This window comes from Schistocerca americana, chromosome 1, assembly GCF_021461395.2.
Source record: "Schistocerca americana isolate TAMUIC-IGC-003095 chromosome 1, iqSchAmer2.1, whole genome shotgun sequence".
Classification (NCBI taxonomy): Eukaryota; Metazoa; Arthropoda; class Insecta; order Orthoptera; family Acrididae; genus Schistocerca; species Schistocerca americana.
The window spans coordinates 307,818,192-308,104,920 of record NC_060119.1 but is presented as its reverse complement, the minus strand read 5'-3'; the positions used below and the strand labels follow the sequence as shown (position 1 = coordinate 308,104,920).

The 286,729-nt window shown below is 43.0% G+C and overlaps 1 protein-coding gene across 1 annotated transcript; it reads left to right on the top strand.

The window, feature by feature from the left end:
• Positions 1-90,736: 90,736 nt before the first annotated feature.
• LOC124545621 (glucose dehydrogenase [FAD, quinone]-like) lies at positions 90,737-218,698 on the top strand. The gene is made up of 6 exons (XM_047124603.1): positions 90,737-90,780; positions 114,099-114,240; positions 126,309-126,416; positions 151,039-151,324; positions 197,483-197,817; positions 218,360-218,698. Exons 1-6 carry the CDS (start codon positions 90,737-90,739, stop codon positions 218,696-218,698), a joined length of 1,254 nt encoding a protein of 417 aa, XP_046980559.1.
• The last annotated feature ends 68,031 nt before the right edge of the window (positions 218,699-286,729 follow it).

Here is a 286,729-nt window from a genome sequence, read left to right as displayed (position 1 = left end):
TGAACACACACTCACAGACAAACAAAAATACTACTTAACACAGAAAAACCCACAAGCACCAACACTCCGCAGTCAACCGAAAGTACTTAAGACGGAATGCCAATGAGACCTGTTATCAACTTCAAGAAAGCCCCAACATACCGCATAGCCAAACACCTCCAAAAGTTAGTTACAAAACACTATAAAGTAGAAAACAACAGAACAGTGATAAACACAGGAAACCTAATAGAAAATATACAGAACATACAGGTACCACACACAGCATCACTGATTTCATTCGATATAGAAAATATGTATACCTCCATCCCTATCACAGAAACAATAGAAATCATAGAACAAAATCTCTCATCCCACAGCAACCTCACCACAGACGCAATAAAAGAAATAACAGATATGCTCAGACTGACAACTGAACAAAACTACTTTCAGTTTGAGGAAGAATATTATCTACAAACTGATGGACTGCCCATGGGATCCCCAATATCAGGAACACTAGCAAACATTTTCATCAGTCACCTTGAAAATCTGATATTTGATAAGATAACCACAAATGAAAGTTTCAAAATCATATATTGGTACAGATACGTGGATGACATTATTTGTTTGGTAGACGAGCCAAGTGAAAAAATAGATGAACTCCATTCAGAAATAAACAAAGCTCATAAGAACATAAAATTCACACTTGAAAAAGAAAAAGAAAATCAAATAAATTTTCTTGACATTACAATTAAAAAAGAAAATGGAAAACATACATTTAACATCTTTAGAAAACCAACAGCCACGGACACAATAATACATTCCACATCCAACCACCCCCAAACCCAGAAATTTGCAGCACTAAGGCACATGTTACATAGATTAAACAGAATCCCACTCAGTAAGAGAAACTATGAACAAGAAATGAACACGATCATACAAATAGCTAGGAACAACGGGTATGACACACATGTGGTACACAGGCTCAATCAAAAAATAAAAACACAAATAATAAACAAACACAACATTTCCACAAGACAAAAGAACTCACAAGCTGAAAACTTACAAACACACTCAACAAACACACACAATGAAAACACCACACAGAAAAGAACCAGATGGTACACCATGACCTACACACATAAACTAACACACAGAGTTGCAAACATCCTAAAGAGACAGGGCTTCAAAATAGCATATAAGCCTGGGCAAACCCTTCAATCACACCTAAGCCAGCCAGCTACCAAGAGGGACAAATTCCAACAATCAGGAATATATAAACTTGAATGTCAAAGTTGTGATGCAGTATACATAGGCATGACATGCAGGAATTTTGAAACAAGATACAAAGAACATATCAGATGTTGGAAGTATGAAACAAACCATTCCACATTTGCAGAGCATTTAAAACACTACAACCATCATCCTACAAACATGGAACAAGAAATGAAAATAATGAGAATAAGCAACCATGACAAACATCTTATACAAATGCAAGAGAACTTCCACATCCAGAAAGCCATAGCAGAAAACAAACATGTGATAAATGAACAAACACACATCAGCACAGGCTCCTTACTACACTTAATAAAGGAAATGATAACATAAAAAAAAGTATATAACACCAAAATACACACACACACACACACACACACACACACACACACACACACACAAACACACTCCAAAAAAAAAAAAAAAATTGCATAACACCAAAATACAGACAGACAGACAGACACACATACACTGCACAAATACACCAAAACACACACACACATACACAGGACATAAACAAAAATAAATAATTAAATACAATAAAATAAAATAAAACAATATGACACCAAAAAACACACACACACACACACACACACACACACACACACACACACAAGCGCACACACAAATGCATACACGAACAGACCACTGATACTTCGATAGTTACACTCATAAGTTTGGCAGTAATATTCGATCTTTGGCAAAAACATTTGACAGTCGGCAACAGAAACCAAAACATTGCATTAAAAAAAGCGTTCAGTGCATAGTGCTGTGGAATGCAGAAAAAACAGCAAATTGGCGCTCATAAGAAGAAGAACAAGACCAAAAATGCAACAGGAGCGTAATATGTAAGAAACTGTCTACGCAACCTGTAAGTACAGTTCAAAACATTACTACTTAATAGGAAATACCAACCACCAGAACTGTTTATAACCTATAGGCACAGTGACAGAAAATGTAAATAAAATAGCTAACATATGTACATATTACAGGCCACTGATGATGCCTTGCAGAAAATAAAGGCGAAACGCGTATGGCACTAAAATTGTGTTTTATTCAGTTGCTGTCAGACGGTCCATAAGTGAAAATCATCAACATACCGCAGGACTGTTTTGTTTATGGCTAACTTCATAACCCTAGCTGCTCGTAGATTAAAACCACGCGAAATACTGTCGTTAAAGCTGCTATTCTCAAGGATCCAGCAGCTGGAAAAGTCTCTCTCATAACCCGTGTACTAATGATAACACCCGATTTGCTCATTCTTTTTCAATCCTATTCCAAATTAAGGTTCCGTTTGTGATAACAGATTAGACCGAGAGAGGGGGAGGAGTAGATGGACAGAGAAGGAGGGAGGAAATGGATATAAAGAAGGTAAATGGGGATATGGACAGAGAGATTAGGAAGGAGGAGGTGGATTGAGTGTGGGAAAAGAGATTTGCAAGGGTCGCAGGAAAGGTGATAGAGGTAGGGGGCAGCAAGAGGAAATGACTGACAATTGAGAGGAGGGGGGTTCAAATGGTTCAGATGGCCCTGAGCACTATGGGACTTAACTGCTGTGGTCATCAGCCCCTAGAACTTAGAACTACTTAAACCTAACTAACCTAAGGAAATCACACACATCCATGCCCGAGGCAGGATTCGAACCTGCGACCGTAGCTGTCGCGCGGTTCCAGACTGTAGCGCCTAGAAAGGAGGAGAGGGATAGAGAGAAAGGGAGGAAGAGATGACGACATATATCCAATTCGCATACACATTTAGCAATTGCGAATCATTTCTGGGTTCTAGTAATAGATAAATCAGTTCTGGGTATCTGCGCCTCGTCAGATACGCCGCCTAAAGACACACACACACAGTTTCCAACTGCAACAATTGTTTGATTGTGTTAAACTTTCAACATGAGTATAATTCTTAATGGGTAGATTATGCCAGAATTTTAAATTTTAAATTTTTAAAATTTTGCTATACGAAATATCGAAAAATTTGTGCTGCCTATGAAAGCCGTTAGATAGGCAACATGCATCTTCGACCAAGTTCTGGATTCTGGGTTCTGATTTCCTGGTAACGGGTTCTGGGTTCCGGAATAGTCACTTAGTAATATACAAGTTCGTGCTGAAAACTAATGCCTACGAATTTTTATGTATAAACTCTTAAAAATAAAAGAAACTTTATTGACATTCTTCATCTGTGTTCCTCCTGTCTAGATATTTATTTCTCAACATAGTCATCCTAGCGACGAACGCGTCTCTCCCAAAGAGAGACCAGTTTGTTGATACCATCACTGTAGAATGTTTGGCTCTGGTGACGGCGCCACAATCTCACCTCACTGCAGCACCACTATTAAGGCCTTCGAAGCTGTTCTTTCAATTCTGGAAACAGACGAAAACTAGATGAGCCAAGTCGGGACTATACGGAGGCTGATCGATGACAGGAACACGAGGAGACGGATTGTCGCAGATGCACCGCTCGCGTATGGTCTGGTGCTGTCGTGCTGAAGATTAGGGTGCTACGTATGTGGACAAATTCGTGCTTCCATTTTTCTGAGGATATCGTAGTATACTGACATAGTTACGTTGTATACTGACACATTTCACGCTACAATTAGGGGTCGTCTGCGGCAGAGATGCAACTTAAGTCAGCGAAGCGGGAAAGTCGACCGAGTAATATGCACGACATGTAATACCTCATCCAATGTTGAGAACAGAATAAAAGAATCTGAGACATTACTTTTGAGCACGCCCTCGTAGTTTAACGCCAAATATATCTATTTATTCGAACGGCCCTTTACAAACCGCCTGTGGCTGGTACGGAAAGCCTCTCGAGAGACTTGTTGGTTCGTGTTGACGAGAGGTAAAGTTGAAGCGAAAAGGCAAGCGTGCGGCATTTTCCCGGAGACGTTCCACAAGTAGTTCTGCCTGCCATTCCTGCAGGCAGTAAATTGTTACCAAGTTATGACCTTCTTTTTTGTTTGGTTCGCTACTCTAACTTTTGGCGCATTTTGAGACCAGCGTACTCCATTTTGACGAAGCAGCACGATGAAATATTTATATTCAGATCATTCTGTGTACGAATTGTTTACTTTTGTATGGAACTTGAGTTTGCTCAAACAACTTACGGGATTGTAACCTGGTGATGCCTTCAACAATCGCCTACATTTCGATGGGTAAACAGAGCATCATTTTCAAGTCACAAATGCAACAAGACAGCGGTGTACAAGGATATCTGAACGCTGGATAGGTGCGGCTACGCCTACCAAAACCCCATAATACGAGATATGCACACTTCAGTCCAGAACCGCGCTGCTGCTACGGTCGCAGGTTCGAATCCCGCCTCGGGCATGGATATGTGTGATGTCCTTAGGTTAGTTAGGTTTAAGTAGTTCTAAGTTCTAGGGGACTGATGACCTCAGATATTAAGTCCCATTTTCGAGATATGCACACGCAGGGAGAAAACTAGCGCCCCCACACAACCAAATATGACCAATGTCAGACATCATGTTTAGTGAATATTTATTGCAAACTGCTGATAAAACTCCTCTGTCCCTCTGTCGTCTGACCGATCGGAATTTAAGTAAAAACCATTGGCTCTATGTGAAAGGTCAGTTGCTAATTTAATCTCAACTTTTTCCTTACCAACACTAACCCAACAGGTCGAAGTGCACGCCAGAATCTCTGTCTTATTTAATTTCATAGGTTGACCAGTGCCAAGTCAGTGTTCTGCACTAGCAGATTTGCTCGGCTGTCATAGTAGTGTGCGATGCTTATCTTCTATCCACCTGTCCTTCACGATCCTGAAGGTCTGGCCATGGTATGACACACCATACTTGCATGGCATACGATAGACAACCGCCTTACACAAACCAAGAGCATCCTTTATAGACCGATAAAGTGTCATATTTTTAGATGGTCATCGAAAAACACAATTCATACTGCGTTTCCACACAATGCGGCAAATACAGTTCCAAATGCTACTTGCGTAAGGTAAAAAGACTGCAGGCGAAGGTGCCACCTCGTTATTTTGACCACTCAGCTGTTTCACGGTTGGTCGATAGCACAACGCGATTCTGATCTGTCTTTCACTGTAACTATTTGGTCGGAAAATGACTTCGGGGTGGGCTAGCTAAGCTGACAAATTTTTGGGGTCTGAGATGACGTGGGCCCTGTGGACAAAGGTACGAAGCACCACTTCACGCTGAGCCGGGTGGTAACAATTCTCAACTTGAAGATACAAATCAGTGCGAGCTGGTTTTCGATAAACAGCATGTCCCAACGTATGTTCGGAGACGTTCTTGTAAATTGTTCAAAATGGCTCTGAGCACTATGGGACTTAACATCTGTGGTCATCAGTCCCCTAGAACTTAGAACTACTTAAACCTAACTAACCTAAGGACATCACACACATCCATGCCCGAGGCAGGATTCGAACCTGCTACCGTAGTAGTCGCGCGGTTCCGGACTGCGCGCCTAGAACCGCTAGACCACCGCGGCCGGCTTGTAAATTGTCTGAACAATTACTCTTATGTTCTTGCACCTTATCGTTCTTAAGCTACGGAAATATAGCGACAGTTTCGTAAATATTGGTTTGTGTGAAAAATGTTGCGGAAATTTTTGATTCCTTTCAGCATCACCTACACGTCATTTGATTTTCCACACATGTTGGCAAAAAACTGTCTGCCTATGCAAATAATAATTCTTAAAATTCATTAAAGGTCAACAAAAATTTGCTTGATATTTCTGCTGAATCCTTTTCTTTAAGGCATATTTAAAAGTCTTCTGCAGGAAGCAATAGCTATTGACAGGGGTAGTTTAAGGATGTTTCCAGAGAAACAAATCTGTATTGCTTAAACCATAAGACAGCGATGTTCTTACGACTGAACAAAAGAGAAATGTAATAGTGAAAGAAGTCATTTAGAAATAGTAGTGGCTGGAGCATTAATAGATAATCTCATGTACATAATAGTGTTGTGGAGGAGAGACATTACGTAAAATTTTGATAAGGAATCCATGTCCGTAAATGTACCGTTTGTGTATAAAATACGTTCGAAACTCGGATTCCACTCAGATCTCCCGCTTCACAATACACAAACTGAGAAGAGGGCTCCCGTTGTCAGTACCTGTTGTAATTACGACATCACTTACAGTTTCGTCCGACTTCAGCAATGGCTGCGTGAAACTAGTACGTGCGCAACAGGAGGGGTGGTTTTGGTGCTCCACGTGCACACCACTCTCTGGACTTTGCCGAGGGATTCCTTCGTTACATATAAGAGAACCTGACGACGAGTACTAGGACTTTGGCAGTGTTTTTGGCTCCTGTATAACACAGCATTTAGTTGGACGGTTCATTTTGGGGTGGGGATCAAACAGAGAGGTCGTCGGCTCCATCGAATTAGGGAAGGGTGGGGAAGGAAGTCGACCGTGCCCTTTCGAAGGAACCATTTGCCTGAAGCGATTTAAGGAAATCACGGAAAACCTAAATAAGGACGACAGGACGCGGATTTGAACCGTCGTCCTCCCGAATGCGAGTTCAGTGTGCTAACCATTGCGCCACCTCGCTCGGTGGGCACCGAAGACAGAGCTCATTCATTGTCTGCGGTGTCCGAGTTGCGTGAAGCGGGAGATTTGGAAGTGATCCGACCCTTTGTCTTAATTTACATCCAAACAGTAAACTTACGGGCATGGTTTGCTGGACATAATTTTATATATATAGACCCCTCTACAACACCTAGAAGTCTAGAAAGAAGTAACAGCTAATATTTACAAATGTTATTGAATGGTCTATATAATAATGATGTCTAGTCAATCTCCGTAATTGCGAAATAATAAATATCATTTTAATTTACCTAGCCTGGATTTAGCATGTCTTATTCAGTATTTAGCATTTTAATTTACACGAGAGAGAAAGATAACCTGCGACTTTTGTGCTATTTTCATATTTCAACGTTTTTGTGTTGTATTTGTGTAGCTTAGACCGGAAATTAGCTCAGAATTTGTTTAATGGAGTGCAGGAATTCATGTTCCCCCCGCCCTCCCCAAAAAAATGCCTTGAGACCCTACAGGATGGTATCATACCTTGGGTGATTAACTCGGTGTGTTAATCGATCAGTGTCTCGCGAAATAGATCAGTAGTCGATGAAAGCTACCAGACTATGGGTTTAACGACAAATAAAGGTCAACAGTGTTGGTTCGCACTGCCGTGTGAAAGAGTAATTGCGCCATCGTGATCCACCCCCTCCTGAGGTGGCAGTTAATAACAATTACTTGAATGTTAAGTGCAGCGCGTTTTCGAGATGTCACAAAAGAAAGAAATGTGAGAGCCCTTAATATCCACACTGTCGCACACCATGCATTCGGGCTGAACTTTTCCGGCACTCACCAACGCCACTTTCTGTATTACGCAACACCTCAGGATTATTTTTCAATAGATAACTTCCGTATGTTTGCTCGATAATGAATAAGTGCCTTGTTCACCATGTTAGGCATTTTTTCGGTTGAAACTGAGGATACAATGGCGTGACCTCTCAGCTGGTAGACAACTGGCGTTTACACCACAGGGTGAAGAATGGACACAAATTGCCACAATTCGTGTAATGACACGAACAACAGCAGTGCATCAGTTACTAAAAGCGCAAGAGTCTCTTTAGCACAAGCTGTTTATTTTCTTTCTCTTCTGATATGCTCTGCATATCACAAAGACAGAACCTTTTAAGTTACTGGAAGACACCAATAATGCCTAAACTTTTAACAAAAACCGATGTTGGCGCAGTTCCCGCTAAAGGTCTAGTTTTACCTATTTAAAATAGAATCACCCACACTAATGGATAAAACAGGAAATGGATAATGAAATAAGGAATCACTATTCTGTCCGCTATTTCCTCGTCCTCAGCGAAACGTTAAACGTCAAAAAAGTGAATTGCTGACTGTAATCTCTTTGAGGCGTAATACTCCGTTCCCGCTTTCCTTTGCTAGTCCTTGAGCAGGGAACAGCCACCAGCTGTTCATTACAACTCTGCACTGCGTTATAAACACAAGGGTGCCTCTGAGCTGCTGCAGCCTCGGGCAGAGGAACTTGCTGTTTACCCCGCCACAACACTGCAGTGACAGAGGATTTTCCGCCTGTGTCCACAGCGGCTACTCTAAAGGCGTCGCTTGTGAAACTGTGGACCGCATGTCCAGAGAAAACTTTGAAAGCAGTCTCTAGAATTGCTCGGTACTTGTCTCTGTTACCTGCCCCATATAAACTGTTACACCACTGTTTTGCACCACTAGCGTCAAACGGGTCAATCACAGGCGTTTGATAAAAATGAGGGCTCCAAGCGTGAGCACACGAGAGATTTAAAACCACCTTCTACACAGTTGAGGCAGAAAAGTCACTGCAGGAAAGACGAGCTTTAAACAGTTATTTGTGCTAACATATTGTGTACCTATTCCGCACTTTCTGCTGTTCGATGTCATGAGTGACTGTTTGTGTGAGTGCTTTCATTTTAAAATTTCTGGGGGTAAAATAAGCCTGATATGCAGTACATTAGTTTTGTCAACAGTGTTGGTTCGCACTGAAGTGCGAAAGAGTAACTGTGCTATCGTGATCCACCTCCTTCTGAGGTGGCAGTTAATAACAATTATACAATGAAAGCTTTCACGATCGGATGTTTCAGCTGCCGAGAATTCTTCCGGGTTGTATGGCCGGTGTCCATGGAACTCTTCTTCATGGCAGAAAAGAAGAAGCAATGAAACTCAGCGATATATGGACAGTGGCACGACAGAATCGATGAGAGGTTTTTATCTTTGACATAATATGATCGATAGTTTATTTTATCCAAGGTTTATCTCTGCTATCACGTGAAGTCCAGACCACGCCAACTTTCCACGGTATTTAGGCCTTTCTTCGACGTCCGACTCGTCAGTCAGCAAGACTCAGCACAACCTGGAGCACCTCCGAAAATGTCCAACGTAGCTTTGGAATAAACGTCAGGGATAGAAGAGTTCCATGGCCCACGGCCATACAACCCGGAAGAATTCTCGGCAGCTAATAACAATTACTTGAATGTTTAGTGTAGCGCGTTTTCGAGATGTCAGGGCTACCATTTAATTAAAATTATTTCAACATTCAAGTTCATTTAGAATCTGATAAAGGTGATAACCTCTAATGCACGCTATCAACAAAAGACACAGTCAAAGGGAAAAATTAATATTAGCAGACGAATGAGCCAGGTATTCAAGTGGAAGGATTAATAATTAAAGTGACTGTTGTCAGGGCGTAAACTCATACTCGCCTGTCGCCTACCAAAACACACATCAAGTCGAGTCTACTCTTGCAATTTGGCGACCGCTCCAGGATGCTGAACTGATGACACCTTCTGCGACCGACAGATGCAATTTCTGTTACCATGTTTCTACTTTCTCGTGTTGAAATTCAATTGGCGCACTGAGGTAAAATAATTCAGCGTAGCCGTAGGAATTTCTGACCTTAAATACATTGATGATTTGTAGATTTTCTGTATGTTGTTTGTTTGTATTTTTGTTCATTTTCGGTTAGGAGTTGTGTATCACTTGTTAATTGTTCCAGACGGAGAATGATGGTAGATTATCTGTTGTCCTTACATTTTATCGTAGATTAGGGTTTTTTAAATATGATATGCTTTGTCAGCGATTTAGAATTAGTGGATCACCAAAGCAGATTTCAGGGCAGAATTGTGCGCCATTGCGACGAGAAAAAACTGTCATTACTCGGGAGTAGAAGCCTGAATGCATCCTCACTAGAAGCAAGGCACGTTTGTTCCAGAGTAGTGAGAATATCGAATCTCGTCACAAATGGATCAATGTCAGACCGGTAGCATCAGTCAGGAGAAAGTTGCGGAGAATTTTCAGTCGAATGTAGTAGCTGACCTTATGGATATGACGAACTCAAAATGACGAAGTACTTCAGTCAGACAAAGAGCGTGAAGGTGAAGCCACAGCAGAGCGCCCGGTAGGTACCGGTAGTGAGAGTGGCAGATCAGATTCACGAACGGCACCACACAGAGCGATTGAACCGCGTTCGTGTAGTCCTGGAGGTATAGGCGGAAAATCTCAGTTTGAGGCCTTCATGCAGTTCATGCAGGAAATGGAGAAGGAGAAAAGGAGAGAGATAACCACGGAGGAGGCCAAGGACTTATTCACTAAGGAGACGTAGTAGATACGGATGGTAGCTGAACAGATTGTTCAAAGTACAGAGCAGGTTAAGAAGTAAGTCGCGGGTGTTAAAGAAGAGGTAGAAAGCGTCGAGAAAACATTGACAGTTACGCAAGAAGCGTGAACGAGGCGGAACGCGGCACCAGGACGGCAAAATACGGTAAGTAGCCCAAGGTGCACGCAAGGAGGGTTTGTTAGTGAAAGAACAAATCAAACAGGCCAAAGCCGAAATTTGTGAAACAAAAAGTTTCTTGCCACGCTACAAAAACGGGGAAGAGGGATCGTCAGGAAACGCAAGAAAAAATTAGCGAGAAAATGAAGCCTATCTAGTAGATGGAGAACAAACAGGCAGAGATATCGGAGGTCCAAGCGAGCACATCAGCGGGTTGCCCAATTAGAATCACTGTCTGTTACTGCAACTCTTCCCCGTGACCAGGGAAGGAGAGAAGAGCATGTTTTACGATATTTCGATGCACAACATGAGACTACATCGCCGGCACAGAGGCGAATGCCGCAAGAGAACACACCAGCCGTCAAAGAACGCACGACAGAGCGCATCGAGGTTTATACTCCAGAGAGATGACAATTTCTTCTCGGCGCAATGCCACACAGTTCTACCCTGAAATCTGTTCTGGCAAGCACAGTGTCGTACAATTCTACCTTGACATCTGCTCTGGCGAACCAGAACACAATTGTGTACGTGTCCCGGGAACGGAAACATTATTCCGTGAATCTGACGACAATAGAAGTGGCTCTAACCGTGCTCAACGATCGTATGGATACCGATAGGAGATGCATGCTGCAGAAATGTGGGAAAATCCGTTCGCAGGAAATGTCAACCTATTCGACCACAAAAATTTAGTAACCATTCAAATTTTCCAAGTGTACAAAGAGAAAAACAATACATTACATCCGATAAGTGAATGGCACAGTACGATAAAGTGCTACCGGAGTTGTGGCAACTGAAATATGAGCTGAAGTTTATCTGAGGGAATCTATTGCAGAACATATGCGCAGTGTTGTTGAGAGCTGTCGCTCATATAAAGAATCAGGGACGCCTTCCTTAACACATATTGGTCGCAAGACATGCAGGAAAAAGTCAAGCAGAAGATTATGCTAGACACAAATCTAGAAGCGTTAGAATTCAGTAGTCCGGTGAAGTTCTTTGAGACACCAACTAAGAAGAGTCGGTTTTTCGACCAGCCGTTCAGTTCCAAAGAAATTACGAAGCACTGTTACATCAAATTACCTCTGCACTACTAACAGCTCCTCGTCCGAAGGTCCACTGAATCCTTCAAGAGCGTGCTACGCGAATTAAACTACGACAGCGAGATACAAAACTCATGAGATAGGAACAGGAACAATGACCTCAGTTCGCAAAGCTCGTCAAAAAAGAAACGACAACGAAGAAGCGGGGGAAATTATCGTTCACGGGAGAGCAACAACCCGAACTATAGAAGGAGTAACTAGCCAGCGTGGGAGAATAGAGTTAGACCAGGCAATTATAATGATAATTACAAGGAAAGGAAAAAAGGAAACTGGAGAGAACAAGGAAATCCAAACCAGTTCCCGCGGGACACTGGAGAACCACAGCAACAAGGAAAAACTGAGAGAACAACAATCGATAGGAGCAAGAAAACCAACAAGATCATAATATCCAGGTTAGGCCACACAACCCGTCACAGGGGAGACGAAACAGAAATATAAATAGAAATTGATGCTCGGCTACTGCGGTCATAGCTTAAAACATGGCAGGAGCAACAACATCAACATGTTAGAATATGAAGGAAAAATAAGTCATGACACCTACTATTCACGTCGCCATAGGGAAACATCAGTCTGACCGCAATTTTGGCCAGTGGAAACCAAGTTATAGTGATCTCGGAATCTGCACAAAAGAGATGCATTGCAAATCACTCGTGCCCAACAAATTCATGACGAATTCCTCAACCTAAATTACACCTGAAAACAGAAGGAAAATAGGAATCAATCGTGGCGTGATCAGCGATCTCAAACCGTTCAGGGAGATGAACAAACTCGACGGAAGGTGCGCACTGCGATTGGTAACATGTTAGGGAACACAGAAAACATTCCAATGAAGCCGGCCAGTGTGGCCGAGCGGTTCTAGGTGCTTAAGTCTGGAACCGCACGACCGCTACGGTCGCAGGTTCGAATCCTGCCTCGGGCGTGGATGTGTGTGATGTCCTTATGTTAGTTAGGATTAAGTAGTTCTAAGTTATAGGGGACTGATGGCCTCAGATGTTAAGTCCCATAGTGCTCAGAGCCATTTCAACCATTTCATTCCAATGAATAACAAGGAAGACCCGCAAGAAATCTTACTTTAAAACGCGGATGTATTTCCGCCAAAAACGGGAGCTATCCATAATTTAAAATACGCAGTCCGAGTACACGAGCGCGATCCCTGTAGTCTATCGTCACAAAGTTTTCTTAGATATCAAGAAGATGCTTGACGATGACATCACTGAGCCAGCAACCTCCACGTACAACTACCCTATGTGGTAGTTGAAAATTCCGACGGCTCAATCCGTTTGGGGCTGAATTCACGCCAAATTAATACCAACCGGAAACTGGTCATCCTAGAAGCTGGAGGAACTCCTACGTAACTCCCATGGCGTAACCCTCGATTTGTGGTCCAGTTTCCACCCAGGCTTCAGGAAATAAAGTCCATTCCTCGCCTTCGGTAGATGTTGCCAATTCAAACGGCTGCCTTTCGGCTTAAAGGTGTCCTCAGCTGCCTTCATTAGGGGACCTGACGGTATCATAACGCATTCCGTAAAACAAAGAATCACCACTTACGTAGACGATCCCTTAATTGCGGAACTGACGTTTAATGGACATACTGTGATCTTAAGGGAAATACTACAGACCTTCAAGTAATGCGGCTTAACTGCTAACTCCACGAAGCCATGTATGGGGACCTAAGGAGTAAAATTACTCGGCCATATCATCACCACGGAAGGAATCTCGCCAGACCCGGACAAGATCGTAGCGATAGCAAAATTTGCTAGGCGGCAAGTAAGAAACAACTCTGCGGCTTTCTCGGTGTCGTAAATTTCTATAAGAGATTCATTCACGTGAAAAGCTAGCTACACCACGATTATGCCAGCGCATCGGGAAGAAGGCGCCGCGAGACAGTGGCCGATGTGACGGAAATGAATTCCAGACCCTCAAAACCGCGCTGGTTAATGCACCGATTTTCTCGCACCCCAGTCCTGCGGAGGAATTTTTCATGGCAGAGGACAACTCATACTCTGGTCTTGACGTAGTCATCTTCCAGAGATATCAGCAAGGGTGGAACATGGTGCATAGGACCAGTGCTTTCGGAAGCCGTGTCCCCAGTCCTAAATAAACATGAAAGAAACTATTCGGTAACCGAGCTGGAAGCTTTGGTGGTCGTGTTTGGCTTCCAGAAATTTCGATTCTTCCTACATGGGAGAAAAAACAAGAGTCGTCGCCAGTCAAAAAGCCTTGGAGTTCCTATTCACGGGGAAACTACACAATAAGAGACTCACGAGATGGGCTCTCTTACTACAGGAGTACGACGTTACTACTTCGAACATACCAGAGGAGGAGAACATCACCGCGCATGCGCTGTCACGTTCAGCTGGGGGATTGGAAAGAAGTATCGCAAAAACAATAGAAGAAGATCACTACAGCCCGCATTTTATTAAAAAGGTGGCGTTTGAGAATTATGTCACCAAGAGCCTGGAGGACATTAGCAGGGACCAAGACAAGGTCCCAGCTCTACTTGCTCTGAAGAAAAGCTCAGGCAGTTATAGCTGTTAGTGTAAGGGAATCTTGTTATTTCGCAGTGATGGAGAAGGAGCGCTCTGACTCTGTTGGCATTCCAGATGAGCTTGCAAACAAAATTGTCTAGCACACTCACCTCAGCTACGCACATTTTAGAACCAGGAAATTCTACATGAAATTACGCATACTGCGTCGCTTTAAAGATATGGACAGACGAATTTGGAAGGTTTTGGTGGTATATGAAGCCTGTCAGAAATCAAAGCATTATAAGGTGACAATGCAGGCACTTCCGCATCCCATAATACCAACCACACTAAAACACCACACTCCAACCGGTTTAATGGGTCCTCTTGTGCACACGGGTAGAGGATATAGTTACATGGTAGTAATGGAGCTGACAGCGAAAAGCTTGGGAATCATTTTCCGGATGTACTGCACGAAACGGCACCTGGGATGTGTTCCTACATGACTTCCGAGACGTGATGGACGAGTTGCCGCATGGAGCCACTAAGAAAGCACCAGCGACTGTTCTCAGCAATAGGAAACACCGAGATGTAATCCATGAAGTATAACCTGCCCTCCCCCCCCCCCCCCCCCCCCTCCCCCGTGAACGCGAGGGCAACACAAGCAAATTGTTGACCTGGCACTGAGGAGGCTGCGTGAGGCGCAAGTGAAGTGGAAAGACATTTGGGATAGAAAGGCACTCGTCAGAGAATTTCATAGTGATCAAAAGGTGTTGGTCAAAAGTTTCCGTCTTTCTGACAAGCAGAAACAGCTGTGCCACAAGTTTTACCCTGTGTACAGCGGACCTGTCCGAATCCGCAGGATCGCTCACACGAATACACTGGAACTTGAAACCTTGAAATCAAGGAAATACCTTCGTATTAACCATATTGTAATGTGAAACCATTTATAGACTAGCTGTTTATAGTAGTTCAGTTGGGTTAGAAACAATTTATAGATAGATTTTCAGTGAATTAGCAAATTCTAGGTGATATTGCGAGTGCAGTCTACATTATCAGTTTGTTGAATTACTGAAATTGATGTATCTGTAGCCGGCCGCTGTGGCCGAGTGTTTCTAGCCTCTTCAGTCCAGAACCGCGCTGCTGCTACGGTTGCAGGTTCGAATCCTGCCCCGTGCATGGATGTGTGTGATGTCCTTAGGTTAGTTAGGTTTAAGTAGTTCTAAGTCTAGGGAACTGATGACCTCAGATAGTCCGATACTGCTTAGAGCCATCTGAACCATTTGATCCATTTGATGTATTTGTAATTGTCATTTATGGTACGACTCCTTGAAGAACATGGTAAAATGAATAGCGTGGTTATTACCTCATTGTGTTCACTGACTGCCACGCTGGATTAGCCGAGCGGTCTAAGGCGCTGCAGTCATGGACTGTGCGGCTGGTCCTGACGGAGGTTAGAGTCCTCCCTTAGGCATGGGTGTGTGTGTTTGTCATTAGGATAATTTAGGTTAAGTAGTGTGTAAGCTTAGGGATTGATGACCGTAGCAGTTAGGTCCCATAAGATTTCACACACTTTCTTTTTTTGTTCACTGACTACTTGAAAAATAAAGGTAGGATTGAATAGAAATTCGTCATAAGTGACAGATCTTCGTATTAACTGACACCTTTCTGGGACGTGATAACTTCTACATATTGACTGAATTGAGGCCAGGGTCCAACCTGCATTTACCATTGTGACAAACGGCCACTATGTCTTCAGACCACATTGTTGTTGTCCATTATCACGCTCTAACAAACAACAGTATTGTTAACATCAAATTCAGTTGTATAATTCTCGTAGTAGTGTCTTCCATCGTATCACTATGGTTTGTAATAGTATTTCTGTCCCTTTTTCCGCGGTACCTCATATACAGTTCAAACGGCTGCTTTTTAGGCTGTTTAGCGATGACAATGCGGCCATGCCACTAAGCATGTTTGTCTCGATTTTCGGGTGTGTTATGAGTGATGTTAGCCACCCACACGTTACGTGCGTGGAGACGCTCAACCCACTAGGGTTCTGGGCCATCGCCCGTCGTGCGATAAAGCCTTTCTCTAGAAAGAGGGCGCCGTAGGTAAAGCACACTATGATGGGTCAGCATGTACAGTACGACTCACAGCGGTGTGGCGTATCTCAGATTCAGGAAAAGGATGGCAGCAGTAAGAAGGGGACGGTTGGTGAGGATAATTGCCGACCTGATTTGGTGAACTAATTTCTCTCTTTGAATTTTATTACAGCGCCGATTCAACAAGACGAAAATGCAGGCATTTTTTCAACATGTAGAGGGCCAAGTAAGTGGGAACTAATGCACATGTGTGAATGCAGGAGCAGGTGTCATGAGACGGAGCATCTATGGAGACAAATCGGAGCATAGTTTCAGATCACTTTGACATTGCGTGGCAACACTGTCAGAAATACCAAGAACAGGAGTATACATAGTGTAGTTATAATGTAAGTCTAGAGAGGGCTTACAAGTAAAGTTCACAGGTGTTGGGTAAAGAAACTAATTTAACACCTACTAAGTTTTGTGTGGAAAGAGCATGTTGGATGAAGAGTGAATGCAGCGCTGGCCTATCATAGGGGTAATGCATGACAGGAAATGGTACTAATACAACTCTCACTCACAGACCACTGATACTTCACATCACATATTTAAGACAAATATAAACGTCAAGGACATCATGTTTAGTCTGTATGATAACACACACTTCTTCTTATCTTTTTTTTTATTCTGATAACTCGAGTAATTATATTTGCTCTCTCAATGTATTTATTCAAAGAGCTTATTTTTGGGTTGTTATTTCATTCATAAGATACTATGTAGGTAGAATGTCGTAAAACATTGGCACTGAAATGTGCTACGAGGAATGTGCCGTTTTTGGGAGCTGTCAAACTCATTATCGATGTAACCAGTGGGGCGTCATGAGACAATACACTATGGTTGGCGACAACGACCAGATGGCACCTTGAAGGAGAATGCATGTGGCAGCATGGCCCAGAGACCTGCAGAGTGGAGCACCAGGTCGTCAGTGCTGAATGAATTCCCGGACAGCTGGTGGTCTGCCTACCGCCTTCATAGCCTAGCGAAAGTGAAAAAGAAGGGGGAGCTATGGCACACACCGTGGCTGCCGTAAAACATCCCGCTCCGTGTGTCTGAAAGGAGGCGACCCTCTGGACAGGAGGGCCAGTCATTGATGCCATATCCCTTCCTGGCAGACGGGCAGGGTGCCGAGTAACTGACAGCCGTTTGCAACCATCCACTGAGTGGCTGTGAATAGGACTGTCAGACTGGAAGCTCATTCCTGACGCGACGCCATGCTTTTGAAGGACCCGCAGATGAGCCAGCACCACAACAACGCCCAGAGGGATTCCCCAGGCACACACACCCGCTCAACAGATGACGTGCAGATCTAGGTGGTCACGACCCACACAAGTTGCTCCTGCAGTCGTGTAGGAGGATACAGACATGCACCAGCGACATTGGAGACATCACACGTTACCAACTGGCACAGTGAAAGGAGGAAATGCTCACTACGACATGGGTTGCAAACCAAGCGCAACGCTGTCTCACCACCTAATCCAAGGGTAGACTGCACTCTCTGTTACTGGATCAAGAGATGGGACAGGGACTGAAACAGCATTACCTTAGCTGGAGATGCTGGGTGCCACGCAACCACAGTGGTGTCTCATTTCCTCCCACCACATGTCATGTCCATTGCGCCTGACACTGAGCCAGACTGCCAACTGCTGTCAGGTCGAGATAATTCCAATAACCTGGTTGCCTCACTAGTGCTGCTATGGACCAGATGGGGTACCAGAGCCATCCATTGCTCTTACTTCATCAAGCACTGACTGAAGGGCGACCCTCACTGTGGTGCAACCATGCCACACCTCTATGCTTCAGCCAGTACAGCATTTTTGTGTTTGTTTAGTACCATATTCTATGTGCACATCTGTGTAAATGTAACATATCTCCCCAGAGACCATTGTGGTGGGAACGATACGATGATTCCTGTATCAGATGTAGATGTCATCTAGTATATTTCCTTGTCAAGCTAATTTCTTACAGCTAATCTAGTGTAGATAAATTGTCAAGCATTTATGTTAACTTAATGGGAGTGATTTTCAAAGATCTTCGAGGTAGAAGAAACAATATTACACTGCCCTAGGAAATAAGCACGACGGTTGACACATGTTACTCATTTGTTTAGATTTTGACAATGACTGTGTTTCTTAAGATATAATTATTGTCCCTTTATGTCTCAAGGCTGACTGAAACTTTGTGCATGGTTCAGCAGGGATACGTCACTGAGGCAGAGAATGGTGCAAAATCCACGGAATTGTAATACGAATAGGGACATTGGTACATCTCTGACCTCAGAAATTGTATGAGTGAGATAAAAAAATACAGCTGCCAGCCATTTAATTACTTAGTAATGGTCTATCTGAAGGCTGGGGAGTGGCAGCGACCCTTGGGTCCACATGAATCATACTACACTCAGCAACGTTCGTCTATATGCCTGCAGATTTGTGTGAGTGAGTGACCCCTGAGATGAGTGAGGTCAAGCTAGGATGTATTTTTATGTGTGGTTTTGGTTGGTAAAGTCGCCTCCAACGCCGATTGCGAGATCTCAATACTATTTCATTTCCTCTGCTCCATATCACACTATGATATTTTGAAGTGAGACATTACACATGAAGAAATCAACAGTGGTAGGGGCACTGAGAGGGGACGAGTCATTCTCTCACTATTTTCCATATTCAAGGGTATAATTTAATGTTGATTTTGGACGCAAGGCATCGTTTTTGTGAGACGGCAGGAAGTTATCAGCATGAGCAGGCACTGATGGTAGCGTGTACATTGTTAATGCATGCGGGATCTTTATGGTCGCTCTCCTTCAAATAGTATTTTTTTTTAGTTGAGAACAGGCAAGCAGTTTCGTCATTTAACACTAAATCTTGCAGAGGACGTTTGGGGCTTGTAACTCACATGCAGCTATGAACAAATTGAAACAATTACCAGGGGCAGACTGCTGGGAGCAAGAATTTCTCGCACCGGTGTGCAGACAAGCGTTCAGTCGGAGAGGCAGAGAAACTGCCTACCTGGAATTACTTGTTAGGCACCCCTTGCCACAGCAGGGGCCAGGGTGCAAGAGAAATACACGTCGACCGTCCAAAGCGCTGTGACGGTGATATAAATGCCATTTGTGAAGAGGGATGGAGTCATAAAAATTTATGAGTTTCCATATTCACCGTCGATTGGACGCTATTGACGGAGCCGTCAGGTGGTGCGTCATCCCTTTGTCTGCAGAATTTTTTGGAAGCCTCACACCTTCAAAACAATTTTAGAAGGAACACATCGTTTGTGTCTGCTCTGCAATGATCTGCTTTGGGACACAAAATCACTTATTTTAGTTTAGCCGTGGCGTCGGCCACGCAGCATATTTTGGGCCGTCCAGATAATGATCTCCATGATAAATGTGATGTTCGCTTTAGAACTATATCGAAGTTCAAAAGACGTTGCCTAATGTGGCGGAGGGAAAAAGTAAGTCGGGAGCACAACGGCTCCTCCTCTCTGCGTGGGAAATTGCTAGATAGGTTGCAACGTAACCTTCCAGTACTGGTGGTGGTGTAAGTCCACCTAAGTAGGTAGATTACCGTCGCTTTGACATGTCCTACCGCTCCTGCAAGCTACCGTCTGTAGTAAATGGTTTCTTAAATTCGTGTGGTCCACGAAATTACTGGCCCCTGCGAGTTATTGCTGGGTATTAATAATTTCTAGCGGAAGGTTTTAACGAACCGGTAGAAATTTGAACGCAACGGATAACGCATTTTTTGAACCACTACAGAAGGCACATATGCAGGGCTTAATAGGCATTATATAGCTTTTATTTGCTTTCATGACCCAGAATTCGACTGTGGTACTGACTGCCACCTATTCTTTATGATGGAAGGAGTAAATAATCAGTCGAGGGTAGAGATTAATTGATATTTATTCAGTACCGATGGTATTTCAAAAACTAGTCGTGTTTCTTTTGCAATGTACATCCTCAAAACCGGTCTCTAGTTAACATGGTTCAGTTTCGGCACGTAATTTTGGAATGGGACGGAGGAGCGCAGACCTGGCTTCAATGTAATTCTATACAACCGCACAATTATACCTAAACCTTCGGTTATTACATTCAGTTACTATAGATTACTCAGAACAAGTTCCGCAAAGACAATACAAGCAAAACTAGGTCAGGGTGGAAGAGTATTTCGCAAATCTCTATCGAATCAGTCGGCATTAAATTCGGATACTTTTCCTAGTGGCACGAGTATTTTACTTAACGCACAACATCGCCAACAAATCAACTCGTTATGTGGGTGCACAAGGAACATCACTTCAATGCTGCTCAACCCACATGGCCAAGTTTCAGTAGCCAACAGAAACCCAGAAAAATATGGACACACACGACTATTCCTTCCCTATTTTACACTCGCCCACTACCGTATGAATATTCATCGTGTACAATATATTTTCAGACCGAAACTACAATTTATCAATGCGGCGGTTGCTCCAACCGACCACGTGGCGCGAAAGCAAGTTCACAAAGAAAACATATGGAAAATAAATTTAAAAAACCCAAAATATTACTGTAAATGGAAGAGCAGATTAAAATACATTGAATGAGTGAATTTCCGTTAAGCACAGAGCAATAACGTGACCGTGAGCTTAAGCACATGGTGCGTTGCCTGAACAAGGCACTAACGCAAGGTCTACTGAAATTCGAGTAAATTAAGAAAATCAATTCCCTTATGGGGTTCAGTGGTAATTTCGCACATTTCAACATCTGGACTTCAGTACAGAGCAGATTTCAGACAATCTAATACCTATGTTAACACTACCAAAACGGGAGCTGCGTCTCCATGTCTGTCCAGCACCACGACCCAAGAACAAGTGCTCTTCCCACCGAATTCGCCTAACCGTTCCGCTAACAAACGTGGTGGGGGTGGCGCGCCAACCTGACAGAGCAAATACGCGCGCCTACGTGTCATCTTTGCCCTGACCTGCAAACTTGGTCTCTGCTAAACTTGTTCACGCTTGGGGGGGTTGGTACTACCCTACCCCAGCACGACCATTCATGCAGTGTTACAATCTGTGCCTAAAGCTTTCTGCTAGTTCACACACTCACTCATTTATACCGTCCAAGCCGCACAAAGGAAAGGAAAATGGGAAACGTGGTACACAACAGAAAAAAATTCAATAAATAACCCTGTTTAGTCCATTCTCTCCTTTTGGACACCAGCTGAGGTATTACCTGTATGAGAAGAAACTCTGCCGGCCGCGGTGGCCGTGCGGTTCTAGGCGCTTCAGTCCGGAACCCCGCGACTGCTACGGTCGCAGGTTCGAATCCTGCCTCGGGCATGGATGTGTGTGATGTCCTTAGGTTAGTTAGGTTTAAGTAGTTCTAAGTTCTAGGGGACTGATGACGTCAGATGTTAAGTCCCATAGTGCTCAGAGCCATTTGAACCATTTTTTTTTTTAAGAAGCTCTTGCTAATAATTTCTGCGTGCTATTTAATAAAACATTCGAACGGTACAAGTAGTTCCGTTTCAAAGTAACGGCTGATTTTCCTGAAAAGAGAAGGAGACACGGTGCTTCTGGAGTCTTCTCATTGGTACTAAGAGGTTTCTAGTCATGGCTTTGCTAAAGAGTTGGTTGGACTTGGGACATTTGTCCTGAGCGTGACTGCGTACTAGCACTGGTCTTAACTGGCAAGCCTATGGCGAGGATTTAGGTGTATCGACAGTTTAAACCTCAGTCACCTTGGACAACTCACTGTGTCGGGGCAATCTTATTCGTGACAGGTCTGCCGCCTTGACGTGTGATAAGCTTGTGTACACTGCTGTGTAAGCGAGTGAGATTGGTCCATGGTATGTCTGGTGAACGAGAGTCACACAATGGAATCTGCCAAGATTTCATGGCTCCATTAGAGAGTATTTGTGATCATCCAGGAGATCGCCAGCCGCGCCTTTGTATATTTCATGCCTGTTATAGTGAATAACAGGCGCCGCACATAGCTGCTCTGCAGTTGCTTGAAGCACGACCGTCACCTGAGAAAGGCGTATTATATCGTTGCTCCGATTTGTTAGGGCAGACACAATCACAGTCTCGCCACTTGTTCTCAGCTGCACCAACAAATTTCTTTGTAGAACAAATCCACCAGAGTCTATTCAGCGTTAGATAATTTCAGATCAGACCAGAATAGATAGTTTAGACAAACCTTAGTCTTTGCCAACCAGCCGCCACCCAGGGGTGTGTTAATGTTTCTGGCATATTTGTACTGCCATCAGCTCATGTTTATATACCATCACATTTAACATGTAATTTTGTCCTATTTTTCTTGTCAATAAACTTCTGCCATTACTCTTATAAAAGATCAAACCCGTGTTGATATATTACTCACCCTTATACAGTTGGCTAAAATAATGACAGGGCCACGATTTCATTAATATCATTTCAACATTCAAGTTCATTCAGAGTCGGACAATTGTGATAACCTCTAATGCAGGCCATCAACAACAAACACAGTAAAAGGGCAAAATTAATTTTAGCTGACATGTAGGCCAAGTAGTCAGGTGGAAGGATTAATAGTTACAATGAGTCCTGTCAGGGCGTAATCTCATAGCCGCCTGTCGCCTTCCAAAACGTACCGCAAGTCCAGTGTAGTCTTGCATATATGCTAATAATGTATGATGAACGCAAGCTTAGTAGTTATTGAAGGTGTCACAATCAGAGCGAGGCAGATAGTAGAGCGAATAATGATCAATATTTTTGTGAACTGAGAGTCTTTTAAAACACCTTCCTTTTTGTCTGGCATTGCTACCTATGATTATACGAATAGTCAATTTTCCATTTTTTTACATCCTTCTTTCAGTCATATCTGCGTGCATGTGTAATCCCGTAGTCAAGGGGTATATGGAATGAAGAATGCGTGATATGAAACTACAGGAAAAAACTACTTTAGTCTGAAACATAAGACAAACAGTAACCAAGATTGCAGCAGTCTGTTCTAAAGGAAAGATACACTGAGTGATCAAAAGTATCCGGACACCTGGCTGAGCATGACAAGTGCGTGCTAATGCTGGCCCACCATTATCCTCCATGACAGCTTCCACTCTCTCAGGCAAACGTTCAATCAGGTGCTAGAAGATTGCTTGGGGAATGGCAGCTCATTGTTCACGGAGTGCTGCACTGAGGAGAGGTATCGACGTCGGTCGGTGAGGCCTGACACAAAGTAGGCGTTCCAAAACATCCCAAAGGTGTTCTACAGGATTCGGGTCAGGATTCTGTGCAGGCCAGTCCATTGCAGGGATGTTACTGTCGTGTAAACACTCCGTCACATGCATTACGAACAGGTGCTCCATGATGTTGAAAGATGCAATCGCTATCCCCGAATTGCTCTTCAACAGTGTTAAGTAAGAAGGTGCTTAAAACATCAATGTAGGCCTGTGCTGTGATAGTGCCACGCAAAATAACAAGGGGTGCAAGCCCTCTCCATGCAAAACACGACCACACCATAATATCACCGCCTCTGAATTTTAGTGCTGGCACTACACCCGCTGGCAGATGACGTTCACCGGGCATTCGCCATACCCACAGACTGACTTCGGATCGCCACATTGTGTACTCTGATTCGTCACTCCGCACAACGTTTTGCCACTGTTCAATCGTCCAATGTTAACGCCCCTTACACCAAGAGAGGCGTCGTTTGGCATTTACCGGCTTGACATGTGGCTTATGAGCAGCCGCTCGACCACGAAATCTAACTTTTTTTAGCTCCCGCCTAACTGTCGTAGAAATTGCAGTGGATCTTGATGCAGTTTGGAATTCCTGTCTGATGATCTGGATAGATGTCTGCTTATTACACCTATTACATATTACGAACCTCTTCAGCTGTCGGTGATCTCTGTCAGTCAACAGACGAGATCGGCCTGTACGATTTTGTGCTGTACGTGTCCCTTCATGTTTCCATTTCACTATCACACTGGAAACAATGGACCTAGGGATGTTTAGGAGTGTGGAAATCTCGCGTACAGACGTATGACGCAAGTTTCACCCTATCACCTGCATAATGCACCTAATATATACATAGTGTATTTGCACATCTATGGATTAAAACCTTCTGGCTAACATTCAATACCACGTTGCCCCAGCCCCAAGTTGTAACCGAGCGGAGTGGTGCAGCGGTTAGCGCATTGGACTCGCATTCGGGGGGTTTAAATCCCCGTACGGAAAGCCAGACTTTATTAAATCGCTCCAGGCAAATTCCGAGAAACTGGCATGGTGATTTCCTTCCCCATCCTATCGTAATCCGTACTTCTGCTACATCTCGACTAACAGCGCTGTCGACGGGACGTTTAACTCTTCCTTCCTCTTGCGCTTTGAGTTTCTTCAGAATGCTATTTACAAGGCTGTCGAAAGGTGTCAGTACTGGCCTGTCCCTCCCTGAAAAAGCGGCCTTCCTCTGATCACATAAGCTGTGATGAGACTTTCTTCGATAACGCACTACCAATTGGTGCTAAGCATGCTTATTGGCACTCACATGGGAAGACGCCACAGGCCATTCCTTTCGGTTGATTCCTGTCTTTTTGGAGGAAGGTGCCCCACACTGTGCAAACGATAACTGTTTACAACGTACACAGTGGTTTAGGGAAACAGAGACAAACAATTTGATATAGAACAGACCAGGAAGCAACCTCCAGCTGTAAACATGAGCCGCCTAAGCTATAGCGCGTGCGCGCCACGCGGGTTATCACCTGGCCCTCTTCTGTCACACGCTTTTTTTATTATTAGTAAGTTAACCTTTCCTGTGAGGGTAACGAAAGAAAAAGCGTTCCTACACGTATACAGAGAGTAATTACCTATCCTGTTCGACCAAAACGTAACCCTTACAAACAGAGCAGAAACAAGAAAATCAGAGAAACAAAACGATTAAATTGTTAATTTTACGCTTAAAAAAATCATAAAATTGCGACCTGAAATATACGTAAACATCATTTTTATAATTTCTAAATGCACGACCAAGACAGTGTCATATGTGGGCTAGAGGATACTCCAAAGTCTCACGCGGAGCGTATGCGCTGTAGCTTCTTATGTGTCTTTTGTTAGTTCAAAAATGGTTCAAATGGCTCTGAGCACTATGGGACTTAACATCTATAGTCATCAGTCCCCTAGAACTTAGAACTACTTAAACCTAACTAACCTAAGGACATCACACACACCCATGCCTGAGGCAGGATTCGAACCTGCGACCGTAGCGGTCGCGCGGTTCCAGACTGTAGCGCCTAGAACCGCTCGGCCACACTGGCCGGCCTCTTCTGTTAGCTTCCCTGCCCGATAGACTGCGGCAAGTGTCTCATATAAAATTGTTTAAACATATGAAATATTGGAATAACCTTTCGCCCTCTTACGCCACCGGCTTGGGTGTGCACTTACAATAAATTAAAATGATTATAAGTTAATTAATGTTTTTATCCTATAATACCGTTTTAATTAGCGAGATTCACTTGTTAATTTCACGCTGAAATAATTCAAAAAACTGCGACGTTAAATTCACAGAAACATCGGTTTTACAATTTGTAAAAAACAATTATTACAACGTCATGCATTGCATTGTAATACATAATGTTATGCTATTTACACTGTTTTAATATGTAACTTTTAAACTTTGCACTCATATCCCCGTTCTTCGAACGACGTTTACAAAAAGCAACTTAATTCTTTTGTTTCTCTACCTTCTTACTACTACTGTGCTTGTAAGGATTAAGTTTATACAGAATTGGAAACGTAATAAGCTTTTGCATCGTGTTAAAAAATCTTTCCTTCCAATACCCTGTTGTTGTTGTCGCTGTTGTTGTTTTCTTCAGTCCTGAGACTGGTTTGATGCAGCTCTCCATGCTACTCTATCCTTTGCAAGCTTCTTCATCTCCCAGTACATACTACAACCTACATCCTTTTGAATCTGCTTAGTGTATTCATCTCTTGGTCTCCCTCTACGATTTTTACCCTCCACGCTGCCCTCCAATGCAGAATTTGTAATCCTTTGATGCCTCAGAACATGTCCTACCAACCGTTCCCTTCGTCTTGTCAAGTTGTGCCACAAACTCCTCTTCTCGCCAATTCTCTTCAATACCTCCTCATTAGTTATTTGATCTACCCATCTAATCTTCAGCATTCTTCTGTAGCACCACATTTCCAAAGCTTCTATTCTATTCTTGTCCAAACTATTTATCGTCCATGTTTTACTTCCACACATGGCTACACTCCATACAGATACTTTCAGAAACGACTTCCTGACACTTAAATCTATACTCAATGTTAACAAATTTCTCTTCATAAGAAATGCTTTCCTTGCCATTGCCAGTGTACAATTGATATCCTCTCTACTTTTACAATGATCAGTTATTTTGCTTTCCAAATAGCAAAACTCCTTTACTACTTTAAGTGTCTCATTTCCTAATCTAATTCCCTCAGCATCACCCGACTTAATTCGACTACATTCCATTATTCTCGTTTTGCTTTTGTTGATGTTCATCTTATACCCTCCTTTCAAGACACTGTCCATTCCGTTCAACTGCTCTTCCAAGTCCTTTGCTGTCTCTGACAGAATTACAATGTCATCGGCGACCCTCAAAGTTTTTATTTCTTCTCCATGGATTTTAATACATACTCCGAACTTTTCTTTTGTTTTCTTTACTGCTTGCTCAATATACAGATTGAATAGCATCGGGGAGAGGCTACAACTCTGTCTCAGTCCCTTCCCAACCACTGCTTCCCTTTCATGTCCCTCGACTCTTATAACTGCCATCTGCTTTCTGTACATATTGTAAATAGCCTTTCGCTCCCTGTATTTTACGCCAGCCACCTTTAGAATTTGAAAGGGAGTATTCCAGTCAACATTGTCAAAAGCTTTCTCTAAGTCTACACATGCTAGAAATGTAGGTTTGCCTTTCCTTAATCTTTCTTCTAAGATAAGTAGTAGGGTCAGTATTGCCTCACGTGTTCCAACATTTCTGCGGAATCCAAACTGATCTTTGCCGAGGTCGGCTTCTACCAGTTTTTCCATTCGTCAATAAAGAATTCGCGTTAGTATTTAGCAGCTGTGGCTTATTAAACTGATAGTTCGGTAATTTTCACATCTGTCAACACCTACTTTCTTTGGGATTGGAATTATTATCTTCTTCTTGAAGTCTGAGGGTATTTCGGCTGTCTCATACATCTTGATGACCAGATGGTAGAGTTTTGTCAGGACTGGCTCTCCCAAGGCCGTCAGTAGTTGTAATGGAATGTTGTCTACTCCCGGGGCCTTGTTTCGACTCAGGTCTTTCAGTGCTCTGTCAAATTCTTCACGCAGTATTGTATCTCCCGTTTCATCTTCGTCTGCATCCTCTTCTATTTCCATAATATTGTCCTTAAGTTCATCGCCCTTGTATAGACCCTGTATATACTCCTTCCACCTTTCTGCTTTCCCTTCTTTGCTTAGAACTGGGTTTCCATCTGAGCTCTTGATATTCATACAAGTGGCTCTCTCTTCTCCAAAGGTCTCTTTAATTTTCCTGTAGGCGGTACCTATCTTACCCCTTGTGAGATAAGCCTTTACATCCTTACGTTTGTCCTCTAGCCATCCCAGTTTAGCCATTTTGCACTGCCTGTCGATCTCACTTTGAGACGTTTGAATTCCTTTTTGCCTGCTTCATTTACTGCGTTTTTATATTTTCTCCTTTCTTCAATTAAATTCAATATTTCTTCTGTTACCCAAGGATTTCTACTAGCCCTCGTCTTTTTACCTACTTGATCCTCTGCTGCCTTCACTACTTCATCCCTCAGAGCTACTCATTCTAGGAAAGGTTAACTTGCTGATGTGAAAATGCTGGTAGCATAAGAGGCCAGACGATATCACGAGTGGCGTGTAGCTTGGGTGGCTTATGTAGGCTAATTTGAGATTGCCTCCCGGCTTGATAGACCGCAAGTGTCCCATATAAAGTTTTTCGTCTCGATTTCTCCTAGATCAATGTAGTATAAGCTTTTACCGTTTACAATCGGTAGGGGTCATGCGTTCATGCATTATAGTCTCGAAAGAGGAACCCACCAGGGAAATGTTGACTGTATAGCGGGATAATACTTTTAAGAACCTGTCCCTGTACTGAAAAGCCCTCACGCACTACTCTCAATAGTCACGAGAGCCGTGCGGCGTCGATACCACTTACTGGCCCTAAACCTGACTGTCCCAGCTCTCTACTGAAGCCGTTGCTTTGCATGCATGAGATGTGCACAAACATCTGGCCACCTTCACGCCCTTTTACAACTATCACTAGGCGTCAGAAAAATTCCAGCAATAGTCGGTGACAAGAAGCTGATGTCATTGATCCAGGCGGTTCTAGGCGCTTCAGTCCGGAGCCGCGCGACTGCTACGGTCGCAGGTTCGAATCCTGCCTCTGGCATGGATGTGAGTGATGTCCTTAGGTTAGTTAGGTCTAAGTAGTTCTAAGTTCTAGGGGACTTATGACCTCAGATGTTAAGTCCCATACTGTTCAGAGCCACTTGAACTATTTATCCAGGGTCCATTCCAGATTTTCCGTTGACTACCTTCGTGGCCCACGATGCTGGAGCTGTGGATAGAATTTCACAATGAACACCTAGTGCCAAAACTGAACGTCTGTTGCGTATGTACGAACGACAAATTGTAGTCTTAGGTGATCAGCCAGCGATATAGGTGACTGGTGAGTACTGCGAGCTAAATATTCAATGCTTTGTGGCTCAACATAGCGGCTGAATCGTCGAGTGACGTATGTCGCTGTGCTTATACACTGAAGAGCCAAAAAAACTGGTACGTCTGCCTAATATCGTGTGGGGCCCCCGCGAACACGCAGAAGTGCTGCAAATCGACGTGGCATGGACTCAAATGGTTCAAATGGCTCGGAACACTATGCGACTTAACTTCTGAGGTCATCAGTCGCCTAGAACTTATAACTAATTAAACCTAACTAACCTATGGACATCACACACATCCATGCCCGTGGTAGGATTCGAACCTGCGGCCAAAGCGGTCGCTCGTTTCCAGACTATAGCGCCTAGAACCGCACGGCCACTCCGGCCGGCGGCATGGACTCGGCTAACGTCTGAAGTAGTGCTAGAGGAAACTGACACCGTGAATCCTGCAAGTCAGTACATAAATCTGTAAGAGTGCGAGGGGGGTGGAGATTTCTCCTAAACAGCACGTTGCTAGGCATCCCAGATTTGCTTAATAGTGTTCATGTCTGGGGAGTCTGATGGCCAGCGGAAGTGTTTAAACTCAGAAGAGTGTTCCTGGAGCCACCCTGTAGTAGTTCTGAACATGTGGGGTGCCCCATTGTCCTGCTGGAATTGCCAAAGTCCGTCGGAATGCACAGTGGACATGAATGGAGGCAGGTAATAAACAGGATGCTCACGTACGAGTCATCTGTCAGACCCGTATCTAGATATATCAGGGGTCCCATATCACTCAAACTGCACACGCCTCACACCATTACAGAGCCTCCACCGGCTTCAACAGTCCCCTGCTGACATGCAGGGTCCATGAATACATGACGTTGTCTCCATACATCCAGCCGCTCGATACAATTTGAAACGAGACTCGTCCGACCAGTCAACATGTTTCCAGTCATCAACAGTCCAATGTCGGTGTCGACGGGCCCAGGCGAGGCGTAAAGCTTTGTGTCGTGCAGTTATCAAGGGTACACGAGTGGGGGCTCCGAAAGCCCACATCGATGATGTTTCGTTGAATGGTTCGCACGCTCACACTTGCTGATGGCCCAGCATTGAAATCTGCAGCAATCTGCGGAAGGGTTACACTTCTGTCACGTTGAACGATTCTCTTCAATCGTCGTTGATCCCGTTCTTGCAGAATCTTTTTCCGGCCTCAGCGATGTCGGAGATTTGATGTTTTACCGGATTCCTGATATTCACGGTACACTCGTGAAATGCTCATACGGGAAAATTCCCACTTCAGCGCTACCTCGGAGATGCTGTGTCCCATCGCTCGTGCGCCGACAGTAACACCAAGTTCCAGCTCACTTAAATCTTGATAATCTGCCATTGTAGCAGCAGTAACCGTTATAACAACAGCGTCACACACTTGTTGTGTTACAAAGCCGTTGCCAACCACAGCGCCCTATTCTGCCTGTTTATATATCTCTGTATTGGATAGAAAGTTTTCTAACAGACAGGGAGTAGTATGTCGTCCTGAACGGGGTAACTTCAACAGAAACAAGAGTAACTTCAGGTGTGCCCCAGGGCAGCGTAATAGGTCCTCTGCTTTTTACGATTTACATAAACGATCTGGTTCCTGCTATTGACAGCGGGCTTAGACTGTTTTCCGATGATGCTGTAGTGTGCTGGCCGGAGTGGCCGAGAGGTTCTAGGTGCTACAGTGTGGAATCACGCGACCGCTATGGTCGCAGGTTCGGATCCTGCCTCGGGCATGGATGTGTGTGATGTCCTTAGGTTAGTTAGGTTTAAGTAGTTCTATGTTCTAGGGGACTGATGACCTCAGAAGTTAAGTCCCATAGTGCTCAGAGCCATTTAATGCTGTAGTCTACAGGAAAGTTGTGAACAAATCAATGAAGATTTGCAGAAAATAAATGCGTGGTGTAATGACTGGCAGTTATTTCTCAATATTATTAAGTGTAATCTAGTACGTATAACAAGGCGAAAATCCCCATTAATGTATGAGTACAAAATAAATGATCAGTCTTTGGAAGCGGCAACATCAGTCAAGTGATCTTCGAAATGATGTCAAATGGAATGATCAGATTACACAAGTAATGGGTAAGGCGAACTCTAGATTGCGGTATATTGGTAGAATCCTGAAGCAATGCAGTCCTTCAACAAAGGAAATAGCTTACAATACGTTAGTTCGTCCAGTCTTAGAGTATTGTTCGTTTGTATGGGACCCTTACCAGTTGGGTCTGATTGAAGAGATTGAGAAGGTCCAAAGAAGAGCGGCAATATTCGTGACTGGTACATTTAGCCATCGCGAGAGCGTTACACGTCTCATAGAAAGTTTGAAGTGGGCCACACTTGTTGATAGACGACGCGCTGAACAGAAGGGGCTGCTCTCTAAATTTCGAAATCTTCACCGAGGATGTAGAGCATATATTATTACCACCAACTTTCAAATCGCGTAATGATCATAATTCAAAGATAAGGGAAATAAGAGCTAAGGGGGGGGGGGGAGTATGACTTTGGCTGACGCGAATTGTGCCCTCAACCACACACCGCTTGGTGGCTAGCGGAGTATATATGTAGATATGTAGATGTAGTGCATGCCTAAGCGAGTTTCTTTGGCGCTTCAGTGTACATCAGTTCGGCGGGCAACAATTTTTCTCGTAAATTTACAATGCGCGCACGGCTAAAGCTTGCTATTTCTCTTAGAGGTATACTGACAGACTAAACTGGAAACACTATTGACAAAGAAGTTTGCCATTAAAAAGGCCCCGCAGTTTACGAGGATCGTGTTAAACGTTTTTGAACGGTTTTAGATCATTCTCTCATGACAGGTAAAAGAAACTGTGCGACCACGGAGACTTCCCGATGGATAAAGCGTAGACTTAGTCCAACATGTGTTATAGCAACAGCATCAGCTCGTTTTGAGGTTCAAGGCTGCTAACATCGGGCCCACAGTGTTAAAATTATCACACCAAATAGCGTGGAAACTGTCGTAGTATGAAATAAGTCGAACAAAAAATCCTCGTGTTACAAAACAACCGTTCTCTTTTGTTGCCTTTGCCAGTCTCATGGCAACTAATACAGGTTTATGATAATGATGACCAGCCTCACTTTAACCGGTGTAACAAAGTTAAAATATCACAACAACAACGTATCTGATTATGTTTTGTAGAAATGTGATTTCTATCAGAGAAGTTCCACCAACGACTACAAACTTAGATACTTTGTCTCCGTTAGGTACGAATTGACTCCTCACAGTGCCCTCTGCAGTTCCAGGGAATAGAAGTGTAGGGACGCAAATTTAAAAATACGAAGGGCGCAAAGTCGGACGAAAGCCAACCGCTTCAGTTTTTTATGGGTATAATACGTTTTATTCACGTTTTAATTAACTTCAGCAAGTCCGTTTATGATACGAACACTCCAGCTTGGAACTCCTTGCGCTGACACAAAACTGCCGCTGAGTAATAACACCATCGTGGTCTAAATCGCCGTATACTCGACTCTCAAAGTTATAACACACCAAATAACTATTGCCACAGCAAAGCTGCCGCCCGCGCCAAAATGGTGAAGTTCGTCTACGAAACTCAAAACTGTCGATAACACTCCAAGTAGAATAAATTTCTTTTATTTCCGTCAATGATCACAAATGGTCAAATGGCTCTAAGCACTATGGGACTTAACATCTGGGGTCATCAGTCCCCTGGACCTTACTAACCTAAGGACATCACACACATCCATGCCCGAGGCAGGATTCGAATCTGCGACCGTAGTAGTAGCGCGGTTCCGGACTGTAGCGCCTAGAACCGCTCGGCCACAACGGCCGGCTCAATGATCACAAAATGTTTATTCCTTAGACTACCGGTTTCGGTCAGCAATGACCATCTTCAGACGGGCTCATATTTAAAATATGGTGTAAACTCGCTATCGGTGGGGTCATACTGTCAATAGCGCTACTGTTTATAGTTCGTTATGAACACTAGTACTATTGATTCCCCCTGCATTGAGCTCTAGTTTACACCATATTTTAAGTATCTATTCCAAGCTAAACTGATTCTGTATATACTTTGTTACGATGACACAATGCCTTTGTTATATTATCGTATGTTGTAAAACAGATCTGAAGGCGATCATTGCTTATCGAAGTCGGCAGCCTAACAACTAAACGTTATGTGGTCCTAGACTGAAATACAAAGAAATTTATTACAAACTTCCTGGATCACTACTTTAATCAGTAACTACCGTACGTCACCACTTTTTAAGCATTCCACGTCCTGGTTCCACCGGCTCTGCTTATTCAAGGCAATAGCGTGTTTTTCGCACTATCTAATATGCTCCCACAAATGCTTGTCAGTTTTTGTGGCTTGTACGATCACCAGCTGTGTCCGATATACTGAAAGTGTATGGTAGGAAGAAATATTCGCGTCTAAGATCCCACCGACATCTAGATCATTAGAGACGGTGGGATATCGCCTGTCCTGTCTAAATTTCCACTTGATAAATTTAAGCAGCAGGGAAAAATAGTACGGAACATTATCTCCCACAGGACACACAACAAATCTATGATATGATCGAGTCATTGAACGGCAACAAGACATGAGTGTAGGTACAGGTATATTATACAATATACTGTATTATGCATCTGTATGCGTCCATCTGCACTTGTTTCCTCAAAAAATGTGTGGTCATAAGTAAACTGTTACTAATTTAACCATTGAAACTGTCGTCCAATTAATATTTCAAAAATATGAAAATAATAATAAAAAGAGTGTATATTCATAAAAGCAAGAAAGAAGAAATGAAAAAAAAGAATAGGAGAAGAAAAGATAACACAGAAATTCGTCATTATTACAGAAATATGTGGAGGATTTTATGAGTAGAGCAGTCAGTGGCCAGAATACTCTTAGTCCATTGTCTATTGCGCAATAGCTGCAAGGAATCTCGTGGATATGGAAACACGTCGACAGCGTGCAGGAGAATTTCTTACTTTATCACCCCCGCAACAGATTCGATACCAGAGATCCACTCTGCCTTCCAGACTCGACTTCCGATCCGAAGACAAGCTGAAGATCTAATATGTTTCCTGTAGTCTGTTTGCCCTTGTCTTGGGCTGGCCGAGGTGGCCGAGCGCTTCTAGGCGCTACAGTGTGAAACCGCGCGACCGCTACGGTCGCAGGTTCGAATCCTGCCTAGGGCATGGATGTGTGTGATGTCCTTAGGTTAGTTACGTGTAAGTAGTTCTAAGTTCCAGGGGACTGATGACCTCAGAAGTTAAGTCCCATAGTGCTCAGAGCCATTGGAACCATTTGAACCCTTGTCTTGGCATAGAGCCATTTCCTTCCTCTATTGCACGTCATACCCTTCTGCAATGGACAAGCAGTGGTTGCTTAGCTCTGTCTCTTTTGACTGTCTGCGAGAAGAAATACTGTGTACAGTAGGTGTACAATATATGCATAAAACATATTACATTCTTTAAACTGTCCATAAGTCGTTTCTCATGAGGAATTCTCGCTGCGATAGACAATTTCCTCAATGACTTAAGAAGTCATTTGGACAACAGATATTTTTATTTTGATAGACTCACAAGAACCACTGATTGATTGAAGATGTATTGTACAGGAAATGAATAAATATTTGAGAAGCCTTTTCATGAATTATTTAAAAACAGAACAGAAAGTGGGCTCTATCAAGCCTGTTCTGAAGCCAATAAAAACAGAAAATGAAATACACTAAAAAAGGGTTACACATTTGATCGACAGTTGTTGAAGTACATGATACTATGTCAGTCGGAGTGAAACCTTTAGTTACAGTACGGCGATGGGAAACGTACTGGCCTGGCAGAATGATGCTCCTCAGAATACATCGAAACATAGCGTTGCGATGTCGAAACAAGATTTGCATTTGGGGCTCCGCACATATCTGACGGGCTGTAGCGTATCTTTCCTGTGTCCATAGCGACGAGTTGCCGAGAGGTAATTATTCGATCCGAATTACAATCAGATTTTATTCACATGGACTGGAACTAAGAGATATGATGAATACAGAAAGTGTTGTGTTGTTTTAGTAAATATACTGCTAACCAAATTAATTTTCTCTGTCGTCTCGAAATAAAGCATCTGAGTATAAATTTGAAGCGTTAGTAAGGAAAAACCTTGAAATAATTTTGTTCTGAAACGTTAAAATATAGTCTATGCACTATACAGTTTGTAATTCAGCCGAGAAAAAATATTTGCAATTTGGGACGGTAGGTCTAGCGCATACAGTGTGGTCGTAGGCGCAAGCGTGACTGTGGATGTATACCTCTAATTTTCGGCTCGGTGCAGCATTTGGAGAACGAGTTGGCGAGTTTCCGCGAACAAGAAAGCGGCAACTTTTAATTGCTGTGTCGGGCGCCTGGGAGGCCCGTACAAGGCGGCGCTGCCCACCACTCAGTCAACTAGGCCAGGCACCGCTTCCTTTTGGCGGCTCACTGCCCGCAACAGACACAGTTTCGCACAAAAGGAAACTGTTGCTACTCGGCCATGTGTGAGATAACTCTTAAAAGAAATGCTGGCACGAGATCTCCAGAAAATTGATAGTGCCCAAACAGAGCCGCTGATGAAAAAATAGGACATGAGGCACCTATATTAATATCGTTCACACGTACGAAATATACCCGCCCGATGTCCCGCCACCGGATCAAATCCCCCCGGCCAGCCTCTTTGTGGTTCTTAGGGGTTTCCCACACCCGACTGCTGAATGATGGGCGTATCCATGACCCGCCTTAGTTACCACTACTCTCAGACCTTTAGCTTTTCGTGTCTGGCTTGGAAAGGCTAGAGTCATTTTGTCATATTTTTTACTCCGACATGTTGGGGCCTACAAGGTGTATCACTTAAAACTTGCACCGCACTTATTGCAGAAATGGAAAGTGCTACTGATCTGCGTTTTTCATAGAATGGATTGATAGTCACGGTCTCGTACTGTTAGCCAATAAAGACATTATAATAATACTTAACAAGTGCATTTTGTGCAAAAGGACGCCTTTTTAAATTTACATCTACATCATGCACCACAAGCCACCAAATGGTGTGTGGTGGAGGGTACTTTCGGTACCACTACCTGATCCCTACAACCCTGTTCCACTCGCGAATAGTGCGTGGGAAGAACGATTGTCGGTAAGCTTCTGTATTGACTCCAATTTCTCGAATATTCTCCTCGTGGTCAATACGCAAGATGTATGTTGGGGGAAGAAATATATTGTCCAGCTCCTCCTGAAAAGTGCTGTCCCTATATTTTAATAGTAAATCTCTCCGTGATGTACAACGCCTCTCTTGCAGTGTCTGCCAGTGGAGTTTGTTTAGCATCTCCGTAACGCTCTCTCGCCAGCTAAACGACCCCATGACGAAACGCACCGCTCCTCTTTCAGTTCTAACTGATAGGGATCTCTGATAGACGAACAATACTCGAGAATCGGGCGAACAAGCGCCTTATATGCCACTTCTTTCGTGGATGAGTTACATTTCCTTAAGATTCTTCCGATGAATCTGAGTCTGGTGTCTGCTTTTCCCACTATCTACGACTTAAGGTCGCTCTGGATAGTTACGCCTAGATATTTTACGGGAGACGCTGTCATCAGCTGCTTGTCATCAATAGTGTATGTGCACAATAGAGAATTTCTTTTCCTACGTATGCGCAATACGTTGCATTTATTTTTATACATTTTATTTTAATGTAACAAAACCTATTGACATTCACAACTAAAGTAGTGTAAATCAGAATGATAGTGGTGTTTGTTGATGTGTTCTAGTGCAAGTTGTTTACGAGATATCGCATTTTGAAAAGTTTCCTCACTGAGACTCGTTTCTACCATTCAACCTGCGTAGTTGTGACGTACGATGTTGTTACGCTTGCTTACAGTGTGTTTGTGTGATCCTTGAGGGCATTGCGACTTGCTAGTCATTTGTTGTTTGACAATCCAAGCAGTAGGGCATGAGTGAACAACGGGATGTACTAATGGAGAAAAATTCGAGATGCTCACGTGTACGGAGAGTGTAGGAAGAATGCAGTTCATTCTTGTACGGTGTATGCGGCAAAATATTCTAATATATGTCAACCGTCTCGGCAACTACTGATGAATCTCTTCAATCACTTGCGTGAAAAAGTCGTAGTGTAACACCCAGACAACGTAACATAATGAAACAACTGACAACAGAATAGGGGAAAATTAATGTTTTTGTTGCCGTTGCAGTTGATCCGCACGTTAGCCTCTGCACCATTGCGCGAGAAACTGGCATGAGCCAGGAAGACGTCCTGTGAGTTCTCCATCGACATAAATTCCATCCCTACCGCGTCTCTCTCCAGCAAGAGCTGCTCAAGGAGGCGAATTTGAGACTCGTATTATCTTCTGTACATGAGCATTAAAACAAGATACGCCAGATGTATCATGTACGAGTATCTTGTTTAGTGATGAAGCCGCATTTACCACCACTAATGGCTAGCTAAACCGCCGAAACATGTACTATTGGTCTGTTAACAATCCCCGTTGGTTTCTTCAAGTGGAACTTCAGCGTCTAAAGAGTGTAAATGTGTGGTGTGCGATAGTGAACCATCCGCTCAGGGGCCCTTCTTTATTTACGGAACACTGAACGCACACAAGTATCGCAGGCTCCTAACAGACCATCTTCCACGGATGCTAAAATACGTTCCTCTCCAGACTAAGAGGAACCGTGGTAACAACTGTAAGTAGGCTGTTAAGGAGCATGGGGGCTATGTAAGTACACTGTTTAGGTTTTTATGTTGGGAATGCCACGTAGCGCTCTGTATGAAAGTCACTGACTGTGCTGTGTGTAATCTGTGACTGATTTGCATTGTTGGAATATTTGCTATTGGAGTGTTGGGCAGTTGGATGTGAACAGCGCGTAGCGTTGCACAGTTGGTGAGCCGCCAGCAGTGGTGGATGTGGGGAGAGAGATGGTGGCGTTTTGAGAGCGGATGATCTGGACGTGTGTCCATCAGAGACAGTAAATTTGTAAGACTGGATGTCATGAACTGATATACACTCCTGGAAATGGAAAAAAGAACACATTGACACCGGTGTGTCAGACCCACCATACTTGCTCCGGACACTGCGAGAGGGCTGTACAAGCAATGATCACACGCACGGCACAGCGGACACACCAGGAACCGCGGTGTTGGCCGTCGAATGGCGCTAGCTGCGAAGCATTTGTGCACCGCCGCCGTCAGTGTCAGCCAGTTTGCCGTGGCATACGGAGCTCCATCGCAGTCTTTAACACTGGTAGCATGCCGCGACAGCGTGGACGTGAACCGTATGTGCAGTTGACGGACTTTGAGCGAGGACGTATAGTGGGCATGCGGGAGGCCGGGTGGACGTACCGCCGAATTGCTCAACACGTGGGGCGTGAGGTCTCCACAGTACATCGATGTTGTCGCCAGTGGTCGGCGGAAGGTGCACGTGCCCGTCGACCTGGGACCGGACCGCAGCGACGTACGGATGCACGCCAAGACCGTAGGATCCTACGCAGTGCCGTAGGGGACCGCACCGCCACTTCCCAGCAAATTAGGGACACTGTTGATCCTGGGGTATCGGCGAGGACCATTCGCAACCGTCTCCATGAAGCTGGGCTACGGTCCCGCACACCGTTAGGCCGTCTTCCGCTCACGCCCCAACATCGTGCAGCCCGCCTCCAGTGGTGTCGCGACAGGCGTGAATGGAGGGACGAATGGAGACGTGTCGTCTTCAGCGATGAGAGTCGCTTCTGCCTTGGTGCCAATGATGGTCGTATGCGTGTTTGGCGCCGTGCAGGTGAGCGCCACAATCAGGACTGCATACGACCGAGGCACACAGGGCCAACACCCGGCATCATGGTGTGGGGAGCCATCTCCTACACTGGCCGTACACCACCGGTGATCGTCGAGGGGACACTGAATAGTGCACGGTACATCCAAACCGTCATCGAACCCATCGTTCTACCATTCCTAGACCGGCAAGGGAACTTGCTGTTCCAACAGGACAATGCACGTCCGCATGTATCCCGTGCCACCCAACGTGCTCTAGAAGGTGTAAGTCAACTACCCTGGCCAGCAAGATCTCCGGATCTGTCCCCCATTGAGCATGTTTGGGACTGGATGAAGCGTCGTCTCACGCGGTCTGCACGTCCAGCACGAACGCTGGTCCAACTGAGGCGCCAGGTGGAAATGGCATGGCAAGCCGTTCCACAGGACTACATCCAGCATCTCTACGATCGTCTCCATGGGAGAATAGCAGCCTGCATTGCTGCGAAAGGTGGATATACACTGTACTAGTGCCGACATTGTGCATGCTCTGTTGCCTGTGTCTATGTGCCTGTGGTTCTGTCAGTGTGATCATGTGATGTATCTGACCCCAGGAATGTGTCAATAAAGTTTCCCCTTCCTGGGACAATGAATTCACGGTGTTCTTATTTCAATTTCCAGGAGTATATATATATATATATATATATAAACACTATTAAGGTAAATACATTGTTTGTTCTCCATCAAAATCTTTCATTTGCTACCTATGCCTATCAGTAGTTAGTGCCTTCAGTAGTTAGAATCTTTTATTTAACTGGCAGTATTTGCGCTCGCTGTATTGCAGTAGTTCGAGTAACGATTTTTGTGAGGTAAGTGATTCATGAAAGGTATAGATTATTGTTAGTCAGGGCCATTTTTTGTGCGGACTATTGAAAGTCAGATTGCGTTGCGCCAAAAAAAAAATATTGTGTTTCAGTTTAGTGTTGATCAGAATAAGTAAAGAGAGAAATTTCTGAGTACTTTCAGTTTTGCTCAGCTGCTTGAAAATCAAATAACGTAGAGGTTTTCCAGCACTGTCATTCCTAACTTTTGTAAGGGGCCGTTTCACAACATGAAAGCTGTCCAGCCCATAGTGCATCAAGTATTACAGCATCTGTTCACGAATTGATTCCAAACCGTTGAACTGGACGCAGAGGACCTGTCCTTTGGCCGGCCCGTTCCTCAGATTTGACTCCTGTAGACTTTTTTCTTTGGAGAAATCTGAAAGATGCTGTCTACTACAACATTCCAACTATACCCGATGATATGTAACGATGTATTACTGCAGCTTGCTGGATATCTACGCTGAAATGCTAGCTCGTCTGCGGCAGTCGTTCCATACCGGACTGGAAGCGTGTGTTGCCGCTGCCGACAGTCATTTTGAACAAAACCTGCGATGGTCAGTTGTCTCGTTACTGGTCAGAATCCACATAACTAGTGCATTCCGTTGTGTTATTCTTTAGTCTGCTCTACCACAGTATTGTACAAGTATATCATACTTACGATGCGATATTGGAGTGTTGCGTCATTCTGATTACGAGGCAAAGTTATTTTGGACATTCATGCACGTCCATAGGAACACGCACTGCAGCGACAACAGCCGTTACGAATCAAGTCAAATGAATTCGCAATTGCGAATAAGGACTACCATCAGCTGTAGAATGGAATGACGACAGTGAAAAGTTGTGCCGGTACGGGGCTCGAACCCGGGTTTCCCGCTTATTGGGAGCGGCCGCTCTGCCATTTGGGTATCTGTGCACGACTTCCCACCAGACCCAAACTTCCATATGTCATCAGCCATGAGTCTACGGCCTGTACTCGTACATCCGTTATGTATATTCCCGTACAGGTCAGACGTTGTACTTGAAAGTCGCTTACCCGGTGTCGGCAGATAAATACGATATTGCAGTGCCTGAACTGTTCTGATTGCGATGCAAAGTTCCTTTGGACATGCTTGTCGTAGACGCATGGTTGCGACAATTAGCGGTTTGGGAGTGGCTTTGGGTCGTGCACGGTTAGCCAAACGGTAAGGCGACCGCTCGCGATAAGAGGGCAATCCCGGTTCGAGTCCCGGTCTGTCACAAATTTCCATTGCCGTCATTCCATTCGACAGCCGATGGTTGTCCTTATTGGCAGTTGCGAATTCATTTTACTTGTTTCGTAACGGCTGTGGTCGCCGCAGTGCCTGTTCGTTTGCACATGCATGCCTATCGAAACGAACTTTGCGCCGTAGTCAGAATAACAAAGGCAGTGCAATGTCGTATTTATCTGACGAAACCGGGCAAGTGACTTTCAAGTACAACGTCCGACCTGTATGAGAATATAGAGGGTGTCAATTTTAAGTTGACAACCTAGAATAACTCGAAAAATAAGCTTCTCACGAAAAATTTGTAGAATCCAAAGTTGATTATTTTCGAGGGGGACATCTGCTGGTGCTAAAATTAGCTCGCCACCGCAGCCCTCTGGGGGTAGGGCGGGAAGCAATTTTAAAATTTCAAATGGGAACCCTCATTTTTTATTACAGAATCACATAAAAAACTACATTTGTTTTGATTCTTGGTAATTGACGCTGTAATTCAAGAAAATCCATGTTCTCATTGTTGCGTGGAAAATGGTTACGGATAAATAAAAAATACTTATTTCCTTGGTAAATTTTGATTCGCTAAAATTAAGACAAATGTTGACCCAAATATTAATTTTTCCCCCGATCCGGATAAGGTTTGTTTGTTTCGTGGTCAACATTTGAAAAACTCTAATTCCCCCCCTCTCTCAAACCCCAGCCTCTGGGGAGAGAGGGTTTTAGTTTTAGTGAATCAAATAAGTACTTTTTATTTATCCGTAACCATTTTCCACGAAAAAATGAGAACATTGATTTTCTTGAATTACAGCGCCAATTACCAGGAATTAAAACAAACGTAGTTTTTTATGTAGAATATGATTCTGCAACAAAAAAGGGCGGTTCCCATTTGAAATTTTAAAGATGTCTCCGCCGGCCGGGGTGACCGAGTGGTTCTAGGCGCTCAGTCTGGCACCGCGCGACCGCTATGGTCGCAGGTTGGAATCCTGCCTTGGGCATGGATGTGTGTGATATCCTTAGGTTAGTTAGGTTTAAGTAGTTCTAGGGGACTGATGACCTCAGAAGTTAAGTCCCATAGTGCTCAGAGCCATTTTTTTAAAGTTGCCTCCCACCCCACCCCCAGGGGGCTGGGGTGGCGGGCTAATTTTAGCACCAGCAGATGTCCCCTCGAAAATAATCAACATTGGATTCTACACATTTTTTCGTGTGAAGCTTATTTTTCGAGTTATTCTGGTTTGTCAACTTAAAATTTACGCCCTATACATAATGGACGTACGAGTACAGGCCGTAGACATATGGTTCACGACATATGGAAGTCTGGGTCGGGCCGGGAGTCGTGCACAGATAGCCAAATGGTACCGGCATGATAGCTCAGCGTGTTCGGTCAGAGGGTTAGCTGTCCTCTGCAATAAAAAAAATAAATAAAAAAAAACAAAAAAAGAGTTAATGGACCAACGACGAACTTGAACAAGCATAAAGGAACGTCTGTTTCGAACAAATAGAACGAACAATAACGAACAAAATGAAATAAAAAGAATGGTAAGGAGACCGCTTGCGATAAGCGGGAAATCCTGGTTCGAGTCCCTTTCCGGTACAAATTCTCACTGTTGTCAACCCATTCTGCATCTGATGGTGGACCTAAAACGCAATTGCGAATTCATTTAATGGGTATTATACAAGTGTCGGTGTGAGAACTTTTCAAAATACGACATTTCGTAAATAATTCGCACTAGAATTTTGCAACAAACACAGCTGACACTGTAATTTACCCTACTTTTAGTTTATTGATGTCAATAGGCATTGTTCCCTTTCAAAAAGTGTTTGTTAGCAGAAAAATACAATTTTTAAGTATTATCTCAGTCTTTTTATTGGCTAATATTACGAGCTCCTGACTACCAATCCAGTCTTTGAAAGCCGGACATCAGTATCACTTTCCGTTTATGCAATATTTGCGTTGCAAGTTTTACGTAATTCACCTAGTATATTAATCGCCAAAGGCGATGCACCGGCGATGACCGTTATAACTGAAATCTAGACTTTCAATAAATTACGGATTTTGCAGATTACTGGTGTCCTTCCTTAAATCCGAATTTACAGAACGCTCTCAGAACGCAAATGCAAATGCGACACCCTAGACGCAGATTTATGGTTGAGGGGAGTGGAGGCAGGGGTGGCCCAGGAAGTTGATCCGGACACCCACAATAAAAACTCCGAAAAAACAGCCGATCTCGTGGGGACAGGGTATAAAGCCAGGAAAAAGCAGAAGATACGTAAGAAACATAGGCCTCAGGTCTCAAAAATAGAGAAAAGATCTACGTACTTAGCCCAGTGAACAGCAGTCCAGAAACTTATGGAAATAAGTGAACAGTATCATTTATTCTAGATGCGAGTAATATTAAAAATGCCTCCATTACAGATTTTAGCCTGATGTGATCAGAGCTGCTGAAGAAAGGCGGCGATTCCAGAAAGAAATATTACGAGGAATATCGCTGATTATAGTTATAAGATCTATATAAGTGTTTCATGTAGAAATCTTTTATTAAGTAACCATTTCAACTTGTGGCGTATATTAGGATATTCGGGAATATCAGAAGACTGAATAAAATAAGTTACAATATACAATACTTCAAAAAATCAGGAATATAATATAAGATTTAAATGAGTGTTTGCAGAATATTTATATTTGGTATGATATGTGGCAGCTTGCCCTAAATTTAGAAACGTGTAAACTAATGGAGTACGAAAAACACTCCTGTAACATATATTAGTGGTGTGCTGCTTGATATAGTAACGTCGATTAAATAATCAGGAATAACGGTAGAAAGAGGTATGAATAGGCACGAGCACGTAAGTAGGAGGGTAGGCGAATGTTAGGTTTAGTGGGAGTGTAGCTCATCTGTAGAAGCGGCCACCTATAGCGCAATAATGTAACAAATTTTCGAGAAGGGCTACTGCTCGAGTGTGTGGCATCCCCAGCAGGTCGATTTAAAGGAAGACACCGAAGGAAATCGGAAGCGTGCTGCTAGATTTGTTATCGCTAGGTTCACTCAACACGCGAGTATTACCAAAACGTTCCGAGAACTTACATGGGAGTCCCTGGAGACAATACGGCGTTCTTTTCGCGAAACACTATTGAAAAAATGTAGAGAACTGGCATTTGCGGCTGACTGCAGAAAGAATCTACTGGCACCAACGTAGATTTCGCGAAAGGATCGCGAAGGCAAGATAAGAGAACTTAGGGCTCGTACAGCAACTTATAGCCTGTCGTTTCTCTCTCGCTCTATTTGCGAGTGCAACGGGAAAGGGAGTGACTAATAGTGGTCGAATGTACCCTCCCCCATGCACCATGGTCCGCAGCTCGTGGTCATGCGGTAGCGTACTCGCTTCCCACGCCCGGGTTCCCGGGTTCGATTCCCGGCGGGGTCAGGGATTTTCTCTGCCTTGTGATGACTGGGTGTTGTGTGCTGTCCTTAGGTTAGTTAGGTTTAAGTAGTTCTAAGTTCTAGGGGACTGATGACCATAGATGTTAAGTCCCATAGTGCTCAGAGCCATGCACCATGTGGCAGCCTGCAGAGTGTGCATGTACACGCAGATGTAGTCTATACTGAACAAGTCTCTTCATCTCTGCATAGCTACCACAACACACATCCATTTGAATTTGCTTTCTGTAGTCAAGTTTTGATCTCCCTCTGCAATCCCTCCCCCGTCTTTTCCACCTTTACCATATTAAATTAGTCCTATTAAAGTAGTCTTTTAAGGCTCAGGATGGCTTTGTCAATCTATCCTCTTTATTAAAAAAATCTCCCCATACACATTTTTTTCTCTCCAAATCGATGCTTACCCCTTCATCATTCACCAGACCTACCTACGTAGTCTACAGCATTTGTCTGTAACACTACAACCGAAAAATTTTAGTTCTTTTCCTTTCTGTTCTGTCTAATTTCCACATTTTGGTCCATAAAAACTACACTCTAAAACTTTCAGGACTCAAAATTAAATTTAGTTTTTCTTTTTTTCCTGTCTTGTTTGACACCAGTCACATTGTACATATAAAATTACTTTTTTGGCAGACAAATGTCTAAGGAATGATAATTTTTACACAATCAGTTTTGTTCTACAGCTATTTCCAAGTAGTTCTGCAATACCAGAAAATTTAGTCTTTTCTGTTAACATATTTTTGTTTTCAAGAAAAATTTGGCCACAACCTGATACCGTTGTTTTACATTTGTTGATGTTCATTTTGTTATCCTTTTGAAGACACTATCCATTGTGTTCAACTAATCTTCCACGTATTTTGCTATTTCTGTAAGAGTTACAATGTGATTGGAAAATTTTGAAGTTTTTATTTCTTTTATCTGAACATGAGTCTCTCTTACAAATTTCTTCTGGATTTTCTTTGTTGCTTGCGCAATCTACAAATTGAATAACATGGGGAAGGGGCTAAAATTCTGTCTCACTTCCAGTGCTTTTGAGTGCTGCTCGATGTCGTGGCAAGCGTCAGGCCCACTTGCTTTCGTAGCATTAACTATGTATTTCACATACACTGCAATGATGGACACGATCTACATACCACTTTAACCTTCAAAGTCAGCCAGATTATCACGAAATAATTAAAACTAGTATTAGATAAATTCAGTTTTATACTCGTAGCAGTGTTTTAGTTGCACATTTAATCCATTTTTCGAAAACTTATTTTGTGATTGTGGATTTACTTTTATTCAAATTATCATCCAAGCAAATCTATAGCCAAAAAAGCCTTGCGTGTTCCTACATTTTTTAGAACCAAAATTAAATCTTTCCTCAGGTGGACTACCACTAGTCATTCCATTCTTCTGTAGATAAACTAAGTCATAATTTTGGGAAAATGACTTATTTAACTGATGGGTCGGTAATAAATCTGTCAGCATTTGCCTTCTTTGGTTTTAGAATTATTACATTCTTCTGAGATCTGCGGATATTTCACCTGTCTTTTTTCTATCCCTTATTCGAGTTTTAGGTGGGACCGTTTTGTCATGTTTTGTTCTACCAAGTGTCATAAACATTCTGAGTTATTGTCGTGTGTTTCACATGCCGCATTTCAAATTAGGTCTTTCAGCACCCTGTCAAATTCTTCTCGAAATATCGTATTCCGAATCTCATCTTCATCCACCTCCTCTTCCCTTTCCATAATACTGTTTCCAAGTTTATTTCTTTTATATAGCTATTCAATGTTTTTCTTCCCTTTTTCTACTTAATTTTAAGACGTCTTTATAGGCTTTTGCCTCCACCATTTTTACATTTCATCTTTTTATCAGTTAAATGTAGTGCCACACATTTTTTGCCTTATTGCTCTTCTGGATCCACTATTTCATCTCTTAACGCTACACATTTATACTCTATTGTATTTAGCCCATTTTAGTCGTTCACTAATTAAACGTTTGAGACTCACGAAAACCTCCGTTTGTTCAACATATCCAGGTGTCATCTTCTTAATTTCCTACCTTTCTGTAACTTCAATAACTTTACTGCAAGTCAAAACCAATAAATTGTGATCGGAGATCGCATCTCCTCCTGGCAATGTTTCTTAGGTTAAGATCGGGTTTATAAATCTGTTTCTTATCATTATACAAGCTTTATCAAAACGTTCAGTGTCTTTAGTTCCCTTCCATGCATACAGCCTTCTTTTATGATTCTTAAACCAACTGCTTGTAATGATTCAATAGCACTCTGCGCAACTTCCCTATCATACACACAGTGAATGTTCATTTATAGTTTTCCTTCTTTACCTTTTCCTGCCATTGAATTCCATTTCACCATCATAACTGAGTTTTCGGCTCCCTCAGCCTGTGTACAAGAATGTACTTTATATGAATTTCCCTTAATTTATGTTGATAATACGCAGTGGGAGCTACAGACAAGAGGAATATGATAACTGGAATTAGGTTCAGGGATCAGATAAACAGAAACCTACGTAATCTGATGGCACAACACCTAGAACTGGAAGTGAGGAACACTTAGAATAATGCTGGCTAAATTACAAAACGAAACGGTAAGATTGTCTTTATGCTTAACATTTATATAAACTGAAGTATTCGCAGTCTTTGGTCACATTTTAGTTTATTTTAACACGTAACCGGTCAGATCTTAAAAATTAAGACTCTTTCAGTATTCGTGTACTTCCTATACAACTGCATAAGAGCTCTTTCCCTAACGACCTCCGTTACTACGTTACGTTAGATTCCAACCCTTATCGCGCAGTGGTTAGCACACTGGACTCGCATTCGGGAGGGCGACGGTTCAATCCCGCGTCCGGCCATCCTGATTTAGGTTTTCCGTGATTTCCCTAAATCGCTTCAGGCAAATGCCGGGATGGTTCCTTAGAAAGGGCACGGCCGATTTCCTTCCCCATCCTTCCCTAATCCGAGCTTGTGCTCCGTCTCTAATGACCTCGTTGTCGACGGGACGTTAAAACGGTAATATCCTCCTCCTCCAACCCTTATCTATTTCCGCAAAGCAACAGTTGTGCCGTCATATATTTTTCATACCTCAACGGACCATTGCTATTTACGACGTAATATTTGCTCAATTTCTTTGGAATGTAAGTTTCTCTTCTTATATTTTCGTGTTTTTTGTTTCTTTTTCGTATATTTGTAAACTATTGTAATAGCTCGCGTAACATTTACAGATGTTTCGTATGTGATTTGAACTCTTTTTAATTACTTATTGATTACAGTTATTATCAGAGCATGATATGTAAAGGTTCGATTCTGTGAAACATCGAAACGCTTCTGTAGATGAATCGTGACACTGTCTAACACAAATAAAAAATAAATTTAGTGCAAGAGTAAATTTTGGTCTTTGGTGAATAAGAGCGCAGACTTAAAAAATCTACGGGATTTCCTTAGAAATTTCAAAATTCTCGCGCATAGACCTCCGTCTACAATTATACCCCAAAAAATCTGCGAAGTACGTGGCAGAGGGCACTTTCCATTGGACAACTTACTAGTGCTTATTCCCGTTCGAGAATGGAGGGTGGGAAGCACGATACGATTACTTAAATCCCTCTGTGTGCGCTGTGATTAGGCTGATCTGGCCTTCGCTGTCTCTACCAGAGAGATATGTAAGGAGATAGAGTATAATCCGAGACTGAACCTTTCTGGCGGATTATTAAAACTGTGTGTCGCGCCAAAGCTCGAACTCGGAACGTTTTACTTTCGCGAGCGTACGCTCTAGAGACAGAGCTTTCCAGGTACGACTATCAGCTTTACTTTTGCCAGTAGCTTTGTCCTAGATTCCTCACTTAATGCTGGTTCTTGAAATTGTGCAAGTAGACTGTCAAGGTGTGGTGTCTATCTTCAGACTTCTACCAGCACACTTTTCCAGTACGGGGTAAAAAACCTGTGACCTTTCCTGCTTCCCTTCTTCGCTTGGGTCTAGTGTCCCCTGTTAATCCTTTTTGGAACGACTCACACACATCTGAACAATCATCCAGCATGCGTAGCACGAATTATTTATAAGCAATCTCCTTCGTAGTCTCATTGGATTTATTTGGTATCCTATCAATAAACTGAAGTCTTTTACTCACTCTAATCTACCGGAATTTTTTAAGCGTTTTCGTGACTCTCGTGCACTGACCAAACGAAGTTATGCGGAACGCGCATCTCTTGTTTGATTTTTTTCTGTCTTCTCTGTTGATTCCACTTGGCGAAGCTCACAGCCTTACTGGAAATACTGAAGAATCGGTCCAAAGAGAATTCCATTCTCTGATTAATCTGAATCTGTTACATCTCTTCCTATAATTAATTTTATTTGGTTATTTCAAATTAATTATTCCTCCTTATATATTCACAGACCGACACCTTTAAATAGTTTATTGTTGCGACTCTTTCACAGGATTAGTCGCAGGCAAAAAGAATGTCTCCCGCCTATTTATGTACAACGTGTTAAATTTGTATATGTTAAGGATCATCTTTCAGGCCCTCTACTAAGCGTCGTCCGTCTGCGGGTCTCGCTGTATTTCTTTTTATGCTTTTGTGTGTGTGTGCGTGTGCGTGTGTGTGTTTGTGGCCAAGCGCGCGAACACACGTAAGAAGTCACTTATGTTATTCATCAGATCATTCATATATGTAGTGAAGAAGAATGGCCCTACAACACTCCTTTGGGAACGCCCAAACGCACTTTTGCTTATGAAGATTCCTAACTGTTGAGACCGACGTACGGACCTTTTGTTAGGAGGAACCTTTTAATTATTGAAACCAGCTACTTCGGTATAACAAAAAAAAAAAAAAAAAAAAAAAAAGTTCGGCCGCCTGGTGCGGTTCTTTATTTGACGCAATTCGGCGCATCGATGATTATGAAATGATGTTACGGACAACACACGCACAAACACACACACACACACACACACACACACACACACACAGTACTGAGCGAAGAAAATCGTCGACCAGGTAGAGAATCGATTAGGGCGCCCCGTGATCGACAGTCCGAAACGCTAACCATAGGGTCACAAACTGCAGGACGGTATAACCTATCGTAAGGTAAGGGACGCCGCATCAATATCGTTATATATTTTCTTTTCGGTCTGATAAACGGCCGGCCGGGGTGGCCGAGCGGTTCTGGGCGCTACAATTTGGAACCGCGCAACCGCTACGTTCGCAGGTTCGAATCCTGCCTTTGGCATGGATGTGTGTGCTGTCGTTACGTTAGTTAGGTTTAAGTAGTTCTAATTCTAGGGGACTGATGACCTCAGAAGTTAAGTCCATAGTGCTCAGAGCCATTTGAACCATTTTTCTGATAAACGAACGGTCTAAATTTTACATAGGTGGTTGTAAATTCATAGTGATTCATTTTCAAGAGAGATTTAGACTCAAAAAATGTGACAGTAGACGATAAAAATTAACAGATAAAAATAGTGTCATGTCTGGCTCTGCCATAACAATCTGCAAGCAGTTTCTGTTTATACAGAGTAAAGAAGAATTCGCGCTCTCGGACTTCCTTACATACTAGCAATACAAAGACGGCAGTAAATGGACGTTAAAGATCCGCAGACTGGCAACACTGTAAACATATGTACGGTAACTACCTTTGTCGCTATACAGAAGTAGCTCTGTGCAGTTGGTGCAGTGGACAACGTTTTGTGGTTATCATGCAAGAGGGCGAGGCGTATATGTTTTTATATGACAGGTTCATTCTGTCATATAATACTGTAGTATAAACCGTTTCTTAAGCCACACGTATCCGACATTTCAATAATTCAGTGTTTTGTAATGGTGAACATGACAAAAACGTGGTGAGACAAGTCAGAAAAGGCAACTGAAACAAATGACCTGTCATAGGACAGAATAACGACAAAAACAATATCAATTTCGAGATGTTAAAGGTGACTGCACAGTTAAATAGCTCAACGTCTACTAGTCATTTATACTACATGCAGTATGTCCGCTCAGATGTAACACCAGTAACAATGAAAATTTGCTTATTAATGACCACGTAATGTTTACATAAGATGAGTTGTCCTCAGAACAGGTGCTTAAAGTGAGCCCCCTGCAGGTCCAGACTTTGCACGACCCGCTGGATCATACATCTCTGGACTCTTCGCAACATGGCTTCATCCACAGGTACAAGAGCAGCATGAACACGCGCTATCAGTTTACTCACGAGTGTGCCCGGAGGAGAATACACGTGCTCCCTCAAGTGTCCCCGCAGGAAGAAATCCAGGGCATCTAGGTCAGGTGAACATCTAGGGCATACAACAAGACTTCCCCATTCGAGTCATTTTCCTGGAAATGTTTGTCTAAATACCGCCGCACATTAATTCCAAAGTGTGGAGCTTCACCTTCAAGTTGGAACCATAACCTCTGCCAAACATGGAGTGAAAAATCTTCCAGTGCATCAGGCAAATAATTTGAGAGGAATGCATGATACTGTCGTGCAGGTAACCGGTCAGGCACCAAGAAGGAAACGAAACTCCTGTCGCCAGTAATTCCCGCCCAGGCGCTGATACCAAAGTGAATTTTATATCCACGGTAACGGGTGACTTGCGGCTTAACGTCACACCAATGGTGGGTATTTTGCATATTGAAGACGCCCTCACGAGTGAACACTGCTTCATCCGACCTTATTACAGTGCTTCCGAAGTCGTCATTAGCTTCCTGTTGTTGTTGGAACCATTCACAGAACTGCATCTGCAGACGGCGGCCCTTAGGATGCAGCTGTTGCGGTAAGGAACGATGGTGGGTGTGCTGCCCATGCACGTGCAGCACGTCAACAACCGTACGTTGCGAGATAAGCAGCTGCCCTGCTACACTACGTATGCTTCTCTGGCGTTTTCGGTGTATGACCTCAAGAATAGCTTCCTCAGTAGCTGGAGTATGGCGAGTGCGTGGACGATCTATCTCCCGAAGGCGAAGTTCCATACGACGAACCGCATTTTTATCTGTATGACGTCGACCAGGATATCTATCAGCGTATTCACGAACGGCAACACCACGCCGATTATCTGATGCACCAAGGACCATAAACATATCCACATGTTATCATTTGTATATGCCACACGCCTTCCACACAGTTTTCGAATAGCACCACAATAGAATACGATATGAGTACGGGAGTACATAGATTCTGTCATAGGCGCGTTACTCCGTTGTCAACTAGTCCGTCTGGTGAACAGCGCATAATTGAATAAACACGACAATAGTCGCAGAGGGTTGTTCCAAGTAACGCGAATCAGTCTCTCACAGCTTTTGTTCTGCATGACTCATCCCGCCACTGCTAACTGCGAAATGTTCGTCTTCGAATTATAGTGTTTCCCAAATGGTAATGGACGTGCAGTTTCCACATTTCCATCGATAATAGTAACACATGAAGGTACTTACCAAACAGCGTGCGCTTATCAGACCCGATGTTGAAACGCAAAATTTGTGGCTCCATGATGATAATACATGCAACTGATAACCGAGTTTGGAGATTATTTGGAATGCAGTTGCTAGCCCTATTGGTGACGTATGGCCCTAACGAAATGTGATGGACCTGAACGTGGCAAGAATAGTTGGTGCTAATCGATGGGTCCATTGCAGGAGGGTACACAGAAAACAGGTTTGGAATGTAGTAGATGCAGCGGTATGTAGCAATTCGCGTCCCTACGTACAAAAGGCTTCTTTAAAAGCTGACCAATGAAAACGACTGTACTGCCACTTCTGTGTTCGTAGTGCATAAGTGCCAATGTTTTGTGGAAGACTCATTGTAATCGATGTATGACAGTTGAGACAACAGATACCCTATCACGTAGACTACAATTACCACATAAAAATACACTCCGACCCACAATCTTACCCTCGACCTCCCGCATGCTAACCGAAAACGCTATTTACTGCGTCAGCTGCGCAACGGGATCCCTGTTTGCTGACGGATGTAGTTACCGTACACGTGATTACAGTGTTGTCATATTCTGTTTCTTTAACGTCCACTTAATGCCGGAAGTACGCGCAGGACGAAAATTTGAGACAGATATTTTTGTGTTGCTACACTACTGGCCATCAGAATTGCTACACCAAGAAGAAATGCAGATGATAAACGGGTATTCATTGGACAAATACATGGTACTAGGACTGACATGTTATTACATTTTCACGCAGTTTGGGTGCATGGATCCTGAGAAATCAGTACCCAGAACAACCAACTCTGGCTGTAATAACGGCCTTGATATGCCTGGTCATTAAGCCAAACAGAGCTTGGATGGCCTGTACAGGTACAGCTGCCCATGCAGCTTCAACACGATACCACAGTTAATCAAGAGTAGTGACTAGCGTATTGTGCCGAGCCAGTTGCTCGGCCACCATTGACCAGACCTTTTCAATTGGTGAGAGATCTGGAGAATGTGCTGGCCAGGGCAGTAGTCGAACATTTTCTATATCCAGAAAGCCCCGTACAGAACCTGCAACATGCGATCGTGCATTATCCTGCTGATATGTAGGTTTTCACAGGGATCGAATGAAGGGTAGAGCCACGGGTCGTAACACATCTGAAATGTAACGTCCACTGTTCAAAGTGCCGTCAGTGTGAACGAGAGGTGACCGAGACGTCTAACCAATGGCACCCCATACCATCACGCCGGGTGATACGCCAGTATGGCGATGACGAATACGCGCTTCCAATGTGCGTTCACCGCGATGTCGCCAAACACGGATGCGACCATCATGATGCTGTAAACAGAACCTGGATTCATCCGAAAAAGTGACGTTTTGCCATTCGTGCACCCAGGTTTGTCGTTGAGTACACCATCGCAGGCGCTCCTGTTTGTGATGCAGCGCCATGGGTAACCGCAGCCATGGTGTCCGAGCTGATAGTCCATGCTGCTGCAAACGTCGTCGAACTGTTCGTGTAGATGGTTGCTGTCTTGCAAACGTCCCCATCTGTTGACTCAGGGACTGAGACGTGGCTGCACGATCCATTACAGTCGTACGGATAAGATGCCTGGGTCATCTCGACTGCTAGTGATATGAGGCCGTTGGGATCCAGCACGGCGTACCGTATTACCCTCCTGAACCCACAGATTCCATATTCTGCTAACAGTCATTGGATCTCGACCAACGCGAGCACTAATGTCGCGATACGATAAACCGCAATCGCGATAGGCTACAATCCGACCTTTATCAAAGTCGGAAACGTGATGGTACGCATTTCTCCTCCTTACACGAGGCATCGCAACAACGTTTCGCCAGGCAACGCCGGTCAACTGCTGTTTGTGTATGAGAAATCGGTGGGAAACTTTCCTCATGTCAGCACGTTGTAGGTATCGCCACCGGCGCCAACCTTGTGTGAATGCTGTGAAAAGCTAATCATTTGCATATCACAGCATCTTCTTGCTGTCGGTTAAATTTCGCGTCTGTAGCACGTCATCTTCGTGGTGTAGGAATTTTAATGGCCGGTAGTGTAGTATTTGTGGAATCTTTCTGCGAACTCCGGGTGCACGAATTTTTCTTCACCCTGTATATTCATCTTCAGAATGTTTTGAAACGTATATTTTGAAATGTATCCTGCATTGTGACATATATCCCGCAGTCATTAATTCTACTTAACACAACAACAAATAATGTCCTTTGTTCTTCCACAGTCTTTTCTCTTCCGAAGCACGAATGCTATATGCTAATACATGTAAATTCTTGTAAAAATGGAGATATACTAAAATCATGTTAAAAGAGCTTAACTTGGTCATGATGACTTTCTATGTGTCTAACAATGTTCTTAAAATTGTTGTAATCACAGAATAAAACGTCTAGCTACAGAATTTTTGTTGTTCTGCGATTCATCCTCAGCTGTGGGAATTACAGTCGATAATCTTCCCTTCTTCGGCGCTAATTTGCAGTATGTCCCATGGGAAGTGAAACCCAAGTGTCGTCATTAGTAGCAATGCAATGCAAAAGTTCCTCGCCATCCTCGTACCGAGCGAAAATCCAAGTGCAGTTCTCATTCTTAGTTTATTGTGTTCGTCTGTCAAAAGTCGAGAAACTGGCCGGGCCCACATTTTTCAATAGTCCAAATAATGGCTAACAGTTCGAAAAAGAACTGATCCTGAAATTCCAGGAAAGCGCAGGCTCAGTCCATCAACAGCGAAACGTCTGCCCTGTTCAGTTCTTCATTTGCGTTCGTGTATCAAACTGAAGGTCGGCCGGTTCGTTCTTCGTCGTGAATATTCGGTTACCCACCATCAAAAATGATACACCATTTTTTAATTGAATCTCCGCTCATCACATTTCCATAAACTTCGATTATCCGTCTGTAAATTTCGATAGAATGGCTTTCAGAAACCTACTACACAATGTAGTTCATAGTCGGTTAATTTTGTCAAATTTGTACAATCGCGCTCATAAACTTCAAATAACCCTTCATGCTCGCTGTTAGCATTATACTAGCATAAACGATTAGGAAGATCTGTGAACCAGCTGTGGGAGTGGGGGAAGAATATAGATGAAATTAATGAATGTTCTTCTCAGTAGGCGCTAATTACATAGAGACGTGATAGTGTAATACAATACAAGTTGTAGATTTCTTTAATATCGTGAGAACTTTGTTGCTCCTACTTCTTATCTCTTTGTCGGTTAGCAGGCTACAGGTGCTGGGCTCCAGTTTCGGAAGGCGAGGAGGGAGTACCGTGAAGTTAGGTCCTTGTTCATCTTCTCAAGATTAATGTCTCAGCGACGGGGATCTAAGAAATAATCGCGGGGCAAAACTTTCTCGGCGTTTAAGCCAGGGGAAGGATCTGTGAAACTATTAAGATCGTCAATTTCTTCAGACAGTCGAATCACGGTTCTGCTAAATGCCAGCTTATATCATTGTCACAGCCCAAGACGATGGAAGACAGCATGTACGAGGAATCGTGTAGACTGAGTGCTGCTCTGTTTGGAGATATAACAATGTAGTTAGTGTAACGTATGTCCTTTACTTACTGAATCATATCTTTTAAAATGAAATTATTATTATTATTACGTTAATTCATTTATAAAAAAAAAGCACTCGTTCATTGCAGTTATATAACACTGGTTTGGAAATAATCGCTGAACTATAAGATCAACGGTATCAGATCACAACAGCCAGTAAAGTGCCGTGACAACTTTCTTAGTCTAAATTCCATAAATTACTTATCATCCCTGATGAAAGCGCCTAGCTATTATAAAGCACAACGCATTTACAACACAGGATATCTAGTACGATTATCGGTAATTGAACTTCGGTGTGGTAAGGTTTTTAATACATATTGGTTTACTCTGATACAGCGAATAAATTTAATCTTTAAAAATGAGACTTCGTCTCCAAATTGCAGATTCGACGCTATAAGAGAGGCTAGTAATTGCAAATTATGCAGAAAATTAATTGCATTCCATCTGATAGCCTTTAATGGGTAGTTCATTATAAAACTTATTATCGACCAGTTTAAGCCCATGTTCAACAGTATCTCATTAAGTATTATTAATCCTTAAACAAAGTATCAGAATTTTACGCAGTCGTGAAAATATACGTAAGGAATTACTTTCGATCTACATTTATTCGCTATTGAGAACGCAATCCAAAGTGCCTAATTTTTCAATCCTTTCGTAGTGACCGTTAGCGACAAATTCCAAGTCCGATATTCTGATAAGTGAAATATACAGATACATCCAATGTCAGCTATAAAGTCCCATCAGAAGTAAGATCAGAAGTTACTGTGAAGGCGAATTCCTTTCAAGCCTCCCCTAAGACAAATTCTTCAGCCGGCCGTTGTGGCCGATCGGTTCTAGGCATTTCAGTACGGAACCGCGCTGCAGCTACGGTCGCAGGTTCGAATCCTGCCTAGGGCATGGATGTGTATAATGTCCTTAGGTTAGTTAGGTTTAAGTAGTTCTGCGTCTAGGTGACTGATGACCTCAGATGTTAAGTCCAATGGTGCTCAGAGCCGTTTGAACCATTTGAACAAATTCTTCTTAATCAACAATAGTGAACAGCAAGGAGTAGTGCATGGAACTCTAAATTTACCATACACAAGCACTATTTCTGCTCAGGAGGCAGCCGACCAGCCGATGCAAAACTTGCGTAAAATAAGCGCTCTCAGACTGAAACACTACACTAGCCTCGTCTCGCCGCTTCCAACTGAGCCTATCAACCACTAAGTAGTTCGTGTTCTTTCGTCGAGTTTTCATTTAATTACCGTTTATTGCATAACGTGAGAATACATTATGCGTAGCGCTCCATGAGATGTACTAGTCATATACCATGATACTGTTTGCCCTACGAAGCCAAACTCAAACCATCCAATCCTAATTCAATGTCTGGCTCACGAGAAATAATACGCGCCAGTAAATGCTTGGCTAAAAGTAACTCCGTGGGAATTGCTGCGTCCTGATCACCTCTCAAGCAGAATCGACCTTTACCGCCCGATATTTAAGCACAATGAAGCAACAGTTGAAAAAACACGGCGCTTGCTTCATATCACTGGCAGTGTAAGACAGGACTGGTCAATACTCGTGTTGACATAATACGCTGGATTACAATGCACTAATACCAGTACACAAGCTAATTTACAGCACATCGGTATCTACATGCGCAGTACAGTAGCAGAACAGCAGAATGACATATGTAGGTACCATGCACGAAATATTTTGAATCGTTTACTAAATGTAGGTAACAGTCCAATTCCAATGGCAGAGATAGTACAGGGTACGACGTTTTCTGCAGAGATACTGTAACCGTCTTTATCAGTTCCTTCTCAATGTTTTATATTTATAAAAAATGAAGTCGAGAGTAGAGCACCATTTAAGCACCTTTCTCCAAAGTTTTACATTTCGCGGAATAAGAAGAAGTAACGTTGAAATAAAGTGATCTAAAACTGTTTCCATTCTTCTTACATTCACAATACAACAAAATGCTATATTTTTTTCAATAATGTATGTTTTATCTGTTTAGAAAATCTTTTGCTAATGCTTTTCATTAATTTGTTTGACGTTCCACTCATCCTACTGTCCCTGAACCATTCGTGTGCATTTTATAAGCTTTAAATTAGTATATAAAGACTGAGTAAGTATTAGGTTGATGCATAAGTTCGTACCGATTTTGTTTTGTGTGTTGGTATTTCGGTTGTCGTGGATTCATCACTTGTCATTTTCTATTTGTAGTTTACTGTTGCTATTTGAGTGTACATCTTGTCATTTTGTCATCTGGATTTAGTGAGTGGAGCTGTGGACGCTAGAAAATGGAGTGCCAAGAGGAGAAATCGGAACATTTCCGACGTCTTGTTCTGTCTGAGTTCAACAGGGGGCTGACAGCAGCAGATACAGCCGTTTGCGCCATGTATGAGGATAACGGCATTGGACAGAGCACCGCAAGAGAATGATTCTCTTGTTTTAAGGAGGATCGTTTTGAGATTAGTGACCCTTCACATTCAGGAAGACATTTGGGGTATGATGCGTGTAAACGCATTAATCCACAATGATCCACGACAGTGTACTCGAGAACTCGCAAGTGTGATGAACTGTGATCATTTCACCATTGTGACTCATTTGCGTACAATGGCGAAGGTTCGTAAATCGGGTGTATGGGCAGCGCACGCTTTAAGCCAAAATCACAGAAATCAGCTAATGGTCATACGTACATCTCTGCTTGTGCGTCATCCACTGGCTAGTAAACGACACCGACCATTCCTATTCTGTATCATTACTGGTGATGGGAAATGGTGTCTTTATGTGACCTGAGAAAGGAATGGTTGAGCCCAACCAAAGCAGTAACTCGCCGTACAAAGATCCGCGCGCGGCCCCAAAAGATAATGTTGTGCATCCTAGTGGAACAGTGCCGGTTTGTTGTACTACGAGCCGTTCCCCTCAGGTGTAATGATTACTGTTGACATCTATTGTCAGCAACTGAGACGTCTTGCATATGCAGTCCAAGAACAACGACTAAGAAGACTGCCGGTCGGAGTGGCCGTGCGGTTCTAGGCGCTACAGTCTGGAGCCGAGCGACCGCTACGGTCGCAGGTTCGAATCCTGCCTCGGGCATGGATGTGTGTGATGTCCTTAGGTTAGTTAGGTTTAATTAGTTCTAAGTTCTAGGCGACTGATGACCTCAGAAGTTAAGTCGCATAGTTCTCAGAGCCATTTGAACCTTTTTTGAACTAAGAACTCTACGTAAAGCAATGTGACTCAACGATAATGTCCGCCCACATTCTTCTAGAGTGACAAAAAACACCACACAGGATTTCGTTCCGCATAACACCGTATTCACTTGATCTTGCGCCCTCAGATTTTCACCTTTTCCGATCTCTATCGAACAACCTTCAAGGAACTCTGTTTCCACTAGAAAATGCGCTCAGAGCATGGCTCGACTAGTTCTTCGCTCCAAAACCATGTGATATCTACAGTTGCTGAATCTAAAAGTTACCCCAGCGTTAGTAGATTGTTATAAATAGTGAATGAGAATATATTATTGATGACTAAAGTCTCTGTTTTTTATATATGCTCTGTTTATTAAACTTATGCAAAAACGCTGCCTACTTATTCACCAACCCAATAAATAATTAACGATGTAGAGCAGGACGGCTATCCAAAAGGCGCCATAAGGTATAGTAAAAACGATTGTCTCACTCCCTCTCCGTAACAAAGGTTTCAAGTGTAGTCTGAATCTAAAATGAAACGAAATGAACGACCCAGAGACGAATATGCCATTATACGGCACTAATAATGGGACATTCCATCACAATTTCAGAAACTTTAATGCGCCAGTGTGTATTTGTTTTTCAAGTTTCCATCTCCGAAACTTTGTTGTTAGCCTTTTCATTTCCTTTATGACGCTTTTCTGATTGCTGTCACGTGGGAGAATACAACCTTCAGCACTTTTCTCTTTATTCCAGACTTCACTTAACAGTATATTCATCTTATTTCAAATTGTACATTTCAGGAGTAAATGAATGTAGTTAATTTTCGTTGTTGTCTGTATGTTACCCGTGTTTCAGTACTTTATGTTTCTTACTATCAGTGTTTCGAAGATTAATGTTAAAATATTTATCAATGAGAAGTAATTATGGAACTTCCTTAACACTCCAGTGGTCGCGTGTGATGTCTCAGATATAAACCTACGTGTTCTCGTACTTGGCGGCCCGCGCGTGTGCGGACAAAGATCCCCACTCTCCTATTCCTCTACCTAGTTGCGGGACGAGTGCCAACTGTGCGGTGACCTTCTCCACTCCAGTTTGATGGGTGTGAGGCCGTTTATGAACCGCAGAGATATCACGCGACTATATTATCACGTAAGTGCATTGTGTCTGCTTTCCGATTTTGATGCTTGATGTAAGTCGTTTACACAGTGATATCTGTAATTTGTAGTCATTTACTCGCCGATAAAATACCGTAGCCGAATAATTACGCGTATCTCACAGATACAACGCGACTATATCTGTTACACGTGATATATGTACTGTCTTTACGGCTATCTATGAATGTTTCTGAATGATCATATACTATCGTCGACATGTTACAGGTCGTTACCGACACTGGACCAAAATATGATCTCAATAATCCTTGTGACATGCGTCCTAATGACATTTCGAGTTTCTCGGGTTCCGAGAAACCAAGCCTACGGCACACAGTGTGCAATGTACCAGAAGAAGACTGTGACACGGATGCGGAGGAAATAATCGACGAACGTCAGGACATTTCGGAATCGGAGCAAAGCGACACAAATGTTCCATCTGAGGGCGAAGAGAACAATGAATTCTATGGTTGCCATAAAAAGAAGGGCAAAAAGTCATCGACTCCATTTCCTGGAAAAAAAATCCTTATTGTTCGTCGAAAAGGGGGAAACATCACTTACTAAGGAAAATCCCGGACCCGATCGGTAGAGCTCGGGACATACACACAATTTTAGACACGTGGACATGTTTATTTGATGGCAACATGCTGAACATCATTGTACGTTCCACAAACCAATATACCGATTCCATGAAAGATCATTATTCATGGGGAAGAGACGTCAAACCCACTGATAAAACAGAGTTGAAAGCATTTATTGGGATTTGAAATATTTCTGGGCTCTACATAGGTGGGAAACTAAACCTCGAGGATTTATGGGCTAACGACGGATTCGGGATTGAGATTTTCCGACTCACCATGACTCTCGTGCGATTAAGTTTCTTACTTCGGGTTCTGAGGTTTCATAACAAAAAGATAAGAGAACAGCGAAAAGCTCTAGATCGTCTTGCCCCTATTCGGGACATTTTTCATAAGTTTGTACTGAACTGCCAACAGTGTTATTGTGTAGGAGAAGATGTTACAATAGACAAAAAGTTAGAGGCCTTCAGAGGCAGGTGTAATTTCATCCAGTATATACCGTCCAAGCCCGCTAAATACTGACTGAAGATACTAGCTGCAGTAGACTCAGGTGTATATTGTACATGGAACATGGAAATTTATGCAAGAAGACAACCCGATGGTCCTTTCCAGGTTATCAACAAACCCGTAGACGTGATTGAACGTCTGGTTACTGCTCTAGCTAAATCGGGCCGAAATATCACTGCTGACAACAGGTTTAACGACACCACTCTTCTTCACGACTTGGCCAAGAAATACAACCTGTCCTAAGTGGGAACACTCAAAAAGAACAAATGGCAAATCCTCAAAGAAATGAAACAGATAAAAAGGAGAGAACAGTTTTCTAGTATGTTTGTATTCCGAAAAGGGGGTACTATGGTGTCATATTTGCCCCAAAATAAAATAACAAGAAAAACGTCATTGTGATTTCCAGCATGCATATGGATGGAGCGATTCACGAAGAAACCGGGGACAAAAAGAAACTGGAAGTGATTGCCTATTATAATCGCCATAAAATAGATGTGCACGTGGTCGATAAAATGTGTTCTGTGTACAATATTCAAAGAGACACAAGACGTTGGCCAACGGTTATTTTTTACGAAATGGTGAATGTTGCTGTCTAGGAAACGCAATGGAAGTGCCGGCCCGCCGAATCTTCCTCCTTAATCTGGGAAAAGTACTAATGAGAAGCCAGATGCTAAAGCGTTCGCTGCTGCCCCGCTTGCCTCGGACCATTTCATTCCGTGTTCCCCAAAATGAAGCACCTGCAACACCCAGTAGCAGAACTGCCGAGATCACCAAAACGAGAAAGCGATGCCAAATATGTTGGGTGAACAAGACTACAAGACTCACTCAGTACAAGTGCAAAGGGTGTGGTCAATATTTATGCCTACAACACTGTGCAATGTTTTGTCCCGATTGTTGTGACGCTGATGAAGACATAAAAAACGATGGGTGATGATACATCTTCCGTTTTTATTTTACTTTCTCTGAAAGGGACGTTATTTTGTACTAATTTCTTACCTGTTTCATTACTATACTCTAGATGCAAATGCTGTGAAATGAGTAAAGTTTCTAAATGTTAATACATAAAAGTCCTATTTCTAATTTTGATAAATTAATGTCCTGCAGCTAATAGTTAATACATAAATGGTTTGTTCTCGTTTTGTTTACTTATTCTCTCCAACATTTGGGGTTAATTGAAGGTAATGGTGCAACGACGGTCCTGTATCTCGCAGATACAACGCGACCTCCAATGTTCTATCTAGTGACGTGACCACTGGAGTGTTAACCTTTTTTTTTACCTCCTAATGCTTTCACCTATTATTAACTCCTCCTTATTTAAGTAAATAAGCATATGATATTTCACATTAGTCTTTTATGTTTACAACAGAATACGTACCCATGTACCCCTCGCTAGATTTCAAAAAGTGTGTCAATTTTAAATTCAGAAATTTTAGTTCTTCTTTCTGAACATCTCTGACCTCAGCAAAATAATGATAAATGATAATTTCTGCTAATATTTCCTCTGCCCGGGACCTAATTTCCGTAATTTGTTTTAAACTCACTAAGATGGTTAAATGATTACCCTTTTTATGACTTATTTTCCAGAGACACATTCCTCGGCACAGGTTGCGTATCAGTAGAACGAAAAACCAGTCCAAAGTTGCAAGCTTTACTTTTTTATTCACTCGATTAAAATCGGTTCACAGAGTGAATAAAAAAGTAAAATTTACAACTTGGAATTGGTTTTTCGTTCTACTGTTTAACAGAAGTTGCTCACCCACAGCTACTTCAGCACGCTGGGAGTTCGTAAACAGGCTGCACATTTCGTATTGAGATTCTTCATACTGTTGCACACGTTTAGTTACAGCTGGTTCAAGGTTGACTTCCTTGAAGTTGTCAAAAAGTGGTAGCCATACACAACATGTTTCGGTCACCATTCTTCACACTGATCTGATGTGGCCAGACACGAATTCCTCTCTTCTGCGAACCTCTTCACTTTGGAGTAGCACCTGCATCTAGCGCACTCAACTGTTTGTTTTCCCTACAAATTATTTACCCTCTAGTGGTCCCTCAAGTACTACGGACGTCATTCCTGTCAGTGGTTTTCACATGTTCCTCTCCGGGCTGATTCTGCGGAGAATCCCATCTCATATCATCATTACACTTAATTTTCAATATTCTTCTACAGCAGCACATCTCAAACGCTTCGATATTCCTTTTTTTCAGTTTTCACCTCATCCGTGATTCACTCCATACAATACTGTGCTCCAAATGCACGTTATCAAATGGCTCTGAGCACTATGGGACTTAACATCTATGGTCATCAGTCCCCTAGAACTTAGAACTACTTAAACCTAACTAACCAAGGACAGCACACAACACCCAGTCATCACGAGGCAGAGAAAATCCCTTACCCCGCAGGGAATCGAACCCGGGAACCCGGGCGTGGGAAGCGAGAACGCGACCGCACCACCACGAGCTGCGGACTGCACGTTATCAGAAATTTCTTCCTCAAATTAATGTCTATGCCCTGTTTGGCTGTCCTAGTCTACTTTTTGTATCCTCCGTGGTTCGTCTATTATGTGTTATTTTGCTTCCAACGCATCAAAATTCCTTCATTTCGTCTGCTTCGTGGTCCAAACCTTTGATGTCAAGTGTATTGCTAATCTCATTTCTGTGCTCCTCATTATTTCCGTCTTTCTTCTATTTACCTACAGTGCATGTTACATGCTTATTAGACTACTCTTCCATTCAATTCATCCTGAAAGTCTTCCCCACTTTCACTGAGGATAGCAATGCCATCAACGAATTTTATCATGGATATCCATACACATGACTTTTAGTCCCACTTTTAAACCTTCCTTTTATTTCCGTCTTTGCTTCTTCGATGTACAGACTCAACAGACGCGGCGAAAGACTACGCCCCTGTCTTTCAGCGAGTAACTCTTTCTTGGTCTGTTATTCTTATTTTTCCCGCTAGTTTGTTGCACATATCGTGTACTACCCGTTTTTCGCTATAGCTTATTTTCCTGAGAAAGACTGGACGAACCCCTGAGACCAGTACACCAGTAACTGCCATGGCTAAGGTAATCTCTCTACATTCACGAAGGGAACAGGCAGAGAAAGTTAATGATCAATGATGAATTTCTGCCACATAAAATTAAGCCAATAGATCATTAACGGGAAGTTTAATAACCATCTCCTCGCAAACTCTGAATGTACTCGTCTAAGGTTAGATAAACCAATAAAAGTAGCTGCATTAAATTAGCCAGATAAATGCAGTGAAATAGCAGCTATTAACGATACTGGCTGTGCAGCCAAGAAACATTGATTGCCCAAATCCATTAACATGTGGAAGCGAAGTGCAGACGATCATCACATCATATTAAAGCCACGCCTAGCGCAGGCTAAGTAAACGGAACCTTAACTATACGAGCAAGTAATAGCCGGTGTCCCCTAATTACCTTCTTTGTTGCCGAGACGTTAAACATTAAACAGCAACACTCGCTGCAGCATTCAAGAACTTAACTAATGGCGTTACGCACTTAAAAAGTCATATCAGATTTCCATATGAGGAACTGTTTGCTAGGAAATGCCATTTAGCCTCATTAGAAGACCTTTAAGTCATCTTTCTTTCGAGGTTAGATGCACCTGTCGCTACTGCCTTGAGTTCGTAATTCCTTTGATTGTGCACATTGAGTGACAAAGTGACAACATAGTCCTACAAGTGACACTATATGGTTCGAGAGACCGTTTCAGGTCTCAAATCATATATACAGGGTGGTCCATTGATCATGACCGGGCCAAATATCTCACGAAATAAGCGTCAAACGAAAAACTACAAAGAACAAAACTTGTCTAGCTCGAAGGGGAAACCAGATGGCGCTATGGTTGGCCCTCTAGATGGCGCTGCCATAGGTCAAACGGATATCAATTGCGTTTCTCTAAATAGGAACCTCCATTGTTTATTACATATTCGTGTAGTACGCAGTAACAGTAACAAATATATGGCTCACAATTTTAGACGAACAGTTGGTAACAGGTAGGTTTTTTAAATTAAAATACAGAACGTAGGTACGTTTGAACATTTTATTTCGGTTATTCCAATGTGATACATGTTCCTTTGTAAACTTATCATTTCTGATAACGCATGCTGTTACAGCGTAAATACCTGTAAATACCACATTAATGCAATAAATGCTCAAAATGATGTCCGTCAACCTCAATGCATTTGGCAATACGTGTAACGACATTCCTCTCAACAGCGAGTAGTTTGCCTTTCGTAGTGTTCTCACATGCATTGAAAATGCGCTGACGCATGATGTCAGGCATTGTCGATGGATCACGATAGCAAATATCCTTCAACTTTCCCCACAGAAAAAAATCTGGGGACGTCAGATCCGGTGAACGTGCGGGCCATGGTATGGTGCTTCGATATCCTATCCACCTGTCATGAAATATGCTATTCAATACCTCTTCAACCGCACGCGAGCTATGTGCCGGACATCCATCATGTTGGAAGTACATCGCCACTCTGTCATGCAATGAAACATCTTGTAGTAACATCGGTAGAACATTACGTAGGAAATCAGCATACATTGCACCATTTAGATTGCCATCAATAAAATGGTGGCCAGTTATCCTTCCTCCCATAATGCCGCACCATACATTAACCCGACAAGTTCACTGATGTTCCACTTGTCGCAGCCATCGTGGATTTTCCGTTGCCCAATAGTGCATATTATGCCGGTTTACGTTACCGCTGTTCGTGAATGACGCTTCGTCGCTAAATAGAACGCGTGCAAAAAACCTGTCATCGTCCCGTAATTTCTCTTGTGCCCAGTGGCAGAACTGTACACGACGTTCAAAGTCGTCGCCATGCAATTCCTGGTGCATACAAATATGTCACGGATGCAATCGATGTTGATGTAGCATTCTCAACAACGACGTTTTTGAGATGCCCGATTCTCGCGCAATTTGTCTGCTACTGATGTGCAGGTTAGCCGCGACAGCAGCTAAAACACCTACTTGGGCATCATCATTTGTTGTAGGTCGTGATTGACGTTTCACATGTGGCTGAACACTTCCTGTTACCTTAAAAAACATAACTATCTGGCGAACAGTCCGGACACTTGGATAATGTAGTCCAGGATACCGAGCAGCACACATAGCACACGCCCGTTTGGCATTTTGAGCACGATAGCCATACATCAACAGGATATCGAACTTTTCCGCAACTGGTAAACGGTCCATTTTAACACGGGTAATGTATCACGAAGCAAATACCGTTCGCACTGGCGGAATGTTACGTGATACCACGTACTTATACGTTTGTGACTATTACAGCGCCATCTATCAGAAAGCGAAAAAAGTGGTCCAACTAAAACATTAATATTTCTTTACGTACTACACGAATATGTAATAAAAACGGGGGTTCCTATTTAAAAAAGAAAAACGCAGTTCATAACCGTTTGATCTATGGCAGCGCCATCTAGCGGGCCAACCATAGCACCATCTGGTATCCCCCTTCAAGCTAGACGAGTTTCGTTCTTTGTTGTTTTTTCGTTTGATGCTTATTTCCTGAGATATATATGCTTGATGCTTGTATCTCACGAAATAAGCATCAAACGAAAACACTACAAAGAACGAAACTCGTCTAGCTTGAAGGGGGAAACCAGATGTGGTATGATTGGCTTGCTAGATGGCGCTGCCATAGGTCAAACGGATATCAACTGCGTTTTTTTTAAACAGGAACCCCCAGACTGAAGTGACGAATGAAAATTTGTACCAAGGCCAGAATTCGAACTCGGGTCTCCTGCCCACTAGGCCGATGTGCTGGACATTAGGGCACCCTGGCTTTGCACAGCTACACGGACTAACATAGCGGAAGCGTAAATGGGAATTTGGACCGCGGAGGGAGGCATGCTAGGGTAGTCTGTGCAGGACATCTAGATTCGAATCCTGGACTTGGTACAAATTTTCATTGGGTGGTTTAGTCTTCATGTACACAACATAGTCCTTCAAGAAAATATTGAAGTAGCCATAAATTAATAACACCTACCTCTCCAGAAAATCTTTTCACATATACAAAATACACATGAAGAAATTTATACAGAAACTGGAAATTTTAAATACTGTTCCTACTTAATTCTACTCAATTTTCTAAACAAAAAATTATAAGCAAATAAATTCCGGTTTTTTTTCATATAATGTCTTCGCCGATAATGTAAATTTTTTGAGTAGTGCCAGTTTATGTTGGTAGGTTTGTTTGTTTGTTTGTTACATGTTCTACATATAGCTAGCAAGACTGATACTGAAACGATACGCAATGACTCAATTTACACATCATGTGATCATGGTTTGGTTGGTGTGTGGTTGCATGCCGGCCATTTACAGAAAGATAAATAGCAAGGGGGCCTAAATTCAAGAGAAATGAATGCTACACTTGAAATCCAAACAAAGTTGAAGAAAATATTACACTTCTCGTGCTAGTAATGTTTAACTGAATATTTTTCTACATGATGTAACCAGCTGTCTAGAAGAAATGCAGATTATATTTCAGATTTGCTTTCCTAAGAAACACTAAATTATTGGGCAAACCCTCAAAGATTCTCGTCGTTGCTCATTGAACTCCTTTCTGAAATTCTGAGTAACAAAAATCAATTTTTTTTACTATTTCTGTCACTGTGGTTATTAACATTCTTGTCAAATTGTGACGGGTTACTTACGACGAATTCTCATGGCGAACAGGTACATATATCGATTTTTCAATGCGCATAGAACTTTTGCTTGCAGAAAGCACAATTTATTTGCACACGAAAATTCCTCTTTTATCTTTCGCTTGTTGATGGTTGGGCTATAATTAATGTCCAAGTTTTTTCATTTATTTTTTTTTCCAAGGAATGACGTGAAACCTTTGTTACCTGCAACCTTCTGTTGAATGCAGTGTACGAGCCACGTGGGGGACTTGGCAATAAGCGGCGTATCCGCACAAGGGAGAGAGCGCCGCCTGCTGTCGACTACGTTCTGCCAGCCAAACCCAAAGGAAGTACTGTACGTTATTTCCAAATCACGACCCTCTTTCGCTTGGTTCACTACTCAAACGTTACTACAACGTGCTTCGTTTAGATGACCATCTACATGAAATCTTTATAATGTCAGCATTTTACGTACCAACGAGTCAGTTTTATGCTCTCCTGACTTGTCGTTTTTTGAGATTCAGAAAAGTGGCAACATCTCGGTGGTGTACGGAGAAAATGGTGCATAACTATAACTTATCATTTCCTTTCAGAACGTCGTTTGATTTTATGTAAACATCGAAAAGTCCTGATGATGCACTTAGAATACGTAACTCCTTGGCGAGGCGGCTACGAGATGACTGTGATGAACATCACATTAAAATTATAACTGATCGTTTCAGTGCAATCAGTACAGTCTTCCGAAATGATGATTAGTCGCCAAAATTAAACCGTTAGACCTTAAGGAGTCTTAAGTATGCGAAATGTTTTTAAGATGTTTATTTCTTCGTTTCCAAATAAAGCAATTATGCGAAGAATAAAAGTTGATCAAGACAAGAAACACGTTGCTTCCTTTTCAAATTCTCATCAGTATATACACTATAAGTTTAAATAATTCTGTTCTATTCACTGACTCCTATTCGTATGCTGTATACAATTTTACTATTAATCTATTTCTTGTAAGGAACTGAATACACTGTTATTTTTTTCGAAATTGAAGAAGAGTGTATTTGGAAAGAACCAGTAATTAATTCTTTGAAACACGATATTATTGATTTCTTCATAATTTAAAAAATGAAACATATGGACACACACATCAAAACTGAATATCGTAACACACAGGCACACAATCACACTGCAATGTCATTTAATTGCAGTTAGTAGAAAATAAACTTGTTACATAGTTGCATTAAACGAAATATTGAAGAAAATTGCGTTCTCGCGTAGCCAAAACGATGACCTACTGAGTGTTTCAGCCAGTTTCATGAAACTAAACCGAAAGGCCGTCTCCCGACCTTTCTCGGATCAGTTTTGAAACTCCATATTATTTACGTGTCACTCTTGCTTCGTGATGCGTGAGACAGACACACAAATGAAAGTTTTTAGGTGCCCTATACGCAAATACACGGTCATATAAAAAAGTTTCCACAGACATGTTTATTTGTGGCGTGTATATTTTATTCAGAGAATGCAAAATGCACGCAGAGAGGATTAATCGCTACATAAAACAACTGACCACCAGCTGCATTCCAGATTAATTGATACAGTTTTCACACTCAAAACACTTTCTATTATTCGGCACCAGTGGCTTGCAATCTACAGATGGAAGCACCGTTACATATTTCATAAAATGGATAAGCGTAGTGCTGAACCTGAGCACCAGTTCAGAAATGTTCTACACATGAATGGCATTATAGCGGCTATGGTCTGAATTGCACATTACACCATCCGCATTGTTCAATGTGAATAACTGCACAAGTTCGGCAGTCAACAATTGTGACGCTGTTAGTTAGGTAAGCCCACCCACCACAGCAAGGTCAGACCACATAGGTTGGGAACAAAATTGGTTTATAATTGTCCTGAGATTCAAAAACCGCATAAAAAGCGAGTTGATATAGGGTTTTTAATTGTCCTGGGATGAAAAACAGCATAAAAATCAAAATAACATCGGTTTCTAATTGTCGTGAAACTGGTGCAAGACATGTTCAATATGCTGTCCATCGGCTTCTTCCACAAGTTGAATCGAGAAACAGCATATTCCACAACAGATCGGAGTTCCTTAGGGTACACGTTCAGAATGCATTGCTCAATGCTTGCCTTCTGTTCAACTACCTTCGTAATTGGAGCACTGAACACAACATTTTTTCAGATAACCCCACAGCCAGAAGTCACATGGATTACCATTAAGTAATCTGGATGGGCAGGCTGTAGGGAAATGGCGGCTGATAATTCTGGTATTTCCGAAGTACCTCTGCAACAGTTGAAGTGATGGAAATGACGTTGGTGCGCTGAAGAGTCTCACAAAGTTTACCAGTGGCGGTGCTTAAAAAAAAAAAAAAAAGGGCTCCACCATGCCGCCAACCCGCACGACATCCACAGTCACCTTTGGAGAATGAATTGATGTTGGTTGATGCGTGTACGAATTTTCCGTTGCCCATATCATATTCTGCACTTCTGTGTATTGACACCTCCTTGAAGATTGAAATGGACTTCTTGTGTGCACGGAATGTTCCATGGCCATTCATCATGCACTTCCATACGAGCAAGAAATCCCAGAGCGAACATTTGTGTTGCTGGCAGAGCAGCATGAAACAACTCCTGAACATGGCTGATTTTGTATGGATAGCGATTCAGGATGCTTCGTCGGGTTTTATGCAACATGCTCACAGGCATGTCGAACGTTCTTGAAATTCCCTATGCACTCCATGTTTGCACACCCCCGCTCGACAACTCCTGAAATGCTCTTGTCACATCATTGACAGACGTCGAATAAACTGCTTTTCTCCCTCTGCCACATTGCACTTCAGAAGAACCTGCCTTTTCGAACTTTGTAATCATTTTCTCCAGACGCTTAGCAAATGTGGAACCAACGCCTTTTTCATACGCTCGGTTGTCCGGAACTTCTGCAGGGCTGCTGACGCACTGTCACCGTTCTTGTAAACGAGCTTCACCAGAAGCGCGCAGTCTTTCGTGGAGACCGTTATGGCGTCGGCACACGGACCGTGCTGTCGAAAGTGAACGTTGAGCGTGCCAATTTTAACGTGCTGCTGAACGCTCAGGAACGATGCGACTTGTGCAAATGGTACGTGGGCTCTAGCGTGGTATACGTGATCGCAGCGCACTCCAGCGGCAGTTGAGGGATGTTTCTAGTTCGTAAACCACACTGTCTACTCAACGGGCCCGCGTAAAATTCCCACGTCCGCTCTATTAAAGAGCACATTCCTCCATCGTCCACGAAAAGGAAAGTACCATGTCCAATCAATAAGTACACATGCTTATAAAAGTTCCATTACAAACAGTGCGGTACAAATTTGGAATACTTCTCCGCATAAGAATAACAAATAATGTTTATAATGTCATCATTCCCACATTTTAGTAAAACCCCAAGGTCAGTCTTACTTGATCACTGTTCCTACCCAGTAGCAAAATCTGTGCGACATGCGAACTACGAAGCGTAAAGGAAAAAGCAGCAAAATATCTTTGTACAAGTAGCGCAAGCTGTCTAGTAGATTAAGCCAATCGAACAAAGTCACCCCTCAAAAAAAGGTGAACTTATATTTAAATAACATCAAATATTATAGTATATACTTATATTAAACTAATAAGAAAGTATCAGAACTCAATAAAAACGCGAAAGGTAGGACAAAAAATTTTGAAGTGTCAAAGCAACTCACGACAAGATAATGATTCTACTCATTACGCTTTTATTTTTTTTTGTAATCTCATATTGTTCGTTTTAGTTCGTTGTATCTGCTCGGGGCGGACGTCGCAAGGCACCCGTTTCAGTTCGTCGTTGATCCATTAACCCAGTTTTTGTATTACAGAAGGCAGCTAACCCTCTGACCGACCACGCTGAATTACCATGCCGGCTAACAGATGTCTTGTTCCTAACAATAGTATGTTACACCTTGCTGGAAACCTTAATCGTAGATATGTTACTGATTGAAATTTAATTATAACAAATTGCACCAAGACCAATGCGTTTTGGGTGGATCTTCAGCGTGCCGCAGCCTTCAAATAGCCTACTCATAATACGCAAGTTACAATAATTCTTTTGCCACGAATATTATGTTTCTCATTTTTTATTGGAACGAGTCACACAGTTAACAACGGGTTTTCCAGTGATTCTCAGTTTGCTGGTGGTCAGAAACGGCATTTATACATATAGGCTTGAAATGAATGCCAATATGGCGACTCACAACTCTGTACTGAAGAAAAAAATGGCTCTGAGCACTATGGGACTCAACTGCTGAGGTCATTAGTCCCCTAGAACTTAGAACTAGTTAAACCTAACTAACCTAAGGACATCACAAACATCCATGCCCGAGGCAGGATTCGAACCTGCGACCGCAGCGGTCTTGCGGTTCCAGACTGTAGCGCCTTTAACCGCACGGCCACTTCGGCCGGCCTGTACTGAAGAGAGACGGCGTGCGTGTGACGTAAGTGGCATTGTGACATCTCATTGGTCAACGCTCAGACGCACGCTCAGAATATCTGACATGCCATATATTGCTTTGCACGTTCGGAAAGACTTCCAAATGTGCTATTCCACGCTATGACGTCAGATACTCGGCACGCTCAACGCTCAACGTTGGGATGCACGGTCCGTGTGCCGACGGCTTTATGTTGGGCTTCTCGGACGCAAACTGAGGAACAGCAGTGTGCCGCACATCTGCTGGTGCTCATATTCTAAAGCTTACAGCGCCATCTATTAAACTTGATGTCATTCTGAGCAACAGTTTCCTTTCTACAGTTTTTTGAAACAAGAAATTTAATTATGGATAATCTGTATATCTGTGTACAGCAGCGTTGTATGAGTATGATGTGTGGCATATGTTTAGCTACAAGAGTCATTATGTACAGTCTTAGACATAAAGCCCAGCCGCAAGCAGGCATCGCAAAGTCTGAGTAGTTCACTTAAGAGGGGCCAATACAACCGGCCGCCTCTCAGAATCCTTGGTCTGGTCATATGTACACCGCAACAACGCGGAAGTGTGTGAAGGAAATGTTGTCATTCTTCGCGATCTGCTGCACCGCTGTATCTGCTCCTGTTCTAGTGTTATCGCCATGGAAGCTCAGCGTGTTGAGTCACATGGCTGGCTGCCCTTCGTAATAATAATAAAAAAAAATCTTGAGTGATATGTTCAACGATGAAATTGAAAGGCAGTAATGTCACGTCTGCCAAGACCAAACAACGAGAACAATGCCGAAAAAACAGAAGTAGTAAACCCATTGCAGGTATGAAATAGGGCGACTTCGAGACCCCTCGACGGCTTACGTTTGTAAATCATCTTTCGGGTGCCAGCTAGTGTTCTATCCCAGAGAACCTGATAGATAATTCATGTCAACACACCAGTAATAGCAAAAACGTCCAGAAATAATTCCATCGAACGGCTCGTGGCTGCGTCAAGATGGGAACAGTTCACGCTCGATAGTTTCCTCGCTCTATAGCGCCCACCGGCCGCCGCCTGACGAGCATACCCCACCCGTAGCCTAATGCCAGGCGTCGTCCGAACACACGAACGCGACGCGGCGCTACCAGTGTTTTATCAACTGCCAGTTTATTATTTGCGGCTCCAATATTTATCTTGCAGTTACAAATTGGATTTTTCATGCTTGCGACTTACGAACGTTGTTCAAGAGTTGTAAAAAAGAGTCGCAAGTGGAGAAAGGTGAAACACTTGAGACATATTGTTCGCTAAAGGTTTAATGGAGAGGTGTAGGAAGCAGAGGCAGCTCGGAACCTTTGTGCTGTGTGTGGGGGGAGTGCTTTTGGGAAAACAAGCCGGAAAAAGGTTTTCTTGTTTCAAGGAAGATCGTACTGGCATGATTTTTCCACGTTCAGAAAGTCTCGGTAACATATGTGGTAAACTACGGCGATTCAAACGTCGTGCGACATTTCGATTCAAAAGGCAAAGTTCAGAAGTCTGGATGCTCTGACTCAGAGCAACAAAATTCAAAGCAGTGATTATTACTGCATTATTGCTTGAACATCATCTGTTCACTCATTGACTATTCCTACGCAATATTGTTCTGGTGATATGCTGATATCTTTATGTTAATATCTTAAGGAGACAGTAAAGGCTGAGCCCTAAAAGAAGACATTTACGTGGGAAAAGGGCGGTCTGAACATAAAATTTTGCATCTGATGCCTCAAAAAGACTGTTGTGCACTACGAATCCGTTTCCAAGAATGTACCTATCACAGCTGCTGTTTGTTGCCAACAACTACACCTTTTGGTCACAGTGTAAGAAAAGCTGTCTGCAACACTTCATCACCTGTTGCTATTACACTGAAGGGCCAAAGAAACTGGTACACCTGCCTAATATCGTCTCGGACACCGGCGAAAACGCAGAACCGCCGCAACACCACGTGGCGTGGACTCGGATCATGCCTGAAGTAGTACTGGAGTGAGCCGACATCATGAATCCTGCAGGGCTGTCCACAAATCCGTAAGGGGATGGAGATCTCTTCTCAATAGCACGTTGCGATGCATCCCAGATAAGCTCAATACTGTTCATATCTGGTGAGTTTGGTGGCCAGCGGAAGTGTTTAAACTCAGAAGAGTGTTCCTGGAGTCACTCTGTAGCGATTCTGGATGTGTGGGGTGTCGCATTGTGCTGCTGGAATTGCCGAGGTCCGTCGGAATGCGCAACGGACATTAATGGATGCAAGTGATCAGACAGGATGCTTACGTACGTGTAACCTGTCAGAGTGGTATCTAGACATATCAGGGGTCCCATATCACTCCAACTGTACACGCCCCACACCATTACACAACCTCCACCAGCATGAAAAGGTCCCCTGCTGACATACAGGTCCATGGGTTCATGAGTTAGTCTCCACACTCGTACAGGTGCATCCGCTCGATACAATTTGAATTGAGACTCGCCCGACCAGGCACCATGATCCCAGTCGTCAACCGTCCAATATCGGTGTCGACGGGCCCAGGCGAGGCGTAAAGCTTTGTGTCATGCAGTCATCAAGGGTACACGGGGGGTCTTCGACTCCGAAACTCCATATCGATGATGTTTCGTTGAATGGTCCCCACGATGACACTTGTTGATGGTCCAGCATTGAAATTGGCAGCAATCTAAGGAAGGTTTGCACTTCTGTCACATTGAACGATTCTGTTCAGTCTTAGTTGGCCCAGTTCTTCCAGGATATTTCTCTGGCTGCAGCGATGTCGGAGATTTCATGTTTTACCGGATTTCTGATATTCACGGTATACTCGTGAAATAGTCGTACGTGAATATCCCCACTTCATCGCTACCTCGGAGATGATGTGTCCCATTGCTCGTGCGCCGGCTATAACATCGCGTTCAAATTCACTTAAATCTTGATAACCTGCCATTGTAGCAGCAGTAACCGACCTAAACATTGCGCCACACACTTGTTGTCTTACATAGGCGTTGCCGACCCCAATGCCTTATTCTGCCTGTTTATATAGCTCTGTATTTGAACACGTATGCCTATACCAGTTTCATTGGCGCTTCAGTGTATAAGGTAACGTTTTTTCACAATCAAAACTAACCAAGACTTTCTTTTAAAAGTCATACCTCGCACAGTTATTCTTCTGGTATCATGCCCTCAAATTTTTAGCATTCTCGCTCATTATCGAACACAGTACATTACTAGATGCAAATTCACTTCAAACGTGGTTTGACTACATCTTTAATTCAGATCTAGTATAATTCTGCAGGCGTAGAATCGATAAACTACCTGAGTGTTGCCAGACTGTTTTAGATGATGTGAGAGAAGATTAATTTGTCTTCGATGTAAAGTCATAGAAAACGCAGTTAGATTACCCACTGAAATAATACAAATGAAATGCTGCTTACCATACACCGAAAGTCTATTGTAACAAAAGACAAAGTAACTGTAACATGGATTGGCCTATACAGACACGAATTATCAAGATATGACTCACACAGCTTCGAAACGGTCAGTGGTTACTTGCTGTCAGGAGTTATAGAAATGTGCCAGTTCATAAATAAAATAAATAAGACTTCCTTGTTGATCTGGGTGCCAGTAGCTCTGTAACAAAACTGACAAATATATGGCCTTCGTTGAGGCTGGAAACACGAACCAAACCAGCCTTTGTTTTACAGGCAACCAAATTGCCTCAGAGCTAGCGAAGACCTCAAATGTAAGGTGTCAGCCTTATTGCCCCAGCTGTGGCTACAACAGCTAAGTCGCAAGTTAAAACACGAGATTAGTTGCACTTGTCACGTGGGAGGACTTTCCTGGAATCAAAACGGTAAATCTATGAACTTATTTTGCACCTTTTGTGCAAATCCACGGATTATTTAATGATAATGATACGAATAGAACAAGTGAACTTAGTAGGATAATTCTGTGCCCTCCAGGAAGTAACTTGTCGTTCACTGAATTGTTAGATATTTCTAGTGTTCTAATCAAGATTGGGTTATGCTACTAGCAGGAAGAATCCGAACCGATGTGATCCCTGAGTCGGTTACAAAGTGACTTCAGACTCAGCCTCAAAGTCGCGACTGTCGATGGTCGGAATACTAAAAGTATATCTCATTGAGTCTTATCCGCATTTCTCGTACCAGATTTAGAGACTGGAGCGTGGTTAATATTAATATTCAGATGCACTGACTGCAAGCTAAACGTCATAGATCAAGAACTGGCACCATTATTTGTGTTTTTCTGCCCTAAATGTACTGAAAACTAAAAAGCTTATCACAAGGAGTGATTCACATTTCTGGAGCCTCTCCAGTGTTTATACTGCCAACTTTATGAATGGGCAATACATATTTTTTATAATTATAGATTTAGGATACATTTTTCTTGAGATTGCTGTCATTGGCACTATCCCCAAAAGAGCAGAACGAAGAGACAAGAACATAGCATTCATTGCAAAACGTGAACATCCACAGAGAGATTCCATAAGATACGAATAACAAAGTTCCAATCAAGAAAGGCTACTACGTTGGAAACCACATGCAACGACAGAAAATGTGGTCTCAAGAAGCCGTTGAAAGTTAAACCTGTTACAGCTAGTGAGGCAGCAAGGATGTGAAACACCCTCTCATTGCTGTAGTAGGAGCAAAGGTAGAATGAAGCAGGTTTACCAAAATGTAAGAGAAATTGTAATCTACTCGTAACATACCCTTATTTCAGTCGAAAATGCATTTTCCAACGCACTATCACTTAATAAGCACGGAGGTTTCAGAATATTTCATCAAAGTTACGTGTACACCCAAAACGAAAGTGGAAGGATAATTCAGATCCAATCCTGGAAACCCGTAGACTACCATGCAGTCGACAAATATTTCACGGATGGTATTTTGTGTGTAACTTTTTATGAGACAATACTGGTGATTTACGAAAATTTGTCTTGTTATCTGTGTAATACACTTTAACGGCATCCTTTCGTTAGTCACTGATTCGTGATGTCCTTAATTTATGTCAAATACATGGGAATCAGAGTGTACCGCCTACATAGTCAAATAACTAATGATCAGTATGTTTCAGAGCAATGGAAGCAGGTATCCAGTTAGGTTATTACTTGTCTAAATCTAAAACATGTGTAGTGATTGTCATTTCAGTTACGTAGCGGACGGTAATATCTGTTAAGGATTATCTGCAGGTTTAATTTAATTAACACAAGTGAGAACTCCATGCTTGCTGGGTGCTTCACGCATTAGGCTGAGTAGACTGCCGGGTGTTTCCCTGCAGATGTCAGGAGTTTTTGGTTCCATTCTCTGCTTGTTCTTGAGACAAACGTGAGGCTGTGTAGCAGGCCAGGCGTTCCCAGGCGAACAACAGTGTACAGTGTATGCTCGCTCGCGGAGCAGGATGTAAGTAGAGCTTAACCGGAGCTGTCGCTCATAAGAAGCGCCGACGCTCCCATACCTTTTTACTCAGATAGTCAGCGCTAGAGTAAGTGCGTCACTGCTAACGTCACTCAAGACAGATCGAAGCCTACGGGAAAGACAGGCCGCGGCGCGTACGTCACGAAAGTAGTCCTGCGCTCGCTCTCTCGCTCAAATCAGCAGACAACACCTGTTGTAACTAGGCGTGTCCATACAAACGAAAACTGAATCTTCTACTGGCATCCGCTTATAGAATCTTACTGTTATTAGTTTTATAATGATGGGAAGTCCATGAGCCTATTGAAAATTTGTTACAGCTGTGCTAGCGTACAATAAAATAAAATCAAGCTAAAATGATTATCAGTTGCATAAGGCACCATTTCCAGCATGTAATGAGTACTGTTAAGCAGAAGAGACTAAATGCTATAAACAAGCCATTATACCATTTATATCGAGTACTGATCTTAAATTAAATTTTGCTGTAGTACTGTTAAAAATGGTTCAAATGGCTCTGAGCACTATGGGACTCAACTGCTGTGGTCATAAGTCCCCTAGAACTTAGAACTACTTAAACCTAACTAACCTAAGGACATCACACACATCCATGCCCGAGGCAGGATTCGAACCTGCGACCGTCGCGGTCGTGCGGTTCCAGACTGTAGCGCCTTTAACCGCTCGGCCACTTCGGCCGGCTAGTACTGTTAATCAGCAAGACTTCATAATAGGAGATTCCAGTGGAAGATGCAATTCTCGTTAGTACTTACACGCCCAGCTGCTAGTTAACAGGTTTAGAAACACATTTTGTATGCTGAGCTGAGCGAGCGAGCGAGTGAGTTCAGGACTACCTTCGTGACGTACGCGCCGCGGCCTGTATTTCTGGTGGGCCTCCAGACGGGTGGACAGTGTAACTATACCACATTCACTGAGTCCCTGTCATTCTGATCGTACAGTAGCTACTGTCACCTACTCGCAAAAATTACAATTTAGTTGCTACTGATGCTTTGCCAAGAAAAGCGAACAGTGCCTTATGGAAGACAATTTCTGTTTACTGCACGCCTAAGACTGAGATCCTAAATAACAATAAGAAGTTCACAAAATGAAGCGAAGGGCAGAGTATCCTCGAATTTCCTCGAGTTCTTGCAGCTTGATCTTAATCATTTCATGATACATGCGCACTATCGGGTTCTTCCGGCTATCAATATATTCGTATGGGTATTATCAATGTTTTGTTTTCACTCTCTATTACTTGAATCAACACTCCATGTTTGGTTGAAAATGATTCTGAATGTGACGTTAATATGACAATATCCTGACGAATTACAAAATGATGTCTGATCTGTCCTGATAGTTGTGTTGCCTGTCGCCTGAATTGTGGAAGGGGTTGCGCATCTAGCAGTAAGTGCTGAATGTAGACATGTGCAGGTATCTCCACTGCTTCTTTGCTGCATGTTCCCCATGCCGTAATTAGTAGAATAACAAAAGGCTCATCCCGCTGAAAAACTGGATGTCCACAAGTCCTTAAATAAGAATCTGCGAGCAGCAGTTCTGCATGAAAGGGATCAGCCGGAAATGTAGCGCACGCTCAGGCTGATACTCCCCAAACCGAAGAAGGTGCGAGATGTGGCATACCAAAAAGGACGGAGAGGCGTTGGTGGAGTGGCTATGTGGGAACGGGCCGTATCGGGTGGAAAAGTGGCAGTGGGCGACCGCGTGTGTCTAGTGAGACAGACAACAAATGACTGTTCAGTAAGACAGTACCTGTCCATTTCTAAGTTGCCGTCAGGTGAGATACATCCCTCAGTTGCTTGGAAGTGCAATAACTGTGAGAAGGAGACTGAACGATAATGGACTTGTATGCCGAAGATCAGCTACAAAGCAAAGCTTGGCTGTTTATCAGGAGACCGACCACATAGCTTTCGCGGAAGGGCATATTGGCTATGACTGGAGCAGAGTCATATTTTCTGAATAGAAAATATTTTCTGCCATTACCAATGCCAATTTCAGGTGACATATCAAAAAATTGATCGTATATAGTATCGTAAAAGCAGTCAATGTATCTATCTCTTAATTTATGATCTAGCTCCACATCTTTGTTTCCAGTCCCTCTTATGTTTCACGTATCAATTTTCATCCTATCTGTGATACCTAATTGGGTATCCTTCATTTGCCTAGGTTTTCTCCAAGAAACGAAGATACTAGGAACGAACTTGATGTTTGTAACATTAATGAAGAAACTGAACAAGATAAAAAATTATGGAAACATCATCTTTAAAAGTCCTGGCGGAAGTAAAGCTGTAAGGACGGGGCGTGAGTCGTGCTTGGGTAGTTCAGATGGTAGAGCGCTTGCCCGCGAAAGGCAAAGGTCCCGAGTACGAGTCTCGGTCCGGCACACAATTTTAATCTGCCAGGAAGTTTCATCACCTATAAAAGAATGAGTGCAGAGAGTATCCCACGTCTGGCCATACTGTACCAGCCAATAGGAAGAACGGCCGTAGGAACATCCAGATTGAGATCTTAGTGAATAGCGAAGGCGGAACTGCGCAGAAGGAGGAGAAGAAGAAGAAGAATAAGAAGAAGAAGAGGAAGAAGATCGCAAATTAAATGTGTTACGCAAACCTGGCTTTACGTTATTGTTGTGCAGAAGACTCTTTCTAAAATCTGTTTCCCTTATTTTATAGTTACCGGTACACCTGTCTCATCTTGCATTTTTCTTAAATAATTGAACTTGTGAGCGGTTAACAGGCAAACGCTCTTGATATTACTGGTTCTACCGCCTATGTGGAGAGCTTTTCGATCCAAAATATCTTGTGGAAAGGGAGAGAAGTGACGCTTTCCTTATGTCGTTTGGGTTAAGATCTCGGCACGGTGAGCAGCATGCCTGTGGAAAACTGAGGGCTTTCTCGACAGAGAGACCTATGTTAATATTCTAGAATACGTAATGAAGCCTAGCGCTGAGCTGCTGTAATTTCAAGAAGACATATATTTCCCACGGGTGTGAAAAGCAAACAGCATAAAAACCTTTTTTACAGTTTTCAAACATTCACCCATTCAGCTCCTAAAGGCTAAAACTTGTCGAAGCAACCATCCTACTCTCTCATTACCTGAAGGCTAAAACTTGTCGAAGCAACCATCCTGCTCTGTCTTTTGGTATTCTTCTGATGTCCCCGGTATTGTTATTGCATTTTGTTCTGGTCATGATGTTCTGAGAGTTTCCTCTGCCGTCTTCATAGCTTCTAGCCAAATACATTGACGTGGAGGATTCTGTTCTGTTGTTTGTCCTCTGCATGTAAATTATCGTTGCCTGCAGCCAGTTCCTTGCTTGATTCTCAGAATTCGTAGAGATGGAAACTGCGTAAGTAGATTTTGCATCGGAGCTACGTATTTTTTTCTGACACGTTACATTGTCGCAGTGCCTTATGGAAATTGCGTAAGTAGATTTTGCATTGGAGCTACGTATTTTTTTCTGACACTTACATTGTTGCAGTGCCTTAACCAGAAATGCTTGTTTTGTTATTATTACTATTCTTCTGTTCATGTAAGTTAAACATCAGTTATAATCATAGGACTACTTCTAAGATAGTTGAACAGATCTGTAAACGACAAGTTACTTCCTGGATGGTGCAGAATTATCCATCTAAAACCACTTCATCTATTAGTTTCATTTTCATTAAATGGTTCAAATGGCTCTGAGCACTATGGGACTGAACTGCTGAGGTCATTAGTCCCCTAGAACTTAGAACTAGTTAAACCTAACTAACCTAAGGACATCACAAACATCCATGCCCGAGGCAGGATTCGAACCTGCGGCCGTAGCGGTCTTGCGGTTCCAGACTGCAGCGCCTTTAACCGCAAGGCCACTTCGGCGGGCTTTTCATTAAATAACCTGAATATTTGCACATGAGTTTGAAATAAGGTTAACAATTTATGGTTTTCATTCCAGGAAAGTCGTTCCATGTCGAAAATGCAACTCATCTTTTACAAAAAAAAAAAAAAAAAAAGTCTGCTTTGGCTCGCGTTTCCAGTTTTGATGAAGGCCATATTTTTATCAGTGTTGTTACAGAGCTATAGGCATCCCCATCAACAAGGCAATCTTATCTATTTTATTTATGAACTACCACATTTCTATACTAACTGAGAATGTTATAGGACAGCGAGTAAATACAGACCGTTTCGAAGTCCAGTGTGGGTAATATCTTGCTAATTCGTGTCGATATAGGCTCATGCATCTTATAGACACCATATGTTTCGTTACAATATACTTTCGGCTTATAGTATGGTAAGCAGCATTTCAGTTCTATTAGTAGACAAGTTAATCATCAAATGGCTATTCCCTCACATTTACAAAAATAGTCAGCCAACGCTCAGATCGTTTATGATTCCACGCTTGCATAATTTAAAGACGTCGTCAAACCAGGTTTGATGTATATTTGCGTTCCAAATGATATTTTCTTGACGGTTTTTCGGTAAGGAACGTGACTGGTAAAAATTTGAGGGTATAAGATCAACAGAATACAAGCGTGAGCGATGGCTTTTGAAACAAACTCCTGGATAGTTTTGTTTGCGAAATCAACAGAGTGCTTTGTCCTGTAGTAGAAACATACGATAGAGATTTGTAGATTGTTTTTCTTGCACTGCGACCGAAAGGTGTGATATTTGTTGGCAACGAAAACCAGCTCTGATAGGCACATTTCTGGGCAATGTACAACACCGTTCTCGAGCCACCAAACGCAAAATTTTATGTTCATACTGGCTTTGCTTGAGTACATGTCTTTCGTTGCAGTTCAGTCATTGCTGTATTTTTAAGTAATTAGCATAAAGACATCAGCACATCACCGGTAACAATATTGCATAGGAATTTCAACTGAGCGAACACATGATGTTCAAGTAAAAATGCACTAATAATCACTTCTTTGACTTTTGTTGCTTTCTGAACGTTTTATCTTGAATGAAAATGTGGCACGACGTTTAAATCGTCACAGTTCACCGTATGTGTTTGTTATTGAGATTTCCTGAACGTGGAAAATTGTTCATGTCAGAACGATCTTACTTGCAACAAGAAAACCATTTTCCGACGCGGTTTCCCATAAACACACACTCTACACGCAAGGCAAATGTTGCCAGGTGCGTATGTTTCACCCCGCTACTGAACCCATAGCGCACAATATTTCTCAAATGTTATACTTTTCTCCGCTTGCGACCCTATTTTACAACTCTTCTACATCTACATCCATACTCCTCAAGCCGCCTGGCGGTGTGTGGCGGAGGGTACTTTGAGTACCTCTATCGGTTCTCCCTTCTATTCCAGTCTCGTATTGTTCGTGGAAAGAAAGATTGTCGGTATGCCTCTGTGTGGGCTCTAATATCTCTGATTTTATCCACGTGGTCTCTTCACATTTCCTTAGGATTCTTCCAATGAACCTCAGTCTGCCATCTGCTTTACCGACGATCAACTTTATATGATCATTCCATTTTAAATAACTCCTAATATCTACTCCCAGATTATTTATGGAATTAACTGCTTCCAGCTGCTGACCTGCTATATTGTCTCTAATTGATAATGGATCTTTCTTTCTATGTACTCGCAGCACATTACACTTGTCTACATTGAGATTCAATTGCATTCCCATGCGTCAATTCATTGCAGATCCTCCTGCATTTCAATAAATTTTCCGTTGTTACAACCTCTCGATATATTACAGCATCATCCGCAAAAAGCCTCAGTGAACTTCCGATGTTATCCACAAGGTCAAAATGGTTCAAATGGCTCTGAGCACTATGGGACTTAACATCTTAGGTCATCAGTCCCCTAGAACTTAGAACTACTTAAACCTAACTAACCTAAGGACATCACACACATCCACGCCCGAGGCAGGAGTCGAACCTGCGACCGTAGCAGTCCCGTGGTTCCGGACTGGAGCGCCTAGAATCGCACGACCACCGCGGCCGTCTCCACAAGGTCATTTATGTATATTGTGAATAGCAACGATCCTACGACACTCCCCTACGGCACACCTGAAATCACTCTTACTTCGGAAGACTTCTCTTCATTGAGAATGACATGCTGAGTTCTGTTATCTAGGAACTCTTCAATCCAATCACACGTCTGATAGTCCATATGCTCTTACTTTGTTCATTAAACGACAGTGGGGAACTGTATCAAACGCCTTGCGGAAGTCAAGAAACACGGCATCTACCTGGGAACCTGTGTCTATGACCGAGTCTCGTGGACGAATAGCGCGAGCTGGGTTTCACACGATCGTCTTTTTCGAAACCCATGCTGATTCCTACAGAGTAGATTTCTAGTCTCCAGAAAAGTCATTACACCCGAACATAATACGTGTTCCAAAATTCTACAACTGATCGACGTTAGAGATATAGGTCTACAGTTCTGCACATCTGTTCGACGTCCCTTCTTGAAAACGGGGATGACCTGTGCCCTTTTCCGATCCTTTGGAACGCTACGTTCTTCTAGAGACCTACGGTACACCGCTGCAAGAAGAGGGGCAAGTTCCTTCGTGTACTCTATGTAAAATCGAACTGGTATCCCATCAGGTCCACCGACTTTTCCTCTTTTGAGCGATTTTAATTGTTTTTCTATCCCTCTGTCATCTATTTAGATATATACCATTTTGTCATCTGTGCGACAATCTAGAGAAGGAACTACAGTGCAGTCTCCCTCTGTGAAACAGCTCTGGAAAAAGACATTTAGTATTTCGGCCTTTAGTCTGTCATCCTCTGTTTCAGTACCTTTTTGGTCACAGAGTGTCTAGACATTTTGTTTTGATCCACCTACCGCTTTGACATAAGACCAAAATTTCTTCGTATTTCCTGCCAAGTCAGTACATAGAACTTTACTTTCGAATTCCTTGAACGCCTCTCGCACAGCCCTCCTCACACTACATTTTGCTTCGTGTAATTTTTGTTTGTCTGCAAGGCTTTGGCTATGTTTATGTTTGCTGTGAAGCTCCCTTTGCTTCCGCAGCAGTTTTCTAACTCGGTTGTTTTACCACGGTGGCTCTTTTCCATCTCTTACGATCTTGCTAGGCATATACTCATCTAATGCATATTGTACGATGGTTTTGAACTTTGTCCACTGACCCTCAACACTATCTGTACTTGAGACAAAACTTTTGTGTTGAGCAGTCTGGTACTCTGAAATGTGCTTTTTGTCACTTTTGCTAAACAGAAAAACCTTCCTACCTTTTTTAATATTTCTATTTACGGCTGAAATCAACGATGCAGTAACCGCTTTATGATCGCTGATTCCCTGTTCTACGTTAACGGTTTCAAATAGTTCGGGTCTGTCTGTCACCGTAAGGTCTAATATGTTATCGCCACGAGTCGGTTCTCTGTTTAACTGCTCAAGGTAGTTTTCATATAGTGCCACCTGCATGTTCATAAGTTTCAAGCATGAAAAAAGCAATATGTGAATGCAACATAAATACTAGAACTGCAAGTATGGAAATGACAGTTGATATTACACTTATAGCGCCACATTGCGTTCGTCTGGTTGGACGGTGCTTGGAGCTAGTCGGCGGTTGGCGTATGGCCGATAGCCGATGACCGATGGTGTCTTTTTGATGCAGCCACGTGCTGTTTGGTGGAATTATTTCTGGAAATTTTTGCTGTAACTAGAGTGTTAGACAGTGAAGCGAATTATCTTTGAAGTTCCATGAGACGGAACACTAGCAGACACCCGAATTTCGATATAAAAAATAAGCCATCTAGGGCTCCCGAACTCCTCAGTTTAAACCCACACTGAGTGACGTTTACCTCAGGACCGTGAGAAGATACAGCTGTGTAGCTGTTTGTGTAGAATGACGGCACTTCTTCCATACATTTCTCCATCTTGCAGTGTTGATAGGTTGTGCATAAGCCCAGACTTAAGAATTCTGAGGGGCCACGGTTATATTGGGTGCCTTATGTGAACTACTCAGACTGCAGCAATTGATCAGAGGCCGGGCTTTATGTCCAAATCTTCACCTTCGACACAGAAATCTTGTCATTAGCAACAAATAAATATACAGTGTTGTGTACAGACAGATGGTAGTGAATACTGCCGGTATCGATCACAGTTTATATGCCCATTCCCCCTGAATAGCGTTAGGTTGGAAGCAGAGCTTAACGTCTTCATCTGACGGACAGATCACCATCAGAAGTCCCACACACCCTGTTATGAGACATTGCGGAGGACTTTGGAGTCTATTCCAGTTTATTAGCGCATGGTCTTGTGATGAGGAACTTGCGGCCACCACCTGTCCTCTCTTTGCCGGTCGAATTCTAATGGTCAAAACTTTTTCCACAACTTGGATTTCAAACTGCTACCGCTGAGTCTAAGGCTTCCGCACAAGAGTGCTTTAGCGCCTTCGGCTACGGAAGTGGTTGCCTGAAGGAGTTGCGTATGTCAGAACCAATACGAAAGCACTGTATTTTGACATATCAGCTATGTCGTCTATTGGCCTGCAGGAATCCACTTTTTGGACAATAGAAGCCAACGTTATGACGTTCTTGTCAGAGGTCGATCTCGCAGCAGACGACGTCAAACCGAGTAAGCAGATTGCATACCCATTTCAGTGTTACAGCATCCAGACATCACTGTGGGAGCAGTACGGCTGACAACCCGTGCTATGGTCACATTCAAAAGTCTCACATGCCCTGTTACGAGTCTCAGCGGAGAAGTCGGAATCTATTCCAGAACACTGACGCAATGTGTGGTGATAAGGAACTTCACGCCACCACACGTACTACTGGATAGGTCAAATGTTGACGGTGAGAACTTTTTCCCCAATCAAGATTTCAGCTGGCTACCGCTGAGTCGAACGCCAAGGCACAGGTGTGTATTAGCGACACTGGTTACGGAGCAGGTTGCTTGAAGGAGATGAGCACATAAGAAATCACCCGAAAGCACTGTATTTTGACACGCGAGATAAGGCATTTATTGGCCCATAGCAGTCCATATTTCGGAGAACAGAAGCTAACGCTATGAGATTCGTTTCGACCGTTGATCTCGCAGCACACGCGACATCAAACAGTGCAAGCAGATTGTGCACCAATTGCGGTGCTCCAGCATCGAGCCAACACTACGAGAGCAGTTGTACGGTTGACACCACGTGCTATGGTCTCATAGCGGCACCCAACACCTGCTCGTTTCCCTGTAGGATCCTCTTCTAACCATACGTACAACTTTCATAGCTGCAAGTCTTCTATAATTCGAAATGTCTTAGTTCATTTCCCAGAGCCGTTACGAAAGTCGTACGAGTTTCCTTTGTCGTCAACGACATGTATTGGCACTTGCTTACAACGCGCCATATTGTTTGACAGATGTTCAGTAACAATTAGTGCCTATCTCAAAGCAAGACACTTAGTACAGAACCAGCGCCGCTTGTTATTACGAATGCTGTTTCATGCTACTCTCCTGGCTAGTCTGTAATGTACACGCCTCTTCATCGCATCATAACTACTGCGAACTGCAACGGGTTTGGCCTGGTTACAGCAGTCGAGCTTTGGTCACAATCTACAATTTATTACCCACGCATTTCTCCTCTTTGCCAAGTTTACTATTCCTTGGTGCTTTTATGCTTTTCCATAAAGTCCTTTCCTCTGCGACTTCATTCAGTATCGCTCCAGTAACTACTGGACGTACGTCTGTATCTTCACCATTCTACTGCAACACTACATTTCAAAAGCTTCTATTCAGTTCTTGTCTGTAATGTTTATGGTCTACGTCACTCCAGACAAATGCTTTCAGGAAAAACTTCCCAGCAACTAAACTCATATTCAGTGTTAAAACATTTCTCTTTTTCAGAAAAACTTTTCTTGCTATACCAGTCTGCATTTTGTATTCACTATCCTTCGGCTACTGTCAGCTACTTTTCGCCCAGATAGTAAAATTCTCCTGCTTTTAGAGTATTATTTGCTCATGTAATGCCCTCAGAATCGCCTGATTTAATACGACTACACTCGATTTCTTTTATTGCACTTTAGTGGATAATAACTTACTGGCCATTTAATTGCTACACCAAGAAGAAATGCAGATGATAAACGGGTATTCATTGGACAAATATATTATACTAGAACTGACAAGTGATTACTTTTTCACGCAATTTGGGTGCATAGATCCTGAGAAATCTGTACCCAAAAGAACCATCATTGGCCGTAATAACGGCCTTGATACTCCTGGGCATTGAGTCAAACACAGCTTGGATGGCGTGTACAGGTACAGCTGCCAATGCAGCTTCAACACGATACCGCAGTTCATCAAGAGTAGTGACTGGCGTATTGTGAGGAGCCAGTTGCTCGGTCACCATTGCCCAGACGCTTTCAATTGGTGAGAGATCTGGAGAATGTGTTGGCCAGGGCAGCAGTCGAACATTTTCTGTACCCAGAAAGGCCCGTACAGGACCTACATGATGCGGTCGTGCATTATCCTGCTGAAATGTAGGGTTTCACAGGGATCGAATGAAGGGTAGAGCCACGGGTCGTAACACATCTGAAATGTAACGTCCACTGTTCAAAGTGCAGTCAATGCGAACAAGAGGTGGCCGAGACGTGTAGCCAATAGCACCCCATACCATGACGCCGGGTGATACGCCAGTATGGCGATGACGAATACACGCTTCCAAAGTGCGTTCACCGCAATGTCACCAAACACGGATTCGACCATCATGATGCTGTAAACAGAACCTGGATTCATCCGAAAAAATGACGTTTTGCCATTCGTGCATCCAGGTTCGTCGTTGGGTACACCATCGCAGGCGCTCCTGTCTGTGATGCAGCGTCAAGGGTAACCGCAGCCTTGGTCTCCGAGCTGATAGTCCATGCTGCTGCAAACGACGTCGAACTGTTCGTGCAGATGGTTGTTGCCTTGCAAACGTCCCCATCTGTTGACTCAGGGATCGAGACGTGGCTGCACGATCCGTTACAGCCATGCGGATAAGATGCGTCATCTCGACTGCTAGTGATACGAGGCCGTTGGGATCCAGCACGGCGTTCCGTATTACCCTCCTGAACCCACCGATTCCATATTCTGCTAACAGTCATTGGATTTCGACCGATGCGAGCAGCAATGTCCCGATACGATAAACCGCAATCGCGAGAGGCTACAATCCGACCTTTATGAAAGTCGAAAACGTGATGGTATGCATTTCTCCTCCTTCCCTGAGGCATCACAACAACGTTTCACCAGGCAACGCCGGTCAACTGCTGTTTATGTATGAGAAATAGGTTGGAAACACTCCGCATGTCAGCACGTCGTAGGTGTCGCCACCGGCGCCAACCTCGTGTGAATGCTCTGAAAAGGTAATGATTTACATATCACAGCATCTTCTTCCAGTCAGTTAAATTTCGCGTCTGGAGCACGGCATCTTCGTGGTGTAGCAATTTTAATGGCCAGTAGCGTATGTTTTCAAGACAGTTCTCCTTTCCGTTCAACTAATTTTTAAGTCACCTGTCAAACCTCAAAGGTTTTGCATCTTCTCCATGAACTTTAAGTAATATTTCAAATTCCTCCCTGATTTCTTTTACTGCTTATGTTACGTACAGATTGAACAATATAGGGATGCGCTACAACCCTGTCTCACTTCCATCTCAATTACTGCCTCCCTTTCACGTCCCTTGAGTCTTGTAGTTAGCTTGGTGTGAATATAAATTATAGATAGCTTTTCGCACTTTATTTTATATCCAGGATAACTTCCGAATTTCAAAGAGCTTTTTTGCAGGCAGCATTTCCAAAGATCCCTAACAAATTAATTACACTGTTCAGCTATAACTTTATGTTCACTATCCACCGCGAGACTGAATGCTGCTTGGAGCGTTGCGGGTGGGCTACGTGACGCGCAAGAAAATTATACGAGCGGGAGAGAGTGGGGAAACCCACTGACATAAGCGACTTTGACAAATGGCAGACTTTTGCGGAACAGCCCTGGGAGCCAGCGTCTGGGAAATGGCAGTACTGAAAGCCCGCCTGCGTTCTACTGTCGTGAGCACCGAGGGAAAGCGATCGAAAGACGATGAAACCACGACAGCCAAAAAGATGTTGGACGTCTACGCCTCATCACAGAATGTAGATGTCGCAGGTTTGCCCGCTCTTTGAGCAGGATAGTCGGCGATATGCGGCAGATCTGACGACAGGGTGCAGCACACGTGCAGCACAAGTATTTCGGAACACATTGTCCAATGCTTACAGTTGAACATGGTGCTCCGCAATAGTCGTTCTCTACATGTTCCCATGTTGATCCAACGGCATCATCAATTACTATTGCTGTGGGCACGAGATAAATGAGATCGGACCAAAGATAAATGGAAACATCGCATGAAAGATGTCTTGTTTTAACACCTGGCCGACGCCTCAGTCGGGATATGCCGTCATCCATCGCGCCACGGACGCTGGCCCGTAGGAGCAGTATTGTGCTGGTAGGGACATCCAACTGGGCTTTCATGGTAACTGTGGTAGTAATCGAAGGCACAAAGACAGTTGTGGTCTACGTGAACATTATAGCAGACTACATGCACCCCTGCATGCTTTGTGTCTTCCTGACAGCGATGGAATTTACCTGCAGGATATCTCTCCAAGTACAAGTGCAGAATTTTACTACAGTGGTTTGAGGAGCATGATAGTGAGGTCACGTTCATGTCTTGGCCACCAAATCTGCCTGACCTCTACCAACTGGAAACAGCTGGGACGATATGGAGTGCCAACTCCGTGCCCGCAAACCACCGGTCTGTAATTTACTGGCAGTGAGTGCCTTTTGCGTAGACATCTGGTTCTATGGTTCTACATACCTTCGGGAACCTACCAATCATTTGTCAAATTCACACCACACAGAATAGCTGCTGTACTGCGTTCCAGGGATGCATCTACACGATATTAAGCAGCTGGCCATGATGTCATTATGCTTGTAAAGCATTAAAACCTACTGCAAGACGTGCCTCCGACTGCAGTCGCAGTGAAAAGAATATGATGCTTTAGGGATCTGTAAAATTAACGGTATAAAATAATGTAAGTGGAGTAAAACTTTTATAGCTCTGACTTTGAGGTGGTCGAGACACTCTGACAGTATCATGTATGTTGTGACCACAATACTTCGCACCGTGTTTAGATGCCAGTGTGAGAGCTCGTAGACACACAATAATTCATTTACCACTGCAGCTCAGAGACACCTCCCCTATAGAAAACCTCTGACATTTTTAAATGCAGCACGCATGCGGTGGTGGTGGTAGGTTCCTATGGGACCAAACTGCTGAAGTCATTGGTCTCTAGGCTTACACACTATTTAATCTAAGTGAAACTAATTTAGTATAAGGACAACATACGCACACCCATGCCCAAGGGAGGACTCGAACTTCCGACGGGGAGAGCCACGCGAACCATGACAAGTCGCCCTAGACCGCACGGCTTATGTTAGAATATTGCTCACCTTTGAGTATCTCTTTATATTAAAATATTCGAATGTTCTATTGTGCCGTTAATTAGACGGACGTGAAAAATGTTGTCAGTTCAATACTGAGTCTCTCGCACTCATGACGACTGATGTTTTAACAGCAATTGTACTGCTTCAAGCAAGGTATCTCTGTAGATAAAACTATGTGACAGTTCAGCAGTTTTGCCACTTTCTTTCTTTACGACTAAAGCCGGATGTTCTTCTTTTAAAATTTTTTTCCTCAGGCAGACAGTTTATTTCCACACGACCTTAAAACAAAATTTAAGAAAGAGGATTCTGACAACTGTATTTTATTAACAAAATAATGTGAAATGCTTTCTATGGACATTAACTGGTTGATTCATTATGATCTTTTTTTATCATACTTTATACAATGCAATCACATGAGCATTTCACATTGCCCTAACCGGTTTCGACATGCTTGTGATTACACTATATGAAATACTCGTTTGATTGTTTGAAAAAAAATTAAGAAATAAAATAATCACCATCGAGTGTACCAAATACATAATGAAACGGACAATCACTGATTACAAGGTCTCTGCCTTTCAAAACGAACAGCACAGTTGCGCAAATTGCTCGAAGAATCGACTTCACTCCATTTCAGATTCTCTGAGAAAGTACGAAACTGAAATAGATTCCAGAACAAAATTTTCAGCGGAGTGTGCGCTGATATGAAGCTTCCTGGCAGATTAAAACTACGTGCTGGACCGAGACTTGAACTCGGGACCTTTGCCTGTCACGGCCAAATGCTCTACCATCCTTCGTAGCATTTGTTCGGGGCGGACGTCCCTTTTTTTTTTCAATTTATTCCTTATTTTTCGTTGAGTTTGATCGTAGTGAACGTCACATGACATCCGTTGAAGTTCGTTGTTGATCCCTTCACCACGTTTCTTTATTACAGAGAGCATCCAGCTCCCTGACCGAACACGCTGAGCTACCGTGTCGATTCGCTAACCCTCCTCACAGCTTTAATTACTCCAGTTCCTCGTCTCCTACCTTCCGTTCGTCACGGAAATTCTCCTGCAGACCTTGCAGAACTAGCACTCCCAGAAGAAAGGATATTGCGTAGACATGGCTTAGCCACAGCCTGGGGAATATTTCCAGCATGGAATTTTCACTCTGCAGCGGATTGTGCGCTGATGTGAAACTTCCTGGCAGATTAAGCCTGTGTGTAGGACCGAAACTCGAGACCTTTGTCCTTTGGGTGCAAGTTCTCTACCATCTGAGCTACTCATGCACGACCCACGAGCTGTCCTCACAGCTTTCTTCCGGGAGTGCTAGTTCTGCAAGGGGTGCAGGAGAGCTGTGAAATTTGGAAGGCTGGAGACGAGGCACTGGCGGAATTAAAGCTGAAATTATTTGCCTTTTCATTCATTAAAACAAGCATAAAGTTCTTTTTTCATGAACTGCACAGGAGTATCTATTTTGTTCAACACCTGTAACAAAATTCGCATCTTTTGATGTTAAGAAAATTGATGTAACGATATTTGAGTACAATTAAAAACCTCTCGAACTTTTTCTGCTTTATTTCACAAACTAACTGTCCATTTGCTTTAGCAACATTTCATTCCCTAATTAAGACAATATGTTCGTTGCAAATCTTCATTCCAGAAACACACACCTATACAGGATAATTAAACTGGCCCTACCCCTGACATTTTAGGCAACACGCTATATTATAATTGACCTTAAAGAACCACGTCCGATATTTTCATATTCTCTGGTTAGATATGCACCAACAATGAACCATACAGAAAAAGTGAATGCCACCTTTTTCTAGGAAATTTAATGTAGTTAAATTTTGTACAGTGATATGTTTTCGCTGGAGGCCACGATTTTCGAGCTATTCAAGAAAAACAAACGAAATTGACCTTCAAACGCACGTCCACCCCGACATTGATCACTTACGAGTCGCGATTTCTTTTACGTTGTTCGTGGCATTTCTCCTGCCTGTCCAGCCTGTATAACATTTTTCGACCACACGATCTATTCCCAATATTCTATTTCTTTGTTCGCCATTCATCGGGCTATTTTATCACTAGCATAGTTGCCTATTTCGTTAACGTTCTCCTCAGGGTAATGAAAGAAAAACAACTTTTGTAAACGTTACGTTAAAACTAATTGCGTTGACAGCTCGATCCAGATTTAAATTCTTGCAAGCACATTAGTTCCGTAGCCGGAACAGCTGACAAATACCGAGATGCAATCGTGTATTTTACGCCGTTCAAAATCATAGTGTCATTTGGTAAACTCTGTAGAAACGTCAGTTCTACAGTCTGTAAGTGCTCTACTAAGCCGGTGGCGTAAGAAGACCAGTCAACGAAGACCAAAGAAGGTCGAATGCGGGAAATAATTCGTACAGTCGCAATTTTTTATACAGAGGTAGGAGGGAATGCCATGAACGAATACTAGAAATTCTCACCTGAGGTGGCTAAAGGTGAGAGTGAGGGTGCGTTTTAAGGTCAGTTTTGCACGTTTTTCTTAAATGACTCGAGAACTGCGGCATCTAGCAAAAACGTATCCCGGTATGAAATTTAACTACATTAAAATTTCTATAAAAAAGATTATATTCATTTTTTCTGAAAAACTAATAGTTTGCGCGCCACCGAGCGCGAGAATACAAAAATTTCGCATGTGGTTTCTGACGGTCGAACTTAACATTTCGGGTTGCATAAAACAACAGTAGTATGGGCAGCTGAAGCACTGTGTGTACAGGCTGTTAAGGGTAAACTGCAGATATTTTTATTGGTGACTGAGGACAGTGTACTGAACAATGTAACATCACTATTTACTTCATTTTCAGACTAATAATTATAGGTGTAGGGTGTTTCTATGTTGGTCCATACCTTCAAGCACATGTGGCAATAATAAGCCATTAATATTTATTTTCCTCTGGGCAGTAGGGCAGATGTTGAAGTATGGGCATGCGGAAACAAAATGTTTAGTTTATACTGACAGGCGTATTCCATTTAGTGGTGCAATTACAACTGTGCAGAACACATCAGATAGTAAATTATGTGGCGTGTTGGCGAGAAGATTGTTAGACGCAGAGAAAAAGAAAGTAACACTCTGAAGTCGGTACATATTAAAGTACCAATGATTAAAATATCTGCTGTTATGCACGTAAGATACTGTACATGTGATAGAAAACATAAGAGTGATTTATTGTGCGAGTGATGCTATGTGTAAGTAATTTGATTTCAACAGCTGATGTAAACACTGTATGCAATTCAATTCCGCATCGCTTTGTGTGTACAGAAGGATTACCGTTGGTGTAAGGATAGGTCAGCTTAGGAATTTTACGTTAGCTGTTTGCCTCCAGTTGTCTTGACTTGGCTCGGTTTGGCTGACCTCTCTAAACAAATAGTTCAAATGGCTCTGAGCACTATGGGACTTAACATCTGAGGTCATCAGTCCCCTGGAACTTAGAACTACTTAAAACTAACTAACCTAAGGACATCACACACATCCATGTCCGAGGCAGGATTCGAACCTGCGACCGCAACGGTTGCGCGGTTCCAGACTGAAGCGCCTAGAACCGCTCGGCCCTCTCTAAACAGTTTAGCCCTAAGCTTCGAATCGGATACACGGACGTCCATCCCCGGAAACGAAGGCGGGGGTGCACAACGGCTACATCGAAGATGTGAATCGAGGGGAGCGGTGTCGTAGTAGAAGGAACTATCCCACGTTCAAACACACGTGCCAGCCAAACGCGAAACGAACTCAATATGTTTACGCGAAAATTCGTTGAAGCATGAAGAAATTGGCGCAAAGGAGAGTTAGTCCAAACCACGAGTTTGTAATGCCACATTCCGCTAACTAGAGAACATACATCCGAAAAGCTGTTCAGAGAAGGAGACGGCAAAGAAGAGCTACGGCAAGAGAACACTTCACTGGAGAGTTTTGTTTTGTTGGGTTCTTGGAGGAGTCGAGATAGCTCATTATTCGCTGTTCCTTTGAGATGGCAGCCTTGCCAATGTCCGTCACTGCTGCCTCGTTCACGCTCTGCATTTGAAAACGTTGAGTGTCTTCCCATCTGGTAAAACGACACCTGGTAGCGCAGTCAAACACGGGCTGCGCTGTGTCACCACTGCTGTTGAGAAGCCAGCCGCCACCTGCTCCTACTCTACTCGCGTTTCTTCACTTTCTTTAACTAAGCCTTGTGCTTCTGCAGAACAGAGCTTGTTACTTCACGTAATACGCGTCTCTTCTTGCTCTGGTAGTGCGTCTGGGAGATTCTTTCTCTAAGAGCAGCCAGAGAATATTTGTTTTTATCAGCCAGTCACTCGACAGTATAGATTCTGTCATGTGTTTGTGACAATCTGTAATGGTTAAACACATTTTATTATCAAAATACACTACTAGCCATTAAAATTGCTACACCAAGAAGAAATGCAGATGATAAACGGGTATTCGTTGGACAAATATATTATACTAGAACTGACATGTGATTTCATTTTCACGCAATTTGGGTGCATAGATCCTGAGAAATCAGTACCCAGAGTAACCACCTCTGGCCGTAATCATGGACTAGATACTCCTGGGCATTGAGTCAAACAGAGCTTGGATTGCGTGTACAGGTACAGCTGCCCATGCAGCTTCAACACGATACCACAGTTCATCAAGAGTAGTGACTGGCGTATTGTGACGAACAGTTGCTCGGCCACCATCGACCGGACGCTTTCAATTGGAGAGAGATCTGGAGAATGTGCTGGCCAGGGCAGCAGTCGAACATTTTCTGTATCCCGAAAGGCCCGTACAGGACCTGCAACATGCGGTCGTGCATTATCCTGCTGAAATGTAGGGTTTCGCAGGGATCGAATGAAGGGTAGAGCCACGGGTCGTAACACATCTGAAATGTAACGTCCACTGTTCAATGTGCCGTCAATGCGATTAAGAGGTGACTGAGACGTGTAACCAATGGCACCCCATACCATGACGCCGGGTGATACGCCAGTATGGCGATGACGAATACACGCTTCCAATGTACGTTCAACGCAATGTCGCCAAACATGGATGCGACCATCATGATGGTGTAAGCAGAACCTGGATTCATCCGAATAAATGACGTTTTGCCATTCGTGCACCCAGGTTCGTCGTTGAGTACACCATCGCAGGTGCTCCTGTCTGTGATGCAGCGTCAAGGGTAAACGCAGCCTTAGTCTCCGAGCTGATAGTCCATGCTGCTACAAACGTCGTCGAACTGTTCGTGCAGATGGTTGTTGTCTTGCAAATGTCCCCATCTGTTGACTCAGGGATCGAGACGTGGCTGCACGATCCGTTACCGCCGTGCGGATAAGATGCCTGTCATCTCGACTGTTAGTGATACGAGTCCGTTGGGATCCGGCACGGCGTTCCGTATTACCCTCCTGAACCCACCGATTCCATATTCTGCTAACAGTCATTGGATCTCGACCAACGCGAGGAGCGATGTCGCGATACGATAGACCGCAATCGCGATATGCTACAATCCGACCTTTACCAAAGTCGGAAACGTGATGGTACGCATTTCTCCTCCTTACACGAGGCATCACAACAACGTCTGACCAGGCATCGCCGGTCAACTGTTGTTTGTGTATGAGAAATCGGTTGGAAACTTTCCTCATGTCAGCACGTTGTGTGAATGTTCTGAAAAGCTAATAATTTGCGTATCACAGCATCTTCTTCTTGTCGGTTAAATTTCACGTCTGTAGCACGTCATCTTCGTGGTGTAGCAGTTTTAATGGCCAGTAGTGTATGTTTCGTTGCCAGGTTTCCCGTATTTCCCGTTCGCATTCTTGTCATATTTCTTTCAGGATTGTTTGTCCACTACAGTACGTTTTAAATGGCTTGTAGTAACCCGTCTGTCACTCAACTCAGTGAATTAATTGAAACATTTGGCATGAACTAGGCACTTAAAAATAAAGTATTCTCTGGTTTTAACCCCCCCCCCCCCCATGAACCATGGACCTTGCCGTTGGTGGGGAGGCTTGCGTGCCTCAGCGATACAGATAGCCGTACCGTAGGTGCAACCACAACGGAGGGGTATCTGTTGAGAGGCCAGACAAACGTGTGGTTCCTGAAGAGGGGCAGCAGCCTTTTCAGTAGTTGCAAGGGCAACAGTCTGGATGATTGATCTGGCCTTGTAAGAATAACCAAAACGGCCTTGCTGTGCTGGTACTGCGAACGGCTGAAAGCAAGGGGAAACCACAGCCGTAATTTCTCCTGAGGACATGCAGCTTTACTGTATGATTAAATGATGATGGCGTCCTCTTGGGTAAAATATTCCGGAGGTAAAATAGTCCCCCATTCGGATCTCCGGGCGGGGACTACTCAAGAGGATGTCGTTATCAGGAGAAAGAAAACTGGCGTTCTACGGATCGGAGCATGGAATGTCAGATCCCTTAATCGGGCAGGTAGGTTAGAAAATTTAAAAAGGGAAATGGATAGGTTGAAGTTAGATATAGTGGGAATTAGTGAAGTTCGGTGGCAGGAGGAACAAGACTTCTGGTCAGGTGACTACAGGGTTATAAACACAAAATCAAATAAGGGTAATGCAGGAGTAGGTTTAATAATGAATAGGAAAATAGGAATGCGGGTAAGCTACTACAAACAGCATAGTGAACGCATTATTGTGGCCAAGATAGATACGAAGCCCACACCTACTACAGTAGTACAAGTTTATATGCCAACTGGCTCTGCAGATGACGAAGAAATTGAAGAAAAGTATGATGAAATAAAAGAAATTATTCAGATTGTGACGGGAGACGAAAATTTAATAGTCATGGGTGACTGGAATTCGAGTTTAGGAAAAGGGAGAGAAGGAAACATAGTAGGTGAATATGGATTGGGGCTAAGAAATGAAAGAGGAAGCCGCCTGGTAGAATTTTGCATAGAGCACAACATAATCATAACTAACACTTGGTTTAAGAATCATGAAATAAAGTTGTATACATGGAATAACCCTGGAGATACTAAAAGGTATCAGATAGATTATATAATGGTAAGACAGAGATTTAGGAACCAGGTTTTAAATTGTAAGACATTTCCAGGGGCAGATGTGGACTGTGACCACAATCTATTGGGTATGACCTGTAGATTAAAACTGAAGAAACTGCCAAAAATGTGGGAATTTAAGGAGATGGGACCTGGATAAACTGAAAGAACCAGAGGTTGTACAGAGTTTCAGGGAGAGCATAAGGGAACAATTGACAGGAATGGGGGAAAGAAATACAGTAGAAGAAGAATGGGCAGCTTTGAGGGATGAAGTAGTGAAGGCAGCAGAGGATCAAGTAGGTAAAAAGACGAGGGCTAGTAGAATTCCTCGGGTAACAGAAGAAATATTGAATTTAATTGATGAAAGGAGAAAATTTAAAAATGCAGTAAATGAAGCAGGCAAAAAGGAATACAAACGTCTCAAAAATGAGATCGACAGGAAGTGCAAAATGGCTAAGCAGGGATGGCTAGAGGACAAATGTAAGGATGTAGAGGCCTATCTCACTAAGGGTAAGATAGATACTGCCTACAGGAAAATTAAAGAGACCTTTGGAGGTAAGAGAACGACTTGTATGAATATCAAGAGCTCAGATGGAAACCCAGTTCTAAGCAAAAAAGGGAAAGCAGAAAGGTGGAAGGAGTATATAGAGGGTCTATACAAGGGTGATGTACTTGAGGACAATATTATGGAAATGTAAGAGGATGTAGATGAAGATGAAATGGGAGACATGATACTGCGTGAAGAGTTTGACAGAGCACTGAAAGACCTGAGTCGAAACAAGGCCCCCGGAGTAGACAACATTCCATTAGAACTACTGACGGCCTTGGGAGAGCCAGTCCTGACGAAACTCTACCATCTGGTGAGCAATATGTATGAAACAGGCGAAATACCCTCAGACTTCAAGAAGAATATAATAATTCCAATCCCAAAGACATTCCGCATGTCAGCACGTTGTAGGTGTCGCCACCGGCGCCAACCTTGTGTGAATGCTCTGAAAAGCTAATAATTTGCGTATCACAGCATCTTCTTCTTGTCGGTTAAATTTCACGTCTGTAGCACGTCATCTTCGTGGTGTAGCAGTTTTAATGGCCAGTAGTGTATGTTTCGTTGCCAGGTTTCCCGTTTTTCCTGTTCGCATTCTTGTCATATTTCTTTCAGGATTGTTTGTCCACTACAGTACGTTTTAAATGGCTTGTAGTAACCCGTCTGTCACTCAACTCAGTGAATTAATTGAAACATTTGGCATGAACTAGGCACTTAAAAATAAAGTATTCTATGGTTTTAACCCCCCCCCCCCCCCCCCATGAACCATGGACCTTGCCGTTGGTGGGGAGGCTTGCGTGCCTCAGCGATACAGATAGCCGTACCGTAGGTGCAACCACAACGGAGGGGTATCTGTTGAGAGGCCAGACAAACGTGTGGTTCCTGAAGAGGGGCAGCAGCCTTTTCAGTAGTTGCAAGGGCAACAGTCTGGATGATTGATCTGGCCTTGTAAGAATAACCAAAACGGCCTTGCTGTGCTGGTACTGCAAACGGCTGAAAGCAAGGGGAAACCACAGCCGTAATTTCTCCTGAGGACATGCAGCTTTACTGTATGATTAAATGATGATGGCGTCCTCTTGGGTAAAATATTCCGGAGGTAAAATAGTCCCCCATTCGAAACAAGGCCCCCGGGGTAGACAACATTCCATTAGAACTACTGACGGCCTTGGGAGAGCCAGTCCTGACGAAACTCTACCATCTGGTGAGCAAGATGTATGAAACAGGCGAAATACCCTCAGACTTCAAGAAGAATATAATAATTCCAATCCCAAAGAAAGCAGGTGTTGACAGATATGAAAATTACCGAACTATCAGTTTAATCAGTCACAGCTGCAAAATACTAACACGAATTCTTTACAGACGAATGGAAAAACTAGTAGAAGCCAACCTCGGGGAAAATCAGTTTGGATTCCGTAGAAACACTGCAACACGTGAGGCAATACTGACCTTACGACTTATCTTAGAAGAAAGATTAAGGAAAGGCAAACCTACGTTTCTAGCATTTGTAGACTTAGAGAAAGCTTTTGACAATGTTGACTGGAATACTCTCTTTCAAATTCTGAAGGTGGCAGGGGCAAAACACAGGGAGCGAAAGGCTATTTACAATTTGTACAGAAACCAGATGGCAGTTATAAGAGTCGAGGGACATGAAAGGGAAGCAGTGGTTGGGAAGGGTGTAAGACAGGGTTGTAGCCTCTCCCCAATGTTATTCAATCTGTATATTGAGCAAGCAGTAAAGGAAACAAAAGAAAAATTTGGAGTAGGTATTAAAATTCATAGAGAAGAAATAAAAACTTTGAGGTTCGCCGATGACATTGTAATTCTGTCAGAGACAGCAAAGGACTTGGAGGAGCAGTTGAATGGAATGGACAGTGTCTTGAAAGGAGGATATAAGGTGAACATCAACAAAAGCAAAACGAGGATAATGGAATGTAGTCTAATTAAGTCGGGTGATGCTGAGGGAATTAGATTAGGAAATGAGACACTTAAAGTAGTAAAGGAGTTTTGCTATTTGGGGAGCAAAATAATTGATGATGGTCGAAGTAGAGAGGATATAAAATGTAGGCTGGCAATGGTAAAGAAAGCGTTTCTGAAGAAGAGAAATTTGTTAACATCCAGTATTGATTTAAGTGTCAGGAAGTCATTTCTGAAAGTATTCGTATGGAGTGTAGCCATGTATGGAAGTGAAACATGGACGATAAATAGTTTGGACAAGAAGAGAATAGAAGCTTTCGAAATGTGGTGCTACAGAAGAATGCTGAAGATTAGATGGGTAGATCACATAACTAATGAGGAAGTATTGAATAGGATTGGGGAGACGTTTGTGGCAGAACTTGACCAGAAGAAGGGATCGGTTGGTAGGACATGTTCTGAGGCATCAAGGGATCACCAATTTAGTATTGGAGGGCAGCATGGAGGGTAAAAATCGTAGAGGGAGACCAAGAGATGAATACACTAAGCAGATTCAGAAGGATGTAGGTTGCAGTAGGTACTGGGAGATGAAAAAGCTTGCACAGGATAGAGTAGCATGGAGAGCTGCATCAAACCAGTCTCAGGGCTGAAGACCACAACAACAACATGGTTTGAAACGGAACGGAACACATATTTATGGAGGCAAGTGCGATATAATGTGCCGTGCTTAGGCACACGAGTAGTATGGGTGCTGATGCAGAAAGGGAAAGTAGTGAGCAGGTAGGCATGTGCCAAAAAACATTCGGGAAGCCACGTTAAGTCTTTGTACGTGTCGCCCGCCTACGAACCGTTCATCGCCCTGGGCTGGGAGTTGACGATCCAGCCAACCTTGCACGCGTACAAAATACCAAAATCCGCTAAAACCCAAGCCAACGCATCATAGTGCTGCAATTAATTGGGTATGTGCTGTGTAATTTTAAAAGTGCTTACTAAATTCAAGACAAACAGCAAAGATAGTCGGTCTCCCAGCAGGCCATCTGGTAAGATTAATTGTTTGTTTTTATTGGCCTCCAGAGTTTGTACGCTGTTTAGTCATCGAGAACACGTGTTTGTATAAAATACATAGTTCTACTGAAAGGATACAGAAATGAGTATTTTCAGAATTGAATGCTCAAGCCATCAATATTTTCCCTACAATAACTGTTTCACATATAAAATGAGAACCAAACTAAACATTTATATTGTCAACTCACACTATTTCTTAAATTTAATGATTAGTGATACATATAAACGAATAGATGAGTGCTACAGGTTTTTCCCTGCACGCTTAAGAAAATTGACAGTCTGTTTAGACAAACGAATGTCTTTAGAAACCAAAAGAGAAGACGCTGCTTGAGGAAGGAGGTAATTGATTCTCATCAAAGTCTTCAGAAATTCCTATCGTTCAGTGTCAAATGTGGAACACGATAACAAGATGTGGTTTACATTAACTTCTGACGCGGAATCGCAAGGGAGTCATAAATGTTGGTACTGCACAGGTGAACAGGAAACGAAGCATGGTTAATGAATGTTAAATGAATGTCTAAAGATGGCAGAAATCGTAAATCTGTATAAATGTGTCATCGTAAACCACGGCCTTGTAGGAATTTGAGGCTATCGTGTCGCACAGTATCCACCTTTCGATTGTTGACATACATTCCACATCCCTTGCCATCGCAGATTTCTGTGGTGCTTGACTTTACGCAAGTAGTCTGTTCAAGTTATTTCCAAATCGAGAACAGTTCCTATAGATGGAGCTTACTTCTCTAGGACGTCAGATTCCTTATTATAGCGGATACCAGCGTGGGAATGCACGCACAGCTGAATAATTGTCTGCCCTCTCCAGTTATAGTGAAAATATTCCAGTACCACATTCAAAATATAATGGTTGCTTGCTCTACCCATAAGAAGTCAGACGAAGTGGTTTCTGCCCCACATTCCAATGTTGCCAGGTGTATCAAAGATGGCGGCGATGACGTCATACAAGATGGCCACCTGTAGACTTGGCAACAGTGCATGACATCATCCAACATGGCGGATTTTGGCGGGAAGTTTGAAATTTGGCAGTAAGTTTGAAATCTGGCGGGAAGATAGGGCAATTGGGCTACCTCCACTAACCTAAACCTCCAAAAAAATTGGCGGGAAATTCAAATTCCAGCAGGATAATGCGTCACACCGCGAAAATGGCGGGAAAATTCACCAATTGGGCTACCTCAACTACCCTCAGCCCCTCCCTAAGAAAATTGGTGGGAAATTCAAATTCCAACAGGATAATGCACCACACCACTCTTATCTCTACTAAGCAAAGAAAATCTCAGGAAAATAGCTCACTTGGCCTACCTCCACTGACCTAAGTCACCTGAGCGCCACCTCTTCCTGTGAACTGGCACCAACTTTTAATTTTTGCAGTAAACAAAATTCAATCCCCATATGTTTACTAAGCTAACAGAATGGTATGAAAGAAAAGACACTTTACTAATCACAGTCGCCAGACTGCCACCACCTCCTAAGGATTTAAGCAATTCCATGCAGGTGTGTTCACCACAAGGTCGGGACTCAAACTGACTTAGTACACATCGCCACCACCAGAGGGCACTCTCATTTGAATGTAATCCAAGATGGTGACACCATGAGGTCTGGATAACAACTGAATTAGTACACAGCACCACCGCTAGAGGGTGCTCTCCTTATGTCAAATCCTGACCTAAGTACCATTATTAAAGATGACGGCAGCCACTGTGTTCACAGCCCAAATGCCTTAGTTCATACCGTTAACACCAGAGGACGACACCGTGACATCTAGTGATAACACAAGATCATCTGCTCTCTATCGCGTGCACGTTATAACTGAACACACGCTGCACCACCGGCCCGCGTGCGTCTGACCTCTTATGTCACATACCCTCAGCCACCACCTCCACACACGCACCAGACACAGTCTCCTGTAAATATGCCAACACTCACATTGCACATCTAACCTATCAGTAACCTAAGTACTTAATTAGATTTCGATTTTAATCACATACAGTAATTCAATTTACTATTTCAATATTCAATGATCAAATTAGAAGTTCTACACTTCCTTACTACCAGCGCGGCGTTCAGTCATGACCTAGCATCCCCCCCCCCCCCCCCCCAGCCCTACAATGCGGCACTCCTATTGGCCATGTGATTCGACTTCATATAGGTACCAAAGATTCAACTACTTTTCAATGTCCAGACCACCACGACCTCCTAGGAACAGGCGAAAAGTTTGAATTCTGGCAGTAAAGAAAGCTCAATCGCGCTTTCGCTACCAACTTAAGAAAATTGGGGGGAAAGAAAGGACACTTATACTAACCTCATCCACCCGACCGCCAATTCCTCCTAGGATCCGGCGCCAAGTGTGAATTTTGCCAGTAAACAAAGCTCACTTGCGTTTTTGCTACCAATATAAGAAAATTTCTGCCAACGAAGCTCACCACTACCACTAACCTAAGTCAGAAGACTGCCACCTTTTGCTAGGGGCGGGTGGTAAAAGGACTCAGCTCACACTAGGCTGATGGAGAGAGGAAGGACTATACTTTATTTATTTGGGAGCAATTTATTTAGGGATGGAGTATATGTATCGCAGAACACACGCTCTGACATGCCCCACAGCATACAGACAGGCAAACTACTTCTACATAACTCATGTATAAAGCTCTACACACACTCTTGCTAATTGTAAACCGTCAAAAATAACACATTGCACAACCTATAGACATGCAAACCACTCATAAACAATGCAGAGCATTTACGTCCAGATAACCAAACAACTCTTAAATTGTTAAAATAATAATCCATGTAAAAGACTCTGCTTGCTCATGACCAACTATCGAAATCATACACCAGCCTTTATTTAAACAATTAGAGGCAACACCACCATCAAGTGTATTCGCCACTGAGTTCATAGCCCAACTGACTTGGTTCATAACGATGCCACTAGAGGACGCTGTAGCACCGCAAGTACCGTAATCTAAGATGGCGCCACCTAGTAGGTTCACCACAAGCTCCAGACCCCAACTGGCATAGTACATTTCCGTGCCGTCAGAGGATCCCACAGTGACACCAACTGAGGATGCAAGTACAATTATCCAGCATGGCAGCAAACAGTGTGTTCTTCATGACGTCTAATAGTACGACCAGCAGAGGATGCTAGCACCCCTTTCGTGACGTAAACCAAGATGGTGAGGAAAAACGATTCAGCCTGCTCTGGTCTGCTGGGGAGAGTAAGAGTTGACAGCACTCTGTTTTGAAACAACTTATTTAACGATAAAGTATATCTATTTCACTATAAAAAAAACACCCACCCAGAAGTGCCTAGGGCCATGTTGCACAGTCCACAAACACGCAACCAACTCATAATTTCAGTACACAATAGCAAACAGCTCCTAAATTACGCAGCACATTGATGTGTAGACACGCTAAGTACTCGTAAACTGTCCAAATAGCGCATATCACAGCCTACAGACCTGCTCGCAAAATAATGCAATCAACACGCGCAGGCACAGTCCACTGCCCCCTGTCCATTAGGGTACACAGGAGTTAGCGATAAGTGACGCATCCCTCAGATGTCAAACCGTGCAGAGCCCCTGCTCGGCTTCTGAAAGCATGAGGTGGTGGCACCCCCATTCATACGTAACACGTGAGAAATTCTTATCCAAATATGTGTTCACCTACACACACTTGCTGATGTGATCGGATTGGAGTGCAACAGCGAGCTGCAGCCGAACGCAGACCAGAGTTGTATGTAGGTGCCGTTAATGACCGGGCGTTTATTTACTCTATACCCTCACTCTAACTGCAGTCTGGCGAAGACGCTGCAGAATCCCGTTCCACAATAGCAGAGCCTGCTTTCTTCTTAGCGATTCTAACAGACCATACGTCACGTTTAACTCATGCTTCACCACGCATAGCTACATACCATCACAAACGCACCTAGCAATGTTATCAATTTTAAACACCACTCACATTGCTATCTAAAATAATAACCAAGTCTAACTCTACTAAATTCCATAGCCCCCCCTCCAGAAATAGTTAACACTCGCTTTCTTATTGTATCAGCTCGCATGCACGGAAATTCTTACCCTAACAGAATGTGTTTACTAAAATATCGCCGATTGCAGTCTCCCCAGCGCTCCTAACGTCTTACCCTTCCAAATTTCAACATACGCAAACGTTCCCTCCACTATGTAGAGACTCCTATATCACAGCACAAACGATGTCAATGAATCGAGCATTATGATTGGCTCTTACCGAACTTATACGCCGAATTACTTATGCCGCCGATATCGAAGCACCATCCACCTATTCTTTTTTGGACTTCCAGAGGTTATTTTACACAGATCGTTAAATTTCATTGACAGTTAAACCCGCAAAATTGTCTCCACCTTATCTGATACATACCAGACTGACAAAAATATTTGAAGCCCGGAATATATTTACCAATGTAACTACAATTAAATATAACCGTTGATGCTACAGTCAGACACCAATCATTGTACACGTAATGTCTGCTCTTGACGACTGTGCTTCAGTATCTATAGCTCTTATAATTTTCCACCTAAAAACTCTCTCTCATACCCTTATCTTTATCCTTGTGCTCAGTCTATACGTCCCTCATGATAGGACACACAGTCATCCTCTCTAGTCATGCCATAACATAAACGATATTAACTTTACAATTCAATAGATACACATTTTAAACAATGTAAGCCACACTAACTTTACAAAACAATGTATATACATTTTACAGAAACAGTGCAGTTATCTTTTATACCTGTATAGCACCAGTAAAATTACATATTTCGTGAATAAGTGTTTGCCAATGATACGAAATTATACTGACCCAAAACCAACGATTCGTGTGCATGTGTCTTAAGTTTTTCTTGCGAGTCCTACCACCATGTCATAGACGTAATCGACCAGATGTTAAAGCAGAAAACTCTATCCCAGCAGCTACTGCATTTTACTGTCACAAGCGGTCTTCGTTCTACAGGTGCACATAAGTATCCATGTGGAATGCTATACCCACTTTACAAATCGAGGTATGACATTACCTCTGAATGAGGTGGTGTTTTCTGGGCAAATACCATGACAGTGATCGTACGAATACATATTATCAGCCAACGATACAACCTCGCGATAAAATCAATGAACTTTGGAAGTCATTCTGCTAAGGAACATGGTATGTAAGACGTATTTGCGACTCCCTCAAACGTATAATTCTATACTATTTCCATTGCATTCTGTCTCGAGACCATATCAGACATTTCACGATATATACACTGAGTTATAGGCGATGACTGATTGACAAGGAGCACAAACAGTAGTAGTAGATGATGCGAAGATTGAGGTCCTAAGGGGAAAAATGTGCACTAGCTTCTCAGATCTCTTGTGTTACACTATATGTTAGAAATTATGTCCATCATTTGGAATGAGGTCTTTCTATTCAAGCACATACTTGCGTAGCCTCACACCCACATTTGAATCATATTTCAGGAACTCTCATATCTCTAATGAGTCAACTTCCTCGAACCTGTCTGCTACAGTAAAATTACAACATCCTTTTAGTCACACCCTACACATCCTGCAGTCGCACCCATTTCCACAGCTTTCCATAAGTGTTCAGTCCAATTTAAGTCGGAACTCAGCAGAAGTCAGAGAAACACATACCCAAGACATTCCGCACTCCATGTAGAACCAGAACGAGCAGAGTTATTGCAACAGGAGCATGTTTTGGCCATTCGACGGAAATGCGCGCAATGTCCTATGTCCCCAAACTAAATACAAGTACTACACATCCGCGTCCATTCAGATCAATCGTCCAGACATGATATCATCATTATTCTCTACCTCTGCAACATAGAAAAATTACCGACTATAAAAGCTCATCCTATTTACAAGTCACCTAGGAACCGGTGTGTGTGCAGTTACCTATAGCTGCGGTGGGCCTCCACCACGGAGAAAGAAATTTCACAATACTTCCCCAGAATGGCGTAGTGTGCAGCCATCCAAACATTCCTAACGGTGTACCCATATACTCACATCAAACTGCAACATCTACTGCAGCTGTCTGTATGACACGATTGTATTAAATATAGAGGATCCGCAGAGACCACTTTAAATTTTATTCACTTATACTCTAGATGAATGATCGTATGAGACGCTCCCTCTGGTCCTGTTTAGCCGCTTCAAACACTTTTTTTCTAACACGCTTTTGTACAACACCAAACATTTCCTTTTTTCTGCCGTGACCTCGATGCCTGTATCACGTTCTAAACTGACTTTAAGGTGCCATGATCGACGGCCTCTCACAGAAAGCTAGTCATCGCACAGTGTAAATAATTTTATTTCTGTAACTACGATAATACGCGACACACAGTGGATGATTTTAAATACAAGACATTTATAGCATAAGGAAAGCAGAAGACTTTGGCTGCGTTGAGGAGAGTTTCCAAACTGGTGTCCAAAAGCTATTGACGACCACTACATTTAAACTCTTCTGTCACAATGAAAGAATAGATGATGGTTCTGTGTTCCATTTCAAGTGATTCCTCATTTTGCACTCATGTAAGCAATCACTGTTTTAGCTACTAGCAACACCCAGAAGCTGTCACCCATCCATGAAACTCATTCCTCAGCTCAAACAAGACTTGTCAGTCAATCATTACACAGTAACCAACAGCGCACCAATGCACGGATGGGATGGAACAGACACTGTTGTACTGTAATATTAAGCAACAGAGTTGATAGCGCGAACAATTTTAGCAATTTTACACTAACTCCAACACCAGCCAATCAAATGATAGCATGTTTCCCCAATTTCAAAATCACAGCCAAACAAACACTTCTCTACTTTGCGAGTATAATTGCAAACATGGATAGATCACTGCTCAGTGCACCCATTAACTCTTAATTCTCGTGATGACTGGGTGTTGTGTGATGTCCTTAGGTTAGTTAGGTTTAAGTAGTTCTAAGTTCTAGGGGACTGATAACCATAGATGTTAAGTCCCATAGTGCTCAGAGCCATTTGAACCATTTTTTTCTTAATTCTCGAACACATAAATCATCAAATTATACGAGACAGCACTCTACATATCTCTATCACCTTAAGCACAGTGTTCAATTTATGATCTATCTCTCAGCATATGGTAGTCACAGAGCATTCTCCCCATCTTAGGGTAAAAGACCGACCTCACACAGTCATTGACCTACCCACCCTGCAGCACTGTTAGAGAATTAATCTCCAAGCGATTAGAAAAAGAGCGCTACAATCCATGTCTCGTGAATGAATATAGCTTTCCAAGTCCGAACCCATCCAAGTGCATGAGATTTATAGAGATGTGACCATGTCAGGGAGCTTAGCACTCCTTATCCATGTATAGTAACAGATTTCAAAGTGCCGTAATAGCATACAGTTAAGAAGAACAAGAAAATACTTATTTTTATACAGGATGGAGTTCAAGACGAATCGAGTTGGACACATTTTTCCTAAATCAACCAAGCTATCGACTCTAAATTATTGTTCTAGAGTCTAGGATCTGTACCTGTAAGGCATTGGTACGATGGAGAACATAAACACACACACACACTCCTAACACTACAACGCTCTGCACTTAAAATCGGGCTATAATGTTAGATAGAATCCTTTCTGACCTATCAGACATACATCCTTCTTCACACTTTCTCTACGCTGAACTACCTTATCGAATGGTAAAACATTTGCTTTGCATGATATGAGCGCCATATAGCTTTGCAGAGACGTATTGTGTCCAATGTTCACATCCAATCACGGTTCAGGAGTTAAACAATGCCTGCATAAGGCCTACATAAAATGATAGTTAGATAGTTAGTAGCGGGGGGGGGGGGGGGGGGCGGCGGGGGGGATCATCCTACAAGGAGGAAACAGATACACGCATAGCAGCAAGTCATTCTGTCACGTCACTAACTCTGTAAACAGCGAATCAGTCGGGCAAGTGTGTACACAGGGATTGCAGCGCATCACAAGCTCTTACCACTAAGTTAGTTATGACCCTGAAGTCTCGATTTTACACCCAAGATGCCTTAGGGGCAATTGCATAAATCAAAGCTCCTTTTGAGCAGTTCATCAAATTTCTTCACACATGAGATAGAAGTCCTCTGATGACCGACAGGTTTACTGTTAACGACCACAAGGAGACAGTGCTTTAAAAAACATACAGAACACGTAGCTGTATACGAGTAGAATGCAGGCTATGTCATGTGACTGATGCATCCGAAATCACTGGTACCTCAATAGACATACAGTATAATGCAGTCTCAATGGGAAAAAAATTACTGCCTCCCTTATTCCGTTCGCTTTGATGTCAACGTTTTCTGCAATTCCTCCTGTTGCAGCATATCTGGTCCCATATACAAATTGTTCAGTGTGAACTAGAAGATAGCAAAGTACTTCCTCATTTTCACCGCATTATGCTCTATATTAGGTCAATTTATACCTATTCCCTCGTCACTTTTCGCAATTGTATTAATTTGAGGGCAGATCTATAAATGCGATCATGACATAACATCTCGTTCTGTGCTCTAAAATTGATTGTAAATGTAGCACAACTGCCACCACCTAGCATAAATGCATTGATCAGGACGTGTAATGTAGCACTGCACTCGACTGTATCCAGACACCTCCACATTCGGAGAGCATTTGCTCTGCGGAGTACGGTACTTCAGCACTACAGCGTCCTTTAGTGGCATCAATATGAACTAAGTCAGTTGGGCTATGAACTCAGTGGCGAATACACTTGGTGGTGGTGTTGCCTCTAATTGTTTAAATAAAGGCTGGTGTATAATTTCGATAGTTGACGATTAGCAAGCAGAGTCTTTTACATGGATTATTATTTTAACAATTTAAGAGTTGTTTGGTTATCTGGACGTAAATGCTCTGCATTGTTTATGAGTGGTTTGCATGTCTATAGGTTGTGCAATGTGTTATTTTTGACGGTTTACAATTAGCAAGAGTGTGTGTAGAGCTTTATATGTGAGTCATGTAGAAGTAGTTTGCCTGTTTGTATGCTGTGGGGCTTGTCAGAGCGTGTGTTCTGCGATACATATACTCCATCCCTAAATAAATTGCTCCCAAATAAATAAAGTATAGTCCTTCCTCTCTCCATCAGCCTAGTGTGAGCTGAGTCCTTTTACCACCCGCCCCTAGCAAAAGGTAGCAGTCTTCTGACTTAGGTTAGTGGTAGTGGTGAGCTTCGTTGGCAGCAATTTTCTTATGTTGGTAGCAAAAACGCAAGTGAGCTTTGTTTACTGGCAAAATTCACACTTGGCGCCGGATCCTACGAGGAATTGGCGGTCGGGTGGATGAGGTTAGTACAAGTGTCCTTTCTTTCCCCCCAATTTTCTTAAGTTGGTAGCGAAAGAGCAATTGACCTTTCTTTACTGCCAGAATTCAAACTTTGTGCCGGTTTCTAGGAGGACATGGCAGTCTGGAGCTTGAAAAGTAGTTGAAACTTTTTATGCCTATATGAAGTCGAATCACATGGCTAATAGGAGTGCCGCATTGTAGGGCTGGAGGGGCTAGGTCATGACTGAATGCCGCGCTGATAGTAGGAATATGTAGAACTTCTAATTAGATCATTGAATATTGAAATTGTTAATTGAATTACTGAATATGATTAAAATTTAAATTAATTAAGTACTTAGGTAACTGATAGGTTAGATGTGTGACGTGAGTGTTAGCATATTTACAAAAGACTGTTCGGTGCATGTATGGAGGTGGTGGCCGAGGGTGTGTGACATACACTCCCGGAAATAGAAAAAAGAACACATTGACACCGGTGTGTCAGACCCACCATACTTGCTCCGGACACTGCGAGAGGGCTGTACAAGCAATGATCACACGCACGGCACAGCGGACACACCAGGAACCGCGGTGTTGGCCGTCGAATGGCGCTAGCTGCGCAGCATTTGTGCACCCCCGCCGTCAGTGTCAGCCAGTTTGCCGTTGCATACGGAGCTCCATCGCAGTCTTTAACACTGGTAGCATGCCGCGACAGCGTGGACGTGAACCGTATGTGCAGTTGACGGACTTTGAGCGAGGGCGTATAGTGGGCATGCGGGAGGCCGGGTGGACGTACCGCCGAATTGCTCAACACGTGGGGCGTGAGGTCTCCACAGTACATCGATGTTGTCGCCAGTGGTCGGCGGAAGGTGCACGTGCCCGTCGACCTGGGACCGGACCGCAGCGACGCACGGATGCACGCCAAGACCGTAGGATCCTACGCAGTGCCGTAGGGGACCGCACCGCCACTTCCCAGCAAATTAGGGACACTGTTGCTCCTGGGGTATCGGCGAGGACCATTCGCAACCGTCTCCATGAAGCTGGGCTACGGTCCCGCACACCGTTAGGCCGTCTTCCGCTCGCGCCCCAACATCGTGCAGCCCGCCTCCAGTGGTGTCGCGACAGGCGTGAATGGACGGACGAATGGAGACATGTCGTCTTCAGCGATGAGAGTCGCTTCTGCCTTGGTGCCAATGATGGTCGTATGCGTGTTTGGCGCCGTGCAGGTGAGCGCCACAATCAGGACTGCATACGACCGAGGCACACAGGGCCAACACCCGGCATCATGGTGTGGGGAGCGATCTCCTACACTGGCCGTACACCACTGGTGATCGTCGAGGGGACACTGAATAGTGCACGGTACATCCAAACCGTCATCGAACCCATCGTTCTACCATTCCTAGACCGGCAAGGGAACTTGCTGTTCCAACAGGACAATGCACGTCCGCATGTATCCCGTGCCACCCAACGTGCTCTAGAAGGTGTAAGTCAACTACCCTGGCCAGCAAGATCTCCGGATCTGTCCCCCATTGAGCATGTTTGGGACTGGATGAAGCGTCGTCTCACGCGGTCTGCACGTCCAGCACGAACGCTGGTCCAACTGAGGCGCCAGGTGGAAATGGCATGGCAAGCCGTTCCACAGGACTACATCCAGCATCTCTACGATCGTCTCCATGGGAGAATAGCAGCCTGCATTGCTGCGAAAGGTGGATATACACTGTACTAGTGCCGACATTGTGCATGCTCTGTTGCCTGTGTCTATGTGCCTGTGGTTCTGTCAGTGTGATCATGTGATGTATCTGACCCCAGGAATGTGTCAATAAAGTTTCCCCTTCCTGGGACAATGAATTCACGGTGTTCTTATTTCAATTTCCAGGAGTGTAAGTGGTCGGATGCCTGCTGGCTGGTGGGGCGGCACGGGCCCGGTTATAACGTGCATGCGATAGAGAGCAGATGATCTTGCGTCATGACCAGACGTCGCAGTGGTGTCCTCTGGTGTTGACGATATGAACTGAGTCAGTTTGGCTATAGAGCTAACAGTGAACACAGTGGCTGCTGTCATCTTGAATAACGGTACTTGCGTCATAATCCGACATAAGGAGAGCGCCCTCTAGCGGTGGCGCTGTATACCAATTCAGTTGGAGTCCATACCTGGTGGTGTCACTATCTTGGATTACGTCATAGATGTGAGTGCTCTCTGGTGGTAGCAACGTGTATTACACCAGTTGGAGTCCTAATCTTGTGGTGAACACACTTGCACGGAATTGTTTAAATCCTTAGGAGGTGGTGGCAGTCTGGCGACTGAGGGTAATAAAGTGTCTTCTTTCATGCCATTTTGGTAGCTTAGTAAACATATGGGAATTGAATTTTGTTTACCACAAAAATTAAAAGTTGGTGCCAGTTCGTAGGAAGAGGTGGTGGTCGGGTGACTTAGGTTAGTGGAGGTAGGCCAAGTGAGCTATTTTCCTGAGATTTTCTTTGCTTAGTAGAGATAAGAGTGGTGTGGTGCATTATCCTGTTGGAATCTGAACTTCCCACCATTGTTCTTGGGGAGGTCGTTAGGTTAGTGAAGGTAGCCCAAATGGTCTGTTTTCCCGCCATTTTCGAGGTGTGACTCATTATCCTGCTGGAATCTGAATTTCCCGCAAAATTTTTTTGGAGGGTTAGGTTAGTGGAGGCAGCCCAATTGCCCTATCTTCCCACCACAATTCAAACTTCCTGCCAAAATCCGTCATCTTGGATGATCTCACACACTGTTATGAAGTATACAGGCCGCCATCTTGGATGACGTCATCGCCGCCATCTTGGATACATATGGCAACAACGGAATGTGGGGCAGAAACCGCTTTGTGCGACTACTCCCATAGTCGGTGTTGAATACTTTTAAGAACACTGGCATTCAGCCTGCTTGTCTTATTATAGTAACAGACTGGAATTGCACAGCTGAGTGTGTGAAAATCGTATTCAAATAAATGCAAATGTAAAGAACATTGCATAGAATGCATTACAGGATATGAAGAGTTAAAGCTTGTGCAGACGGCCGAAATTTTAGTTCTTCTCTTTGGGGTATTTTGTGATTGGTAAACTCAGTCTCTACTCTTATAGACATGACTTTCCACGGTCAGTCCTTGAAAGAAAAATTTATCTGTGGACATTTCACTTCCAATGCTTAAGGGCATCTCTCCTGGCTCCACTAAAAGAGTAGTTCATATGAAATGGTAACAGACATTGCCTCAAAACTGTGCCTACAAATTGCGTCAAAAATTTCTTTTTGTATTATCACTCGTGTCACAATGTCTACACCTTCGTGTCGACGATGGTGCCGACCGGTGCGTTAAATCTCTAAGATGCTGCCAATGTGCCAATGGGGCAATGAAAAACTAAGAATTATTTGTGATGTGTGTGTGTGTGTGTGTGTGTGTGTGTGTGTGTATGTGTGTGTGTCAGTACTTGAATGTGTGTATGATGAGCAAAAGCAGTCTAATGGTATGCAAACTGTGGCGGTTTGTTGCCTTCTGTAGAGTGTAATGTTGTACTCTGCTGTGCGTGGAACTTGTTGGCTACCGGTTGACCGACGCCGTGTGACGCTGCGCAGGCGACGGTGCGCGGCGGCCGGCGGTGGAGCGCGGAGCGCGCCTACCTGCGGCCGGCGCTGGGCAGGCCCAACCTGCGCGTCCTCACCGGGGCGACGGCCACCCGGCTCATCATCGACCCGGCCACCAACTCCACGCGCGGCGTCTGCTTCGTACGGGGCGGACGTGCGCAGGTACGTCGACCCCATTCTGTGTCATCTACAAGGTATTACATCTACATCTACAATTATACTCCGCAAGCCACCCAACGGTGTGTGGCGTAAGGCACTTTACGTGCCACTGTCATTACCTCACTTTCCTGTTCCACTCGCGTATGGTTCGCGGGAAGAACGACTGCCGGAAAGCCTCCGCGCGCGCTCGAATCTCTCTAATTTTACATTCGCGATCTCCTTTGGAGGTATAAGTAGGCGGAAGCAATATATTCGATACCTCATCCAGAAACGCACCCTCTCGAAACCTGGACAGCAAGCTACACCGCTATGCAGAGCGCCTCTCTTGCAGATTCTGCCACTCGAGTTTCCTAAACAACTCCTTAACGCTATCACGCTTACTAAATAAGTCTGTGACGAAACGCGCTGCTGTTCTTTGGATCTTCTCTATCTCCTCTGTCAACCCGACCTGGTACGGATCCCACACTGATGAGCAATACTCAAGTATAGGTCGAACGAGTGTTTTGTAAGCCGCCTCCTTTGTTGATGGACTACATTTTCTAAGGACTCTACCAATGAATCTCAACCTGGCATCCGCCTTAACAACAATTAATTTTATATGATCATTCCACTTCAAATCGTTCCGTACGGATACTCCCAGATATTTTACAGAAGTAAGTGCTACCAGTATTTGTTCCGCTATCATATAATCATACAATAAAGTATCCTTCTTTCTATGTATTCGCAATACACTATATTTGTCTATGTCAATTGTCAGTTGCCACTCCCTGCACCAAGTGCCTATCCGCTGCAGATCTTCCTGCATTTCGCTGCAATTTTCTAATGCTGTAACTTCTCTGTATACTACAGCATCATCCGCTAAAAGCCGCATGGAACTTCCGACACTATCTACTAGGTCATTTATATACAGGGTGGTCAGAATATGTGTGAAATGCTTGTAGGGATGTTACAGGGCAGGTTTTACTGAGGCATAAATGTTAAGAAAAAAATTCGATACGTTGCTCCATTTCCGAGTTATTTAGCGTAGAATGTAGCCAATCGGGGCGTCGCGCGCTCACATTCAAGTGGCCTGCCAGGGGCGGTGCTGCCCAACGAGTGCTTTGTCTCGTGAGCTGAAACTTGAATTTACGCGCGCGACGATCTGATTGGCTAACTTCAATGCGAAATAACCCGGAAACTGCGCAACGTATCGAATTTTTTTCGTAACATTCGTATCTCAGTACAACCTGCCCTGCAACATCCCTACAAGCGTTTCAGACATTTTCTGACCACACTGTATATAGTGTAAAAAGCAATGGTCGCATAACACTCCCCTGTGACATACCAGAGGTTACTTTAACGTCTGTAGAGGTCTCTCCATTGAGAACAACATGCTGTGTTCTGTTTGCTAAAAACTCTTCAATCCAGGCACACAGCTGGTCTGATATTCCGTAGGCTCTTACTTTCTCTATCAGGAGACAGTGCGGAACTGTATCGAACGCCTTCCGGAAGTCAAGGAAAATGGCATCTACCTGCGAGCCTGTATCTAATATTTTCTGGGTCTCATGAACAAATAAAGCGAGTTGGGTCTCACACGATCGCTGTTTCCGGAATCCATGTTGGTTCGTACAGAGTAGATTCTGGGTTTCCAGAAAAGACATGATACGCGAGCAAAAAACATGTTCTAAAATTCTACAACAGATCGATGTCAGAGATATAGGCCTATAGTTTTGCGCATCTGCTCGTCGACCCTTCTTGAAAAATGGAACTACCTGTGCTCTTTTCCAATCATTTGGAACCTTCCGTTCCTCTAGAGACTTGCGGTACGCGGCTGTTAGAAGGGGGGCAAGTTCTTTCGCGTACTCTGGGTAGAATCGAATTGGTATCCCGTCAGGTCCAGTGGACTTTCCTCTGTTGAGTGATTTCAGTTGCTTTGGTTGGTTCAAATGGCTCTGAGCACTAGGGGACTTAACATCTGTGGTCATCAGTCCCCTAGAACTTAGAGCCACTTAAACCTAACTAACCTAAGGACATCACACACATCCATGCCCGAGGCAGGATTCGAACCTGCGACCGTAGCAGTCGCGCGGTTCCGGACTGAGCGCCTAGAACCGCTATACCACCGCGGCTGGCTCAATTGCTTTTCTATTGCTTGGACACTTATTTCGATGTCAGCCATTTTTTCGTTCGTGCGAGGATTTAGAGAAGGAAGTGCAGTGCGGTGTTCCTCTGTGAAACAGCTTGGAAAAAGGTGTTTAGTATTTCAGCTTTACGCGTGTCATCCTCTGTTTCAATGCCATCATCATTCCGGAGTGTCTGGACATGCTGTTTCGATCCACTTACTCATTTAACGTAAGACCAGAACTTCCTAAGATTTTCTGTCAAGTCGGTACATAGAATTTTACTTTCGAATTCGATGAACGCTGCACGCATATCCCTCATTACGCTAACTTCGACATCGTTTACCTTCTGTTTGTATAGTGTGCTAAGTTTTTTATTTTTGACTGTATGCACCGGTACCCCGCACCGTAACCTCTGAAGAAAAAAAATTCTTACCCGCAGATTTTGAGATGTGGTATGATAGAACATCATTTTTCTTTTATACTTTTACCAGAAGTGCCGGCCGAAGTGGCCGTGCAGTTAAAGGCGCTGCAGTCTGGAACCGCAAGACCGCTACGGTCGCAGGTTCGAATCCTGCCTCGGGCATGGATGTTTGTGATGTCCTTAGGTTAGTTAGGTTTAACTAGTTCTAAGCTCTAGGGGACTAATGACCTCAGCAGTTGAGTCCCATAGTGCTCAGAGCCATTTTTTTTTACCAGAAGTTGTATTCGAACTTCTTGAGCTGGAGAAAAGCATGAAAAGAAAAGCGTGTTCAGAAGTCAAAATTTCTAAATCAGTCTCCCTCCCTCCTAAGGACTACACACGGCCACAGTTCCTGCATCTGACTCTAACTACAAAATTTTATTTGCGCAGACAGTTATTGCTGTACGATATTGCAGTACATATACCTCTGAAGGAACAGGCACTGCTGCGATTACTACGGTTATGAAATACATGAAATATATTCGCAGTTGCCGATATGGACAATCTTCAACAATGAAAAAGCATTAAAACAGGCTAAAAGAATCTCTGAATGACAACAGATGAATTTTTAGATATTAAGCAGTAATTGTAAAAAAATAGTCCTGTAAAGAAACCTTATGTTAAAGTCACGCGTTTCACATAGTTACGAATTACAGTATTCATAATGTATGGAACAACTATTAATGTAATGCAGTGAAATATCATTGTCAGATATAGGAATTTAAAGTCATTTAATTTATTTGTGGAAAAGAAAAATGATATGGAACTAAATGGAAATTCCAGTTCCTATTCGTGCCTCAGCCCACATGGTACTCCTCTAAGCTTGAACAGTATTTCATGGACTCTCCTACTGAGACACGAATGAAAATTTGAACTGAAGAGGGAAATGTGCGAGAGTAGTCCGTGCAGTTGTGCGAGGCTATTGTCCCAGGGTGGCGCAGTGGTCAGCGCATCGGCCTGGCGAGGAACAAACAAAGCTTAAAATCCCAGCCTTGTTACAAATTTTCGAATGGTAGCGAGTTCTCGGGAAAAAAATAAAATCAGTATACATACTAATTCTTTAAACATCTCAAAAGCACCACGTGCCTTCACATTAGTATTATATATTAGTAAGGATGTATACAGGATGGTCCATTGATCGTGACCGGGACAAATATCTCACGAAATAAGTGTCAGACAAAAAAATTACAAAGAACGAAACTTGTCTAGCTTGAAGAGGGGAACCAGGTGGCGCTATGGTTGGCCCGCAAGATGGTGCTGCCATAGGTGAAACGGATATCAACTGCGTTTTTTTAAATAGGAACCCCCATTTTTTATTAGATATTCGTGTAGTACGTAAAGAAATATGAATGTTTTAGTTGGACCACTTTTTTCGATTTGTGACAGATGGCGTTGTAAAAGTCACAAACATATGGCTCACAATTTTAGACGAACAGTTTGTAACGAGTAGGATTTTTAAATTGAAAAACAGAACGTAGGTACGTTTGAACATTTTATTTCGGTTGTTCCAGTGTCATACATGTACCTTTGTGAACTTATCATTTCTGAGAACTCATGCTGTTACAGCGTGATATAAATACCACATTAATGCAATAAATTCTCAAAATGATGTCCGTCAACCTCAATGCATTTGGCAATACGCGTACCGACATTCCTCTCAAAAGCGAGTAGTTCACCTTCCGTAACGTTCGCACATGCATTGACAATGCGCTGACGCATGTTGTCAGGCGTTGTCGGCGGATCACGATAGCAAATATCCTTCAACTTTCCCCACAGAAAGAAATCCGGGGACGTCATATTCGGTGAACGTGCGGGCCATGGTATGGTCCTTCGACGACCAACCCACCTGTCATGAAATATGCTATTCAATACCGCTTCAACCGCACGCGGGCTATGTGCCGGACATCCATCATGTTGGAAGTACATCGCCATTCTGTCATGCAGTGAAACATCATGTAGTAACATCGGTAGAACATTACGTAGGAAATCAGCGTACATTGCACCATTTAGATCGCTATCGATAGAACGGGGGGCCAATTATCCTTCCTCCCACAATGCCGCACCATACATTAACCCGCCATCGTGGATTTTCCGTTGCCCAATAGTGCATATTATGCCGGTTTACGTTACCGCTGCCGGCCGGAGTGGCCAAGCGGTTAAAGGCGCTACAGTCTGGAACCGCGTGGCCGCTACGGTCGCAGTTCGAATCCTGCCTCGGGCATGGATGTGTGTGATGTCCTTAGGTTAGTTAGGTTTAAGTAGTTCTAGGGGACTGATGACCTTAGAAGTTAAGTCCCATAGTGCTCAGAGCCTACGTTACCGCTGTTGGTGAATGACGCTTCGTCGCTAAAGAGAACGCGTGCAAAAAATCTGTCACTGTCCCGTAATTTCTCTTATACCCAGTGGCAGAACTGTACACGACGTTCAAAGTCGTCGTCGCCATGCAATTCCTGGTGCATAGAAATACGGTACGGGTGCAATCGATGTTGATGTAGCATTCTAAACACCGACGTTTGTGAGATTCCCGATTCTCGCGCAATTTGTCTGCTACTGATGTGCGGATTAGCCGCGACAGCAGCTAAAACACCTACTTGGGCATCATCATTTGTTGCAGGTCGTGGTTGACGTTTCACATGTGGCTGAACACTTCCAGTTTCCTTAAATAACGTAACTATCCGGCGAACCGTCCGGACACTTGCATGATGTCGTCCAGGATACTGAGCAGCGTACATAGTACACGCCCGTTGGGCATTTTGATCACAATAGCCATACATCAACACGATATCGACCTTTTCCGCAATTGGTAAACGGTCCATTTTAACACAGGTAATGTATCACGAAGCAAATACCGTCCGCACTGGCGGAATATTACGTGATACCAAATACTTATACGTTTGTGACTATTACAGCGCCATCTATCACAAAGCGAAAAATGTGGTCCAACTAAAACATTATTATTTCTTTACGTACTACACGAATATGTAATAAAAAATGGGGGTTCCTATTTTAAAAAAAACGCAGTTGATATCCGTTTGACATATGGTAGCGCCTTCTAGCGGCCCAACCATAGCGTCATCTAGTTTCCCCCTTCAAGGTAGGTAAGTTTCGTACTTTGTAGTTTTTTCGTTTGATGCTTATTTCGTGAGATATTTGGCCCGGTCACTATCAATGGACCACCGTGTATAACAATGTCTTTTAAAGTAGTTTTGATTAAAATAATTTTGGTGTCTAAAGGCAGACACCTCCGTCGCGAAAAGAAGGCGTGGCGCCTCATTATTAACCTCGAATGACCTCTGTTGGCGTCGAACCCGACGCTTGCCACGCCAATACCATGTATGTGCCAAGCCTCCCGTCACGTCACTTGTCACGCTACGTCGGTGGGCGTTCTACTTTACTTACACGCTACCACTGTGTGTCCGCCATCTTGTTAGGAAGCTGCTCCAAAAGCGCAGAGCTTTACCGCAAATTTAAAAGCAGACAAGCCTCTTAGACAAACAAGCACTGACTGAAGCCAAAGCAGGGCCACGGTTGAAGCATTCAACGATTTAGGAAATAAATTCTGTTTAACGATCTGATAGAATATCCTCATAAATTTTGGTATTATTTTATATCAGTAATCAGCTCAAAGCCGTGTGTGCTGCAATTCTGCGACCATAATGGCATCGAAGCGGAGAATGGCAGAGAGGAGACCGTTCCCTCTTCAACGTCAAAACGACAGATGTCGGATTAACCGACCGCGAGATAGTCGACTGCTACAACAGAGTAAAGCTGAGCCTGGTGAGATATCTGTAGCATTCTACGTAAAGTATTCAAAGCACCTGCTCCTCTACGTCAGGAACTCTACCATAGGTCTGTGGAGGAACAAAGCATTTGTAATAACTCGCATTTTTCCAAAGTCATTCCTGTTTCCAGAAGAGTATGTCAAACATACACGCAAAACTATAACCTATCGCCGACGTAGCTCTGTCATTGAACTTCGGAACATGTTTTATGATTGCGCAGAGTGACTTTCCCGGAGACGAAAAGTATCCCTGTGTGAATTAACATGGGTTCCACAGTTTCGAATTTGTGAAACTCAGCTTCCTCTATTGGCCCACGAGAGCAGTAGGCATACACTGGACGAACCAGAACTCCACCGATAAACTTTCAGACGTCGTTCAAGGATACATTCTAACGATTTTCATACCAGGCACTAACGGTCTTTGGTGGTTCGTTAAAGAACTATTACAGGTCGTTTGGTTTCTTGCTCCGATTAGCTTGTAAGACTACACTGGATCTGCGGTAAGTTTCGGGAAGCGATAGGTGATTCTGAGTTACGCCTTGACAGCAAACACTTTAACTAGTAAGTCTTCCACTTACTGCATGCCCCATGCATCTGATAAATAGATTTTGTCCTTTGACCGTGTTTGTTGTTGACAACCGGCATTAGAGGGTATCACATTTATCAGAATTCAAATAAAGTTGAGTGCTAAAACAATATTAATGAAATGGTGGCCCTGTCATTATATTAGTCAATCGTTGATGGGTAGTTAATATATCAACATAGGGTTGATAATTTATAAAATCTATGACACAAGTTTATTTAATTAAATAAAAAATACATGTTAAGTCTGATGACAAAAAAAAACATGAACTAATGGAAGTAAAAATCTGCCACACACTTAACACTCGCTTAGGTGGTGACTGGTTGGCAAAGACTAACGTTTGTTTGATTGAACTACTCACTCTGGCTCAAAACATGGATAACGTAATCAGAAACAATCGAGCACTGAAAAGACTTTGATAGATTTATTCTACACAGAAGTTATACTATGTTGATGCAGCTGAGAAAAAGTGGCGATATTGTGATCCTGTTTTCACTAACAAGCCGGATCAGCAATACAGGACGCCTTTTCTCCAGATGTGGTGATGTCTCAGGTGACGGTTATGGTACCAGCATCTGCATTACCATGATGTGCGGCGCCTATGACTCCATGTCACGGGCAATGACATAATCAAAGTCTCGGCTGGTAATCTCTTAGACAGATCGCTATTACTGTCTAATGGATCCATGGAATTATGGCAGATTCCTGTTCGCCGGTCATACCATGGACCAATTTGACTCAGTTATATGGCATTGTGCACAAGGTGGTCAAATGTCAAAGCAGCAGACCTGTCAGACATAAGATTGTCCTCGGCATAGCGAGTTGTCCGTGATGACTGAAGTCTCAGTACAGCTAATTCCTAGCCACAGACTCCATAGTGAAGACCAGTGATAATGCAAAGTCCCACTCTGGACAAGAGTCCCAAGTGCATCCACTCATAACAAACGTCAAGGCGATAATCCTCTCCAGAGCAGAATCTGAATCAAAAGACCTAGTTTCTCTTCACTTTCCATCAAACCTTGGTGAACTCCAGAAAATCACTCTGTAAACCACCCCCACAAGGGTCTCGTGCCAATCACAAGACCCCATGTGCTTCATGTCTCCCCTCTATCTCATCTGCTGCACTCGTCAGACAATCCTAATCAATGTTAACAATATTTTTCTCTTTTTAGATGAAATGGAAGATACCTGACTTACAAGTTCTAATGCAGAGAGGAGGCTTTGAGTTCCTGACTTGTTTTTTCCCATTGGCACTTTAGACAGCGTTTTTTTTGAGTGTCCATATAGCCTTAAAGTGAACAACACATTCATTATGGAGACCATTACCTGGATGGCCCGAACGTTACTGTGTGTCCGACCAGGGCTTCCAGGTGAACTAAGAGAAGTGGCTGTGTGTCCCAACATAGATCGTTTCAGAGCCACCATAAACGTTGCGTTCCTTCTAAAATTGTTTTGAAGCCCTGAGCCTTCCCAGAAAACACTAAAGGCTGACAGATGACACCACTTGATGGCTCCCTCGATAGTGGCCGGTCCACTGTGAACATGGGAACTCGCGAATTTTTATTGCCGCCATCCCTGTTTATAAAGGGCGTTTATGACACTATCATAATGCATTGACCAGGAGGACTAGATCTCTATCAAGCCTCCCTCCCCTGCTGTGACAAGAGGTTCCTAACAGGTAGATCCAGGTGGGCCATTTTTCTGACTCTTTGACCGAATGCATTGCCTACTCACTAGTGCAAGAAATTCTTCGGCCTGGCCTCAGTAGCTGCTTCAAGATGTTCGTCTCTCTAATAGCTAAACTTGGCTTTCAAGCCCCAAATATCCACTCTATGCTTTACTGTTAAATGACCATCTGCCTGCTTGTTCTCAACTCCAGAAAAATGCTGTTCAAAGGAGAGCCACCATGAAGATCGTACATGCATTAACAATGTACATGCTTCCATCAGTGCATACTCATGCTCATAACTTCCTGTCATCTCACAAACATGAAGCTTTGGGTGAAAAATCAACATCAAATTGTACCCTTGAATGAAGAGAAGCTGCCCCCTACCACAGTTGATTTCCGCATGTCTAGCGTCCCTCTAGTTTCATAGTGTAACATGGAACAGAGGAAATTATCAAATAGTACTGAGATATCACAATGATGACACTAGTTTTGGGGGCGACTTAGCCAACCAAATCCACACATAAAGGGTCATTCACTCACACAATGCTGCATGCCTGTACGTCGTATAGGTGAATATTGCTGAGTGTAGTATGAGTCATGTAGACCCAAGGGTCGTTGCTACATCCCAGCCTTCAGATAGACAATAACTTACCGATTAAAAGGCTTTGCAGCAGTATTTTCTTTTACTCACTCACACAATGTCTAAGGTCAAAGACAGCTAATGTCCCTTATCCCATTACAATTCTGTGGATTTTGTACCTGTTCTCTGCCTGAGTGATTTATCCCTGCTTAGTCATACATAAGGTTTCAGTCATCCTTGGCACATAAGTGGACAATAATTATAACGAAACACTTTCATTCTCAAAATTTAAATAAATGAATAAAATGTGTCATCTGTTGTACTTATTTCCTATGGCACTATAATATTGTTTGTTCTACCTCCAAGACCTTGGAAAATCATTCTCATTAAGTTACTTAACGAATGCTTGTCAAATTACACTGTTCTACAAAAAAAACCTTTTTTTCTATTTCTGATAAAAAATATTGTGATCCTAGTTGTATTTTGAGTGCTGAATTGAAAACTGTTTTTGGTTTTTTTCTGTCAGGGATAGTTTATGAGTAATCGGAATTTTATTTCTCGTTTCAGTTTCTGATATAGTGCAGCAAACGTGAGGTGAAATTCGACAAACAAATGCACGTCTTTATGATGTTATAATGGCTCTGAGCACTATGGGACTTAACATCTGTGGTCATCAGTCCCCTAGAACCTAGAACTACTTAAACCTACCTAACCTAAGGACACCACACACATCCATACCCGAGGCAGGATTCGAACCGGCGACCGTAGCAGTCGATGATGTTATAAGTTCATCACATTAATGGAGGGTGGGATCTAACATATAACACAGTAACCTGTGTGTATACACTTTGAACCACTTATTTGACATGAGAAATTACAGAAAATTGACAAACAAGGAGCCACTGCCCTGTAATGCACATCACTTTTTTCACTTGTATTGTGAATCTTTCTCCTCTCGAATGATATTCCAGCAATAATCTGCTAACATAGAAGGTACCCACTCCCCTTCATAGCGCCTTACTGTGGTAGAAATGTCTTTATGGAGTCTTTCCCCATGTTCATCCGATACGTCACTACAACTCTCTGTGAAGTAGTCCACATGAGAGTCCATCATATGTACCTTCAAAGACATATTGCACCTCAAATCCTGATATGCCTTGATCATATCCTTCACCATTGCTTTGTAGGTAGTAGCTCTTCTTCTTCCGAGGAAGTTTTCCGACACCATCTTGAAACAGTCCCATGCGGTTTTTTCTTTATCAGTTAAACATGCTTCAAAATTTGCGTCTTTCTGCAGCTCCCTGATTCGTGAGCCCACAAATACGCCTTCCTTTATTTTTGCAGCTGAAAGACGGGGGAATTTGGTAGCTAAATATGCAAACCCACAGCCTGTTGGATCCATGGCCTTCACGAATTGTTTCTAAGGCCAAGTTTGATGTGAAGCGGTGGAAGTAGTATATATTCAGGAGCTACCAGACTTCCACGTTGTACATTCTTTTCGCCAACTTTCCATCTTCACCTAGGCCATTTCTTTTTCACGTAGTGAGAATTTCGGTCTCGACTATCCCACTCGCAAAGAAAACAGGCATAATTTGTGTAGTCTTGTTGCATTCCCAGTACCATAGCAATTACCTTGAAATCTGCACATACTTTCCATTCTCGATGATGGCCGATCTGGGTGAACAATGTGCCTCTTCGACTTTTTGTTTGTAAAACCCTGAATTTTTGTTAGACAGAAATAACAATCAGTAACATGGTCCTTACGCTCCCTCCACACCATGGGAACAGCAAACAACGCCACATTCTCTTTACCTTTCCACCACTGAATTAGTTAGCAGTAACATGTAGCACAACAGAAATGTGGTGCCCATTCTTTATATTGGTCTCCTACCTCTACTCCAAAAAAATGTTTGTATGCTTTCTTTATGACTGAAAAAATTTTCTTCCTATCTCTGGCAAAAGTGAACTTCCCACAGATGTAGCAGAAGTTTTCTGGCTTATATCGACATCCACGATGACGCGGCATTTCTGCAAATTTAAAAATACCACTTTGGTACTACACCTGTATTAAATTAATAGTAGGGAACTAGAGGAACGTTGATGTGTAAAAACAAGCAGTAGTTTTACCTTCAGCACCAGGCTCAATCAGTTTCCACACAGGAACTAAAAAATTCAACCATGCTCGGAAATATGACAGACAGTAATTTGTCAGCCAAAACACCCACTCGTTAAGACTGACACAAATTGCGGCTAACACCACTGTCGTAAACTCGATACACCTGCCCCTAGGAGGCGTGAAGCTTTACTGCCGAGGCAGCGACCGGCTGTCGCCGTTCGAGTTAATGAGATGTTTCAGGTGGTCTTAATGACATAGCTGTGGCGGGGGATAACCTAATGATGTCTGATTCTTCCCACCTGCTGTTGCACAAGAAATTATCACGTTCTATCACTACTGGATGCGGCAACATACCCGTATTTCTCTATAAAGTCTCTGTGATTGCCATGAATTGTGAATATACGTATATATATACATATTACATAAAAAGTATCCCTGACAACGATATTTTGTTTACATATTTGAATTTCCCACGATAAAATGGTATAGAAGCACATACTTTAATATCAGAAATAGAACCCATGTCGAACAGTGTTATCTACACCAGATTAGCTGTGAAAAATTAATTTCAAAAGCAAATACAAGATTACATGAATGTCTGAAACATGAATCATCCTACCACTCCCTCCACAAGTGTATGTGGGGAGACGTGTTACATTTACAAAGACACACAGCTGGAACATGGCACTAAATACACAACTGATCTGTTGTCTTGCTGAAGAATCAAGATTCAGCAACATCATGCCAGAGTGAGGGTCACTTTTCACTCATCACTTGTAGGAGCAGCAGCAGCAGCAGCAGCAGCAGCAGCAGCAGATGACTTTGGTCCTCCATCTGGTCCACAGCAGCTTAGTTGTTGGCATCAGCTCGAACTGGCACCAATTGGCAGTCTGGCGCCATTTTTGGCGTGAGGACATGACATTTAGTGGGAAAGAATGAGACCCTGGCGCAGTTTCACGGCGCTCCAACTCAGGTAGTGATGTCTCAGACCCTGTCTCAGCTCTCGATCCGGCAACTGAAAGAGTGCAGTCTCCTCTTGGATTAGGTTGTGAGACAGCATGGCAACCCATGTTCTAGTGAGGAATTCCTCTCTCCCACTGTGCCAGTGGGTAACTTGGGGTGTCTCCACTATCGCTGGTGCCTGTCCGCATCATAGTACATGGCTGCAGAAGCAACTCATCTGTATCATGGCCACCTGGTTCTGCATGCCGCCTGTACATGTGTCCGCCTAGCGAATCCCTCTGGGTCTCGTTATGGTGCTGGCTCACCTGCGGGTCCTCTGAAGGCACATCGTAACATTAGGAACAAGCATTAAGTCCGGCAGACCCATTCACAACTACTTAGTGGGTGGTCGATTTCAGCTGTTATTTACTCGGCACCTGCCTCTCTTCACAGCCACCTGGGGCTGGCTGGTTTATGGTAGCTGCAGCACAGGGCACCCTCACCCACTTTCACTTTCGCCTCCCTGCTAATGCGGCAGGTAAACCCCAAGTTGTTCTGGCAATCATTCAGTGCTGATGAAGGGCTCTCCATTCGGCAAATCTCTGATCCGCGGCGCCACATACATTTTCCTTCAGGCTGCCATTTTGTCATCACCACCTGCAGGGTGTTTCCTTGCAATGCCACACAGGATGCATTAATAGCAGGGTTGACAGTTTGGAAAAATATGTACAGTCCTCAGTGCCACTGTTTCACAAAGCTCTACATACATAGTTTCTTATGAATAAATAACAACCAAAAAACAAGCTCTTTGAATACATACACTGAGAGCACATATGTAATTGCTTATGTGATAGATATAACAAAAAATGAAAAGAAGAGTATCTATTATCATAGTGACCTAAACATGAGATGGTTAACATTTATACTTGTCTTAAATAAATGGTGTGAAGTGTCTCATTTCTCATCTCGCATTATCCCTATGATAGACTGGCACAGCATCCACTCTTCACACAACAAGCTGTTTCGACACAACACTTAATGTACTCTCTTTACCCTACATCTTACCTCTAAGCCCTCTCTACTCTTAGATTGTGACACACTCCTCCTGTTCTTGGCACTTCCAGTGGCATTTTCTCTCAATACCGAAGTTGTCTGAAACCATGCTCTCATTTCTCTGCATAGATGCTCTGTCTTCATAACACCTGCTCCTGCATTCACGTATCTGATACTTGCAAATGTCATTAGTACCCGCTTACTTGTTACTCTGCATGTTACAAAAACGTCTCCTATTTCCTCTTGTCTTATCGGAGCTGCAATAAAATACAAAAAGGTAAATTTAGTTCTCGGATGTAGGTCGGTCCTCATCTTCACCAATGGACCTTTCTTCCTGCTGCCCTCCTTTTCTGAACATTGGGATACGTCACACCACTGTGACTCGCAATGTATGTGCTCAACCCTCATAGTGTGATTTGCCTATGGCGCTCTCTAGGTGCCAGCAAAACCCAAAGACCTCGAAAAAAGCCTCATCACATGACTGGCGATAGCCTGGAATGGCAGCAAAACTAGCGTCTACACGCACCTAATATGTGTGCAGCTAATAACACTCATAACACAACCGAAAACTGTGATAAATATGAGCAGTGGCATGGCCGCAATCTTGTCATCCCCGAACGGTGAAAGTAATGAACACTCGCCTCTTGGGCAGCGCATAAGATACCGCGGAAAAGGGACTGAAATTCTCCCACAGGCCGTAGTTATATTATGAAGACACTACTATGAGAACCATACAGCTGAATCTGCAGTCGTTTCATATCAACATTCTTATAGTCCTTGGATCGTGATGATGGACAACAACAGTGTGGTCCAAAGACATAATGGCCATTTGTCGCAATGGTAAATGCTGGTTGGATCGAGGGATCAGTTCGGTCCATGTGCAGAAGTTATCATGCTACACAGAAAGGTGTCAGTTAGTAAGAAGAGGTATCACTTATGACGAATTTCTATTCAATGCTGACTTTGATTTTCACTGGTATGATGATGTAACAGCTACACTACTCATTTGACCATGTTTCTCAAGGAGTCATACCACAAGCTAAGAAAATGAGAATTACAAATACATCAATTTGAGAAATTCTAGAAACGAATAATGCAAACCGTGCTACACAATATCACCTAGAATTTACTAATCCATTGAAGATCTACGTACAAATTGATTCTCATCTAGCTGAACAACTATAAACACCTATTCTATAACGGTTTCACATAACAGATAAGGTGAATGCCCTGAGACTTCCTTGATTTCAATGTTTCGAGTTCCAGTGTGTTCATGTAAGCAATCCTGCGGATTTGCACAGGTCCGCTATAGACAGGGTAGAACTTGTGGCACGACTGATTCTGCTTGTTAGAAAGACGGAAATTTTTAATCAGCACTTTTTGACCAATGAATAATTCCCTAACGCGTGCTCTTTTATCCCAGACCTCTTTCCTTTCTTCTCCCGCCTCACGCAGCCTCCTTAGTGCCAGGCCAACAATTTGCTTGTGTTCTCAGGGGGGGAGGGGAAAAGTTTACAACATTATGGATTAGATCTCATGGTTGCCTGTTCTTAGGAACAGTCACTGGTGCTATCTTAGTGACTCCTTGTTGCAATTCGTTCATCACGTTCTCGAAGTCGCGTAGGAAAACATCCCAAGTGTCGTGCCGTTGTCTCATGCAACTTTTGTCTCACAGACTTTTCAGCTCCTATCGTACTTTCGGAGTTATTCTTGGTGGCAATAATTAGTGACTCACCCTGTATAATCCACCTTTGCAACCAAGAAGGCCCATTACACCGGTTGTAGCGAGATGTTTTAGTTTGGTTGGAATTATGCGGCACAGATATGTCTGCATTGTCACTCCATAATGCTTTAGTTTCTGACAGGCCTTAAACATCGCCAAAACCTTTCGAATTCGTCCCTCCATATTTTTAAAGTGGCACAATGTGAGTAATTTCAGATGGCATTTCCTGGTTCCAAAATGTGAATGGCTAACGTGAGTGTGCCGGATAATCTTGTTCACAAGCTCATCTGGAATGCAAAAATGCCAGCGTTCTCCTTCTGCTTTACTGTGAAAGAACAATATTCCGTTCCACTAATAGCTATAACTGCCTGAGCTTAGTTTCCTTCCTATCTTTTAAGCATTTCTTCAGAGTAAGCAGAGCTGGATGCTTATATTGGTCCTTTACGCTCGGGGTGACGTAATTCTCAAACGCCAACTTTTTTTTAGAGGCTGTAGTATTCTACTTCTAATGGGTTTGCGCCACTCCCACAGTTGAACTTGACTGTGCATTTGTAATAATGTCCTACTATCCTGGTATTACGCTTCCAACTACGTTACCGAGGAGTTTCTCTCACATTAATTGAGGACACGGCTTCCAAAAGCAATGGTCTTATGCACCATGTTCCGAATTTGATGATATCTCAGGAAAATTACTACGCCTACACCAGAAAATGAGCTGCCTGTTGCCACGCAAAATTCCTCCGCCATATTTGGGTGCGTTCAACATCGGTGCATTGACCAGAGCAGCTTTGAGGGTCTGAAATTCACCTCCCATCACATCGTCCCAGTCCCATGGCGCCTTCTTTCCTGTGAGCTGGCACAATGGCGCTGTAGCTAATTCCTTCACTTGAATGAAACTCGTATAGAAATTTGCGACACCGAGAAATCCATGGAGTTGTTTCTTTGTTGTTGACACTGCAAATTTTGCTATCGCCCCGATCTTGTCCGGATCTGGCGAGATTCCTTCCGTGGTGCTGACAAGGCCAATGAATTTTACTCGTGAGATCCCAATACACGACTTCGTGATGTTGGCTGTTAAGCTACACTCCTTGAAGATCTGTAGTATTTCCCTTAAGACCACATTGTGTACTTTCCACCTCGGTTTCGCAATTGAGAGATCTTCTACATAAGCAGAGACTCTTTCTTTGACGGAATGCGTTAAGATTACCTTCAAGTTCATTAATGAAGGCAGCTGAGGACACATTTAAGCCGAATGGTAGCCCTTTGAATTGGAGTGTATTTCCTGCAGTCTGGGAGAAGTGTAATTTGCCAGAAACTGGGCCGTAAGTCGAGCGACTGAATACTGTCACACCATGGATGTTTCGTAGGAGTTCCTCCCGTTTCTCAGGACGATCTATTTCTGGTTCCACGTTGGTATTAATTTGGCGTGAATATAGCACCAAACGGATTGAGCCATTAAACTTTTCTACTACCGTGAGTGTGTTGTTGTACATGGAGGTTACTGGTTCAATCGTCTCATCGTCTAGCGTCCTCTTCATCTCTAAGAAAACGTTCTGACAATAGGCAAGAGGAATGTGGTAAGGTGGCATGGAGATTTTTGTGTATTCGTGCACTCGGAATGCATATCAAAATTATGGATAGCTTCCATTTTCGGTAGAAATACACCCGCGTTTTCAAGTAATATTACTTCCATGTCTTCCTTGCCATTCACTGGAATGTGGTCTAGTTTCCCTAACTTGTTATCAATCACATGGCGCACCTCCCGTAAAGTTTGTTCATCTCCTTGCGCGGTGCGACAACGCTCATCACGCCGTGATTATTTACCATCTTTCCCCCGTTCTGTGGTGTAACTTAGGTTGAGGCATTCGGCAGGAATTTACGTCCATGTTACGTGATCAGCAAATGAAGTTTTCTGGACACCACTTTTAGAATGTGAGCTCTTTTCGTCCCACATCCAATACGGCCTGATGTTGTTTCAGGAAATCCACGTCGAATATTTTTTCAATTGCCAACGAAGGGGCGACCAGAAAGTTTGTTTCAATGATAAGCCGTGGCAGCTGAACATCATCTGGGCTTATATCCGCATCTCCCTGTGCTTTCCTCTCAATGTGCCAGTGGTTATCGTTTTCTTCAGCGTGACTGCTGGTCATGGGTGATTTGCAATGCATCCGAGGTCACCGTAACGTGGCTTCCACTGTCCACAATTCCTGTCAGATTGATGTTGCCTACAGTGACTTGAGTAATATGATGTAGGTCCGGTCATGTAATGATTTTTTTTCCTCACGCAAAAGCTCTCTTATGTCTTTATATTCTACCATGACGACATTGCTCGGTCCCATTGCTCCTGCGGTCTTGTATTAAGCTCTGTCCGCAAGCAACACCCGAGCGACAGTTGTTATTTAAACTTCTGCTTCGTCTCCCCTGTGACGGGTTGTGTGTCCTAATCTGAATATTACGACCTTGCTGGATTTCTTTCTGCCTTCGACTGTTATTCTGCCAAATGTTTCTTTGCTGTTGTAGTTCTCCAATATTTCGCTGCAACTGGTTTGGATTTCATTATTCTCTTCAGTTTCCTTTTTGTCATTGGTTGTAATTATCGTTGTAATTTGCCACGCCTATCTCTGTTCTCTAAATGTGGCTGGATACTCATTCTATAATTCGAGTTTTGGTTTTCCCGTGATCGATAATTTTCCCCATTTCGCCTGTTGTTGTCCCTTTCTGATGAGTTTGGCGGTCATCGTTTCAGTTCCAGACTCTTGCGTTTTGTATCTCGGTCATATAGCATAATTCGCGTAGCGCGCTCTTGAAGGATTCAATAGAATCGTTGCACCTTCCGATGAGAAGTTGTTGGTAGTGCAGAGGTAATTTGATGTAACAGTGAATCATAATTTCTTTGTAAACTGTACGGCTGGGTCAATAACCGATTCTTCTTAATTAGCGTCTCAAAGTACCGGACTATAAAAACCTAATTCTTCTAGATTTCTGCCCATCATAATCTCCTTCCCTGATCATAGAGGAGAGCTGCCGTACGAGATCGTGATTCTAATTGCGCAACCCAGTGACATGCCTCCTGGACATCTTTTGCTACCTCATTTTGCTGTGAGGTGATCCGAGTCTGCTCGTGTTTAATCTCTGATATTTCTGCCGGTTTGTTCTCCATCTGCTCGATGCACTTCACGTTCTCGCCGACTTTTTCTTGCGTTTCTTGGACGGTCCTTCTTCGCCGTTTTTGTAGCGTAGCAAGAACCGTTTTGGTTTCGCACAGTTCGGTTTTGGCCTGTTTTATTTGTTCTTTCACAAACAAACCGTCCGTTCTTGCACCTTGGGATTCTTAGTATATCTTGCATTCCTGGTGTCGCGTTTCGGCTTGTCCGCGCCTCTTGCGTCACTGTCCATGTTTTCTTGACGCTTTGCACCTCTTCTATAACTCCTGCGACTACTTCTGAACGTGCCCTGTATTTTTGAACAAGCTGTTCAGCTACCATCCGTATCTCCTTCGTCTCCTTAGTGACTAATTCCTTCACGACCTCCATGGCTACCTCCTCTCTCGCCTGTATCTTCTTCTCCGCTTCCTGCATGAAATGCACGAGGGCCTCAAATTGAGATCCTCTGCTGATACCTCCAGGACTAGACGAACGCGATTCCATCGTTCTGTGTCGCACTGTTCGTTAATATGATCTGCCACTCTCTCTAGGGTATCTCTTCCTACTCCTACAGATTCTTCCTAGCGCTCTACTGCCGTTCACCTTCGCGCTCATTGTCTGACTGAAGTACCTCGTTATAATCAGAAAATTCTGCGTTTGACATATCCGTACAGTCAGCTACCACATTCGACAGAGAAGTCTACATCTACAGCTACGTGATTACTCTGCTATTCACAATAAAGTGCCTGGCAGAGGGTTCAATGAACCACCTTGAAAGTTGTATCTCTACCGTTCCTCTCTCGAACGGCGCTCGGGAAAAACGAGCACTTAAATTTTTCTGTGCCAGCCCTGATTTCTCTTATTTCATCGTGATGTATGTGGGTGACAACAGAATGTTTTCGCAATCGGAGGAGAAAACTGGTGATTGAAATTTCATGAGATCCCGTCACAACGAAAAACGCCTTTGTTTTAATGATTGCCACTCCAATTCACGTAGCATGTCTGTGGTACTATCTCCCCTATTTCACGATAATACAAAACGAGCTGCCCTTCTTTGAACTTTTTCGATGTCATCAGGCAGTCCCAACCGATGCGGATCCCACACCGCATAGCAACACTGCAGAATTGGGCGGATGTAAGCAGTCTATTTAGTAGACCTGTTGCACCATCTAAGTGTACTGCCAATGAGTCTTTGGTTTGCTCTATCCACAACATTGTCTAAGTCATCGTTCCAATTTAGGTTATTTGAAATTGTAATCCGTAAGTACTTAGTTGAATTTACAGCTTTCAAATTTGTGTGACTTACCGCGTAATCGAAATTTAGCGGATTTCTTTTAGTGCTCATGTGAATAACTTCACATTTTTGTTTATTTAGGGTCACTTGCCACTTTTCGCACCATACAGATATCTTACCTAAATCATTTTGCAATTCGTTTTGGTCATTTTATAACTTTACAAGACAGTGAATGACAGCATCATCTGCAAACAATCTAAGAGTGCTACTCAGATTGTCTCCTAGGTCGTTAATATGTATCACTTTGTCTTGATCAATGATAACTCTCTGACTTCGATCCATTTGTGGTGTGATTCGAATGTACTCACTACTTTGGAGCAAACGTGTCTTGCTTCTAGTGAGCATGCATTCAGATTTCTACTCCCTAGAGATTTCAATTGCTCCGCTTCGCAATGCCACACAATGCTACCAGAAAATTTGCTCTGGCGGACCACTAATTCAAACTCCCTGATGACGCTTATCAAATAAAACAGCCTTAATCTACGATGAAATGAAAGATACACAGATAATCTACCATCACACATGTTAACACACTGCCGCTCTCCGTCAGGAACAATCACCAAATGTCACAGACATCACAACAAACGAGTAAGAATACGAACTAACAACACACACGAAATTTACAAATCATCAATGTAGTTGGCGCCAGCAATTCTTATCGTTACGCGTAACTGTTTTACCTCAGTGCACCAGCTGAATTTCAACATGTGAAAACAGAAGCCTTTTAAAGAAAATTGCATATGACGGTCACAAAAGGTGCCATCAATTCAGGATCGTGGCAGTAAGACTACACTAAACTCGCAATATGTTTTGGAAGGTGACAGGCGACTCTGAGTTACCGCCCTGACAGCAATCATTTTAACTATTCTTACTTCCACTTGACTACATGCATCACGTCTATACTAAATTGATTTTGTCCTTTGACCGTATTTGTTGTTGACAGCCTGCATTAGAGGTTATCACATTAACCAGAATTCAAATAAACTTGAACGCTGAAATAATATTAATGAAATGGTGGCCCTGTCAGTATTTTAATCAGTTTTTGATGGGTGCCGGCCTAAGTGGCCGTGCGGTTAAAGGCGCTGCAGTCTGGAACCGCAAGACCGCTACGGTCGCAGGTTCGAATCCTGCCTCGGGCATGGATGTTTGTGATGTTCTTAGATTAGTTAGGTTTAAGTAGTTCTAAGTTCTAGGGGACTAATGACCTCAGCAGTTGAGTCCCATAGTGCTCAGAGCCATTTGAACCATTTTTGTTGATGGGTGGTTAATATATCAACACAGGATTGATCTTTTATAAGACTTATGACACAAGTTTATCGATTAAAAATAGGACAAAAAATAGATGTTTGATGACAAAAAAAAAACATAAACTGATGGCAGTACAGATATGCTACAAGCAGTTAACATTCGCTTGAGTGTTGGCTGGTTGGCAGTGTCTAACATTTGTCTGATTGAACTATTTCTCTGGCTCAAAACACGGGTATCGCAATCTGAAATTATCTAGCACTAAAAAGAATTTGATGGATTTACTCTATACAGAAGTTATTCTACGTTGTTGCAGCTAATAACAAATGGGGTATTGTGATATTGTTTCCCCTAATAAGCCGGAGCGGCAATACAGGACCAAAAACAATGGTTCAAATGGCTCTGAGCACTATGGGACTTAGCTTCTGAGGTCATCAGTCCCCTAGAACTTAGAACTACTTTAACCTAACTAACCTAAGGACATCACACACACCCATGCCCGAGTCAGGATCCGAACCTGCGACCGTAGCGGTCGCGCGGTTCCAGACTGTAGAGCCTAGAACCGCTCGGCCACCCCAGCCGTCATTACAGGACCCCTTTTCTCTATATGTGGTGCTGTCTCATGTGGTGGTTGTGGTTTCAGCGTCTGAAGAGCGGCGATATGCTTCGCCTGTAATCCCCTATCGCGGGTACGAAATACGCAAAGTCTCATCTGGCAAGCTATTAGACGGATCGCTATTACTCTCTATTGGATCCCTGAATTTTCGACAGACTCCCACATGTGACAGTCAAAGCAGCAGACCTGACACACATAAAATTGCCCTCTCTCGGCAGAGCGAATTGCCCGTGATGACTGAAGTCTAAACTGGCATTACAGCTGAGACCTTGCCACTGGCTTCACATTCAAGACCAATACTACTAACGTGAAGTCACCCTCAGGACAAGAATCCCAAGTGCACCCCACTCGTAACAAAAATCAAGACCAGAATCCTCTCCAGACCAGAGTCTGAATCAGAAGACTTGGCTTATCCTCTCCTCACTATCCATCAAACCTCGGGAAACTCCAGTAAAGCACTCTCAAAACTGCCCCCACAAGGGTCTTGTACCGATCGTAAGATTCCATGAGCTTCATATCTCCCCTCTAACGTATCTGCTCCATTCATCGGCAGATCCTAATCAAGGCTCTTCCCATATGAGGTGAAGCGTCGACTCCTTGACTTGCAAATTCCCACACAGGTAGGAGGATACATTTTGCTCCCACCTTGTTTTTCTCCCCCGACAGCGTAGGCTGCATATTATATTCAGTTTCCATATAGCTCCAAAATGATTATCATGGAGACCATTATCCGGATGACCTGAATCTTACTGTGTGTCGTTCAGGGGCCCCGGCTAACCTAAGAGAAGTGCTTTCGTGTCCTAACATGCACCATTGCAGAGCTGCCATAAATGTTGCTTTTCTTCTAAAATAGTTTTGAAGACCTGAGCCTTCCCAAAAAACTCTGCAAGCTGAGGGACGACACCACCTGATGGCTCCCTCGATAGTGTCCAGTCCACAGTGAACATGAAGATTCACTATATTTTTATGGGAGCCATCTCTGTTCTCCATGAGCATTTACTACACTGTCGTAATGCATTGGCTGGGCGACCTAGATTTCTCTTGAGTCCCCTGCTATGGCAAGAGGCGCCTGACAGGTAGACCCAGGTAGGCCGTTTCTTTGCCTCTTTGACCAAATGCATTGTCTGCACACTATTACGAGAAGTTCTTGGGCCCAGCATTTTGTCCCCAGTAAGTGCTTCAGGACGTTCCTATCCCTAAAGCAGTGCGTGGCTTTAAGCTCCAAATGTCCACTGCAAGATTTACTGTTAAATGACCAAATTGCCTGGTTCTTCTCAACTCAAGGAAAAAAAACCATACGAAGGAGAGCAACCATAAAAATCTTGCATGCATTAACAACATATACGCTTCCATCAGTGCACCTCATGTTGAGAACTTCCTACTGTCTCACAAACTCGATGTCTTAGGTGAGAAATCAACATTAAATTGTACCCTTAAATGTGGAGAACAGTGAGGGAGTGACTCGTCCTGTCTCGAGCTTTGTATGTGTGTTGCACTGGATGCTGTGCACAACAGTGCAAATGCACTTTAGGTCTTGTTCCGCTCATGTTACTGCTGTAGACAACAGTAATATCCATTTTAATGTTCGTCTTCTCCTTTGGATTCAGTATTGTTCGGTTCTGTCTTGGGTTTGCTTTCTGGCAGTATTAATCGTAAGTTAACGATGGTGCACAGCAGTAGGAATTGGCTTACTTACGGAAAGTTGGCCGATGTACACCACGTTTACGGGTTCTCTGAATGCCACGCAAAAGCGACATCAGCGCTATATTGAGCTGTTCCTACATCGATGGCAATCACGTCACAATACTTTTGCACGTGAGAATTGTTTCATTAGACGACTCTGTTTTGTGTTGTACATATTGGTGATTTCATGTTACAGATTTGTTTCGCGGTAACAGAGATAGCATAGTTAATAAACCGAATAAATCGCATGTACACTATTACTATGCAACGAACCACTAGAGACCACGGGTTCTTTGCATCAAAATACTGAGAATAAATCGCTGATCAACAGAAGTATTGTGTTTGCATTTCGGATTCACCCTCTGTATACATATTGAAGCACCAAAGACACTGATATAGGCATTCGTATTCAAACACTGAAACATGTAAATAGGCAGAATACGGCGCTGCGGTCGGCAACGCCTATATAAGACAACAAGAGTCTGGCGCAGTTGTTAGATCGGTTACTGCTGCTGCAATGGCAGGTTATCAAGGTTTAAGTGAGCTTGAACGTGTCGATATAGACTGCGCCACGAACGATGAGACACAGCATCCCCGAGGTAGCGATGAAGTGGGGATTTTTCCATACGACCATTTGACCAGTGTACCGTGAATATCAGGAATCCTCCAAAAAATCAAATCTCTGACATCGCTGCGGTCGGAAAAAGATTCTACACGAACGGGACCAACGACGACTGAACAGAATCGTTCAACTTGACAGAAGTGCAACCTTCCGCAAACTGTTGCAGATTTCAATGCTGGGCCATCAACAAGTGTCAGCGTGCGAACCAGTCTTTGAAACATCACCGATATGGGCTTTCGGAAACGACGGCCCACTCGTGTACCCTTGATGACTGCACGACAGAAAGCAACATTGGACTGTTGGTTCCTGGAAACATGTTGCCTGGTCGGACGAGTCTCGTTCCAAATTGTATCGACCGGATGGACGTGTACGGGAACAGAGGCAACATCACGAATCCACGAACCCTTCGTATCAGCAGGGGACTGTGCAAGCTGGTAGAGGCTCTGTAATGGTGTGGAGCGTGTGCAGTTGGAGTGATATGGGACCCCTGATGCGTCTAGATACGACTCTGACAAGTGAAACGTAGGTAAGCATCCTGTCCAATCATCTGTATCCATTCATATGCATAGTGCATTCCGATGCACTTGAGCAATTCCAGCAATACAATGCGACACCCCACACGTCCAAGATCGCTACAGAGTGACTCCAGGAACACTCTTCTGGGTTTAAACACTTGCGCTGGCCACGAAACTTCCCAGACATGAACATTATTGAGCATATCTGGAATGCCTTGCAACTTTCTATTCAAAAGAGATCTCCACCCCCTCGTACTCTTAAGGATTTATGGACAGCCCTGCAGGATTCTTAGTGTCAGTTTCCTCCAGCACTACTTCAGACATCATTCGAGTCCATCCCACGTCGTGTTGCGGCACTTCTAGGTGCTCGCTGGAGTCCTACACGATATTAGGCAGGTGTACAACCTCCTTTGGCTCATCAGTGTAGTTGACACCCAGAAACCTTGTGAACTGACATTGTGATGGATAAATTATCTGCAAAAGTTCTTTCCCAAAAGCACCTTGATGCGGAAAGAATTTATATCATATAAAAGGGAAATGTTCTTACGCCACATCTCTGAATCTCTGGTCGTTGACGGTATTCATGTGAGCGCTGACGAAACTGTAAATCTGTATGCATCATCAGTCTTGTCCACTCCAGGACCACAACAACAGCAGACTGTTTCTACTTTCACTCTGGTTGAAACTTTGACCAGAATTATTCTACACGGTGTAAAGAGCACATCCACCACTTTTTCATGGTTTAGTCTCTACTTTTACTACGGCACAATAAACAAGCTAGGGTTTACACTGTCCTGAACACAACACGCACTGACAGAAGTTTAGCACACGCAGCAACTCATCTGCGCGTCCTATTAACAGTCTGCCAGTAAACAGCAACTTCTGTAGACAATTGACTCTAAGGCATCGTTGAATTTCGTCGTGATTGTGGCTATATAACAGTTCTGTTGTGGAGTAATCACTCTTCCCCAATCTCGTAAGTCGCTTACCACTGATATTTATGTACCCCACAACTTTGTCGAAGGTACTGAGTGATGCTTCTTGCGGTGTCAAAGCTACTGAGACTGTGGTCTGGTTCAGAATGACTGAACGCTGTATCTACCAGAACAAAACGGCATCCTTATGACACTGCATTTTTAACTTCACCACGAGACTACATACTGATTTCAAGAAAATATAAACACGACTGAAAATTTACAGACCTATTGCACTGCTTCCCAATACAGAATAATCTAATTATCCTTAACAATCATTTGTTTTTAACGGAGTGACCGGTTGCGGAAGAGACATCGACCATCCTCAGGTGTGACCTCAGTACGACTGATGTCAGCTAAAACAGTTCATTTCGTGACGAATAAATTTGGTCGTGCTGGATAGATTATTTTCAAAACAATCACAGTGGTTTTCACTAACAAACTTGTGCGATTCTTGCGACATTCTCCTCTCTTTTGATTCATTAAAACCCCTTGGCCTCTAGGTATTGAACTGGTAATCAGAACATCCTGCGTCCTGGATTGGGTCACAACAACTGCATACTTTCTAACTAAAATTTATATTCAACGGCAACCGAAGGCTTCTGGCATAAGGAGGCACCCTCGTTCCAACAAAAGCCTTTCTCAAAGTGGCAGGAGGAAACAAACTCGTTTAGTTTCTTCTGTTCTCGTCTACAAACTTTCTTTGTGTAATTAGGAGTGTGGTCATACGTGTTTTGGAAGTTTTTGTAGCTTTATTCCGCTTACAGAAATTCATATTTCGTAAATGGTTCAGAAACTTTGGCTGATAACGTGTGTTTCCCCATCGGAAACAACAAAGCTAACAGGAGACATCAAAATGGGAGGAGTGGAAGTAACAACTTTCATACAATCCAATGAAAAATTAATATATGATACGTCACCTTAATGTGCCCAAGTAGTTTCCTAAACAAAATATCTTCAATAGGTCTGCGAAGTCTTCGTATACTGTACCAGTTTTTCTTCGACATTTTGACAAAGTGATTCACATCTCCAGCGCTAACAGGCCAACAACATTGTCCTGCCTGTGGGGTTGCGTAGAACGACATCGGTACGGGCAGAAGGACCACCTTGTACACATATCAAAAAAAGTTTTGCATCAGCTCGGTTCCGAGAGTTCCGGAACCTGTAGATAAAACTGCAGTGTAGATCAACATAAACATTATTTCCGCCCGTTTTATTGCTCATGAAAACCACACATTGCCTGTTGTACCACAATGCAGCGAGACCTTCAGAGGTGGTCGTCCAAATTGCTGTACACACCGGTAACTCTAATATCTAGTAGCACGTCCTCTTGCAGTGATGCATGCCTGTATTCGTCGTGGCATACTATCCACAACTTCATACAAGCACTGTTGGCCCAGTTTGTCCCACTCCTCAACGGCGATTCAACGTAGATTGCTCAGAGTGGTTGGTGAGTCATGTCGTCCATAAACAGCCCTTTTCAGTATATCCCAGGCATGTTCGATAGGGTTCATGTCTGGAGAACATACTCGCCACTCTAGTCGAGCCACGTCGTTATCCTGAAGGAAGTCATTGTCAATGTTCACGACGGGGGCGCGAATTGTCGTCCATGAAGACGAATCCCTTGCCAATATGGTGCCGATATGCTTGCACTATCGGTCGGAGGATGGCATTCACGTATCGTACAGCCGTTATGGCACCTCCCATGACCACTAGCGGCGTACCCCAAAACAGCAGGAAACCTCCACGTTGCTGCACTCTCTGGACAGTGTATCTAAAGCGTTCAGCCTGACCGGGTTGCCTCGAAACACGTCTCCGACGATTGTCTGGTTGAAGGCATATGCGACACTCATCGGTGAAGAGAATGTGATGCCAATCCTGAACGGTCCATTCGGCACGTTGTTGGGCCCATCCGTACCGCGCTGCATGGTGTCGTGGTTGTAAAGATGGACCTCGCCATGGACGTCATGAGTGAAGTTGCGCATCACGTAGGCTATTGCGCACTGTTTGAGTCGTAACATGACTTCCTGTGGCTGCACAAAAAGCATTATCCAACATGGTGGCGTTGCTGTCATGGTTCCTCCTAGCCATCATCCGTAGGTAGCGGTTATCCACTGGAGTAGTAGCTCATGGGTGGCATGAGCGAGGCATGTCATCGACAGTTCCTGTCTCTCCGTATCTCCTCCATGTCCGAACAACATCGCTGTGGTTCCACTTCGAGACGCCTGGACACTCGTTGAGTAATAATGCAGACGCGGTCGAATCGCTGTATTGACCGTCTAGGCATGGTTGAACTACAGACAACACGAATCGTGTACTCCCTTCCTGGTGGAATGACTGTAACTGATCGGCTTTCGGACCCTCTCCGTCTAATAAGCGCTGCTCATGCTTGCTTCTTTACATCTTTGGGCGGGTTTAGTGGCATCTCTGAACAGTCAAAGGGACTGTGTATGTGATACAATATCCACAGTCAACGTCTGCCTTCAGGAGTTTTCGGAACTGGGGTGCTTCAAAACTTTCTTTGATGTATTTATGACCCTCCATCGACACTTATCGGCTTGCGCCGTAGACTTACGCTTTGCTTTTAATAGTCTACCGTTTTAGGGATTTCACTCACCTTGAAGTCATTTATCATCTTTCTTTTTTTTCTTAGTATTTATCCAGTGTAGCGTGGGGTCCGCTTTACAAGATTCGGAAAATTTTATTTTATTATTTAAGTCTGTTGCCAGTTGCCCTTCCTGACGCCACAGTCGCCAAGGCAACCTAATGGAGAAAAGTGGTGGGTCCTGTTTGCCTATGGGTGATGTAATCTTCATTCTTTGCGTTAATGCACTTTTATTTTAATTCTTTGACTATTGCATTCTCTAAGACTGAAGTTGGAGCCGCCCCAGCATTTCCTAGCGTGGGAAATTTCCTAAACACTGTACTGAATACTGAGGCTGGCCTGTGTACCAATCATGGGTGTTCACACGCTGCGCAGATTCGATCCTTGTGTGGTTCACCTCGCTGATTCGCAAGCTAGCGCGCTCTGTGTGCACTACAGGAGCAGTTCCACGAACACATTTTTGATACTACGTTCTAATACTGGTGCTGCGGCATTTATTACGATCTAACGTCAACTCGAGTTCCAGTGAGAGTCACGCCTTTTATTTTATATAGACAAAGAAGAGTATCTGAATTGTGTGCCAAGTACAATTCAGTATTGTAATTACATCGAAATTAATGCACAGCGGACAATAAACGCAACGTCAAAAAAGGCGAGAGTAATAAAGAAAATATTATACTTGAAAGGCAATGCTGAGTTTTGCTAGATATTTCGTATTTATGTACTTCACATATATCAAATCAAAAACTGTTCTTAGCCCGCATCTCGTGGTCGTGCGGTAGCGTTCTCGCTTCCCACGCCCGGGTTCCCGGGTTCGATTCCCGGCGGGGTCAGGGATTTTCTCTGCCTCGTGATGGCTGGGTGTTGTGTGCTGTCCTTCGGTTAGTTACGTTTAAGTAGTTCTAAGTTCTAGGAGACTTATGACCACAGCAGTTGAGTCCCATAGTGCTCAGAGCCATTTGAACCATTTTTAAAAACTGTTCTTCATTGAAGTAATTGCCGTGGGTTCACGGTAGGACACAGAGTGATAATATGATATTCATATTACGTTTCGGCAATTTCATTCCAGTGTTGCACTGACGGTGCACCTACTCAATAATGCATCTTCGCTCGCCTGTGTATCCCTACCGCTACCTTTTATCTGAATTCATAAGCCTGGAGGGCTAAAGCTTTTCTCTCGTACCCTGTATGGTTCACATATACAAAGCCCTAAAGCTTTTCTATGCTGTGCTTTACGATAGGAGATGTCGCAGCGAGCAGCTGAATTAATGGTCATGGTGTGACAGCTAGAGTGGCTCCAAGTGCATGAACACAACCCATTTATAAAATAGAAGCGCGATGCGCCTGCACGGTACCAGTGCTTTCTCAACTTCTGTTACGTGACTGATTTGGAAACTCGGATGTTACTCTTCGGCTTAAGTGCCTTGGCAGATGAATGTAGTAGTAACAATAGTTTGAACTGTACACAACTTCGGGACTTCACAGTTTCTTCAGTTTTCCTTTCAAATACTGATGCTGGAATTATTACACCCTAAGGTCAACTGTAATTTCAGCAAGACTAGCTACACACTCTAGTTTACTTATGTGAAGGAGAGAAACTGATGTGTGTGCCAGCTGGGGTGGCCGAGCGGTTCTAGGCGCTACAGTCTGGAACCGCACGACCGCTACGGTCGCAGGTTCGAATCCTGCCTCGTTCATGGATGTGTGTGATGTCCTTAGGTTAGTTAGGTTTAAGTAGTTCTAAGCTCTAGGGGACTGATGACCTCAGACGTTAAAGCCCATAGTGCTCAGAGCAATTTGAACCATTTTTTGATGTGTGTACCAAGTACTATCCCTCTACTGTCCACGACATTTCTATAACTGTGTCCATGCATTTATTTATTACAGTGATGTAATCTTTCTCGGCTAACATCATTGAAATATCATCACAAACTTTTTCGTATTAGCTACAAATTTTGTCCAGTTATTTAACTTAACAAGTTAGTTCACTGGCCGTTGTGGCTGAGCGGTTCTAGACGCTTAAGTCCGGAACCGCGCTGCTCCTACGGTCGCAGGTTCGAAAAATGGTTCTGAGCACTATGGGACTTAACATCTGAGGTCATCAGTCGCCTAGAACTTAGAACTACTTAAACCTAACTAACCTAAGGACATCACACACATCCATGCCCGAGGCAGGATTCGAACCTGCGACCGTAGCGGTCGCGCGGTTCCGGACTCGCAGGTTCGAATCCAGCCTCGAGCATGGATGTGTGTGATGTCCTTAGGTTAGTTAGGTTTAAGTATTTCTAAGTCTAGGGGACTGATAACCTCAGATGTTAAGTCCCATAGTGCTTAGAGCCAATTGAACCTTTTTTTTTTTTTTGGTCTCAGTTCTTTATAGTCTGACCAGAAACTGTGTCATGGATACAATGAGGGGTCAAAGCATTACGACCTCCTTCTTGATAGCGCACTGGTCCAAGTATTGAGCTCAATGCAGCAGCAGTTCTGTATGGGATGGATTCAATAAGTATTTGGTGGAGTTTCAGAGGTTCAGGGCTCTCTCGTACCTTTGAGGTGTAAAAACGTCCCTAAAGGCGGAAGAATCAGCAATGATCAACGGCATGAGGTTGCAGAACCACTGCATTAAAGACACACAAAAAATGGCTCTGAGCACTATGGGACTTAACTTCTGAGGTCATCAGTCCCCTAGAACTTAGAACTACTTAAACCCAAGTAACATAAGGACATCACAAACATCCATGCCCGAGGCAGGATTCGAACCTGCGACCATAGCGGTCGTGCGTTTCCAGACTGTAGCGCCTAGAACCACTCGGCCACACCGGCCGGCTTAAAGACACATAATGTGTATCCATAGGACAAAGAATAATTCACATATTATATAACACATGCTGCTGTTGGGCTTTTATTCATTTTGTCAAATGGCTACTGATACGGTTTCACAGTGTCATCAAATGGCACCTCGAAGGACCTCCAAACAAATATTGTTCGTGTCAATTAACTTGACCAAATTTCTTCCCTGTGCTTGCAATACAGTTATACAGGGTGATTTTTTCCAACGTGTACAAACTCTAGGGACTGACTGATGAGAGGATACGGAATAAAAAAGGCCCCAAGAACTTATGTCCGGAAATGCATAGTTTCCTTACGAGAGACCATTTATTCAATCATACAGATACTTCCATATGTTATGGATTAGGAATGGACGCGTATAGGAAAACGTTCTTTTTGTTACTAACTGGCGCTTACACAATTCGTTCAGTAAGAGCACTAGAGACGTCGAAGAAATGCAGAATCCTTGAAACGACCTTACCAATAGTTGCTCGCAGCTGTTCCGGAGGAATTTGAACAAAGTGCTCCTTTATATTGGTCTCCAGATGAGGTAGAGGTCGAACGTGTTCCTGATAAATGCATTGTTTTAGATATCCCAAACGTCAAAAGGCATATGGATTCAGGTCAGGTGACCTTGCAGGCCATGTATCTGAAAAACCTCTGGAAATAACACGTTCCTGAAAGATTGCAGTAAGCATATCTTCCACTCGTGAGTGACATGAGGTGTTGATCCATCTCGCATGAAAACATTGGTTTTCACACAATTTCGCTCTTCGAGAGCAGGAATCACATGCTGTACAAGAAGGTTTCGATAACATGCAAACGTGACGGTCCCTCTGGTAGTATTGTCTTGAAAGAAGAATGGACCAAGAATAAAGGCGCTTGTAAATCCACACCCGCACGGTCAGAGTGCAAGTCCAATGGCTCTTCGTGCACAACACTCAGTTTAAATGAACACCAAATTCGGCAGTTCTGTAGTGTCAGATGGGCCTTGTCACTCCGTAGAATATTGTTCGGCCGCGTGTCATCATATTCGATCCGTGCCAGAAACTGAAGAGCAAATCAGAAAGTTGCTGCGTATCACGAGGTTTCAGCCGTTGTACCATCTGGATCATGTACGGGTACCAGTGTAATACAGACCGCAAAACTTTCGGTACTGTTGACCATTGGGTGGATCGTTTCGTGAGACTGCAAGAGCACTAGCACTACCCGAGGCATGTGCTGCGTGCTGCGTGGTCAGTTCAGTCAGTCGTCCATAGCTTCCACCGGGGTAGGACGCCTTCCTCTTCCCCCGTGTTTTCGAATTTCATTATCATTTTCTTGAAGCCATTTAATGACGGCAGGTCTCTCTTCAGACCCTTCTGTGGGCGACACTCTCACAATATGGCACTATAATTGCTGCCGTCACATAAAGCAGTTTCACTAAACAGTTTACGATCTGTTTTCTCAATAGTCATATTATTGACGCTGGTTATGGCTTGTAAAAGATAGCCCGAGTGTCCTACCATTATAAAAACAGAATGCAACGCCGAATAGCACCTGGTGGCCTTAATTGGATTTTTTACAGTACAAATAATATTCTCAATTACTTATTAGAATATCTACCAAGTTTCGCTACCATACGATAAGTACATCTGTGAATGATTGCATTTTAATTATAACCACTCGATACATGCGTTCAAGCGAAAGCGAACTCGTGTTAGCGATGCACTGAATGTCCAGAGAAACGAACTGTGACGAAAAGTATACTGATATTTGTAAAAGATATCCCGGAGCGACGATAGGTCGTAGCGATATGGTGTAGCCTGGAATATTGCGGGACAATACAGAGAAACGTAACGTAGTGACACGTTAGCACGAGATCGATGTTTTCTGGCAGTAGTCTGTCTCGGGAGTAGTGATTAAAACTATGTGCGATTGTCACATTGTACTTGAGCTATAGACAGCTAGGACGCCGTAGCAAACGCATTTGCGTGACATTAAGAGTAGCCAGTTCACTGGAAGGTTAGAGGCCAACCACGGGCAGCACAGAGAGTTCTGCGTCGAGAGCTGCGACATTTCATGGCTGTGGAAAAGATTGCAGGGGAGGAGAAACATCAACAGGTGAAGTAAGGTTAGAGTTTAAAACACCGTCGGTGATGAGGTCACAAGAAACGACGCAAAAGCTCGGAATAGAGATGGATGGCGAAGAGAAACCGCCAGGATTTTCCTTAAGCGATTTAGGGAGACCACAAGAAATGTAAATCTGGATCGTCATAGGGGCTGTTTGAAATGTCATTCTCCCTGTTACGAATCCAGTACCTTACCATTGCCCCACTTATCTCGGTGAAATAACTACCACTAAAGTCGAAAATGTAGTACACTTTAGAGTCTGTAAAACAATAAACTGGTAGCCAAGATCGCAGAAATTCTTTTTATTCCATGATTACCGGTTTTGGTGAAACTAAAGCTGCCATCATCGGATCTATGGAGGACAGAAAACACTTCCTGTCTGCCCGAAATAGAACCCTTCGCATGGATACGATCCATCTATAGTCGACGTTATTTATAAGAATGTAAAAGGAAATAAAAAAAAAGAACAAGTTATCTAGTAAGACCAATCCGAAAAGATATCTCCCTATGACCTATAATGGTCCGATATCAGATAAAATTGAACGACAATTGCGTAAGTCGAACGTGGTGCTCGCGTTCAATACAAAAAGTAACCTACGGTCATAACTTAGACATAGTGTAGAAAGCCAAGCAGATTAACACAAAAGCACAGGTGTTTATAAACTACGATGCGATGAGTGCGAAGGGTTCTATGTCGGGCAGATAGGAAGGTCGTTTTTTACACGTTTCCGAGAACACACAAATGCACATAACAAGACTGCATTTGGAGACTATATGCGGGTGTTTAAGCATAAAGTGTTAGATATACGCCGAGACATGGAGATTTTGCACAGGGCCCTCAAAGGAAAAAAGCTTGACATTCTAGAAAACATTCAAATTTATAGAAACAAAAAAGATACCCTAACTTATTGCTTAATGATCAACTCATATCTGCAGGCCATAATTTCTTTAGTACTTTTGACGAGGTCCTATCGAGCCCTTTGAGCAACAGTGAACCATAGGAATGCAGTCAATCCTTTTATGAATATGGGGAGAATGTCCCATTTTAGGGCTATAGACACGCACTCCCCTCCTCCCCCCCCCTCCCCCACCCGTTTTACGTTTTCTTGGTTTTGCTCCGGTGATCGCCGCGTACACCACAGAACAGGGTCTTTTACGACTACGTAAGTATATAGTCGACATAATGTGGCATAACTTTTTGATATTGGTTTTGTTAGATGACTGCCACATAGTTGTACTTCTTATATTAAGTGGTTGTGTTAAGACCAAAACCCATAGGCTCATACGCAATGTGTATTTTATCGGTATGTTTTTTTTAAATATAAGAGCAGACGGTTATGCAGTTGTGCAACCCTGCAGTGTTCTTAAATTTATATATGACTTTTGGTATGTTTTATATGTGACCAGACAGACGTGTACTTGTGTAACTCGGCAGTCCCAGAATTATGTACAAGCCCTAATGACGTAGTGTTACCACACACGCAGAGCCTGTTATGACGCGAGCTGTGACAGCCATTCGCGCCTCTTCTGCTAGCGCCATCGCGCGACGCGGCCTGTAGTGTAAGAACAGAGCCGGAGTTGCGCTTGTATGTGATGGAGACACTTAAAATTTACAGTGTCATCTCTCTTGAACGCCTATTAATATCACCATTGTTTGCCTTGATGTTGTAGCCTGTATGTGTCCTAAGGCATGTACCTAAATTTTTATGTATACATGTTATATAAGTGGAATCCAAGCCAACTTTTGTACTGTTTTCTGTCCTCCCTTGATCAGATGATGGTGGCTTTAGTTTCGCCGAGACCGGTAATCATGGAATAAAAAGAATTCCTGCGATATTGGCTACCAGTTTATTGTTTTACAACCATCTAGATCGCTCCCACATGAGCACAATTTGCTCCCTACAAAACACCTTAGAGTCTGCAGTGATATTAAACCTTCAGTGCTCAAAACTCACACCCATACAGCACAGCAGCTGACCTAGCCAAATGAGTCGCGTAAGCCTCTGGTCTCCACCTTCTGCCAGACGGCGTATCATCAGCTTCGAAACGTTTCTCTGTATTCCCGGCGACACATAAGATGCATATTCCGCGGCTGGGAACATTCGACAGTGCCTTGTTCACTTGAATCTGCGGTTTAATTTCTAGAGTGGTTCTCTTCTGTTCATGTGGCGTACGTGGAGCACATCCAACCCAGGTAACATGAAGGAGAACGATCTACAAGGGGGTGAATAAAATATGGAAACGTCACAAACATGACATTATCATAGCTAATACCGTGTAGAAAAACTGTTGGCATTCAAAACAATTTCCTACTAGTCTCGGAATGGAGGAATAAAAGTCCTGTATAATTTTTATACAATATTTCTGCAAAATATCGCCAGGTTAAGTTGGTTGGTTGGTTTTTGGGGGAAGAGACCAAACAGCGAGGTCATCGGTCTCATCGGATTAGGGAAGGAAGTCGGCCGTGCCCTTTCAGGGGAACCATCCCGGCATTTGCCTGGAGCGATTTAGGGAAATCACGGAAAACCTAAATCAGGATGGCCGTCCTCCCGAATGCGAGTCCAGTGTGCTAACCACTGCGCCACCTCGCTCGGTTACCCGGGTAAGTCAGGATGAGGGAAGTGAATGGTAATCGCGCACCTTCTCTCCAGAGAAGACCAAAAGGCTAAATAATTTTGAGTTCTGGTGATATTGTGGCCAAGGGAGATGCGACAATTCATCATCGTGCTCACAAAAGCAGTTCTGGACGATGAGAGCTACGTGATCAGAAGCCCTGCCGAAACACGGCATCACCATTGATGAACAAACATTGTATTGTGGGGTGGACGTGATCAGCCAAAATGGTCACATAATCCTGGTCAGAAATGCGGCATCGTAGATATAAACTCTGCCAGAAAGTAGAAAGAGTGAGTAGCAAGATTCATCCGACCAAATAGTGGAGGTTTTATGACTTCGGCACCACATTTTCCTGTTACGGGCATTTGCCCCACTTACGAGAGGTTTTAGAATTCCACCTTGTTCTGAGATTCCCAGCTTATGGAATACCCTTCTTGTTGTGTTGGTGGTATCAGGGTTTGATTGTGCGGCATCCAGATCTGTAGTGACTTTAGCGCTGTCATCCTCTTATTTTTCGTCACAGTCCACTTCACTCAGCACACACTTTCGACCACGTTGTGACGTAGCGGATGATGTCTTTCCGTTTTTCATGCATGTGGTATAAATCTTCAATATTGTGCATCTTGACTCCATTGTTAACGAATGCACCTACTGCAAGAGCACCAACAATTTTCCCAAGTTCGAAGTCACTTAGTTCCGCCACACTGCACTCACAACTACACATTACACTGTTCCAGCCCCGACTGGCGCTTGAAACGTACTGCTGAAGACACTGCACAGGTGCCGTTAGTGGTCAAATACCATAACGTAACCTGCAAGCTTCGCTAGCATCTAAATTTACGTTCAAGCATGCCTTTTTCACGGTGTTTGCCCATTTGTGTCCAATCTCTGCATATGCTGGTGCTACGTCTTTTATCTGGAGCAATATAGAATATACAGCTATCGATTTATGGCACCACAGAGGTTTGCTCTACCATAGACTTTTTTGAGTGAGACCCTTAGAAAGTAACACAGTCGTATTTTCCACACAATCGAAAGAAAAGTTATAGGAGGAAGATTATTGTTCAACATCCAGTCGGCAACGAGGTCATTAGAAACGGAGCACAAACTTGGTTCGGAAAAAGAATGGAATAACGAATCGCTTCGACCCCTTTTAAAGGTACCAACCTTGTATTCGCATTAAATAATAAATCAGGATGGGCGGAAGGGCAAATTTCTTATTTTGTACATCAAAGGTGAAAACATGTGTCCAGTTTCTGGTGATAATGGCATGCAGTTCCGCACAACAATAAGCTAGTGAGGTGACTATGTGCTTGTAATGTAGCTTCCCACCGACTTAGGCTGACAGTTGATCATTTGTTCTTCAAACCTGGTACATTCCATTCTCACACTGCGTATTTATTCAGTTTCTAACAACGATCCGTCTACGTGAGAACATGACCCTAATATAAGCTTCAGCAGGCATACTATTTTGTTTTTGGCGATGAATTTGCTGCTTATTATTGAACATGTGGACGCTATTGTGTTGCCGGTATCAGGAGGTGCTGGCAGACAAGGAGGTGATTCTGTCCGCCGGCGCCATCAACTCCCCGCAGCTGCTTATGCTGTCCGGCGTGGGACCCCGCGACCACTTGGAGAGCCTGGGAATCCCCGTAGTGCAGGACCTGCCAGCCGTGGGGCAGAACCTGCAGGACCACCCCGCCATGGGCGGAATCACTTTCACCGTCAACGAGTCCGTCACCATCATCGACAAGAGGGACGCCCTCAACCCCGTCAACTGGCTCGACTACCTGTTACGTGGCAAAGGGCCTCTCACACTGCCAGGTATAGAATGAGGAGACACAGGGTTATTCAGAAGTATTTCCGGTGTTTCAGGCGATGACTGTGCAAAAACTACGAGCCATACAAATAATATATTAAATTTGTGCAGAAATGGCATGGACGCTGGAGAAATACTTAATAGTTACCACTTGTAAAGAAATAGCTTTACTGACGCGTTCCAAATACACGCATTATTACAATATCCATAAAAGGTTACAGAACTCAAAAGTAGCACGGTGAGAGTATCTAGAAAACAAACCAGAATATGCAATAAAGAGTTAATGAAAAACACATACCAAGTGAGGGAGAAAAACTTCATACAGGCAGTATGCGGTCATGTGAATATGACACATACCATTAGCGCCACCTAGCAGGCACTTTATTATCTTGGTATGTGTTTTTCATGCACTTTTTATTATATATTATTGTTTAGTTTTTAGCTAATATGACTGTGTTACTCTTAATCTTTGTAACTTTTTACAGATCTTCTAATGATGAGCGCGTTCGAAACGCATCACTAAAGCAGTTGCCATACAACTGGTGACCATTAAATTTTTATCCAGCATCCATATCAGCACCATTCAACATTTTCAATTTCATAAAATGGACATAGACCTCCTGAGTGACTACATGCCACAGCTTGAATACAGAAATGTCTCACCAAGATTTTAGCTCACATTACCAATGGCCTTTCTTCTGGTCTGCACGGTAGCGTAGAGTAAAATCAACGACAGAAGGCCAGTAAAATATTTCTTTTTGCCTTTTCTTAGGACATATCTTACTTTCATACCTTTTGCGCACTAAATCCATCTCTGAATTTATTTTATCACGTACAGTATTGACGAATGTTACTTGTATGAACCAAAAAATAAGCAAAACAGTATGAAAAATGCTTTTATTGGAGCATAGTCATGAAAAGTACGTCTCTATTGAAAGTAATTATGTGTCCATTGGCTTTTATTTCCTTTATTTTTCCTCCCTAAAGCAAAAAATACAGCTTTTTTCAATGAATTGTCTGTGGCTTGTACATGGGGCTTTCTTAGGTTAGAGAACCCCTCCCTTGGGATCAAAGACGATTTGCCTGTTACATCAGCCACAGCGACCTCAGAGACTCTTGGTCCTCGCAGATCAGAGATAGAAAAGATGAACATGATTTTAATAAACTGCAGGAGCATGCAAAGAAAGGTCCCAGAATTAATATAGCTTACTGAAGGTTATAATGCACAGATTGTATTGGGAACAGAAAGCTGGTTCAAACCAGACATAAATGACAACGAAATTCTACGTTCACATTGGAATGTTTATTGTAACCTTAGTCGCCAATGGTGGCGGCATGTTTATTGCAGTAAAAAATTCGATGAAGTCTAGCGAGGTTATCACGGATTCCGAATGTGAATTAATCTGAGTGAAAATGAGTATCAAATAAAGGTAAAAAATGGTGATTGCATGCTTTTATAGACCACCTGGATCAGGATCTGTAGTTGTAGAGAGCTTCAAACAGAACTCGCAGAATATCATTAGTAATTTTCCTGATCGTGCTGTTGTAATAGGGGTTGACTTCAACCTACCAGGTATAGATTGGGAGTGTTATGCTATCAAAACTGCTGCCATAGGCAGGGAATCGTCTGGCATTTTTCTGGATGTCTTGTCCGAAAGTTACCTTGAGCAGATAGGTAGAGAACCAACTCGTGAGGGTAACTTCTTAGGGCCCCTGGCAACAAGCAGCCCTGAACTTATCTAACCAGTTAACGAAGCGGAAAGGGTCAGTGAACATAAGTCTGTGACAGCATCTATGGCGACGTGTTCTACAGGGAATGTTAAGAAAGGTAGAAAGATATATTTGCTCAGCAAGGGTGACAGGATACAAATCTCAGAATATCTTAACAGACAGCATCAAATAATCGGCGATGAAGACGGAGATGTGGAGAACAAAAGGAAAAAATTCAAAGGTGTCGTTCAATATACCCTAGACAGGTATGTTCCGAGTAACGTTTCAAGGGATGGGAAAGATCTACCATTGTTTAATAGTCGTCTTAGAAAATCTCTACGTAAACAAAGAGCACTTCATCTCAGATTCAAGAGAAGTAAAATCCAAGCTGTCTAACAGAAGCTGGACGAAGCGAAAATGAGCGTAAGGAGAGCAATTAGAGAAGCGTTCAATGATTTTGAAAGTAAGACGTTGTCAGCCGCGCGGGATTAGCCGAGCGGTCTCGGGCGCTGCAGTCATGGACTGTGCAGCTGGTCCCGGAGGAGGTTCGAGTCCTCCCTTGGGCATGGGTGTGTGTGTGTGTTTGTCCTTAGGATAATTTAGGTTAAGTAGTGTGTAAGCTTAGGGACTGATGACCTTAGCAGTTAAGTCTCGTAAGATTTCACACACATTTTAAGACGTTGTCAACCGACCTGTCTAAAAACCCTAAGAGATTTTGGTCGTATGTAAAATCAGTAAGTGGCTCAAAATCATCGTCTATTCATTCTCTCAGCGACCAAACCGCCACCGAAACGGAAGAACAGAGAGAAGGCCGAAATACTGAATTCGGCCTTCCGAAGTTGTTTCACCGCGGAAGATCGTAACACTGTCCCTCCTTTCAATCGTCGTACGAAGGTCGAAATGGCAGATATTGAGGTAAACGATGGGGGAACTGAAAATCAGCTACAATCGCTTAGTAGTGGAAAGGCGCCAGGACCAGATGAGATACCTATAAGATTCTATAAAGAATATGCGAAAGAACTTGCTCCCCTTCTAGCAGTAATTTATCGTAGATGGCTTGAGCAATGAAAGGTACCTAACGACTGGAAAAAAGAGCAGATCATTCCCGTTTGTAAGAACGGCTGTGAGACAAATCCACACAATTATAGACCTATATCGTTGACGTCAATCTGTCGTAGAATTATAGAACTTGATTTATGTTCAAGAAGTCTGACGTTTCTGGAAAATGAACATCTGCTCTATGAAAATCAACAAGGACTTCGCAGACTGATATCCCGCGAAACTCGACTCGCTCTGTTCCTCCATGAGATGTACAGCGCAGTGGACAACGGCGCTCAGGCTGATGCCGCGTTCCTTGTTTTCAGTAAGGCATTTGGCACCGTTCCGCATTGAAAAAAATACGAGCTTTGGTGTATCGGAGCAGACTTGCGATTGGATTCAGGACTTTCTTGCAGACAGAAATCAACACGTCGCTCTTAACGAAACAAATTCAACAGATATAAAGATAATATCCGGAGTACCACAGGGAAGTGTGGTAGGACAGTTGCTATTTACAATATATATAAATGATCTAGTGGAAAGTGTCGGATGCTCTTTAAGGCTATTCGCAGATGATGCAGTTGTATATGTCAAAGTAGCAGCACCAGAAGATAGTAAGAATTTACAGAACGACCTGCAGAGAACTGATGAATTGTGCAGGCTCTGGCAGTTGACCCTGAGCGTTAATAAACGTAAAATGACAAACAGCGGGAGACAACGTCTGCCGTAAAATATCTAGGCGTAACTATCCACGGCGACTTCAAGTGAAATGACCGCATAAAACAGATAGTCCAAAAAGCAGATACCAGACTCAGATTCATCGGAAGAATCTTCAGGAAATGTAACTCATCCACGAAAGAAGTGGCTTATTAGGCGCTTGTCCTCCAGATTCTTGAATAGTGTTCATCTATCTGGGATCCCTATCGGGTAGGACTGATAGAGGAGACAAAGAAGATCCAAAGAAGAGCGGCGTGTTTCGTCACGGGATCGTTTAGCTGGCGAGAGAGCGTTACGAAGATGCTAAATAAACTCCACTGGCAGTTACAAGAGTGGCGTTGTGCATCACGGAGAGATTTACATTGAAATTTTGGGACAGCATTTTTCAGGAGGAGTCGGACAACATATTGCTTCCCCCTACACACATCTCGCGTATTGACCACGAGTAGAAAAATTCGAGAAATTGGAGCCAATACAGAGGCTTACCGACAATCATCCTTCCCACGCACTATTCGCACGTGGAGCAGGATTGGAGGGATCGGATAGTGGTACCGAAAGCACCCTCCGCCACACGACATTAGGCAGCTTGCGGAGTGTGATGTCGATGTAGATTACGGAAGCGTCCTCTTTCTCCACCTGCTGTGTGGAGCATGATGAAGAAGTTCGAATCATCTGGAGAACTGGGCGTCGATCTGGGAAGAGGTCGACGCCCGGTTGCTATAGCAGACAATGCTGCGCGCAATTTCCGATCGTCAGGCAGTGCGCGTGCTGTGCCAAGACGGTTGAACATCCCGTGGCCCACTGTAAGGAAGGTGCTTCGAACCATTCTCAAACGGTATCCGTACAGGATCCATATCGTACAGCAGCTTGCACCATAGGACGCCCAACGACGTGTAGACTTCGCTCTCCACTTTCTCGCAAGGAAGTTGCGAGGACTGGCCCTGGATCATCCTATGGACAGAAGAAGCTCATTTTTCTCTGATGGGTGAAGTGTACACACAGAATTGCCGAGTGTGGGGATCTTCGAATCACTGTGCAAGAAGTTCCTCTGTATGGTGAACGTGGCACCGTAAGGTGTGGATTCAAGGCTACGTTCATCATTGGTCCATCATTTTTTGAATAGGCTGGCGCTCAAGAACCAAATATGTGCAGTGTGACTGGCCAGCATTACTGTGATCTGTGCCGGCCGCTGGTGGCCGAGCGGTTCTGGCGTTACAGTCTGGAACCGCGCGACCGCTACGGTCGCAGGTTCGAATCCTGCCTCGGGCATGGATGTGTGTGTTGTCCTTAGGTTAGTTAGGTTTAAGTAGTTCTAAGTTCTAGGGGACTTATGACCTCAGCAGTTGAGTCCCATAGTGCTCAGAGCCATTTGAACCATTTTGAACTGTGATCTGCTTCGCCAGCGTGTCATACGCCCCCTTCAGGAGACAGACACATTGAACTCAACAGTTTTCACGCGAGATGGAGCCCCACCGCACATCGCTCGTGAGGTTTACCTGCCTCTCCCAAAAACATTTGGAAACGATCGAATTATCAGCCGATGGTTTCCAAACGCTTGGTCGGCGCTTTCACCTGATCTCACTCCCTGTGGTTCCTGGTTGTGGTTACTACATGGAAGACAGGGTTTACCAGGGGAACATCCACACATATGCTGATCTGGAGCGCAGCATACCAAGAGAGGTAGCCAGCATACCTACTGACATGCTTCGTTTTGCCGTGCAGAATGCAATCGTGCGCTTTCAGACTCTTCTGGACTCTGACGGGCGCCATATTGAGCCCCTTCTGTAGGAGTAATATTACCGGTATGTAATGGTATAATGCACGGTAGCAGCAGATTAAAAGTGTTTCAATTGAACTGATTCTGCATTACATCTTTTCCCCATGTCCTTCACATTAATACTACCAAGTTTTGTCCTCGTGCGGTAATTGTTTAATGACGTGATAAATAGCTAAAGTTTAATTTTAACCATCCTGTATAAGAACCAAGAGCGAAGAATAAGAGTGGAACACCAAAAACGAAATGGTCGTTTTAAAAGGGATGTAAGACTGGGATGCAGTTTCTCTCCCCTACTGTTGCATCACTACGTCGGAGAAAACAGTATATTGAGAACAGAATATGCACTGATAGTAAACCGAAGAAAGACGATAATTGCGATAATAGTATGTGTTAAGGCATCGGGGAATAGCATCCATGGTACTTGACGGAGCTGTAGAGGATAACAGCTGCGGGGGAAGATAGAGGTCGTAATACATCCAACAAATAACTGAGGGCTTTGGGGGCAGGTGCTAGTTTGAGATGAATAGTCTGTCACAGCAGATGAACTCAGCAGAAGACTGATGATCCAAAAAAAAAAAAAAAAAAAATTCCACACCAGGGTCAAGAAGCTGGCATGAATGTATGTCTGCTCCACCGCCGTCTTTGACAAGACTGTAGGAGGAACGAGGGTGACACATTATACCGGAAGTCTTCGGCCACCAGGGCTCGCGATTGCTATTCAGAAGCAGTGGTTTGGTTCGAACCTAGAACTCAGGACGTTTTCATTACTATTGAAAGGGGGCATCCGTTTTTATTTTTTAACTAAGTGGCCTTCCTTACCTTATAGCCCTTCTATTGGCTCATCTTAGTTGTTTTCTCTGTCTGGCATTTCATAGTGTTTGTTGAAACGTAATAATTCTCTTGTACCATGGAAGAAATTAACTGAAATAGGTATTTCGTGTAATGAGGCAACTTCTTTCCTTTTACTTTTTCTTTACGTTAAATTTCTTCTCAGTTATAAATTAAATGGTAGGGGAAATTTTTCTTTTCGTGTAACTTACAAAAAGTAATAATATATTAAAGTCGCTTTTGATGGTAATATACTCATTCCCTCTCAAAAAGCAATTTCTCCTTGTACCGAAATCCTCTGTCTCTTTTCGTTATCAAAATTAAATTTATAAAAATGGTTCAAATGGCTCTGAGCACTGTGGGACTTAACTTCTAAGGTCATCAGTCCCCTAGAACTTAGAACTACTTAAACCGAACTAACCTAAGGACATCACATACATCCATGCCCGAGGCAGGATTCGAACCTGCGACCGTAGCGGTCACACGGTTCCAGACTGTAGCGCCTATAACGGCTCGGCCACCACGGCCGGCAATGAAATTTATACTTATTTATAAACGCATGAATTCTGGTACCTGATCTAAAATAATTGCTTCCACATCTAGCAAACTGTAATCACTACCTTGTTAAGGAAAAAAATTAATAAAATAAAATTCCTCTCCTACGTTGTAACATTTTCCCTTTCCACTATCATTATCCTACTTCGAGTGCGTAAGCTGAATTTCAAATACGTGTAACGTATTAGGTAAACGAATGTTAAATACAAAACAAAAATTACAGGACTGATTACCATAACTCAGATGCACGGATGTCATACTCATCTGTAGATTGCGGAATTGTTTTAATAGTTACGTTTTTCCTACAGTTCATGGTGTAAAGTTACTAATCTACAGTTTCGTCGAAATCGAATTTTCTGGTGTTATCACGTATTGTGAAATGTAGCCCGATTACCAGATTACCAACCTAGAGCGGAGTGATCACTACGTGAATATCCGGCACCAGTTCAAGTTAGTGAGACGAGAAATTCCGTGTCCTTGGCGTATTGCACTAGGAGAGCAGGCGTTTGCTTAGGTGTAGACTGTTTTTTTTCTTTGTGGTCTCTAGAGACCTAACGGGCGAAAGCCTTTCCAAACCTCGCTCCTCCTTGCCTCGTCAAAACTAATGACCAGCCTCTTGTCAAGCGACTGCCCTTTGAGGCAGGAGCAGAGGGTTTTTCTCTTACATTGCAGTGAAAGAGGCTGCTAATACACCTGCGTCTGTCTCACAAAAGACTTGTCGAAAGGGCTGTGATACATGTTGTACGTCACATTCTTTGTAACCTCAGAGGAAATGGAACTTCTATAGAGTAAGCAAACTACACTCCTGGAAATTGAAATAAGAACACCGTGAATTCATTGTCCCAGGAACGGGAAACTTTATTGACACATTCCTGGGGTCAGATACATCACATGATCACACTGACAGAACCACAGGCACATAGACACAGGCAACAGAGCATGCACAATGTCGGCACTAGTACAGTGTATATCCACCTTTCGCAGCAATGCAGGATGCTATTCTCCCATGGAGACGATCGTAGAGATGCTGGATGTAGTCCTGTGGAACGGCTTGCCATGCCATTTCCACCTGGCGCCTCAGTTGGACCAGCGGTCGTGCTGGACGTGCAGACCGCGTGAGACGACGCTTCATCCAGTCCCAAACATGCTCAATGGGGGATAGATCCGGAGATCTTGCTGGCCAGGGTAGTTGACTTACACCTTCTAGAGCACGTTGGGTGGCACGGGATACATGCGGACGCGCATTGTCCTGTTGGAACAGCAAGTTCCCTTGCCGGCTAGGAATGGTAGAACGATGGGTTCGATGACGGTTTGGATGTACCGTGCGCTATTCAGTGTCCCCTCGACGATCACCAGTGGTGTACGGCCAGTGTAGGAGATCGCTCCCCACACCATGATGCCGGGTGTTGGCCCTGTGTGCCTCGGTCGTATGCAGTCCTGATTGTGGCGCTCACCTGCACGGCGCCAAACACGCATACGACCATCATTGGCACCAAGGCAGAAGCGACTCTCATCGCTGAAGACGACACGTCTCCATTCGTCCCTCCATTCACGCCTGTCGCGACACCACTGGAGGCGGGCTGCACGATGTTGGGGCGTGAGCGGAAGACGGCCTAACGGTGTGCGGGACCGTAGCCCAGCTTCATGGAGACGGTTGCGAATGGTCCTCGCCGATACCCCAGGAGCAACAGTGTCCCTAATTTGCTGGGAAGTGGCGGTGCGGTCCCCTACGGCACTGCGTAGGATCCTACGGTCTTGGCGTGCATCCGTGCGTCGCTGCGGTCCGGTCCCAGGTCGACGGGCATGTGCACCTTCCGCCGACCACTGGCGACAACATCGATGTACTGTGGAGACCTCACGCCCCACGTGTTGAGCAATTCGGCGGTATGTCCACCCGGCCTCCCGCATGCCCACTATACGCCCTCGCTAAAAGTCCGTCAACTGCACATACGGTTCACGTCCACGCTGTCGCGGCATGCTACCAGTGTTAAAGACTGCGATGGAGCTCCGTATGCCACGGCAAACTGGCTGACACTGATGGCGGCGGTGCACAAATGCTGCGCAGCTAGCGCCATTCGACGGCCAACACTGCGGTTCCTGGTGTGTCCGCTGTGCCGTGCGTGTGATCATTGCTTGTAGAGCCCTCTCGCAGTGTCCGGAGCAAGTATGGTGGGTCTGACACACCGGTGTCAAAGTGTTCTTTTTTCCATTTCCAGGAGTGTATTATTGGGCTACAAGCACATTAAAAATGCATCCTGGACCAGTGCCTGAAACCGATTTTCCTGCCAGTCGTAGGCAGCGTGCTACCAATTACGTCATCCGTAGACGCCTCTTGTACTGATTTTAAATTACTAGTCGTCACTTGTTTCCCTCCATAGCTCACAATCGCTGTTTGTTCTTGCAAATTTATAAAAATAGCAACAGGTTATAGAGTAAGGGTTATACAGTGGAACCTTGTATAGCGAGCATAGTTCGTTCCAAAGTCTTACTCGTAATGCGAAACACTCGTTAAGTGAAACAATTTACCCCCTATACATTAATGTAAAATACGATAATGCGTTCGATACAGAAAAAGACTGAAAGTTTATCTTACTCCTGCCATTTATTCAAAGAAATCTGTACATACAGTACTATGTACTTTATTATTCACGATACATAACTAATTCTTTTTTACTAGGAAGCTATACCTAAAGTCATTTGATTCTGCCGACGATTCAACGCTTGGCGATAATGCGATACAGCATTATCGTCAAATAAATTTATAGCAGGCGTGACCACTGCTTTATTGGGTTGGTGATTTTCAATGTAAGATGCAATCGATTCCGATGCTTTCAGCGTTATCTTATTGCGCCAGATGGTTATTGCTTTGCTGTTACCGCTTCCTCCTCCTTCTCCTCTGAAGAAATTCTATCCACAATTTCCTGGTGTGAAACACACTGCAACTACACAAGCTCTTCGGTATGGTCATTTCCTGGCCTTGATCTTCCACAAGCTCACCCATATAATCGCTATCCATTTATAATCCCATGCTCTTGGCCGAAGACACAATCTCATTGACTACAGGCTCCACAGGCTCAAATGCCTCAGAGTCACATTCGACAACGCACTCCGCCCAAAGATTCTTCCAAGCAGAAGTGAGATTTCTCTTGGTAACCGCTTCCCACGCCTTTTCGATCACCTTCACGCAGGCAACGATGTAGAAGTGATATTTTCAAAACTCACAGAGAGCGAGACTGGTAGCTTCAGTCCACTCAAAGCAGGCTCGAAGAGTGCTTTAGTGTAGAGCTTCTTACAGTTAGAAATAACCTGCTGGTCCATAGGGTGGAGTGGTATTGGGAGGCAGAAATTGGATCTTGATGAACTGAAAATTTTCAAGGAGGTGTTGTAGGGCTGGTGAATGGGCAGGAGCGTTGTCCATACCAAGCAAGAGAGGGAGAGGCAGATTCATCTCAAGCAAATACCTTTCAACCGAAGGACCAAACACTTCACTGATTCAATCACAAAAAAGATCACATCTCATCCAAGTCTTGTTGTTCTAAATCCACATCACATTTAACCTGTTCTTGGACTTTACACTTCTTGAAAGCTCGTAGAGTTTCTTAATGGTAAATAAGCAGCGGGTTAGTTTTCAAATCGCCGCTTGCATTGCTGCAGAATAGCCATTGGCTCGTGACTGGGCAATGAGTTCTCCTCTGCTGTTATAAAGGTAAAGGTACGCTTCAGCATCTTTTTCCAGAAAAGACCCGTCTTGTCACAATTAAAAACCGATCTTATGTTCGTCTTTCTACAGCTTTATCTTCGGGGACCTTTCTACGAAGATTATAAAAATTTGCACACAAAAAACACTGTGTTAACACAAGTTTAGAAAAATGTGTGACCGCAAGCTGCATTAAAATGGCAACAGAAAGGTGTAAGAAGCCACCCAAATTCTGGCATCGGCCATGTCAAAGAATGGGAAGGAATGGATACTGCGTTGTTTCACTGTAAATATTGCTCCTAACTGTTTGTTGACGTTATGCTAGTGCGTAATTCTTACAAATTACTAACAAACATTTTATATAACATATTTTTGTGCACTCATACTTCGTGTATTACCTAGCGAGGTGGCGCAGTGGTTATCACACTGGACTCGCATTCGGAAGGACGATGGTTCAAACCTGCGTCCGGTGATCGTGATTTATATTTACCGTCATTTCCCTAAATCGCTTCAGACAAATACCGGAATGGTTCTTTTGAAAGAGCACGGCCGACTTCCTTCCCTATCTTTCCCTGACCCGATGGGACCGATGATCTCGCAGTTTGGTCCCCTCCACCGAATCAAACAACTTCTGTATTAAAACTGTGGTTTCACCGCCAGACACCACACTTGCTAGGTGGTAGCCTTTAAATCGGCCGCGGTCCGTTGCTATACGTCGGACCCGCTTGTCACCACTCTCAGTGATTGCAGACCGAACGCCGCCACACGGCAGGTCTAGTCTAGAGAGACTCCCTAGCACTCACTCCAGTTGTACAGTCGACTTTGCTAGCAATAGTACACTCTCTACATACGCTCTCTTTTGCCGAGACGACAGTTAGCATAGCCTTCAGCTACGTCATTTGCTACGACCTAGCAAGGCGCCATATTCAGTTACTATATGTCTTGTGAACAGATAAATTGTGACTCACATACCGACAAGAGCGACGTTCATCATTAATGGATTAAAGTTAAGTATCAAACTAGCTACGTCCGCTTTCTGAATTCTAATTCCTTGTCATGTTCCAGACCTCACGTCAGTATAGTCCTTCCCTCCTCACGCCAGCCTGCGTGAGCTAAACGCGTGCATTTCGGCCTCCATTCGTAACACGGTGTTGGCTCTTCTGCTAACACTACAGAAACTTCCTGTCGGATTAAAACTGTGTGCCGGACCTTTCTTCCGGGAATGCTGGTTCTGCAAGTTTCGCTGGAGAGCTTCTGTGAAGTCTGGAAGGTAGGAGACGAGGTACCGGCGGAAGTAAAGCAGGGAGGACAGGTCGTGAGACGTGCTTGGGTGACTAAGATGGATGCCGGCGCGGTAGCTCAGCGTGTTCGGTCAGAGGGTTAGCTGCCCTCTGTAATAAAAAGACTTAGTGACTGGATTAAAGACGAACTTCGACGGGTGTCATGGGACGTCCGCACCGAACAAATGAAACGAACGATAAAGAACAAAATGAAATAGAAAAAAAGGTAGAGGACTTGCCCTTGAAAGGAAAAGGTCCCGAGTTCGAGTCTCGGTCCGGCACACTGTTTTAATCTTCCAGGAAGTTTCATATCAGAGCACACTCCGCTGCAGAGTGAAAATCCCATTCTGGAAACTTCGGTATTCTCTTCGGTGTTCTAATTATTCCTCTAATGAATGTGCATTTTGTTTAGCTTGTGCCGCCGAGCATTTTACGAAGGCCTAATACCATCGTAGAGGGAAGTGTTGTGCGTGGAGGACAGTGACCGATGCTGTTTCCTGGTGCCAGCCGGAGTGTCCGAGCGGTTCTAGGCGCTTCAGTCTGGAACCGCGCGACCGCTACGGTCGCAGGTTCGAATCCTGCCTCGGGCATGGATATGTGTGATGTCCTTAGGTTAGTTAGGTTTAAGTAGTTCTAAGTCCTAGGGGACTGATGACCTCAGAAGTTAAGTCCCATAGTGCTCAGAGCCATTTGAACCATTTTGTTTCCTGCTTGGTCGATGACAGATGTAGTGACCTACTTTAAAATCAAATGAAGGTATGCGCACTGGAGATAGCCACAAGCAATTCTCGGTAATTTTTGCTGTTTCTGTTGTGAGACACGAGGTTGTGTTTTGTATAGCATTTGTAAATAACCTTAGTGCCGAACATTTAAGTGCTGCGTAAGCCACAGTTCATTCTTCAGTTACAGAATATTATCGTGATTGAAGTTCTACACATTTTTGAACTAGTCCAGTCGATTGGTGTCAGAACAGCTCTTTTCGTAATGAAATTGGGAAAGCTTTTTCCTCAACGGTACTGTAAGTATTTTGGGGCGTTGAATCCGAATTTTAATTTTTCTGCCTTGTAATATGTCGGCTTCACAACGAAAAACCCAAAAAATCTTAATATTTTAGCCCCTTTTTTAATTTTTCGTTTATATCTCGAAAACTAGGTGTTTTTAGAAGATGACTACTCAATACAAACTTAGAGTAGAGGAAACTTCCTATAAAATGCAAGAGTCACGTCTGAAGTTCTACCAAGGGGTATCTGCACTAGAGCGCCCAGAAAAGAAGATTTTTTTTTTTGCCTTTCTGCAAAAACATCAGAAACTCCCACTCCGACACAGTACACCTCGAAAAATATACAACAAAACCCACTACGCCAAGTGGAAACACATTTAATTTCCTACAAGAGACGCCTTTAACATTCCATTTTTTCTCATAATGGGGAAGAGAGAAACAAGAAAAATACGTAAAATGCTTTCTGCACCATACTGAAAAAGGGTGGCTCCCACCTATCTCTCACCGGCGTTATTCTTTCGGTATATTATGCTTAAAACAGGTTCTTTTGAATGAATTGATGGGAAAGCATGTTTGATGAAAATATTAATAGCCTATATCATGTAGGTGCATGGCACTAATAGAAAGATGATTATGAAATTTGTATGTAGTGAATGTCGGGCCCAGGATTGGGTCATTACTTAGAGTAGATTCTCCGTCTGGAAAAAAATAAGGCATTTGATGATAGAATATGAATACAAAAGGCGTGTAAGTTTTACAGCGAACCTATGAGGTACGAGTATGAAGACATACCTGTCGGCATTAAGCCATCCACTATGTTGTAAGGGTGATTATCGCCAAACAATCAGACAAGGAAGTAGAGCATTTCTTAACCTACGGACTGGCTCCAAACGCCCTACCTTTTTTCGATAAGGATGGAATCTAAAAGGCACAAAATCTGCGCCGTATAAAGATTTTAAACCTCTTGCAGGCACCGCATTATTGCACAGCAGTACGGCACATATGACTGACGGGGCTTCTGGTTGCACAGATTAATATGGTGAAGTGGCGTACCTTGTAAGAACTGTGTGACGCGTGTATTCATTATGTACAAATTAAGTACAATCACAGTGCGGCGTTTATGTTCAATGTTTATTTGGATGGACGGGAGACTACCAAGCTCATGGAGTGCTTGACGAGGGTGACCAAAAACCAGGCTGTGGAGATGCAGTTTAGCAGCACCATGACACCACCAGTTTCACAACTAAATTTTCCATCGAATGGAAAAACAAGGGTAGAGTAATTACCATACTGATGGGAAAATGCAATGAAGATAGACTTGCCTCAAAGCAGACAGCTGATGAGGCAGACACAGTGACAGCGCGGACGGTGGAATCCCTGACCTAAGCTCACAAGAATGTTGCAGTTGTCGTGGGAGATGTTGACCCCTTCGGTCATAATGATGGGTCTCCAAACTCCTCACCCACGCCCCCTCTCTCCCCATTGTATATTTCCTAGTACAGCTCTAACATTCTGCGAGGTGTCTGTTTGTTCTATATCGTGTCTCCCTACCACTTTCGCGCAACGACGCTCTGAGCGTGTTTTTTAGGGAATTGACTAGTTTGAACCTGGGACCTGTTGCTGGTAAGGAGACGCCAGACCACACATAACATGTAGAATTCAGAAGAGTTCAGTGAGGCTAGCGATGATATAACCAAATACTTAATGATTTCAGCGTCAGCTCCACTGCACTCCCTGTAAAAGAATCTTAATACTAACTAAATTTAGTCGAAGGGGTTCAAGGCTTCCCTATTTTTAGTTAGCTGGTAAAATAACGTCGAAAAAGCAGTTAAGTTTACCATTGGAAATTTTATTCTACTCACAAAACATTGTTTATAAATTGCACTATTGATAATAGGAAATGTTTTAATACAGGATGGTAAAAACCAACTGTGTTCAACAAAAATGTGAACGAATATTCCCTGAATGGGTTTCCAAGTTCTACAATGGATCGAAGGATGACCTATGGCAAATCAAATTTATAATCTAGATTTAAATTAAGTTTCACAAAAGAGAAAACTATCAAAATGGTCTACAGCGACCCTCAATTATCTTTAATTGCTTATCTAACTTGTCGTAAATTACAGTGGCCGATGTGGCTTCTCAATAACTATATAACAGAAAAATCATCGCGTTTCAGGTTTTTACTTCAAGTGGCAAATGTGAATACCATGAGCTTTAATTGACGATCGACACTAGTATTACGCAAAAAGGGGTGTAACAGATGAGACTTCTGCAGTTCTGAGAGAAGCTTTATGCGCTATTATGCGGCATCGCGTGCGTTCATTACCTTGTCGGTGTTCGTCAGGGGGCGGCGAGAAGCACAGCTCCGCTCACGTCGCCGTCTCGGAAGTAACTCCTCAGCAACTTCTTCTTACTACAATTTACCGAAGTTGGTTTAAAAAAAAACTATTTGGCTGTGTTTTCATCTGACCAATCAGGGTCTCAATGTTAACCTTAAGCTCCGCCTACAAAAATTCTGTCTATCCAATGAGAAACATTATACTTTTTGTGGTGGGGCAATGTTTTTAAAGTTTGCAATGTAACAGAGACGCAAAAAAGTCTCACGCTAAAACTTTCAGCTGGTGTGGTTCTTTTAGTGTTATCGTAAGATCTATACTGTTCTTCTGGAGGGCTCTATCTTTTAACATGGACTGGGGGGTGGTCCTGACGTAACAGAGACGCGAAAAAGTCTCACGCTAAAACTTGCGCCTGGGGTAGACATTTTTGTCTTATCGTAAGATCTATACTGTTCTTCTGGAGGGTTCTAGCTTTTAACGTTCTGGGGGTGGTCCTCACGTAACAGAGACGCGAAAAAGTCTCACGCTAAAACTTGCGGCTGCGGTGTGGTCCTAGCGGTTAGCTGTCGACGTGGGTGTCCATCCCTTATCGTAGGGCCTTCCAGCTTAACACGGTTCTGCTCTCGGCTTCTGTTCTCGTTTCTCCCCTCGGAACTGCGTCTGTCTCACGATGGGAAGGTATGACATGCATTTAGGCATTCTTGTGTTAGTCTGTGATATTCCATTTGCTCACCCGTTACTCGTATTACTTTGGTTAATTTAATGTCACGATTTATTCGGAGCTATGTGACATACTACTGGATTTGCTTATCATGTCAGGGTTTTCATGGAAGGTGTTGGATTTGCCTGACGCCTTACACAGCGCCTCAGCTCCTCCACCAACTGGGAAGTAAAATAAGGAAGTATGTCGCCAATCACATGCTCTTCCTTGATGCAATGAACTGCGACTCTACATCCACGTTATTCAACCAACGCAAGGTTAAATTTCTGAAAAACCTCTCAAAAATTTGGATCTCGAAACAGACGTTACTAAATTTACAGATCCTTCAGCCCATCCAACGGGAATAACAGCTACTGATGAGAAATTTCTGGTAGCCATTTATGGTGGTAACCACCCAACCAAAACACTCAACAAGCAGTACGCGACATTAGCCTACAAATCATCAGCAAACACAGCTTCCATACCTCCCACTGAAGCTGCAGCTCAACAAAATGCCACCAGAGTTTTCCATTAGATGCAACAGTGGTTTGGACACCACATGGATCCAGAGCAGTGGGGAGAGGTGGGGAGAAATTGACCAAAAATGTGATGGTTCCCATTACCACACTGATAGCCCGGGTCCTAAAAGATTCTTCAGCTTATATATTGTAAATGCGCGGCATGTTCCGTATGGGTGTAGGCTAGAAGGATTGTTTTCCGCGAAACTGTATTAGCAACGTGAAGGATCGTGCTCCAACATCGATGACAGTTTTGATACAGAGGAAGAAGACGACCTGGACGAGCCCCTTGCAGTATTACTGTCTGAATCCGCTGAGGCGACAGAAGGTATTACTTCATGCAAGATTTTGCAGCATTACGCATCTTTACAAACAATTTGTTCTTTCTCGTAACATTAACCATTCAGTTACAATTTCTTTAGTTGAAAACAATAACAACTCGCAATTCTCCCCTGATCTTGTAAACCCCTGTCTCTTTTCCTGAACCGTCTATTGCCAAGACCATTCTCCTGGAACTTGTAGTGCCCAAAAAACTTTTCCTGGACCACCAACAGCCAGATGGAGACGAGTAAAGTACCTAGATACATGACATCGGCACATGTATTTCTGCACAAATCGATTGTTCACTTTTTATCTGTCTTTTGTATCCATATTCTAGCACTAAATTCCTTCCTCCTTCTCATGATGGAGAACGTACTCGAAGAGATGACCTAATCCTGGGCTCGAAAGTCACTCATTTCTTCACACATTTACATTGCAACACACAAATTTCATATTCTATTCATTTTCCTGTTCCGTGTCATGTACCTGATATGTTTCCATTCAAAAGAACCTCTTTAAGCGTAAGCAAAAGAAACGTCGATGAGAGATAGAAAGGTGGAAGGCGTCCTCTGGCTGTAGGACGCTTTGCTCCTTTCCCCCTATGACGAAATTGTGTGTTGGAAGACGTCTCTTGTAGGAAATTTAATGGGCATCCAGGTAGTGTAGGGTCTTTTGTTGATAACATGTATATTTTTCGGGTTGTACAGGGTGAGAGTGGACATTCCTGATGTTAGCGGAGAAGGCCCAAAAAATCGCTTCTTTTCTGCGTGCCCTAGCGCCGATGCCGTTAGGTAGACGTTCTAATCGGACAGTACACTTTGTAGGAAATTTTCTCTACTTTAATGTTTGGATAGTCATCTTCGAAACACGCATAGTTTTTGAAATATATATACAAGAAACCTAAGACAAGGGCTAAGATATTGAGATTTTTGCGTTTTTCGTTGTGGAGCGGACCTCCTGCAAGGCAGCAAACTTAAAACTTGGATTTAGCGCCACAAGAAACATATATAACCGCTGAGAAAAAATTTTCGCAATTTTGTTATGGGAAAACCAACATTTGACTGGTCTATATTTACATAACGTGTGAATGGTTAAGCCGTACTCCGTCCGTCATGTATCATCTTGAAACGAAAGAAGGTGTTTAACCAAGGAACATGTGATATTTGAAAATGAATTGATTTAATGTCTTGAAAATTTTATCTGTGTTGAATGTGGGAATTTTGATTACTTTCCAATAGCGTCAATTCTAAAATGTAGTTAACTGGTAACTAGTTTTTGATTTACTTAATTTGATTTCGCTTACTGATTACTGAGATGTCAGAATATTAGTGCAACAGGTATACTGTTGATAATTATGGTGAGATTTTTCCAGTTGCCTTTAATCTTTAGTAGATACCTGTTCGTAGGTACAAGATCATGTTGTACTTTGGTACACTTTATCATATTTGCAAACTCTTTACTTTTATTCAGCAATTTTTGTAATTTCAGAAAAGGACTGCAGCACAGTAAAAGTGAATACTATTGTTTAGAATGGAATAAGAAAATATGTTAAACCTGTATTAAGGAACTAGCTAGAGGCGGAAGTCCGAAAAACTCTCCCCTATATTAAACACTATTAGAAACGGAAGTTCTATTGTTTCATTCATACATTTACATACTGTGAAGTGTAAAATCATACACGTGCTCATGGAAGTCCGAAACGCGTGAGACGTCATTGATTGATAGTTGTAGAACTCCTCTGATTTATGTTATTAACGCACTGCCATTCCTAGACGAATAATTAAACTGTTTGTTTAAATGAAGCGAGCTCATTCATATTGACATAAAACTGTACTCGCAGTCATTGAGGTTGATACTGAAGCGCAAAAAAGCGAAATTCATTCAGAATTCATGAAAAGCACTCTAGATAAGCAGTTATCTTACATTTTTACCACTTAGCTTGGTGTCCCCTGGATAACTTCACTGCAGAATGTAGGGGCACAAGAAGAAAACTAAACAATTTAGTTATCGGTTTGACCTTCTGAAACTCGAAGAATACCACCCCATTTCACTTCTGTTATACGCATGATTTCCGCAAGCGAACAAATCCAGCTCGGTTGCGAGCCCTGCTTTTTGCTTACACATATTTCTTTGAGTTTTGTGATACCTCCCATATAGCGAAGCTGCCGTAGACGGAGTAATCATCCCTCCTATAAACTACGTTTTGTCCGCTCTATTGTTAGTGAAATATCTAGCGTTAACTCTGAACTATTTGACACTATGTTTCTCAAACATCCTATCGTTTAAAATGTTCAGCTGTACAAATATCCTGCCACAAAAGGTCTATCTAAAGCAGGGAATATTACCTATTCCAGCTTCGTCTGTTATCAGGCTAGAACCGCTATACGACTGTTCAACTTGTCGTTCCTCGTGGCTCAGTTACGCAAAGTCTCAAACTTAAAAAGTGTCTTTTTCTGTTCAAGTACTGAGCTTCCACAGAATCTCATTCAGCAAAGCCCAGTGTGAGCAGTTCACGACCACAAGACACAAATACTCTTCAGATGTCGAGAAAGTCATCGCGCTTACTTTGAATAGTCATAATACATTTTCACAAATATTTGGGTTTTATTCCGTGTCTTGGACATTATGTGTGTGTTTGTGTATTGTGTATTGAACCGGGGACCTAGAAACGACGGAAAGGCTTCGTCCCGCCGTAGCCCACAGTGGTTCACAATCCCACAACAGGCTACAGCAGTCCACCCACCTCACCGCCGCCCACACCGAACCCAGGGTTATTGTGCGGTTCGGCTCCCAGACGAGTGTAACCGCAATGTTTGCGTGTTAGAGTAATTATGGTGTACGCATACTTGGAGACATAGTGTAACTGAGGCGGAATAAAGGGAACCAGCCCGCATTCGCCGAGGCAGCTAGAAAACCGCCTTAGAAACCATCCGCAGGCTGTCCGGCGCATCGTACCTCGACATTAATCGAGCGGATTCGTACCGGGGGCCGGTACGCCTTCCCGCTCGGGAGGCAGCGCGTTAGACCATGTGGCTAGCCGATCGGGCTGGACGCTGTGTACTGGGACTAAATTGAAGTAATTCTGATGCCTCACTTATAGTCAAGGCTTTCGGGTGGTTTCCCTTGGTCCTAAAGTAAACGCCGGAAATAGAAACGCCCTCCCAAGTACTTCCAAAAGCTATTCCCTCTGTCCCATCACCATGTAGTCTGATGTACGTACATTACACTCTGAAGTTTTTAAGCGAAATATCTGAACGAGCAATCCTCTCCTCTTTATTACCAACTCAAAAAACCTCTCCGTTCTATTATCAGCTTACTTGATATTTCGGTGAAAAAAAATTGACACTCTGCAATGGGCAAGATCTTCAACAGCGCTTTCTACACCTCGCATTAGAGAATGAAGAAAAGTAGTAAAAATACGTTTCCACGAGGATTCAAAAATTTTTCAAATGTGTAAGACAAACATATCCACAAGTGACTAACTCTACTTAATGGTATAAATTTTCAACAAATCCGCAGTTAGAAAAAGTATTTGTGGAAGATGGATACAGTTATGGGCCCAAATCCCTTTTCCTTAGAAACTCGCCTTTGCAACAGTTTTCAAGTGGCTCTGAGCACTATGGGACTTAACTACTGTCATCAGTTCCCTAGAACTTAGAACTACTTAAACCTAACTAACCAAAGGACATCACACACATCCATGCCCGAGGCAGGATTCGAACCTGCGACCGTAGCGGTCGCGTGCTTCCAGACTGTAGCGCCTAGAAACGCTCGGCCACACCGGCCGGCAACAGTTTTCAATTTAAATCATTACTCTCAACTCAGTCTATGTACAATCGATGTCAAAATTCACGAGACGCTTCGGTTTTTCGTTATGCTGAACTATAAAGTTTTCCTGTCTGTTACATAGCGTAACATTCAAGGAGACATACTTCTAAGTTCCATAGTGCTCAGAGCCATTTTAACCATTTTTGAGACTTACTGCCAGTACACATGTTTATCCAGAGTACCTTACAGGAGAGGTTCCTACTGGACCGAAGTTGCGAGTTAACAGAAAACAAATTTTAAACAAAAATGGCTCAACAAAATGGTCCATTTTCAACCATAAAACTGGGTAGAAAAATGGTCATCTACAAGCGTTACAACCAGTAATATCTACGTTCTTCGTGATGCACGCCTTTTTCTACGACAACTGTAGTTTTATGTTTCTCACTGCGTTTTAAACTCTCGACGAATGAGTTGACGTGCGTGTCGGGAAAAGACGCGTTTTAAATGTAATTCTTGCGAACCTAAGACGTGAGGTACGGCAAGCTGAAGAGTTGTATAGCGAGTGTAGTCTAATAATAGAAGAAGTAGATTCTCTGCATTATATAGTCCTTTTGTGACAGGATATTTAAACGGTTGCTCTTCTACACGCCTGTCCATTGGAATAAAACACTGGATACACCAGATATAACTCCGTGAGTTAGATGACGACCAAAAACTATGGACAGTAGCTAGTAATTCAAGTTCCTGACACCTTGATCCCACTAGACCCAGGATACGGACTCTCGGTGAGCAGGTTCCGCACACCAGCTCCGTCAGGCGCCATGACGGCGACAGCTGTTCGCGCGATTGGTCACTGGTGTTTTTTTAGAAAGTGAAGATTTCATACTGATTATCATCTGCACTAGTTTTTAACGTATACAGTAAACGTAGCAAACGAAAAAGTAATTTCATTCTAAGACAAATAAATGCCCGCTCATACGTTGGCAAGATTGTTTTGAGTCCACTGCAGAGGTTTCGCTGGGAAGCCCTTAGACATTCTCCATATGTTCCCGATCTTTCTCCATGCGACACCCATAGTTTTGGAGCCCTGAAGAAAGACATACGTGGCCGTCGATTTGCTTCGCACGAAGAGATGCACTCCTCGTTACAATCATGGTTCCGTAGGCAACCGCAGACATTTTTCCATGAAGTCAATGACCGTCTTGTCTCACAGGTGGATAAATATATTAATAGTTATGGCGATACCTTTCGACATAATAAACTTTTACTTACATTTTTTCATCTGTTTCGTTTTCATTTAACTGACCCTGCAAAGGTGAAGATGGGAAATCGCGTAACTGAGGAGTTTGAAATTGTGACAGGACTCAAGCAAGGAGATGAGTTGTCCCCTATCCTGTGCAACTTTGCTCTCGAGAAGATCGTATGCGAAACCTTCCAAGAGAACGAAGGGATTGAAATCGAAGGAAAGAGACTGGCATACTTAGCCTATGCAGACGACATCTGTTTACTCTATAGGTCGGAAGAGGAGTTGGAGCAAATGACCAAAGCACTAAAGGAGGCTGCCAGCAAATTTGGGCTAAACATAAACGAAGCCAAGACAGAGGACCTCGTTATGACGCGTGGTCATTGTCAGACTGCTGATCATCTACAATCACTGCAGGTTGGGGACCAGTCCTACAACAGAGTGCAAGAATTCAAATACCTAGGGGCACTTTTCACTGAGAACTCGTCATGTGAAGCAGAGATCAATGCCAGAATACAAGCAGGAAACCGATCTTACCACAGCCTAGCACAACTGCTTCGGTCCAGATATCTCTCCAGACTGTACAAAACTCTGATCCAGCCTGTTGTTCTATATGGCTGTGAGACATGGAGTATCCGGAAACAGGACTCCCATAAGTTCCTTGTTTTTGAGAGAAACGTCCTTCGGAAGATCTTCGGTCCGTTTCTGGATGCAGATACAGTGGAATGGAGGATCAGATACAACTAAGAGCTTCAGGAACTATACCAGCAGCCCAACATAGCAGGAACTGTCAAAGTCAAACGAATGCAGTGGGCCGGCCATGTGGCCCGGATGGAGGATCACAGATGGCCTCGGAAGCTCCTGGATTTCACACCTACAGGAAAGAGACCGCCAGGGAGACCCAAGAAGCGTTGGAGGGATGGCCTCCATGAAGATTTAAACCAAGTGTCAATAGATCCGGATGGCGGATAGCAGCTATGGACAGAATACAGTGGAGGAGGAAACTTGTAGATGCGTGCGGTCCACTGGGCCTGATCACGTAGTAGTAGTAGTAGTTCAAGATTGCAAACACTACGAAGAAATTACTGTGGTCATTAATGGTCTTGTTCCCCAACCTTAAAGGATTCCAGATATTCAGAAAAGACACAGAGAATTGTTTAGTACTAGAGGAATTTCTCATTGCCGTCTGTTCGCACGCGGATAATTTTCTTTATTTATTATTTTATCTATGATTATATGTTAACCAAATTTTCCTGTGTAAGTAACATTCAGAATTTTCATTTGCTGCAGCATCCGCCTCTGTGATGGTCTAATCTAAACCGATGTTAGACCAGTTGGCAGCAGAAGACATTATGTTTAAATGGAATCCCGAATAATGGTCGAGCCCAGTGTTCTTCACTTGGCTTCTGACATTTGTTAACATTTGCGGCTAAGGTGGAAATCGAACACGAGACATTCAAAATATTGTGCAAGAGCCAGTCCACCAGACCACCTGAAGCTACAAAAATGATGTTGATAAACACAAACGTTGATGATCGACTTATACTGAAATTGCATTTCTCCTTTAGCCGTTTTTAGCCCTTTTGCGTTTCTTGCCAACCTCAACGTTTAGACGAATGTCTGCTTCATTTGATGCAGTTATAAATCTTCTTCTTTCGTCCATTAAGTTCAATATGTCATCTTTATTTGAGGATTTTGATTATCGCCCAAAACTGCTGTCAGTGTTATGCATTTCTACAACAATTCTTAATCAAAGGGATTTAGTTCCAACAGGAATTTACATTTTGATAACAGAGTAATAGATAGTGTAAATAAATTATTCACCAATTAAGATGGGGCGAAAGTGTAGTGCGAGAGGGGGAGAGGAGGGGGTGAGATGTACCTACGGTGTCAATGCAGCATACTCCATGGTGTGGTTTTCTGTTGACCTGCTATATTCGTTTGATATTTTCTTGTCATTTCAATTAAAGATACAGAATAATTCTCGTATAAGAGATGACATCAAGGTAGTACATTTATGTTCTTGAGTCCAGGAAGCCCGTTCCAAGCAAACACTTCAAGTAATCTCGTCTTTTAGATTCCTCTGTTGTGACTCAGCTACTAGCAGGCAGATCGATAATCAGTAAGAAAATCTTAAGAGAACTTCTCCCCCAAAACTGTTCTTGCTACCTTGATTCAGTACCCTGCAGAGCTAAATGTAAAAAATCTTGCAGAATTCCATACTTGTTAACACCTGCTTTTGTCTTCCTCTGCTTCGATTGTTTTAGCCTTTTCAAAATACACCGTTTTATTGTCCAAACTGAGATAGTGAAAAATTTGTTAACTGAATTTCGCTGCGTAACTACTCCCACTGTTACATTTCCATACTTTTGTGGTAGTACGGTATTACTACTGCAGTATGGCTGTGTATTGCAGATTGATACAAACCATTTTGAGACCCAAAAGTACATAATTTCTTCCCAATTCGCGACAATTTTGGCATGCTGCTGTTACGGAACATAGTCTTATTAGTAAAGGGTTTCATAGTACGGTTATAATAATAAACTGCAATTGTATGAGTACAGTGGATATTTTATAGCGTTTTCTTGTTAATTTATTGAACACATTGGATAAATGTAAGAGGCAAATTAATCAACGATTTATTATCAAACACTATAACACTATCTAAAACAGTAAGATAATGCTCAGATTTTCCTTTCAACCCCTTTAGAAATCCATTAATTTGGGGTTACAGATTTCGTCAACGTAGCTAAAAGCACATTTTTTTTGCGTTGCTCGATAAGTACCGTAAGAGGTAATTATTTGAGGCTGAAAGAATAGCTGGGTGCAGGCGAGCGTTATCATATTTTGGTAAGTTTTCTTACATTATGACCACAAGTTGTCTCAGTTATTGACAATAAATACCAACTGCGACGGATATACCTCTGGAAGTAGCTCATGGTACACAACATTTCTTTGTGCTACTAGATGCGTAAGGTTATCGTTGTGGACTCACAGGTCTTTTCTCGAGACGTTTTTGTTAGGGCTCAACTACACTACTGGCCATTAAAATTGCTACACCAAGAAGAAATGCAGATGACAAACGGGTATTCAGTGGACAAATATATTATACTAGAACTGACATGTGATTACATTTTCACATCCTCAGAAATCAGTACCCAGAACAACCACCTCTGGCCGTAATAACGGCCTTGATACGCCTGGGCATTGAGTCAAACAGAGCTTGGATGGCGTGTACAAGTACAGCTGCCCATGCAGCTCCAACACGATACCACAGTTCATCAAGAGTAGTGCCTGGCGCATTGTGACGAGCCAGTTGCTCGGCCACCATTGACCAGACGTTTTCAATTGGTGAGAGATCTGGAGAATGTGATGGCCAGGGCAGCAGTCGTACATTTTCTGTATCCAGAAAGGCCCGTACAGGACCTGCATGATGCGGTCGTGCATTATCGTGCTGAAATGTAGGGTTTCGCAGGGATCGAATGAAGGGTAGAGCCACATCTGAAATGTAACGTCCACTGGTCAGAGTACCGTCAATGCGAACAAGAGGTGACCGAGACGTGTAATCAATGGCACCCCATACCATGACGCCGGGTGATACGCCAGTATGGCGATGACGAATACACGCTTCCAATGTGCGTTCACCGCGATGTCACCAAACACATCATGATGCTGTAAACAGAACCTGGATTCATCCGAAAAAATGACGTTTTGCCATTCGTGCACCCAGGTTCGTCGTTGAGTACACCATCGCAGGCGCTCCTCTCTGTGATGCAGCGTCAAGGGTAACCGCAGCCACGGTCTCCGAGCTGATAGTCCATGCTGCTGCAAACGTCGTCGAACTGTTCGTGCAGATGGTTGTTGTCTTGCAAACGTCCCCATCTGTTGACTCAGGGATAGAGACGTGGCTGCAAGATCCGTTACAGCCATGTGAATAAGATGCCTGTCATCTCGACTGCTAGTGATACGAGGCCGTTGGGATCCAGCACGGCGTCCCGTATTACCCTCCTGAACCCACTGATTCTATATTCTGCTAACAGTCATTGGACCTCGACCAACGCAAGCAGCAATGTCGCGATACGATGAACCGCAATCGGGATAGGCTACAATCCGACCTTTATAAAAGTCGGAAAGGTGATGGTACGCATTTCTCCTCCTTACACGAGGCATCACAATAACGTTCCACCAGGTAACGCCGGTCAACTGCTGTTTATGTATGAGCACGTTGTAGGTGTCGCCACCGGCGCTAACCTTGTGTGAATGCTCTGAAAAGCTAATCATTTGCATATCACAGCATCTTCTTCTTGTCGGTTAAATTTCGTGTCTGTAGCTCGTCATCTTCGTGGTGTAGCAATTTTATTGTCCAGCGGTAAAGATATTCGATAGCTATGCTCACTGAGGCAGCAGATAATATTCCGCTGCATATAGGGACACTCACTGATTGCAGTACGCAGTACCCCTACACCTTTATTCGGAAAGATAGTGGCTCAAATCACCGTCTGGTCATCCTGATTTAGGTCTACCATGATTGCCCCAAACTGCTTAAAGCAGTGTCTAGGATGGGCGCTCACCCTTCCCATTCCGTCTCTGGCCTCCATGTCCAAGTATTAAAGACTAGCGGAGTCGACACTCAAATGAAATCTTCAATTTCCAGAAAATCACCGTAGCTCATTGAGCAAACGGCTGTCGCCGTCGTTGCACCTGACAGAGCCTGTGGCGGAAATTGTCACACGGCCTTTCCGAATATGATTGGTCTCTGTAGCATTCTGATTCGTAACAGAGCGTGCAAATAATGAGCTCTCCTTCGTGTTGTGACAACGAATAAGGGCTGTCAGAATCGGTCCAGCTGTTTAGCTAGTTTCCTTTTAGCCATATGTTTGACAATGAGGAATAACATGAAAAACTTATCTGGATTAACTATAAGGACTATTTTTATACATCATTTGGAACACACATAGTCGTAAACCCGTGTTAATATCAATGAAGAAGTATGCTTACAGGTTTTATCTTATACCATTCTGAAGTTATCATTAATGTCACCTTAAGCTACCCGCCGAACGTACATCTTCTCACTCTGGCGTGATAGACAAAACTGAAGTACTATCTACTTTCAATAGTTTGCTGCCCGTCATCTAACTGACGGAATTCCATGCGATGTATACACCGCTTCATCTCAATGTGTCAGAAATATCAAACACTGTGTCTGAATTGTAGCAGCTCAAGTCGTTATGTCAAATTCACAGAAACGGTGATGACATGGATGTGGTCATGGATGTAGAAAAGCATGAATCTGTCGTGAAGGGCTTAAAATGCTGTAGGAAAAATGAGATAGTAACGTATTTTCGATCCAGTAGGCATCTCATTTATTATTTCTGTAAGGTACACATGTGTGTTGACAGCATCCCCTTGCATGTCATACCGTGTAACAGATGATAGACCTTTGCAGTTCAGCATAACGAAAAGGTGAACGATCACGCAAATTCTCTCCACGACTGTACACTCATTTGTAAAATGGTAAAGAAAATCTTCACCCCTGGCTGTTAAAATAATTTTATTAAAAAGTCGATACCGGTTTCTTATCAGTAGAGATCCATATTCAAGTGACACAGTTTTTACAAATTCATAGCGCAGCAAATTGTTTGGTTTAGAGCCAAATCCCTTCGTCCATCGTCTAGGTGAACCCGATAGCACGCTAAAAGCGGTTGCGTATGATTAAAGTGACGCCGATCGCGCGGCTCTCTGCCGTAGATAGCATAGAAGTATGCACGGTGCAAGTGTACACTGCTCTGATGGATCGATGTAGCCACGTGTGCGAAGTGGCGATAGCGCGAGTCTCAGGCCGAGGTGGTGCTATCTGTGACTAGAACTGTGGGGGTTGGCTTTACACTACTCCTAGAACAGAACATGACTGTAACTAGTGCAACGTACTGGTCTTACACGCAGCGTCATACCAAAAGGAATCGCAAGTGCAACGCAACTACGATAAGACCTGAACAGCTTGAAAGCAATCCATGGTAGTGCGACGGATCATGGATAGAATAAAAAGTTTAAATTATTAGGGCAGCAAGGAGTTATTTCTTTGTAAAAAATTCACTCAAACTTTACGGGTTTCATCTCACTTGTGTTTCACATACATGTACAATAAAGGGAAGGTAATGAAACACACTTAGTGTCATGAGAAAAGTTTTACTGTATATCGATTTGGTGTTTAAACAACCAGGTAAGAGTAAACGAAAAGGACTCAAAAAAGTGCATATAATTCAAACCCATAAATAAATGTGTTACGGACGTACAATACGACTGACAACTTAAGTACGGTACACCCCCTGTTATTATCGGGCAAAAGTATATAAAACTATTTTCACTTTGAAGAAAGAGGCTGGATGGATTTGGATGAGCTTTAGAATTGAGATCACCTGTGCCCTGAATTAACACAGAGGATACCCTTTAATCCGAAAAAAATCACTGTTCCCGCGTGGTGGTCAACTTCATTACCGTTCGCGTTAGTTGACTAACGTGACTAAAAAGACATCCATGAAAGTTAACAACCAAATGAATTCATTAAATTTACTCTAGAGATTAGTTTTTAACATTTTCGACAACTGAGGTAAGTACGTGCATATCTACAAGTCAGTAGAAATATTCCTGTAAGATAAAACTTCAAATGGCTCTGAGCACTATGGGACTAAACAACTGAGGTCATCAGTCACCTAGAACTTAGAACTACTTAAACTTAACTAACCTAAGGACATCACACACATCCATGCCCGAGGCAGGATTTTAACCTGCGACCGTAGCGATCGCGCGGTTTCAGACTGAAGTGCCTAGAACCGATCGGCCACACCAGCCGGCGCATTAAAAAACTTCACTAAACTCCATAACAATGTAACGTAGGCACATGAAAATCCTTTGGAAGTGTGACGGATTGTGAAATTGTCTGGATCTATATAAATAAGAGTCAAGGACAAAAAAATGTTGAAAGTGGCAGGTATTGATCTGGGAACACCACATTTTTCGCACTGACAGCTCTACGTTTGCTACTAGCGTGTATCGAGAGCCAGAAATCTTTACAAACACGCGGAGAGCAAAACGTCTAGGAACGTTGGTTACAGAGATGTATTACTGCAGATTCCTGGCTCTGCATACACATCTAGACAATTATGATCTTTTCCGTGCTTGGCACGTTACAAACAATCGTGAAATTATTTACTCTTTTTCTTGTCACATTTTGTAATTTTCTACTCGTTCGAGTAAAAATTTCTTCCTTAAATAGTGAGTTGTGAGCTACACGTATCCTGTCACTTTCTTCCAAAGTCTCATTTTTATCCGGGACACAAGTGATGTCCCAGTCTCTCCACGAGATAATTTTTGTGTTGGCGCATCTGCGTAGATAGTGAGTTTCGGCATTAGCATTTGTTTATAAATGACTGTTTAACCACCGATAACACCGCTGTGTACTGTAACTTGCTCGACATCCTATTCTTATAATACTTTTCATTTTCTGCTCTGAAGGCTATTATGGTCTGTTCGAAGGCCACTGTAGATCTTCAAGCAAATACCAGGCTAGCTGCCAGTGAGGCAGAAACTCCCTGTTAGGAATACTGGTAAGGGACTGCAGTTCCGGCATTTGTTCCACAGCCGCGGAAATCTCTCTAAAATCGCGATCTGAAACATAATACTGAAACTATTTTTATCTCTGGGACGTTACGTTACACAAAAGTGTGATGGCCAACTGCACGTCTATAGGTTTAGGTGTGTAAGACAGTAAAGTAGTATATACATATATGTAATACAAACATTCAAAAAAATTTTGCATCACCTCGGTTCAGAGAGTTCCGGACCTGTACTGAAAATTGGAACAGAGATCAACATAAACATCATTTCCGTCCTTTTTATTGCTCATGAAAACCACATATTGCATGTTGTACCACCATACAGCGAGACCTTCAGAGGTGGAGATTCAGATTGCTGTATACGCCGGTACCTCTAATACCCAGTAGCACGTCCTCTTGCATTGATGCATCCCTGTATTCGTCTTGGCATACTATCCACAAGATCATCCAAGCACTGTTGGTCCAGATTGTCCCATTCCTCAACGGCCATTCAGCGTAGATTCCTCGGGGTGGTTGGTGGGTCACGTCATCCATAGACAGCCCTTTTCAATGTATCCCAGGCATATTCGATAGGGTTCATGTCTCGAGAACGTGCTGACCACTCTAGTCGAGCGATGTCATTATCCTGAAGTAAGTCATTCACAAGATGTGCACGATGGCGGCGCGAATTGACGTCCATGAAGACGAATGCCTCGTCAATATGCTGCCGATATGGTTGCACTATCGGTCAGAAGATGGCATTCACGTATCGTACAGCCATTACGGCGCCTTCCATGACCACCAGCGGCGTACGTCATCCCCACATAATGCCACCCCAGAGCAGCAGGGAACCTCCACCTTGCTGCACTCGCTGGACAGTGTGTCTAAGGCGTTCAGCCTGACCGGGTCGCCTCCAAACACGTCTCCGACAAATGTCTGGTTGGAGGCATATGCGACACTCATCGGTGTAGAGAACATGATGCCAATCGTGAGCTGTCCATTCGGCATGTTGTTGGACGCATCTGTACAGCGCTGCATGGTGTCGTGGCTGCCAAGATGGGCCTCGCCATGGACGTCGGGAATGAAGTTGCGCATCATGCAGCCTAATGCTCACAGTTTGAGTCATAACACAACGTCCTGTGACTGCACGAAAAGTATTATTCAGGATGGTGGCGTTGTGTCAGGGATCCTCTAAGCGATAATCAGTAGATAGCGGTCATCCACTGCAGTAGTAGCCCTTGGGCTGCCTGAGCGAGGCATGTCATTTACAGTTCCTGTCTCTCTGTATCTCCTGTATGTCCGAACAACATCGCTTTCGTTCACTCCGTGACGCCTGGACACTTCCATTGCTGAGAGCCCTTCCTGGCACAAATCAACAATGCGGACCCTTTCGAACCGTGGTACAGACCGTCTAGGCATGGTTGAACTACAGACAACACAAGCCGTGTACCACCTTCCTGGTGGAATGACGAACTGATCGGCTGTCGGATCCCCTCCGTCTAATAGGTGCTGCTCATGCATTGCTGTTTACATCTTTGGGCGGGTTGAGTGACATCTCTGAACAGGCAAAGGGAATGTGTCTGCGTTTCAATATCCACAGTTAATGTCTTCAGGAATTCTGGGAACCGAGCGGATGCAAAACTTTTTCTGATGTGTGTATACGAGCATGCTACAAGATAGTACATCTGTTGTTCGAACTTAGGTTACCAAATGAATCTTATTTCTTTTATGTTTCTGGGATTTTGTATTAGTGTTTTTACGCCTTTTTCAGAGTATTCGTAACGGAGATATAAAGCTTTGAATCCGGTCTGCTAACAAATTTCTTTAAAAAATGCAGCACCTTTGTGGGTTTCTTTCCTCTACTGGATGATTTGTGCTTCTGCAGAGCCACTGCAATCAGGCACAACGTGGAAATGCGTTAAGATAAAGGTCGATGATGTAAAGAACTTGCGCAGTGCACCTGTCCGCTGCTTTCGGATGAACGTCATCTATTTTATGTTATCTCTCGATTCCGGATTCACGTCAGATATTAGACTCAAACAATGACAGCGGCATAATAGCAACGGAGTAGCTACTTCAACGAAATCGGTGGGTTTAAATCAACCCGATGTAAACGGCTGGACGAGCGGTATTTTAACCATTTGAGTCTGTGTTATTATCAGCGTCATTTGAAATTCACTGATAAGACCCTCCTCCAGAGTGTCTCATGAATTTTGTTTTTAGTTAGATGCATCCATCTTGCTCTTGCACGTTTTATTGTAACCTTCCATATTGTCGCCAAAGTGATGTCATAAGCAGACGGAAGACATTAGCGGCATGTAGACAATGATTAGAACCCTTGCACCCTCGGGGAAAACAGGAGCTAGCGGGTGTGCAGCAAAGACATCGTTGTTTCTTTGGCTGTAGATATTCCAGCCATTGTTTAGGTGAGACTGACTACAAAGGCAAAATTCGAACTAACGAATCATTGATAGGTGATGAAAAAGACTCACAGCGATATGAAGTGTAATGGAAAGCGCTGGAGAAGCCATAATCGATCCATAAATTAACCAATTACAGATGAAACTGCTTAAGTTCCTACGTCAGCCACCATTTTTAATAACAACACTCCTGACTCCTATTAATAAGAATTTTCAGTTTATGCCGAACAAATTTGTGCTTGCTTGTTCTAGGTGCTAGTTCGATTTCATTTAACATTCATTTCTTGTCGAGCTGTGTGAATTTTATTCGTACCTGTGAAACTGATACTTGTGCTACGTCATCTGCGACACGTCACCTTCAACTCGAGAGTAAAAAATATTGTTGCTTCACGAATTCTTGGGGGGTCTCGGTGACTTAATGCCCAGAAGTCAATCACAGTGTCGGTTTACTAATGGAATAATCGTTATCTGATGCATGTCCCAAAATGGATTGACCATTCTGTACCTAATAGCGAGGTGATGCAGTGATAAGGAACTGCAGTCGTATTTGCTTCTAATCCTCGTCCAGACACCCAGATTTCTGTTTTCCGATGCTTTCCTAAATGTATTAAGGTAAATTTCGGGATAATTCGTTTGCACCTTCTGCAGTTTGCCCTTGCACTCCGTCCTTAATTACCTCGTCGTCGATGTGACGTCTACCCTCTGCTTTCTCCCTCCTTTCATCTTTTCATACGCCAGCAAAGCAACAACAATCGCAGATCTTTGCAACGGATTATTGACAGTATGGACCTACCGTTTGATGAAATTTTAGTTCAACCTGGGGCTTAAAAGGTTCGAAATGATCATGGAGCTACTACTATAGCAAACACTATAACGCAAGAGAAGCGACGCATCACGAAGGAATTATCCGAATGGGACTATAGTAGGTAGATATAATGTACATGTACAGACAAACTATTTCAGAAAAATGGGATGTTTCATTCAAGGGAAAGAGCTTAACAAATGAATAAGTCGGTAACGCGTTGGTCCATCTCTGGACCAGTTATTCGGCTTGGCATTGATTGATAGAGTAGCTAGATGTCGTCCTGAGGAATATCGTACCAAATTCTGTCCAATTGACGCGCTAGAGTGTTAAAATTCCGTGTTGTTTGTGGGGCCTTGCCCATAATGCTTCAAACGTTCTCGGTAGGGGAGAGATCCGGCGACTTAACTGGCCATGGTAGCGTCTGGCAAGCACGATGACAAGCTGTAGAACCCCTCGTAATGTGTAGGCGGTCATTATCTTACGTTACCTTTGATCTGGAATCTTACTGATTGCCGTAGAATTGTCTTCAGTGATCAATCCCGCTTCTAACTGAGCTCCGATGACCAGTGAAGATATGTCTGGAAACATCCTGGACAGCGGTGTAAAACCAACCTGTCGCTCGTCATATGGCCTGACAAGTGGTGGTCTAGGGTGCCATTTCTTTCCATTTCAAGAGTCCTTTGGTTGCCCTTAGAGCACAGTCGTACGTCGACGATATTCTATGTCCGGTTCTCTCACCCTTCATGCCAAGTCATCTTGGGCTTACATTTCAGCAATATGCAGCCCGCCTGCAATTACGCACAGTTTTCATTTACTGGAGACGAGGCATGTATTAAATAAGAGAACTGGGTCTAGAGCAATTTAAACGCGCCTCTGTATCTTTGGGCGCTCTACTACAATGACCTTTCAGATTGTGCACCCATGACAAAACATAATTATTGGAAACTTCTCGCCTTCCGACATTTATGCTGCATCCCTGAATTGCAACACTACTTCTTTTGCAGTGTTTGTTGAAAAATGTATAATCCTTGCATAATGCTGAAAGGATTACAATGCCTTGGATATATTAGCGCATCCGTCAGTAACAAGTGAAATCTTACTAAAACGCTAGGGATTTACTCACACAAGTTAAATAATATTTCCTCGATGTAGTTCTTAATAAATTTTCCAGACTTTCTTTTTCTTCTCAGTAAAGTGAGTTGTCACCAGTATCACACTGTGTACGTCTAATCAAGTATACAGTAATACACTACTGGCATTTAAAATTGCTACACCAAGAAGAAATGCAGATGATAAACGGGTATTCATTGGACAAATATATGATACTACAACTGACATATGATTACATTTTCACGTAATTTCGGTGTGAAAACAGTACCTAGAACAACCACCTCTGGCCGTAATAACGGCCTTGATACGCCTGAGCATTGAGTCAAACAGAGCTTGGATGGCGTGTACAGTTACAGCTGCCCATGCAGCTTCAACACAATACCGCAGTTCATCAAGAATAGTGACTGGCGTATTGTGCCGAACCATTGACCACACTTTTACAATTAGTGAAAGATCTGGAGAATGTGCTGGCCAGGGCAGCAGTCGAACATTTTCTGTATCCAGAAAGGCCCGTACAGGACCTGCAACATGCGGTCGTGCATTATCCTGCTGAAATGTAGGGTTTCTCAGGGACCGAATGAAGGGTAGAGCCACGGGTCGCAACACATCTGAAATGTAACGTCCACTGCTCAAAGTGCCGTCAATGCGAACAAGAGGTGACCGAGACGTGTAACCAATGGCACCCCATACCATCACGCCGGGTGATACGCCAGTATGGAGATGACGAATACACGCTTCCAATGTGCGTTCACCGCGATGTCGCCAAACACGGATGCGACCATCATGAAGCTGCAAACAGAACCTGGATTCATCCGGAAAAATGACGTTTTGCCATTCGTGCACCCAGGTTTGTCGTTGACTACACCATCGCAGGCGTTCCTCTCTGTGATGCAGCGTCAAGGGTAACCGCAGCCATGGTCTCCGAGCTGATAGTCAATGCTGCTGCAAACGTCGTCGAACTGTTCGTACAGATGGTTGTTGTCTTTCAAACGTCCCCATCTGTTGACTCAGGGATCGAGACGTGGCTGCACAATCCGGTACAGCCATGCGGATAAGATGCCTGTCATCTTGACTGCTAGTGAGATGAGGCCGTTGGGATCCAGCACGGCGTTCCGTATTACCCTCCTGAAACCACCGATTCCATATTCTGCTAACAGTCATTGTATGTCGACCAACGCGAGCAGCAATGTCGCGATACGATAGGCCGCAATCGCGATAGGCTACAATCCGACCTTTATCAAAGTCGAAAACGTGATGGTACGCATTTCTCCTCCTTACACGAGGCATCACAACAACGTTTACCAGGCAACGCCGGTCAACTGCTGTTTGTGTATGAGAAATCGATTGGAAACTTTCCTCATGTCAGCAAGTTGTAGGTGTCGCCACCGGCGCCAGCCTTGTGTGAATGCTCTGAAAAGCTAATCATTTGCATATCACAGTATCTTCTTCTCGTCGGTTAAATTTCGCGTCTGTAACACGTCATCTTCGTGGTGTAGCAATTTTAATGGCCAGTAGTGTAGATAGGTAACGTATTCCCGATATGTATCGGTCCGTATATCTGCCTTACATCCACACGCATTCACGTCTATGGCATGAATAAAGCTGATACTCCTATTTGCTCGTATTTCAGCTGTTTGTCTTTCATTGTTTCGCGCTACTGTCGTAGGATGAGGCAAGTTGTTGGAGACGTCTACGAGGTTTACAAGGGCCTGACATAAAACGCGAAATCGCACACCTGTTGTCCGCAGCTCGTGGTCTCGCGGTCGCATTCGCTTCCCGAACACGGTGTCGCAGGTTCGATTCCCGGCAGTGTCAGGGATTTTCACCTGCCACGAGATGACTGGGTGTTTGTGTTGTCCTCATCATTTCATCATCATTCGTGAAAGTGGCGAGATTGGACTCAGAAAATGTTGCGAATTTGTACAGGCGCTGATAACCGCACAGTTGAGCGCCCCACAAACCAATCATCATTATCATCATCATTATCACGTACCTAATATTAATGTAAATATACGAAGACCTTTTCAACTACCGGAATTTTGACTGTAACTAGTAATGCATCAAAATTGACACTTTTCTGCGTTCTGCACACATGGGCCTCCATATGTGTTAGGCGGTTATGTAAGACAAGTGCGCATCACTTTATCAGTAACTAATGAAAATCTCTGCCAAATGTTGTTACGACTACTGTCTTTCGCACTCAATGTATATTCTGTCGAATCATCTTTCATTTTCGCACTCTCCTTCATCTCCTGTTCACGGGCCATGATCTTACAGAGGGCGACTGAGCGGTGATCGGGTAACTGGTGGACGACAGGGCAATTCGAGTGTAGGATGCTCGAACGAGCGTCAAGGAAGTCGAGTGCAGTTCATCGCCGCCTCCAAAGCATTTGTATTCACATCTGCCGGAGTTGTGGGTATAAGGGTTTTGTTCTACATAGAAAATTGTAATTTTGGTAATATTTTGGATGGCACGTGGAGAATTAAATGGTTCAAATGTCTCTGAGCACTGTGGGACTTAACTTCTGAGGTCATCAGTCCCCTAGAACATAGAACTACTTAAACCTAACTAACATAAGGACATCACACACATCCATGCCCGAGGCAGAATTCGAATCTGCGACCTTAGTGGTCGCGCGGTTCCAGACTGTAGCGCCGAGAACCGCTCGGCCACTCCGGCCGGTGGAGAATTAAAGTTTAAGTAGCATCGTATATGAGTATAGCGGGCAACATATCTTTCAAAAAGGTTGCGCTGCGAAACACTGTTAGTAGAACCTTTGCTTCTGTGTAAAGTGCAGCCTTGGAGAAAAAGAGAGAGAGAGAGAGAGAGAGAGAGAGAGAGAGAGAGAGAGAGAGAGTTGAGTATATCTTGTGATGGAGTACCATGTGTTTTGGCCGTGATGTGCGCCAGTAATAATTTTCTTATATTATTTTTTCATTTATGGAGAAATACTTTGTAAATTCACTCCTAAGACTTCAAAGGTACTGTAATAGCGCATTTGCCGAGACATCCAAGCGTAGTAATTAATTTGGTCAGGGATTTAGAATTGAAGATTTAATTGCAACGTAGCAATGTGTGACAATAAAAGAAAATTATGAGTAGGAAATAAAGTCCAGAGACAAGAAATAAAAACTTTGAGGTCTGCCGATGACATTGTGATTCTGTCAGAGAGAGCAAAGCACTTGGAAAAGCAGTTGAACGGAATGGACAATGTCTTGAAAGGAGGATATGAGAGGGACATCAACAGAAGCAAAACGATGATAATGGAAAGTAGTCGAATTACATCAGATGATGCTAAGGGAATTACATTAGAAAATGAGCCACTTAAAGTAGTAGATGAGTTTTGCTATTTGGGTAGTTAAATAACTGATGATGATCGAAATAGAGAGTATATAAAACACAAACTATCAATGGCAATAAAGCGTTTCTGAAAAAGATAAATTTGTTTTCTGAAAGTATTTGCACGTCGTGTAGCCAAGCACGTAACTGAAAAATGGACGATAAACAGTTTAAGCAAGAAAAGAATAGAAGCTTTCGAAATGTGTTGCTTCAGAAGAATGCTGAAGACTAGCTCACGTAACTAATAAGGAGGCACTGAATAGAATTGGGGGCAAAAGAAATTTCTGGCATAACCCGACTAGAAGAAGGGGTCGGACGGTAGGACACATCCTGAGTCATCAGGGTATCACTAATTTAGTACTGGCGGGAAGCGGGAGGGGGGTTAAAAATCGTAGACGGAGATAAATACGAGGGCAGTTCAATAAGTAATGCAACACATTTTTTTTCTGAAACAGGGGTTGTTTTATTCAGCATTGAAATACACCAGGTTATTCCCCAATCTTTTAGCTACACAACACTATTTTTCAACGTAATCTCCATTCAATGCTACGGCCTTACGCCACCTTGAAATGAGGGCCTGTATGCCTGCACGGTACCATTCCACTGGTCGATGTTGGAGCCAACGTCGTACTGCATCAATAACTTCTTCATCATCCGAGTAGTGCCTCCCACGGATTGCGTCCTTCATTGGGCCAAACATATGGAAATCCGACGGTGCGAGATCGGGGCTGTAGGTGCATGAGGAAGAACAGTCCACTGAAGTTTTGTGAGCTCCTCTCGGGTGCGAAGACTTGTGTGAGGTCTTGCGTTGTCATGAAGGAGAAGTTCGTTCAGATTTTTGTGCCTACGAACATGCTGAAGTCGTTTCTTCAATTTCTGAAGAGTAGCACAATACACTTCGGAGTTGATCGTTTGACCATGGGGAAGGACATCGAACAGAATAACCCCTTCAGCGTCCCAGAAGACTGTAACCATGACTTTACCGGCTGAGGGTATGGCTTTAAACTTTTTCTTGGTAGGGGAGTGGGTGTGGCGCCACTCCATTGATTGCCGTTTTGTTTCAGGTTCGAAGTGATGAACCCATGATTCATCGCCTGTAACAATCTTTGACAAGAAATTGTCACCCTCAGCCACATGACGAGCAAGCAATTCCGCACAGATGGTTCTCCTTTGCTCTTTATGGTGTTCGGTTAGACAACGAGGGACCCAGCGGGAATAAACCTTTGAATATCCCAACTGGTGAACAATTGTGACAGCACTACCAACAGAGATGTCAAGTTGAGCACTGAGTTGTTTGATGGTGATCCGTCGATCATCTCGAACGAGTGTGTTCGCACGCTCCACCATTGCAGGAGTCACAGCTGTGCACGGCCGGCCCGCACGCGGGAGATCAGACAGTCTTGCTTGACCTTGCGGCGATGATGACACACGCTTTGCCCAACGACTCACCGTGCTTTTGTCCACTGCCAGATCATCGTAGACATTCTGCAAGCGCCTATGAATATCTGAGATGCCCTGGATTTCCGCCAAAAGAAACTCGATCACTGCCCGTTGTTTGCAACGCACATCCGTTACAGACGCCATTTTAACAGCTCCGTACAGCGCTGCCACCTGTCGGAAGCCAATGAAACTATACGAGACGAAGCGGGAATGTTTGAAAATATTCCACAAGAAATTTCCGGTTTTTTCAACCAAAATTGGCCGAGAAAAAAAATGTGTTGCATTACTTATTGAACTGCCCTCGTACAATATGCAGATTCAGAGGGATTGAGATTGCAATAGTTACTCGGAGATGAAGAGGTTTGCATAGAACAGAGTAGCATGGAGAGCTGCATCAAACCAGTCTTCGGACTGAAGGCCACGCTCGCAACGCGTTTACAATACTAAGCGATATTCTGCCTCAATATGCCGTCTTTTTCGACAGTACAGAAGAGTGTATTTTTCGGTGAGAGGACTTCTGTGCCGATGAAAAAGACGGCATATTGAGGTAGAATATCGCTTCGTATTGTCCACGCCTTGTGAACATACTCATAAGCAGTATGAGAGACTTCGTTTACAGAATGTGAAAAACCATAATCTTATAATGCATCCAACGACGAATATGGTGAGAATGGGAACAGCGTGGACGAGCAAGCTAGTATTGATCTTTCCTCATTACGCGCCGCGCAACGGCGAGTAATCATGAGGGGTAAAGACGGGTATTCAGTAGATTACGGCGACCCATTCCCGTTCCTAACCATGTTTGTTCTGGGCGTCGACTTCCTTCACAGTGTAAATATAGAGTTTCTGGAGGACTCTGCGACTGTGTTGCACGATAGATGAACGGACACAACCCGAAGAGCAACGCATATATGGACTGTGTGAAGGCCCAGTCTGTAGCACTGCTGCAGGAAAAAACAAATCAGACGGAGGCCTACGATGCTGTATTGGTAGTGTACATGCGTCTTGTAAACAAACTTTCACTGACACTTTCGCTATGGATTCAGTTATTTCATTGTAGTGTTGATTTTAAAGAAAGTACTGCACAGAATTGTTGCGTGTTCTTGACTAATATTGTAAGAAATATCATCTCTATATCATCTCTTATAAAAAATCAGTGCCCTGACAGACTGACTCACTCACTAACTCATCATCGCCGAACCCAAACCACTAAGGATAAACACTTTAAATTTGCACAAATATTGTAGGAGCCGCTTAAGAAAAGATTCTTCGAAATTTCACCCATAATGGGGTGAAATAGGGGATGAAAGGTTGTTTCGAAAGAAAATGCCGCTGTTAAGGCAATTTTGGAGCTAGACCTATGAAAACTGGTATTTGGCTCCTAGGTCAGAAATAAAAAAATATGTGTTTCAGCATTTTTGGGAATTTAATCCCCATGGGTGCGAAATAGTGGGTGACTTTTTTAAAAAATAAATAGTTATTACAAAGCTAATAAAGTATTTTTAAAGCTACATCTATGAAAATTGGCATTTGACTTCTCAGTTACAAATGAACAAAACGCGTTTCAGTGTTTTGGAAATTCAACCCCTAGGAGACTGAAATAAGGGATGTAATGTCTTAGAAAGTATTTAATTTTGAAAGTATTTTTAAAGTTGGATCTTTGAAAATTGGAATTTGACTTACGGTTAGAAACGAAAAGATACCTGCTTCAATATTTTTGAAAATTCTACTCAACTTTTAAGGGGGTTAAATAGGACTAGACTCGTTCATTGATTCATCAACACACATTCCAAACCGCTAAGGACAGAAACTGGAAATTTTATGAGGCTGAGGATCTTATACTGTAGGGACTGTTTAAGAAAGGATCGTCAACATTCCACTCCTAAGGGGGTAAAATAGGGGATGAAAGGCTTTTTGAAATTATGCAATTTTGAAGCTTTTTTTTTTTTTTTTTTTTTCTTTGGTCATCAGTCTACTGACTGGTTTGATGCGGCCCGCCACGAATTCCTTTCCTGTGCTAACCTCTTCATCTCAGAGTAGCACTTGCAACCTACGTCCTCAATTATTTGCTTGACGTATTCCAATCTCTGTCTTCCTCTACAGTTTTTGCCCTCTACAGCTCCCTCTAGTACCATGGAAGTCATTCCCTCATGTCTTAGCAGATGTCCTATTATCCTGTCCCTTCTCCTTATCAGTGTTTCCCACATATTCCTTTCCTCTCGGATTCTGCATAGAACCTCCTCATTCCTTACCTTATCAGTCCACCTAATTTTCAACATTCGTCTATAGCACCACATCTCAAATGCTTCGATTTTCTTCTGTTCCGGTTTTCCCACAGTCCATGTTTCACTACCATACAATGCTGTACTCCAGACGTACATCCTCAGAAATTTCTTCCTCAAATTAAGGCCGGTATTTGATATTAGTAGACTTCTCTTGGCCAGAAATGCCTTTTTTGCCATAGCGAGTCTGCTTTTGATGTCCTCCTTGCTCCGTCCGTCATTGGTTATTTTACTGCCTAGGTAGCAGAATTCCTTAACTTCATTGACTTCGTGACCATCAATCCTGATGTTAAGTTCCTCGCTGTTCTCATTTCTACTACTTCTCATTACCTTCGTCTTTCTCCGATTTACTCTCAAACCATACTGTGTACCCATTAGACTGTTCATTCCGTTCAGCAGATCATTTAATTCTTCTTCACTTTCACTCAGGATAGCAATGTCATCAGCGAATCGTATCATTGATATCCTTTCACCTTGTATTTTAATTCCACTCCTGAACCTTTCTTTTATTTCCATCATTGCTTCCTCGATGTACAGATTGAAGAGTAGGGGTGAAAGGCTACAGCCTTGTCTTACACCCTTCTTAATACGAGCACTTCGTTCTGGATTTTGAAGCTAGAAGTACAAAAATTGGTATTTGGTTTCTCAGTCAAAAGTAAAAAAATAATGCGTTTCAGAATTTTTGAATATTCAATCACTACGGGAGTAAAATAGTGCGCGAAAGCTTTTTTGGAAATAAATCATTATTAAAATATTACTAATGCATTTTAAAGCTGCGTCTATGAAAACTGGTATTTCAGTTCTCGATTAGCAATAAAAATACATCTTTCAATGCTTTTTAGAAATTGAACCCCTAAGGGATGAAATGGAGGGGATCAAAGTTACTATGGAAATATCACCACAAGAATTCAATAGACAGGATCAAGAAAAACCTCGGACTCCAGCTACCAGATCCGCTTTTTTGTCAGAAGTACGTTTGGAAAAGACCATGCTTGTATGCCCTTAACTAGTGTGAAAAGTTTAGATAATGTTGTAATTTGTGAACATCATAAAAATTCAATTAAGGAAAAAAAATCTGTGCAGTCAACACAGTCTACGCGAGTAGAGCAGCGGATTCTAAGCTAATTAGCATATAAATCTACCGCGCATAATTATTACAGAAGCGCAGAATACTCAACTGTGGTCAATCTCAGACTGCAACTTTACAAAAAGTAATTTTGACGTGTCGTCTGAGCGTATGACAGGCTATTGATATCTGTTAGTGCTGCAAGTGACTGTCTCAAACTGTGAGTTGTGGCGGGAATGATCCTGAAATGTGGTTTCTCCTCATTGCATTCACTACGTATGCTGCTTCACTACATTGTATAAAATAGCGGTAGGTCGCCATATATTCTTTCGTACCTACCAGCCATTATTGTTTGGTCTAAAAACACCGGTAAAATAATTCCTGCTACTCTAATGGCAGACCACACTCTTGTTTTCACATCAGAACTCCAGCATCGATTATTCTGCAAGTGCACGCACCCCAATAAATGCAGATAAACCTCAACAGAAAAAAATGAGGATTTAGTGATCGACGTCTCCATCACTGAACATTCATGAACACACTGCAACACCCAGTTGCAATGTAGATGTCGAACATCAGTGCCTGAATTATAGAATTTGTATCTTCAACTCCAGTCTACGATCGGTGGAGAGACTATCGATTTCGTACGACAATTCCCATCACAGATCTGATTGACACGTAGCGTAATATGGTTAAACCAAAATGTCATCGTCAATAAATACTTAATCGTACTAGGATAACATAAGGCTTCAATGAAACTTCCTGGCAGATTAAAACTGTGTGCCGGACCTAGCCTCGATCTCGGGACCTTTGCCTTCCGCAGGCAAGTGCTCTACCATCTGAGCAACAGAAGGACGACTCACAACACCACCTCACAGCTTCAATTCTGTCAGTATCTCGTCTCCTACCTTCCAAACTTCACAGAAGCTCTTCTGCTAAACTTGCAGAACTAGCATTCCTGGAAACATCCTCCAGGCTGTGGCTAAGCCATGTCTCCGCAATATCCCTTCTTCCAGGAGTGCTAGTTCTGCAAGGTACGCAGAAGAGCTTCTATGAAGTTTGGAAGGTAGGAGACGAAGTACTGGCAGAACTGAAGCTGTGAGGGGGGATCGTGAGTCGTGCTTGCGTACCTCAGATGGTAGAGCACTTGCCCGCGAAAGGCAAAGGTCTCGAGTTCGAGTCTCGGCCCGGCACACATTTTTAAACTGCCAGGAAATTTCACATTAGCGCACACTACGCTGCAGAGCGAAAATTTCATTCTGCAATATAAATCTTCGTTTGTTTTAATCGGAACTGCGGACCGATACTAGGATCCAAATGAATAATACTGTTTCTTGTGATGGTAAGCTGGAATTACATAAACAAATTTTATATTTTTCTTTCACTGTTTTAGATCGCGACTGTGCAACAGCTCGTAAAAGTATCAGAGTTCTTGAGTCAGCTTTTTAGGTTTCAGACTGAGTTTGGTCACAGTTCTGTGAGACAGTTTAATATTTCGATAGAGCTGTACACCAAGGTCGCCCCGACGTTGAAGTTTTATGTTTGTAACTGTGCATGCGGCATTACACGTACCCACTCCGCTGACACCAAGTTCAGCAATGAGTGATACTTAGTAGTTCTGAGACACTGCTGTTTAATTAATTTGAGAGAAATATTTTTTGAAGAGTCACTGTTCTGTCGCCGAAAGTGACGTAGATTTATGTAAAAATTCCACGTAGGAAAGACATTTTCCCGTCGGAAGATACTATATTGGAAGCACTGTTAGAAGAAGTCAGTCATGAAAGTGACGTAAGTGACTTTTGTGATGAAAGTGATTCTGAAGGTGATATTGCTGGGGCAGTTATGGACAATAATGAAACTGATCATTCCATTGAATCGTAAGACTGAGATGGAGAAACCACAGTTCTCGTTAAGTACAGTCATTGTCGGAACACAGTTGTTCCTAACAGAAGAGGACTGTCAGTTGCCGATAACATTGTTGTCTGCATTCCAAAAGTGTGGAAAAATGCGAGAAAGGATTTTTGAATAACTGAGAAAACCTCAAAATATTTAATCTGAGGATTTCAATAAATGAATAGCATTTTCAGCTAATTAAACTACAAATAAAGTCTTTAAACCCGGACTATTTTCAAGTTTCATAATTGAAAAAGTTTCCTTAACAATTTTTACTTACAAGGGGAGGACACGACGTTTGGAACGCGGATTTACTGCAAACTTTGTACACTTGCAGTACCTCATTAGGAAAACAAAATGTATAAGCAGTAGAGCGTACTTCTCAAGCGTTATTGAGAAAATCGCAAGATAATTTCGGTCGTCAAACATATACCAGTGAGGGCCAATTTTGCCATGAAGCGGACCGAGTCCAATTCGTCAGTTTTTTTTCCAATACAGTCATATCCTTTACTATTTATATTACAGTTGATATAATAGGAAAATACATGTAATCGGATGAACTTTTATTAAATTTACAATGTCATTTGGCAGTCTACAAATTTTATTTGGCCGGCCGGTGTGGCCGAGCGGTTCTAGGCGCTTCAGTCTGGAACCGCGCGACCGCTACGATCGCAGGTTCGAATCCTGCCTCGGGCATGGATGTGTGTGATGTCCTCAGGTTAGTTAGGTTTAAATAGTCCTAAGTTCTGGGGGACTGATGACCTCAGATGTTAAGTCCCATAGTGCTCAGAGCCATTTCAACCAAATTTTAACTATCACAAATAATATAATATTCATAACTATCGACTAGTAAACGACCAAACGCATAAAGTGATACTGAAAATGTATGCTTATCCGTGATTTGAGAAATCCATTATACCTGGAAGGAGCCCGAACACAATATACGAACGCATCTTTCAACCGACGTTTCGCAACTGCACTATGGATTGAATATTCATGACATTCCTCTTCCGCAGTTCTCGGCTAACCGGGTGTCACTGCCATGTTTCTAGCCATGGTGTAAGGTTTTATACTTCACGAACAATTTGCACGTGCATTAGTTCTTCCTGCTACATAAGCAAGGTCTCACCGCCATGCGAGTTAACCGTCGAATGGTCCCCATTCTATCCCGGTTCGAGCCTGACCCTCCCCTCGTTCTTTAAAAGCTGTCTCTGCCGATCAAAACTTGCAGGTAACAAGTAGTTTCGGGCTCCTTCCAGGTAAAAGGAATTTCTCAAATCACGGACAAGCATACATTTTCAGTATCACTTTATGCGTTTAGTCGTTTACTAGTCGACAGTTATGAATATTATATTATTTATGATAACAAAAATTTGTACACTGCCAAATAACATGGCAAATTTAATAAAAGTTCATCCGATTACTCGTATTTTTCCCATTATATCAATTGTAATATAAATAGTAAAGGATATGACTGTGTTGAAAAAAAAAAGAAAAACTGACGAACAGGACTCGATCTAGCAGAGCATGAACACTAACCACTCGGTTGGCGCCGCTTCATGGTAAAAATGGCCACACACAGGTATCTTTGACTTTATCCATACTGGATGAGAGGTCGTGGTTGTGAATGTCAATGTTAAAAAATATATCAGCTCAAGCACTTGTTTATAGCGTAAAACACTAAGATTGACGCGTTTCGGAAGTCAAGCTTACATCATCAGAATAATAAAAAGTAAAAGAACCTGTTAAAACTCGCTCAAATGGAACATGCACCAGGCACAATAAAATTGATAATAAACATCGTGGCTACTTCCCTTGTTGCAGCCGTGTCTTCCAAGGTCCATCTCCACATAGTCGTCAAAATATAAAAAAACTCTAAAATGGTGTCGCCTATGGTGTTCAACATCTAACCAGATGGCTCTCTCCTCTATCGTCGTAAACCGCCCGTGCGTCTTCGTTGACACGACACACCACGTAGCCAAACCCGACACTGAAACGCGAGTGAGCCCACGCGCAAGTAAACAAGGAAGTCAGAGCGATGCCTATACAAATAGATAACATATACATGTTCCAAGGACCTCATGAAATAATGGTATCCTGCCAATTGCTAAAAATGTAGTTACTAAAAGAAACCAGTGAAATGTTTGAAAAAGTTATTTGTATCACGAGTTAGCTGTTCATTCAGTGTGTTCTGATTATCCACGCTATGTATCGTAATTTCCAGCTGGTATATGTTTGACGGCCGAAATTAACTTGCGATTTTCTCAATAACGCTTGAGAAGTACGCGCTACTGCTTACACATTTTGTTCTCCTCATGGAGTACAAAGAGTGTACGAAGTTTGCGGTAAATCCGAGTTCCAAGCGTCGTGGCCTCCCCTTGTTAGTCTCGGATTTCGATACATTAATATTAATGTCGATTGAAAAAGAACGTGACACAGGAGAAATAAAATGCCTTTGCTGTATAAGAGTCGTTTCATTACAAAATATACTATATTCAGGCAATGTTTCCAGCAATTAATTGAGTGTCATTGTGATCCCCGTGTACAGTACAATTTCAGAGAGTTTAAACTGGTAGGCCAGTCGACACACTGTCGAGCACAAGCGGTGACGGCTGCGTGCCTGGGAATCGTTCTCCATCCAACTGCAGAGAAAGCGCTTATGTAGTACGTGAAAGGCAATTTGCTTTGAGGAGTAAAAAAGAAGTGTCCTTTTTGATTACGCAGGTGGCGCAGAGGCGTTGGCGTTTGTGCGGACGCCGCTGGCGGAGGGCCCGGGCCCCGACGTGGAGCTGGTGATGGGCGCAGGAGCGCCCTCCGGCGACTCGCTGGGCTTCCTGCGGCGCCTCGTGGGCTGGCGGCGCGGCGCGTGGCGGAGTGTGTGGGGCGCCGCGGCCGGCCGGGGCGCCGACGCCTGGTCCCTGGCCGCCGTGTTGGTGCGGCCGCGCTCCCGCGGCTCCGTGCGCCTGCGCAGCCGCAACCCGCTGCACGCGCCCGTTCTGCGGGCCAACTACTACGACGACGAGCGGGACCTGCAGGCGCTCGTCCACGGCATCAAGTTTGTACGTAAGCCGCTCTTCGCGCTAGGCCGATTTACCGCCGGTCCCCAGACTCCTCCTGCTGCACTGTGAGATCAAAGAGGAGCGCCGCGGCCCGGGGCAGCGCAGGTTCGGGCACAGGAAGCATTTGTCGCTAGAATGTCGGACCTTTCGCGTTACAGAGGGCGACAATTGACCCTCTGCTTTTAGCGAGAGGCATCGATCACGAAGTAAATCGCAAATGGCAGCTGGCTAGCAAAACATCTAAAAGATTTCTGAGAGTGGTTTTCTCTGGGCGAATGGGTGTTACAATGCGCTGTGTGCCGTGGTAGAGCCGATATGGAGGAAACTCGGAATTGGAAAATTATTTCACGGCTTCAAGAATGAGATTTTCTCTTTGTACCGGAGTGTGCGCTGATATGAAACTTCCTGGCAGATTAAAACTGTGTGCCGGACCGACACTCCAACTCAGGACCTTTGCCTTTCGCGGGCAAGTGCTCTACCAACTGAGCTACCCGAGCACGACTCACGCCCCGTCCTCACAGCTTTACTCCTGCCAGTACCTCGTCTCCTACCTTCCAAACTTCACAGAAGCTCTCCTGCGAACCATGCAGAACTAGCACTCCTGCAAGAAATGATATTGCGGAGACATGGCTTAACGAAAGCCTGGGGGATGTTTCCAGAATGAGATTTTCACTCTGCAGCGGAGTGTGCGCTGATATGAAACTTCCTTTCTTCCAGGAGTGCTGATTCTGCAAGGTTATCAGGAGAGCTTCTGTGAAGTTTGGAAGGTAGGAGACGACGTACTGGAGGAATTAAAGCTATGAGGACGGGGCGTGAGTTGTGCTTGGGTAGCTCAGTTGGTAGAGCACTTTCCCGCGAAATGCAAAGGTCTCGAGTTCGAGTGTCTGTCCGGCACACAGTTTTAATCTGCCAGGAAGTTTTATTTCACGGCTGTTAAGTAAAACTACCACTAATAATGCTACATAATAGGTAATGGCACCGCAAGAAAATGGGCGATTAAGCACGACGAATGATCCACTCTATACGCGGAGTACTACTGTAGCTAATGATAATCAAAGATGTACGTTTTACCTTATGCAACCTTGTCCCTATCCCTGTACACGTAATACACGTAAAGGGACTCAATAAAGTCTCTGGTAAAGTTTGAAATTTGTTCGTTAGGTTGTTGTCTAGGGGATGGACACACACATGTCTCACAAGGGGAGGCCACGATGTTTGGAACGTGGATTTACTGCAAACTTCGTACACTCGAAGTACTCCATGAGGACTACAAAATGTGTAAGAAGCAGCGCGTACTTCTCAAGCGTTATTGAGAAAATCGCAAGATAATTTAGGTCATCAAATACATACCTGTGCGTGGCCATTTTTGCCCTGAAGCGGCGGCAGCCGAGTGGTAGCCGGCACGGTAGGTTCAAGTGGCTCTAAGCACTATAGGACGTAAATTCTGAGGTCATCAGTCCCCTAGAACTTGAACTACTTAAACCTAACTAACCTAAGGACATCACACACATCCATGCTCGAGGCAGGATTCGAACCTGCGACGGTAGCTCAGCGTGTTCGGTCAGAGGGTTAGCTGCCTTCAGTAATAATACAACTGAGTTATTCATTCAACAACGAACGGGTGTCTTATGACGTCCACCCCAAGCAAGTGCAACGAACGAAAGCCAATAAAAATGAAATAAGAAAAAGCGGTTAGCGTTCAAGCCCCGTAATCGCTGTATCGAGTCCCGTTCGTCACTTATTTTATTTCTAACACAGTCATTTTATTTACTATTTATATTAAAATTGATATAATGGGAAAAATACGTGTAATCAGATGAACTTTTATTAAATTTACAATGTTATTTGGCGGTGTACAAATTTTTATTATCACAAATAATATAATATTCATAACAATGACTAGTAAACGACCAAACGCATATTGTGGTACTGAAAATGTATGCTTGTCCGTGTCTTCAAATTTGTTCGTATTTAATCGACAAAGAAAGAGAAATTGCTTGTCTTTAAGACGCTATTAAAATACAGTCGATACTACATGACCAATTATCAGCGCCGATATTTAAGTAAATGCTGCGTTATGCGTGGTTTGCTTCCAAATTATCGTCTGCAAAAGAGGTTTTTGAAAAAGTTAACGAGGTTTGTTTTTCCACGGAAAACCTCAAAAGACCTTACGTATGTGGAAGCATAGCATTTATTCAATGCAGCTGGTGCCGTTTAACTTTATGTTTTCCATGTTTTTACGAAAAATAACATCCTGAAACTTGTGCTCGTAATGTCGAAAACGACGATTAATTGTACATCTTTCGAAAGACGTCCGTGCCGTTCAAAACTTGCAGGTAAGAAGTAGAGTCGGGCTCCTTCCAGGTATAAGGGATTTCTCAAATCACGGACAAGCATACATAAGCATAAGCTGCTGCTTACAAATTTTGTTGTCCTCATGGAGTACTACGAGTGTACGAAGTTTGCAGTAAATCCGCGTTCCAAACGTCGTGGCCTCCCCTTGACAGTGCCTGATTGCGATCTTGCGATCTTCCTGATAGTTTTACATCTTAGACATGGAGGGTGCCACCGCCAAGTATTTATCGCATGAGTGAAGCATTTTTCTACTTAGACGGTTATTTCTTTAATTTTTCTTTCTTTTCACAACCGGTATCGGCTTATGAAGTCACTTTTAGTCATTATCTTCAAATTTTTCCACACTAAACTAGTTTTATACAGTGCAACTGTACATGATGTTTTGACATTTTCTGAAAAATATTTTGTGTACATTTCGCGTCTTGTGACCAACACTTTCCAATTGACTTGAAAGACCAAATTGATCTTCTTATTTCAGTATTTCTTCTTACTGGTCCTGCTTTTCTAATCATTTATGTCTAAATTATCTCCTCTCACACATGTTACAAAATTTTCATGGAGAAGACCATCTCGTCTCTCATAAGACAATATACAGGGGTTTAAGGGGATCGGTGTTAGCGATAAAAAATTCAGTCGTCAGTTGCAAATATATTATTATTTCGCTTTACCGGTTTCGACAAATTAATCTGTCTTCTTCAGAAGCCTACGAAATGAGGGGCATTTCAAATCTTTAGACCTTTACTCTCCCATCCTTGTTTATCATGGAAATTTTATATATAGTTGACAAGGGTTATAAAATAAGCCTTTTAGAAGAATATGAAATATATAAACATTTCCGCCTACATTCAAAAGAATTGTTGAATGATCAACTTGCATTAAAAAGAGGCTCTATTTTGACTGCGTAGCATCTATTATAAAATGTGAAAATCAACCTACTCTTTTTATAGATCAGTACATACAGTATACATGTATTACATGTAACTTTTTAAAAACCTTGCTGCTAGAATAACAGTTTGGCATGTACATATATGTGATTCAGTTACTGCAAACATTTTGTCTGTGTTTAAAAAAATGAAATAAAATGTGTTCATTTTTGGACATACGGTATCATGCTTCTGGGAAGAAGAAATTGAGATCTGCTAAACCAATATTAAATAAGTTTGTGTAATACACATCTTATACTTCACGTAAGTGTATAGCAAAGGTCTTAAGATTTATAATATCCCTAATTTTGCAGGCAGGTCTTAAGATTTATAATATCCCTAATTTTGCAGGCTTCTGAAAATGACAAATTAACTTGCCGAAACCGGTAAAGTGAAATAAAACATATTTGCAACTGATAACTGAATTTTATTTTGAAACATAGACTAGAGTTTCTGAAAATTACAGCCACAAATAAAAGGATAACAAATTTTCGAAACAGTCTGACATATTTAAATCACGTCGAAGTCGTTTGCTCAAGCACTCACTTTTCTTTCGCAGGCAATGCTCTTGTCATCGAGCTATCCAGGGCCTTCTTTCGGCCGCACACCGAGCTTCAGCAAAAAGGCGCTGACTGACAGAACACAGAGGCACTCAGTAGAGATGTGCATCGCGTTTTATTGACTGCACCGGCCTAACAGCACTAATCTAACGGCACGGGAAACATAAGGATAAAATATTACAATTTTCTAAGACATATTAAGTTTAAAGCTTATCGCTGGTAGCGAATAATAGCTCAATAATAGCAAAATGAATGTTCGCAGAATAGACAAGGAAACACCATCTCTCAGTTGTAAGTTTGTATACCACACGAGAACTCCAATCCGACTTCAGAGAAGTACACTGTTTTACGGATCTGCTTCGTTATCAACATTGAAGTTAAACTTATTTCTGTGAGAAAGTCTGAATTAATTTTGCGCTATATTATTATGTAAGGAAATTGTGGTGCAAGGTACACATTTATGAGGATATGCAGGTATAGCATGACATTCGACGCTGAACGAAATACTTTAATCTCCGTGATGTTATTCTCAAACCGTCAATATACAGCGATCAGCCAGAACATTATGACCACCTGCCTAATAGCCGGTATGTCCACCTGTGGGACGGTTAACAGCGGCGACGTATCGTGGCATGGAATCAATGATGCCTCGATAGGTCGCTGGAGGGAGTTCGCACAAAATCTGCATACATAAGTCACCTAATTCCCGAAAATTACGGGGAGGGGGCGATGAACTCTGACGCCACATTCAATAATGTTGTGGGTTGGCAGGAGAGCCAACACCGGTATGAAAGGAAGCCGAAAGGCACGCGTTTTAGCTCACGCAGGCTGGCGTGAGGTCTGCAACAGGACAAGGAAATTAGACTGTAGAAAAAAACTGACGTAGCTGGTGGAAAACTTAACTTTAATCCATAAATGGTGAACGTCACTCTTGACGGTACATGTTTTACAGTATCAATAGTGACTGGTAATGGCACCTTGCTAGGTCGTAGCAAATGACGTAACTGAGGGCTATGCTAACTATCGTCTCGGCAAATGAAAGCGTATTTGTCAGTGAACCATCGCTAGCAAAGTCGGTTGTACCACTGGGCGAGTGCTAGGAAGTCTCTCTAGACCTGCCGTGTGGCGGCGCTCGGTCTGCAGTCACTGATAGTGGCGACACGCGGGTCCGACGTATACTAACGGACCGCGGCCGATTTAAAGGCTACCACCTAGCAAGTGTGGTGTCTGGCGGTGACACCACAAATAACATCTCAGACATGTTCGATCGGTTTCAGATCTTGGGGGGCGGGGGGCGGGGGGGGTGAGCACATCAATTGGAACTTGCCATTGTGTTCCTCGTACCATTCCATCACACTCTTGATCTTTTGACATGGTGCATTATCTTGTTGAAAAATGACACTGCCGCCGGGAAACATGATCGTCATAAAGGGGTGTACGTGGTCTGCAACTAATGTACGATGTCCTTGGCCGTCATCATGCCTTGCACGAGGTCCACTGGACCTATGGATTGCCACGTGAATGTTCCACAGAGCACCATGGAGCCGCCGCCAGCTTGACTGAACCCCGCAGTACAGGTGACAAAGAGCTGTTCCCCTGCAAGGCACTGATTCGTGCTCTCCCATCGGCGTGATGAAGAACGTATCGGGACACATTAGTCCATGCAACGCCCTGTCACTGTGCCAGCGTCCATTGCCGGTGGCCACGTGCACATTCCAGTCGTAGTTGCCGATGTCGTGGTGTTAATGACGGCATAAACATGGGTCGTCGGCTGCGGAGGCCCATCGTTAGGAGCGTTCCGTACACTGTGTGTTCAGACACGCTTGTACTCTTCCCACCATTATAACCTTTCCTGTTTTACCTATCTACCCCGCCTACAACATTATATATCTGTAATGAGAAGTGGCCAACCAACCCCACGACGTCTGGGCGCGGTTTCGTCTTGGCTTCCCCACGCGTTGAAGACACTCACCACAGCATTTTTTGGACATCCAACAAGTCGTGCACTTTCCTAAATGCTCGTGACGAGCCTGCGGGCCATCACAGTCAGTCCTCGGCCAAACTCCACATTTTACTCACGCTCGCTGATACTACATAACAGTCATTCCTCACCAGGTGACTCTGATACCACAAGGACGGGTTTATATCGACAGTAGGTCGGTGGTCATAATGTTCTGGCAGATCGTTGTAGATTATGTCTGATTCATATTCGAAGAGCTTGAATATTTGAACACATATCTACATTTGCGTGTTTCGTAACTATTCCGTAATTACTCGTTCCCATTTCTGGTACCTCGTATGGTGTTGAATATTTATTCTGTGACGAAAATATTTCACATATACAGGCTGTTTTGCAATTCTTATTATACGTTTCTATCAATTTGAGAGAGATGGGGAACCCGTGGCGTATAAGCGTTCTGAACATTGCTCACAAAATCTATAGTAGAATATTAAATGAAAGGCTACGAAATAGTCGGATATAATTTAAATGAATGAACAAACAGGTTTCCGAAATTAAAGGTCACATATAAACGATGTTTTTGCAGTGAAACGGGCGACACAAAACAGACGAGAATTTAATCTGGATACTCAAACAGCATTTGTGGATCATGAAAGAACGTTTGCCACAACTCAGCTGCAATCGCAAAAACTCTACATAAGGACACCACTATTAGAATTGGCACGGGTAAAGAGATAACGCTAGGGTGTAGCTTATCAACAACATTCAATATCTCTGTAGACGATTTGGTCAGAGAATGGGAAAAATAAATGATAGGAGGAATAAATGTATTCATACGCTATTATACGCGGATGATCAAGTTATCATACAATATGTTGTTGTTATTGTTGTTGTTGTGGTCTTCAGTCCTGAGACTGGTTTGATGCAGCTCTCCATGCTACTCTATCCTGTGCAAGCTTCTTCATCTCCCAGTACTTACTGCAACCTACATCCTTCTGAATCTGCTTAGTGTATTCATCTCTTGGTCTCCCTCTACGATTTTTACCCTCCACGATGTCCTCCAGTGCTAAATTTGTGATCCCTTGATGCCTCAGAACATGTCCTACCAACTAGTCCCTTCTTCTTGTCAAGTTGTGCCATAAACTCCTCTTCCCCCAATTCTATTCAATACCTCCTCATTAGTTATGTGATCTACCCATATAATCTTCATCATTCTTCTGTAGCACCACATTTCGAAACCTTCTATTCTCTTCTTGTCCAAACTATTTATCGTCCATGTTTCACTTCCATACATGGCTACACTCCATACAAATACTTTCAGAAACGACTTCCTGACACTTAAATCAATACTCGAAGTTAACAAATTTCTCTTCTTCAGAAACACTTTCCTTGCCATTGTCAGTCTACATTTAATATCCTCTCTACTTCGACCATCATCAGTTATTTTGCTCCCCAAATAGCAAAACTCCTTTACTACTTTAAGTGTCTCATTTCCTAATCTAATTCCCTCAGTATCACCCGACTTAATTAGACTACGTTCAATTATCCTCATTTTTCTTTTGTTCGTGTTCATCTTATATCCTCCTTTCAAGACACTTTCCATTCCGTTCAACTCTCTTCCATGTCCTTTGCTTTCTCTGACAGAATTACAATGCCATCGGCGAACCTCAAACTTTTTATTTCTTCTCCATGGATTTTAATACCTACTCCGAATTTTTCTTCTGTTTCCTTTACTGCTTGCTCAATATACAGGTTGAATAACATCGGGAAAAAAAATGGTTCAAATGGCTCTGAGCACTATGGGACTCAACTGCTGAGGTCATTAGTCCCCTAGAACTTAGAACTAGTTAAACCTAACTAACCTAAGGACATCACACACATCCATGCCCGAGGCAGGATTCGAACCTGCGACCGTAGCGATCTTGCGGTTCCAGACTGCAGCGCCTTTAACCGCACGGCCACTTCGGCCGGCGAACATCGGGGAGAGGCTACAACCCTTACTCCCTTCCCTACCACTGCTTCCCTTTCATGTCCCTCGACTCTCATAACTGCCATCTGGTTTCTGTACAAATTGTAAATAGCCTTTCGCTCCCTGTATTTTACCCCTGTCACCTTTAGAATTTGAAAGAGGGTATTCCAGTCAACATTGTCAAAAGCTTTCTTTAAGTCTACAAATGCTAGAAACGTAGGTTTGCCTCTCCTTAATCTTCCTTCTAAGATAAGTCGTAAGGTCAGTATTGCCTCACGCGTTCCAATATTTCTACGGAATCCAAAGTGATCTTCCCCAAGGTCGTCTTCTACCAGTTTTTCCATTCGTCTGTAAAGAATTCGCGTTAGTATTTTGCAGCTGTGGCTTATTAAACTGATTGTTAGGTAATTTTCACATCTGTCAACACCTGCTCTCTTTGGGATTGGTATTATTATATTCTTCTTGAAGTCTGAGCGTATTTCGCCTGTCTCATACATCTTGCTCACCAGATTGTAGAGTTTTGTCAGGACTGGCTCTCCCAAGGCCGCCAGTAGTTCTGATGGAATGTTGTCTACTCCCGGGGCCTTGTTTCGACTCAGGTCTTTCAGTGCTCTGTCAAACTCTTCACGCAGTATTATATCTCCCATTTCGTCTTCATCTACATTCTCTTCCATTTCCAGAATATTATCATGAAGTACGTCGCCCTCGTATAGACCCTCCATATACTCCTTCCACCTTTCTGCCTTCCCTTCTTTGCTTAGAACTGGGTTTCCAACTGAGCTCTTGATATTCATACAAGTGGTTCTCTTTTCTCCAAATGTCTCTTTAATTTTCCTGTAGGCAGTATCTATCTTACCCCTAGTGAGATAAGCCTCTACATCCTTACATTTGTCCTCTAGCCATCCCTGCTTAGCCATTTTGCACTTCCTGTCGATCTCATTTTTGAGACGTTTGTATTCCTTTTTGCCTGCTTCACTTACTGCATTTTTATATTTTCTCGTTTCATCAATTAAATTCAATATTTCTTCTGTTACCCAAGGATTTCTACTAGCCCTCGTCTTTTTACCTACTTGATCCTCTGCTGCCTTCACTACTTCATCCCTCAGAGCTACCCATTCTTCTTCTATTGTGTTTCTTTCCCCCATTTGTGACAATTGTTTCCTTATGCTCTCCCTGAAACTCTGTAATACAATATAGTGAAGATAAATTATAAATGGCACTACATAAACTAAATGAGATAGGTGCAAGCTACAATCTGATAATATCTACCAATAAAACTAAAATTATGGCCTTTCTAGGTATTCACCTAATATTAATAAAAATAATCCTCAATAATAAAACGGTAGAAAAGGGAGCCCACTTCAAATATTTATGATGCGACATATGATATGATTAAAATACAGATATAGAGAAGAAAACTAATACTTACCAGTGTACATGTGGCGCAATAAGGAGATCGCTTAAGAATAAAACAAGAAAAAGCACACAGCTAACATTTTATGAAGTCATCTCAGTTCCAACGTTGTTATATGGGACAGAAAGTTTGACGCCGAAAGATTTAGATTTATGGCAACTAGAACCATCAGAAATGAAATTTCTAAGATCTATGAAAGACTGTATTACGGAAGAAAAAATTAGAAAACAGGTAATAAGGGAACGTTACGGAGGAAACCAATAGCGAGAAAGGCACTCTTATACAAAAGAAATACGGAGAGAGCATGTACTTCGTACACCGCCACAAAACCTTCTTAAACTAGCAATGGATTATAGATGATGGAGCAAGGCTAGTGTGTGAAGAGCGAGGATGAGATGGTGAGGCCAGAGCAGGCCCTAGATCGAAACCTAGATTGGAAGAAGAAGAAGATAACGTATATCCGGAAACGGAAGGTTGTGATATAAAATAATTTTGAAGATCGAATCACATTCAAATCTCCGTTTCACGGTGCGCACACAAACTGAGAAGAGGGTGCAGTTTCCAGTACCTATTGTAATTACAAAATTACATACCATCTTCGTTGGACTTCAACGGCTGCGAGAAACTGGCACGTTCACAACAGGGATGGTTAACTGTGGTGCTCCATGAATGCGCCATATTGTAGACTCTGAAGAGGACGTCTTTCGTCACATAGAAGAGTTCCTGATAACGAGCATCGGAATACTGCCCACGCTAGAGGCTCCTCTAGAGCACACAGGTCGTAACTCATTGTCTCCGCTGTTTGCGTACCGTGGAGCGACTGGTTTGAAGTCTGAAAGTAAGCCGAGTTTCAAACATACTTTACGTTGAATCGGCAAATTCACGGCCATGGGTGTCTTATAAAAATTTGTTCTAGTAAGCCCCTCTACAAACATTAGAATCCTGTAATAGGAACTTAAACGTACCCTGTATATAACCAACTACTATGTACATGTTAACTTCTGTAATATCACACCGCGGTACACAGGTAAGCAGACTTAAGACATGCGAGTCTGCATAGCCGGGAATACATCAGACGGTGACTGTTATGGTCACATTCAATTAATACGTTTGCACCCCGTTGACAATTACGATTATCGCAAAAATTTATTCCGTTTTCAGGCGCGTCATAAATGAACACTCGTAACTAAACAGGTCTGCCAAAACAAACAAGTAATTAACCGACGGTGTTACAGATGAAATAATTACCTGTATTATACCTACGCGGAAAATAGAAATTATACTATAATTCAGATATTTCTAACCACAAGTTAATAATTTTTTTCCATTGCAGCTACTTGAAGGAGAATATCGGTCGTGGCTAGGAGTAGGGTATCCAATTACGTTTTGTTCTAACATTGAGAAGACTGAACGTAAAACACCATAACATGTCTCCGATGTAGGTGACTAATAAAATCCCAATTATGATTTTCATTGTAAGCATTGAGTAAGCTGACACTAAAGCCCGCCCGGTTGGCTGAGCGGTCTAGCGCATGGCTTTCCGGGGGGGGGTTCCTGCTCCGGCACGCATCCGCCCGGCGGATTTGTGTCGAGGTCCGGTGAACCGGATGGTTTTTAGGCCGTTTTCCATCTGCGTCGGCGAATGCGGGCTGGTTCCCCTTATTCCGCCTCAGTTACACAATGTCGGCGATTGCTGCGCAAACAAGTTCTCCACGTACGCGTACACCACCATTACTCTGCCACGCAAACATAGCGGTTACATTCGTCTGGTGTGAGACGTTCCCTGGGGGGGGGGGGGGGGGGGCGGGGGGGGGGGGCGAACCGCACAATAACCCTGGCTTCGGTGTCGGGCGGCGGAGGGGTGAAGTGGACATCGGTAGTCATCATGGGGTTGTGGACCATTGCGGCTGCAGCGGGGACGGAGCCTCTCCATCGATCTAGGTTCCCGGTTAACATACATCAGAATACAATACAAGCTGACAGTAAAAATACATTTCATTTGCGTCATGGTATATGTAAATGATTTGCTAAGCAATATTAACTTAAAATGTTGTTGATGAACAGAATTAATCAATAAACTGGCGTTGAAAGGAAACTACATAAGTTGTAGCATTGAGGGCTTTTTTTCTGGTACTAATAGCAGAAAACGTAAAACACTATCATTGAATAACTCTACAACATGAGCATTCTTCTAGTGCAGCAATAATGAATGACCGTCGAACATGAACCTCAGTCGTTCTACAGGTATGTACACGATGAAACATTGCACTGAATGCAAATGTGATTTCGTTAGTTATCAAAGCTAATGGAATACTTTATTTCTTACAGAATGCCATCAGGGGGATAATAGGTGTACTGCTAATGATTCCAACGTCGTCCGCCAACAGATGGAGTAGTAGCATAAGTACCAGAGAGCCACCTGTGTCTACCATTTAATAGGGAATGCTCACAGCGAGAAGGCTCGGTGTGGAGCAAATGTGTGAAGCAAGCGGGCAAACACGCCACTGAGTGAACGCGTACTTCCTACAGGCAACTGAGCAAGTTTGAAAGGGGTCAGACTGCGGCCTTCCGAGTGGCGCCTTGGTCCTTTGGAGAAATGCCACAAACTTTGGCGCGAGTTCTGCAGCGGTCCTGGTATCAGTAGTCACGTGGACATTCTGACCCGTAGACGAAGTTCTGGACGTTCATGCAGCACTTGGTTCAAATGGCTCTGAGCACTTTGGGACGTAACTTCTAAGGTCATCAGCCCCCTAGAACTTAGAACTACTTAAACCGAACTAACCTACGGACATCACACACATCCATGCCGAGGCAGGATTCGAACCTGCGACCGTAGCGGTCGCGCGGTTCCAGAGTGAAGCGCTAGTGATGGTCATTTGTGCGTACGACGAAGACAGGGTGAGCGCTGTCTCGTAGAGTGCATTCGTCCAAACACACTGCCCCCACCCAGGCCTTATTGTCTGGGGCGCAATAAGCTACAAATCTCGCTCACTTTTGGTTCTGGAGGACACGCTATCCACCGCTCGGCACGATCAGAATATTGTTAGAACCGTTCTCTTGCCGCTCTTGCAGCAGGAAGGTGATGTGCTGTTCCAGCAGGATAACGCTCGCCCACAAAGTGCCCGTGGAACCCAACGTGCTCTGAAAGACGTTCAGAAGCTTCCCTGGCCAGCACGATATCTGGACCCGTCGCCAAGCGAGCACGTGTGCGACATGATGGGACGAGAAGTGACTCGTGCAATTCGCCAACCTACAACTGCCACAGAACTACGTGAAGAGGTCGGGCAGGCGTGGCATAACGTACCCCAGGACAGTACTCGCCATCTGTGCGATCGAGCGCGATGCCACGGCCAGCGCCTGCATTTCCGCCTGTGGAGTAAACACCAAATACTGATATGGGTGTTTCAGCATGGGTCGGTGCTTTGCACCTCAGATCCGCTTGTGCTATTGATCTGTAAACGTAATCATTTCATGTTCTCCACGTGCACTGCTGCAACAGTATATCTAGAGTGAATTGGAAACCTCTGAAAAAGTGTACAAATTTTTTTTCCGGCAGTGACTGTACGGTATACTGTGGAACAGAGCGCGATAACGAAGGAAACCTATGAAATTCTATTAGTAGGCAATAACAAACTTGCGAAAATCAGAGCAGAAAAATACGTTCTGGTTCGTACCGAACGTATAGGAGATTGGGAAAATGAAAAAAAAATTGCTAAAATGACACGCTTTTAAAGTGGGAAGACAGCCATACAGTGTAAATCTACTTACAAATTGGCACTTACTTCTGTGATAACGTATGTAGGCTCATGGTTACTCGAAAGATTAGGGAACTAATTTCCTTGGTTGTTCTACAGTTTATTCTGGTGCTTACTAGAAATTCACCTCTGACAGTGCTTCGAAAAATGGAAGTCACACCATTGTTTGGATTATACATTAAACTCTCAGTGTTCCTAAAACTAGATCAATTCGTTTTTCAGTAGACTGGAGGCAGAAAAAGGTACACGATACCTGCTCTGTTAAAACACAATGGAGTTCAAGCAATACTTCTCTTTGATAATAGATTATTGCATCTCAAAACATTCCACAACCAACGGCATGTCATTCATGTAGGGATCGGAGGAAGAAGATAAAAAAGCTTATTTACTTTACTATCCATATGAATGGATATTCATTCCGTAGAATGAGTAGTTTACAACAGAAAGAGAATAATGTTTGAAAAGTCCTTTGCAGAAGAAGCAGTGTATGTTTTACAGTGAATTCCAGATTGCTGAAACAAATACGACAGTTAATCTTCGAATTAAAGGGAGATATGATATTTTGTGAAGAGTTTGACAGAGCACTGAAAGATCTAAGTCGAAACAAGACCCCGGGAGCAGACAACATTCCATTATCACTACTGATAGCCTTGAGAGAGCCATCCCTGACAAAACACAGCCATCTGGTGAGCAAGATGTATGAGACAGGCACTACAAGAAACGTGTAATATAATAATTTCAACCCCAAAGAAAGCAGGTGCTGGCAGATGTGAAAATTACCGAACTATCAGTTTAATAAGACACACCTGCAAAAGACTGACAGGAATTCTTTACAGAGAGTGAGACAGGGTTGTAGCCTATCCCCGATGTTATTCAATCTGTATATTGAGCAAGCAGTAAAGGAAACAGAAGAAAAATTTGGAGTAGGTATTAAAATCCATGCAGAAGAAATAAAAACTTTGCGGTTCGCCGATGACATTGTAATTCTGTCAGAGACAGCAAAGAACTGAAAGACCTAAGTCGAAACAAGGTCCCAGGAGTAGACAACATTCCATTAGAACTACTGACAGCCTTGGGAGAGCCAGGCCTAACAAAACTCTACCATCTAGTGAGCAAGATGTATGAGACAGGCTAAATACCCCCAGACTTCAAGAAGAATATAATAATTGCAATCCCAAAGAAAGCAGGTATTGACAGGTGTGAAAATTACCGAACTATCAGTTTAATAACCCACGGCTGCAAAATACTAACCTCGGGGAGGATGAGTTTCAATTCCGTAGAAATGTTGGAACACGTGAGGTAATACTGACCCTACTACTTATCTTAGAAAATAGATTAAGGAAAGGCAAACTTACGTTTCTGGCATTTGTAGACTTGGAGAAAACTTGACAATGTTGACTGGAATACTCTCTTTAGAATTCTGAAGGTGACAGGGGTAAAATACACGGAGCGAAGGGCTATTTACAATTTGTACTAACACCAGATGACAGTTATAAGAGTCGAAGGACATGAAAGGGAAGCAGTGGTTGGGAAGGGACTGAGACAGGGTTGTAGCCTATCCCCGATGTTATTCAATCTGTATATTGATCAAGCAGTAAAGGAAACAAAATAAAAATTCGGAGTAGGAATTAAAATACATGGAGAAGAAATACAAACCTTGAGGTTCGCCGATGACATTGTAATTCTGTCAGAGACAGCAAAGGACCTGGAAGAGCAGCTGAACGAAATGTGTCTTGAAAGGAGCATATAAGATAAACATCAACAAAAACAAAACGAGGATAATGGAATGTAGTCGAATTAAATCGGGTGATGCTGCGGGAATTAGATTAAAGTAGCAAAGGAGTTTTGCTATTTGGGGACCAAAATAACTGATGATGGTCGAAGTAGAGAGGATATAAAAATCTAGACTGGCAATGGCAAGGAAATCGTTTCTGAAGAAGAGAAATTTGTTAACATCGAGTATAGATTTAAATGTCAGGAAGTCGTTTCTGAAAGTATTTGTATGGAGTGTAACCATGTATGGAAGTGAAACATGGACAATAAATAGTTTAGACAAGAAGAGAATAGAAGCTTTCGAAGTGTGGTGCTACAGAAGAATGCTGAAAATTAGGTGGGTAGACCACATAACTAATGAGGATGTATTGAACAGAATTGGGGAGAAGATAAATTTGTGGCACAACTCGAGTAGAAGAGGGGATCGGTTGGTAGGACATGTTCTGAGGCATCAAGGGATCAACGATTTAGTATTGGAGGGCAGCGTGGAGGGTAAAAATCGTAGAGGGAGACCAAGAGATGAATACACTAAACAGATTCAGTAGGATGTAGGTTGCAGTAGGTAGTGGGAGATGAAGAAGCTTGCACAGGATAGAGTAGCATGGAGAAGTGCATCAAACCTGTCTCTGGACTGAAGACCACAACAACAAGAATCTGCGAACGAGTCTGATGGGCTACTGACGGCAGAGACTACGTAAACTGGTCGCAGGATAGGGCCCCAACGGCGAGACTGTCCAACAGTACCTTTATTTCCGTCAACGATCTTTCCTTTTTAAACCTTTCAGTTAGATGACATTCTTCATTCCACTGTAGAAGCTCGCTTCCCAAAGAGTCGTCAGGCGCATTTTGCCAGGTGCTTTGACAATATCCACTATTTCGGTTTTGAAACAAGTATAGCTTCTTACATCTTTCATCCCCAGTATTAACCGAAAGCGTCGGTTTGTTTAGCGTTACAAACCTAATGACTTTTGTGCCGAGTTTTACTTGCTCATTCGTCTTTTTCCGATCTGTATTAACCTTTTTGCTATATATATTAACGGGGACGGTAAAACACGAACAACAAACCATCTCCAGCAGTGACTGCATGGTAGTAGGAATCAGCACGGGCCATGGCGATGCTGTCGCAGTGGAGGTATTTCCTAATCTTCGTGTTTCACTCTCCCGGTTAATACGTGCCGAGAAATATCGCACTAGACTAATTTGGGACCGCTGTATCGTATCGCCACATAAAATTCCAGTTTAACAATGCTTTTTGTGTAACAGGAAACAAACCGATACTTTTCGTTGACATAGGACGTGGGATGGAAACACATTTGGACTGACTCCATTTAAACATTGCAAAAGCGAAATTGAAAATAGCTGCCGAAACCCCAGAGAAAATGCAACTGACGACTCTTCGGAGGCACACCATGTATGAGAAAAGGTGATCCGTTTTTGACTACACCTTCGAATCCTTTCTTTTCCCCTACAAAATCTTCTGTATCTATGTGCACCCACCTCACTTGCCAATCACCTTCTTTTGACAAACTTTTCGCAAGTACATATGCCTTTTCCCTTTCTGTAGTAAGTATTTTTCTTACTAGTTCAGAATCGATAACAGCACACCAAGATATTTTGGAAATAAATAATTATGAAAATGATATCCAGTAACAGTGTTTCTGAGCTATATGTGTATCGCAGCCTAATTACTGCCTTCTCTCTTTACTAGCGTCTATCGCGACGTACGAGTCCGCTGTTTTCATAATTTGACAAGCAGGATGGCCTTTCTGTCACCTCAGTCGTCAGTTACACTAATCGAGGGAAGAAGTGTGCACCATCCGTTTGAGAATCGTGGAAACTTCGTTTTGTATGTTAACATGCTTAACTGTTTTTGTGTCGCCCACTATGAGCTGGTGTTTGGACAGCAGCTATGTATTTGTCCAAACGAGCGTGGAAAACCGCCGAATATCCACAGTCTCGCTGGCTGGAATTCTACGCAAACGGTTATTAACACCCCACGTAAGATACGATTCCGGTCACGCTCGCCTCCCTATCTCACAAGCTGGTACGCTGCACGTCAACTTACACGGCCAGGTCAGGCTATTTATCGTTCTGCGTTAAAGTATCTACTGTCGCGTATGTGCTAGCTCGACTGGTAAGTCCCATCCGCTACAATATATAAGTCAAACAGAGTTCTCATCTGAAATACGACGTAATTCGAGTTTAGGACTATCAATGATTAAACTCACTTTGTTTGCTCTATAAGTTAAAAGGAATGAATGCCTTAATGCCACTGTTGATCTTGTGCATAAATTGAGCTGGTTCAGTGAACAGCTGAATTCCTGGTCATATCAGATCATCAGGGAAGACATGAAGAGAGTGACTCGTTTTCCGTATCCTGGACAGGCTGAAAGTACGAAGATTATTTGCAGAACACATTTTCAGTGTGGCAACAAACATTTACAAGTCCATTTATTGCTTAGAAAGTGGATGTGTATTTGTAAGCGTAGAAGAACGTTCAGGTGGGTCATTCACTTAAAAAGCGAACAGGAGCATCGTGTCAACTGAGCCAAAGAATCCTGACTTTACTGGTACCATATTTGTCGATATTGCGCGTGATTTGAACGCTACCTACGATTTAGAGTGTACAATCGCCTACGAGTCATTAAACTTGTGATAGTAGGTTACTCAGTCAACTAACCTATAAACACAAAAAGTAGTATTTCGAAAGGTCGAAACTACATTTAAGACATTTTGAAAGGAATGAAAAGACGTCCTCACCCTCATAATAACTGTTGATGAGACGTGGATCCATCACTACGAAGCACAGAGCAAGCAGCAGAGCACGGTGTAGAGACATCCACATTCACCTACAGTAAGAGTCAAGCTTCTGCAGGGACGTTGGTGATGGCGTATTGGAATATGAAATATCCACTACTGGTTGATTACACTCCTAAAGGTCAAACAGCGAAGAATGACAGCTTCTGAGATCTACTGCGAGACCTGAACCCCAATACAAGAACGAACGGGACAGTGTAGCTTTGAAAAGATGTAATTTGGTTCGGGATAATAGCTATCTTCACAAGCCTGGAATAAAAATCCAAAGCATCCAAGATCTCGGTATTGAGCTGGGAGATCACCTACCGTACAGACCTGACCAAGCCCCAAGTGATTTTCACATATTTTATCTAACCAAGGAGCAACGACGCGAAGCAAAATTTTCGTCATAAGACGAAGTTATGGAGGCGATGCGCATTGCACCACGACTGGATGCTGTTTACCAATTTTATATTTTAATCATCATCTTCTTCTTCCTTCCTTCCTTTCTTCCTTTCTAGGCTAAAGCCTGTTTCCTTCTGTACCCCTCAGTCTACCCTGAGGGTGTCGCTCCATTTTCTCCTTGGACACAATATATTTCTTTCACCAGCTGGTAATTTATTTCTTACGATTTTCACAATCTTCCTTTCATCCATCTTGTGTAGGTGTTCGTTCCATTCATGCTTTTCTAATGATTTCACATCTGTCTCGCAGTGTCTTCTTAGTAATCCTTCAGAGAATTTTCATTTCCGAGATTTCCAACAGTCATTTTGTTTTTGATGTATCATAGTTGGTTTCACTATCGTTTTGAATATTCTTGCCTTTGCATCTACACTGAAGAACCAAAGAAATTGCTACATCTGCCTAATATCGTGTAGGGCCCCCGCAAGCAAGCAGAAGTGCCGCAACACGAAATAGCATGGACTCGACTAATGTCTTAAGTAGTGCTGGAGGGAACTGAAACCATGAATCCTGAAGGACTGTCCATAAATCCATAAGAGTACGAGGGGGTGAAGAGCTCTTCTGAACAGCACGTTGCAAGACATCCAAGATATGCTCATTAACGTTCATGTCTGGGGAATTCGGTGACCAGCGCTAGTGTTTTAACGCAGAAGAGTGCTCCTGGAGCCATTCTGTAGCAATTCTGGACATGTGGGGTGTCGCATTGTCCTGCTGGAATTGGCCAAGTCAATCGCAGTGCGCAATAGACATCAATGGGTGTAGGTAACCAGACAGGATGTTTATGTATCTGTCACCTGTCAGAGTTGTATCTAGACGTAACAAGGGTTCCGTATCACTCCAACTGCACATGTCCCACAGCATTACAGAGCCTGCACCAGCTGAACAGTCTCCTGCTGACATGCAGGGTCCACAGATTCATGAGGTTGTCTCCAGACCCGTACACGTCCATGCGCTCTAACCAATTTGAAGCGAGACACGTCCGATCAGGCAGCATGTTTCCAGTCATCAACAGTCCAATGGTGGTGTCGACAGGCCTAGGCGAGGCGCAAAGCTTTGAGTCATGCAGTCATCAAGGGTACAAGAGTGGGCCTTCGGCTCCGAAAGACCATATCGATGAAGCTTCGGTGAATGGTTCGCACGCTAACACGCATTGAAATCTGCAGCAATTTGCGGAAGGGTTGCACTTCTGTTATGTCGAACGATTCGCTTCAGTAATCGTCGGTCCCGTTCCAGTAGGGTCTTTCTCCGGCCGCAGAGATGTCGGAGATTTGATGTTTTACCGGATTCCTGATACTCACAGTCCTTTCACGAAATGGTCCTACGGGAAAATCCCCACTTGGTCGCTACCTCGGAGATGCTGTGTTCTATCGCTCGTGCGCCGGCTGTAACACCACGTTCAAACTCACTTAGATCTCGATAACTTGCGACAGATACTTTTTGTATTCTACAGGCGCTACCGATCGCAGCGGCGTATTCTGTTTGTTTAGATGTCTCTGTATTTGAATTCGCATGCCTATACCAGTTTCTTTGGTGCTTCAGTGTATATGCTTCTTTTTCTAGTACCGTTTAGACACCCTGAACTTTATTTGCTTTTGCTACTTGTTCTCTGACTTGTTCTCGACGTTTCCATTCCTGGACAGTTCAATACCAAGATACTTAAATGTCATTTTTCCGTCTACCTCTAGTTGTACCTAACTGGATCCACAGATTTGGTCCTACGTGTTGGATGTTTGTGTGGATATGACCCTATTTATAATAAAATTATATACGTCAAGAATAAATTTTAAGACAAATTAGAGAAGTCTTGCATTACAGAAGTATAATAACGACGACTGGTACTTACTAATGTACCATCGCCGTTTTTACAATTGTCGGCATAGATCCATGTGTCAAAAATAAAATATAGCCCTAGAATTAGGGTTTGTCACGTTAATATAAAGTAGCTCATGGATCTTGCGGAGCTCACAACCGACTGAGTGTAATCGGCGAACGTAGTTACTCTGAAAACAGGGTAGGTGTCGTTCGTGCCGAGAAACATGTGCTAATTGGCGCACAAAGGCAACGTGTAAATTATTAGTACTAATAACGTCCTTAGGTAGAGTAACAATAAAAAACGGAAGGAAATAAACACTCTCTTTATAATAGTATGGGAGCATTGGTACAAATAATGTAGTTATACATCAAAACAGTCAGGTGGCCACTGGGCGTAAGTTTCTTGGCGTATGCGTTCATTGCCCTTAGGTTACCTTCTGAAGAAGACAAATTTATATTTGTCGAAACGTAGGTAAAGAATTTCTTTATCCATTGCAACTGGTCGGCTGTTTAAAATTTTATTACGTGAAACCGTTGCTGTTGTGCAGTTACGTTTAAAATATTGACCCTGTTTATGTTTCCGGTTACCACGTTTAATATGTGTAGAATTGCGTGCGGATTACCTTCACTGTCTGCTAGCAGAAGTGCATCATCGTCACTATATATCGCAGAGTTCTCTCTCTTCTTGTTTAGGTTTAGTTGAGGTGGTTAGTCGGTGAGCGATGTCGGAGCACTGTTTGCAGCAGCTACGGCGCTGTTACAGGCGGCGTCGCTGGGGGAGTCGGGCCCGCTGCGTCGCTTCCGCAGCCGGCTGCTGCGAGTGCCGGCGCCGGGCTGCGAGCGGGAGACCTTCGGCTCGGACGGCTACTGGGCGTGCGCGGTGCGCCAGCTGGCCTTCAACCTGCACCACCAGGCGGGCACCTGCTCCATGGGCGGCGTCGTCGACAGCCGACTGCGCCTGCTCGGCGTGCGGGGCGCGCGCGTCGTCGACGCCTCCGTCATGCCCGCCGTGCCCTCGGGACACACCGCCGCGCCCGTCTACATGATCGCCGAGAAGGCCGCCGACATGATCAAGCAGGACTGGGGGCAGCCCATCCAGTAGCTCCCTCCAAAAGACCACCCGTCACCAAATTTCGTGATACAAACCAGACGCTCCCATACAGCATTTTGCCAAATATCGGACTGGTGCATGTCGCGCTATTGCGTCTAAAACATTCCTCCTGCAGACTACCATCTGTAAATTGTGAACTACTCTCGAAGAAACTATTCTACTTCCTTGACAGTACGCAAAAGTTTCCTTAGTTGATATTCGAGTGTAGAACAAACTGGATCGATAACAATCAGTTTTAACGACTGTGTTCCAATAACATCTTCTCAGTTTGCAAGCCGCTTCACTCCAATTAAAAAACTCGAGCTTTCGATAGTTGTGTCTGCCATCGACTTTCTTTCTTTCTTGGGGCCTGTGTCCCGCTCCAACGCGGGGTCGGCTTTGTTAGTACGGATTTTTCAGTGTTAATGGCAGACGCCACCCCGAACCCACCCCCGGGACGGAAGTAGTGTACCCCAGCTGTCTGCGTCTAGTGTAAGTCAGGAAACAGTGCGAACGTTTTCAAATGTTTGTGAGGCGTGTAACTGAGGTGCAACTTGGGGACAAGCCCAGTATTCACCTAGTGGGATGTGGAAAACCGCCTAAAAACCACATTCAGGCTGGCCGGCATACCGACCCTCGTCGTTAATCGGCTGGGCGGATTCGATCCGGGGCCGGCGCGCCTACCAGAGTCCAGGAAGCAGCGCATTAGCGCTCTCGGCTACCCTAGCGAGTACTGTGTCTGCCATCGACGTCAGGAGTTAAAATCACTGACTGCCGGGGCCGACATGATTTTCTGCTAAGGAGTCTGTCATGATTAACCAGAATCACATATTTCTCTCTTACAGGGGGCGAAAAGCAGAACTTCTCTCAACGAGCGAGTTAGTGCAGTGTTAGCACTCTGGACTCGCCTTCCGAAAGACGACGGTTCAAAAAAAAGAATGGATGAAAATTGTTTGATTCAAAAATCAGTTGGATCACTTTCAGTGTACTTCGTCCTTACCCTGTTACTGCACTGCAAATAGCTGATTTCTCCGATAGTGTCTTAGTGGGACATTGTTAGGAGTCTCAGTCCTCTAATTGCAGAGATGTCAATCGCAGCACAGCTTCCAACAGCGCCAATTAGCAGCCGCTCGGCGCTTGAGTAGCTGTCACTAGCAACAGAAACTCACAGAACTCCGCCATCCCCCTCGTCCTCCCCTCCCCCTTCCACCCCCCCACCCCACCCCCCCACCCCACACCCCGTTTTTCCTTGATCGTCTATAGTTAACACAGGATCTCTTAAATGACGACCAATTTGGTTTTAGGAAAGGTAAAGGTACCAGAGGAGCTGTTCTGACGTTGCAGTTGGCACTAGAAATAAGACTAAAGAAAAATCAAGACACATTTATAGGATTTGTCGCCCTGGAGAAAGCGTTCGACGTTGTCAAATGGTACAAGATGCTCGAACTTCTGAAAATAATAGCGTTACGTTACGGGGAAAGAGGCGTAATATACAGTTTGCACGAAAGCCAAGAGGGAACAATAAGAGTGAAGATCAAGAACAAAGGGCTCGGACTAAACAGGGTGAAAGACAGGGACGTTGTCTTTCCCCTTTCCCCTCCTTCTGTTCAATCTATAGACTGAAGAAGCAGTGACGGAAGTAAACGAAAGGTCCAAGAGTGGAACTAAAATTCAGGATGAAAGGATATCAATGACAAGATACAGTGACGACGCGGCTATTCTCAGAGAATGTGAAGAAGAATTACAGTATCTGTTTAATGTAATGAGTATAGAATATAAAAGTAAAAGAAAGACGAAAGTAACGAGAAGTAGCAGAAATGAGAGCAGCGAAAAGCTTAACATCAGAATTGTGGATCACGGAGTAGACGAAATTAAGGAATTCCGTTACCTATCCAGCAAAATAACCCATGCTGGACGGAGGAAGGACGACTTAAAAAAGCACACTAGACCTTGCAAAAAGAGTATTCCTGGCCAAAGGAAGTCTATTACTGTCAAACATAGGCCTTAATTGGAGGAATAAATTTCTGAGAATGTACGGTTGGAGCACAGAATTGTATGGTAATAAGATATGGCCTGTTGGAAAAGTGGGACAGAAGAGAATTGGGGAATTTGAGATGTGGTGCTACAGAAAATGTTGAAAATTCACGTGACTGATATGGTAAGAAATGAGGAGGTTCTGCGCAGAGTCTAAGAGGAATGGAGTATATGGAAAACACTGACAAGAAGAAAGGACAGAATGATAGTACATCCGTTAATACATCAGTCAATAACTTCTGTGGTTCTAGAGGGGACTTGAGAGGGTATGAAGACAGAGATTGGAATACATCCAGCAGATAATTGAGGATGTATGTTTCAAAGTGCTACTCTGAGATGAAGAGGTTGGAGCAGAAGCGAAATTCGTGGTGGGATGCTTCAAACCAGAATAAAACCGTTGACAGAGTCGTCATAACAGAGACGAACGGAAACACAGCAAGAAACTTTGCGAAATGGCGTTGGAAGAGCCTGAAGACCTTGCATACTGTACTTCCTCATACGATGGGAATTGTTTCTCTACTTTCAGATAGTGGAGTATCATCTGTCATTAGTGTATCTTCGTAAAAACTGTATGGGAATTACAATACGGCTACAAAGGTGATAAAAGATAGACATAAAATTTAACCCTCCGATTAACTACACATTTGAAGGACAGGAGGTAATATTAGGTTCGTTCACATGGAAATAACTGCAATAGAAGTACGAGTTTGGTGACAGTTTTGAGACCACAAAAAGTGACTAAGTACGAATTACATAGAGCTCTTCGCCACACACACTCACAAAATTATAAAACACAATAGGAGAAACACGTCCTCACAACCAACAACCAGCGACATTATTCGAGAACAATCATAATAGCCTAGTAAAGAATCGCCCCAAAATATCAGTTTTGAAAGCAGAAATTAACATATAAATTAATAGCAATAAAATAAATACCATTAATAAGGCATAAAATAACCAGAAAGCCAATAGCGTCGTTTTATAAAAAAAGTTTTCGTTCTAAATTATATAAAGCGGTGTATTGTGAGAACTCATTATTACTTGCGTATGACAAACTGTACTAAACTACCAACTGAATTTCAGGTATTTCAGGTAGCAGACACCTACATGAACATCAATATGTGCTTTTAAAGTTCGCATTTTATTAAAATGTTTTGAATATATTGATAACAGCCCCAGAAATACATCTACTGTCATGTTACATTGAAGGGAAGCTACTGCTAGTAAAACTTTACTAGTACACGTACTGAGGGTGACCAGCTCTTCCATATTTCCCGGGATCTCCCGTATTATAGCATTATTTTTTTAATCCTTCCGACTCTCTTATTGTCCTCTTGTTCCTCTCACAGATTTCGTCAGTGGTCGTTGTTATAATTAATATTAATTCCCTAAAGTTCTATTGATAGTTCAGTTTACCTGACCGATGTACACTATGTGATCAAAAGTATCCGGACACCCCCAAAAAACTATGTTTTTCAAATTAGGTGCATTGTGCTGCCTCCTACTGCCAGGAACTCCGTAACAGCGACCTCAGTAGTCAGTAGACATCGTGAGAGAGCAGAATGGGACGCTCGGCGGAACTCACAGACTGCGAACGTGATCAGGTGATTGGGTGTCACTTGTGTCATACGTCTGTATGCGAGATTTCCACACTCCTAAACAACCATTTGTCCATTGCTTCTGAAGTGATAGTGAAGTGGAAACGTGAAGGGACACGTACAGCGCAAAAGCGTAGAGGGCGACCTCGTCTGTTGACTGATAGAGACCGCCGACAGTTGAAGAGGGTCGTAATGTGTAATAGGCAGATATCTATCCAGACCATCACACAGGAATTCCAAATCGCATCAAGATCCGCTGCAAGTACTATGACAGTTAGGCGGAGGTAGGAAAACTTGGATTTCTTGGTCGAGCAGCTGCTCATAAGCCACACATCACGCCGGTAAATTCCAAACGACGCCTCGCTTGGTGTAAGGAGCGCAAACACTGGACGATTGAACAGTGGAAAAACGTTGTGTGTAGTGACGAATCATGATACAAAACGTGGCCATCCGATGGAAGAGAGTGGATATGGCGAATGCCCGGTGAACGTCATCTGCCAGCGTGTGTGGTATAAACAATAAAATTCGGAGTCGGTGGTGTTATGGTGTGGTTGTGTTTATCATGGATGGGGCTTGAACCCTTTGTTGTTTTTCGTGGCATTATCACAGTACAGGCCTACATTGATGTTTTAAGCACCTTCTTACTTCCCATTGTTGAAGAGCAATTCGAGGATGGCGATTGCATCTTTCAACACGAACGAGCATCTGTTCATAATGTATGGCCTGTGGCGGAGTGGTTACACGACAATAACATCCCTGCAACGAACTGGTACTACAATAATTAGCCCTTATTTCATTAATGGTAATCTGAACGGCACAGCGTATGCCAACTTCCTGAGACGAATTCTTCCTCCTCTTCTGGATGAAGTTCCACTGACAACCAGAATGATTATGTCGTATCAACACGATGGATGTCCAGCACATAATGCCTTGCGTCCACGTCGTGTTCTGAACCGAAGGTATCCCGCCAGATGGATTGAACGAGGAGGAACAGTTACTTGGCCTGCTACGTCTCCTGACCTAATGACTCCGGACATTTTTCTTTGGGGATTCATTAAAGACGTTGTCTATTGCGATATTCCAATAACTTCAGAGGACATGCAGGAACGTATCGTGCTTGCTTATAATTCTCTTCACCAGGTAACACTGGTAGCAGTAAATAATTCTTTCATTCAACGAGTGAAGAAGTGTTTCGATATCCCGGGTCACCACTTTGAGCACCATTGGATCTTCTATTCCTGGACAATGGTACAGGAGAGTCAAAGTCAATTTTGTGTTTTCTTTTTACTTGGTTTTCATTTGTTTTCTGGCAACTCCACCAAGCGGACGAGTTTGTGATCCCCGGCTCGAAATCAATGTTGTGTTATGTAATTAATAACGTTGTGTTTCAGTGAATAGTACACTGTGATACATTATTGAATAGGTATTTAGGAGAGAAAATTAATTACCGAATAAAAAATACAGGGTCCCATTTAAAAAAGTCATACCAATGTTCATATCTTTGTAAAAAACGAAGCTACAATGAACGCAATCGTCTGATTGCTGTCCCCCTGACGGCTAAAGAACATTTGCTTGAAACGTTTTGTAATTTCCATCTGGACAAACAGTTATTTAGGGTTGTCAAGGTAAATGGGACACCCTGTGTATTGTTTCATTCACTCATTAATTCGTGGTTTAATAAAATACCGAAAAAAGTAAACATTATTTATCATTCGTCGTTTAAAAAATGGAAGTGTTCAAAGCTAATTCTTTTTCATACTGAAGTTTAGTTAGACACTAATAATGATGATGTTGGGGCGGAGGGGGGGGGGCATGCTAATATCTTATCGCACTCAGGGGTATTGGTCTCAGAAATATTGGGAACCACTGCTTTAGATCTGCAGAAATTTTGAGACATAACACTGCTCGAGGAAAATTGCGCTCTTCCGGAACCAAAGAACAGGAATGAGACCGAAGTGCGTCATCGAGCTGCTGGGACTTCCGCGCGGCTGCCTCAGCGCGTTATGAAGACCGCCAGGAATGCAATATGAGCCCCACCTGAGCGGCGATGTGTTCGTCAGGCAGGCGTTGGCCAAGTTCATTTTAGACTGCCTCGCTCCACCTTTACGGAAATAATTCGGCGTGACGAGAGCGAATAGACCCGTACTCTAAGGCCGCAGCTTGTGGTTCACTCGGAATGTTAGACGTGCCCACGAGGGGAAAACGAAACGGGAAATGGAGAAAATAGTATCGAACTCATTAACAATTAGATGTATGAGCTGCGAAGTAAGTTAAAAGTATTGAGTCAGGCAAACTATTCGTCATATTTCTCTGTATTTCCCAAGAGAGTAACTTCGCTACCTGCTGCAGCGTCAAGGCGGGAATCCATCGTTGCCCTCTTGTGCAAAAGAAAGTACTTTGCTGTTATCCATTACCTTACTTTCATCAACTGTCAAACATATCTCTATCTTACAGATGACTGTGTTGAGTTTTTGTGTAATGCTAGGTTGTACTCAGATCAGTGTGGAATGAAAGGAACTGAATATGTGAAAGCTGGTGCTCCGTAACCGACATCTATGTACGGGGTGTTCAAAAAGTCTCTCCACAGTGCCGTATGATTGTTAGCCGCGCTTGCGTATGCCGCAGTGAATATACCGACATGGAACTCAGTGTAATACAAGTTATTAATTTATTGAATATTCATTTTTAAAAAATGGCTCTGAGTACTATGGGACTTAACATCTGAGGTCATCAATCCCCAAGAACTTAGAACTACTTAAACATAACTAACCTAAGGACACCACACACATCCATGCCCGAGGCAGGATTCGAACCTGCGACCGTAGCGGTGGCGCGGTTCCAGACTGAAGCGCCTAAGACCGCTCGGCCACTCCGGCCGGCTATTCATTTTTACTTACAAATTTTCACATTTTCACATTAAATGTTGAAAGTGTCCCCCCTGTTGTTGAAGACACAATTCAAATCGTCTAATCATGTTTCCAAATACAAAGTATAACTTTACTTCTGAAGCAGATGCAGTGAAAGTGAATATTGTAGTTTTCAATTCATCGATGGATTTTGGACGGTTTTTATAGACAGTTGCTTTCGCTGCACCCCAGAAGAAAAAGTCTGGTGTTGTTAGGTCAGGCGATCGTGGAGGCCAAACTCCCTGTGAAACTATGCGATCACGAAAACCATCAGCCGGCCGGGATGGCCGAGGGGTTCTAGGTGCTACAGTCTGGAACTACGCGACCGCTACGGTGGCAGGTTCGAATCCTGCCTCGTGCTTGGCTGTGTGTGATGTCCTTAGGTTAGTTAGGTTTAAGTAGTTCTAAGTTCTACGGGACTGATGACCTCAGAAGTCATATTGCTCAGAGCCAACCAAAACCATCGGCAAGCAGTGACATTGAAAGGCGAGCTGTATGCGCCGTTGCACCATCTTGTTGATAATAACCGTTCAGTATTTCACTTAACACAAGTTCTCCTATGAATGGACACAGAATATCACTATAGTGTAGTTGTGCGTTTATTGTTTCGCTGAAAAACCCAGGCAGGCGAACAATCATACGGCACTGCGGAGAGACTTTTTGTACACCCTGTATAAACTCCTTACTGTGTACTGTGGAAGGTATTTTGTGTACCAACGCCTTTCCCCCCCTTTTCTGTTACAGTTGCGTATGGTTCGAGGGGAGAACGCTTGCTGGTAAGTCTCCATGTGGGCTCAGATCTCTCTAATTTTATCTTCGTGGTCTTTTCGAGAGATATTCATAGGAGGAAGCAATATATTGTTTGACTTTCCTAGGAATGTTCGCTCTCGGAACACTGTGCGATGCAGAACGCCTCTCTTGCAGTGTCTGCCACTGAGTTGACTGAGCATCTCCTTGACGCTTTCGCGCTTACTAAAGGAGCCTGTTACGAAACCCGCTGCTATTCTTCGGATCCTCTCTATTTCCTGTATCATTCCTGCCTGATAAGGATCCGATGTTGACCAACAAAACAGGAGCATTGATGGAACGAGTGTCTTGTAAGCTACCTCCTTTGTTGATGCAATACATTTCTTGAGAATTCTCACACTTGAATCTGCCTTACTGGCACTTATTTCCATGTGGTCGTTCCACTTCAAATAGTCCGTACTCATTCCCATAGATATTTTATGGAAGTAACTGCTTCAAGTGATTATTCCGCAAATCAAACGGTAAAGAGTCTTTCTGTCTTTGTATTCGAAATATTCACTATACGTTAGATTTGTATATGCTGAGAGACAATTGCCAATGCCTGCACCAAGCGTCGATACTCTCGAGGTCTTCCGGCATTTCGTTGAACTTTTCCAGCGTCGCGACTTCGCTGTGTATCCGCGAAAAGTCTCATGGAACTTCCGGCGTTACCTACTACGTCATTTATTTATATTTTGAGAAGTAATGGTCCTATAACACTGCCCTAGGGCACTATCGAATTTCCCTTTACGTCTGAATACTTCTTACAGTTCAGAATGAACTGCTCTGTTCTGTTTGCAAGAAACTCTTCAGTCCAGTCACACAGTCGGCCTGATATTCCGTACGTTCGTATTTTGTTTAATAGGCGGCAGTGCGGAAATGCATCGAACGCCTTCCAGAAGTCAAGGAACATGGTATCCACCTACGCGTTTGTATCTGCTGTTCTCCGTGTCTCGAGGACGAAAGAGAGCGAGCTAGGTGTCACACGATCGTTATTTTCGGAACCCACGTTGGTTCAAAAAATGGCTCTGAGCACTATGGGACTCAACTGCTGAGGTCATTAGTCCCCTAGAACTTAGAACTAGTTAAACCTAACTAACCTAAGGACATCACACACATCCATGCCCGAGGCAGGATTCGAACCTGCGACCGTAGCGGTCTCGCGGTTCCAGACTGCAGCGCCAGAACCGCGCGGCCACTTCGGCCGGCACGTTGGTTCCTATCACGGATATTTCCGTTTGCACAAATAATATAATACGAGGGAATACATCTTTGGCCAGTTAAGCCCATAATGAAGAGCGGCAGATTTGCTTTATCGTTGCGTCGACGACACGGTCATTACACGCAAAGCACAAGCTCGAACTGAAAAAATATAAAGGCTACCGATGGTACGCTTTCAGAGGGAACATCCTGGACTTCGAATAGTGCAAGAGATGGTTTCACTCAATGTGACACGCTTGTGTGAGACGCTAAATTACTATACCAAGATAAGTTGTGAATGCATTGCATTTTAAAAATATCTAAAAGTTGATTATATCTTTCAGATTTAGGTTATCGAGGCCGAGACATAAGTGCTTCAAAGAATAACTGATGTACATTCCCAGAATAGCCAAACCACAAAACTGCTTCCAGATCCATAAAATAAGGGAAACTACAATAGTTCAGTGTTCATGAACGCCTACGCTGAGAAAAAGAATTAAAGAGCCACTTTTTGAAATCCCGTCGTTTCCCCGTATTGTGACACGGCAGTGTAAAATTTGGCTGAAAGATGCCCACAACCTTCATCTGTAACGGTACAAAAGCGTGACGCGCTGCGCCGTCACCCTCGGGTTCGGAAACACCTCAGACGCTAAGGCGTGGACAAAAAACGGCCAGAGCTCAGAAGTTCACATGAGGTGTAAGATCATCAAATTTCACCATAGTTCTGCTCAATGCCACCGTGACATGTCACTCAATGGGAAGACCATCACACTGTTACACCTCTGGCTTTTTTTTTTTTCAAAACTGACGCATAACTAATATAAAATCAGAATATAAAAACCCATTAGATCATAAAAATTAATCAACACCAGAAATGAAATACATCATTGTACCAGTGATTGCTAGTAGTAAATTATCTTAATTTAGATATTTATTTGGACTTGAAGCTCTTTGGAAGCACACTGGGATGAGCTGCCACCACCTGGCGACCAGCAAGGCTCCGTCGCAGGATATGGGGACCATCTACAGGGGAACTCTCAGAAGGATGTACCAGATGGGCTCCAGGTCTACACCACTTACTTGACCAGACTTTCCTTCTGAGCTGCAGCAACTGGACGCTAGGAAGCCCCAGAGGCAACATAGATATGATTACCCATGGCATGTTTTTTTATATGACTTGAAGGTGGAAAGAGGAGAAATACTGTGTGGAAAGAGGAGAAATACTGTGTTGAGCAAGGTTCAGGAAAAGCACTATTGCGAAAAAACAACTAACATCTAGAAAATAATGTGAGAACCCTCAGTCTGGGACTGTTTAGTAAGTGTGGGTATCCACTGAAAGTCAGGTCCACAAAAACGATAAGATGGTTCAATATAAGAACAGCCAGGATTGGGTAATTTAAATAAACTGGAATTTTGAGAAAGAAACTCGACTGTGCTTTCGAGATTCTGCTTCACTGCCCACAGAATGAGATAGAAAAAGAGTGGGATGCCTTTTTCCAGCACTACAGCATCTCTTAAGGAGTATTTTTATTGGCCGGCACCCAGAATATCTGTAGCCCAGCACAAAAAAGAAAGAACGCAAATCTCAGAAATAGGGGTCTTTCTTTTAGTAGCCAGTCATTAGAAAATTACTTCGTCTCCAGGAACCTTCACTGTCCGACTACTGTGAGACGGAGCCGTGACGGCGAGACGATTTGCATTTTTATAGAATTACAATAATGTCAAACTTCACTCTGATGGCTTACTTTGAAATTTGATTGATCTGTTTGCTTCCAATTCTGGTCAAATGTGCAACGCATTCTTCTTTCTAGTAGCCCTACCATCTGTTTTTCATACAAAAATATAGACAATCACGGTACAACTTTGCGACTGCAGTTCTTTCATTTTTACATGCGATCATTAGAACGTTACACAGACCTTTTAGCCATATATGCCAAATTTTTACTTCAGAAATACTAGCACTTGCCAGATAATTACTTTAGCACCATAAAACGAATTAATTGTGATTCTTGTCACATTTTGCACTCACTGCACTCACTGAATTCCTAATTCATTATTTTGGAGAGTGACTAAATGATTCACATCAGATAATAAGGCCAATTAGAATACATTCAGACAAGACGACTCGAAGTCCCATTACAATACCCCACCCTTAACGACATCTCGCATCTTGTCATGATGCCACTGCGAAGGAGGTCAGACCCATGACACCCAGCTTTGAAATCGCAGTTTACTACTGGGTGCCTGAAGAAACATTTCAGACACACTGCCGTTCAGAATAGACCTGGAAAGACCTCAGTGTGTTTCATAGGGCGTCAATCCAACCACCTTCCCTTGGAGCATTCCTTTCGTGGCCGAAAATGAACGGCGTTTTCACAACCTTGAACACTGCTGATTCCACCCTACACGATTCACCTCATCTCTAATGACATTATGTGGCTGCAGTTCCACTGAACGTGATCTGACGCCTTTGATATGTAACAAAACTGCAATTTCTGCAGTGTTACACAGCGTGGAACCTCTAGGAACTATTCAGAACCATTCGACGAAACTCGAACATGATCCAAAGCAGCAATGGTTGTTTGTGTTTTTGCAGCCTTCCTATTTCGAGGCTTCTTGTGGCTTGGTCATGGAGGGTTGTGACATTGACAGATACATGAATGAAATGGAAAAGGGCCCCTACTAGACCTCCCTGCACAGCAACACCCTCGGTACCACAAGTGCACCTTTGTGGAGCGTATTAAGAATGTACCTCACAGAGACAACTCTACTAGGCGCCTGCAGGTAGGCAACCTAAAGACAGCCCTCGGATTCTGCATGCCTGCATGGAAGCACTAGGCAGCAGGTAGCGCCATTTAGCTCTAGCGTGTTGCAGGAGTTGCCCATGAAAGTATCTTATCAAATGACACAAGTAACGATAAATAAATCTGTTTTATTATGTAGTTAATGGTTTCTAAACATCATTTGTAAATTATTAAAGAAAGTAATCATCAGGCTGAACATTTTATGACATTCTCCTTAATTTATCCAAACATTTCAGAACCGTTTTCCTGTAACCTTCAGTAGAGTCCTGATGGATTCACTAGTATTTGGCGTACATTCTGCTGTCCAGAAAGAATTCAAAACAAAAGTTATACAGACTGAGTTCAAAATTAGCAACAAACTGTCAGAGGTTTACGATAGTTTAAGTTAGAAAGATAAACCTCCCTCCACAAATACTACCATTGTGTCTATGGTGTTGACGCCAGTTGTTCCGAGACTGTTGTCAGTGTTCGGATTGGAGATACATCTTAATTCATCGAAATTTATCGCCGTCTTCTGAAAGTTATACTGACCTGGTACTCCAAGTAGTCTGTCCCAGTGCAGTCATAGGTAGCTGGTTCTTGATCAGGTATTGCTGTATGACATTGATTACGTACATAAGCCACTCTGATATTCAGGCTTAGGGAGACTGTTAAGTGACGAAGTAGACGGGTTGCAGTTTAAAGAAACAGGTACACCTGTTTAATATTGCGTAGCGCCCCCACGAGCAGGCAGAAGTGCAGCAACACGACGTGGTATGGACTCAGCTAATGCCTGAAGTAAAGCTGGAGTAAATTGACACCATGAATTATGCAGGGCTGTACATAAATCCTTAATAGTACGATTGGGTGGAGATCTCTTCTGAACAGCATGTTGCAAGGCAGCCCAGATGTGCTCAATAATGTTGATGTCTGGAGAGTCTGGTGGCCAGCGGAAATGTTTAAACTCAGAATAGTGTTCTTGGAGCCACTCTGTAGCAATTCTGGACGTGTGGAGTGTCGCATTGTCCTGCTGGAATTAGCCAAGTCCGTCGGAATGCACAGTGGACATGAATGGGCGCATGTGAGCAGACAGGATGCTTACACACGTGTCACCTGTCAGAGTCAAATCAGGGGTCCCATATCACTTCCACTGCACACGCATCCACCATTACGAAGCCCCCACCGGCTTGAACAGTCCACTGCTGACATGCAGGGTCCATGAATTCATGAGGTTGTCTCCATACCCATACAAGTCTACCCGCTCGATACAATTTGAAACGAGTCTCGTCCAACCAGGCAACACCTTTCCAGTCATCAACAGTCCAATGTCAGTATTGACGAGCACAGGCGAGGCGCAAGGCTTTGTGTCGTGCAGTCATCAAGGGTTCACGAGTGGGCCTTCAAAAGGTCATATCGATGATGTTTCGTTGAATGGCTCGCACGCTGACACTTTTCGGTGGCCAAACATCGAAATCTGAGGAAATTTGCGAAAAGGTAGCACTACCGTCACGTTGAACGATTCTGTTCAGTCTCCGTTGGTCCCGTTCTTGTAGGATGTTTTTTCGGCCGGAGCGATGTCGGAGATTTGATGTTCTACCGAGTTCCTGATATTCACGGTACACTCGTGAAATGATCGTACGGGAAAATCCACACTTCATCGCTACCTCGAAGAATCTTGCTAGCTATATACTTGTGCACCGACTATAACACCACGTTCAAACTCACTTAAAACTTGATAACCTGCCATTGTTGCAGCAGCTACCGACCTAGCAACTTACATAGGCGTTGCCGAGCGCAGAGCCGTATGCTGCCTATTTACACATCTCTGTATTTGAATACGCATGCCTATACCAGTTTCTTTGGCGCTCCAGTGTACCTGTCACAGTATTCACAACACTGGATTCGATAAAAATATCAAACCCTTTCTTACAAAGTTTCATGTTGTCAACGATCTGTAATCCAGACACAAGATAAGCCACGTATATTACACTTTTAATACAAAACGAATACGAAATCACTTTCCTGATAAGTAATTACTCTGCATTGTTCAGATACTAGCTCCAGCACGCAACCACACATGCTGCCTGCGAGGTGCTCTATTCACGACCTGCTTGCTATCTGCAAGGATATCACACACTAACAAACTCACTGCCAGCGCCGATCGCTTTCTCGGCAATTGTTCGTGACTATGTAACAACGCAAAACGTTTTCTTATTTTACAGAGGTCACTGTTAGATTACTTTATCAAGTTCACTGAAGAGAGGCTTTTTACCCTTTCACAAATTCTAATTTGTTGTTTCGCTTGATTAATAAACTGTCTAGAATGAGCTGGTCACAGGAATAATGCAGAGAATGCAAAAGAAACTTTAGCAACTTCACTGAAGAGAGGCTTTTTACCCTTTCACAGTTTCTAATTTGACGTCTTGTTTGATTAATAAACTGTCTAGAATGAGCTGGTGACAGGAATAATGCACAGAATGGAAAAGAAAATTAGTGATATCTAAGGAAAAGTAAAAGGGAAGCAGCTGTCATGTTGCGGTTGATAATGGAGCCAAGTCAGTTTCGCACAATTTTTCGACCTACAAAATGCGTTCAGCAACGAAAAATGGTGCCATATTATTGAAATTCTCAGACAGGTATAGCCTATAGGGAAAGATGATGCACAATGCATACATGAAAGACGTGTTCGGATTAAAAACGGTGAAAAGCAGGGATGCAGTCTCTCTCCTCTACTATTCACCTTGAACAAAAAAGAAGCAATGACGGAAATAAAAGGAAGGTTAAGAGATAGCAATAAACTATGTGTAAAAGGATATCGTTGATAACATTTGCTGACTACGTTGCTATCCTCAGTGAATATGAGGCAGAATGACAATGTCTAAGGTGTGTGGCGGAGAGTACTTTCTGTGCCGGTTTTCCTATCCCAATCGCGTATGGTTCGCGGGATGAACGATTGGTGATAAATTTTCGTGTAGGCTCGAATCTCTCTAATTTTATTTTGATAGTCTTTTCGCGAGATATATGTACGAGAAAGCAACACATTGGTTGAATCTTCTAGGAACATACGTTCCCTGACTTTCAATGGTGGACCATAGGGTCATGCAGAACGCCTCTCTTGCGGCATCTGCCACTAGCGTTGGCTAACCATGCCCGTGACGCTTTCACACGAACTAAATGAACCTGTAACGAAATTTTACAGAACTTTTGGTAGTGTTTTAGCGTGTTGAATAGAATGAACAGAATCATTTTCACAGAATATGGATCGAGAGTAAACCAAATGAAGAAGAAAGTAATGTGAAGAAGCAGAAATTAAATTAGTGATAAACGTAATATCGTACCACGTAGCAGATAAAGCGAAGGAATTCTGTCATCTTGGAATCAAAATAACACACCACGGACGAAGCAAGTTGGATATAAGAAACATACTAGCACAATCAAATAAGGCAATCCCCGTTAACAGAAGTTTGCTAATAACAACAATAGGGATTAATTTGAGGAAGAAATTTCTAAAAATGTACTTCAATTGCACATCATTGTGTGACACTGATAACCGAGCGTGCGGAAACCGAAACAGAAGAGAATCAAAGCGTTTAAGATATGGTGTTCGACAAGAATGCTGAAAATTAAGTTGATTGATAGGATAATAAACCTTCGCAGAATCGGTGAGCAATGGAGTAGGAAAAACAGTGACTATGGACTGCATGGTAGAACATATGTTAAGACATCAAATAATAGCTTCCACAATCCTACAAAAGTCGCAGAGTCTGAGAATTATAGGGTAAGTCAGATATTGTAAAATACATACAGCCTTGGTTCGACCGATACTTTAGTATTGTTCGTCAGTTTGGGACCCGTATCAGATAGGATTGACGGAGCAAATAGAGAAGAGTCAAAGAAGAGCAGCTCGTGTAGCCTCAGGTTCAGTAAGTAAGTGCGAAAGCGTCGTGGAAATGCTCATCCAGCTCCAGTCACAGACGCTATAGGTGTGTCATAGAGCATCACTGTGTAGCTTCCTGCCGTTATTCTGACACTGTACGATCCTAGAAGAGTCACTATACATATCGCTTCCTCCTACATGTACTTCGCGAAAAGACCCTGAACGTTAAATTGAATTCGAAGTCACATAGAGTCCTGTAAAGCACCGCCCTGGACAATTCGTCGTTGGGACAGGAGAGGATGAGTGGTTGTGGTACTCAAAATTCCCTCCGCCCACACCACGAGCTGTGCCGGTCGCATGAGTTTCTCGCGCCACGGTCGGGCCACGGCCCAGAGATAACCGGCCGCTGTCGATCATCGCAGCCCGCCGCTGGAATCTTTGTGGGAGGATTTGGCGCGCATTTCTGGGTTTGAAATACAGGCCACCAAAGCGCGATGGGCAGTTTGACAGTGGGGCCGGTTTCGTGTAGTGGTTCCAGGATGCGAAACTTGCGCGACGTGTGCGACTCAACAGCGAGAGGACGGAAATGGGCAGTCTATCTACTTTGAACGGGACCAAAGGCTCATTGTGCAATTACTGCTGCGTGCGGATGGAACAGCTTCGGAAAGGAAGTGCACCTTGGCTGGGCTAAATAGTTGGATCGTGAAAAAGGAAACTGTGATCTTATTCGTTTGGTGAGCAAACTTGAAACTGTTGTTCGATCAGTATAAGGTGCCATGTGGTTTCTGTTTATCGAAACTGCGTCCGACCTTACGTTACTGGAACGAAGTTAAATTTAACAGTTCAGCCTTCCGTCTTGCTTAAGCGGCTCTTGTGATTCTGTTTAGAGAATGGTAAAGTGTATTTATCGTGACAAGCCGTAACTATTCTTGATGATTCGTTTAATAATTTGGCAGACTGGGCATATCGGTGTTAATACATTGGGCGCAAGTGCTTTTGGTTAAGCGATCATGTTGTTAAAAAACTGTACCTTATTCAGGGTTGTACTGCAGTAATTATTGGACTATGTGTTAAAGTGTTCAGTGATACAAGTGAAGTACTGTCTGTTATTTAAAAGGACCTCCATATTCAGGCTAAAGTTTGGCGGCCGTAAATAGTGCTGTTTTGAAATTGGGTGACAAAATCTCAAGTGATTTCGAGTAAAGATAATATTTTATTTGATGCGAGCCATTTGTTAGCGTTGTTTGAGAGGGATGTAACACAAGTTCAAGTCGGGTTATACTGTGCTGAGTGTAAATGAAATTTGTTTTCGTCCGCTAGCAGCTGTCTTCTAATAGCCAACTGTTTGAGCTCGGTCATTTCCTGTAGCTAGTTCCCTAGTACTTGGTAATTGTATAGCCCGCTCATCTGGAGCAGCATTTAGCGGGTATTCTAACCATGTATGTGCAATAGAATTTACAGTTCTAGGTAAATCCTTTAAATAGCTTGGCCTCAAGTACTGTCTCCTACCTTTACCTCAAAGCTCCCTCAAACGTTCTGTATTTCTCATTTCTTGCTATGTGATACTTTATTATTTATATGATTGTAGTATTGGTTCAAATGGCTCTGAGCACTATGGGACTTAATATCTGAGGTCATCAGTCCCCTAGAACTCAGAACCACTTAAACCTAATTAACCTAAGGACATCACACACATCCATGCCCGAGGCAAGATTCGAACCTGCGACAGTTGCGGTCGCGCGGTTCCGGACTGAAGCGCCTAGAACCGCTCGACCACACGGGCCGGCAATTGTAGTATTCTATAAAAATTTATTATGCCCTCCCCCTCCTTATGTCCTTGCGTTACGCCAATGCCAAACAGTTTCCCATTCTGTGTTCTAGAATGACCTTCTGGGTATCCTGTATGTTCCGGTGGTATGTGATTGGATTGATGCCTATGAGGAGTCTGAGACCGAATGTAATAACCTATAACCCGAGAAATATTGAAATTGTAATATCTGATTCATTGAAACCACCACCAATTGTGGTGTTATTGTAAGTACGTATGTCCTCGGTAATGTATTTGTAGGCCGAATCTTATTAAGTCGGAACCGTGTAATAGTTGTATTAACTAAATTTTGAAGGAACCCTTTAATCATTGAATTAATTGTCTTTGAGTACATTCTCTCTGTAATCTCTCGTTTCATGTATCATCACTGGATTACCTTATTAACGTGAGTCTTTGAGCTCATCTAAGTTATATTGTATTTGTTTTCTAATTAAGTGTTTTAGTTATCAAGTAAATGAGAATTGCTAATATGCACCTACAAGGCCGCACTTAAGTATTTAGTTTATTAAATTACATCTTGTATCACTGTCTGAGACACTGCATTAAATGTGTGGGCCTCTGAGATTTGCTAATTTCAAATTTTTCTTTTATTGGCCGTGATACTGCCTTGATAAATTTATTTGGATATCAAAGAACTTCGTATAGCCGCACAGAGTTATAGATTTCTTTTATCTTAACAATGTTTGCTTTGAGTAATTGACTAATCTTTCCTTGATTGTCTTTCATCGCTGGCTTGTATGTTTTTAAATTAACTTCAAAAAATTTGTCACTAACTGTAAGTTAATTAATGCCCTTCAACTGTTGCAGTGAACGGCTTATGTAACTATTCCAAATTATCATTTATTATTTATTTTTTACTGCTGCTTTAATAAATTACTGTGAACAAAGCTTGAGAAAATGTCGTTTTACACCTTTTGATGCAGTCCTCCCACTCAGCAGCCGATTGTCCAACTCTGCCGGCGCCAAAGTGGCGCAATGTTCCACACTGTAAGGTGAGTTCTGAAGTGTAACAGAGGACGTTAGATATAAGTACTCTGAGATGAAGATAATGATGCGTGAAAATAAATCGTGGTGCGCTGCATCAAACCAGATGGAAGACTTTAGGAAAGCCCTACCAGCATAATGTGATCCCACAAGAGAAGCACATTCTGGGTATATGACGTGACTAACGGCCCACCGCATGCCAAAAGTCTCTGAAACACGCCAACAAACACAGTGGTTTCTCTAGGCCAGCACCACCGCTGAGTTGTTGGGCGTTTTAGGTTCAAGGATTGTTTGTGATCATGATGTAGTCTGCAGTGAGGATATGTGTGTGGGATCCTGTGATTCTCGCTCAAGCAGTGGTGAAGGTAACCCTCACATCAATAAGTTTGTGTCTGCGTTCCAAATACTTCACAGGATGCCACCTGCGGTAGGAGGAGGAGATTAGTGTTTAACGTCCCATAGACAACGAGGTCATTAGAGACGGAGCACAAGCTCGGGTTAGGGAAGGATGGGGAAGGAAATCGGCTGTGCCCTTTCAAAGGAACCATCCCGGCATTTGCCTGAAGTGATATAGGGAAATCACGGAAAACCTAAATCAGGATGGCCGGACGCGGGATTGAACCGTCGTCCTTCCGAATGCGAGTCCAACCTGCGGTAGATCAGGGCCTTTTTTATGAGCTTTTCTATGGTGTCGGTTGAAACAGTCTTACAAAGCAGCAAGGTCCATTATCATTTCGAAATGCTTAGTGCCTTGTGTGATGGCGTAAGCTCTCGCCAGCACACCAGTCGGCAAAGATGAAGCGTGAAGATCGGTTAGAAGGCGCTGGATCAAGCGCACCTATAATGACAGAGGCCAGAGATGCACCCACGAGCAATGCGCCTCCAACACCATCTCCACAGCATGCATTTAGGCTGCTGCCGCTGACTGGAGAGCCTCACTCAATCAACCAGTTTGGCGTCTGTCAGTTTACTCGCAGAGCAGGATTTGTTTGTCACAGGCTACGACAGTGCATGACGACCAGATTAGTGACTATAACAGGGCTAGTTTACCTCAACCAGTATTGTACTTTACTAGCAGTAAGAAACTAAAGTTTGTAATAGCAAGATTACCGATATTGACGTTACGTCAGTCTGCAAAAGGACTGTTACTGATGAGGTTGTACCACTAAACATGGACTCTATTCAAGTTAGGTAAATGATTCCAGTTCATGTAAATAAAGAAACATATTAACCCACATGCGCACTTGTGTTGTAAAAAGAGGATACCAGCCACGCATAACAATGTCCTCTCCCTTGTTTGTACAGGACTCTACACCTTGCGTACACTAATTCCTAGTTATGGGTTCAGGGCACTTTCAGTTTCTTCTGTGAAAGTTGTAGGTTGGCATACAGGCTGATGCATTTTGCCGGAGGATTTGTGAGATGTGTTATGAATGTTTTAGTCTAAAAGATGAGCTAATTCTGAGTAGGTGTGAATGGAATCGTGGATCATTGGTTTTGATGATGATAGAATCTCCACTGGAGATGAATTGCTGGATTTACAATGATGGTAGGAATAGATTGAATCTCACTGAGGAGTGTCTTCGGGCTTAGGAGTTTCGGATTGCATCTGCTTAATAAGAACGAAAAGAAAGGGACTGCTTTTTGAGGTTATGGATTGATTTCGACTTGCATGCCATCAGTGTATAATGGGGTTAACTGAATCCTTTTGGTTTACATTGACGCTATCTTCTACTGGGCTTTATGTTGGTCTGATAAAAGGTGTAGTTTTAAGGATGGACTGGAGCTTGTGGGATGGCTGTGTCCCAAAGTATCGTTAATGTGTTGTACCTGGTGTTGTTTCTGGCAGAGTTGGTGATGTGACTGTTACTGTTGCTGGTGATGCTGCGGCTGGTGTTACTGTTACGATGTTATGGCGGATACTGCGATTGCTGGCGATGGCGGTGCTGGCATGTGGGCAGTTGGTGGCACTGTGGCTGATGCTGGAGTGTTGTGGAGAGATACAGCGAACCTCCAAAAGATAGTCGTTGCCATGTTGTAATCCAGGCAGCAGGCAATGTGGCGTAGATTGCGGTAGTTATTCTCATAGGAGTAATATCGGGCGATGTCCTCATTCTTATTTCTTGGTCGTCATAGTGCAGTGCGGCAATGAAGATATCGTCCGTCCACACAGGATGACTTTAACCTCTAGGTGTCGATGTGGCGATGACGACTGACAAGGGGTGTAGTAGCAACACTGGTATATCGATGTGGTGGGGGAGCGGTTTGGATAGTCAGATTTAAAATCTAGAAAAGTAGCTTCTAGCAGTTCGATGACAGAGTTAAGAGACCGCAACACCTTTTTATTATCATTTATGTTTGTCATTAAGGTATATAACTGCTGCCATAGTAGACTTATACAAGAACAACATTTCACACTCAACAGTGAGTAAAGAACGTGTACGAAAACGTAAAAATCTCGGGTATATTCCATAGAACATTGCCCTCAAACGATGAGTTGATACTGTCCAGTTTACAATGAACAGCAGCTGAAAGATATACTAACAACAGCCATCAATGTCTACCTATAGGTGCAGTTCGTGGTGCCTAAGCACAATACTGCATATTTTTTGTCGGCAAGTTTAACCATATTATCATAAACCAGTACGTCTTTTACCTTGCACCCAGGCATATTTCAGGTTTACTTCATTTTATGTAATAAGTCACTATATAAAATGGAAGTCAGAACTTTATAATTTCCTTCATTGAAATTTAGGACTTCCATGAGATTGTGAAAGATGTAAGCTACCATTTAATAAAACACATGCAATTTCAAAATACGCGTGCACTTATCTGTCACACTTATACCACTCGATTTCATCAAATATTCATTTGAAATTCCGTAAAAACCTTATCCTATGTAATTCTATTTGGTCATTCACGATACTGTAGAACTCTTTTTTAGCGTGTGTGTATATTTCCATTTTCTCTTGTAGATCCCAAATACTCGCTTTCTTGCTTGTATGCAGCATTTGTAGAGCTTTGTCAGCCTCTGAAATAGTAGGGGCATTCTCTTTGAAATGTGTTGCCGCTGTGAAATTATTGCTCTCCGTCAGCCAAGTGTCCTCTTTAAATCTGGTGTTGAAATTATGTCCAATCTGCCCAATATAAAACTAATGGCATCTGTTACAGTCAATTTTATAGGTCCCAGGGCTTGACAGAGCATCCACTTTGTTGGTTGTTTGGCACATCAACATATTCAATTCACGTTGAGTACAGAAATGATATTCACTTTTTTCTAGGTTATCCTGTCGAAGATTTTAGGAACGTACGGTACCGAGATGTTTTAGTTTCCTTATTATGTCATCTCTAGCCAGGGTAATTTCTGAGTCAGTTTTCCTTCTACTTTTCTTCAATTTATATGTGGAGACTTTATTTATTATCCACAGCTTGAAACTATTATTTTGAGTTACCTATCACAAAATTCACAATTCTTTGTCCACTGCATGGCTTTCTAATAAAATGATAATCACATTGTGCAACATGCATGTTTGGATTATACCCATTGTGGTTTCTCTGTGATACACCTTGAAACTATGCTATTGCCTAGCAGTTGTAGTTATACAGAATTTTTACGGGCCTCAGTTACCACGCATATATAATTCTGCCATGTAAGCTGGTAAGTTGAGCATAGCGTGATAGTAACTTTCTTCTGTGTTAAATTCAGTACCACCAACATATAAGCTGCATAATAGAGGTAATATGCTATTTTATTATATATACGCTGATATTTACTACAAAAACTCGCACTCCAAGTGCTTTACAAATATATCCACCAGTGATCTAGCTATACAGCTCTCCACAGCAATGGGAATACATTTTGTCCTCATATTTCAAGTAATTGTATATTGTGTTCCAATACTTCCAACATCTCATTATCTCGACTTTCCTTAATTGCTTGTATTCAATTAAAATTATTTTTAAATACTTGTACAAGTGGTACATTTGCACAAAGGTTGGACATGTCATATTGCACACATTTAACACTTACTGGGCAGCTACCATATTCAAATATATTAACTGCCTCTTGTATATGGTGAACAGTAAGTACAAAACTCTTTAAATGAGTTGTTTATTTTCTTTCCCAGTATAAAACGCCGGTCTATTGAAAGCATTTATGATTGGTCTAACTGGGACATCCTCTTTGTGACTTCCGGCTTATATCATGAGTACATCACTCCTAGGATTTATTATCATACTTTCTAACACCCTTATCAGATAATACAGAAATTGCACATTTGAGTTAGTCGGGAAATTTATTAGTTGGGTCTGGTTTCATTTTCGTGATCTTGTTTTTCTAATATTTTTCCTCATTGATAATTTCCGTTGTGTTACCTTTTTCAGTCTCCAGTTACTGCCTTATTTAATACTGTTTATTGTTTATATTGTAACTATTAATGTCTTCATGGTATTTATAGCTGACAGTGGCTGGAAGATTGTGTGCTAATCCCATGCTCCTCCACACTAGATCCAAATTATGCCATCTAGCACAGAATGACACAGCAGTCAGTCAACATGGCGTGATTCTCTGAACCTGATCGTGCAGTTACTTTTTATACAGTTTATTCACACACAAGCATCCATTACTTGAAAAACATTGAGAAATTTTTGACTGGTTTGGTGAAAATGATGTACAGTTCCCTCAAAGGACGAAAGAAATAAAGAAAGAGTAAGTGACCCACTTGTATAAGTTTAGGAAGTATGTCAAATGATAACAAGTTTAATTACTCATGACATAATACAGTAATGGAAACATATCGCTTCAGGCACACCTTGAGAAAAATCAAGTATTTCCGTGCCTGAGGAACACGTTGATTAAAATTACAGCTCCATTATTTCCAGTATTTGAAGTCCTGAAGAAAATCATTTCAATACACGTATGTGTGAGTGCATGACCGCTATTGGTGTACCCATCATTAGTGGAATGTTTGAGGTCGGTATCACAATGCAGCCTTCCCAGAGGACATCCATGTGCCTCTTATCGCTATTCTTTGACCTTTGAGAGATCTCGAGTTTCCATAAGTCAGTTACGGATGACACCACACAGCAGACAGAGACTGGTGTGATATAGAGCCAGAGTCAGTGTATATTGAGCAGCGTTCTGTAGTGTACAATGATGAGTCTGGCTCCCGTTTACGGCACTCAGATCGATGCCAACATCACTGTAGATGATCTGCTGAATGGTCACAGGAACCAGAGATTCTCGAGACCCATACCTCTCAAACTCCTGGATGCATGGTGTAGGAAGTTATTAGCTACGACAAGGGGATATTTGGTAACTCTTAAGGGGAGACTGAATGCCCAGCAATATGAGACATGAGAAATATACCCTCTTATTCTATACTTCATGATCAAGGTTCCAAATGTATTTCAGCAGGGTAATGCAAGACACATACTGCAGTTGCACTATAAATACCTTGAGGAACGTACAGGCCTTTGAGTGACCTGTCCGATCTCTGTCTTTTCATCCGTAGAGGTTGTTGTAATGTGATGCAAAGATCTATTCTTTCGTACCTGCACCCAGCCAGCAATAATCACGAACTGCCACAGCATGTGTTCTAGGCGTGGCAAGAAATAACTTAAGGTCATATTCAGCTGCTATTTGCTTCCATGTCACAACTAATACAAGGGCATATTCGTACCCTTCGTGGTCACACCGTGTGCTGATATTGATGATGGGCATCGGGAAACGTTCAGCGGAGATACAGAAATAAGCATCACATAGAATCTGACACTCAATGTGAGATGTATAGGTGTTTCCTGAGTGAATATGTTTTATTAAGGAGAAATATATAATTGATCGCGGAATAGAAAAACAAGTACAATCAATTTGCAGTGGAAGGGTATCAGGTCCATATGATAAACGTGTAAGATTCCAGAGGGATCATGCCAAATAAATTTCTCCAGTACAAAGGGAAGTTTATCGTAGGTCGTTGGGAAAAAGTGTAGGTCATTCCGGTTTCCAAGAAGGTTATAGGACAGATGGACATAATTATAGGCCTATATCGTTGACGTCAATTTGTTGTAGGATTATGGAATATGCTTCACGTTCATGTTTACAAAGCTTTTGGAGAACGAAAATCTCCATTATAAAAATCAACATGGATTCTGCAAAGAGAGATCTTGCGAAACCCAGCTCGTTCTGTTCTCCCATGATATTCACAGCGGTATAGACATCGGCGCTCAGGTTGAGGCCGTATTCTTCTTTTTGAGAATGGCACTTGACACTGTCTCGCGCAGATGAATGTTTCAGGGACTGACCCTGAACGTAAATAAATGTAACATATTGCGCATGCGTAGGAAAAGAAATCACTTATTGTATATGTACGATATTGAAGACACGTCGCTGGAAACAATATCTACCTAAGATGTCTAGGAGCAACTATCGCGAACGATCTGAAATAGAATGACCGCGTAAAGCAAACAGTAGGAAAAGCAAATGGCGGACTGAGATCAATAGGAAGAAAATCAAGGAAACGTATTTCATCCACTAAAGAAGTGACTTACAAGGCGCTTATAAGACCGATTCTCAAGTACTGTTCACAGAAAAGATTTTTTTAAAAAAAAGGGGCGTCGTTTAGTCTGCGCGAGAGGCGAGAGTCTTACAGAGATTCTCAACGAACTCCAGTGGGAGACTTTGAAAGAGAGTCGTTCTGCATCACGGAGAGGTTTACTACAGAAATTTCGAAAGAGTACTTAACGGAAAGTGTCGGACAATACTTTACCTCCTCGCACATACGATTAATCTCGCGAAATGATCACGACAAGATCTAATACAGATGCTTACCGATTATCATTCTTCCCACGTGAATGGAGTAGGAACACACTTTCATGCTTGTCCTCGCGAAACAACAACACCAACACGTTTCCCGGAGCAGTTGTGCACTACACAAGAGTTGCCACGCAACGTGAATGTGCAAGATCCCTGAACTCTCCGCTGCACACTGTCACGTGACTTGCAGAGTACTGATGTAGACGTGATGTAGAGGAACGGAAGGCTGGTTTAAATTCAAGCTCGAACCACGCACCCAGTCGTCAACAAGGCACGTGCCGCTGCTGTCGCCGCCACTGAGTTCCGAGCTTGCCACAGTGGCGCCCACGTGGCTGATTGTCAAAGGACTCCGCTCGGCTGGTCACCGCCGCCCGCGGTCAGCAACGGCTGTGTGTCTCATCACGGGCGGTTGCACCGGCGGTTGCTTTGCAAACATCGACAGCGTGCGACATTAGACAGCTACAACTGCTGACGGCGACGCTGCACCTTTCCAAGTATCAGCACAAAGTGAAGCGTGGTCAAGAACGACCAGCGCTGCGAGAAAGGTGAATAGTCGAACAAAAACCTATGTTACATTGGAGCCAAATAACCATTGAATTCTTGCTTTAAACACATACACACATAATTTTAATTTTTGTTTGGGACAATGGACAACATTGTCCCTGAAATAAATTAAAATATTCTCCATCCAGCAGTCCGACCTCCCAATTCAGATGATACAGTTGCTGAAAGGTCCAAAGAAAACTTTCAGACATGTACCCGACTCATACGATTATAATTGGTGGTTACTTTAATTTACCCTCGATATGTTGGCGAAAATACATGTTTAATTCCGGTGGTACGCATAAAATATCATCCGATTTGTGCTAAAAGCATTCTCTGAAAATTATTTCGAGCAGTTAGTTCATGAGCCCACGTGAATAGTAAACGGTTGTGAAAACACACTTGACCTCTTAGCAACAAATAATCTTGAGTTAATAACGAGCATGAAAACCGATACAAGGATTAGTGAACACAGGGTTGTCGTAGCGAGATTGAACACTGTAATCCCAAAATCCTCGAAAAATAAGCGAAAAATATACCTATTCAAAAAAGCAGATAAAATTCGCGTGACGCCTTCCTAAGAGACAATCTCCACTCATTCCAAATTAATAATATAATTGTAGGCCAGATGTGGCTTGGATTCAAAGAGATAGTATCGGCCGCAGTTAAGAGATTTATACAAAATAAATTAGCAAACGACGGAGCTGATCCTCCTTGATACACAAAACCTGTTAGAACACTGTTGCAGAAACAACGAAACAAACATGCCAAATTTAAACAGACGCAAAATCCCCAAGATTGGCGATCTTTTACAGAAGCTCGAAATTCAGCGCGGACTTAACAGTTTCCACAACGAAACTTTGTCTCAAAACCTGGCAGAAAATCCAAAGAAATTCTGGTCGTATGTAAAGTATGTTAGCGTCAAGAAACAATCAGTGCCTTCTCTGCGCGTTAGCAATGGAGATACTATCGAAGACAGTGCTGCCAAAGCATAGTTACTAAACACAGCCGTCCGAAATGCCTTCACAAAAGAAGACGAAGTAAATATTCCAGAATTCGAATAGAGAACAGCTGCCAACATGAGTGACGTAGAAGTAAATATCCTCGGAGTAGTGAAGCAACTTAAATCACTTAATAAAAGCAAGTCTTCTGGTCCAGACTGTATACCAATTGGGTTTCTTTCGGAGTATGCTGATGCATTAGCTCCATACTTAACAATCATATACAACCGTTCGTTTGACGAAAGATCCGTACCCAAAGACTGGAAAGTTGCACAGGTCACACCAATATTCAAGAAGGGTAGCAGGAGTAACCCACTAAATTACAGGTCCATGTCATTAACGTCGATATACAGCAGGATTTTAGAACATATATTGTGTTCCAACATTATGAATTATCTCGAAGAAATCGTTCACACACAGTCAACATGGGTTTAGAAAACATCGTTCCTGTGAAACACAACTAGCTCTTTATTCACATGAAGTGTCACTACTACTGACAAGGAATTTAAAATCGATTCCGTATTTCTGGATTTACGGAAAGCCTTTAACACTGTACCACACAAGCGGCTCGTAGTGAAATTGCGTGCTTTGGAATATCGTCTCAGTTATGTGACTGAATTTGTGATTTCCTGTCAGAGAGGTTGCAGTTCGTAGTAATTGACGGAAAGTCATCGAGTAAAACAGAAATGATTTCTGGCGTTCCCCAAGGTAATGTTATAGGCCCTTTGCTGTTCCATATCTATATAAACGATTTGGGAGACAACCTGAGCAGACTTCTTCGGTTGTTTGCAGATGACGCTGTCGTTTATCGACTAATAAAGTCGTCAGAAGATCAAAACAAACTGCACAACGATTTAGAAAAAATATCGGAATGGTGCGAAAAGTGGCAGTTGACCCTGAATAACGAAAAAAGTGAGGTCATCCACAAGAGTGCTAAAGGGAACTCGTTAAACTTCGGTTACACGATAAATCAGTCTAATCTAAAAGCCGTAAATTCAACTAAGTACCTAGGAATTACAATTACGAACAACTTAAATTGGAAGGAACACACAGAATATGTTGTGTGGAACGCTAACCAAAGACCGTGATTTATTGGCAGGACATTTAGAAAATGTAAAAGATCTACTAAGGAGACTGTCTATACTACACAAGCCCGTCCTCTTTTCGAATACTGCTGCGCGGTGTGGTATCCTTACCAGATAGGACTGACAGAGTACTTGGAAAAAGATCAACGAGAGGCAGCACGTTTTGTATTATCGCGAAACATGGGAGAGAGTGGCACAGAAATGATACAGGATTTGGGCTGGAAATCATTAAAAGAAAGGCGGTTTTCGTTGCGACGGAATCTTCTCACGAAGTTCCAATCACCAACTTTATCCTCCGAATGCGATATTTTGTTGACACCGACCTACATAGGGAGGAGCGATCACCACGGTAAAATAAGGGAAATCAGAGCTCGTACGGAATGATATAGGTGTTCATTCTTTCCAAGCACTATATGAGACTGGAATAACAGAGAATTGTGAAGATGGTTCGATGTACCCTCTGCCAGGCACTTAAATGTGATTTGCAGAGTATGCATATAGATGTTGATGTAGATCAAGGTTTTCGGAGATTTCCATCGGTCATCAGGCGCCGGACTGGAAGTCCACTCCATATTTACAAATGGGATTCCCTCTGCCCCAAACCTAATCGGTTGGGATGTTAAGTCCCAAAGAACGAAGTTCTATAACAACCCACCCTGTTCTCACGGATTGGAAATGAAAGAAGGAAATAATAATGGTAATAATAATAATAATAACAACAATAATAATAATAATCGTCCATATAAATTCCTTTAAATGATGATTGTTTCTGACTCATCAGTCTTCTGGCTGGTTTGATGTGGCCCACAACGAATTCTTCTCATGTGCCAACCCCTTCATCTCGGAATAGCACTTCGAACCGACGTTCTGAATTATTTGCTGGATGTATTCCAGTCTCTGTCGACCTCTACAGTTTTCATCCCCTACAGCTCTCTCTGCTATAGTTCGTGCAGGAGAAGGTGGCGGACGCGCAGTGGCCAGTTTTCGTCCAAAGAGCTAGGCTAGTTAATTCGTTCGTTCGGAAGGAGAAACCGGCAAGTGTTTGTCAAATTTCAGCCGGTCGGCGATGACAGAATCGAGGCGCGCGCTCTGAGATCTTTCTCAAACGATTTTACACAAACTATTTGGTAAAAAAATTCATTTTTGCGTTACGTAATGCTTTAGGTGCCAGGTTCATGATGAAGATCCTATCATTTCGTTAACGGTCATAGTTTGTGATATTTACACGGAAGTAACACACTGCGCGAAATTCGAAAAAGTTTGCAATGAAAAACAGAGGTCGCTATGATTCTTGGGTTTGGTGCAAATTATATAACATGTTGCTGTATATGAAATGTAGCTAGCATATCAATTTTTTCTTTAGCGGTCTCTGTCACCAATATGGAGAAAATTTATCTGATGTAGCACATTTATTTGCGATCGCGCAACGCCAGACATGAATCCAGAATGAAATATCCACAACATTCCTCATATTTCATAAACAGTTTGAGACATCGACATGAGATTTTGGCAAATGATAGCACACAAAAAGAGGAAGCTATTTTACTACATGCTCTTTATGCAAAACTTCGTTATCTACTGTGTTGATCTTCTAACTACAGACATTTTGATGAAAGAATGTAATTTTTAGTGACGATCGATAGCTGCTGAAACGAGAAAGGCACAACAAATGGTTCAAATGGCTCTGAGCACTATGGGACTCAACTGCTGAGGTCATTAGTCCCCTAGAACTTAGAACTAGTTAAACCTAACTAACCTAAGGACAGCACAAACATCCATGCCCGAGGCAGGATTCGAACCTGCGACCGTAGCGGTCTTGCGGTTCCAGACTGCAGCGCCTTTAACCGCACGGCCACTTCGGCCGGCAAGGCACAACATAAGCGAAAACAATATACGTTTATTTTGTACCAAGGATGTGCTTTTTTAATAAGCTAGCGAACTTACTTCCCTGAGTTCTACGCTTAATAAACTTAATAAACCACTGTTACATAATTCTATGGCATTTGTGTCTGTACAACATGTTAAAGAGGCGATACTTCGCATATTCCGCTGTGTTTCAGCAAAAGAAGCAAATTTTAACAAGGCAACCAGCATAATATTTAGGTTTTACTCAAAATTAGCCAGTCATGACGCTTCTTTGAAAGTTACTAGTGGGTAACAAGTCAAGCGAAAACAAATCGCTGCAATATCAGTCCATCTTATTTTCAACATTCGTCTGTAGCACCTCTTACCAAATACTTCGATTCTCTTCTGTTCCTGGTTTCTCAAAGTCGATGTCTCACTACTATACAATGCTATACTCTAAACGTATGTTCTCAATATTTCTTCCTCCAGTTAAGGCCTATGTTTAATAGTAGTTGACTTCTCTTGGACAGCGGATCCTGTAATTCTTTATCACTTTCACTGAGGACAGCAATTTCATCAGCGAATCCTATCTTTGATATCCTTCCACCTTGAATTTGAATCCCACTCTTAGACATTCCTTTTATTTTCGTCATTGCTTCTTCGATGTATAGATTGAGCAGCATGTACGAATAACTATATCATTGCCTTAAGTCCTTTTTAAACCACGCACATTTGTCTTCCACCCTTATTGTTTCCTCTTGGCTCGTGTACAGGCTGTCTATCACCCGTTTCCCCCTACAACCTAAAGCTATTTTTTTCGAAATTTCGAACATCGTGCACCATTTCATAGTGTCGAACGCTTTTTCCAAGTCCACATACCCTATGAAATTGTCTTGATATTTTTTTAGTCTTGCTTCCATTAGCAGCAGCAATTTCAGGACTGCCTCTCTGGTGCCTTTACCTATCCTAAAGCAAAACAGATCGTCGTCTAAACATTCTCAATTTTCTTTTCCATTCTTCTGTACATTATTTTTCCAGTGATTTTAGAATTCCCGACAGATTATTATCCATCTCTTCTGCGCTATTCGATCTTAAGCCTTCCAAAGCTCTTTTAAATTCTGATTCTAAGGCTCGATCTCCTATCCCTTCTGTATCGACTCCTTTTTCTTCTTCTATCACGCCATCAGACAATTCCTCCCCCTCATAGAGGCATTCAATATACGTATCCGCTCTCTCCTTTGCGTTTAACTGTGGAATTCCCACAGTACTCTTAGTGTTATCACCGCTGCTTTTCATTTCACCAAATGTTGTGTTGTGTTTTCTAAATGCGGAGTGATTCCTCCAGACAATCATTTCTTTCTTGATTTCTTCACATTTTTCATGTAGCCTTACCTTCCCTGCACTTCCTATTCATTTCATTCCTAAGCGACATGTATTTCTGTATTCCTGAATTTTCCTGAGTATATTTGTACTTTCTTCTTTCGTCCATCAACTGAAGTGTTTTGCCTGTTACCCAAGGCTTCTTTCCGGTTACCTCCAACTCCTGTAATTGCCCTTCTTAGACATGTCCGTTCCCCTTCAACTTGAACTGGCTACTGTGCTTTCGTTATCGCAGTACCTGTAGCCTCAGGGAATTTCAAGCGTATCTCTTCACTCTGTAGTACTCTCGTACCCAACTGCTTTGTGCACTGGTTCTTCATGACTAATCTCTTAAACTTCAGCTTATTCTTCATCAGTAGTAAATTGTGAATTGCGTCTATATCTGCTCCTGGGTGCGCCTTGCAATCCAATATCCGATTTCGGTCTCTCTGCTTGACCAAGATGTAATCTAACTGAAATCTTCGTGTATCTCCCAGCCTTTTCCAAGTATACCTCCTCCTGTTGTGATTCTTGAAGAGAATATTTGCTATTTCTAGCTGAAATTTATTGCAGAACTCAATTTGTCTTTCTCCTCTCTCACTCCTAGTACCAAGCCCATATTCTTCCATAATTCTTCCTTCTACTCCTTCCCCTACATCCTCAGTCCAGTCCCCCATGCATATTATATTCTCGTCTCCTTTTACATGCTTAATTCCCCGTTAAATATCCTCACATACATTCTCTATCTCTACATCTTCGGCTTGCGACGTCAGATTGTATACATGAGTTATCGTTGTCGGTGCTGGTTTGCTGTCGGTTCTGATGGGAACAGTCCTATCACTGAACATATCACAGTAGCTCACTCTCGGTCCAACCTTCCTATCCATAACGAGTCCTACTCCAGTTGTACCACTTTCTACTACTGGTGATGTTACCCTGTACTCGTCTGACCAGAAATCCTTGTCTTCTTTCCCTTTCACTTTGCTGACCCCCACTTAATCTAGATTCAGCCTCAGCATTTCCGTTTTCAGATATTCTAGCTTTCCTACCAGGTTCAAACTTCTGACGTTCCACGCCGCGAGCCATGGAAACTTATCCTTTTTTTGGTTATTCGATCTTTTTCTCGTGGTCACCTCTCCATTCGCAGTCCCCTCCCGGACATGCGAATAAACGACTCCTCCGGAATCTTTTGCCAATGGAGAGATCATCATGACACTTTTTCAGTTACAGCCCACTTGACCTGTGGATACACTTAAAGTGTATTTAATGAAGTAGTTTCATTGCGTTTCGCATCCTCATGCCATTGATCATTGCTGATTCTTCCGCGTTTAGCAGTTACCTACCCCAAGGGCGATGGAGTACGCTGAATCTCTGTCCGCTCTACCGCCCTCTTTCACAAGGCCGTTAGGTGAATGAGGGTGGCTTCTTACCCAGGAAGTCTTCGGCAGCACTTGCTGCCGATTTTTATTCAAAATTAAGCTGTGGCGTAGTTCGAACCAGGAACCGAGGACGTTTTGATTACCTAATCAAAGGCTCTATCCCCTCCCTCCCTTTTTTTTTTTTTTTAGAGAGTCGTGGATTTCTCTCCTAATCTGAATTTAATCTCCAAAAATAGAGGAGACTAAAACATACTCTACCCATACTTAGCACCACCACGTTAACCCTACCCAAAGAAAAGATCAGTGTTCAGGCGTTACCACTTATTCTATTCTTGTGATGTCAGCAGTCATACGACCACACCGCCGCCTGAGAGATCGATCCGCCGTATGCGAATCTCTCGATAAACGGAACAGCAGAACGGCTGCGCTAGCCGAAGAGTACACAGCCAGTCGCAGCACTTATGCTCGGCGCGAGGCGCCTGCTACGCCACTTCATGTGCAGCAGGAGAGTAGTGCAGTTGTGCCAGTCTACAGTTCGTAGCCGCGTTCAGTGGTCAGCCAGCGCCGACATTAGTCAGTCATCGCCTGCAGCTAAGTCATTGCTGCCATCAAGTCTTTGTAGCCCAGTTCCAAGTTGGTCTTCAAATTCACCGGATTCGACATTCAAGATTACGAGAGATTGATTCGTCACTGCGAGGCTTGTGACTTGTAAATTATGTCATTCTACAGACGCTTAGTTTAGTCGTTACTTCTATCATTGTCAGCCAACTACAAAAAAGTTAAGTAATAAATACTTTCTTATTTTATACTCCTGCTAATTAATTGTGTTTTCCTGTTGTAGCTACCAAGCAGTCTTGGCATAGTAGAACCCACGTTTCCACTTTCTTGGCTACCTCATATTTGCTACCTCATGTTGATGGACTCCGTTATGGTGGAAGATAGAGAGCCATCAATTCCCAAAATTCTCCGAAGGTGATAGGTTCCACGGGTCTATAATTTCTTCCTCTTTATTTATTTATTTTATTTACATGATAAGTATTAGTAAATGTGTTCAAATAAAAATGTCATAAAACAGAATGTTACTATAAAAATATGGTTCAAAGTATAAACTAAAGTAGCTTTATGTATTGCTTGTGCTACTTCAGCTAAAAGAATCTTTCTTCAAGAAATTGTGCTACTGGTTTCCATTTCCAATAATAAAAAATTTGTGTTAAATCTTATGGGGCTTAACTGCTAAGGTCATCAGTCCCTACGCTTACATACTACTTAACCTAAATTACCCTAAGGACAAACACACACACCCATGCCCGAGGGAGGACTCGAACCTCCGCCGGAACCAGCCGTTTCCAACAATACCATCTAAAATATCTACAACAGACTAATGCTGCATTGCTAATGTCCCAATGACTGCAGCTTATCTTGATTTAGCCAACCGCTTTCCTTTCGTACTGCTTGGGATTCGTATCATTCTGCCTTCGATGTGATGCTGCGTGGTATGTTATGCTGAGCCTGGTTCTTCCCAATTAGGGGCAGGGGCTTACGAAAACATTGCGTAAATAATTCGCAGTAATTCCGTTCTAGAGTGTTGTGAGGGATTTTCGGGTACCACCAAAGTCAAGCTCCACTTTCTCCCCTTCAGCAAAGACGCAGTCGTTTGTCATTCCGTAGAATCACGTGACCACATGATATTTAGTGAGGGCAAAGTAATATCCGGACACAGAAGGGACCGAGGTTAGTCGTGTCAGGTGTGACACGGAGGTAACAAGGTAAGATTTTCTGTGTCAATCGGCAAACATCGGGGACGACCCGCACGTCAAGCGATGTTCATCGGTGTCCAGGAAGTGGGCAAGAAGGGGAGTCCGTTAATCCGATAGCGTGGAGCCGGTGTCTCGTCGCATATTTTTCTTGGTGACTTGATACTACGTCGCGCGCTCGATGGTTTGCAGAAAGCGGTGGTGTATCGTTTTCCACACTCGTGGCCAATTGACAGTTAGGTAGTTGGTTTCAACCACGTTACGCGGAGCTATCCGCAGAAAGGTCGTGTAAAAATGTGTCGCCTTCGGCGGGCGAGTTCTGGGGAGATCCGTGGTCGCATTGCTGTATTCCAGAATGAATGTCGATACATGGGAGAGCTGTGTCGCGACGTGCGCCGCCGACACCGGCGACACGACAGAGATCGCCATCAGGATCTCCAATAGACGACCGGTGAGGAAGGCGTGTTGACTAGTTCATCGTTTGCACATATTGCTCGTATAAAGGACAGTTGGCCTCCCCTAGACCAAGGGTGCAGTGACGGTATCGGATATTTAAGGCACCCCAGTGTCAGTTACAACTTCAGTAAGAGCATATGGACTATCAGACCAATTGTGTGATTGGATTGAAGAGTTCCTAGATAACAGAACGCAGCATGTCATTCTCAATGGAGAGAAGTCTTCCGAATTACGAGTGATTTCAGGTGTGCTGCAGGGGAGTGTCCTAGGACCGTTGCTATTCAAAATATATATAAATGACCTTGTGGATAACATCAGAAGTTCACTGAGGCTTTTTGCGGATGACGCTGTAGTATATCGAGAGATTGTAACAATGGAAACTTGTACTGAAATGGGATTAGCCGAGCGGTCTAAGGCGTTGCAGTCATGGACTGTGCGGCTGGTCCTGGCGGAGGCTCGACTCCTCCCTCGGGCATGGGTGTGTGTGTTTGTCCTTAGGATAATTTTGGTTAAGTAGCGTGTAAGCTTAGGGACTGATGACCTTAGCAGTTAAGTCCCATAAGATTTCACACACATTTGAAAATTTGTACTGAAATGCGGGAGGATCTGCAACGAATTGACGCATGGTGCAGGGAATGGTAATTGAATCTCAATGTAGACAAGTGTAATGTCTGCGAATACATAGAAAGATAGATCCTTCATCATTTAGCTACAATATAGCAGGTCAGCAACTGGAACCAGTTAATTCCATAAATTATCTCGGAGTAGGCATTAGGGGTGATCTAAAATGGAATGACCATATAAAATTAATCGTCAGTAAAGCAGATGCCAGACTGAGATTCATTGGAAGAATCCTAAGGTAATGCAGTCCGAAGACAAAGGAATTAGGTTACAGTACACTTGTTCGCCAACTGCTTGAATACTGCTCACTGGTGTGGGATCCGTACCAGATAGGGTTGATAGAAGAGATAGAGAAGATCCAACGGAGAGCAGCGCGCTTCGTTACAGGATCATTTAGTAATCGCGAAAGCGCTACGGAGATGATAGATAGAGTCCAGTGGAAGACTTTGCAAGAGAGACGCTCAGTAGCTCGGTAAGGGCTTTTATTGAAGTTTCGAGAATATACCTTCACAGAGGAGTCGGTCCGCCCCGGTAGCTGAGTGGTCAGCGTGCCAGACTGTCAATCCTAAGGGCCCGGGTTCGATTCCCGGCTGGGTCGGAGATTTTCTCCGCTCATGGACTGGGTGTTGTGTTGTCCTCATCATCATCATTTCATCCCCATCGACGCGCAGGTCGCCGAAGTGGCGTCAAATCGAAAGACCTGCACCAGGGGAACGGTCTACCCGACGGGAGGCCCTAGCCACACGACATTTCCATTTTTACCGACGAGTCAAGCAGTATATTGCTCTCTCCTACGTATAACTAGCGAAGAGACCATGAGGATAAAATCAGAGAGATTAGAACCCACACAGAGGCATATCGACAATCTTTCTTTCCACGAACAGTACGAGACTGGAATAGAAGGGAGAACCGATGGAGGTATTCAAGGTACCCTCCGGCACGCACCGTCAGGTGGCTTGCTGAGTATAGATGTAGATGTAGATGTAGATGTAGTACATTGGATTGGTAACGCAGAAAACGCAGCCACATTCTTTTTTATATTCAGAATAGCTTTCTAAACTGTGAATGATTGCTCGAATTTGACGGAAAATTTAGTTCTATGGTATTGTTGGTCACAGTATATTAAAGCGTAAATTGTAAAAAAATTTGTTCAGAAGTGCTTCTCTCCAGCTTTTCTAAACACTACAGTAGCTTAATGAGGGAATTCAGCGTGACGGATTGTCAATCCTCTGGGCCCGGGTTCGATTCCTGGCTGAGTCGGAGAATTTTCTCCACCCAGGGACTGGGTGTTGCGTTGTCCTCATCATCATCCTATCATCCTCATCGACTGCAGGTCGCCGAAGTGGCGTCAAATTGAAAGACGGGTACCCGGCGAACGGCCTGCCCGGCGGGGGGCCCTAGCCATACGATTAAATAAATAAAATGACCGAATATACTAACCGAAACAGCCTCATACATTTACTTTGGAAGGCATGTCACTTGTAGTGCAACAGTGGTCCGCGAAACATGTGGGTGGCTGTTTCGAGGGTACTCGCATCAAAGGGCTTCGTTACTGTTTCGCGTCCGGTAAAGGAAGTTTCTGTTTGCGTGCGAGACAAATCAGGAGGAAAGCATCCACATCACCGAACTATACAAAAACTATTCACATTTGTGGGACTCCTAAGTAAATTTGTCTGATAGTAGGGACAAGATGGTGGATGTGTCGAAGGAAAAGAGTGTGGGATTGCGGGAGCCACTCTAAACTCTGAAATAAAAAATTAAACGTCTGTTGGGAAGTGAAAGACACACGGAAAAGAAAAGCACGGATACTAAATTCAGTCTACAGATCATGTATGGGTACTTATTATGTATACGTATAATGTATATCAGCAATGGCAGGAAAGGTGTCTCTGAAGAAGAGAAATTTGTTAACATCGAACGTAGATCTAAGTGTTAGGGAGTCTTTTACGAAGATATTTGTATGGAGTGTGGCCACGTTTGAAAGTGGAACGTGGACGATATATAAATTAGACAAGATGAGAATAGGCGTTTTTGAAATGTTGAAGATTCGACGGGTATGTCGCGTAACTAATGAGGAACTACTAAATAGAATTGGGGAGAAAAGAAATTTGTGGCACAACTTGACTAAAAGAAGGGATCGGTTGATAGGACACATTCTGAGACGTGAAGAGATCACTAACGAAGTGCTGGAGAGAAGTGTGGGCTGCAAAAGTCGTAGAGGGAGTCCTAGAAATGAACACAGCAAACAGATTGAGAAGGATGTACTTTGTGGTCGTTATTAGGAGATGAAGAGGCTTGCACATGATAGACTATCGTGGAGAATTCCATCGAATCAGTCTTCAGACAGAAGACCGAAAGGATAACAGCGCATTATTTTATAATTTTACAGAATACTTGTTTATTAATTCTTATGACTTATTTATTAGTAAAAACGAATCTTGGTTATAGACAATAAGAATCTATATGATTCTAATGCAAGCACTTCTATTTTTTAAAGGACAAGGTGTACTGTGGCAAGATCCTGGAGCTTTCACAATGTTGTAAGTCCCTAATTCCCGGCTAAGTGGCTGTAAAGTGATAAGATTTACTAGTAATATAATATATATTAAATTAATTTAATATTCATTTGATAATTTTACTTATGTTTTATACTATTACGTGTAACATAGAATAAACTTCTGATGTTTCATGTTGAACGGACGAGCTACGTAACATTTCGATAGCTGCAGCTGCAGCCATTCAAGCTGAGCAAGCCACCGCTACAACTTAAGCGGCAGCCAGCGATTTAAAAACATCCCGTTATTCAGTGTTGCAGACCTACAACTCAGTTGTGTTCATTAAATTTCAGATGTAATGAAAAAATGACTGAATAGATAATATGAAACACGTTGAACGTTACGTCAAGGTATATACATCCATGTCTGCCTCACGAATATTATACGTGGTGTCTCAGGAGGAGTGGTCAATGTTCTGCGTTATGAGAGCAGTTATCATTCGAGGCAAAAAAGACAAATAAATCATCTCATCTAGTGAACAAGTGTTTATAGGTCTTAACGTATACAGTTTAGAGCCGACGTTTACTAAACAATATCCTCCCAAATCATGCAAAGCAAAGAGTTTGCATTGCAAGAGATTTGTTTCACAATATCGAAGATAAAGACTATCTCATAGCTCTTAAGGTATCCATTTTACAGCTCATCTACTAGGCATTTTTGCTCCGAATAACCGTTCCTGTCACATCCGAGGGTATTGACCGTTCCTCATGGGAGACCTTCTGTATACAGAGTTTGCCGTCTGAGACAGTTCACCCCAAATATATCCCGAATGAATAAATTTATCGAGATGCGACTGTCCACAAGCTGTAGTGCATAAAACAACGAATTTCGTGAAGTTCGCAAGTAAATTTTATAGTTTATAATTGCAGACTTTGCTGTTTTTTTATGTGTGGGTTGGTTTCTAATAGGAGTATATAATTTTTTCTGTGGAATTTGAAAGAAGCTTCTAAGAGAACTTCAACGACATATCGTGCATGGGACTTAATAGCGTCGCACACGACTCTTCCGCTTTCGGAACAAGAGGTTCCACAAACGTCTGCCCCATTATACCAAACGTAGCCAAACACGTAATTCGGATACGGTTTATACGTTTGTATCACGGCTGTCATACCAAGTGCTCGAAATGCTGATCTTTAGCATTGCTCAATGTTATAAAGTGATTCTGAAAAAAGATACTGCACGTTGAATTTCATCTGGAGTTAACAGCATCACAGACCTATATTACAAGGCGTTTCATGCCTTCGGAAGTCGTCGGTGTTCCACAATAGACTTCTTGTTTTAATTGCCGCCGCAGATGAAAGTACAGGAGCGTTATGTCTGGTGAGTGTTCAGAACAATTTGCGTTTCCTGAACGACCATTCCATTTCTCTCCAAATGTTCTCTCAAGGGGGTCTGTCATTACACGTTCAGAACGGGAGGGACATACGTCATGTTGGTACCACACTGACTGTTTCATGTACAGTGAGATGTCTGTCAATAACTGCGGTAGCAGCATGTCTTACAAGTGAAAGTCCCCGTCGCAAACCCCTCAGATTTAGTAGTAAGATGGCACAGTGGATAGTCAGTCAAGAAATGAACACGGATCAAACATGAAAACAGGAAGAAAGTTTACTGAACTGTGAAAAAAAGAGGCAAAATAAAATAGAAACAGTGAACGGTCCAATCTCAAGCTGTGCAACATCGAGCGCATCTGAATACCAACGGCGTCGTGGTAATGTTGTCACGGTGTTGGACTGCGAAGGGGGAGATCCGTTTTCAAATCTTCCTCGTGCTATATACACTCCTGGAAACTGAAATAAGAACACCGTGAATTCATTGTCCCAGGAAGGGGAAACTTTATTGACACATTCCTGGGGTCAGATACATCACATGATCACACTGACAGAACCACAGGCACATAGACACAGGCAACAGAGCATGCACAATGTCGGCACTAGTACAGTGTATATCCACCTTTCGCAGCAATGGAGACGATCGTAGAGATGCTGGATGTAGTCCTGTGGAACGGCTTGCCATGCCATTTCCACCTGGCGCCTCAGTTGGACCAGCGTTCGTGCTGGACGTGCAGACCGCGTGAGACGACGCTTCATCCAGTCCCAAAGATGCTCAATGGGGGACAGATCCGGAGATCTTGCTGGCCAGGGTAGTTGACGTACACCTTCTAGAGCACGTTGGGTGGCACAGGATACATGCGGACGTGCATTGTCCTGTTGGAACAGCAAGTTCCCTTGCCGGTCTAGGAATGGTAGAACGATGGGTTCGATGACGGTTTGGATGTACCGTGCACTATTCAGTGTCCCCTCGACGATCACCAGTGGTGTACGGCCAGTGTAGGAGATCGCTCCCCACACCATGATGCCGGGTGTTGGCCCTGTGTGCCTCGGTCGTATGCAGTCCTGATTGTGGCGCTCACCTGCACGGCGCCAAACACGCATACGACCATCATTGGCACCAAGGCAGAAGCGACTCTCATCGCTGAAGACGACACGTCTCCATTCGTCCCTCCATTCACCCCTGTCGCGACACCACTGGAGGCGGGCTGCACGATGTTGGGGCGTGAGCGGAAGACGGCCTAACGGTGTGCGGGACCGTAGCCCAGCTTCATGGAGACGGTTGCGAATGGTCCTCGCCGATACCCCAGGTGCAACAGTGTCCCTAATTTGCTGGGAAGTGGCGGTGCGGTCCCCTACGGCACTGCGTAGGATCCTACGGTCTTGGCGTGCATCCGTGCGTCGCTGCGGTCCGGTCCCAGGTCGACGGGCACGTGCACCTTCCGCCGACCACTGGCGACAACATCGATGTACTGTGGAGACCTCACGCCCCACGTGTTGAGCAATTCGGCGGTACGTCCACCCGGCCTCCCGCATGCCCACTATACGCCCTCGCTAAAAGTCCGTCAACTGCACATACGGTTCACGTCCACGCTGTCGCGGCATGCTACCAGTGTTAAAGACTGCGATGGAGCTCCGTATGCCACGGCAAACTGGCTGACACTGACGGCGGCGGTGCACAAATGCTGCGCAGCTAGCGCCAGTCGACGGCCAACACCGCGGTTCCTGGTGTGTCCGCTGTGCCGTGCGTGTGATCATTGCTTGTACAGCCCTCTTGCAGTGTCCGGAGCATGTATGGTGGGTCTGACACACCGGTGTCAATGTGTTCTTTTTTCCATTTCCAGGAGTGTATATACACTTGTCATTGAAATGTCTGTTCGCTGTATTCAAATTTATTCAATTATATTCTTAACACGTAACTCATATTACATAACCAGAGTGTGGTGTGCGTACTGTAAGACCTTCGGTACACACACCATCAGATTATTTGACTTGTCGCTCTAACGAAGTAGGCGAGTGTCAGCAATATGTCTCGTGGTCTTATCGTGGCGTGTTTATCTTCTGCCGTTAGGTCAGATGATAGAAATGCCAGTTGCATGCTTAGAGTAGCAGATTGACGGTGACCAATTTTAAACAGAACTTGATTAATTTTCACACACATTTATTAAAATAATAACAAGCATAAAAATAACTTAACTTGGTTCTGGATGCTATTTACAATTAACAAAGTTCCTTTGGTCTTGGTACGTTAATCTTATTCTCACATATCTCTGATACTTGACAAAGTGTCTATAAATTTCTCTTCAAGGCTATGTACAGGAATATGATAATCTTATTAGGCGCAGACTGAAACTTGACTGTAGACTAATGCAGACTGGTGCAGACAAATGCAAACTGACTAATCGGAGGTCTCTACACTCGTTATAATACCTCGAGCGATCAGGTATCACTGCGCGAGTGTGATCCGCGAGGAGAAAAAGTTCTACGCTAGCAGCAATCGCATTGGCTGCGTGACATATTAATACGAGGATTGGCGGAAGCAGAATTTCGTCCGTCTCTAAGACAGCGCCATCTCGTAGTGCAGAGACGGACGAGCGCTGCGCCTGCGCTGTTGTGTTTAGCGGGGCGCGCTCTAGTGGGAAAGTTGTGTACGCGCTGACTACGCGGAACTATGTATACAACACAGAGTATAGTATGACAATTGGAAAGACTACAGAAATAGAACAGACACGTCAGTAACCTGACTGGAAGTTCATAATCTAATGAAAAAAAGGGGGCCACGAGGGAGGTTTGTAGACGGATCTCCTACTTGTAGTCCAACATCATGACCACACAACCACGACGCCTTGGTTTCTTGCGTTTCACTCATTGTTGAACATCCTGAGGTTGAACCGTCCACTGTATGTGTTTTGCTTCTTTTTTCACAATTCAGTACACCTTCTTCCCGTTTTCATGCTTTATCTGTGTCCCATTTTGGATTAAATCTGAGGGTGGACCGATGGGAAGTTTCCCTTGTTAGAAATTCGAGATACCTGAGTGTATTTTGATTTACATCAATAAAACAGGGCCTTGAAAAACACGCACAAAACAGTGACAGACCAATAGCGTTGTTTTTACCCTCACTATATTTGAGTCAGCATGGATTTTCAACTGAAGGTCAGTGCTTATTGCGCAGATTGATTTGCCCGTGGTTCGTAAAAGATGCATCTTCCTTAAACAAAACTTTGCTTACATGCGCCACATCAATCTTAACTTTTCGTCGATAACATTCGGAGAACTGTAAGCAATTTTGGAAGTCATTGCCATGAAGATTTAGATGCAGAGAAATTTAAAAATATGAAATGCTATGGAATAAGTGTTCGAAGAATACTCGTTTGGCTGATTCTTCTGGAACTTTCCGGAGGTTTCTAGTGACGTTTGTATGGCGTGTTGATGCTGCGAAAATATTAGTTTCATTTCTTTTTCCTTTGCGTACTTGCTTCTCCACACCAGCAGTTTGTATAGCCTTTTTTACTAATGTTATGACGTGCGGCGGGTATACCGATTATTTATTCGTTGTTTTGATACAACAAGCATCTCTAGCGGCGGGCTTATGTCTAGGGGGCACGGTGGTAGCGAGGAGCGAGGTTGGAAGGACTTGCGCGAGCGGCATGGAGAGACGGTAGTCACGGGTCGGAGGAGTCAGCAGGGCAGTTGGTCGTTGGCTCGGTTTAAATTTGTGCACCGCCCACGCCATCTGTCTTGCATAGCGGCGTGTTGTCTCACCCTTGTATTGACAACCGCAGTTAAAGTGCTTGCATATCATCTTGTTGAGGGCCAGGTCTAGTTGATCCAGTGAGTAATTTAGTTTCTTTGAAAACCATTATCTTGAGGTTTTAATATCTAATTTTAAGGGTAGCTAATATCAGCTCAGCAGTAGGCATTGTTACCATCACAGTTCCCTTAAGGGTGCCGCACCTCATGTTCGACTAGTGTATTATTTGGGACTGTTTCAGTTTCAGATGTTGTGCTTTCTAAATCTTTTGGTGACATATGTCACATGTAACACATATTCTATCTTTTGATTGTGTTAAAGTAAATTTCTGTTTTCTTAAAAGTGGTATACGTTACGTCTAAGCTATAATATCTCGTTGGTTCCTGTTTAAACATATTTCTGTTTCCTTAAAGGTAGCATACGTCATGTTTAGGCGTATTATGTATTTTGGATCTGTTTAAGTAAATCTCGTTTTTCTTAAAGATGACGTACATCATGTTCAATTCAGTCTCAGTAAGTCTTCTCTTTCTCTAGTCATGTTTTGCTAAATTGTTCATTTTAATGCTGTTCCAGTTAATGCTCGTTTCTCGTTTTATTTAAGGTGATTCTCATTACGTCTGAACTTTTGAATATTACTTTAAGGTCGATGGTCTTGAAATTATTGTAATTTTGCACTGTTTCAACGGTTTAGTGTGAGTAATGTATTAATTAAAGAAATTTTTATTGTTTAATAAAGATTGTTACTGCTATGCTGTTGCTATTTGTGCGTCAGTACCTTCCCTCTCCCCTCACCACTATCCCCTCACAACACCCATGTAATATATCAAATGTTTGCAAATACAGATCGCGAGTTAATGGCACGATATGGATACCCTCCAGCATACAACAGCACTGCTGCTCAAATAGTATAGCGATGTTCGCTATAAACGATGAAAGCTGTGTGCACACAATTTTATAGGTAATTTTCTTGTTTTTGAACGTCTTAGGACGTGCATGTTATATTTGTATCGTTTAGTTATGCAACGCGCAACTTCGTCAGAGATGCCGCACTGCCCACAGCCAAGTTACATCGTATTGGTTCCGCGAAGATGCGCAGGTGTTTAGTGCTGATGGCGAGGACAGGAGATACAGCTGTAGCGGAGTATCGTGGCAGTGATCTCGTACGGAAAGGAAGCAGGACTTGCTCACGTTGAGAATTATTTTATTGACCTGATGGAAGATATTGTAACAATAGATTATTATCTTTATGCATTAAGTGAGGTGGATTTACTAATGTTAATACTATTTTGAGAAGACTGGCATTTAAGGTAAGGATAAACATGCTTACGTTATTGCGGCGGTATTTAGTTAGATATTCTTGGTTCAACACAGACATCCAAATCACGAATTTCTTGCTACTTTTATAAAGTTTTGTCACAGTCAATGGTAACTGATTTGAAAAGACGAAAACAATTTATCCATTTGTATGAGGACTTTTGTACTAGAATAAATTTTCATGCTGAGTTACATTTTTGAATTACTCCAGTGTTCATCTTATGTAACTGTAATTTGTAATTAAATATTTTCTTATTGCTTGCTAAGCCTTCAACGGTAAAGTTTTTTAAATAGAATAGTATAAAAAATTTTGAGATAAATTTTTTCAACATTGTTTCTTGAGAAGAATTTTCTCTAGAGAGTAACTCAGATTATCCTACTCCATTTTCCAGCTTCCATTACCTGATGAACATTCTTTTTTTATAATGGACAAATATTACGAAAACCTAGTTTGCGTTGCAAGTATTTATGAGATCGCATTGCATTACAGCGATTCTCTGTATTAGTAGCAGTTCAGAAATTGAGACGTGCCTTTTCTTCTTTTTCAGCGAGAGTAGTTGCACGGCTCTTCCATTACGACACTGGAAAGCCATCTATAGGAGATAAGAGTTATCAATTTTGCAGGGTCAGCGAATAGTGTTGAGTATAATTATTCTCGTTAAAGTTCAGAGAGGCAATTTCCTTTAAAAAAGTTTTAGTTCAGGCGGGTCGTATTTAATTTCCATTCTCACAGTCAGATTTGCTCTTCCTTCTCGCAAACAAATTTAGTTCTTAACTGTAAACAAAAGGTTAGCTTATGCACAAATTTCTTTTCTGTTAATGGAATTTTTTGTAGTCAGCAGCTTACATTAATAAAGAGAGTATACATTCAGAAAGGGACAATCCAGGAATAAAGCAAATAATTGTACACATACTCTTCTTTATCTTTTTCTATTTATTGAAATAACTTTCAACGAAATTCGCTTTTTCGACCGTCGCGTAGACTGTGAATGTCTCAATAGCTTTACGAGCAAATTATCTGATTGCTGCAACAGCAGAACACAAACTAATGGGTGTCAAGCGTACAAGAGTCATATCTGAGTACCTGTATCGTTACTTTAGATACAATAAGGCCGAGATGTGTGGAACCTCTTCTCGTGACGATTAAAAAAAACGACAAAGATTACTTGTGAACACCAGAAAATTACCCATATTGTCAGCTAAAACTTGGTGAAAACCGCATAACGATATACATGGTGATTCACTAATTATTGCCACCAAGAATAACTCCGAAAGTATGATAGGAGCTCAATAGTTTGTGGGACAAAAGTTGCATGAGGCAACGGGGGCCATAATATAACGTTGGTTTTTTATTGCTAGGTGTGCTCGCTTCAGAGAGATGTAGGTCAACTTTTTGTTTTTTTAATAGGATGCTATAGTTTGGTGCCTATTTTCTGATAGCGGCTATCGAGACGAATCCAATGAGGTGTAACAGTAAAGTCTTTGATGGTGAACGAAGGTCAAAAAGGTGGCATGAACGTCCATGTACAGAAGGTTGTAAGGTGTCAGGCAAATCCACCTTCCATGAAAAACCTGACATGATAAGCAAATCCAGTAGTATGTCACATAGCTCCGAATAAATCGTGACATTAAATTAACCAAAGTAATACGAGTAACGAGTGAGCAAATGGAATACCACAGGCCGGCCGCGGTGGCTGAGCGGTTCTAGGCACTTCAGTTCGGAACCGCGCGACTGCTACGGTCGCAGGCTCGAATCCTGCCTCAGGCATGGATGTGTGTGATGTCTTTAGGTTAGTTAGGTTTAAGTACTAAGTTCTAGGGGACTGATGACCTCAGATGTTAAGTCCCATAGTGCTCAGAGCCATTTGAACCATTTGGAATACCACAGACTAACACAAGAATGCCTAAATGCATGTCATACCTTCCCACCGTGAGACAGACGCAGTTCCGAGGGGAGAAACGAGAACAGAAGCCGAGAGCAGAACCGTGTTAAGCTGGAACGCCCTACGATAAGGGACGGACACCCACGTCTCCAGCTAACCGCTAGGACCACCCCCAGCCCATGTTAAAAGATAGAGCCCTCCAGAAGAACAGTATAGATCTTACGATAACACAGAAAGGTTTACCCCAGCCGCAAGTTCTAGCGTGAGACTTTTTCGCGTCTCTGTTACGTTGCAAACTTTAAAAACATTGCCCCACCACGAAAAGTATAACGTTTCTCATTGGATAGACAGAATTTTTGTAGGCGGAGCTTAAGGTTAACATTGAGACCCTGATTGGTCAGATGAAAACACAGCCAGGTAGTTTTTTTAAACCAACTTCGGTAAATTGTAGTAAGGAGAAGTTAGGGGGGAGTTGCTTCCGAGACGGCGAGGTGAGTGGAGCTGTGCTGCCTGCCGCCCCCTGACGAACACCGACAAGGTAATGAACGCACGCGATGCCGCATAACAGCGCATAAAGCTTCACTCAGAACTGCAGAAGTCTCATCTGTTACATCCCCTTTTTGCGTAATACTAGTGTCGATCGTCAATTAAGGCTCATGGTGTTCACATTTGCAACTTGAAGTAAAAATCTGAAACGCGATGATTTTTCTGTTGTATAGTTATTGAGAAGCCACATCAGCCACTGTAATTTACGACAGGTTAGATAAGTAATTAAAGATAATTGAGGGTCATTGTAGACCATTTTGATAGTTTTCTCTTTTGTGAAACTTAATTTAAACTTAGATTATAGATGTGATATGGCATAGGTCATCCTTCTATCCATTGTAGAACTTGGAAACCCACTCAGGGAATATTCGTTCACATTTTTGTTGAACGCAGTTGGTTTTTATCATCCTGTATTAAAACATTTCCTTTTATCAATACTGCAATTTATAAACAATGTTTTGTGAGTAGAATAAAATTTCCAATGGTAAACTTAACTGCTTCTTCGACGTTATTTTACCAGCTAAATAAAAATAGGAAAGCCTTGAACCCCTTCCACTAAATTTAGTTAGTATTAAGATTCTTTTACAGAGAGTGCAGTGGAGCTGACGCTGAAATCATTAAGTATTTGGTTATATCATCGCTAGTCTCACTGAACTCTTCTGAACTCTACATGTCATGTGTGGTCTGGCGTCTCCTTACCAGCAACAGGTCCCAGGTTCAAACTAGTCAATTCCCTGAAAAACACGCTCAGAGCGTCGTTGCACGAAAGTGGTAGGGAGACACGATATAGAACAGACACCACGCAGAATGTTAGAAGGTGTTCGAAGTGATGACAATTGGTATCAATACAGTGCTACAATCTTCTTATCATAGATTGAGTGGTATACCTCATCACTTCGGCATTTATCGAAGCACACACTCTGACAATTTTCTCTCGCATATCGTGCAAATAGTAGGGCCTACATATTCGCCGAATACGGCGTATCCATCTAACGTGCCATTGACATGTAAACACCATTCCACGTTATCGCAATACAATACTAATAGGAACGGTAAGACTAGTATCGTCGAATCAAGTTAATGTGAATGATGTATTCCAACGAAGAACAAGTCGATATGCTTCTCATTTACGGGGAATGCCAACGAAATTCAGTGAGATCAAGAGACTTATACGCCGAAAGATATCATCAACGTACTCACCCTACGTCGTACATTTAAATATGCGTATGATAAATTGAGAACAACTATATCTTTAACCCATCGGAAACATATCCGGCAAAGGAAAGTTACTAACGAGAAAACGAAAATTGGCACTCTTTCCCCTATGGTTCGTGATCTTTGTGTTAGTTCGCGTCAAATCGAAAGGGAATCCGGCGTAAGCCAGGTTAGTTTTGTTAGTGTTCTGCATCGCCATAAATATCATCCTTGCCATATCATTCTCTACCAAGAATTAACCGGTACGGACTGTATGCGTCGCGTAGAATTCTGCCGATGGGCTCCAGATTCAGAGGGATGACACATTTATTAATTTGATTTTATGTACTGACGAGGCTACGTACACTAACCACGGAAGTGTTACGTTTCATAACATGCTTAGTGGGCAACTGAAAATCCATGTTGGCTGCGGCAAGTTGCAAGCCAAAATCCGTGTCGGTGAACATATCGTGTGGGATTCTGGAGGATAGAATTACAGGACCGTATTTCATGGAAGGAAATCTTAATGGTAGGAAGTACACCGCCGGCGGCGGTGGCCGAGCGGTTCTAGGCGCTTCAGACCGGAACCACACAGCTGCTACGGTCGCCGGTTCGATTCCTGCCTCTGGCATGGATGTGTGTGATGTCCTTAGGTTAGTTAGGTTTAAGTAGTTACAAGTCTAGGGGACTAACGACCTCGGATGTTAAGTCCCATAGTGCTTAGAGCCATTTGAACCGTTTGAAGTACTCCACATTCCTGCAAGAAACATCAGGTCTGTTACTGGAAGCAATACCTTTATGAAAAAGTAACTGAATGTGGTATCAACACGATTGGTGTCCGGCACATTTTTCGCTGATAACGTGAAATGAGTTGCAGAGACAATTCCCAAATCGTTGGATTGGAAGCGAAGGAGATGTTCATATTTCTGAAGCGACCCCACCTAGCAACAAAAAACCAACGTCATACTAGTATTATGGCCCCCGTTGCCCCATGCAACACTGGTCCCACAAACTATTCAGCTACTATCATACTTTCGGAGTTATTCTAGGTGGCAGTAGTTAGTGACTCACCCAGTAGTTATTCATTCTGAATAAGCTCACGGGACAAAAAAAATTGTTAACCTAGTGCGCACACACGGATGGATCTTTAAGCGACTCCAGACGGCGCAGTGATCGAGTCACGTGCTCAAGTGCACTTGCTCTGCCTCTACTTGAGCGGTAAGAAGGAGCGATTAGTGAGACATTTATGTTTCAAGCTGACATTTTATGTAAACGTGGGTATATGTAAGGAAGTGACAGAGTAGAAGTTGGTGATGTTTCTTAGTGGATGATGACGATGATGATGATAATGTTCGCTTTTTGTGGGGCGCTCATCTGCGCGGTTATCAGCGCCCGTACAAAGTCTTAATATTTACACAGTACAATGAAGCCATTGACACGAATTACGACGATTAAATGATAAAGACAACACAAACAACCCAGTCCCCGGGCAGAGAAAATGCCCAGCTCGGCAGGGAATCGAACCCCGTGATCCAAAGGTATCAACGCTAGCCAGTAGATCAGTTTCTTAGTGGACCGTCCAACCTTGCTGCAAGCGGCGGTGTAACACACGTAATCATGAAACACGAAGTCAGAATTGTGGTCGGAGAAAGACCCTGACGGAGAGGGTCGGGAGATGCGTTTCATGGCTCGTGAATCAGAATCGCCTCCAAACCCAACAGGAGTTGCTGCAGGCAGTGTATGAAGGTCCAACCCCACCTATTCCCGAGAGGACATTGCGACAGCTCCATGTCCACTGATGCAGAAAAAATGCTCCTTTCCCTGCCTCACCCTCTTAGGTGCTGATTTTCTCTTTACTGCCTAAAATCCCCTATGTTCTTACTCACGTTTCAAGCTATCTGAGTACTAAATTTAATTTAAATCGGCTCAGAGGTTTAGTCGTAAAAGTGTAACAGACATACTTTCGCAATTAATAATATGAGTGTTTAAGCACGGATTAAACACGTTGAGAATTGTATAAGCATTGTATTGAAGCGTATTACGTATAATTCTCACTCAATAAAAGCATTTTTTTTAAATGATGAAGCTCAAAAGTGAAAGAGTACATAGCTCCGAAAGAGTAAACATTTTTCCCTAATTCACGGAATATTCTTCAGTCAATGAATATTCTGTACTAAACACACTTTCTAAATTAGCCTATGCTCTTCCGCAGGATTGAAGCAAACCTCCATACCAGATTCGTTGAGATAGGTTTACCGGTTTAGTCTTCAACACGTAAGAGACAAAGTTAGTGCCTCGTTCATAATATTAGTATGGATATGAGGATTTTAATTGATTTATTGAAGATTTAAATTCATATTGAGGCAATACATATCTAAAGCCGTAAAGAAATATATGATGAAATTAAATCATTTTCAAAGGGAAATATATAGCGAGCGTTTAAGTTCAAACTAAATGCTTGAAAAGTTTTAGCGGCATGTTATCACACAGTGAACGGTTTCACATATATTAAGTGGAAGGAACCTTAATTTTGCTCATTAATGTGTACAAAGATCTTACGAAATCGATAATATTACAAACTGTGATTCAAAGAAAAGTCTACACATTTCCGATCAGAAAATGGGTGGAAAAAATTGTAACCTACTTTCTGGAGGAAGTTATTATTCCGAGCACGGTCATAGCAAGAAAAAACAAATTTTTGGAGACCCAAATGTGTCACCACAAGCGATAATCCGAACGCAACTAGCGGAAGTATCGCCATGAGACAGAAAGCATATGCAACAGCAAGAGGTACGTCAGAGCACGCTGCCATCATTCCCTCTTCCAAACGGCCACCTCGCTTTACAGCAACGAGCAAGTGTATTTCGAAGCCAGTCATGCGTACTGTAAAGGCAGCTTTAGAAGCTCATAGCGAATAGGTCGCGAGTGAAACGGAACATAAATAGCCGGAAGCTAACCGAATGCAGAGACCGAGAGAGGAAAAGGCTGGCAGCCACCAGCAGAGAATCAGTATTGTCGGTGCACGGCGACTTCCATTGAAACAGAAACTGCATGTTGCGAGACTCCATTTGAAAGTAAATATAAACAGTTCGAGCGATATACTGGTAGTTTAGTGCCGTAAGGTTGCACACAGTTTCTATCCAGCAGTATTTTATCTCTTGTTTTTTCCTGTCTCGAACGTGGCAGTAAATCATATAGTTATCAAAATATGAAATATATTTTACCACCTACGATAAAGTAAGACAAACGATTAGATTATTCTCTGCGCATTCTCCTGTACCTCGTTTGAAACACGGAGCCGATACAGGACAAGTTAGTTCTAGTTTGTCATTGAAAGCAATAAAATGCCTTGTGTTAACAGGGCCGCCATTATCAGATATCTGCAACTGCAAGGCCAAAATCTAGAAGCGGCGGCGTAATTAACTTTACTATAAAAGAATAAATGCATTTAAACGCAAAAACGTACTAGGAATAATATTATGAAGGAAGGAAAACAAAAACACTAAGGTAATTTGAAAATTTATTCTGTGTCTTCTATCCATTAATATAAAAGAGTTTTATATTCCCAGAAACATATTCCTCCCCATAGACCGAACGAGGTGGCGCAGTGGTTAGCGCACTGGACTCGCATTCGGGAGGACGACGGTACAATCCCGCGTCCGGCCACCTTGATTTAGGTATTCCGTGATTTCGCAAAATCGGTTCAGGCAAAGGTCGGGATGGCTCCTTTGAAAGGGCACGGCCGGCTTCCTTCCTCATCCTTCCCTAATCCGATGAAACCAATGACCTCGCTGTTTGGCCACCAAATCAACCCAACCCAATCTCCCCATGGACTACCACATTGGCCAGATTGGTCACTAGGTGAGAGAGCAGACAAAGAGTAGGCCCCCAAGGGGCCTCCCTACTTGAGAGTATGTAGCTGACAACCACATGGACCCATAGCTGAGACTGACATTGCTTCCACCTACTTGTTTCAGGCTTCTTCTGTTTGCCTTCTGTTAGGTTTAGAGGCTTGGGGATGGCCTCTATTTTCTTTTTATGACACCGGAGGCAGCGGGGAAGATGGAATTTGGTACAGAATCGAGGGCAGAAGAGGGTATGTTCCCAGAACGTTGGCTACAAACACCGTCTGACATACTGAACCGCTGAATTCGGCCTGGACAACCATCTGCTTATGTGGAAAGGAACGGGATACTATCATGAAGCACATGGTAGCGCTCTCTTTGTATACGAATACAGAAGCTAAACTTCCCTTTAATTGGGTCTCCGGGATGGGGTTACAACTACACTCCTGGAAATTGAAATAAGAACACCGTGAATTCATTGTCCCAGGAAGGAGAAACTTTATTGACACATTCCTGGGGTCAGATACATCACATGATCACACTGACAGAACCACAGGCACATAGACACAGGCAACAGAGCATGCACAATGTCGGCACTAGTACAGTGTATATCCACCTTTCGCAGCAATGCAGGCTGCTATTCTCCCATGGAGACGATCGTAGAGATGCTGGATGTAGTCCTGTGGAACGGCTTGCCATGCCATTTCCACCTGGCGCCTCAGTTGGACCAGCGTTCGTGCTGGACGCGCAGACCGCGTGAGACGACGCTTCATCCAGTCCCAAACATGCTCAATGGCGGACAGATCCGGAGATCTTGCTGGCCAGGGTAGCTGACTTACACCTTCTAGAGCACGTTGGGTGGCACGGGATACATGCGGACGTGCATTGTCCTGTTGGAACAGCAAGTTCCCTTGCCGGTCTAGGAATGGTAGAACGATGGGTTCGATGACGGTTTGGATGTACCGTGCACTATTCAGTGTCCCCTCGACGATCACCAGTGGTGTACGGCCAGTGTAGGAGATCGCTCCCCACACCATGATGCCGGGTGTTGGCCCTGTGTGCCTCGCTCGTATGCAGTCCTGATTGTGGCGCTCACCTGCACGGCGCCAAACACGCATACGACCATCATTGGCATCAAGGCAGAAGTGACTCTCATCGCTGAAGACGACACGTCTCCATTCGTCCCTCCATTCACGCCTGTCGCGACACCACTGGAGGCGGGCTGCACGATGTTGGGGCGTGAGCGGAAGACGGCCTAACGGTGTGCGGGACCGTAGCCCAGCTTCATGGAGACGGTTGCGAATGGTCCTCGCCGATACCCCAGGAGCAACAGTGTCCCTAATTTGCTGGGAAGTGGCGGTGTGGTCCCCTACGGCACTGCGTAGGATCCTACGGTCTTGGCGTGCATCCGTGCGTCGCTGCAGTCCGGTCCCAGGTCGACGGGCACGTGCACCTTCCGCCGACCACTGGCGACAACATCGATGTACTGTGGAGACCTCACGCCCCACGTGTTGAGCAATTCGGCGGTACGTCCACCCGGCCTCCCGCATGCCCACTATACGCCCTCGCTCAAAGTCCGTCAACTGCACATACGGTTCACGTCCACGCTGTCGCGGCATGCTACCAGTGTTAAAGACTGCGATGGAGCTCCGTATGCCACGGCAAACTGGCTGACACTGACGGCGGTGGTGCACAAATGCTGCGCAGCTAGCGCCATTCGACGGCCAACACCGCGGTTCCTGGTGTGTCCGCTGTGCCGTGCGTGTGATCATTGCTTGTACAGCCCTCTCGCAGTGTCCGGAGCAAGTATGGTGGGTCTGACACACCGGCGTCAATGTGTTCTTTTTTCCATTTCCAGGAGTGTAGATCAACTACAGAAGTTTTCAAGAAGAATGGAGAGAGAAAGAGAATGAGGGAAGTTAAGGTCTGGAGCATGGAATGTGCTCACACTATTGCGGGTTGGCTAACCGGAAAACGCCAAATAGTAAATGAAGTACAGACTGGGTATATTAGATATGTGTGGAGTGAGATGAGGAAGTAAGAGACAGCTGGACAGTGGTGAACGCAAATTATTTTACTCAGGTACATTGAAGATTGGTAGCTACGATGTGGCACTTATCATAAGACATCGGCTAATGAAAAACGTACTGAAAGTGGAGTACACAGGGGAAAGACTGATGATGATGAGATTAAGAGGTGACAAGAAGGATGACATTTTAATACAAATGTACATGCCAGCAAGTCAGCACGTGGTTGGGCAAGTAGAGAAATATTATGAAAAGACTGAAGAGATAATAAACAATGTGGAATTTGAATGCAATGGTATGAGAGGGAAAAGAAGAGATAGCGGTTGGAAGATTTGGATTGGAAATCAGGGTGAAAAAGGCTGGTTCATTTCTGCGAAGATAATTCTATTGTGATGGGAAACACATTACTTCAACACCACAAAGGACGAAGATATACGTGGATATCTAGTGTGAATGACGACAGATAACAAATTGAGTATATCATAATTCACAATAGGCTGAGAAACTGCCTAAAGAATGCCAGAGCACACCTTGGAGCAGACAAAGATTGGTAGAACAGCTTTGTGGTTGCGGATGTGCAAATAAAGTTGAAGAGAGTGAGAGGAGGAAAGCCAAGAGAGAAATTTGATCTAGAAAGACTAAAACAAGAAGAGAAGGATGCTGAGTTGGAAAACGCATTTATGATAAAATGAGATAGAGGCTGCAATGAAGAGATTGGAAACAAGAAATAGAAGAGAAAGAGAAAAAACCTTAAGGAATCTGCAGCAGAAGTTGCAGGAGTGAGGAAGTTCGAAAGAATAAGGAAAGAACAGATAACGAAGACAGTGCTGGGTAACATGGAAGAAAGAAGGTAATCGAAGACAGTAGGAACGGAGGAAGGGGAAAGAATGTACAGTATGCAGAATAATGAATTGAGGAGAGCATCAGAACAGGCAACGGAGGCATGGATGAAAGACAGATGTAAAAAAAATAGAGAAACTAGAAACGGAAGGACAATATGAAATTATGTATAGAGTAGTTGCTGAAGTAGTCTTTGAAGCGAAGGAAAGCAGGAGAAATATGGGAGTAAACAGAACGAATGTTCAAATGTATATGAATGCCTAAGGGACCAAACTGCTGAGGTCATCGGTCCCTAGACTTACACTCTACTTAAACTAACTTATGCTAAGAACAACACACACACCCATGCCGAGTGAGGTCTCGAATCTCCGGTGGGAGGGGCCGCGCAATCCGTGAAATGGCGCCTCAAACCGCGCGGCCACTCCGCGCGGCTGAAGGGATGGTACAATGGTTCGTAAACCAGACAAAGTGCTGGGACAGTGGCAAGAATATGAGCAGTGCTCATATGAGGCTGATCAAAAACCAAACGATATTCAATTAGAAGAGGTGATGAGGGTTATAGAAGAGGAGAAAGGATGATGCATCTTGGAAGGAGAAGTAGAAAGGATTTTAAGAGAGATGAAGATCTTAAAGCATTTTGAACTGATGAATTACCAAATGGTTCAAATGGCTCTGTGCACTATGGGATTTAACATCTTTAGTCATCAGTCCCCTAGAACTACTTAAACCCAACTAACCCAAGGACATCACACACATCCATGCCCGAGGCAGGATTCGAACCTGCGACCGTAGCAGTCCCGCGGCTCCGGACTGCAGCGCCTAGAACCGCACGGCCACCGCGGCCGGCATGAATTACCAGCAGAGTTGTTGAAGGCTTTTGGGAGAGTTGGTGTTAAAGAGTTATCTATGTAATAAGATATTTGAAAAAGGTGAATAGCCGGATGACTTTCTTTCGGGAGTAATGATACCGATTCAGAAGAAAAGAAATGCCAAGGAGTGTGAAGATTTTAGAACCATGAGTTTAATTTCTCATGCAGCAGAAGTCCTACTAATGACGATAAATAGAAGACTTCACGGAAGATTGGAAAAAGTTATACAGAGAAACAATACGGAGTTAGGAAAGGGAAACGTATAAGTGATGTGATTGGACTATTGAGAATTATACTTGGAGAAAGCCTTTGATAGAGTACGGTGGTATAAATTAACGGACATTCTAGTAAGGAGTCGACTAGAGGGACAGAAGACTGGGAAAACACGACTGGAAGGGGAGTGAGGCAAGGCAGCTCTCTACCCGCAGAACTGCTTAACGTAAGTTTGGAGCCATCCCTAGCCCCACATTGATTCGCCTCACAGCTCCATCAAGGTGTCGTCGATCATGACGCCGGAACCGCTCAACGAAGTGTACGTTGGTGCCGTGACTCAGGGAAGCTATCTTGTCTAGGTCACCACCTATGTCATAAGCCCCATCCCTGTGCAAACTGTTTCCCGCCCCACCCACTATCACTACATGGTCCTCTTTTGTAAAGTCCTTACATACAGACCCTAGGTCCTCTATCACATGACTTAGCCCGGCATTTGGCTTGAAGATACTGGTGGCCTGGTACGCCGCACCTAAACTTTCCTGTAAATGAGGGCCTACACCTCGCCCATGGCCACTACCTAGCATCAGAACTTTCTCCTCCGTAACACTATGAACATTCCTAGGCTTTTTGGCCTCGGTTGAAGTGTGCTGCACATTTCCTGCTCCTCGTTCTACCTGAGGCTCTTCTCCACTTAACTCTGGCAGTTGTAGATACCTGTATTTGGTGTTGATGATAAAACTGTCAGACCGCATTGTCTTTCTTCCTATCCAGCTGCCAGTTCCCAACCTCCCTCCTCCCCCCTATCTCCCTTGATCCTTATGAGTTCCTTCCTTGCTTCCTCCAACTGTACCTCAAGGGCACAGATTTACGTTTCCTGTTCCCCAATCAAAATGTTCCTACTGCATACTCTGCAGTTCCAGGAGAGAGCCTCTTCTGTTCTCCCAGCATTCTCCCCACTAACCCCCCCCCCCCCCCCCCCCCCCGTGAAAATATTTCCTACAAGATTGGCAACAAATCCCTCTACTCAATACCCTATTACAGCTCCCACATTTCTCACTCATTGTCAGTTTCGAAAGAACGATTAAGTTTAAAGAATGTTTTAAATTTGTCAAGGACGTGAGATTGGCAGTGTGTAAATAAGCAACGACACAAAGGTCTTACGTGCGGTGGTTTTTTTAGTACTGATTTAGAGATACAATGACAGAAGAATGAATTTGTAATTACTTTGTTTTTCGAGAATTTGCATTATCAGGCGCGTTTGGTGAGGTTTTTAAAACGTTTATAACTCAGAAAATTTAGGCCCAGATCGCGTCTATCTAACTAGTAAACAATACGAAACGTGTTAGTTACACACGATTTAGACACGTTTAATTACACTTTTATTGCGACAGTATACACTGATGACTAGTAGGTGTCTTTTTTAAACGAATTTTCCACTATCAAGAAATCTTGAATAGAATTTTTTGTGTTTACGTCACGTAAAATTTCGAGTTCTGTCGCGATTATCGGGACTTCAGCTAAAGAACAAGTTTTTTCAAGAAGAAGCTCTGCTGGGACGCTAATATTCAGTTGTGTGACAAGAATGGACACAACAGCAAGTATACAAAACAACGAAAATTTAAATTTGACACCATTTCCTCTTAAATAAGTTCTTTTAGATGATGAAGAAAATACCTGTGATCTCACTCGGTGGCCACCTTAGAACAAATAAAAAAGAGACAAATAATCGTCATAGATTCTATACAATCAAAAAGAAAAGACAAAGAATCGTTATATATTCTATAAAATCTGGTAACCAAAGACATTAATTTTTTTATTTATGTTTTAAAATCCTCTAATTTATTAAATTAATAAAAGTCACTGTTTCAGAATTGTGATTTTATTTAATGCATTCAATAAGTGCCATATAATGTCATTAGTTGATAAAAATTTTGAAGTATTCAAGTGGTTTTTTTCCCTTTTGTTTTTTTACTCAGATACATGGATGTTGTAAAATTCTAATGCAGAGTTATGAGCTATAATCCTTGTGAAGATATTCATCGATAGAGTAGAAGGAGTTGGCCAACAGGAAGTTCTTTACTTCACTCTGAAGCCGATTTTTATCACTTACAAGACCTTTGACATGCTCTGGTAAGTCACTGAATATATGAATACCCATGTATTTGACTCTTTTTTGTACTGATGTTAAGCTTTTACAGTGTTTATACAGATTTTTTTGGTTCTGGCATTATAATCATGTTTTTCACTATTTTGCGTAAAAAGAGACACGTTGGAAATGACAAAGAACATCAATGAGTATATGTTCTGAGAAGTAGTAGTTAGAATATCAAGTTTCTTAAAGAGATCCCTGCATGATGATCTAGGCCTGACACCAGATATAATTCTAATGAATCAGTTTTGAAAATGTTCTCTTTGTGAGAGGAGTTTCCCCAAAAGATGATTCCATAACTCATTAGTGAATGGAAGTAGATGGAATAAACTACCTTCTTCATTTTTAAATCACCTATTTCTGATATCATGCTTACTGCATATGGAGCTGAACTAAGGCGTTTCATTAAGTCTACAGTGTGAGTCTTCCAATTTAGGTTGTGGTCAATTTGTAGCCCTAAAAATTTGACACTGTCTACAGCTTTAATTTCATTGTTTGAATACACTATACTGATAGGGTCAGGTGCTCTTTGGGAGGTACTAAACTGTATGTACTGGGTCTTGTCAAAATTCAGTGACAACCAATTTGCTGTGAACCACCCATTGATATTTCACTAGCTGATTGCTCAGTGAGATCACACGTACTGTTTTTATAACAGTACTTGTATCATCTGAAAATAAGACAAAATTTGCAAGTCTGTGACACTGCATATGGAAGATCATTAATATATAATAGGAACAACAAGGGAACTAAAATAGAGACCTGGGGAACCCCTGCCTGATGGTTTCATGTTTTGAATGACTATTGTTATGTGGTAAGCCTGATACAGGCTTTCTATTAGAAAGATAAGATGAGACCCATGAGCCTGCTACTCCTTTTATCCCATAATATTTTAACTTTTGTATAAGGACATCATGCTTAACACAAACAAAAGCTTTAGCCAGATCACAGAATATTCCAAGAGGTAATAACTTTTGATTTATTGATTCTAATATATCATCTGTAAAACCGAATATAGCTTGATCAGTTGACAATCCTTTCCGAAATGCAAACTGATTGCGAATGAGAATATTTTTCTGTACTAAGTGTTTATAAAGTCTATTGTACATAACCCTTTCAAACACTTTTGAAAATATTGCCAGTAATGAAATGGGACAGAAGTTTTCCACTGATGATTTGTCTCCTTTTTTGTGTAATGTTTTGACAATAGCATATTCAAGCCTACCTGTAAAAGCGCTACTGTGGAGGGATTCATTACATAAGTAACTCAGTTTGTCACAGAGGAGCAGCATTTAACTATAGTAGTGCTGATTTCATTATATCCACTGGAATTTTTGTTTTTAAGAGACCTAATAATATTAGAAATCTCTTTCGGTGATATAGGATATAGCTGAATTTTGTCAAACTTCTGTGGAAATGTATTTTTTAAATATTTTAAGCTGTCTTCTGGGGAACTATGCAAACCTAATTTGTCTGCTACAGAAAGGAAAAAGTTGTTGAAAGGGTCCAATTTCGGAGGCATCTCTAATCAACTCATTATTTACATTTACATAATTGCCTCAGTTGCCTGATTAGTTTTTTCTTTTTCACTTTTTACTATGTTCCACAGTTTTTATCTTCTTATTAGAGGCATTTACTTTTTCTTGAAAATAAATATACTCTGAGGTTCTGATTACTCTGTTTAGAATTTTACAACATAATTTGTAATGTGATTTAGCTCTGTAGTCATCGTTTTCCCTTGACATTAAATAGAGTCTTATTTTTTGTTTTGCAAGATACTTTTATTCCATTTATAATCCAAGGTTTTGAAACATTTAATCTATTTGCTTAAGGCAGCAGTTTTCAATGTGACCTAAGACTGTAGTAGAGAAAGTTATATTTTTCATTTATCCCAGGTGAATTGTGTGAGGTAACGGGCGAGTTGTAGCCCCCTGGAAATATTATATGTTCGGAGTTGGGGCGGCTTCACGGGCCGCTCGGCCAGCCGGGGCCCGGAAGCAAACACGTGGTGGCGAACGTTAGCAAGACGAGAGGGTGGCCCCAGTGCATGCATGGTCCAGCCGCGTGGCTGAGAATTCCACTGTGACAAGGACGGTGCTTTCTGTCGGTGAAGGAGATGTCTATCAGGGGAGTGCCAAAGATGGCGGACTTTGTGAAACCATAACCGCAGACATTTCATAGTTCGTATAGAAATTAATAGTAGCCAGATGAATCATGATACCTCAAAAATAAACATGCACATTTCCATTATTTGCACGACGATTCTGATGGTGTAATCAGATTTTCAATATCTTTATTAGTTTAAAGTTCAGTATCAGACGGTAAATTACGCAAGTAACACCCAGCAACGAATTTCCAAAATATAAACGCTTCAACCGATTTTGTCGATCACCATGTCTTTAAAAAGCTATTAGTGTAAACCTAAATTGGTATAAATTACAGACATGTAACTTCAATAGTACATGAGTTATTGGATGTCAAATTGGCCAATTGCTATTGATCACGTCAGGCTATAAGTGCTCCACAGTTACACGAAAAAACGGTTGCAGCATGCTTATAAATATACAGGGTGATTCAAAAAGAATACCACAACTTTAAAAATGTGTATTTAATGAAAGAAACATAATATAACCTTCTGTTATACATCATTACAAAGAGTATTTAAAAAGGTTTTTTTTTCACTCAAAAACAAGTTCAGAGATGTTCAATACGGCCCCCTCCAGACACACGAGCAATATCAACCCGATACTCCAACTCGTTCCACACTCTCTGTAGCATATCAGGCGTAACAATTTGGATAGCTGCTGTTATTTCTCGTTTCAAATCATCAATGGTGGCTGGGAGAGGTGGCCGAAACACCATATCCTTAACATACCCCCATAAGAAAAAATCGCAGGGGGTAAGATCAGGGCTTCTTGGAGGCCAGTGATGAAGTGCTCTGTCACGGGCTGCCTGGCGGCCGATCCATCGCCTCGGGTAGTTGACGTTCAGGTTTCATAACTAACCTTTTTCGTAGGACTCTCCATACAGTTGATTGTGGAATCTGCAGCTCTCTGCTAGCTCTGCGAGTCGATTTTCCTGGGCTGCGAACATGCTTGCTGGATGCGTGCTACGTTTTCATCACTCGTTCCCTGCCGTCCAGAACTTTTCCCTTTGCACAAACACCCATTCTCTGTAAACTGTTTATACCAACGTTTAATACACCACCTATCAGGAGGTTTAACACCATACTTCGTTCGAAATGCACGCTGAACAACTGTCGTCGATTCACTTCTGCCGTACTCAATAACACTAAAAGCTTTCTGTTGAGCGGTCGCCATCTTAGCATCAACTGACGCTGACGCCTAGTCAACAGCGGCTCAAGCGAACATATGTACAACTAAATGAAACTTTATAGCTCCCTTAATTCGCCGACAGATAGTGCTTAGCTCTGCCTTTTGTCGTTGCAGAGTTTTAAATTCCTAAAGTTGTGGTATTCTTTTTGAATCACCCTGTATTTATTCATCTATGACTTTGTTTATATCCGATATATACTATTCATGAAGAAATTGGTTAAATATTTACTGTGTGTTAGAAAGCACAGAGACATTAGGCTACTGGCCTACCTTTTGCTTCTTTTCTTTTGATATATGTTTATTTAATTGTTTATGTATTTAATAATGTGTGTTAGAGCGTGTTTATGGTCCAGCCGTAGGAATATTTATTTAATTTCAAATATTTAAATGTAGATCCAGTATTTCGAATATGTTTCATTATGTTTGTGAGTGTGCGTTGGTTCGAAGACAGGGTGGGAGCGCTCTAGCCAACCACAGCGATCGTTGCAAAAAGGACACGTGGAGAGACTGTATGGAAGTGGGGAGGAGCATCGTTTCCGGAGTTCTGCGCAGGGCGGCAGTTCTGAACGGTACGCCACAGGACATGGTAGTGGCTGTTGGACGCGGACAGTACAACGCAGCGGACGCAAAGTCGGCGGTATGTGGTTTGCGCGTGGTCGCAGCAGATAGAAAAACTTCGGAGTGCCGACTTGTGCACTTGTGAGCTTTCCGTGGGTTCTAAAGCGAAGATGTAGTGTGCGTTTAGAAGTGAATATCTGTTCATGACTAATGACATGCAGTAGGAATCTATTGTTTCCCTGTTATTCAACTTATATTTTATTTAATTGCTGGACCATCGACACCAGTAAGTGTTTTGCAGAAATACACCGCATTCTCAACAGTACTTCAACTGTCGCACTCATCATTTAAAGTCGTTAAGATAGTACCTGTAGATTTTATTTAATTGCAATCTTTCATTTATAAAATTCGCAATTGCCGAGTGATAGGAACCTTCGAGCATTCGATTCATGTGTGTAGTCTTACGTATACTATAGACTCAGCAGTATTTGGCCTGTAATGCGGCAACTACGTATCCCAGCCCCTAGACAGCGAAACCAGCCAAAACTTTTAATATTCCAACTCTGAGTCTGAGGGAACGTAGTTGAGGGCCACCACACCAGACCAACATCATTCCTTTCATTACTATCATTCTTATCTGATAGCCAGCAATTGTATACATCTTTCCAGTCCGTGTTCTTCAAACAGTTTTTCGTACCTTCAATTTCTGTTACATTAAATTATTCATATAGTTTCCCACTTCCTGTTATTGGTTGAATCAGACCCTCTATATTAAATGTAAACAACTGGGCATCGTGATCTGAAAGGCCATTGAATATTGGATTTATGCTACGATTTGCTAGTGTGGTAGTGTCTATGAAAATGTTATCAATAGCAGTGCTGCTGGTACCCATAACCCTGGTTGGGAACTGTACTAAAGGAGTGGGATAATAAGAAGTGATAAGAGACTCTAGTATGGATCTTGAACAACTATCCTCCAGAAAATCTAAATTAAAATCTCAACTTAGTATGAGTTCATTATTTTTAGAAGTTAAGAAATTTAATACTGCATCAAGCTGTTTAGCGAATAGCTGGAAATTACCAGTTGGAGCCCTGTATATATAATTGTTTTTCTTTTGTGTGTTTCTACTTATGTGGCACACGCTTCAAAACGCTGACCACTACAGTATTTAAGAAATTGTTTTTATAACTGTCACCCTTCCTAGTGTAAGTGGCAACTCCTCCTCTCTCCATCTCTTTTCTACAATACTTTGAAACTAGGGTATACCCTTCCATATTAAACATTTCAATTTCACTATCTAAATTAAGTTCAGAAATATAAATAATATCAACAGGATTTGTAGACTGTAGTTCATATATGTGGATCTGAAATTCATTAATTTTGTTTTTTAAATCTCTGATATTTTGATGTAGTAAATATAGTGTTACTTTTTTTTGTATTCACAAGTATTATCCTTAAAATTTTCAGATACATCTTGTTTCAATATTGAATGTGTAGATAATGAGCTTAACCTAAAAAAGAACTACTTCCATGAGTTGCAGTGTCCCCCCCTTAAAGAATTTGCTATCAACCTAGCCAGTATATCCTTCCCTATTCTATTGAGATGCAGGCCGTGAGAAGTAAAGCCCCACCTACCAATAGTGTCAACAGGAACCAAACCAATCCCTGACCCAGCACCAGCCCGAAGCAGTCAATCCAACTCCATATTGACCCTCTTTACAGAGCTGTTCAACTGGGATCGATCTTACCGCTCGAAAACAGGCAGAAACTCAACATTAGTATGCTTTGTTGCTGATGCTATTTTTACCAGGTCACTCTCAATATTGTAGCCCTGGTCCCTATTGATACTGTTCCCTGCTCCACCCACTATTACAACATGATCTTCCTTGGTGAAACCTTTACACAAAGGCCCTATGCCCTCTGTCACTTGGCTGAGAGATGCACTAGGCTTGAAAAAGTTTGTGACCTGGTAGCTGTCACCTAATTTTCCCTGCAGAAGTTGGCTCACACCTCTTCCATGACTACTACCTAACAGCAGAATTTTCTTCCTACCTCCCACTTTTTTTGAAGTAAAAGGCTTCTTAACTGAATTCTGCTGTGCATCAGCTACATCTACATCTACATGAGGCTCTTCATTACTTAATTGTGGCAGCAGGGCAAATCTATTTTTTGTGCCAAGAATGAAACTGTCAGATACTGTCCTCCTTCTGTGGCCCCTGTTCCCTGCTACCACTTCCCACTTCCCTTCACCGTCCTCTCCCCTTAACGTAATTAGTTCTTCCCTAGCTTTATCCAATTCAGCCTGAAGGGCTCTAATCTTCCCCTCTCGTTCCGCTATTTTCATATCCCATGAGCACACCCTATAGTACCTAGGAAGAGTCATTTTGTTCCCCAATTTCCATGCCACTACATTCCCCGCAGTGAAACTATCTCAACAGCTGCATAGCATCCCAGAACTAACTACAGCTGCTAAAACACTTCACAATCATGATTGTTTACAATATAGGCCTACTTTTTAAGCTTTCGCTATATAAAGATAATTTCTTATTTACTATGCTCTCTAGTGCTATAATATAAATATAATATTAATGTACTTACGTAATTACACTTCGAATCGCTTAACTTTCGCGCACAAAATTTAGGCCTAAAAACGGCTGTTAAGCGGTAACGGTTTTACGCTATTTTCTTTAAAAATGCGGCACAGAACTTAAAAGCCTCACTTCCCCGAACAGATATTACACTACTGAACGCAATTAAACCTAATTAAATTTAGACAGTGCATTTAATACTGACTAAAACTTCAAAAGTAAGCGCACACGGAGTAGGCGCAAAAACGGCTGTTAAGCGGTACCTGTTTTACGCTATTTTCTTTAAAAATGCTGCAAATAACTTAAAAACTTCACTTTCTCAAACAGTTATTACACTACTGAACGCAATTAAACCTAATAAAACCTAGACACTGCACTTAATACTTACTAAAACTTCAAAAATAAGGGTACACGAAATATCAACATGACCGTTCTGTCCAAAGAGCTTAAGCTAGAGTGCAACACCGTCCCTTCCAGGACTGTTAGTTCTTTAATTCATGAAGGAGAACTTCTGTGAAGTTCGGAAGGCACTGGCGAAAGTAAAGCTCTTGAGTCAGTTTTGGATATGGCTCTGAGCACTATGGGACTTAACTTCTGAGGTCATCAGTCCCCTAGAACTTAGAACTACTTAAACCTAACTAACCTAAGGACATCACAGACAGGCAGGATTCGAACCTGCGATCGTAGTAGTCGCGCGGTTCCGGACTGAAGCGCCTAGAACCGCTCGGCCACCCCGGCCGACTCAGTTTTGGATAGCTCAGTCGTTAGAGCACTTGCAGCAAAGTTTCTGGATTCGAGTCCATATAGAACACACAGTTTTAATATGTCAAATTATTTTAATTTATTTTTAATTTATTTCTGTGAGAATGTAGTCCATTAAATTTTGTGTGTGTGTGTTTGTGTGTGTGTGTGTGTGTGTGTCGAAATATTTAAACTTGTGGGTGTGGGGAGGAGAGGAATTCACACACACACACACACACACACACACACACACACATACACACACAACTATCGCAAGTTTTACTACGGTTAACTTCGGGATTTAAAGCACCATTGCAATTAAATTAGCAATGACTTCAATGATGCTGTGTGGAGTCTATGATAGGAAAACGGACAGTTTTAACAACAAAGCGAAGGGTCGAAAAACATTATTGACCTCAAATGTAATATCGTTAACACAAAAATGCTCTGAGGCATTATGAACTAAAGGGATATCCACTTCCCCAAATAAGTGCATGAAAGAGTTTACACAAAACACACCATTCTCTGTAGAAATAAATGGCAAATAGACAAATTTCAACAGATTAAAGAATGGAATCAGAGAAGACTATAGCGTATCATCCACATTTTTAACACACTCGCATACACACACACACACACACACACACACACACACACACACATACACAACAGCAACAGCCAGCAACAGCGCCCTGTTTCAAAGTTTCTTTTACAAGCAGGCGATTTTACTCTGTTGAAAGGAAGAAAGAGGACTGAATACAAAAAGGAATCTATGTCCTGTGGAAAACTTTTAAGGAATGTTAAGTGAAAATATTAGCGAAACCGAACTATAGAACAAGAAATAATTTTTGGGGAAGAACGAATGTTGTGAATAACCAAAATATAGAAATCATTATTAATAATTATTATTTATTATGAAACTGTCTATGACTACGACAAACGGCTACGTAGAAAGCTCCAGAAGGTCGCAAATATCGCACTCTAAAACGTAAAACACGGATGAAAACAGTCGTAGTTATTATGTTATATGTAAACGAATTAAGGGTCACAAATAGATAACCAAGAGCATCAGAAATATTTTTGAGTAAGCTGAAAGAAAACAACCACAGCGAGATTAGAAAAGAAGTCAATTAATGTAGCTGTAAGGCGGAGGTAACAGAAAAAATCTGAATGAATACATGGTAATAACAGTAAATATGAAAGACTGCTTCTCAAAGTCAGGAACTACAAATCAATAGAACGCATTATACCTGACGTGAAGAATAAGAAAAATAAATTCTAGATCAGTAAGCGATCAGATACAGTTACTGAAACATTTGACATTAAATGTAGGACATAAGAAGGGATCGGTTGGTAGGACATGTTTTGAGGCATCAAGGGATCACAAATTTAGCATTGGAGGGCAGCGTGGAGGGTAAAAATCGTAGAGGGAGACCAAGAGATCAATACACTAAGCAGATTCAGAAGGATGTAGGTTGCAGTAGGTACTGGGAGATGAAGAAGCTTGCACAGGATAGGGTAGCATGGAGAGCTGCATCAAACCAGTCTCAGGACTGAAGACCACAACAACAACAATCATAAAAAGATAGACGACATGGTTGACGGTATTAATCAGTATATCACACAGACTGACAAACTGAATGCAATGAAGAAAACATATACAATATTTTGCTTAGAACGTTCGTAAGGTTTATAAAGCAACAATTTTTCACGAGGTTACATAACGTGCCCCCCCCCCCCCCATGAACCATGGACCTTGCCGTTGGTGGGGAGGCTTGCGTGCCTCAGCGATACAGATAGCCGTACCGTAGGTGCAACCACAACGGAGGGGTATCTGTTGAGAGGCCAGACAAACGTGTGGTTCCTGAAGAGGGGCAGCAGCCTTTTCAGTAGTTGCAAGGGCAACAGTCTGGATGATTGACTGATCTGGCCTTGTAACAATAACCAAAACGGCCTTGCTGTGCTGGTACTGCGAACGGCTGAAAGCAAGGGGAAACTACAGCCGTAATTTTTCCCGAGGGCATGCAGCTTTACTGTATGATTACATGATGATGGCGTCCTCTTGGGTAAAATATTCCGGAGGTAAAATAGTCCCCCATTCGGATCTCCGGGCGGGGACTACTCAAGAGGATGTCGTTATCAGGAGAAAGAAAACTGGCGTTCTACGGATCGGAGCGTGGAATGTCAGATCCCTTAATCGGGCAGGTAGGTTAGAAAATTTAAAAAGGGAAATGGATAGGTTGAAGTTAGATATAGTGGGAATTAGTGAAGTTCGGTGGCAGGAGGAACAAGACTTCTGGTCAGGTGACTACAGGGTTATAAACACAAAATCAAATAGGGGTAATGCAGGAGTAGGTTTAATAATGAATAGGAAAATAGGAATGGGGGTAAGCTACTACAAACAGCATAGTGAACGCATTATTGTGGCCAAGATAGATACGAAGCCCACACCTACTACAGTAGTACAAGTTTATATGCCAACTAGCTCTGCAGATGACGAAGAAATTGAAGAAATGTATGATGAAATAAAAGAAATTATTCAGATTGTGAAGGGAGACGAAAATTTAATAGTCATGGGTGACTGGAATTCGAGTGTAGGAAATGGGAGAGAAGGAAACATAGTAGGTGAATATGGATTGGGGGACAGAAATGAAAGAGGAAGCCGCCTGGCAGAATTTTGCACAGAGCACAACATAATCATAGCTAACACTTGGTTTAAGAATCATGAAAGAAGGTTGTATACATGGAAGAACCCTGGAGATACTAAAAGGTATCAGATAGATTATATAATGGTAAGACAGAGATTTAGGAACCAGGTTTTAAATTGTAAGACATTTCCAGGGGCAGATGTGGACTCTGACCACAATCTATTGGTTATGACCTGTAGATTAAAACTGAAGAAACTGCAAAAAGGTGGGAATTTAAGGAGATGGGACCTGGATAAACTAAAAGAACCAGAGGTTGTACGGAGGTTCAGGGAGAGCATAAGGGAGCAATTGACAGGAATGGGGGAAATAAATACAGTAGAAGAAGAATGGGTAGCTTTAAGGGATGAAGTAGTGAAGGCAGCAGAGGATCAAGTAGGTAAAAAGACGAGGGCTAGTAGAAATCCTTGGGTAACAGAAGAAATATTGAATTTAATTGATGAAAGGAGAAAATATAAAAATGCAGTAAGTGAAACAGGCAAAAAGGAATACAAACGTCTCAAAAATGAGATCGACAGGAAGTGCAAAATGGCTAAGCAGGGATGGCTAGAGGACAAATGTAAGGATGTAGAGGCCTATCTCACTGGGGGTAAGATAGATACCGCCTACAGGAAAATTAAAGAGACCTTTGGAGATAAGAGAACCACTTGTATGAATATCAAGAGCTCAGATGGAAACCCAGTTCTAAGCAAAGAAGGGAAAGCAGAAAGGTGGAAAGAGTATATAGAGGGTCTATACAAGGGCG

Bases quoted from the DNA above. Each gene is read 5' to 3' on its own strand.
- LOC124545621 (XM_047124603.1), top strand. From the start codon at position 90,737: ATGACGACTGATGTTTTAACAGCAATTGTACTGCTTCAAGCAAG. The intron at 126,417-151,038 runs GTCTGGCGCCAT...TGCCGGTATCAG, and splicing joins CGAACTGGCACCAATTGGCA to GAGGTGCTGGCAGACAAGGA. The intron at 197,818-218,359 runs GTACGTAAGCCG...GCGCTGTTACAG, and splicing joins TCGTCCACGGCATCAAGTTT to GCGGCGTCGCTGGGGGAGTC.